Here is a 264292-nt window from a genome sequence, read left to right as displayed (position 1 = left end):
ACACTGTTCTCCATAGTGGCTGTACTAGTTTGCATTCCCACCAACAGTGTAAGAGGGTTCCCTTTTCTCCACACCCTCTCCAGCATTTTATTGCTTGTAGACTTTTGGATCACAGCCATTCTGACTGGTGTGAAATGGTACCTCATAGTGGTTTTGATTTGCATTTCTCTGATAATGAGTGATGTTGAGCATCTTTTCATGTGTTTGTTAGCAATCTGTATGTCTACTTTGGAGAAATGTCTATTTAGTTCTTTGGCCCATTTTTTGATTTGGGTCATTTATTTTTCTGGAATTGAGTTGCAGGAGTTGCTTGTATATTTTTGAGATTAGTTGTTTGTTAGTTGTTTCATTTGGTATTATTTTTTCCTATTCTGAAGGCTGTCTTTTCACCTTGCTTATAGTTTCTTTTGTTGTGCAGAAGCTTTAAATTTAATTAGGTCCCATTTGTTTATTTTTGCTTTTATTTCCAATATTCTGGGGGGTGGGTCATAGAGGATCCTGCTGTGATTTATGTCAGAGAGTGTTTTTCCTATGTTCTCCTCTAAGAGTTTCACAGTTTCAAGTCTTATGTTTAGATCTTTAATCCATTTTGAGTTTATTTTTGTGTATGGTGTTAGAAAGTGTTCTAGTTTCATTCTTTTACAAGTGGTTGACCAGTTTTCCCAGCACCACTTGTTAAAGAGGTTGTCTTTTCTCCATTGTATATTCTTGCCTCCTTTGTCAAAGATAAGGTGTCTATAGGTACGTGGGTTTATCTCTGGACTTTCTATTTTGTTCCATTGTTCTATATTTCTGTCTGTGCCAGTACTATATTGTCTTGATGACTGTGGCTTTGAAGTAGAGCCTGAAATCAGGCAGGTTGATTCCTCCACTTCCATTCTTCTTTCTCAAGATTGCTTTGGCTATTCAAGGTTTTTTGTTTTCCATACAAATTGTGAAATTATTTGTTCTAGCTCTGTGAAAAATACCGTTGGTAGCTTGATAGGGATTGCATTGAATCTATAGATTGCTTTGGGTAGTATACTCATTTTCACTATATTGATTCTTCCAATCATGAACATGGTATATTTCTCCATCTATTAGTGTCCTCTTTGATTTCTTTCACCAGTGTTTTACAGTTTTCTATATATAGGTCTTTAGTTTCTTTAGGTAGATATATTCCTAAGTATTTTATTCTTTTCATTGCAATGGTGAATGGAATTGTTTCCTTAATTTCTCTTTCTATTTTCTCATTATTAGTGTATAGGAATGCAAGGGATTTCTGTGTGTTGACTTTATATCCTGCAACTTTACTATATTCATTGATTAGCTCTAGTAATTTTCTGGTGTAGTCTTTAGGGTTTTCTATGTAGAGGATCATGTCATCTGCAAACAGTGAGTTTTACTTCCTGTTTTCCAACTTGGATTCCTTTTATTTCTTTTTCTGCTCTGATTGATGTGGCCAAAACTTCCAGAACTATGTTGAATAGCAGTGGTGAAAGTGGGCACCCTTGTCTTGTTCCTGACTTTAGGGGAAATGCTTTCAGTTTTTCACCATTGAGGATAATGTTTGCTGTGGGTTTGTCATATATAGCTTTTATTATGTTGAGGTATGTTCCTTCTATTCCTGCTTTCTGGAGAGTTTTTATCATAAATGGATGTTGAATTTTGTCAAAGGTTTTCTCTGCATCTATTGAGATAATCATATGGCTTTTATTTTTCAATTTGTTAATGTGGTGAATTACATTGATTGATTTGTGGATATTGAAGAATCCTTGCATCCCTGGGATAAAGCCCACTTGGTCATGGTATATGATCTTTTTAATGTGTTGTTGGATTCTGATTGCTAGAATTTTGTTAAGGATTTTTGCATCTATGTTCATCAGTGATATTGGCCTGTAGTTTTCTTTTTTTGTGGGATCTTTGTCAGGTTTTGGTATTAGGGTGATGGTGGCCTCATAGAATGAGTTTGGAAGTTTGCCTTCCTCTGCAATTTTCTGGAAGAGTTTGAGTAGGATAGGTGTTAGCTCTTCTCTAAATTTTTGGTAGAATTCAGCTGTGAAGCCATCTGGACATGGGCTTTTGTTTGCTGGACGATTTCTGATTACAGTTTCAATTTCCATGCTTGTGATGGGTCTGTTAAGATTTTCTATTTCTTCCTGGTTCAGTTTTGGAAAAGTTGTACTTTTCTAAGAATTTGTCCATTTCTTCCCAGTTGTCCATTTTATTGGCATATAATTGCTGATAGTAGTCTTTTATGATTCTTCGTATTTCTGTGTTGTCTGTTGTGATCTCTCCATTTTCATTTCTAATTTTATTGATTTGATTTTTCTCCCTTTGTTTCTTGATGGGTCTGGCTAATGGTTTGTCAATTTTATTTATCCTTTCAAAGAACCAACTTTTGGCTTTGTTGATTTTTGCTATGGTCACTTTTGTTTCTTTTGCATTTATTTCTGCCCCAATTTTTAAGGTTTCTTTCCTTCTACTAACCCTGGGGTTCTTCATTTCTTCCTTTTCTAGTTGCTTTAGGTGTAGAATTAGGTTATTTATTTGACTTTTTTCTTGTTTCTTGAGGTATGCCTGTATTGCTATGAACTTTCTCCTTAGCACTGCTTTTACAGTGTCCCAAAGGTTTGGGGTTGTTGTGTTTTCATTTTAATTCATTTCTATGCATATTTTGATTTCTTTTTTGATTTCTTCTGTGATTTGTTGGTTATTCAAAAGCGTGTTTTCCAGCCTCCATATGTTGGAATTTTTAATAGTTTTTCTCCTGTAATTGAGATCTAATCTTACTGCATTGTGGTCAGAAAAGATGCTTGGAATGATTTCATTTTTTTTTTTTAATTTACCAAGGCTAGATTTTTGGCCCAGGATAATATGATCTATCCTGGAGAAGGTTCCGTGTGTGCTTGAGAAAAAGGTGAAATTCATTGTTTTGGGGTGAAATGTCCTATAGATATCAATTAGGTCTAACTCGTCTATTGTATCATTTAAAGTTTGTGTTTCTTTGTTAATTTTCTGTTTAGTTGATCTATCCATAGGTGTGAGTGGGGTATTAAAGTCTCCCACTATTATTGTGTTATTGTTGATTTCCCCTTTCATATTTGTTAGCATTTGTCTTACATATTGTGGTGCTCCTATGTTGGGTGCATATATATTTATAATTGTTATATCTTCTTGGATTGATCCTTTGATCATTATGTAGTGTCCTTCTTTGTCTCTTTTCACAGCCTTTGTTTTAAAGTCTATTTTATCTGATATGAGTATTGCTACTCCTGCTTTCTTTTGGTCTCTATTTGCATGGAATATCTTTTTCCAGCCCTTCACTTTCAGTCTGTATGTGTCCCTTGTTTTGAGGTGGGTCTCTTGTAGACAACATATATAGGGGTCTTGTTTTTGTATCCATTCAGCCAGTCTTTGTCTTTTGGTTAGGGCATTCAACCCATTTACGTTTAAGGTAATTATTGTTAAGTATGATCCCGTTGCCATTTACTTTATTGTTTTGGGTTCGAATTTATACACCCTTTTTGTGTTTCCTGTCTAGAGAATATCCTTTAGTATTAGTTGGAGAGCTGGTTTGGTGGTGCTGAATTCTCTCAGCTTTTGCTTGTCTATAAAGCTTTTGATTTCTCCTTCATATTTGAATGAGATCCTTGCTGGGTACAGTAATCTGGGCTGTAGGTTATTTTCTTTCATCACTTTAAGTATAGCTTGCCATTCCCTCCTGGCCTGAAGAGTTTCTATTGAAAGATCAGCTGTTATCCTTATGGGAATCCCCTTGTGGGTTATTTGTTGTTTTCCCCTTGCTGCTTTTAATATTTGTTCTTTGGTTTGACCTTTGTTAATTTGATTAATATGTGTCTTGGAGTGTTTCACCTTGGGCTTATCCTGTTTGGGACTCTCTGGGTTTCCTGGACTTGGATGATTATTTCCTTCCCCACTTTAGGAAAGTTTTCAACTATTATCTCCTCAAGTATTTTCTCATGGTCTTTTTTCTTTTCTTTTCTTTTTTTTGTCTTCTTCTTCTGGGACTCCTATGATTCAAATGTTGGAGCATTTAATATTGTCCTGGAGGTCTCTGACACTGTCCTCATTTCTTTTAATTCGTTTTTCTTTTTTCCTCTCTGATTCATTTATTTCTATCATTCTATCTTCTACTTCACTAATCCTATCTTCTGCCTCCATTATTCTACTATTTGTTGCGTCCAGAGTGTTTTTATCTCATTTGTTGCATTATTCATTATATATTGACTCTTTTATTTATTTTAGGTCATTTTTAAACCTTTCTTGCATCTTATCAATCCTTGTCTCCAGGCTATTTATCTGTGATTCCATTTTTATTTCAAGATTTTGGATCATTTTCACTATCATTATTCAGAATTCTTTATCAGGTAGATTCCCTATCTCTTCCTCTTTTGTTTGGTTTGGTGGGCATTTATCCTGTTCCTTTACCTGCTGGGTATTCCTCTGTCTCTTCATCTTGCTTATATTGCTGCATTTGGGGTGGCCTTTCTATATCCTGGTAATTTGTGGAGTTCTCTTTATTGTGGAGTTTCCTCGCTTTGGGTGGGGTTGTATTGGTGGCTTGTCAAGGTTTCTTGGTTAGGGAAGCTTGTGTCGGTGTTCTGGTGGGTGGAGCTGGATTTTTTCCCTCTGGAGTGCAATGAAGTGTCTAGTAATGAGTTATGAGATGTCAATGGATTTGGAGTAACTTTGGGCAGCCTGTATATTGAAGCTCAGGGCTGTGTTCCTGTGTTGCTGGAGAATTTGCGTGGTATGTCTTGCTCTGGAACTTGTTGGCTCTTGGGTGGTGCTTGGTTTCAGTGTAGGTATGGAGGCGTTTGATGAGCTCCTATCAATTAATGTTCCCTGGAGTCAGGAGTTCTCTGATGTTCTCAGGATTTGGACTTAAGCCTCCTGCTTCTGGTTTTCAGTCTTATTTTTACAGTTGTCTCAAGACTTCTCCTTCTATACAGCACCATTGATAAAACATCTAGGTTAAAGATGAAAAGTTTCTCCACAGTGAGGGACACCCAAAGAGGTTCACAGCGTTACATGGAGAAGAGAAGAGGGAGGAGGGAGTTAGAGGTGACCCGAATGAGATGAGGTGGAATCAAAAGAGGAGAGAGCAAGCTAGCCAGTAATCACTTCCTTATGTGCACTCCACAACTGGACCTCTCAGAGATGTTCATGGAGTTATACAGAGAAGAGAAGAAAGAGGAAGGAGACAGAGGCGGCCAGGAGGATAAAAGAGGGGAATGAAAGGGAGAGAGACAGATCTAGCCAGCAATCAGTTCTCTAAGTGTTCTCCACCATCTGGAAAACACAGAGATTCACAGAGTTGGGTAGAGAAGAGAAGGGGGAGGGAGGAGACAGAGGCGACCTGGTGGAGAAAAAGGAGAGTCCAAAGGAGGAGAGAGCAGTCAAGCCAGTAATCTCGCTCCCAAGTAAAAATGGGTACTGAAGATTGGGTTCTTAAAGGTACAAAATTGATAACAAATACCAAAAAGCAAAGATTAAAAATTTAGAGTAGAGGTTGGATTTTCAAAAATACAATATTAAAGAAAAGGAGAAGAAAAAAAAAGTCACAAAAATTATTTTTAAAATATATGAAGTTTGCTTTAAAAAATAGGGTCTTTTTTTGAAAAGTAATAGTAGGTTATAAAAATGAAAATTAAAGGAGTAATAGAGGACTTAAAAATTTTAAAAAGTTAAAAAAAAAAAGAATGATTGTAAAAATATATCTAGGACTTTCTCTGGTATTGTTGTGGGCAGTGTGGGGTCAGTTCGTTTTCTGATAGTTCCTTGGTCCAGCTTATATTTCTCAAGATCTTAGGCCCCTTCCTATGTAGTCGGTACTAACTACAGGGTTTTAATCTATTGCACCTGTCACTTCCAAGCGGTTCCCTCTGTTTTAGCTTCTTCTGTTTTCTGGTCTCTTCAGTGTCTGATTTCTGCCCTGACACAAGGGAGCCCATGGTGGACACTTTTTTAAGGCTCATTGTTTAGTCGTGCTGTGGGGAGGGAGGGACGCTGCAAACAACATTGGCATGTGCTTGCAGTGTCTCGGCCACACTGGGCCTGCGCCCGGTCACTTCGCGTGTGCTCTCCCTGCCCACACAGCTCAGGCTCTAGGTTCTCCTCTGGGAACCCTCCAAGGCCAGCCCTGGGCTGCATGCACCTCCCAGGTCTAAGCTGCTCAGGTTCAGGCACTCCGGTAGTCCTCAGAGGTGCAGACTCTGTGGGGCCTGCGTTTTGTGCCCTTCCCAGGTCCAAGCAGCTCAGGTGATGAGGTGTTTGGTGAGCACTGTTGCTGCAACTTATCACCTCTCCCGTCCCTGCTGCTCGGTTTTCTGGGTGTACAATCGGCACACCTTCTCAGGCGGATGATGACTGTCCAGAACCCCAAGAAGTCTTAGTTAGCAAAGAAGCCTGCTTGCAGTTTGGTAGATAATGTCTCTCTGGGGCTGTGATTGCCCTCTTCCAGCTCTGGCTGCCTGTCACCGGAGGGGGATGGTCTTCAGCTGGCTGATTCTGTTCAGTCCTTTGTTCTGTGCGTGGTCCTGGCGGTGTCTTAGGTTAGAGCTTTTAGCGTGGTATCTATCCCACAGTCTGGTTTGCTAGCCCAAGTTGGTTCGCTCTGATTACCCTCGGGGCATGCAGGCCAGATCCTTACTCTTAACCATTGCAGCCCGCGCCTCCCTGCCCAGCCCCCACCTGCTAGTGGTGGATGCAGGCATCTGCACTGCTTCTTCGCTGGGGGAGTTACCGTTGGGCTCCTAATGTGTATGCTTTTGAACTGTGGTGTTGGAGAAGACTCTTGAGAGTCCCTTGGACTGCAAGGAGATCCAATCAGTCCATTCTAAAGGAGATCAGCCCTGGGTGTTCTTTGGAAGAAATGATGCTAAAGCTGAAACTCCAGTACTTTTGCCCCCTCATACGAAGAGTTGACTCATTGGAAAAGACTCTGATGCTGGGAGGGATTGGGGGCAGGAGGAGAACGGGACGACATTGGGTGAGATGGCTGTATGGCATCACCAACTCGATAGATGTGAGTTTGAGTGAACTCAAGGAGATGGTGATGGACAGGGAGGCCTGGCATGCTGCAACTCATGAGGTCACAAAGAGTCGGACGCAACTGAGCAACTGAACTAAACTGACCACATGATGTACCAGGAAAAAAACAAAACCTGATTAATGCCTGATTAAAGGCATTTAGTGGGAGAAGGCAATGGCACCCCACTCCAGTGCTCTTGCCTGGAAAATCCCATGGACGGAGGAGCCTGGTAGGCTGCAGTCCATGGGGTCGATAAGAGTCTGACACGACTGAGTGACTTTCACTTTTCACTTTCACTTTTCACTTTCATGCATTGGAGGAGGAAATGGCAACCCACTCCAGTGTTCTTGCCTGGAGAATCCCAGGGACGGCGGGGCCTGGTGGGCTGCCATCTATGGGGTCGCACAGAGTTGGACATGACTGAAGCGACTTAGCAGCAAAGGCATTTAGTGAGTTAGTGGTAAGGTGTAGGAGGAGGGGAGATATCCTTTAGTTCTGTGATTAGATTTCAGTCTTTTAGTGAGCGTGTGTCCTTGACTATGAACTTCATAATTGCTTCTCAGTTGCATCCCTCCTTGCTGCGTGCGTGTGCTCAGTCCCTTCAGTCCTGTCTGACTCTTTGCTACCCCTTGGACCGCAGCCTGCTAGGCTCCTCTGTCCATAGTATTCTCCCAGCAAGAATACTGAAGTGGGTTGCCATGGCCCCCACCAGGGGGCATGGATCAAACTAATTTCTCCTGTGTCTCCTGCATTGCAGGCAGATTTCTTTTACTCATGAGCCAAAAAGGGAAACCATATCCCTCCTTAATGGGACACAAAGGATACAGCAGACGGAAGTTGGATGTTTTCCTGCCCCCAGGTAAGTTAGACTCTGAGAAAATACCAATAGGTTAGGTTCTGGTAAAATATTGTCTCTTGAGGGCAGGCCTTGCTAAGAAGAACATATTTCAAAGTAATTGCTCTTCCCCTCCTCCTGCTAAAAACACAATGGCATTTCCCCCAATATTCCCTGTGAAAGCCTAGTAAAAACCATGGAGGTAAAACACAGAAGTGAGCTTTCTCATGATTGGGTCCCCTTGGAGTTTTTAACTTTCAGACTTGTCTACACTTGAGCCTGAAAGTGAAAGTGAAGTCACTCAGTCGTGTCCGACTCTTTGCGACCCCTTGGACTTGTAGCCCACCAGGCTCCTCAGTCCATGGGATTTTCCAGGCAAGAATACTGGAGTGGGTTGCCATTTCCTTCTCCAGGAGATCTTCTCGACCCAGGGATTGAACCCAGGTCTCCCACAGTGTAGGCAGACGCTTTACTGTCTGAGCCACCAGGGAAGTCTGGCCTACAGCAATTCAGTTATTACAGTTTAGATTTTCCTACCCTTGTACTGGCTTCCACAAAGATTTATGGCCTGGAAAGTTGTGAGTCTCTCTCTCCACTTAGGGCTTCCCTGATAAAGTGAAAGTGAAGTCGCTCAGTCGTGTCTGACTCTGTGGCCCCATGGACTGGAGCCTGGTGGGCTCTAGGTGCCAGTCTGTGGAATTTTCCAGGCAAGAGTGCCAGAGTGGGTTGCCATTTCCTTCTCCAGGGAATCTTCCTGACCCAGGGATCAAACCTGGGTCTCCAGCATTGCAGGCAGCCGCTTTTACCGACTGAGCCACCAGGCTTCCCTGATAGCTCAGTTAGTAAAAAATCTACCTGCAATGCAGGAGATCCTGTTTTGACTCCTGGGTCAGGAAGATCCCCTGGGGAAGGGATAGGCTACCCACTCCAGTATTCCTAGGCTTCCCTTGTGGTTCAACCGGTAAAGAATCCACCTGCAATGTGGGAGACCTGGGTTTGATCCCTGGGTTGGAAAGATGCCCTAGAGAAGGGAACTGCTACCCACTCCAGTATTCTGGCCTGGAGAATTCCATAGACTGTATAGTCCATGGGGTTGCAAAGAGTTGGACACAATGAGTGATTTTCACCTCAGTATCCACTTCTGTATTTCTCTAATTTGGGAAGGAGCAATTTGTCCTATTACCTCAATTCTCTGTTGGATCTAGGAAGAGTTGTTGACTTTCCGTTTTTTTTCCGTTTTTTACTTGATAGCAGGCCATAGTAATGACTTCCAAGCTCCTTACATGCTAGAATGGACACTGTAGGTTCTTTCCACAGCTGTCACTCAGTAAGAAGAGAGTGGATGCTCTTACCTGAAGTTGATGTCATCACTTGTAGAAGAAGAAAGCTCACACAGGACCCAGAAAAAGAAGAGGATTTAAGCTTCATCATGCCTGGAAAAAGAGACAAGTAGAAAGTCATAGACTGAGATATGAGGCAGGAAATGTCAGGATGCTCAAAATTAAATCAAGATCATCAATAGGTACAACTTGGGACTCTCCTTTCAGAGTATAACCCCTCTCAGTATTCAGTAAAATGTCTGAATTTTACCATGTCTCCCCACTTGGTTCTTATCAGGAGAGGCCTTCTTAATCCCTCTTTCCCATAAATTCACACTCTGCTTTTTTCCTCTTTCACTTTATGACCTAACTGACTAAATAAGCATTTCCTATGGCACGTGTAACAAATGGAGCAGAAAAAAATATCCTAAGTGAATAAATCAGGGGAGGGAATAAAAAATGGCAAACACAAAAGCCTGAATGCTTAAATATGCATGATGAAATAAGGAGAGTCTTTTTTGGATTTATGTCCTTGAACAATTAAGATGAGATCAAATTATGGTGGAACTAAAATAGCTTGTCAACAATTTTATATATTAATTATAAAAAAGAAAGAGTGCTGAATTATTAGCTAGGTATCTTGTATTTTATCTGGCAACCCTCTTGTAACTCATAGAAACATGTGAGTTGGATTACAAAGTCAGTAAGTAAAAAACAAAAAAACATGAGATAATAACAAGAAAAAAAGGGGTTCAAATATTTATATATCTTTAAGGGAAGTGTAAAACTGTATTCACATCATAGCTATGTGCTAAAAAAATGAGTTAAGAGCTGAAGGAAGAAGTTCCTCTGGTCATGGGAAACAAAATCTGTCTACTATTGAAACTAAACAAAATTAATCTACTTTCGAAAAAAAAAGAAAGTCCTATTTGGCCTTTATAAAGCCCATGTGAAAATATTTAAAGTAATTGTGCTTTAAATTTTATTATTGTACATATCTGATAGATATGACAAATGATTATCAGCAATGCTAGCCTTTAAACAATTCACATCAATGGATAAAAGTAGGCAATTGTTGGCATAACACCCAGAAAAACAGATTACAATTTCCAAAGGAATGTAATCTCTAAATGACTCATAGTTATTTTGGTATCTCCCTCCACTACCTCTCATTCCTATTTAGAATCATTAACTTAAATTTTGAATTTATGAAAGATAAATAGTCATTTTTAAAAGCAAGCTACAAAAGAAATAAAGGCACATGTTCAGACTTATAACAAATGTTCATATTTTTATTTGTAATACTCCATAGCTGAAAATGGCTCAAAATTTTACATACAGATAAATGGATAAGCAAGTTGTGATATGTCCATATGATGTAATTAACTCAGTAATAAAATTATTATAATTAATAAATAAATATATTTTAATAAAACAAATATATAATTAATTAATTAAATTATTATATTTCAATTATTCCTCATTAAATTTTTTAATCTACTTTTAAAAATACAGTTAAAACACTAGTAATATTCTTTTATGGGGTACTTATATTTAATAACAATACAACATATACTTAAGGAAAGGATTCTTGGTCACTGGGGATACCTACCGTAGTGTCTAAAGCATTGGCATCACTGTAAGCTTTTTGATGTCTTTAAAAAAAGAGGCTAGGGAAGGGGTTCCATTTCTGGGACCCAGTGCAGATAGGATCGGCCTTTAATTGTCAGCAATCGAAAAATGAAATGTGAAAGCAGATCTTCCTTTTTTTCTTATTTTTAGCTGCCCTGGATCTTCACTGTGGCTCATGGGTTTTCTTTGCCCCGTAGCATGTGGAATCTTAGTTCCCTGACCAGGGATGAACTGTATCCCCTGCAGTGGAAGGCAGATTCATAACCACTGGACCACCAGGGAAGTCTCCCAGATCTTCTCTTTTGAAACACCTCACTGTCTGTTACTTTTCTAAATCTACAAGTACCACTAGTCTCTGATAAAAAGATTGGCAAAATACTACACAATTAGAGCTAAAAGAACCCCTAACACCATGTTTAAGGAGGTGGAATATAGCCTTATCCTTATCTATCTTTCACAAACTAGTCACTTACTTGAGCTCCAGAATCCAGAAGAAATTTCTTTCCAGGTCCTTCATTAAGTTGTCTCAGTGTCCAAGGGTGAATCAGCCATGCTGCTGTACTGATAGTCGGTAAGAGATACTACGAAGTGGGTCCTGTGTACCACAGCGTCCACCTATTGCCTGCCAGCTGAACTTGTTTTTATTCTAAATTGAAATCAATATGCTTTAATAGAGACAACAGCAAGGTGCCTGTTGTCTGTATTATAAAATCTCAAAACCACTTGCAGCTGCGCCTTGCATGACCTGAGAGAACTCATGTTATCTTTGCAAGAGACATGTACTGACATAACATGCCTTAGCCTGAAATGACATCTGAGCTCATCAGTCTTTATGTGTATTCCCCTGGACTTTTCCTTTACATCATGAGAATTCTGGGGAAATCTTAAGGGGAATTCTTTCTCTTATTAACAGACATATGCCATGCAAGTTACCTATGTAAGCACAATTTAAAATTTCCTCTTATTCATCGAGCCCTACTGAATACTATCTATTCTTCCCTACAACTGTTTTGTTTTCCTGCTGAAAACCATATTACATTCAATTTAGAGAAGGGCACAGGACAAACACTGGGAAAATAATTTTCTAAGCTGTTTTTAGTAATGAAACAATGGAATTTTTAAAGTAAGAGGAGCCTAGAGAAAGCTTAGACAGTCTGTGCTAGAAATTGTCTGGTCCATAGGGGACTTTAATGACAGCGTTCTAAAAAGGACATGAACCGAGGTCACTAGTGCCACGAAGTACAGCTATACGAGCTTATGGAGGACAGAACTTACAAGCTGATACGTGCAGGACCATGGACTAACCTCTAATTCTCCCTCTTTCATAGCAAGCTGTTCCGAGGCCAGGCACTGCTGAACTGAAGGCAGCATGGAGAGTTCCTCCTGTGATCTTCTGCTGTAATGCTCTACTTCTAAGACATGAGAAGTAGGAAGCATTCATGTGACTTTAGTCTCGTATGCATGCTAAGTTGCTTCAGTCATGTCCGACTCTGTGTGACGTTATGGACTGTAATCTGCTAGGCTTCTCTGTCCATGGCATTCTCCAGGCAAGAATACTGAAGAGGGTTGCTGTGCCCTCCTCCAGGGAATCTTCCTGACCCAGGGGTCAAACCCAAGTCTGTAACAAGTCTGTGAATATGTCCTGCAAGGGCAGGTGGGTTTTATTTTTTTACCACTAGCGCCACCTGGGAAGTCCTGACTAGTCTTAGCCTGCTTTCTTGAGCTAACTCAGACCTTTTGAGCCATTTCTGCTGAGCTCCAAAAGGAGGGTTTGGAAATGAGGGCCATCTAGACTTTTTCCTCTATATCTCTGACACTTGGAGGTTCAGTAAATATTCCTTCCCACTGTGTACACAGACTGGACTAATCTGTTTTTGGACCAGAGGAAAGTTTCACAAGGATTCAAAATTTGCTATTCTTTCATCCACATAAACTTTAGGATTACCTAATAATTTTCAGTTTAAAAAACTGTTGGGATTTTGATTAAAGATAATTGACATATTGAGACTTCTGATCAATGATTATGGGTATTGCTCAATTTATTTGAGTCATCTTTATCTGATTACTAGCAAGTATAATTATCTTTTTGTTAGACATTAGGGGATTTCCCTTTGTGGAAAACACATAATAAAAGTTTCTCTTAGATGAGGATCCTGGGAAACTGTCTCTAAAATGTGGAATTGGATATAGGAAGTTTAATTGGAGTATATACTTGGGATCAACACCAAGAGTCAAGTGAGTGAAGTAGGATTTAGCAAGAACAGTTGTTGAACTGTGATGAAGCAACAATGAAGGTTGGTACCACAGGAAGCTGGGATGGTCCATTAGGGTTGCTCCACCATGAGGTGGGGTTGGGAGTTGTAGACCCGCGTACAACTATAAGGACAATCATTGGTACAGATTTTCCTTGTACCTGAAGAGGATGCATGACCTGTGACAAGGAAGCTTTGGTTTGCTTTGGTTGAGGACAACTCCCATGAAGGCACTTAGCAGAGAAATTGTAATCACTGGCATCTTGGGAATGGGTGACTCAGTCTTGAAGGGAGATCTGGAGGGCCTACCAGAGCATCTGCTATATACCACCCCATGCACTGCTTGATCCATGTGCATTCAATAGTAAATTAATCTAGAAGTCTCCATGCTGTCTTTTCCGAGTGAGCTTACAGCTGATCTTAGGGCCACAACTAACACCATCTCCCTCTTCTGCTACTTATTCTAGATTCCTCAACCTTTCAGCTATTCCTCTCACAGCATCTCTGTGAGCCTATGTAGCTCAACTAATGTGATGACTGAGCTTCTGATCCCTGAGATATGTAAGACCTTTATTACCACAACCTTCTCAAGTGATGAATGTTACATTTTACCATTTGCTATTAATATTTGACAAGTTGGGTGTCAAGCAGCAAGAAGGAACTTTTGGAAGTCATGGAAATGTTCTATACCTTGAATGTGGTCATGACTACAAGATAGAGATTTCTAAAAATGCCTCACACTATATTTTAAAAAGGTGCATTTTATCATATATAAATGGTATTTCAATAAAATTTTTTAATTGAGAAATGGAGTAACAAATGAAGCTCTAATGGATTATCTGGCTGCCAAACTATGTAAATTATATACTAAGAACCTTAAGTGTTTGTTGAAATGACTCAGAAGACTTAGTTTATTAAAAAGGTTTTATTACAAAGGACATAATCCAGTAACAACAGAAGGGCATGCACTGAAAAGAGTTTGGAATTCCCAGAAGTGGTCTTCTTGGTCTACCTGTAGGGTAGCCTCACGCAGAATATGCATTGCCTCCAGATCTCGGATCACCACTGTGTTTGGTGAAGCATTCCAGGGCTAGAAAGCCCCAAATCTACCTATGGGGGGGTCTCATATTGAACTGTTCACATAAATCTATTCCAGCTATGTGACTAGACTTAGGCTTTGAACCCTGACATTACCTATTCCCTCCCCCCACCAAAATCTGGTGCTAATCTTAAATAAGATTATCATTCCTAAGCAATGAAGACAGACTGATGCTTCTGGCTTTGTAACAACTTACAGACCCATGGTTTCAGAACACCATTTATCTTTAGTTGATAGATTTTACATTATTTACCAAGGGTCAATAGCTCTAGAGATAAGCATTCAGTCAATCCAGACCAGCTGAGATTAACTGATGCTGTAAACAAACATAGTCTTCCCTCCCGCCTTCGTATGCCTCTTCCTGATGATAAGCATAAATTGCCCCTGTCAAGATAGTGGCAACTTTCCTCACCTGCTATTTACTTGGCCTGAGAAACCCAAACATTGCGTGGAACTTCTGATTCCGGCTATGATGAAGTAACAAAGATAGGACCTAACATTAATAAACAATGATTAAACAAGAAAAATAAATAAAACACACGAAATAAATTTTAAGAAATGGATTTTTTTAAACTGTGGAAACAGACACAATAAAATCAATGAGGCAAGTTCTAAATCATCTAGGCTTCTGGGAGGCAAGATCTGATTACAGTTAGAGGAACAGAGAAAAGAAACAAAAGGCCTGGCTAAGTTGAGAAGATCTAATAGATTTCAGGAAGATAAGGTAGAAGGAAAAAGTAAGGCTGAATTCCAGGAAGAAGGGATCCATGAAGGAAAAGAGCTACCGAAATCTTCAGTTAAAGCACCTTGAACATTTCTGATTATTAAATAGTACATGTATAAAGTAAAACTCCACGAAACTGGGCAAAGGATGATTAATATTGCCTTAATACCATCACCAAAGGCACTACAAGAAAATTGCAGACCAAAATCCCCTGTGAAAACTGATTCAAAAATCCTCAACACAATACTAGTAAATAGAAGCCAGTAGCATATTAAAAGGGTTATACAACATGATCAAGTAGGATTTATTCTTAGATTAAAAGGATGGTTCAATACAAAAAAATTGATCAAAATAATATACCATATTAACAAAATGAAAGGAGAAAAACCACATGATCATCTCAATTGCTGCAGAAGAAATATACAACAAAATTCAAAATCCTCACATGATACAAAAAACAACTAGAAATAGAAGAAAACTGTCTCAGCATAAAATATATGAAAACCCACAGTGAACATCATTCAGTTCAGTTCAATTCAGTTGCTCAGTCGTGTCCGACTCTTTGCAACTCCATGAATCCCAGCATGCCAGGCCTCCCTGTCCATCACCAACTCCTGGAGTTCACTCAATCTCACCTCCATTGAGTCGGTGATGCCATCCAGCCATCTCATCCTCTGTCGTCCCCTTCTCCTCCTGCCCCCAATCCCTCCCAGCATCAGAGTCTTTTCCAATGAGTCAACTCTTCGCATGAGGTGGCCAAAGTACTGGAGTTTCATATTCAGTGGTAAAAGACGGAAAACCTTTCCTCTAATATCAGGAACAAGGTAAGGATGTCTATTTTTGGCACTTCTATGAAATGGTAGATCAGCAGTAAGATTATCTGCTTGCCAATTCGGGAGACATGTATTCAATCCCTGGGTTGGGAAGTTCCCTGGAGAAGGAAGTGGCAACCCCACTCCAGTATTCTTGCCTGGGAAGTCACATGGGCAGAGGAGCTTGGTGGGCTTCTGTATTGGCAGATGTATTCTTTACCAATGTGTCATCTGGGAAACCCATGTATATACCACTTACATCTTTTGTCTATTGATGGATACTTGGATTGTTTCCAAATCTTCAGCATAGTGCCTAGTTCACAATGTAGTATTGTGTTCTTCAAATTTTTTTGAAAGCATAGACCTCGTGTTAAATTGACCACAAACACACACACACAAAATCAAACATAAAACAAAGGGACACGGAAACTTTGGGAAGTATTGGATATGTCTGTTACCTTGATTGTGGTGATGGAATCACAGGTGTTTGGGTTTGAACTCATCAAATTGTACTCATTAAATATGTTCAGTTCTTTGTATGTCAATTATACTTCAATGAAGCTCTTTTAAAAAAGAAAAAGAGTTCATGATTAAAGTACAAGTGCTCTTTATCCTAAGCTATTGACAGAAATGTTGCCTCTCAATACTGACAAAGATTCTTTGCTTGATCTAACATTAGTCAGGGTCATGAGGCTTTCCTAGGCCCATCTGTGCACTTCCTTATAAAATTTCATTTTACCAGGAACCTTGCTAAATCAGTTTAACCAGAATCCCCACACCCCTCTCACTATCCAATAGCCTCAATGTCTGACCAGGTTCCTCATCCTCCACCATTACCTATATCATGCCTGATCACCTTGACCTGTCTTCATTCAGCAAAAATCCCTTGTCAGATTTCCCCTTACTCCTGATGTTTCCTCTTAGTGCTTTTGTTCACTGACTTCCACTCTGCTGCTTGGCAATAAATTCCCATTTGCCCCTGCTGAATTTGGAGTTGAGCCCGATCTTTCTCCCCCCACTGTAAAATTCCATTCCATCCTACTTGATGGTCCTGCATAAAGAATGTATGACCATCTTTCACAAATATCACTGAATATTTTTGGTACCATGGTGGCTCCCTTGGAGAGAGAGTTTGGGACTTCATCCTAGCAGTCTTCAATATTTTGTTCGCATATCCTCTAAAAGGATTTAAGTAACTCTGTAATCCCTTGAGAGCGTCCTAGGTAGTTCAGTGGTAAAGAATCGGCCTGCCGGTTCTTTGGCAAAGGCAGCAGATGATCTAACCAATTTAGATGTTGCTGTAAAAGTATTTTTAAGATATGATTAACATTTAAATCAGTAAGCTTAAAGAAAAGCAGACTACCCTCCACAGTGTGGGTAGGCCTTATTCAATCAGTTGAAGACCTTAAGAACTAAAACTAAGATTTCCCAAAGAAGAAAAAAGAAGAAAACATCTGGCTCATGGCTGTAATGTAGAAACCTTGCTTCTATTTCCAGTTTGCAGAACTATCCTGCAGATTTTGGACTCAAGACAGCAATGTCAACTCTTCCTCAGATCTCCAGCCTGCTGGTTTGCCTCACAGATTTTGAACTTACCAGTCCCCACAACAATCTCCTGACTCAGTTCCTCTAGTATATATATTTATAGACAGATATTCATACATATGTGTATTATATATATGATAGACTAATTAATATATATCAAAAATGGAAATTAATATAATTACCTCTCCCTGACCCAAATGACAGAATTCCTGAAAATCGCTGAGCCCAAAGCTAAAATCCTAAAAATAACCTTGCTAAATTAGCAGTTTCTCTCTCCATTAGTCATTTGGAGACCTGAGTTTGATATCTTTTATTATATTTTTACAGTTAAAAGTGCTGATAAAAGTTTCCAAGAAACAAGCAATATCCCTCCATTTCTAAAACTCTGGTAGAGAAGAGAAACTAAGCCAGAAGCTACTTCTTCAGAGAGATACAACTGATGAATCTTTGACAATACTAATCATGGGGAAAAAGTAAATATGAATAAACAATATTAAGAATGGAAATCACAATGTAATTGCAAAGTCAAGAAAAAATAAAGGTAATAAGACTGAAACAATGATTGTATACTAACATTGGAAAATAGATGAAATGAGAAAATTCACAGGAAACAATCAACAGATTATGGCAGAGACTACCATTTTTCCTACAGTATTTGTTATCTTGTCCTTCTATCTCATTAGAACTTTTTTTTTTTTAAGTGAGTACGTAGCCCAGTGAAATATAAACCACATTATTCAGCATCCTTTGTAGTCCTGGAGGCAGATGAGACAATTAAATATAAGGGTAATGATGGTCCTACTCTGAAGAAATATCCACAGAAAGAGGGTGTGTTCTCTTTACTTTGGTTCAGGTACTTTTATGTAACTGCATGGAAAAACAATACAATTGAAGAGATAACTGGTGACTGTGGAATGGACCTCCTGCCTTAGTGAGAGAGAGGAAAAAAGACATTGCCGTCTTGTTTAAGCCATGATTACTTGGAGTTTGCATTAACCTGCATCTAAATCTAATCTAGAAAAAAACAAAATTGATGAACTGGATTTCATCAAAATTAAAAACTTCTTATCAACAATACCATTAAGAAACTAACGGAAAAGACTTCAATCAGAAGAAAATATTTGCAATGTATACATCTGACAAAGGGTTTGCATCCAGAATATATAAATAACTTTTACAACTCAATAAAAAATTTTAAAACAACCCCATTGAAAAAGATTTAAACAAACACTTCAGAAAAGAAGATATATGAATGGCCAATAAGCACGCTAAAATGTGTGCAATATTACTAGGTGTTAGGGAATTGCAAAGTAAACTACACTGAGATTTCACCTCAGAGTCACTGAAATAGCTAAAATAAAAACACTGGCAACACAACACCCTGCCAAGGATGTGACAATTAGAACTTCTATATACTGCTGTTGTGTCCAAGACTGGCAGTTTCCAGTAAAGTATATATCTGCCCAATAACTCAAAAATTTCTACCCCAAGGCCTTAATCCAAGAGCAATGAAAACACATCTACAAATCTCTTTGTATAAGAATGTTCATAGTGGTTGTATGGTCAGGCCACTCAAGATGGCCATTCTCTTGCTCTCTGTATCTCTCCTCTGCTCCACCAGTGTTTGCTTTAGCTATGCCTTAGTTACATGACGGATCTTCTTTCTTCCCCAAGTCCCAGGTAATGATTGTTCCAGCTTTAGATCAGAACACTCCACTATGCTTCTCAAAAGGATGGTTAGGGACATGCCCCTTTGCTGTTTTCCCTGGTAAACAATGAGCCCACTAGATATCAATTGCCACTATACTGATAACCTCCCCTGCCATCAGACTTCCCTTGTGGCTCAGCTGGTAAAGAATCTGCTTGCCATGCAGGAGATCCAGTTTCAATCCCTGGGTTAGGAAGATCCCCTGGAGAAGGGAATGGCTACCCACTTCCGTACTGTTGCCTGGAGAATTCCATGGACAAAGGAGCCTGGTGGGCTACAGTCCATGGGGTCCCAAAGAGTCAGGCACAACTGAGCGACTAATATTGTCACTTTCCTCCTGCCACCAGGAGTGAAGTCTGTCTCCACGTCTTGCCTTGCCATCCACAGTACATGGTGGAGTGTGGCTCTAGGACCTTCCTTCAGACATGTAAGCTCCCCCATTCATTAAACCATTGATATCTCTGTTGCCAACTCTGGGCTCTTTCTTCAGTCTTGAAGCTGGGTAAGCACAGCCCTTGTAGTCCTGTCAAAAACCAGAAATAGTCCAAGTGCCCATCAGAAGGCAAATAGATACAATGTGGTGTATGGATAAAGGAAATATGCTATAGGGCACAATGAACAAGTGCATGCATTTTTCAAAATTCTTTGAACTGCACACACGATTTATTTGTTGCACTGTAGTGTTAAATTATCGGAGAAGGTGATGGCACCCCACTCCAGTACTCTTGCCTAGAAAATCCCATGGACGCAGGAGCCTGGTAGGCTGCAGTCATGGGGTCCCGAAGAGTCGGACACGACTGAGCGACTTCACTTTCACTTTTCACTTTCATGCATTGGAGAAGGAAATGGCAACCCATTCCAGTGTTCTTGCCTGGAGAATCCCAGGGACGGGGAAGCCTGGTGGGCTGCCGTCTATGGGGTCTCACAGAGTTGGACACGACTGAAGCAACTTAGCAGCAGCAGTGTTAAATTAACCTTGATTATAAACAGGAGAATGATTCTATTGATTATCCTCATTGTTAAGGGTGGGGAAAGATAAATTAATTGATAATCAGTTGACCCAGAATGGGAATTTTTCTAACTCCCCCTAATTTTTTCCTTCCCTGGGGACGTTTACCTGTCTCTACATGTTAGAATCTCCTTGACATTTAACAGAGCTCATTCCTGAGGTATGAGTGGGAAAGACAAAGGATAAAGAGGAAAATACTGAGCCGGGGAAATCTTAGAAAATTTTATTTTTGAATATTGGCCAAAAGCAATAGTAAAACATGGTAAGTTGTTCATACATGAAAAGATTCACTATAAAGAAAATCCCAAGGAATTGAAAACATGAAACAAAACAAAAAACTCCTGGAACTGATAAGCAGTGATAGCAAGATTGTAGGATACATGGTTAATATCCAGAAATCAATTGCTTTTGATTCTATCTTTGCCGTTCCTTGGGAATATGTAATTATCTAAAAATTAAGATTCTAAAGTGGGAAATTTTATCTACTCTCATAAACTACAAATATCTGTAATCTTGCCTACTTTTGATGACTTGAATGCTGATAATCCATCAAATGACATCAAAAATTGCTGCTCCACCCTTTGAGATTTATTGATGGGACATAAGCCAAGAAACCCACAAAAATATCTGAAAAATGAGGTAATTTATTTTAAAATCATCTTATACTGAAACACATGCACATCTGTAGCCCTATCTCTCAAAGAAAATTACTAGTAATGTAAGCAGCTTTTGGCAGGATGTAGTTTTTTGCAGGAACTTTACAGAAGGACCCTTTGTCTTGTCACTAACCTTAAACCAGGCACCTCTGGCTCTACTCATCTCCAGCCTAAGTGCAACTTTCAAATATTTTGATCACAGAATGCCTTGACTAATCTATTGGTTCTTTCCATACATCAAAGCAGAAAATGAAGAATAAATAATTAACAGATGACTAGATCTTTTCTCTAGCATCCCCTTCAGTAATTCTGGCAACAAATCGTGTGAACAAGACAGAATCTAAAGAAAAATCACAAGAAGTTGACAAGCCTGCACACAGTGGGGGATGGAGTCTACGTTGACCCCTATCTCAGTGATTAACTGAGACTGTTACTGAATTTGAGCTCGCTCTGCTAGCCACATGAGAGGCCAATAAATCTGAGGGACGAGATACTGAGACAAAGAATATGGCTATTTGGAAAGTCGGCTGGCCTAGGAGATGGGAGACAAAGTTTGTCAGAGTCCGGATGCCAGGTTCTTTTAGAGGGTCAGAGAGAGAGGCAATGAACAATTTACGTAAAAAGGCAGAATAGAGAGAGAGGGGGAGTGAGGAACTAAAGTCAAAAGAGTCCTCAGTCTTGCAAAACATCTCAGGGAAGGGCCAGCCTTTGGAAGGGGGTGTGTTAATCTCTTCTATTCACAGGTGGGCAGGGTCAGATTATCTTTCCGAACCAAGGCACTTTAGTTTACCATCAGGCAGAGGGGCAGGGTCTTCTGAGGCAAGTTATTATGTATGATTGTAATAACAAAAAACGAAAAGCAAATCAAAGAAACAGCTTCCAACATGGACTCAGAATTGGCTTCTTACTGACTCAATGGACATGAGTTTGAGAAAACTCCAGGAGATGGTGAAGGACTGGGAATCCTGGCGTGCTGCAGTTCATGGGGTTGCAAAGAGTTGGACATGGCTGAGGGCCTGAACAACAACAGGAGGACTGCTTTCCTTTTTCCCTTTAAAGAACTTTCATGACAAAGCAGAATCTTCAGAAGTAGTTTTTTGGGGGACATTGAGTCCATCATCTCCCCAATTTGCTGGCATTCTGACTAAAGGCAACTTTCCTTTCTACCATCAACTGCCTCTTGGGTACTGATTTTCCAGCAGCAAGCAGCCAGTCCTAAAATGGTATGAGTAACATTTTAGTAAGTGTTTCCCTGGTGGTTCAGGTGGCAAAGAATCTGCCTGCAATGCAGGAGACCTGGGTTCGATTCCTGGGTCAGGAAGATTCCCTGGGAAGGAAATGGCAACCCACTCCAATATTCTTGCCTGGAGAATTCCATGAACAGAGGAGCCTGGTGAGCTACAATCCATGGGGTCGAAAAGAGTTGGATATGATTAGATAACATTTTGGTATATTTTCATGAGTGCTTACAAAACTTCAGCATGCATGAGAATCACTTAGAGAACTTGTTAAAACACGCACCACTGGGTTCTACCCAGAGAGTAGGTGGAGTTTCTGATTCAGTAGATATAGTCAGGTGGAGTCCAAGAAGTTCCAGGTAGTGGCAATACTATCTATGGATATCCAGATCACACCTTTAGAATGACTGATAAACACCATAATTGTATTTTCCAAATTAAACTAATTGAGAAATAATACAAAGATTAAGGCAGATTGTGAAATAAAATGTCATTGCAACATTTTAGTCACTCAGTCATGTCAGACTCTTTGCAACCCCATGGACTGTAGCCTGCCAGGCTCCTCAGTCCATGGAATTCTCTGGCAAGAATACTGGAGTGGGTTGCCATTCCCTTCTTCAGGGGATCTTCCCAACCCAGGGATCAAACCCAGGTCTGCATTACAGGCAGATTCTTTACCATCTAACTACCAGAAAAGCAATAATAAATCATTGGTATAAGATACACTTAGCATATATGAGTGGGTGGGTGATTCATGACTCTAGGATTTAGGCATATGACATAGAGTCAGACAGCTGCTAAATTTACCTCCGCTGAGAACACATGTGGTCCACTGGAGACGGGAATGGCAAACCACTTCAGTATTCTTGCCTTGAGAACCCCATGAACAGTATGAAAAGGAAAAATGATGGGATACTGAAAGAGGAAATCCCCAGGTCAATAAGTGCCCAATATGCTACTGGAGATCAGTGGAGAAGTAACTCCAGAAAGAATGAAGGGATGGAGCCAAAGCAGAAACAATAACCAGTTGTGGATGTGACTGGTGATAGAAGCAAGAGCAATATTGCATAGGAACCTGGAATGTCAGGTCCATGAATCAAGGCAAACTGGAAGTGGTCAAACAGGAGATGGCAGGAGTGAATGTCGACATTCTAGGAATCAGTGAACTAAAATGGACTGGAATGGGTAAATTTAACTCAGATGACCACTATATCTACTACTGCTGGCAGGAATCCCTCAGAAGAAATGGAATGGCCATCATGGTCAACAAAAGAGTCTGAAATGCAGTACTTGGATGCAATCTCAAAAATGACAGAATGATCTCTGCTCGTTTCCAAGGCAAACTATTCAATATCACAGTAATCCAAGTCTATGCCCCAACCAGTAACACTGAAGAAGCTGAAGTTGAATGGTTCTATGAAGACCTACAAGACTTAGAACTAACACCCCAAAACGATATCCTTTTCATTATAGGGGACTAGAATGCAAAAGTAGGAAGTCAAGAAACACCTGGAGTAATAGGCAAATTTGGCTTTGGAGTACGGAATGAAGCAGGGCAAAGGCTAATAGAGTTTTGCCAAGAAAATGCACTGGTCATAGCAAACACCCTCTTCCAACAACTCAAGAGAAGACTCTACACATGGACATCACCAGATGGTCAACAACGAAATCAGATTGATTATATTCTTTGCAGCCAAACATGGAGAAGCTCTATACAGTCAGCAAAAACAAGACCAGGAGCTGACTGTGGCTCAGATCATGAACTCCTTATTGCCAAATTCAGACTTAAATTGAAGCAAGTAGGGAAAACCACTAGACCATTCAGGTATGACCTAAATCAAATCATTTATGATTATACAGTGGAAGTGAGAAATAGATTTAAGGGACTAGATCTGATAGACAGAGTGCCTGATGAACTATGGACGGAGGTTTGTGACACTGTACAGGAGACGGGGATCAAGACCATCCGCATGGAAAAGAAATGCAAGAAAGCAAAATGGCTGTCTGGGGAGGCCTTACAAATAGCTGTGAAAAGAAGAGAAGCGAAAAGCAAAGGAGAAAAGGAAAGATATAAGCATCTGAATGCAGAGTTCCAAAGAATAGCAAGGAGAGATAAAAAAGCCTTCCTCAGCAATCAATGTAAAGAATGAGAGGAAAACAACAGATAAACAGTGGATATTTATAAATAGGCCTGTGGTCATATCCCGATAAACATAATAGAATTTACCACTTTGTTCTGTTACAATTAGCATATTCTTTTAGGCAATGGAGAGTCCAAGTACAAGTCCTGAGGCTCTTTTTTCGGGTCTGGTTTTCCATTGGTATGCCATTTCTATAGACACCAGGCACAAAGTTCAGAGTCCATTGGGAGGGTGACCATGTGTGTACCCTAATGTTCACAGCCTGGCCTAAGATGGAGTCCAGCTCTGTCTGTTTCCTCCTTCAGAACCAGAGATCAAATTGCCAACATCTGCTGGATCATGGAAAAAGCAAGAGAGTACCAGAAAAACATCTATTTCTGCTTTATTGACTATGCCAAAGCCTTTGACTGTGTGGATCACAATAAACTGTGGAAAATTCTGAAAGAGATGGGAATACCAGACCACCTGACCTGGCTCTTGAGAAACCTATATGCAGGTCAGGAAGCAACAGTTAGAACTGGACATGGAACAACAGACTGGTTCCAAATAGGAAAAGGAGTTCGTTAAGGTTGTATATTGTCACTCTGCTTATTTAACTTATATGCAGAGTACATCATAAGAAAGGCTGGACTGGAAGAAGCACAAGCTGGAATCGAGATTGCCAGGAGAAATATCAATAACCTTAGATATGCAGATGACACCACCCTTATGTCAGAAAGTGAAGAGGAACTCAAAAGCCTCTTGATGAAGGTGAAAGAGGAGAGTGAAAAAGTTGGCTTAAAGCTCAACATTCAGAAAATGAAGATCATGGCATCTGGTCCCATCACTTCATGAGAAATAGATGGGGAAACAGTGGAAACAGTGTCAAACTTTATTTTTGGGGGGCTCCAAAATCACTGCAGATGGTGATTGCAACCAGGAAATTAAAAGACGCTTGCTCCTTGGAAGGAAAGTTATGACCAACCTAGATAGCATATTGAAAAGCAGAGACATTATTTTGCCAACAAAGGTCCGTCTAGTCAAGGCTATGGTTTTTCCAGTGCTCATGTATGGATGTGAGAGTTGGACTGTGAAGGAAGCTGAGCGCCGAAGAATTGATGCTTTTGAACTGTGATGTTGGAATAGACTCTTGGGAGTCCCTTGGACTGCAAGGAGATCCAACCAGTCCATCCTAAAGGAGATCAGTCCTGGGTGTTCATTGGAAGAACTGATGCTGAATCTGAAACTCCAATACTTTGGCCACCTCATGTAAAGAGTTGACTCATTGGAAAAGACCCTGATGCTGGGAGGGACTGGGGGCAGGAGGAAAAGGGGACGACAGGATGAGATGGCTGGATGGCATCACTGACTTGACGGACATGAGTTTGGGTAAACTCTGGGAGTTGGTGATGGACAGGAAGGCCTGGCATACTGCGATTCATGGGGTCGCAAAGAGTTGGACTCCAAGTTCCCGGCTCTTTTCTCTGGATCCAGTTCTAACTGAAACTTCCCTGTGGGAAGGGATCTGATTTCCACCTTCTTCTAAACCAAGACAGTTGTAGCACAGAACTAGAAAGTGCTAATTCCTAAAGTTTGTCCCAGATAGCACCTGTTTTTTGTCCCATATCCATTTATGAAATGATAACAAGCTGTCATAGACAGCTGCCATAAAGGGTAGAGATGGTCAGAAAAGGACCCCCCTGATGAGAATAGATGAGTTATTGGAAAAGACCTTAATGCTGAGAAAGATTGAGGGCAGGAGGAGAAGGAGATGACAGAGGATGAGATGGTTGGATGGCATCACCTACTTCAGTTCAGTTGTCACTCAGTCACATCTGACTCTTTGAAACCCCATGGACTGCAGCATGCCAGGCTTCCCTGTCCATCACCAACTCCTGAAGAGCGGCATGCTGCAGTTCATGGGGTCCCAAAGAGTTAGACATGACTTAACAGCTAAACAACAACAACAACAACATAGAGATTTTTAATTTTAGAGACTTATAGAAAGTCAGCATTTTGAGGGGTTTCAGAATATTTCAGGGAGATAGTTGGTGTCCCAAAAGTCTCAGAGAAATACAGAAAACTCTAGATATTTACATATTTTAGAAAGATATTGAGAGAGTTGATCAGAAAGTGTAAAAAAATCAGAGAAAGATTGAGATACTTCTCTGACACACTGACTCCTACGTGCCGGGAATGTCTCAGAGAACTTTTGACATCTTGCTGCAATTGAAAAATGCCATGACTCCCTCATCTATCTACAGATATTGTCTGTGGGAGTTTAGCTTTGATCATGGGTGTGAGAGGGAGTGAAGAAAGAATTCCCACCTATTGGTTTCTCACCTATTAGAACTAAAGAGCCTCTTGAGAGAATGAAAAAGCTGGCTTAAAACTCAACATTCAAAAAACTAAGATCATAGCATCTGGTCCCATCACTTTGTGCCAAATGGGAAAACAATTAAAACAGTGACAGATTTTATTTTCTTGGGCTCCAGAATCACCGCAGATAGTGACTACAGCCATGAAATTAAAAGATGCTGGCTCCTGGGAGGAAAAGCTATGACCAACCTAGACAGCATATTAAAAAGCAGAGACATTACTTTGCCAACAAAGGTCCGTCTAGTCAAAGCTATGGTTTTTCCAGTAGTCATGTATGGATGTGAGAGTTGGACCATGAAGAAAGCTGAGTGCCAAAGAACTGATGCTTTTGAACTGTGGTGTTGGAGAAGACTCTTAAGAGTCCCTTGGACTGCAAGGAGATCAAACCAGTCAATTGTAAAGGAAATCAACTCTGAATATTCATTGGAAGGACTGGTGCTGAAGCTGAAGCTCCAACATTTTGGCCACCAGATGCAAACAGCTGACTCATTGAAAAAGACCCTGATGCTGGGCAAGATTGAAGAAGGAGACGACAGAGGATGAGATGGTTGAATGGCATCACTGACTCAATGGATATGAGTTTGAGCAGGTTCTAGGAGATGGTGAAGGATGGGCAGGCCTTATGTGCTGCAGTCAATGGGGTGGCAAAGAGTCAGACAGGGCTGAGCTGAGCGACTGAACAACAGCATTGGTTTTTCTGCCCAGGATGGTGGAATGGAAGATGCTAAAATTTGTCCTATGTCTCCTCCCTGTGGTCATCTGTTGAACTTCACATTCTGAAAACTGTTTCAGGGGCCCAGGCCCAGACTCATCCCAGTCAGAATTACCCGCTTTAAAAGCCTAGATCTTATAATTCACACGTGACTATCTCCCTTCTCTAAATCCCTATCTCAGTTTAAATAGTTATAGTTGTGTGAATTCATCCTGCATTTGACACCACCAACAGCATTTCCCATGGATGCAGAACTGAGCAGTGTTTTCTATTCTCTCTTTAGTATTCACAAGCAAGCCAGGGATCCTGAACACTGAGCCTAAAAGAAGTGAATTCACTTGTCCACAGTTACACAGTTAGTAACCTGAAGTGCTGTCATTAAGACCTACCCCTGTCTTACTTCAAATCCCTCATCCTTATTCTCTGTCCCCACCTCCGAGCTCTTCAGTTGAATTTCCTTAAAGGAAAGCATCTAAGATCTGCTTTATTTCTGCCAATCACAGGCCAAGCACAGGGTTGGATACACAGTAGAAACTTGGTGAATAATGATAATTTAAAACTAATTGATGACTGACTGATTGATCACTTATTGATCAATGCCTGATTGGGGTCAGTGACTGCTTAGAAAGCCCTCCTAGGACAGATGGCTTTCCTGAAACCTAACAGGCTTGGTGAGACCACTGAGATATGTTACACCTCCATTTGCTGCATGATACAAAGGCAATTTTTTCCTGCATCACATTTGCCAGCATCAGCACGGGGGAGCCAGGAGCCCTACCGAAGCGGGTAAACTTCCAGAGAAAAGTTCCACAGGGAAAGGAGAGGAGGGGTAAATGCTGCAGACCAACCAGAGTGTCAGAGTCTAAGCTTCACACTACGGAGTCTAACAGAGCAAGCATCACACGCCTTCTTGTTGTTGTTCAGTCGCTGAGTTGTATCCGATTCCTTGCAACCCCATGGCCTACAGCATGACAGGCTTCCCCGTCATTTAACTGTCTCCTGATGTTTGCTCAGATTCACGTCCATTGAGTTGGTGATGCCTTACAAGGGGCAAATCTCTCCCTCGGTGAGACTCCTTCTTTCCAGTTGTTGGCACGTAACGCTGACAGCTCCTCACAGGCGATCAGGCTTCTAGCTGCAGAATAAACTCCAGGTGAGGGGCCTGGTCCAGTCTGGCAGGCGTGGGGCCTAGCTGGGGACTGGAGCAGTGGGAATGGGCTGGCGAGTCTCTCAGAGTCCAGTGCAGGAGGAAGTCCAGCTTAGATGTTGGGATACTGTGCTCAAGCCTTGCTCCACCACTCGCTTGCCTCCTGACCTTGGACAGTGACTGGAATTCTCTGAGCAAGGACTCTAACTTGCTTGTGGTCCTTTCACTGAGTCCTTGGGGAGCCCCCAGGCTGTTCAGGGTCTGAGCTCACAGCGGCCCATCAGAGCTGTTGTCACCCTAGCTGGGGACATAGAAAGGAAAAGCCCAGAGTGGGCAGTGCTCTGATGGGGAGTGCATGACCCCCCAACCTGGCCACTAGAAAGGCAGTAAAGAGCAGTCTGAGGAGAGGAGGGGAGGAAGGGAATGATCTGTCAGTCAGCGGACCTCCTGGAGGAGCAGGAAGGGCAAGAGCTATGCAGCCAGGGCCTTGACCACCCACCCTAGTCCCGTGTGCCCAAGCAGGAATCCTCTGCAGTCTCCTGACAGTGGGAGCTGTCCAGCTTTAGCGCTCCAGACCCTGGCCTATCCTGCTGGTGTCTCTCCTCCTTTCTCGATGCCCTGAGCCTAGACCACCTTGGACACACATACAGTTCTGCACAGACCCTCTGAAACTCTTCTCTCTCATTTTCACTAGGGGGTGAAAGAAGCTGCCTCCACCCCTTGCCAAAGGGAAGCAGGAACGGTCACCAGGTCACTCTAACAACTTTTTGCAAAGCAATTGCCATGGGATTCTAGCTCAGTTCAAACAAAATTTCAGCTGGCCCATGGAGTGTCCTCCAGCCAAAAATGTCATTATTTGAGCCACACCTCCTGCAGTAAAAGGCCAGTCATCTGGGCTCAGTCACGGGCCAAGAGCGCCAGGGCAAGTGAGACCTCAGGGTGAGTGTTCAGTGCCAAGGGAGTGGCTGTGGCTAGGGCAGCAGGTGCCCTGAGCTTAGCTGTTGCCATGGTCTCCATGGCATGACTCCCCGGGTGTCCTGACTCACTTTTAGAATTCCAGGGAGGATACTCGGCCCCTATTATATTGTCCTCATCCATTGGACCTCAGCCAAAACTGAGACAGAAACTATCCCATTTCAACATCTAATTGCATACGCATTATCTCACATAATAATCCTAACTTTTTAAGAGGTACATATTATTGCCTCACTTTGCAGATGCAAAATCTTGGCCTTGGTGGGTTAAATGATTCTTCTGTCATAGGTAAGCTAGTGAGCAGCAGAACTGGGACTCATACTCTGACTCCAATCTTGGCTCCGCTACTTCAGGAATGCGGGACTCCCCCTGGGAGCTCAGGGAACACAAGCATGCGCTGGTCACGCCTGTGCATGGGCTGTGGCGCCTGTGCATGGGCTGTGGCCCCACGCCAAGCCCTTCTTCCACGCTCCAGACAAAGCCCCAGTTGCCAAGTGTCGGCCCCACCTCTCCTCTTAAGAAACCTGTTTACCAGGCATGTGGGGACAACGGCAGCCACAGCAGCTGACTCTGAGCTGTAGGCTTCAGATCTGACCCTGGGGGCAGGGAGAGCCCCAAGTCCAGGACAAGATCTCTTTCTCAAGTTCATCATCAGGAAGTAAGGACAGGCACTGTCCCTCAGAACCCTGGGGCCAGTGGGCTGGAGTGAGATTTCATCACCACGGGGAGGAGCCAGGCTGCTCTACGTCCTAGACTTGAGTTGTCAGAAGCCAGGTCAGAGTCACATCAGACTTGGCAGCTTCTGCGCAGAGCTGAGGCCGAGATACTGAGCTCTGGAGGTTCCAGGCTGCGCTGTGCAGGTAGGGGTCTGACAGGGATCATTTAGTGATGAGTGTTTTTACTTTCTTCTTTTTCTTTCCTCTCCTTTCTTCATCCCTGGGTCTCTGTTATCATCTTTCTCAATCTTACCCCCATATACAGATGGCAATCCTTTCTTCTTGGAATTAAGTCTCCGGTCTGTCCACATGAGCCCCCATCCTACCTGGGACCTGGGAGCAGGTGTGATCTGGACCTGGGCACAGTCCAGTGACTTGGCCCTTTGGTGGCTGGAGCGGGAGGCCCCGTGAAGAGGTTAGTGCCTCCCCTGCTGCACAGATGGCGTAATTTTCTCCTCCATCACAGCCCCTCCTCCAGGATCAGGCCTGCTCTCCTCTCTCTGCCCAATACAGAGCACAGCCACTGCCCCAGGTACCACTGATATTGCGTTCTTGGGAATGGTGCCCCCTGGAGTTGTGTGATGGGACAACCCTGACAGAGGGCGTGGCCCAGAATGTGCTCAGTGAGTGACTGGGATCAGTTAAATGGAATTGCAATTGAATTTGAATTTAGAGGAGCATGTGAAAAAACAATAGCATCACCAGACCACGTGGGCTGAGGGCTAGGACACTGGCAGGAAGGGGGCAGAGGTGGCCAGGGGAAGAAGGGTGGCTGGGGGCGAGGGTGGCAGGAAGGGGGCTGACAGGTCTCTGGAATCAGGACCCAGACCCAGGGGGGCTCCTGTCCTCTCTCAGAGCCCCTACAGGAAGGGAAAAAATGAAGCAGTTTCCTACCCACCCTGAGAAGGGATAAACCTCATCTCTCTCCCTGTAGACATAGGACTAGGACAGAAAGGGTTGTGTGAGGCAGCCCAGCTTTTAGAGTCAGTCAGGCCTGAATTCAGAACCCAAACAAGCCACAGTTACAGGCCGTCACCAGTGAACCTCAGCCTCTCACCTGTAAAACAGTGATGAGAAAACCAGCTCATTCAGTTAATACAAAATTGTGATTGTACTGGGGTTGTGAGCCACACAAATCTGCCACATGCTGGTAGATATTAGTCCTTACCTCCTGTTGTTCTGGAAGAGGACGTTCTCAGCAGGAAGGTTGGCTGCTGAGAGTGGTTTTTCAGGAAGAACTTGCAAGCAGCCGGGGTGGTGCCAGCCAAAAGAATAACATCATGTGCCCTGGTTTCTTCCTGGGCCTGGGAGCACCCCAAAAAGACAGGAACGTCCAGGCAGCAGCATGAAAGGGGGTTTCCTTCCACATGGAAAACTCAGCTTCCACAGTGCGGACTGGTCTCTGGGCCCTGAGAGCCCCCTCTGCATCAGCATTTCATTCTCAAGCTCAGGATCTCACCTTTAGAGCTTCACTCCGTCAGTCAAAGGCGTCGCTGGTTAGTCAGTCCCTTTAGGATTTGAACAAACCCAGGGCTGCTTATTACCCAGAGCTCCATGTCAGGGATAAGTATTTGCAGGTGCTGGGAGCTGAGTGGAATGTCTGCCAAGGGCTGGGGACCCTAACATGGAGGATTTTGGACCTTGGCCTCACAGGTGGGGCAGGGACCCCAGGGGAGAGGAAGCCACAAAGGTCTGCATGTTTCCAGCTCAGTAAGAACAGCCAAAACCCTGCGCTCTCCATCCTTTCAACTAGGTGCCCTTCTCTGCCTGAACCTCTGTGCCAGCTTCCTCAGCCCCATCCACCCCCATGCTGGCCCCAGGGGGGTTCTCTAAACTGCCAGTCTCAACACCACGTCTCCTCTGGCATCCCCCAGTCTCCCTGCAGACCCTGAGCCAGGCACATTGCAAGCCCTCCCCTGAGAGCATCACTGCTATTCACTCTTCAGTGCCTGCTGGTCCCTCTGCCTGGAGGCCCTTCCGCTGCCCCTGCTCCCGGCCCACCTCCTTGCTCCAACACCATGTGTTAGACACAGTTTCCACTCTCGGTGCATTGATCTTGCCCATCACTGGGACACAAATGTGAATGAGATACACAGAGAGCTAAGAGAGACATGCTCTAAATTGACAAGTACCTTCAGGGAGATAAACAGGGCTGCAGGCTGGGACTGTGGACGTTCCCCAGACTGGGAGTCAGAGAGGACTTCCAAGAAATGATGATGAGGAAGGACACAGAACAGACTGAGACCTGGTTGGCACGGCCCTGTTGGGGGTGGCACCTGGGCAGTGCAGGAATGAGGAAGTACACGCTGAGTTCTGACCCCAGCTCCAGGGGCTCGGGAGAAGGAAGAGCGTCCATGTGAGCAGGTGACCAAGGATGAAGGTGCCGTGGGACAAACTGGTCACTGTGACAGAGGATGGTGGGTCAGCAGTGACGAGCTTGAGGATAGCAGTATGTTTGCTCACCATGGGCCCTGTGGATGCTGGAGGTGAGCAGAGGAGCAGAAGGTTGGGAAGGAGCTGGGCAAACCCAAGCACATGGGGATAGGGAGACAGGAGAAGTGAGCTGTCCCATTGGATTGAAATTTTGGGTAGTGACCTCAGAGAACAAGTTCATGAGGCTAGTAGGAATAGCTGGCCCAGAGTCCAAGCAGAACTTTGGGCTCCAGAATCTTCCATGAGGGCACATCCTGGAGGCTAAGGGAGACCCAGGCTGCAGGTGGCAGCAGTAAGGGGACTGATCTTCCATTTACTGTGAGCTACGCATGGGGCTTCCCTTGTGACTCAGGGGTAAAGAATCCACCTGCCAGTGCAGGAGACCCAGGTTTGATCCCTGGGCCAGGAAGATCCCCTGGAGAAGGAACTGGCAGCCTGTTCCAGTATTCTTGCCTGGAAAGTCCCACAGACAGATAAGCCTAGTGGGCTACAGTTCATGGGGTTGCAAAAGAGTGGGATATGCCTTAGCGACTAAACAACAGCACCACACGGGCTAAATAGGATGCAGGGAGTGAGAATCGGAAAGCAAGTGTCTCAAGCAACTCATGTGAGCAGCCTGTTCAGCGGAAATAGTTCCCCCTTCACCCCCAAAACACAGGCTGTTCTGTGAGTGTCCTGGTTACATTTAAACCATGACAACACCCCACTGTCACTAACTCTGACAGCACAGATATGATTCAGAAATGATAACACCCAGCACCGTATCCTATTCCACACTCCTTTCTTCAGTTGAAATTAAGGCTTCTCCCCACAGTTCCTGCCCTCAGTTGAGCTGGCTGCAGGCTGGCCTGCCTTGAGAAGACAGACCACTGCTGACTTGCTTTTTTCTCACTCCCCTCATCCTGCTGCTCCCCAGGACCTGCAGTGCCAAAGAGGAGAAATCAGGGCAGGAAGGTTTTGACTTAAAGGCTGTGGCTCAGCTCATGACCTAACAAGTTTTAGTCTGACTCTTCCTTGTGGGTGCTCCCATGGTCCACTGGGGTTTGCTCAGTTGGAAGAGCCTCCCCAGGGCTCCCTGCCCACATCCCTAATCCATTCTTCCATGGCTTCCAGGAATCTGGAGCTTCACTGCCCAACTCTTCCAGCTTAAGCCCCAGGCCCTTTCCAGGTGGTCCATTGGACAGGGTCTCAGAGGGTCCCCATGCTGTCTTTTTCATGCATGTGATCCATACCTAGTACACACACATACACAGGAGGAAAACATGCACTCTTTGCCCAGCCCCAGGGTACAGGTCAATCCCACACTGATAACTCCTGCCCACCCCATGTGGAAGCAGCTGGGCAGCCACAGCTTCTGCCTTCTACATGTGTCAGGCTGAGGCAGACTACAGTGACCCCAGCTGCAGGGACATGCACCAAGCTCTCCTAGTTTCCCTGCCAAAGCCCCTTTACTCAAAATCTTGGGGCAATGGGGAAGCAGCCCCCAACACCTTTCTCCCTTTCTTTTGGGAAAATATAGCAAAGATACACCCAGAGAAATATTCACAAAATACTTTATATTCTCCTTACAGAGCCTTTTTGTGATCCATAAGGCTTTAGTGTAGCCAATGAAGCAGAAGTAGATGTTTTTCTGGAATTTCCTTGCTTTTTCTATGATCCAACAGACCTTGGCAGCTTCATCTCTGGTTCCTCTGCCTTTGCTAAACCCAGCATGTACATCTGGAAGTTCTTGGTTCACATACTGTGAAGCCTATCTTGGAGGATTTTGAGCATGACCTTACTGGCATGTGAAATGAGTATAATTGTATGAAAGTCTGAATATTCTTTAGTATTGCCATTCTTTGAGATTGGAACGAAAACTGACCTTTTCCAGGCCTGTGGCCAGTGTTGAGTTTTACAAATCTGCTGACATATTGAGTGCAACACTTTAACAGCATCATCTTCCAGGATTTTAATTAACTTAGCTGGAATTCCATCGCTTCTGTTAGCTTTGTTGGTAGTAATGCTTCCTAAGCCCCACTTGACTTTGTACTCCAGACGTCTGGCTCTGTGAGTGACCGCAGCATCATGGTTATCCAGGTCATTAAAACCTTTTTTGTATAGTTCTTCTGTGTATGTTTGCCACCTCTTCTTAATCTCTTCTGAGTCTGTTAGGTCCTTACTGTTTCTGGCCTTTATCGTGACCATTCTTGCATGAAATGTTTCCTTGATATCTCCAGTTTTCTCAACGAGATCTCTATAGTTTTTCCTACTTATTATTTTCCTCTATTTCTTTGCATTGTTCTTTGAAGAAGGCCTTCTTATCTCTCCTTGCTGTTCTCAGTAATTCAGCATTAAGTTGGGTGTATCTTTCCCTTTCTCGCTTGCCTTCCACTTCTTTTCTCAGCTATTTGTAAAGTCTCCTCATGGGAATACCAGACCACCTTACCTGCCTCCTGAGGAACCTGTTTGCAGGCCAGGAAGCAACAGTTAGAACCAGATGTGGAGCAACTGACAGGTTCCAAATTGGGAAAGGAGTACGACAAGACTGTATATAGTCATCCTAGTTATTTATAACTTATGTGCAGAGTATATCATGTGAAATGCCAGGTTGGTGAATCACAAACTGGAATCAAGACTGTCAAGAGAAATAGCAACAACCTCTGATATCCAGATGACACCACTCTAATGGCAGAAAGTGAAGGGAAACTAAAGACTCTTTTGATGAGGATGAGAGAGAAGTGTGAAAAAGCTGGCTTAAAACTCAACATTCAAAAAATCAAGATTATGGCACCTAGTCCCATCATTTCATGGCAAGTAGGAGGGAGAAACACAGAAACAGTGACAGATTTTAATTTCTTGGGCTCCAAAATCACTGCAGATGGTGACTGCAGCCATGAAATTAAAAGACGCTTGCTCCTTGGAAGAAAAGCTGTGACAAACCTAGACAGCATATTAAAAAACAGAGACATCACTTTGCCAATAAAGGTCCATATAGTCAAAACCATGGCTTCTCTGGTAGTCATGTATGGATGAGAGGTGGACCATAAAGAAGGCTTAGTGCTTAAGAACTGATGCTTTTGAATTGCAGTATTAGAGAAGACTCTTGAGAGTCCCTTGGACTGTAAGGAGATCAAATTAGTCAATCCTAAAGGAAATCAGTCCTGAATATTCATTGGAAGGACTGATGCTGAAGCTCCAATCTTTTGGCCACCTGGTGTGAAGAGACAACTCATTAGAAAAGACCCTGAAGCTGAGAAAGATTGAAGGCAAAAGGAGAAAGGAGTGGCAGAGGATGAGATTGTTAGATAGCATCACTGACTCAATGGACATGAATCTGAGCTAATTCTAAGAGATAGTGAAGGACAGGTCATCAACAGGCGTTTGAATCCTCAGCTGCCATCCAATAGTGCCTTGGTTGGGGGTTGATTTGCCCTATTTTCTAGGTCTGTTTGCCCCAGTTTGGCCTGCACTTTGTGGCATCCTTTCTGCTTTGCCTGGTTTTAATGATGACTAGTGCACTGTCTGGCCATGAGTAGCAATTCTCCCAGCTATTCCTGTGCAGCCCTGCCTGCCTCGGGTAGCTTCTCTCCTGCTAAATTGTTTCCAACAGGCTGTGAGCGGGAACATAAATGCCAAAGCACAACTGCCAGGCCCGAGTTGGGGCCTTAGGGCTCAGTGATACGGCAAAGGCTTGAGGTTTGAGCAGAGGCTTTATGATAGATATTCTGGTGGTTTCATAGTCTTTGCCCCCCACACAGCCCCTTTTGCCCACCCTCCACACTCTCTAGGCTCTGAATCTCCAAGTTGCCTGATGACCTAACAGATAGTTCACAGGAGTGGCTGAAGTCAGCCCAAACCAATTTGTTTGGGGTTAGGGACTCCGGGAGATACTGAAGGGCAGGGAAGCCTGGCATGCTGTAGTCCATGGGGTTGCAAGAGTCGGACACAATCTGGCGACTGAACAACAAAAATGTCCAATGGGTTGCAGCTCAGCCTTGGCATCTGTGAAGGGTGGCTGGGGGGCCAGTGCATGAGCAGCAGAACCCAGAGGGCCAGGATGGGTCCCTTGGGTGGTGGGCATAGGAGAAAGTGCACACCCAGGTCATCTCCCCACTATACTCCTCTTCTCTTCTCTCGAGTGATCGGTCTGGATTCCTCACTGTGGTTGAGGAGCCTGAGCTCAGACATCTCCCTCTCTCCCTGATTAACATTCAACCATGTGGCTAGCCTCGTAGCCTCTACACAGCTCACCCCCAGACAACATGGGGCCCAGAGAACTCTGCTTCATTTTTAAATATGAGCAGGGAGTTCGCTGGACCCCTGAGCTGCCCCCAAGCTGAGTCTACTCCAGCCTCTCTCCCAGTGCAGTGGCCCTGTCCCTGAGCTCAGCATGGCCTATGCCTGATGTTCTGAGCCAGAGGCCCAAGGAGCTAGGAGGAGGGGTGTCCCAGGAGCTACGTTTCACTTCCCTCTCTCCAAAAGGGGTGGGAAGAGGGCCTGGCCCTCTACACCCAGGCCTAGAATCCTCATAGGGTGCTGGGTTGGGTGTGGATGGCAGTGAACAGGGCCCCCTGCTCCCCTGGCCTGGACCCCTGGCCCCTGAGTGTGCAGCTGAATGCAGAGCAGATGCTCCCAAGACTGAAACGTCCCAAATTCAGCAACATTCAGGAGCAGTACGGGCACATCTGTGTGCCTGGTGCCTGGGCCCCTTGGTGGCTCGTGTTTGTTTCTTGGTGTGGCCCCCACCCCGCCCAAAAGCGGGCAATCCATCAGGGTTTGCAGAGGCCCTCAGGAGTGCATCCCAAACTCAGTTGCAATGTGAGGCTTCACTGAGGAGGACACAGGCTTAGAGTCACTGAGAAACCTGCCCACGGTCAGCCTGCTGCTGGAGACGTGCAGTGGGAACTTAAAAGCAGGCTGTGCAGGTCTCAGGCCCGGCCTGAACCTCCGTCTCCTGACTCCATGTCTCAGGGCATCTGCATCTCTGCCTGGACCTGGGGGCCCTCTGTCCTTTCCAGGAGCACCCCTTTGTCACGGCACAGGGCAGGGGTGCAGATGCAGCAGGTGTGAATTGTAGCCGTGCTCTGTAGCTTGGAGGAAACCACGTCTCTGCCCAGGCCTGTTTCTCACATCCTGAAAAAAGGAAAATGACACCTGGGTATGTTGGAGGTAGGAGCACGTGACATGGTGGACCCTTTGCAAGGGTCACAGCGGACCCCCCTTCTCCCTGTGCATGGATCTGACATTAAGACACCCCAACTCCAGGCCCAGCTTCACCTTTACTTCCGGGGTCCCTTTCCCTTCCTGGGCCTCAGTTCCCTCTCCACATAAGCATGACCTTGAGCATCTTGATTCTGAAGTCTCCCTTCCACCCCCTGCCCAGTCCAGGTCGCCAGCACCCTGCTCTTTGCCTCCTGTTCTTCCTCCTACTCCTGCTCCTCTCAGGGGTGGGAGTGTGTGTGTCCAGGTGCGTGTGTGTGCGTGCGTGTGCACGTTTGTGTGTGTGTGTGTTTGCAGGGAAAGGGAGAGGCTTGGGGCTGGCAGTTAGGGGAAAGGGGCGGGAGTATCAGGACTTCATGTGCCAGTGGGGCTCAGGGATGGCTCAGCGGCCAATGGCACTCGGGCCTGTTTAATCATTACAGGAAAGGAATGAAGCCAGGAGCACCTCAAAGTCCAGTCTGGTTGTGACTGACTAGCAGATGAGCACGGAGCTGGCAGCAATGGGGCCTGGCGCTTTGGGAAGTGGGGTCAGCACTGCGACAGTTCCACGCTCAGCGCCGGGTCCCAGAGGCAGCCTGCATGCCTACGATATCGCCGTCCTGGTCGTCTACTTTGTCTTCGTCATCGGAGTAGGGGTCTGGGTGAGTAGCCTGGAGGCTGGAGGCTGGCAGGGGAGGCAGAGACAGGCTCTCATCTGCAGCCGATCGTAGAGCTGGGGGCAGGGGTGGGCAGAAGGCAGGCATGTCTGGGAAGCACAGGGACTACTGTAGAAGGACTTTAAAGGGGGATCACCCTCTCAAGCCCTCCATTTAGAGATGGGCAACTGAGGCGCAGAGAGGGCTGTGACTTGTCTGAGCTCACACAGTGAGCCCGAGGCAGGCCAGGCCTGAACCCCAATCTCTGGACTCCCTGTCTCTGTGCATCTGATGCCTTTGACCCCATGTACCCTTGGCCTCCTGAGTCCCATTCCTGCCATCTTCCTCATGCCAGATCCCCAACTCTGTGAGTGCTTGACTCCTGACCCTACCACACCCTCCACTGTGCAGCATCTTGGCATGGAGCTGAGCTTTCTAAAGGAGCTGAGGCAAGTGTGCTCATGGGAAGGGAGCCAGGTGGCTCCCAATGGGTTCTGGTCTCCAACGTGTACTGGAGCCTCAGTGTGATGTATGGGGGCCAGGGTTGGAGGCCATGGAGCCCCGAGTTTAGATGCCAACTCTAACAGTTAGGGCAGCGTGGTTCCGGGAATATACTACAGAGCCTTAGTTTTCTCACCCAGACAATGAAAATAAAAAGGACTACTTGCTTTAGGAACATGACACATTTAAGGATCTGGTACAGTGTCCAACACACAGCCTGCAGCAATAAATGACCCCTATTGTCTCCGCAGCAGTCGAGGGAAATGCCAGCAACTTTAGACTCCGCTGTGAGGCAGAGAGGGATCTGAGTCCCAGCTGGTCGGTCACTTACAAGGCTGTGGCAAGGCCAAGAACCCTCTCTGGGCCTCAGTCTCCTCATCTGTAAAGTGGGACAAGCAGTCCCTGCTTCCCAAGTTGTGTGAGGAAGAACGGGGCAAACAGGCTCGTGTGACGAAGAACGGGGCAAACAGGCTCGCTGGCCCCCAGAGCCCGCGGTCGTGAGAAGCACGAGCTCCTCTCCTCCATGACTTTGGACAAATTGCTTCCCATCTGGGGACCCCAGTTTCCTCATCTGTAGTGTAAATTCTTCGGGTTCATCTATCCTTCCCGAGGACCAGGACTGACACAGAAAGTCCAAGCAAAGACTTGACAAGCCTCAGACCCTGCACAGCAGTCCTGCCCTACTGAGTAATATATGCCTTTCTCTCAGGGGAAGAGATGCTTCTTCCAATTTCCCTTCATTCTTCCAGTCCTTCAGGCATTTCTGATGTATGTAGACCCAACCAGACATTTACTGTCTTCAGCATCTTAATTTGTTTAGTCTCTAAGTCATGTCCAACTGTTTGTGACTTCAGTATGCCAGGCTTCCCTGTCCTTAACTATCTCCCGGAGTTTGCTCGAACTCAGTCCGTTGAGCCAGTGATGCTATCTAATCATCTCATCCTCTGTCATCCCCTTCTCTTCCTGCCTTCAATCCTCCCCAGCATCAGGGTCTTTTCTAATGGGTCGCCTCTTCCCATCAGGTGGCCAAAGTATTGGAGTTTCAGCATCAGTCCTTCCAATGAATATTAGGGGTTGATTTCCTTTAGGATTGACTGGTTTGATCTCCTTATAATCCAAGGGACTCTCAAGAGTCTTCTCCAGCACCACAATTCGAAAGTATCAACTCTTTGGCACTTAGCCTTTGTAGTCCAACTCTCGCATCTTAATAATGGTTTTAAATTTATCCCCCCTACCCTCTACCCTGTCTCACTTTCTGCATTCTGAGAGAAAGTTCTTTCATTCCTCACTCCCTTTCAGTCCTCAGAGTAATTCTTCAAAAGGACAGCCACTGCCCCCCTCCCCGTGCAGGACAGGGTTTGCTCCAGGGTCCTGGGTGGGCCTCAGTGATGTGATCTGACTTGAGGCAGGGGCAGGAGGCCACCCCCCATTCCCACCCCTGGCAGAGCCCTGCCTCTGTCTGGGGACCAAGTGCTTTGTGTCTTCCCAGCCCCCAGGATGGGAGTCTGGCTGGGTGGAGGAAGCAGGGTGGTCTCCCCACCATGGTAGCCTGAGGATGAGATCCCAACTCACTTCCTGAAGGAATATTTGGATGGGGTGGAGGGCAGAATAGGGCACAAAAGGACATGCCAATAATCTGGGCACATGCACAGTGCCATGCATTCAGTAGGGCATTTCACACACCCCACCCCACCTCCAACCCCCTCCTCCATTAACTCCTTTGTTCTTCGCACCAGTCCTGGTAGGCAAGGTGATTGACCCCACCAAAGCCCCATAGCTTAAAGATAGTGAAACCTCCAGCCTTGGTTTCCACCCTATGTCCCCATAGTGCCAGAAACCAAAGGGCAGGTAATCTGGGGCAGAGGGCAGAGCCTGGGGAGACTCGGGATTTCCTCACTCCTGCTGTTTCCCTTCCAGTCATCCATTCGTGCGAGACGAGGGACCATCGGCGGCTACTTCCTGGCGGGGAGGTCCATGAGCTGGTGGCCAGTGAGTTCACCTTCCTCCTTCTCCTTCCCCCACCTCCCAGTCCCACCTCATCTTCTCCAATCTGGAACAAGGCTACAGCCTCTGAGGGGTTTCCTGGCTCTGGACTCCTTCTCTCAGGTCCAGAGACACCTAGCAACATGAGAGATATTGCAAACGCATAGCTGGGACCCGCGTCCACTGGGCACCTCCTAAGTGTGGGTCCCAGGCAGGGCGCTGGACCTATAGAGCCCACCCAGAGTGTTCCCGTTCTAGAGGGGCTCAGAGCTGAACCAGGAGGATAGACTCATAAAAAACTTGATGGTTGCTCAGCCGGAGGGGAGCATGGGGCCTGTGAGCGCATGGAGGAGGCCTCTATCCTCCGGACAGTGGAAGTGGGCTTAGGAAAGATTTTCTTGGGAAAGTGACACATAAATACTGCAGTTCAGGGAAGGAAATCTTAGAGGTAAAATTCCACCATCCTGAGGCCTTTGTGAAGCCCAGGCCCTCCCAGCAGGCCTCCCCACTTGCTCCCTTGGTCCTCCGGGCTAGCTTCCTCTTCCTGAAATAAGGAGGGAGGCGAGCCCTGCCTCAAAACTAACAGTGCAGAAGTCCGCCCCGGGGCCACTGAAGCTGGGCACATGCCCGGGCATGTCTGACGCATGGCACGTGTGTGCACGGACACACACCCCCACATACTCATACCCCTGTCTTGATTCTCACCAGCCTTCCTACCCAAAGAGCGGAGGAACCCAGGAGGCCCACAGGGCTCTCTGGAAGGTTTGGTGTCTGGGACAAGGAGAGGTGCAGGCAGGAGTATGACAGAATCCCCAGGGATGTGGGGGCTGTGGGCCTGGCAGCTCACAGGGACAGGGGCAGGGCCACTGGTACTGCCAGCAACCCCTCGCCAGAATAATGAGAACCCCCTGGAGGCTGTTCTGCTCAGCTTGTGCCCCTACCCCCAGCCCTAAACTGCAGCCCTGGAAGTGAGTCTGTGAGAAAGACAGAAGAGGACCGGCACGTCTCCTCTGGTCCATCAGGAGGGTGAGCAGGGGCTGGCCTGGATGTTCAGTCCTGCAGAGAACAGAGGTCTGGGGTGTGAGGAAAGTCAAGGCTTTGGAGCAGGACAGGGTTCCCCAAAGATGGAGGTGGAGCCAGGCTTGGGAATGTGTACCCCGGGAAAAAGGATGTGGGGCGCCCTCCTTGGGGGCCAGGGCTGGAGCTGAGCCACCTGCAGTGAGAGCAGCTACAGTCTGAGTTGGGGCAGAACCAGCCAGGGATCAGGACTCTCGACCCCTCTGCCCCACTGGAATGTGTATTTCTGGTGTCTGTGATGATTGTCCAACAACTTGCCTGCTTCCCTACTCAGCCAGTCCTGAGAAGTGCCTGGTTCCCCTCGTGTGTCCTGAGAGCAGTGTGGCTGGGAGTTAAGAGCGGAGGGAGCAGCAGCATCCTTGTCTCAGAGGGGCCACGCGGGTCCCCTGATGACCTTGTGGGTGTCTCCTTGAGTGACGAGTTAGGAGCCCTGGGCAGGGTGGAGGTGAAGGCACCTCGCTGTCCCGAGAGCAGCCTGGGGAGCTTCTTCCTCCAAAGTGGAAGGCCCAGTGCTCTGTGCTCTGGCCAGGGGTCCAGCCCAGCCGCAGCATCCCAGGACCACCAGACAGAGGGAGGGAGTATGCGCGGGCGGCAGAGTGGCTCAGAGTCCTCAGCTAGGTCAGACAGGTCATTATCTCTGTGCCTTTGCACGGCTGCCTCTTCTCCGAATGGTTCAGTACTTTCTGCTGCCCAGCACCACGATTTTATTAAGATGACACAGGGTCCAAAACTGGCTCTTCCCCTCCAGCCCGCAGCCCCTCCTCTTACCAATAATGATCCTGTCTAATAATAAAAGCTAACACTAATGACCGCTTACTAACTGCCTAGCACCCGTCAAGCAGTGGTTACTGGAGCAGATGGCTAGGGTTGAAATCCTCGTTCTGTCACTGATTAGTTCTGGAACTTGAGCTAGTTATTTACCTGTGCCTCAGTATCCTCGAGAACAATGGGGATGATAACAGAACCTTCCTCCTGGGGTTGTCATGAGGAGTCAGTGAGTTGCTAAATTTAGAATAGAACCTGGCACTTGGCAATGCTGCTTGTGTACGGACCGCTATGACTGTCATCATTATCTGTCTAACAGCATGGCCTCGGAGTAGCTGGCTGCCTCCAGGAGAAAAATTAACTCAGAGGCTGGCCCATCCTGTGCTTAACCCCCGTGGCTCCTCCCCTGGAGTCTGCAGGAAGGCGGTGGCAGAGGGCCTCCCCCATCTCTCTCATGGGGGACTCTCCTTCTCCCTTTAGCCTTCTTCTCTCCAGAGGCCCTTAGGCCCATGGCCCCAGAGCAGAGCTTCATGGTCCTTAATGGACCTTGCTTTCCATGTCTTTTCTTCTTTCCCACTTTGCCTCTCAAATCTCTGGGTGTCCTGGAGGTGGTGACTTCATTTCTCCAAACATTAACTCCTTCCTCTGTAAAGTGGAAAGATTAGTACCATCCCTCCAAATACTTTTGGAGATTTAAGTATATTAGTGCATATAAAATGCCCAGCACAGTGCTCAACATACAGTAAGTGCCTAATATGTGTCTATTCTGTTCAGCCTCCTCATTGCTCCCCAGTTTCCTCTCCTCCCTCTGATCTCACATTTATGAGTTCAGGTTCTGCTTTCTCTGCCTCCATTCCAGATCCTGAAGCTCATAGTCCTGACTCCAAATTGATTCAGATGAAAACTGACCCCTGACCCTCGACCCCACTTGTGCCTTGCAGATCGGAGCATCTCTGATGTCCAGCAACGTGGGCAGCGGCTTGTTCATCGGCCTGGCTGGGACGGGGGCTGCTGGAGGTCTTGCTGTGGGTGGCTTTGAGTGGAATGTAAGGAAGCTGGCTGGAAGATTCTCAGGGATAGAGGGGTCTTAGCCCACTCCACCCTACCCTGTCCCTGACCTTAGTGCTGAGAGAAACCTCAAAGGTGCTTGGGGAGGCTGCACGGTAAATGGAGAACCCATTTTATAGATAAGGAAACCAAGTCCTGATGGACCTCATCAGGTCACACAGGACTGAAATCAGGCCTCCGGTCCCTTACTTCCCCTCCCAGGGCTCTCCTCTGCATGGACCACTCCCCCTCCATCTGCATTAGGAACATGAATCCCTTTTCCTCCCCATTCTCCCAGGCAACCTGGCTGCTTCTGGCCCTTGGCTGGATCTTTGTCCCCGTGTACATTGCTGCCGGTGTGGTCACAATGCCGCAGTACCTGAAGAAGCGATTCGGGGGCCAGAGGATCCAGGTGTACATGTCTGTCCTTTCTCTCATCCTCTACATCTTCACCAAGATTTCAGTGAGTACCGTTCCCATGTGGCCATATCATGTTGCTCTGAAAATGCTTAGTAGAGGACACAGCACGTTGTTGCTATACGTATGTACGGATGGATAAATTGATAGCTGGATAGATGGATGGATGGATGGATAAATGAATAGATGGATGGATGGATGGCTAGATGGAAGAGCAAGGATAACAGAAATGGAGGATGAATTCACACCCCTTCATCACACGCTCCCCGTCCACCCCCACTAACAGCAGGGTAATTAGAGATGGACGATAAATGTTTGTTGAGTGAATAACAGTCCCTCTATCCAAAGAACTCACAATTTCAAGTTCATTCACTCGTTTATCTTCCCATTAAATTAGTCTTCATTCCGCACCAAGAATGTTACCATTAAAAAGGATGTATTCCTCCTCTATTGAGGCAAACTTGGAAGACAAACTCAGGTCAAACGATTTGCCAAGGTCCACACAGAGCACTAGCTCTGGGGCTGGAACTAATGTTTGGTTCCCGTGGCCCATTCTAGGCCTCCTGCGGCTCTGGCATGTTGAAGCCCCTGTCATGGGTCACAAAATACTCAGGGAAAGGGACCAGGAAGCACGCCCTGAGTTCAGGGCTGGAAAAACTATAGCCTCTTTTCCACCAATGCTTGTAAGCAACCCTAAATCAGCTCAGGCCAAGGCTGTGACCCCAAGTCCTCCAATAAAGCCCAGCATGTGGGTATCCAGGATCTGTGTCATCTGCGGCTCCTGCTCTGTCAGGTCACCTGGGGCCCACATCAGGTCCGAGTGGGCTGGTGCTCTTTCAGGGAGCAGTTGAAGGCCCTCTGGGTTCCCACCCTCTCCCCCAGGGGCCTCTTCTTCCTGACCCCCACTCCTGCCTCATTTCCTCAGCATGCTACTCCATCTTCTCACCGCCAGCACATGCCCCTGGGAGTGCAGCTGGATCACAGGGCCCTCAGGCTCAGAACTGTGTGCTCCTCTGCGTTGCAATCCCCCCGGCTCCTCAGTGTCCACAGGCCAAGCCCATTCTCCCGAGCATGTCACTTATGGCTCATCCTCACTGTACTCTGAGGGCCGACAGCACCTGGCATCACTGAGCAGGAAGGAGACATTGCCCAGTGGCCACACAGAGGGCCTCGGGTGATCCGGACTCCTGGGTCCCTGTCCCTGCAGACTGACATCTTCTCTGGAGCCCTGTTCATCCAGATGGCCTTGGGCTGGAACCTTTACCTCTCCACAGTGACCCTGCTGGTGGTGACGGCCGTCTACACCATCACAGGTACGGCCAAGTGGAGGTCACGTCGGGTGCAGGTACCAGGAACAGAGACATGGAGAGGTGGAATGGGAAGCTCTGGACAGCAGGGGCACAGAGGTCCAGGGAGGGAGAGTGAAAACTGACCAGGAGAGTGAGAAAGAGAAGCATGAGGGGGAAAGAGAGAGGCAGGCAAAGATGCAGTCAGAGGAAAAGATGGAAAGGCACAGTGCATCAGAGAAAAGGGGAGTCGGAAAGGGAAGAAACAGGAGGAAGCAGAGCCGGCCCGAGAGAGCCAGGGAAGGAGAGACAGTAGGAGACACAGAGAAAAATGGACAGCAGGGACCTGGGTGATGAATGGGGGACTGTCACCCAGGCCAGAGTCACCACAGGCTGCTCCAGACAACAGCCACAAGCCTGCCTTCTCCTGTCTCCTCCAGAGCCCCTCACACAGGCCTGAATGCCCAAGATGTGGGCTCAGGCAGACTTCCTGCTGGCTAAGGTGTGGGGAGTTTAAATGGGTGCTGGGGTGGGGAGGAAGGAAGGGAGGTCTCCTGGGGGAGCTAATAGCACAGCCAAGGACGGGACTTGGTATTTCACAAAAGCACAGCTGGAGGACAGAAAGAGCAGGACCTGAAGGCCCGACCATGACCAGCCTCACCTGCCGGGCGGACTGGAGGAACACGAGGGGCGGGGAAGGCAGAGGCCAGAGTCCACTGGCTGAGGGCTCTGCATGTTCTCTGGTCTCCCCAGTGTGGCTGAGCACAGGGCGGGTGCCCCGAGAGGAAGGCCCTGCTGGTGCTGACGAGCCCTCTCCTTGGGTCCCCAGGGGGCCTCACGGCCGTGATCTACACAGACACTCTGCAGACCGTGATCATGGTCGGGGGAGCCCTCGTCCTCATGTTTCTGGGTAAGGAAGAGGCCTGAGTACATCCCTGCCCCTCTAAACTCCTCTCTGATCTGGCTCTGGATGTCACCTCCATGGTCTGCAGAGCACAGAGCCATTCCCCACTTCAGGCAGGGCTCCCAAAGAACAGGATTCTCTCTACACCAAACAAGGGCTCTTGAGCCTGAGCCCCACTTTCCTCTCTCATCCCCAAGTCCCATATGAGTTCCAAGCTCAGGGATCCCACACAGGACTGGGATCTGGGGGTGGGGGTAGGTGACAAGCCCAGTGGGGCCCCAGGGCTGTTTCATTCACTGAGGTCTCTCCCTGCAGGCTTTCAGGAGGTGGGCTGGTACCCAGGCCTGGAGGAGCGGTACAGGCAGGCCCTCCCTAACGTCACAGTCCCCAACACCACCTGTCACCTCCCCCGGCCCGACGCCTTCCACATGTTCCGGGACCCTGTGTGCGGGGACCTCCCCTGGCCAGGCCTCATCTTCGGGCTCACGGTGCTGGCCACCTGGTGCTGGTGCACTGACCAGGTGATGCCCTTGCCAAGCTTGGCCAGCTCGTCACCAACTGGGAGGGCTCCTGTGGGCAAACCGCGTGCGCCAATGCACAGAGGGCTGGGACTGGCTTGGGGGGATGGGTGTGGGGCACAGTCAGCGGCCATGCCAGGGCTCACCAGGGCTGAGCGGAGCCCGAGCCAGCCCAGGCGGCACGCCTGCCCTGCTGCCTTTCCAGGTCATTGTGCAGAGGTCTCTCTCCGCCAAGAGTCTGTCCCATGCCAAGGGGGGCTCCATTCTGGGGGGCTACCTGAAGATCCTGCCCATGTTCTTCATCGTCATGCCTGGCATGATCAGCCGGGCCCTGTACCCAGGTAAGAGCCAGTCTCCCTCTGGGCAATACTGGGCCAGAGCAGGGACCACACACACTATTTCTATTAAGAACACATAGTAAATATGTTAGGTTTTGGGGGTCTGACATACAGTATGTATTTCAGTAGGAGAAACTTGTATCTGAATGTCATTTTAAAGTCTAGCTTTCTCTTTACAAGGGAAAGACAAACTGAGGCACTCATGGTGCCTTGTAATGATATTTACTATTTGTTAAAATAAAAGGCCTAAAATCTAAAGGAGTCTATCAGGCTTTGCAGGGTGGTTTGTGGTTGAGAAATTTACCAGATACCAATAAACCATAAGACCCAATATCAGCCTATTCTTGGACCTTCTAGATGCTGGTCCCTGCGAGTCACCAGTGAACATTTTTTCTATACGGTCAGAAAGCACATATTGAGCCAACCTGAGAAGGCATGGGATAATTTGGGTCTAACTATCATCACTTCTGCAGATGAGGTGGGCTGCGTGGATCCCGACGTCTGCCAAGCGATCTGTGGGGCCCGTGTGGGATGTTCTAACATTGCCTACCCCAAGCTGGTCATAGCTCTCATGCCCGTGGGTAAGTCCATCTCCCTCGCAGCATGCTTCACATCAGCTTTCCAGCAAAATCCAGAACTCACTATCCAGGATAGATTGATTGCATTAAGGATGCACATGGATGGGAAGAGAAAATGGGAACATTTACTTCCGCACCCCACTTCCTAACACACACACACACACACACACACACACACGTTTTCACAGCATCTGCGAGGTGCTGCTCTGTGCCCTGGCTCTGGAGAGGCAGGGATAAAAAGCAGGACTCTGTGCAGTCTCCAGGGTAGAGGCACAATGCAACGTGACCAGCATGAGACTTAGTGGGGATGAGGGACCCATATGAAGGCACCTGACCCACTTTGGGGAATGTGAAGGAAGGTTTTCCAGAGCAGAGGACATAGAGCTTAGTCCCAGGGGACATCTTAGGCAGACAAAGGGGGAGGGGCGTGGGAAATGTTATTATGGGGAGGAGGGCTGCATGTGCAAAGGCCCAGGGTTGCGAGAGAGCGTGAAGTTTGAACTGAAAATTGCCAGTGTGGACTCAGATGCAGCAGGAATGAAGATCACCTTTGTGGGGAGGACATGGTGGCCATGTGTAGCATGGCCTTTACTCTGAGGGCAGTGGAGGGTCACGGGGGTTTCAGGCCAGCATGCATGATTAGGGGCTTCCCTAGTAGCTCAGACAGTAAAGCATCTGCCTGCAATGCAGGAGACCTGGGTTCGGTCCCTGGGTCGGGAAGATCCCCTGGAGAAGGAAATAGCAACCCACTCCAGTATTCTTGCCTGGAGAATTCCATGGACAGAGAAGCCTGGTAGGTTATAGTCCATGGGGTCACAGAGAATCGGACACGACTAAGTGACTAACACACACATATGTATGATCAGATGTGTGCTTTAGAAGGATCACTCTACATGGAGGGTTCAGCTTAGGGGGAGGCAGGGAGATGATTACTAAGGGATTTCCAGTGGTCCAGGTTGTCATGGGGGCTTGGCTAGGGTCAGTGGCTTTAGGGATAGACAGAAAGGGTTTAGTTTACATTTGTGAGAAAGAATTGGCAAGACTCGATGACTGGTCGCATTTCAGAGACAAGAAAGACAGAGAGATCCAAAGAGGGCTCGCAGGTCTTGAGTTTATAGTAATATTGAGACTGGGGACACAGAAAAAAAGGCAGGTTTATGGAGGAAAGTCAAGTTATTCCCTCCCTCCAGTAGAAACAGTGGAGGTGAAATGAATGTAACAAATAGTGGAGGTGGGTGGAGGCCCAGCTATGATGGGGCAGACGCAGAGGGACCCGATGCGAGAGGTGGGAAGGAGGTAGAGGAAGAGGTCCGGGATAACTTGGAGGTGTCCGCTTAGAGACCAGAATTTATCATTAACCAACAGAAGAAGCAGGGGCCCCAGAGGAGATGCTGTCCTAGATCCGGGACACCTTGAGCCTTCTAGGGAGGCATGCGGGGGGTGGTTAAATATTCAGACTGAGGGGAAGGAGGACTAAGGTGGATTTGGCCAGAGAGTCATGTTTCTAGATGCTTCCTCATCAGAATCATACAGATCAGATATCAGCAGGCCCCACCCTCCCTTGTTACAGGTGTAAAACAGGCCCAGAAAGGATCAGGACTGGTCCAAAGATCACACAGCTAGGTACTTGCAGAATCAGGAAACAAACCCATGGCTTCTGACCGTGGGAAACAGTAAGGAGTTTTCTCAAAAAACTAAAAGTAGAACGACCGTCAGACCCCACAGTTCCACTCCTGGGCGTATATGCCAAAACCCCAAATACTAATTCTAAAAGATACATGCACTCCATTGTTCATAGTAGCACGAGTTATAATTGCCAGGATAAGGAAGTAAACTAAATGTCCATCAACAAATGAATGGATAAGATGGTATGCACACACACACAGACAAACAAATGGAATACTACTCAGCCGTAAGAAAGAACAAAGTTTTGCTATTTATAGCACCATGGATGACCTCGGAGGGCATTATACTAAGCGAAATAAGTCAGAGAGAGAAAGACAGATGTGGTATATTATCACTTGTATGTGGAATCTAAAAAAACAAACTAGTGAATATAACAAAAAAGAAGCAGATTCATAGATACAGATAAGGAACTAGTGGTTCCTGAGAATGGGGGACCCTGGGGTGGGGAACTGAAAGATGCAAATTACTGGGTATAAGATAGGCTCAAAGATGCAGTGTACAACACAGGGAATATGACCAATATTTTTTAGTAACTGTAAATGGGAACTAACCTTTAAAGTTTGCATTACAAATTAAAATAAATAAAATAAAAATTTTAAAAAGCTCAGAGCTTTCTGCTGCCCAGGCTGGGGCTTTAGCCTGGCACCATAGTGTCCATGATAAAGGTACAAAACACTGAAAAAAACTCAATAATTAATCATCACCCTTCTCCCAACCAGGGTCCACTAACCGTGTCTACAGGTTTAAAACCCAGATTGAGATGGCCAAGCTGAAGAGAACCTTAAAGGTCACCTGGTCCCACATCCTTTAATGTTCAGATGAGGAAACTGAGGCTCAGGGAGGAGAGATGACTTGGCCACGGCCGCAGAGGAAGGCAGAGGCACAGGGTGGCTGGGACCAGCCTCTAGTTCTATGAGTTTCCTGGGTTCCTGGAAGGGCACCTCATTCAATACCTCTGCCATCCCTTCTCCTCTGAGCTCCTGACTCTGCTGGACGCTGGTAGCCTCTATAGCTCCTGGCAGATCGGCTTTCACCGGCCAGCAGTCCACAGACACCTCGTCTCTCCCCAGGTCTGCGGGGCCTGATGATCGCGGTGATCATGGCCGCCCTCATGAGCTCACTCACCTCCATCTTCAACAGCAGCAGCACCCTGTTCGCCATTGACGTGTGGCAGCGCTTCCGCAAGAACGCAACAGAACAGGAGCTGATGGTGGTGGGCAGGTGCGCAGGCCCATCCTTCCTGGGTCCTCTCCCTGTAGGCAGAGGTCTTTCCCCCTGCCCCCTGCCCCGGGTTACCCCAAGGAGATGTGGCTGGGTCTAGACCCTGCCCCGGCAGCCAGAGCACCTGGGACCTAGGGCCACCTTTCTCTCTGACATGGGTAAGTTCTTCCCCAACTCTGGACCATTTACCTCCCTCCAGATAAGGAGAAAAAAAGTCTCTTCCCTGCCTGCCTGTTCAACTTTATCTTGGAACTGATCAAAAGGGTAAATGAGAGCAGCTGACAAAGCATTTAATCAGTCAAAGATGCACTGTATTGATGGGAAGGAGTTAGCAAGCAGCTCACCCCCAGTGTCTCCCAGACCAGCTCTGGCTGTCACCCCAGGATACCAGAAAGACTCAGTCTCAGCAGGCATCCTGCATCATACTTTTGTGCTGGGGATGCAGGGATGATTTATATGGTCCTGCCCCGAGGATGCACACAGTTTAAGAGAAAGGCAGAAACACAGGTAATGCAGTGAGGGGCATGGGTGGATGGAGATGTTCATAGAAAGTTTGTCTCCAAAGGATGCAGAGCTCAGCTGAAAATTTTGAACCTTATCTCATCGGTATTCATTTTATGGTTTTCAAGACATAACTTGGTGGCTATTTTTACTTTTTCTCCCTAGGTTGGGGATTTATAGTTTACATAAAGTTAAGAGGACCTTTCCGAAATCTTTGCTTCAAAATTTAAGGTTCTACAACTCAAGTTTCTGAATGTTCCTTCTCCCTTCTGGTAGATGGTACTTGAGTTTAGATAACTTACTCTTGTCCCTCTCCTTACCTTTGCCCTCACTGTTTCTTCCATCACGATGCCTCCTGCCCACGGCTGCCTAAGGGACCCCCTAATGCCCACTCATCTGTGCACCCCCAGCTCTACGCTCAGGGGCTGACCATTGAAGGACCTGAGTGCAGGACAGATTTTTACAAATGGGTGGAGCATGAGAGGGGAGTGAATGGCAGGAAGGCCATTAGGTAACTGCTGCTCTACTGGGGCCAGAAAGAGAGAATGGGAGGGAAAGGTGAGGAGAGGACAGAATCCTTTTCTCTCTGCCCACCTGCCAAGTTTTACAGCAATCAGTGGGGATTGGGCGCCATCTCCTGGCAATATTCACTATTGCACCCAACACACCCAAGAACAGTTTTTCAACAGAGGCCCTTTACTGAGGTGTATAAAGGAGAAAGGTATGGATTTCTTTCTGAAAGCAGGTGGTCCATATACCCCCTTCAAGGGATCTAATTTTTAAATTCTTGAGTTTTATTTGGGTTCTATAATTCTAATGTTCTGGGATTTTACGAAAATAAATTTCTGTAATCTTTGCATCTGTGATCCTGGCCTTCTATCCGTCTCTGATTCAGCGGCCACGCGTCCCTCTCTCCCTTCCTGATTCCCACTCACCCCCTGCTGTGCTGCCCTGAGCACTCCTCACAGCGCCCTGTGCTCTCCTGCAGAGTGTTTGTGGTGTTCCTGGTCGTCATCAGTATCCTCTGGATCCCCATCATCCAAAGCTCCAACAGCGGGCAGCTCTTCGACTACATCCAGTCTGTCACCAGCTACCTGGCCCCGCCCATCACTGCCCTCTTCCTGCTGGCCATCTTCTGCAAGAGGGTCACAGAGCCTGTGAGTACAGAGCACACCTGTCTCCCAGAACGTCAGAGGGTCAGGAGAGCCACTCGGTCCATAACCTGACTGCCCTCTCCAGGCTTCCAACTCCCCGTCCACGTCGACAGGTCGAGATTTATTCATTCCTTCAACAAATATCACTCCCATTTTGGAGGCTCTGGGGATGCAATGGTGTACAAAGTTCACGTCTGCCACCACTGAGCCAGAGGGAGGAGAGATAATTCAACATGTGATAACAGCAAAGTCGGATGGCTTCCCAGGTGGTGGGAGCAGTAAGGAATCCGCCTGCGGTGCAGGAGATGAAAGAGATGCAGATTCAGTCCCTGGGTCAGGAAGATTCTGTGAAGTAGGAAATGGCAACCTGCTCCAGTATTCTTGCCTGGACAATTCCATAAACAACAGAGCCTGGTGGGCTACAGTCCATGGGGCCACAAGGAGTCGGACATAACCGAGCAATAAAAAAAAATACACAAGTAGGATGGCTGCTAGGGGAGCAAAAAGCAGGAGCACCTAACCTATGGGACACCTGGGAGGGGGGTCACAAAGTGACATCTGAGCTGAGATCTGAAGGATTAATGGGAGAGGAAAGTGTTCCAGACAGAAGGGTCAGTGTGTGTAAAAGCCCATGGGGACAGGAAGATCTCTAATACTGCTGCTGCTGCTGCTAAGTCGCTTCAGTCGTGTCCGACTCTGTGCGACCCCATAGACAGCAGCCCACCAGGCTCCTCTGTCCATGGGATTCTCCAGGCAAGAATACTGGAGTGGGTTGCCATTTCCTCCTCCAATACATGAAAGTGAAAAGTCAAAGTGAACTCGCTCAGTTGTGTCCGACTCCTAGCGACCCCATGGACTGCAGCCCACCAGGCTCCTCTGTCCATGGGATTCTCCAGGCAAGAACATGAGTGAGTTGCCATTTCCTCCTCCAATGCATTAAAGTGAAAAGTCAAAAGTGAACTCGCTCAGTTGTGTCCGACTCCTAGCGACCCCATGGACTGCAGCCTACCAGGCTCCTCCGTCCATGGGATTTGCCAGGCAAGAGTACTGGAGTGGGGTGCCATTGCCTTCTCTAACACTGTAAGGTTCTAAATGTCAGCAAATTTATAGCAAAGAGGATGATGAAACAAAGTGTGAGCTTACAGGGGTGCATGTGTGCCATTCATGGAGCTGCACTGAAATCTAACAGGTCCTGGGAGGTACCGGGAGGGTGACCTTGGTCACTCCCTGGGATAGCCTGGAAAAGAGAGCCCCAAATCCATTGGCTGTACCTTGGGGGAGGTAAGAAACGTTGCAGACATGACTGCCCAGGACCATGTGAGAGCCCAGGGTCATCAGGAAGGAGACCACAGAGCCCCCCGCCCTCAGTGGGGTAGCTAAGCCAGGCCTCTGCTGGGTCTGCTGTTTGCAGAGCTCAAGGCCCCCTGCTGATAACCAGCATGCACACTGGGACTCTGTTGAGTTCTGGAGGTTTCTATTCATTCCAGAATTTTTGAAACTGGGCCAGCATCTCATATTGTGCAAATAAAAGCCTTCTAACCCTTATACCTGGGAAACAGGTGTAGGTTAGGGCCCAACAGTGCTACAGAGAAGATATGAAATTGAGCTTTTCTTTAAAGAAGGAAGTGCTCTGATTCTGATTTATTATGACAGGAATTTGGGGAGGAAGATCCTGGTTTTCCCCACTGATTACAAAGATTCCATTCTAGTTGAACATTAAACATCTATCCTTAGTACTTAGTAATTTGCTTATTGCTGCTCGTGAGTGAGGTCGAGTCACTGCTTTGGTCATTGTTCCACCGTGGAGCCTGGCCTGTCTGGTTCTGGAGCCCATGTCCTTTCCAGTGTATCACTCTGCCCGCTTTAGGATAAGACAGCACCTCAGCATTCATGGGAGAAGGCAATGGCACGCCACTCCAGTACTCTTGCCTGGCAAATCTCATGGACCGAGGAGCCTGGTAGGCTGCAGTCCATGGGGTCGCTAGGAGTCGGACACTACTGAGCGACTTTACTTTCACTTTTCACTTTCATGCATTGGAGAAGGAAATGGCAACCCATGCCAGTGTTCTTGCCTGGAGAATCCCAGGGATGGGGGAGCCTGGTGGGCTGCCGTCTGTGGCGTCGCACAGAGTCAGACATGACTGAAATGACTTAGCAGCAATAGCAGCATTCATGGGGAACTCACTCAGGCAGGCTTGCACACACTGTGACAACCTGTGGCTTTTAGCTTCTGAGGCTCTCCCACCTGGATCCCACCCCTGGTGTGCCCTCTCTCTGCAGGGAGCCTTCTGGGGCCTCCTGTTTGGCCTGGTGGTGGGGCTTCTTCGCATGATCCTGGAGTTCTGCTACCCAGCCCCAGCCTGCGGGGAGGAGGACCGCAGGCCGGCCGTGCTCAAGGACTTCCACTACCTCTATTTCGCACTCCTCCTCTGTGGGCTCACCGCCATTGTCATCGTCGCTGTCAGCCTCTGCACAGCTCCCATCCCTGAGGAAAAGGCAAGTGGAGTGCTTGGAGTGAGGCCCCCATGCTCCCCTTCCCCAGTGCCTAGAATTCCACCATTGACTTTCACTCTACTGGGTTGCGGTCACAGATGTCTTAGGGATGGTGAGCTCCTTGTGCTGTTAATTCCCAAGTGAAAAGTAATTCATTCAATTGGAAAATTATTCAGTGGGCACCTACTCTGGGCCAGGCCCTGTCCTGGGCTTACAAAGATGAACGGTCCCTGCCAGCCACTGTCCATGGGAAGTGGGGGACGGGGGGAGGAGGAAAGGAAGACCTCAACACCGCCAACAGTTACTCTACCAGGAGAAAGCACAGAGGACCAAGCTCAGAGGGAGCAGTCGAGAGTAGGAGAGGCAGGCGCCCCTGGGGGAGGGGAAGGGTGGTCTGACAAGGCCACTTTGAGTTGGACCTTGAAGAAACCAGTCTATGAAAAAATAAACAATCTAGCAAAGTAAGAGCTCAGCGTGAAACCCTCACAGCTCCCATGCTGATGGATTTACCAGTCCCCAGACATGGACAGGGAGGCCTGGCGTGCTGTGATTCATGGGGTCGCAAAGAGTTGGACACGACTGAGCGACTGGACTGAACTGAGACAGGGATGCTCTGTCTTTTGAAACTTTGTTTTCTTTAGAGCAAAAGGGCATTAGTTCGCTCAGGCTGCCATAACAAAGTACAACATACTGAGTGGCTTCAACGATAGAAATTATTTTCCTGCAGGTCTGCAGGCCAGAAGTCAAGGTGTCAGCAGGGTTATTTCCTCCAGGGCCTCTCTCCTTGGCTCATAGATGGCCATCTTCCCTCTGTCTTCATGTGGGCTTTTACCTATGTCTGCCTGCGTCCTAATCTCCTTTCTAAGGACACCAGTCACGTTGGATTGGAGTTCACTCATCAGACTTCATTTAACCTTAATCACTTCTTTAAAGAGGAGCTTCCCAGGTGGTGTTAGTGGTAAACAATCCACCTGCCAGTGCAAGAGACCTGAGAGATGTGGGTTCAACCCCTGGGTCGGAAAACTCCCCCGAAGGAGGGCATGGCAACCCACTCTAGTAATCTTGCCTGGAGAATCCCATGGACAGAGGAGCCTGGTGGGCTACCATCCATGGGGTCACAAAGAGTCAGACACAATTGAAAGGACTTAGCACACACCGCTTTAAAGAACCTCTCTCCAAATACAGTTACACTGTGAAGTAGGGGGTGATTAAGACTTCAGCATGTGAATTTGGCGGGAACAGTATTCTGCCTGTAACAGAGCCCATGCCAAAAGTTGGTCCCTGACACACTGGGTGGAAATAATAACACTCCTTACCTTTAGAGTTGGCAAAACAATCTAGACCTTTGGTGTAATGAAATCCTACAAACAAGCAGCATCTTCACAGATGAGCCGAGAGGTTGACTTCCCCAGGGGACTCACTCCAGAAATGATCTCCGCCCACTCCTTGATCCTGCAGCTTCCCCACTGTCTGCTGTCTCATTCCGCACCAAAATCCTTCCCAATGAAAAATCTCCTCCCTGGCTCCTGGTCTCCTCCAGATACAGTTGTCTCCCTCTCTGAGCCTCAGCAGAAAACTGTGAAGAATGGTCTCCATCCCCAGCCTCCGCTTCCCTCTCATCTACTTCCCATCCCACTGCCGTCTGGCTGGCGTCCCACTGCCCTCTGGCATCGCTCATGCCAAGATGCCCAACAACCTTGTAACTAAAAATCAATGGCCACTTCCCCATCCTCACCTTAAGTGGATTCTGAGAAGAACCAGATATCACTGCCAACATGCTGCATCCTGGAGACCTCTTTTCTGCTCATTGTATTTTTTTCCAGCCAGCTGACTGCCCCTCTGCCATCGTCATGGGGTTTTCTTCCTGCTCCTTAAATATTGTTGTTCCTTGTGTGAGCTGTCATTTCCTCTCTCCCCCGCCTGCTTACTCAGTTGTCATAGCCTGCAGAGCTCACTCCTTAACCTTGACACTGCCCCCTCCTGTGACGTCTGGCTGCTCCTTTTTTCTTGTTTCACTTGCACAGCCGGCTCTAGGCTGAATCCCATCAGTTCACTCCAGGAGATCTTTCTAAAGCTAGAACTCAACCTCTTTGCTCTGCCTCTGTCTTCCGTGACTCTCCACTGCCGGCCAGTTTCATTTACCGTCAGCTCCTCCACCTGACCACAGAAGTTGCTACGTGGGGCATGAAGAAAAGTTACATGGATCAAAATAGCCTGGAGTTAAAACTTCCCTTAGGGTCCTCCCCACCATTCTATGCAAAACAAAGAACTCTCTCACTTGAAGGAAAAAAAAAAAAGGACATTAAGGTTGATTACGCCCAGCTCCCAGCTGATTCAGCCTCTGGCCGATCTCCAGAATTTCTTGCCCCAGCCGTTTAAGAGATAACTACTCCGAACAACCTTGGAAAAGAACAGGCCCCCTTAAGACAGTAGATTTCCACATATATGCCTATATATACTTACTCTTTTCTTGGGTTAGCGCAGCAGCTCACTAATCTGACTACTGCCCCTTCTCACCTCATTAAGGTGATCTGTTCCTGTAAAGTGCCGGTCTATTTCCGAACCTCGCCTTCTCTAACTCCCTTACCCTACAGGGCACCTGTCTGCCTGTCCCCAGTCTTGCCTCTTCCTGTCTGTGAGCTCTGGGAGGTCAGGGGCCCAGCCTGATCTGCTGAGATTTTGGCCCCCCGAAGGAGGCCTGCGTGGAGCAGGTGCAAGGAGTTCAGGTTTTCAAAGGGCGGGTGAGTCAGGTCTCAGAGCCCGACCTCCTCCAGCCGCGAGCTCTGTCTTGTTCTCCACGAGGCTCTGCCGGCCTCCCAGGAACAGGGTCCTCTCTTCTTACAGTCCGACTGCCCTCCAAAGGCACCTGAGCTGAGACTGTTTGCTTTCCCTCCAGCTGGCTCGTCTGACTTGGTGGACGCGGCATCACCCCCTCTCTGAGCTGGAGAAGGAGCCCCCTGAGAGTACAGCGGGGACAGCGGAGGTGGCCTCTGGGGAGGGCCCCACAGGGGCCAGAGGAGCAGAAGACCCCGGCCAGGGCCAGGAGCAGCCTGGAGGTAGGCTGAGGGCATATGGGGTGGAGGGGAGCGATGGAGACAGACACCAAGTCATGGGTCCTCAAAGACCCCATTTGGGAGTTCACTGGGATGGGGTCTCTAAGGGAATCCTCAAAATATCACCCTTCCTCTTCCCAGATGACTACTGATATTAAACGAGTAAGGCAGATGGGAGCCAAAATATTGCCCTCATTACTGCGAAAGTGCAGGTGTAGGATCTGGTTTATACCACAGGGCAGTGTGCTTCCTAATGCTGAGCCACTGGGTCCTCGGTCGCTCTGAACTGGGAGGAGCTCCATTACCCTCACCCCCAACACCCCCGCCCCTGGAGATGAATCCGCTATACAACAGTTTGGGGTTTCAGCATGAGGCCCTAGCTCAGCACTCCGCCTGCGGCTTGCACCAGGGCTAAGCTGACCTGCCTCTGCCCCTTCTGTGCGCCTCGCTCCTTTCCTGGGTTTCTCACCATCTCTCCCCCGGCCCTGCTCTCTCATCATCTCCTTTCTCCCACCTGTGCTCTGCTGCTCCCCTGCCTCCCTCCCCTCTGATTCCTGTCCCTCAGCCCCACGCAGGTACTGGGGACAGTGGCTCTGGCGGTGGCTCTGCGGACTCTCGGGAGCCCCGGAGCAAGCGCTGAGCCCTGTCGAGAAGGCTGCCCTGGAACAGAAACTGACCAGCATCGCGGAGGAGCCACTCTGGAGGAGCGTCTGCAACATTAACGCTGTGCTGCTGCTGGCCGTCAATGTCTTCCTTTGGGGCTATTTTGCATGACTCCGCAGGCCTGGCTTCGGCCCAGGCAGGTTCAGCACTTCCATTTGGCCCAGGCAGGTTCAGCACTGCCAGGCTTGGCCGGCTGCAGACAGGCTTTCCTCCAGCCTCGCTGTCCACACGGAACCCTCAGATTGAGACTGCAGGGGGCCCTGACAAGTACCCCGGCCAGGCTGCACACTGAGGAGAGGAGCCAGGAGGCCCAGAGAGGGCGCTTGGTCTGCTCAGGACACACAGCAGGCCTTGCACTGGGTCTCGGGCTCCAGCTCTCTCCACCTCAGAACCTTTCACTCCTACCTCAGAAACAGTTTTCCCTCCTCTGGTGAGTCTGTTCAGGAGCTTTTACTCTACATGTGTCATGAGTGGCAAGAAAGTTGCAAAAATCCTCCCCTGTCTTTGCTCGCCCTTATTCTTTCCTTGTCCACCATCTCCCCCCTTTACCCTCTGTCTCCCAATCCCCGCTCATCCATTTCCAGCCGGAACCTCCCCAGGGCTTTATACTCTCATTGGCAGCTCTGCAGTGGTGGCTGTCAGACTGGAAGGAGGGACAGACCAGGTGGAGGGTAAGCAAGGTGGCAGCTGGCATTGGGGCAGGGAGCTCTTCTTGGTACACTCAGATCTCCCAGCTTCCTACTCTCACATCCAAACATGCACCAAGTCTCCAGCCCTTGAGGGACTTGGAGGCCAGCTGGAGAGAAAGGGCTTGTTGGAGACAAGAGAGATGAAGACCGGCTGCTTGGTGCTATGAGTAAGCCTGGCAGAGGGGCAGCGAAGACTACCTAGGAGCCCCTGCAGCTGTGCCTCTGCCCTCTCCCTCTGCCTGCCAGGCATCCAGCTACCCTGGAAAAAACCACGACCTTGCCGGGATGTCCCTCCTCCAGGAAGCTGCCTGATGCCCACAAGTGGATCAAAGTCCCATTCCTGCTCCCACACCCGCTGGACCTGCTTCTGTGACAGTGCTGATCACAGGACTGTGAGATTTGGCTCCCAGACCAGACAGCACTCCAAGGGGCAGGGTCCAAGTGACTTTGTACCCAGAAAGTAACAGGCGTTGCATTAGTAACAGTAAACGTTGGATGGTAATTCTACAAAGTCCTGCCTGGGTGGGGAGCTGGGGGTGGCGAAGAATCTATTTCAGTTGGAGTTTACACTGAGTCTCAGATGTCTAGAATGAAACCACGGCCCTGTCCCATTGCCAGAGACACCCATGAGAATGTCCCTTCCTTCTTTTGTCTTTGTCCAGGCTGTCCCTACTCTCATGGGATACATTTTAATGCTGACTTTGATCATCACTTTATGTTAATCACTCATCATAATTGAATACAAATAAAATTATTGTTTTGAGGGCTTCAATACATCTGTGTGTATGAATACCTCTTGTAGCTGCTGCCTCTACATTTCTGTGCCCCTCAACCTTTTCCCATTCTGTGTCACCTCCCATGTCTATGCTATCCTTACTGATCATCAGGACCCTTTCTGGGCACTCAGCTGTTTCTCCCAATTTCCCTCAAACCGTCTACATAAGGCATTTATGTGCAACTGATTATACTGAAGGTTTGGGGAGGGGAAGAGCTGTAAGCTACAGAAGCACAATTTAAAATTAAATATTGAACATCTCCATTTCTCAGAGCTCTTCAGCCTGCTCTGAGGACTTCCCATGGGTCTCGCCAAGTCCAGCCTCCTGCTACTCGCTGTGGCCCCCAGCTCCCTCTCCCAGCAGCTTCTCTCACGTATCCCTCTCCTCTTTTCTCTTTCGAGGACCTCTTCCTCAGTTCCCCCTGCCTTTGTTATACTGAGTCTCATCTGAACTCCAGATCTATAGAGAAATAGATTCATGAGCACACTGTTAACCATGGTCAGACAGCAGGAAGGGTGGTTCATTCTACTTCTCTACCCTCTGTGCCTGGTTAATTCCTACTCATTGCTCACATCTCAACATGAAAGTCATGTCCTTCCAAAGGGAAGTTATGTCATCCCAGGCACCATCTCAACTTGGCCACCTGCATCCCAGAGCAGGTGAGTCCCCAGTATCCAGCATGTAGTCTCATGGTTCCAACTTTACCTTTAAAGAAAGTGTCAGAGTAACATATTTGCATAATTACTACATTTACACTTATCTCATCCCCTAGATTGTAAAGTCCCCATCACCTAGGAAGTTCCCTGGTCCATGTTAGGTGTTAAAAAAAATGTAAGTAAAACAATGAATGGATGAGTGAAAGAGCATCCTTCCCAGAGGAAATCAAATATTCAAAATAGAGGTGGGGAAACTCATGACATAATTAGGAAAGGGAAAGTAGTTTAAAATGTCTGGACTGGAGGGAAAACTGGGCAGGACCACCGCTACTCCACATGGCTTCTCTGTGCTGCAAGCAAGCCAAAGGCCCCCTTCCTTCTTGTATCTGAGACTCTTCACCAGGGCTCACAGGTGTGGCCAGAGCCAAGCTGCATCATCTCTGCCCCCACATGGCCCTTGGCCTGGTGCATTTGTGCAGGATGCCCACACATCTAGGAGTAGCAGCCCCACAATGTTGGGGAATGGCTGGGGAGGTAAGGGGGGTTAGTCCCGGGAGGAGGAGTCCTGCTGAACTTGGGACTTCATCATACCTGGATTATTGCACCAGTCAGAATGCTGTTATCTCGTCTCAGTCTCTCCTTCTCTGATTCACCCTGTGCATGATGGTGAGAGTGACCTTTGTAAAATGCAAATCTTGAGTCATTTACCTGCTTAAGATTCTTTGCAGACAGTGTTTCCTAGCCTGGCATGAGGCCTTACCAAAACTGCCAGAAATAGTCCCAGAGTTCAGTGCTTGGGCCCCTTTCTCTACCCCAGCCAAAGAGAGTAGGGACTTGGAAGCCTGACCTTCTGAACCAAATCCCAGCTATGCCACTTGCCAACTGTAAGATACTGGGATAGCCGCTAATCTCTGTCTTCATTTCCAGTCTACAAAATGCAGATAGTAATTGCAGATACTTCATTGAGTTTTTCGGAGAAGGCAATGGCACCCCACTCCAGTACTCTTGCCTGGAAAATCCCATAGGCGGAGGAGCTTGGTAGGCTGCAGTCCATGGGGTCAAGAGTTGGACACGACTGAGTGACTTCACTTTCACTTTTCATTTTCATGCATTGGAGAAGGAAATGGCAACCCACTCCAGTGTTCTTGCCTGGAGGATCCCAGGGACGGGGGAGCCTGGTGAGCTGCCGTCTATGGGGTTGCACAGAATTGGACACGACTGAAGCGACTTAGCAGCAGCTTTGAGTTTTTGAAAGTTTTAAATGAGTTAATTCACATAAATTACTTAAAACAGGGCCTGGAGCAAAAATTCGGAGAAGGCAATGGCAACCCACTCCAGTGCTCTTGCCTGGAAACTCCCATGGATGGAGGAGCCTGGTAGACTGCAGTCCATGGGGTTGTGAAGAGTCAGACACGACTGAGCAACTTCACTTTCACTTTTCACTGTCATGCACTGGAGAAGGAAATGGCAACCCACTCCAGAGTTCTTGCCTGGAGAATCCCAGGGACGGAGGAGCCTGGTGGGCAGCCGTCTGTGGGGTCACGCAGAGTCGGACACGACTGAAGTGACTTAGCAGCAGTAGGAGCAAAATTAGTCAATAAACAGTAGCTATTATTACTACCATTAGTAGCAAGTGCGACAAAGGCAGGACATGCTGTTAGAGCAAAGCAAGAGAGCAATTAATTCTGCCTGAGGAATCAGCAAAGGACATAATAGACAGTTCTTATTGGAACTGGACTTTGTAGGATGAATAGGAGTTTTCTAGCAGTTCATACAAGATAGAGGGATAGTATGTGCAAAGTTGGTAACATGCAAAAGTGCATGGTGGGTTCTGTAAAATAAGGATAATGCTTATTCATTTGCAAATACCAACTCTGTACATTTAATTTCCCCTTATAAGTCATGTTTTGTTTCAGCTTCTTACCTCTAAGGCAGTTAAAGTTTATTGGCCAGGGCAGGGAGGAATGAGCATTTGGCCGCTGCAGCAGGGGATGTCACTGCCCCACCCATATCTCCTACGCATGATTGCTGGGTGACTCCCACTGAAAGACTAAAACTCTGCTGAGGACTTCCTCCAGCTGCAGAAAAATACTTGGCCCCCTCCATAGAACAGGCTGGAAGTGCTGGGGAATTAATCACCCTTCAGCCAATGAGAAACAAGAGCTGGTGGGTCACTGTGGAACCATGGGTTCCTTGACCCCCCTCCAGTGGGACAGCTCGGAGGCGTGCTCTAAACCATCTCCTGAGGCTCTCAGGGGGGTTGTGCCCCAGTTGCCCACAGAGTTAAGGTGCTCATTACATCCTGAAGAGCTGCCTTCCCTTCCCTGTCTTATTTCACCACGCCCTGCTCTGTTTCCCGAATCACCTCCTAAATAAACTGCTTGCACTTGGTTTCCCGTTCCATTTCTGAGGAGGTCAAACTAAGAGAGTCTTAGGGACTTAAAGGTCCTCACATCCTGGCTTAATTTTATACACAGTGGAGTATTACTCAGCCATTAAAAAGAATACATTTGAATCAGTTCTAATGAGGTGGATGAAACTGGAGCCTATTATACAGAGTGAAGTAAGCCAGAAAGAAAAACACCAATACAGTACACTAACACGTATATATGGAATTTAGAAAGATGGTAATGATAACCCTGTATGCAAGACAGCAAAAGAGACACAGATGTATAGAAGAGTCTTTTGGACTCTGTGGGAGAGGGAGAGGGTGGGATGATTTGGGAGAATGGCATTGATTTGAGAAATGGCATGTATAATATCATATAAGAAATGAATTGCCAGTCCAGGTTCGATGCAGGATACAGGATGCTTGGGGCTGGTGCACTGGGATGACCCAGAGGGATGGTACGGGGAGGGAGGTGGGAGGGGGGTTCAGGATGGGGAGCACATGTACACCCATGGCAGATTCATGTTGATGTATGGCAAAACCAATGCAATATTGTAAAGTAATTAGCATCCAATTAAATAAATTTAAATTAAAAAAAATTTTGCTACTTGCTTTGGGATGCTCCATACCTCAGCTTTTTCATCTTTAATAAGGGAGGTGCAAGGGTTTGAATTCATTGAGATGAAATCTTGGGAGCCTTCTAATGCTGACACTGTATGCTTCTAATTTGATTTCACAGTGGTCTCCTCGGGGCGGGGAGGGCGGGGGGAGCGGAGGGGTGAGCGGTAGTGGAGAGCATCCAGGGAAAGCAAGTCACGTACCTTCACTTGAATAGAAACAGCACAGAGAGAAAAACCGACAAGTAGTTTTCAGAGAACTGAAATGTGATTGCCATGAGCAATAATAACATTAAGAAGCAGCTTTTGATGGTGAAAGGAAGATGTTTAAAAACAAGTAGGTGAGGAAGCTATTCTTTGAGTGATTTGCAACATAGTTTAGATCCCAAAAGCACTCAATATGTGAAACTCTCAACCATGTCCCTGGGTGGGAACTGCCAGAAGCCCAGGCAAAACAGTGTCAGTTTTCCATTAACCTAGAGCGAGCGTCTCTCTAGACTTCCAGCCCTAAGTAAGATGATTGTAATTTCTCCTTTTCTCCAGGGTGATAAGTTGGGAGAACTTTAAAGTCTATCAGATAAATATAAATCCTAGAGGTTTAAATTGAGGTAATTACAGTTTACTTTCATATTTCAAGATCAAATCTCAACTTTTGCCAGGACTCACAAAGTAGAAATATCAGACTTTCTACTGCAATCTTATATAAACATTACAACTTTCATTTAAAGAGGAAAGGAAAAGCACCATTATATCTTCCCCTGAATAGAATGCAAAAGCCTGGGTCCATCTCTCAATATCGTTCATATGTAAAGTTTAGAATAATATATGTCCAGAATGGGAAGGAACCTTAGGGGTCAGCTAGCTTAGCCCTCCCACCCTCTTCAGTCAAGGTCAGTGTATCTCAGACAGCCTCCCTGACAGGCAAGTTTAGCCAGCCTCTGCTTCAGTCAGTCAGTTCTCTCGCTCAGTTGTGTCTGACTCTTTGCAACCCCATGGACTGCAGCACGCCAGACTTCCCTGTCAATCATCAACTCCCCGAGCATGCTCAAACTCATGTCCATTGAGCTGGTGATGCCATTAGCATCTGCTTGCACACCCCCAATAAAGAGAAACTAACTACCTGCCACCCCCTGAAAACAGAGCAACCATCGTCCGATGACACCGATGATAAGCAAGTCCCTTCTTTTGCTGCCTAAACTTTGCATCCCTGAATTTCCACCATTTACATCATACATGTCACATAATTTGTGAAAGCGTCACATAAATCATTTACGTTAAAATTACCCCACCATCCCCGCTATTTGTGATCTATTCACAAAACAGGGAATATCCTGTAGAACATCACATTTATCTGGGATGGGCAGCACACAGGACTAACACACGCATGCTCAGTTGCTTCAGTCGTCTCTTTTTGACCCCACAGACTGTAGGCCACCAGGCCTCTCTGTCCATGGGATTAATCCCAGCAAGAATACTGGAGTGGTTTAACATTTTCTCCTCCAGGGGATCTTCCCGACCCAGGGATCAAACCTGCATCTCCTGTATTGGCTGGTGGATTCTTTACCACTTGAACCACCTGGGAAGCCCCACTTAGAGACTAATAAAATAGGTCATTTTCCAAAAAAGAAAAAACCCTCACAACTATTGATATGAAAGTGCTTTTAGGCAAGAGCACTTTCATATCAATCGTCTCATTTGGTTCTCAATCCCACTATGGGATGTTGAATTGTTTACAGATGAAGAAGCAGCTGGGAGAGGTGCAGTGATGTGGCTGAGGCCTGACACTCAGTAGCTGTGCTGGCCTTTGAACCCAGAATTCTGACCCCACCTTCAGGCCTCTCCCCCTTGCACTACTCACGTATGCAGCATTCTTTGGGAATGCAACTCTAGGTTCTGGGCACATGGAATAAATGGGCAAAATATCTTCAGCCTCAACAGAGGCAATCTATTCATAACAATAAGGCAGGCAAGTAAGTAAGTTACTGCAGTCCCTTGCAATAGGACAGAGATTAGAGGTAGGAACAAAATACTTCAGGAAAAGAGAAAAGAGTAACGAATTCTTAGTAGAGAGGGTAGGAAGGGATTTACAGACTTGGATTTTGAAGGGTGAATAGAAATTTCCATGTGGAAAATGGAATGAATCCTATTTCCAAGCAGAAGAAACAGCACAAAGCTAGAAAGTTATGCTTAAAGTAAACTGAGGTACTCAGTGAAGCTGAAGCATCCAGTGTATAGGAGAATAAAGCAGATCAGCTAGGAGAAGTAGACAGGTGTCATCCTAAGGACATGAATGTCACTATGAATTGGGTGCAATGATGTAGCCAAAAATGGATAGGGTCAGGGAGGGAAAGTGGGATTCCCAGGTGGCTTAGCAGTAAAGAATCCACCTGCTGATGCAGGAGATGAAGGTTCGATCCCTGGGTTGGGAAGATTCCCTGGAGGAGGAAATGGAAATCCACTCCAGTATTTTTGCCTGGGAAAATCCCAAGGACAGTGGCATCTAGCAGGCTACAGTCCATGCGGTCACAAGGAGTCAGACAAGACTGAGTGACTGAGCTCGCATGCAGGGAGGGTGAATGAATAAAGGCAATGAATATACCCAAGGAGCATCTTTTGTTTTTAGAAAGATTGTTATCAACACAGAAAGAGAACACAGAAAGGGAATAAAGGATCAGAAGCTGTTGAGGGAGGGAAATTTATGAGGTGAGTGCAGTATCATTGAAAATAATAAGGACGAATGGACAAAAACAGTACGCTGTATTCCCACCCTGGAACGCTATTAAGCCTTATGGCATAAAGGTATGGAATTTTGATATATGCTGTAATGTGGATGGACCCTGAAAACATTATGCTTAGTGACATAAGCCAGACACAGAAGAAAGACAAAGGTATGATTCCACTTATACCAAGTATGTAAAATAGGCAAATTCAGAGACACAATGTAAAATACAGGCTACAGGGTTGGGGAGAGGCAGGAACGAGGAGCAACTGTTAATGGGCACAGAGTTTATGTTGGGGAAGATGAAATAGTCTGGGCATAGATAGTGCGATGGTTACACAGGATGTGAATGGACAGAATGCCACTTACAGAATTGTACACTTACACATGGTTAAACTCAGGTTAAGAATTTTACAATTACAAGAATAAGGGCTGGTGGTTGTATAGAAATATCCTAAAGCAAATATAATAAAACGATGGGTTTAGACTTGAGCCCACTGATGCTGAGGTATCTGTGGGATGACCCACTAGGACTGCCAAAGAACTTTTTTGTATCTGTGGGTCTGGAGCTTGGTGGAGGGATCAGGGCTTAAAATATCCTTCAAATTCTTGCCTGGGAAAAATGGAACCTGCCTCATAGAACTACTATTAGAACTGTGCTTCTGTGTTGGGGGTAGTGGTACTGCCCAGTGGTGTAAAATAATTGAGGACAGTGAATTACTTGAGTCTTTTATTTTGCGGGTACAACGGAGAAAGGGAGTGGGTGAGGCCTCTCTCTGTCCAGTCAGGCTTCTGGGAACTGGTTGGTTCGCATATGTTATAACAGACCATGGAGGTGGAGGGGGAGACAAGGACAGGGCTTATTGCCCAGCTGCTGGCGGTTCTGGGGGGAGGCAGCCCCAACCAGCAGGGATGACCTCTGCTACAGAGCTACCCTGCCTGGGGTCCCACCCTTCTGAGGGCAGCCTGTGAAGTGAAAGTGAAGTCGCTCAGTCGTGTCCGACTCTTTGCGACCCCATTGACTGTAGCCTACCAGGCTCCTTTGTCTGTGGGATTTTCCAGGCAATAGTTCTGGAGTGGAGGGGATCTTCCCAACCCAGGGATCGAATTTGGGTCTCCTGCATTGTAGACAGACGCTTTACCATCTGAGCCACCGCTCACCCAGTGACTAGTAAGTATAAAGTCCCAGACATTTCAGCCATGTCAGCCTAACATGAAATGACTCTGATGGGTCATTTTGTTCCAGAGCCCCCACCCAGTGGGGTTGGCCAAAGCTGCTATCACATCTACATCACAACTTAACCATCCCTCCCATCCACTGGAATGGTCCAAGGTGCTCCCTCACAAACATCCTGCATGCTAACCTGCAGTCTCTGAGTGTGAACCTCACCTGTGACAGGAGACTAAGTAGCTACCAGCTTTTTTGACTTTACCTAGAAAAGACTCTGATGCAGGAGGAGAAGGCGACGACAGAGGATGAGATGGCTGGATGGCATCACTGACTCGATGGACGTGAGTCTGAGTGAACTCCGGGAGTTGGTGATGGACAGGGAGGCCTGGCATGCTGCGATTCATGGGGTTGCAAAGAGTCGGACACGACTGAGCAACTGAACTGAACTGAACTGAGAGTAGTCATCCCAAACTGTGCTGACTGGATCCCTTAAGGCAGTCCCAAACTCTGGATTCTCCATGTGGACTGGTGAGTAGCTAATGGCTATTTTCTGTTTTATGAGATAAAGTGTTAACAGGCTTCAATTAATCCACTTGGACAACTAACAAAAAGACTATGTGTTCAGCAAATGATTCCATCCTGGTTACCCCAAAGCCCTCCTATAACAAAAGTCATTAAACCTTAATGTGTTTTATTTTCTTTCCTGCAGCCCTGAAGTGTTTGCTGACATTTGAAGCCTGGTAATAATCATCGTCCCCCAGCCATGTTTCTGAATCTTCAGGCAAATTCTTGGCTGTCCCATTTTCTGAGTCAGATGTTCTAATCAACTAATTCATTCTAAACAGCCTTGCTTCTGGATATAAAGAAGGAAGAAAAAATAAACCTCTTTAAACTTTAGGGTCACAAAACTGCACTAGAAAAAGTCCCCAGTGGAATCACTGGATGGTCACAGATTACAGATTGATAAAAATCAATATAGTTGAGATGTTTATTCATTTGGCATGAATCAAATGAACCAAGATTGAAGACAAAAAAAAAAAAAATTGCTCATTCAAAACCTCTTAGAGGGATTTGTTTTGGTTTTGCTTTGGTCTTCAGCTGCTTTTTCACAGTACATTTTAAAGCCCAGTAAACTAAGAAAAGCACATTTTGCATTGTATTTAAAGTAATCTCAGGAACATATAGACTGATTAACTAGGATATAGGTATATAAACCTTTATAAATAAGAGATTTCAAATGGACTCATTCTTTAAAATTGCATCTGCCTGATTAACAGTAGCAAATGTTTATTGAGCACTGAAAATGTGCATATATAACTGTTATACATGCATTGTCTTGCTTCATCTTCCAACCCACCTGAGACAGGTAGAGCCTGCAGGCATAAGGTGAATGACACCACTTGCAGTTGTGCAACGTGGCAGCCCGAGGATAGGTTCATTTTCTCTTTCTCTGATGAGGGAGGGAGGCGTGGAGGCACACAATGATTCAGCACCTTGCCACCAACTCACACAATTGATGCATGACACAGATAGGACTCCAACTGGCTGATTTAACTAACCCAGGGCTGTTACATTACCCTGCACCTTGCCCTCTGCTGCAAGACACAAGAGCTCACTGTGGCAAGGAACAGTGTCATCTCTGTGATAACTTCCTCTGTGTTCTAGCTGTCCCCTTTGCCTTCACTCTCCTTTTGCACATCTCTTCCTCCCCAAATCCCATGCATCCATTAAGGTCCACGGAAAATGTCTATAAAAATCTCCCTGGACCCCTTCTTCCTGTGGTAGAATTAACCACATCCTCTCTTTGTCCCCAGAGTACTCTGTACCTGAATATTTTCTAGTTTCCCAAGACAGAATAGTAACAGCATTCAAAAACATTTAATGAATGCACTTCTAGTACTTATAGCAGTTATCTTATTCCTTGAGACACAGAAGGAGCATTTTCTCTTGCCCTTCTGCCCACCCGCCATCCCTCATCTCTTATTTTTTTTTACTCTTCTTTTGGACTCTACAGTTACCGGACTTGTTTATATTCACTATAGTATCTTCTGTAATGAAGGGTTACCACCTGTTTTTCCCCTTCTCCTTAGGACTCTAAATTTCTCAAGAGCAATGATGAAGTTTCATTCACTTCTGTATCCTCTTTCCTTGGCACCTGACACTTTCCCCAACTGACTTCTCAACGAATTTCAAAGAAATCTCTCTCTGGCCAGCTAAATTTGTCTACTGGATGTGGAATTCCATGTCTTAGTTCAAGGAGAGAAAAGCTCTTATCAACTGTATCAACGTATAGAATATAATTCAAAATGCAATTTCAATTTCTTGAAATTAAGGTCAATGTTACTGAAGGAATAAAACATTTATTAGCCCATTTCAAAATAGCTGCACAGAATATACAAAGTCCTGCATTTTTAGTGCTTTCATTTGTATTGGAATTGAAGAAAGGTTTCCATTTCAGAAAGAAAACACCATGAGTGTAAATAAAATGTACCATCATGTCTGTATTGGGTCAATGATAATTCTTGCATCATAGGCTGTATGATACGATAGTTTAAAACATACTTTCGAATCTATCTGAGGGTGGAAGGTGTATGATATAGTAAATCACCATACAAAGGAACCTCAATGTAGCCTAAATGCACTTATGCTTCTCTCATATTAAAACTTATGTGAAAATTTATTAGAACATTAGGCCAAAGTAATTTCATCCTTAGATGTCCAACTGGATTTGGAGAGACTATTAACATTTACACTAACACCTACGCTACGAACACAGCAAGGTCATCCACTTAGATGGAGCAAGAAGATAAAAGAACTCTTCATGATAGTCAGCGTTGGTGACACAAGATTAGTACCTCAAAGCTCCCCAACAGGACATTTTCATTCTTGTTTTATACAATCACATCAAACTAGTGACCTCGTCCCCAAGCCCACTCTACATCATAAACATAAGAGGAGGAGGAAAGGAAATTCTGCAATAATGAGATGAATGGTGAATGAGGGAAGGACTAATACCAAGGCAGCATAAATGCTAAAGACTAAACAAAAGTTATATTAGGGTGGAGGCAGTGCTCGCTGGCACAAGTGGGTCTCTTCCACCTTCACAGCCCTGCATTTATGTTGGCTGATATAACTGCTGAAGTTGACTGGGAAGCCAAAATCATCAAGAATGCATTGAAATATATCCGGGATCCATTTTTTTTTCCCCTAAAAAAAAGGAGGTTAGGAAATATGTGAAAAATTTAGATGTTCCTGTCAATTAGAAGAATATTATAAAGTACAACAGAACTACTTGAAAAATTCAGATATTCAGAACCCATTCATTAGGGTTCAAGGAATAGAGGTTTCCACTTTGAGGACTTAACACAGTGGAGAATGTAAAGCCTGTCCAGACTAGTAGTTTTCTTTAAAGGCAAAGCAAACTTTTAAATGCTATCAGGTCCAATCCCTTTCTCAATTCAGACTCAACTTGATATGTCACTGCTTTTTAAATTAGTTCATCTCTGACTACACCTAACCTGAAGTGCAACACCAGTCATCTCAAAACCACCTACATGGTGTGGACAATCCTGCAAACAGACTTTCAGATGGGAGCAGGATGGTGTGTGGCTGAAAAGTAACCTGATTTTTATGCTTCCTTTCCCCTTCCCTCCCTCTTCACATTTAGTTTAAAATCAATACTAAAGAACTGCAGTTTATATAATGGGTGCTATTGCCAAGTAGCACCAAGAGTATCTTTTTTCTTTTTTTATTGGAGTATAATTGCTTCACAACGTTGTGTTAGTTTCTTCTGTACAACAAAGTGCATCAGTTATATGTATACCCATATACATGTATCCCCTCCCTCTTGGGCCTCCCTCCAACCCCCACCCCCATCCTACACATGGAGGTCATTATAGAGCACCGAGCTGAGCTCCCTATGCTATGCAGCAGCTTCCCACTAGCGATCTACTTTACACATGGCAGTGTATATATGTCAATCCTAATCTCCCAATTTGCCCCACTCCCCACTCCCCATATGCCCATTCTCTATGTCTGCATGTCTATTCCTGCCCTGCAAATAGGTTCACATATACCATTTTTCTAGATTCCACACATATATGTTAATTTACAATATTGATTTTTCCCTTTCTGACATTTCAGTCTGTATGACAGACTCTAGGTCCATCTACAAAAATGACCTGCAGCAAACGTAATTTTCAATGTCAAAAAGCACCAATAGTATCTTAATTATAATTACTCACATCTGGACAGACTTCAGATCTCACTGGACACATTTTCAATCTTACAAACATTAGGTACTCAAGGCTATATCCTTTATCATCATGTATAACCTAACACCTCAAAGAATCATTCAGGGTTTCCAGTTTGCTGGTTTACCTTCTGACAAGTTTTCTGAGAGAGATGGGAATGAAATTAACTTGCATTACATGCAAGATGCTGCCCACACAAATGCCAGAAAGGGAAGCAAAATGAACAGCCAGACCATATGGCGTGAGCCTGACAGCATAAAGAAACTAGTTCTGCATGAGCAACAAGGAACATCTTGAAATGTACAAGACATATGTGTTTTAGAAAGAAGGCTGGAGTGTTTCATAATAAAAACAGGACAAAGTGAACCACGAGTGCTGAAAAAAGTTTTAATTAAAAATGGTTTTTTAGCCTTCAATGTGAATATACAATATGCTTCACAGATGGATTTTTATATTTAAATCTTATCCAAACCAAAAAGTAAGTGAGAAAAATAAAGCTTCTGGAAATGACACAAGAGGCTAAAATGTATGTAAACAATAGAGGATTCTGGTACAAACAAACAAGAAAGGAAGAGCAATCCTTCTGTCACCCATTTGCTGCTTGCACACTGCGTAAGTAGATCATATAACCCACCTTTGGTGCAGACACGTTTCTCCCTGGTTTAAATACATAACAGAAACACAGACTTGGGAAACGACCTAAGTGTGCAGCCACAGAGCAATGATTAAATCAACTCAGAGTATATCAGTGCATTATTAAATAGTCATTAAAATACATTTATGCACCACTTTAGAAAAATGAAGAAATGCGTATGTGTTACCATTAAAATAGAAAGGTACAAAATTTGTTTGTAAAAACAAATGACTGTAGAAATACATAGAATATTGCCAGTAAAATGTACAAAATATTACAAGTTATCTCATTTTTACTTTCACATGAGTACTTTATAAGTCTTCCAATTTTTATGTATCTTTTTAAAATCAGAAAATAACATTTGAAAAATCCAATTAAAAATATTTCTAGAAATATTTTCCTAGAAAAAGTGATATAAAAACAATGACTCTAAGTTTATTAGAAAATGTTCTTATATTAATCTTTGATGTCTGACTTGTGGACCTTGTCTATATGGTTCTGCTCTGGGTCCAAGACAGGAAGGAATTATCCCTAAAGTTCACCGGCTATGGGCAAACAATGAATGAAACACAGACATTTAGCAGATGAAGACATGAAAATTATGCTCTGTGTGTACACAGGGCCAATGGCTATACTTTTCTACCTTTTCCTTGGAAAAAAAGTCTAAACCAAACAAAAAGCTATCTAAAGCTCTTCCCAATGCATTTAAACAGCTTGACGTTAAGCTGGAAAATCTCTGGCAATGATTTTAGTGTTTGAAAGTATCTTAATGCCAGGAATTACTCTTCTGTACAAAATATTTATTTTTTTAAGTTCAGCTGGGGTTTGAGCTTTATGTGAGATCTTTAAGATGCATCAAAAGTAAATTCAGGAATAGCATTTTCTTATGAGGTTCTCTGAAGGTTTCATTTCAAAGCCATATTTATTTATTGTCAATGCTCCTTCCCTATGTGAAACTCTAGCTCCAGGCAACCAATCAACTTGCGATCCACGAACACACTTCACAAACACTTACTTCCACATCTTTATGCATTGTTCAATTTTTTTCCACTTAAAAGTACTTTTCTCTTTTCCCACCTATTCTAACCAACCCATGCTGCAGACTGGATTCCTCTGTATTCATAGAGCCTTTTCAGACAAGTGACTAGTTCTCTCCATTTTTTGAACCTTTACTACTCACTGACTCTTCAGCAATTATAGATTCTAATCTCTTACTAGATATTTGATACTTACTACAAGAATAAATTAAAAAGCAAAGATATTACTTTGCTGACAAAAGTCCATATAGTCAAAGCTATCGTTTTTCCAGTAGTCATGTATGGATGTGAGAGTTGAACCATACAGAAGGCTGAGCATTGAAGAACTAATGCCTTTAATTTATGGTGCTGGAGGAGACTCTTCAGGGTCCCTTAGACTGCAAGGAGATTAAGCCAGTCAATTGTAAAGGAAATCAACCCTGAATATTCATTGGAAGAACTGATGCTGAAGCTGAAGTTCCAGTCTTTTGGGCTACCTGATGTGAAGAGTCAACTCATTGGAGAAGACCCTGATGCTAGGAAAGACTGAAGGCAAAAGGAGAAGAGGGCGGCAGAGGATGAGATGGTTAGATAGCATCACCAACTCAATGGACATGAATCTGAGCAAACTCAGGAAGATAGTGAAGGACAAGGAAGCCTCGTGTGCTTCAGTCCATGGGATCAGACATGACTTAGCGACTGAATGACAACAAGAAGTATGTCATCTGCTAAATTAGAGTGAAAATTCAATGAGAACAATTTAATAAGTATTTTTTATATTATCCAAAGTGTTTTGACATGCAAATGTTCAATAAATATGCAGAAGGATGAACAAATGGCTGGAGAAACAGACTACACAACTCTTGCCTTAGATCATAATATGACTTTGGGATGTCAAGTATATTCGCAAATGATACTATGAGAATGAAATGGTATTACATGAGTCCCTAAAACTTTCGGGGGTCTGAGGATAGAATTCAAATTCTATAGTAAGGCATATGAAGAAGGACCTTAATATAATGTCAACATACCCCCATTTCACCATACACCCCTGTACTCTAACCACACTGAACTCCTGCAGTTCCCTGAAGATGCTGTGCCTCTTTCATGTCCACAAAACCTCTGATGCCCAGCCTCTCCTCTTCTGAGAAAATCATCCACTAAGACCAAGGTGAAAGACTGATTCCTTTGTGATGTCTTCCTTCACTCATTAAGGAAGTGGTTGCTTCCTCTTCCATACACCTTCCTTTTCCATACACCGACCCAAATATCACTCACATACATTTACAACATTTTACAACTCACTGTATGTATGTTTGAGAGGTCAGGATTCAGTTCAGTTCAGTCACCCAGTCATGTCCAACTCTTTGCAACCCCATGGACTACAGCATGCCAGGCCTCCCTGTCAATCATCAACTCATGGAGCTTACTCAAACTCACGTCCTTTGAGTAGCTGAGGCCATCCAACCGTCTCATCCTCTGTCGTCTCCTTCTCCTCCCACCTTCAATCTTTCCCAGCATCAGGATATTTTCACATGAGTCACTTCTTCACATCAGGTAGCCAAAGTATTGGAGTTTCCATTCAGCATCAGCCCTTCCAATGAACACCCAGGACTGATTTCCTTTAGGACGGACTGGTTGGATTTCCTTGCAGTCCAAGGGACTCTCAAGAGTCTTCTCCGACACCACAGTTCAAAAGCATCAATTCTTCAGTGCTCAGCTTTCTTTATAGTCCAAGTCTCATATCCATACATGACTACTGGAAAAACCATAGCCTTCGCTAGATGGACCTTTGTTGGCAAAGTAATGTCTCTGCTTTTTAATATGCTGTCTAGGTTGGTCATAACTTTCCTTTCAAGGAGTAAGCATCTTTTAATTTCATGGTTGCAGTCACCATTTGCAGTGACTTTGGAGCCCCCCAAAATAAAGTCTGTCACTGTTTCCACTGTTTCCCCATCTATTTCCCATGAAGTGATGGGACTGGATGCCATGATCTTAGTTTTCTGAACGCTGAGCTTTAAGCCAACTTTTTCACTCTCCTCTTTCACTTTCATCAAGAGGCTCTTTAGTTCTTCTTCACTTTCTGCCATAAGGGTGGTGTCATCTGCATATTTGAGGTTATTGATATTTCTCCCATCAATCTTGATTCCAGCTGTGCTTCATCCAGCCCAGTGTTTCTCATGATGTACTGTGCATAAAAGTTAAATAAGCATGGTAACAATATACAGCCTTGACATACTCCTTTCCCAATTTGGAACCATTCTGTTGTTCCATGTCCAGTTCTAACTGTTGCTTTCTGACCTGCATTCAGATTTCTCAAGAGGCAGGTCAGGTGGTCTGGTATTCCCATCTCTTTCAGAATGTTCCAGTTTGTTGTGATCCACACAGTCAAAAGCTTTGGAATAGTCTAGAAAGCAGAAACAGATTTTTTCTGGAACTCTCTTGCTTTTTCGGTGTCCAGCAGATGTTGGCAATTTGATCTCTGGTTCCTCTGCCTTTTCTAAAACCAGCTTGAACATCTGGAAGTTCATGGTTCACGTATTGCTGAAGCCTGGCTTGGAGAACTTTGAGCATTACTTTGCTAGTGTGTGAGATGAGTGCAATTGTGTGGTAGTTTGAGCATTCTTTGGCATTGCCTTTCTTTGGGATTGGAATGAAAACTGACCTTTTCCAGTCCTGTGGCCACTGCTGAGTTTTCCAAATTTGCTGGCATAGTGAGGGCAGCACTTTTACAGCATCATCTTTCAGGATTTGGAATAGCTCAACTGGAATTCCATCACCTCCACTAGCTTTGTCCATCAGATCAGATCAGATCAGATCAGCTGCTCAGTTGTGTCCAACCCTTTGCGACCCCATGAATTGCAGCACGCCAGGTCTCCCTGTCCATCACCAACTGCCGGAGCTCACTCAGACTCATGTCCATCGAGTCAGTGATGCCATCCAGCTATCTCATCCTCTGTCGTCCCCTTCTCCTCTTGCCCCCAATCCCTCCTAGCATCAGAGTCTTTTCCAATGAGTCAACTCTTCATGTGAGGCATCCAAAGTACTGGAGTTTCAGCTTTAGTATCATTCCTTCCAAAGAAATCCCAGGGCTGATCTCCTTCAGAATGGACTGGTTGGATCTCCTTGCAGTGCAGGGACTCTCAGGAGTCTTCTCCAACACCACAGTTCAAAAGCATCAATTCTTCGGCACTCAGCCTTCTTCACAGTCCAACTCACATCCATACACGACCACTGGAAAAACCATAGCCTTGACTAGACGGACCTTTGTTGGCAAAGTAATGTCTCTGCTTTTGAATATGCTATCTAGGTTGGTCATAACTTTCCTTCCAAGGAGTAAGGGTCTTTTAATTTCATGGCTGCAGTCACCATCTGCAGTGATTTTGGAAAAATAAAGTCTGACACTGTTTCCACTGTTTCCCCATCTATTTCCCATGAAGTGATGGGACCGGATGCCATGATCTTCATTTTCTGAATGTTGAGCTTTAAGTCAACTTTTTCACTCTCCACTTTCACTTTCATCAAGTGGCTTTTTAGTTCCTCTTCACTTTCTGCCATAAGGGTGGTGTCATAATGATGCTTTCTAAGGCCCACTTGACTTCACATTCCAGGATGTCTAGCTCTAGATGAGTGATCACACCATCGTGATTATCTGGGTTGTGAAGATGTGTTTTGTACAGCTCTTCTGTGTATTCTTGCCACCTCTTCTTAATATCTTCTGCCTTTGTTAGGTGCACACCATTTCTGTCCTTTATTGTGCCCATCTTTACATGAAATGTTCCCTTGGTATCTCTAACTTTCTTGAAGAGATCTCTAGACTTTCCCACTCTATTGTTTTCCTCTATTTCTTTGCACTGATTGCTGAGGAAGGCTTTCTTATCCTTGCTATTCTTTGGAACTCTGCATTCAAAGGGGTATATCTTTCCTTTTCTCCTTTGGTTCTCTTCTTTTCATGGCTATTTGTAAGGCCTCCTCAGACAGCCATTTTGCTTTTTTGCATTTCTTTTTCTTGGGGATGGTCTTGCTTCCTGTCTCCTGTACAATGTCATGAACCTCCATCCTTAGTTCATCAGGCACTCTATCAGATCTAGTCCCTTAAATCTGTTTCTCACTTCCACTGTATAATTGTTAGGTATTTAATTTAGATCATACCTGAATGGTCTAGTGGTTTCCCTACTTTCTTCAATTTAAGTATGAATTTGGCAATAAGGAGTTCATGATATGAAACCCGTGACCCCACAGGAGACCTGCCTATGGGTGTCTGGGATTCTCCAGTGAAGGCATGGGTCAGGTGGCTTGCTGCAGGGTTGGGGGCATGGAGTGTAGGGGTACATGCATGGGATCTTTTGAGGGAGGTCACCACTATCTTCATTACCTCCACCATAGTTTGGCCCCAGATAAGTAGCAGGGAGGGAACACAGCTCCACTCATCAAAAGAAAATTGGATTAAAGATTTACTGAGCATGGCCCCGCCCATCAGAACAAGACCCAGTATTCCCCTCAGTCAGTCTATCCCATCAGGAAGCTTTCATAAGCCTCTTATCCTTCTCCAACAGAGCACAGACAGACTGAAAACCACAATCACAGAAAACTAACCAATCTAATCACATGAACCAGAGCCTTGTCTAACTCGATTAAACTATGTATGCCGTGTAGGGCCACCCAAGACAGAGGGTCATGGTGGAGAGTTCTGACAAAATGTGGTCCACTGGAGAAGGAAATGGCAAACCACTTCATTATTCTTGCCTTGAGAACCCCATGAACAGTATGAAAAGGCAAAAAGATAGGATACTGAAAGATGAACTCCCCAGGTCTGTAGGTGCCCAATACGCTACTGGAGATCAGTGGAGAAATAACTCAAGAAAGAATGAAGAGATGGAGACAAAGGAAAAAGAACACCCAGTTGTGGATGTGACTGGTGATAGAAGCAAGGTCCGATGCTGTAAAGAGCAATATTGCATAGGAACCTGGAATGTTAGGTCCATGAATCAAGGCAAACTGGAAGTGATCAAACAGGAGATGACAAGAGCGAACGTCGACATTTTAGGAATCAGTGAACTAAAATGGACTGGAATGGGTGAATTTAACTCAGATGACCATTATATCTACCACTGTGGGCAAGAATCCCTTAGAAGAAATGGAGTAGCCATCATGGTCAACAAAAGAGTCCTTATGGTTCAGCAACACCTAGGCAAACATCACAATCACCTAGAGAGACTCTTAAAAACTCTTTAATAAGTTAAATTTATTGTATCAGGATCTCCAGAGATTGAGAGGAGGAAACTTTCTAACTGCTTCCTGAGTGACTCTCATCAGTCAGGATTTGGAAATACTGAACTGGAACAGAAAAGCTTTACCAGCTTTAGACCTGGATGCTACATAATCACACTTTCAACTAATGAGTGGAATGTTAGGTATGTCTCAGATACTCTTTGCATCCTACACTTAAGTTACTTTCAAATTATGACAATTTCCAATTATTTGGAGTAACTAGATCACTGAATTCTTTAAATGTCATGGAACTCTTTACTACTAACCATTTCTAGTACAACTCCTCATAAGTTATAAGCTGGCTAGCTTAACTTCCGTTGCTCTTCAATAGACTGGCGGTGTGTTCGTAAGTGGGATAATTAGCCAACACGTAGGGCCTGGGTAGAGAGAAGGAAAAACAAATGGCTGGAGATAGTCACAAACATATTGAAGAGTCTGAATGATGAAAACTAAGCCTTCTCCAAATATAGATGTGATCAATCAACGAGAACCAAGTATCACCTCTTAAAATCCAATATTAAAACCAATATTTAAGAGGAATATCAAGCAATAGCAGGAAAAGTTCAATAGGATATTTATGAGAAAATACTAATATTTGGTTTTAAGTCCTTACGGAGCCACTTATACACCCACTTATATCCCCACTGTGTGACCTGCAAGAGACACTTAACCCAAATTTGTAAAACTGTAGATTATAACCCTGTCCTACCTAATTTATGAACATGTTATGGAGAAATACAACAAAGATAACTTATGTTAAAGTGCTTGAAAATGGTAATAGGTATACAAAATACAAGTTATTACTTATCATAGAAGTCTAGTGGAAATAGTTTTTCTAAGGTTTTAAAAGTTTGGTGGATTAAATTCACTGAAGTAAAATGCTCTTTTTCTTCCATTTTCCCCACATAAACACTTGGAAATACTTACTAACACAAAAGCTGGCATGTTCTCTCTCATTTGGAGAAAACAATTACCCCCCTGGGTTTCCAGTGGAACTGAAATTAGTTTGACTGTTTTAGTTTAAGATTATCAACAAAAATATCTCCAAATTATGCAGTTTCTATGCCAAAACACATTCTTTATTCCATATAGCTGTAGGAATGTATAATAAGTGAACAACTGCTGGGCCACAAAGGAGAGTCAGGATAATGCAAAATATTTTTAACTTATTCCTGTTGAGTGGTAGATTCAAGTATATTATTTTATTTAGCAACAGAATATTACTATAAACAGGATAAAGAGGGGGCGGTACTAAATAATTGTTTCAGAAAACATACATGTAATAGGTAAGTCCAGTAGATAATCTGTCAGCTGTTTAACAATAACAACAATAACTGTAGTAATCATATATTTATGCAGTCCTTACCATGTGCAAGGCATTGCTTTAAGCACTTTCTATATGTTAACTACTTTAATATTCACAATGATCCCATGGGATTGGTAATAGTATCTTCATTGTATAGATGAGAAAACTAGGCACAAAGAAATCAGATAACCTGTCAAAGCTCACACAGTTATTAGGTGGCTGAAGTGGAACTGGAATCTAGAAGAGTGACTCCAGAGGCTGTGTATTTAATCACTAGGCTATTTTTCTGAGCAATGAATAATTCATATGCAGTAAGATGCAACAGCTAAAATATAATCATTCATCAGCAATTTCCAAAAACAAACACTTTAAAATTTATTTTATTTATCTTAAGTTATAAAGGAATTTTTTGAAATTGCTATTTTTAAAATTTAAGACTTCTAAAGAATTACATAGCAACCTGAGATGGGTCTACAGCTTTATGTGCATGTGTGTATGTAAGTAAGCGCACACACACACACTTCCGTGACTAGTGTCAAACAGCACAGTTTTCTGAAAAAGGTGACTACTCAATCACATTCATAACAAATTCTTAAGACTTACAGGGATGTTTATCTGACTGAGATGATCCAGGGTTACTTCTGTTGAATTATGGAGATTTAACTCTAACTTCCAAATGGGGGTTTCCCTCATAGCTGGTAAAGAATCTGGGTTCAGGAGTCAATCCCTGGGTTGGGAAGATCCCCTGGAGAAGGAAATGGCAACCCACTCCAGTATTCATGCCTGGAGAATCCCATGGGCAGAGGAGCCTGGCAGGCTACCGTCCACGGGGTCCCAAGAGTCAGACACGATAGCAACTAAACCACCACCACCAGATGGGTAGATAGAGCCACTGACTCAATGGACATGAATTTGAGCAGACTCTGGGACATAGTGGAGGACAGAGGAGCCTGGCAGGCTACCGTCCACGGGGTCCCAAAGAGTCAGACGTGACTTAGTGACTGAATAACAATTTTAACTTCTGCCTCTAACATCCCCCAGATCAAAAGAATAAGGTTAATTTGCAAAACATAACTGCGCTAAGTCCAAAATAAACAGAGGACAAAATAAACTTCCTAGTATCAAAACTGGTTAATAGGACAGGCCCTCAAACAACTGAGAGAAGCCACATATAAAGTTCAAGTGGACAATACTCTCAAGGACTAAGTCATGTGTTTAGTTTCACTTGTAAAATCTACGTAAAACCTCTAGCAAAGTGCACAACGTATACAAGGTTAATAGGATTCTAAATAATAAAAATAAATGATGTTAAGGTCTATGCCTGGGTGGATTTATACACAAAATAATGAAAGGGAAAGCAAAAGATGTCTACTTTAAGCATCTACTATTTTTTTAGGTATAATACTAATCACTTTGCAACATTTACCTAATATATTCTTCATAGTAACCATTTTAGGTAGGTATCATTCCCATTTTGTAAAAAATAAAATTAAGGTCTAATATCTTCAGATGGCACCACAGAATAGAATACAAGGCTAAGAAAGGCTCCGTGGCTTAGCTGGTTAAAGCGCCTGTCTAGTAAATAGGAGATCCTGGGTTCAAACCCCAGTGGGGCCTGCCGGTGTTCTATTTAGCCTCTGGAAGTTGGTGAAGGACAGGGAAGACTGGCGTGCTGAGATCCATGGGGTCACAGAGTCGGACACGACTAAGTGACTGAACTGAAATGAGTATTATACAACCTACATAAACGAAATAACTAGTAAACTTAAGAGCCATACTGAAAGAAATCTGATTTGGTCTTGTGTCCTGAAATAATTTTGAAATTTTTTTACATTTATTCCACTTTCTGTCCAATCAGATCCTCAAGATCTATCAGAATACTATCTCTATACTGACCTGGAAGCATAGCTACTACAGTTACCCTTTATTGAGCGCCATGTTTTGTATGAGGTAGTTCACATGCATTAACTGGTTAAATGAACTCTACGAAAACAGCTTCCACTTCACAAATGAGCAAATAAGTTCAGAAAAGTTAAGCAGCACAGAGGTTACAAGAAAACACAGAGAACAAAATCTGAAGTTCATTCAACTCTGCAACCAACAGTATTGTTATTATGCCAGATGGATTATTTTTAAAATTGTTAATTTCTTTTCCCAGATCACTTCCAAAAAATAATTAGGATAGTGCCTAACATGTGTCAAAGAATGTCCACATTATGTTCCTACTTAATCCTAATACTTTTATGAGGAATGGAGGGCAATGTTTATCAATATCTTATTTCACAGGCTAAAAAAAGAGGTTCAGAAAAGTTGTGAAGAAAGCACTTTTTCTATTATTCAGTGTTGTTGTCAACCTCCTAGAAATAGATGTTACTGGAAATGTATGTACATAAATCTTTCAACATTTTGTTTGCATATATCACTAATTTTACTGAAAAACAAACACACACAAAAAAACTCCAGTGAAGAATGTGTTTCACTGATGAAAATAAGTCTCTAAGAGGATACACCTATTCTCAAATCTATTACAGTGTTCAAAGGCATTAAAGGTTTCCTCTCATTTCTGAACTATATCATAAACTCCAAAGATTAAACTTTTAAAAACTTAAACTGCAACAGAAATGTAGTGATGCTTGTGACAGACTTAAAGTCTATTTTTTTCCTGATAATACTATAGGCACCTGTGCTCTCTTGTTTAATATTTGCATGGAATACTATTTTGCCACTCCTCCACTTTTAGCCTATGTGTGTCCTTTAATATAAAGAGAGTCTCTTGTAGATAGCATATAGTTGGGTCTTGCTTTATTATCCATTCAGCCACTCTGTGTCTTTCGGAGAGCTTAATCCATTTACACTTAAGGCAATCATTGATAGGCAAGGATTTGCTTTTGCCATTTTGCTGTTTTCTGTTTTCTATTTTGTCCCTCTATTCCTCTCTTGTGATCTTCCTTTGTGCCTTGTTGATTTTTTGTAGTAAGATTCTTTAATTCTTTTCTTTTTTAATTTTGTGTGTCTTCTTTACACGTTTGTGTGTGTGTGTGTGATTATCATGTGGTTGGTTAAAATGTCCACTTCCCAAAGTGATATACAGATTTCCTATTAAGCCCATCAAAATCCCAATGACATTTTTTACAGAAATAGAAAAAAAAATCATAAAATCGTATAGAACCACCAAAGACTCAGAATAACCAAAGTGACCTTAAAAAAGAGCAAAAAAGCTGGAGACATCATACTCCTGATTTCAAGCTAAACCATAAACCCACAGCAATTAAAACAGTATGGTACTGGGATAAAGACAGAAAAAGAGCAGTGGAACAGAATAGACAGCCCAGAAAAAAAGTAACACACACAGAGTCAACTGATCTTTGAAAGGAGTCAAGAATATACAAAGGGGGAAAACCAGTCTCTTCAACAAATGATTAGGAAAATTATATATCCACATGCAAAAAAAAAAAAAAAGAAAGAAGAAATCAAACCCTTAACTTACATTATACATAAAAATCAAGTCAAAGTGGATTAAAGATTTAAACATAAGACCTGAAATTGTAAAACTCCTAATAGAAAATATAGGGGGAAATCTTGACATTGGTCTTGGCAATGATTTCTTAGATATGACACTGAAAGCAAAAGCAATGAAAGTAAAAATAGACAAAGTGGAACCACGTCACATAGAACCACATAGAAAGGTTCTTCAGTGCAAAGGAAACAATCAACAACAAAAAGACAATCAATGGGATGAGAGAAAATACTTGCAAACCTTATCATCTATTATAGTACTTCTTTCATTGTAATAAGTAAATGTCAGTTTTTCCGCCTATGAACTTGGGTCAGGAACTAGGTTTTTGTTTATCTCTGGACATTAGACCTTCAATAACATTTGTTAAATGGATGAATACTCACAAATTCTGGTTGTCTAAGGATCTTCACATAATTAAACTCAAAGTATATCATTCAGAGATAAATAATACTCTCATAACCCCAACAACAAAAAATTGAGTTTCTTTCCTTTTTCATTTTTGTAAATAAATTTCTAGCTAGTTAGATAATCTGGGATTGGGAGGACAATATCTTTCTTAATTTCTAAAAGGGTGTTCCTCAAACTAACTTTCTCCCACCAGGGCCTCAATAATAAGTAAAAAGCACAATTGCTTGGGGTCCGCTACTCTCAAGGTGCTTATTATGGTCACATACAAATTAGGACAAGAGCAACATAGGTTTTTTGTTTATTTTGATCTGACTTCAAAAATCCATTTTCAATTCTTGAGTTCTCCCAAGTTTTATATATTTAAATGATTTCTGGACATTTTCCTCAATCTCGCCTCCACCCTCGTAAAAACTGATCAATATTGAGTATATCCCATCTTGGTTTCCTGTTCACAAAAGTCCTTCCCATCTTCCAGTGTCCAGCTAAAAGGCTGCCTCATTTAATGCGGCTCCAAGCCTGTGGTTCTCTTTGTGGTCCATTTTAGCATTCATCATATCCCATCAAAGTTTTTGCAATCTTGTACACAATCTCTAGTTAACAGCATTTGGAGTTTTCTGAACAATCATTTTCTCTCCCATTTTCATGCTTTTACAATAAGTTCTGTTGCATCAAGCTAGCATTACTCTATGCTCATTCTTGTATTATTTTATCACAGAAGTTACCAAACCACTATAAATGCTGGAATATATTGTTTTGTCTCTCTCAATAGATTCTTTGTGCTTATGGGAAGATACATTTAAAAATTTTATACTCTATATCTAACACAGTGCTCAATAAATATGTGATAAATGGGTGAATGAGTGGTTGAATGTGTAACTAGCCTAAGTTTCTAAGATAACATAAAAATAAACATAATAGTTGTAAAATGATTGAGTCACTTTGGAAAGCAATTCTTCAAAATGTTAAACAAAGAGTTTCCATATGACCCAACAATTCTACTCTTAGGTGTATATTCAAGGAAAATAAAAACATATATCCATCACAAACTTCACAAATGTTCATAGTACCAGCATTTTTCATAATATCCCCAAAGTGAAAGCAATGAAAACGCCCACCAACTGAATAGATAAACAAAATAAGATATATCCATATAATAGATTATTTTTTAGCAATAAAAAGAAATAAAGTACCGACACATGTTACAACAGGTATGAGTCCTGAAAACATTATGCTAGATGAAAGAAGCCAGACAAAAAAACTCACATATTATATAATCCCATGTATATGAAATGTCTAAATGTCCAGAGTAGGCATAGAAACAGAAAGCAGATCAGTACGAGTTGTGACAAGGGAAAAAAGGCATGGGGAGCAATTGCTATTGGATACAGGATTCTTTCTGGGGTGATGAAATATTTTATAATTAGCTAGTGGTTACAGTTGCACACCTCTGTGACTATACTGAAAACCACTCAACTGTATACTTTTAAAGGGTGAATTTTATAGCATATGAACTATCTCAAAAAAGCCATTATTAGGAATGAGCACAATAATGAGAATTCTCTCCTTTTGGTCCAGATTTTTAATCAAGGGCTTAATCTTTGAAATCAGAATACAACTCTGCTGCTGAAAACTTCCTGATCTACATTGATCAATTACACAATTATAAAAATGTTGGAACATTAAAAGATCATTCTAAATTAACCTCTTCCTCAATATAGGAAAGAAAACCGAGGTCTAAGAAGGATAGATGACTTAAACAAGGTTATATAACTAGTAGTGAAACCAGGGAAGACACACTCTCAGTCCAATGATTTAATTTTTTCCTTAGCTGAATTAACATTTTCCTTCCTGAAATTCCTAGGATTTTTTTAAGAGAAAAATTACATTAAAAAGAAGGAGACAGACCAATTTATCTTTCATATTGTCTAATAACTATTGCTAGATTGTAGGAAATATTAAAGAGGGGGTTAAGAGAATAAACTATGGCATCTTTCTGCTTCTTTCAATGAGAAAAGGCAGCTATTAGTACTTAGAGGTTTTACTCTTGAAAGATAATACAACATAAGAATTCATCATAATAGTTAGGGAAAACAACAAAGACTACTCTTTCCTCAAGGGAATGGAAATAGACACTTAGCAAAGATGTTAAGTATGTGGAAATTTATATTTGATCCTTCAGGGAGATGTCAAATTTAATTCAGAGGAAAATGTCTCTTAAATATTTTCTAAAGTTCCCCTTTGAGACCCATTTTTTGGTGGCCTTTGTATGATAATGGCAAATATAGGTGCAAAGTAATATATATATATATATTTTTTTGTACTTACTCAGGAAATTTTCTATGATAGCAAATATTTTCTTTAAAGTTCATATTTGCTCTTTTTACCAAGGAGCCTGGGCTTCCCTTGTGGCTCAGCTGGTAAAGAATCTGCCTGCAGTGCGGAAGACCTGGGCTCAATCCCTGGAGAAGGGAAAGGCTACCCACACTCCAGTATTCTGGCCTGGAGAATTCCAGGCATCATGCAGTCCATGGGGTCACAAAGAGTCGGACATGACTGAGTGACTTTCACTTCACTTCACTGATCTTCCCAGGTGGCGCTAGTGGTAAAGAACCTGCCTTCCAATGCAGTAGACAGGAGGCTCAGGTTCATTCCCTGGGTCAGGAAGATCCCCTGGAGGAGGCCATGGCAACCCACTCTAGTATTCTTGCCTGGAGAATCCTATGGACAGAGAAGCCTGGTGAGCTGCAGTCTGTAGGGTCTCAAAGAGTCAGACATGACTGAAGGCATGTAGCAAACCAAGAAGCCACTTTTAAATAGGGGAATTTTTCATTTGTTTCCATCAAGGAGGAAAAGATATTAAGTTTTATTGATGTATGATTTTTTAAAAAACCATCATTCAATGCTGACCTTCAAAAACTTATACAAAAAATCATCAGAAAACTTACAACCAGAGGGTAGCTGAGTGATTGTGGAGTCCAGTATTTTCCCGACTCTGTCAACATGTGTCTGCAGATGGCATTTCAGAGGAAGTCTCGGGAGTTGGGGGAGAGGAATGGGAGGGGAAAGATAACCATAACAGCAAACACTGTTACACACTCAATTTAGTTTAGGAAAGTCTGGGTTAATCAATAAATATTTAATGAGCACCAAGTATGTATCAGACTTTCTATTAGATGCTAGAGCGAAGCATGTTTATGCCAGGATTTCTTACAGCCTCAAACATGCTAATGTTTTTACTAAGGTGACCAATATGTAGTTTGCTTGAACAATTTACCACTGTTTTTTTCAGTATTACTAGCAACCCCTTTTTATTCCTGTCATCTTACCCATGACTCTCTAAGTTTGAGTGGTACACAGATTTTTCCTAAACTTACATGACCAATGAAAATACTTGTATCTACATTCCTAAAGCCATCTCTTAGAACAGCAGTCTACAAACACAGTTCAGGAAATGCTGACCTATTCCGTTCCCTCCACTGATAACTGAGGAAACCAGGACCAGAGATCTGTAGCCTAGGATACCTGGCTCCTGTCTCTGATGTGCTTCCAATACATTGCAGATTGCCACAGATAAAACAATCAACATGAAGCTGAAAAGTCTTATTATTAGATAACAGGTATTACGTACTTTCTCCAATTAGAAAAATAAATCGCCCAATTTACATACCAATTCCAACTTAAATAGAGTTCAACTCAAGTATTTTAATATCATAACTATAAAATTAACCAAAGATGGAATCAATGAGAAAACATTATCTTGTAGTCAACTCTTAAAGTTTGTAAGTCAAATTTATCATTTCCTATTCTCTGCATTTCTTCTACTCTCTCTAATAAATATAAGGTAACTGATTTCTTTGTATCTTCAAAGCCTAACTGTCCTCAGATGTGTTTGGAGCCAGGGTAGAGGGGAGAGGGGGAAGAAGCTAATTTTATCAACCAACAACTTTTGAGTACAAAGAGTTATGCTCTAATATTTCCTCCCCTTTATGGTTCCCAGGTTTTTTTTTTTTTTTTAAAGTAAGGTTGCTACTTTCACGGGCTATTTGATACCTATGAATACTCTAAAGAGATTAAATTACAACATAAATCCCTTATTCTTTATGAGTTTTTACAAGCTTTTTAACAAAGGCTATTTTCTGATTCTGGTTCCACCAAAAGTTTTGACTCTAGGAAAAAACAATGCAAAAAAAAATCTATCTTTAAAAATCAGTTATTCATATCTGGGGTCACATTTGGCCATTCCTATTTCTCGCTATCTGTTAGGCATTTTAGGTAACTTAGCTAGCTCTTTTAGAGAAGAGGGAGTAAAGGATTATAGAAACTTTAAAAAGAAAACTATATCTTAGGAGCTAAGACATTAATAGCCTTTTCTTAGGGAGCAAACAGTAGAAAATACTAGTTAAAATAGAGTTTAAACTCCTGGGAAATTCATCTCTGTATATGTTTTTTTGCCTATGACCAAGAAATGAAAGTTAATAATAAAAATAATCTTAGTCAGACAAGATAACCGTTCGAGCAAATGGAAAGAAAATTACAAGGTGATGAAGGCAGAAGAGCATTTTTAGAGAGAATATGTTCTTGGATTTGTAGCTGGTGACATGAGAGACATGTGACAGGACAGCCTTCTCGTAATCAGAATGGAGGTTTTGACTGTGTTCCAGAACTGTGGGAATATAGCACTCTCTACTGTGATTGGAAAAAGAAGGCTTGCCCATGATACTTTATCATTTGAAATAATAAACTTAAAGTCTAACTACTGTGCTCAATTAGAACCACCTGATTAAAAAAAATAAAAGAGTACAGGTATTGATCACATCAAACGTTTTCATTGAGAAGTTGACAAGGACACTCATACAGTTTATCGCGGCTGATCTCAGAAGCTTTCCTGTGTATGAGAAACAGAACTACAGGCCTTTTTGTATAAGTTCCTGTATATCTTGTCCATGCTGTTCTCAAAGATGGGTCGGTGGGATTTTCCTTTATAAGAGGCTGCCCTGTTGGACCAGTATTCACCATCATCCAAATGGAGAGTGCCACGTGGCCGTTGAAATGAGCTATAGAAAAGGATATAAAAGATTAAAACAATAGTGAAGCAAAATGAGAGGTGGGATATAAAAATTAAATATTTACTAAGAACTTTATAGGCTTGATAACACTTTTTTATTTGTTAGAAAGAAATACTGACTTTTTAAAAGGCTAAGTTTATTTTTTAAACAAATAATGAACCCACTTCAATAAATTAAGTACTTATTATAGATAAGACCTCTCAGGCATGTTAGATGTGCCATGTAAAACTGTTATGTTCTTGCTATTAAAGGTTACAAATATTTTATTCATCTATTTGGAATCTCAATCCACAGAAAACAATTTCTTCCCTGACTTATCAGTCTCATGATTTTATAGTACTTGTGAACTGTGAAACAAGAACTCTTGAAGCTGGATATCTATAAAAAGAATTTGCTGTTTCACCTGGAGTCAATCTGCCACATGAACACAATAAAAGTGGTCATGAAAAAAGGCACAAAGTGGCTTAGAGCCTGCAGCACCCTTAGAGCCTGACACAGTGTCGATGAGGATGTAAAATAATGAGAACACTTATACACTTTGCAAAACCGTTTGGCATGACTCAGTAAGGTTACATACACAACTCTAGCCAACCCCCTGGCTCCTAAGTATCCCAGCAAAATCCTCGCATGTGTGCACCAGAAGATATGTGCCAACATGTTCATAATCAAACGCTTCGTAATAGAACTAAAAACTGCAAGCAATCTAAATATCCGTTTATGTTGGAACAAAAAACTGAGCTGTGGTGAGCGCATACAGTGGTATAATATGCAGCAGGGAAAATTAAAGATCTACGGCTACATGCATCAACATAGATGAAACTGAAATTAATTCAGTGCAAAAAAGAAAACTTCAAACAATAAACAGTTAAAATTACATTTGTGTAGAATAGTTTAAAACAAGGAAAATTAAATAATTCATTGCTTAAGGGTAGATACATGTGTGGTATAACTATAAAGAAAAAAGAAAAATCACAATAGCAGTTATTTCTATGGAAAGAGGTGCGACTTGTTAGCGGCATAAGGTTATGTTCTGTTTCTTAAGTTGGATGATAAGTAAATGGGCACTCCTTTTATTGCTGTTGCTATTTAGGACACACAAGTCTTAAGTATATACCTCTGTTACGGCTGACATATATTATAATAGCATTAAAAAATTCACTTCTGTAAATCGTGTTAATAGGTGTCTCTATCTCCTGATGGCTTTGCTAAATTGGGAATCTACCTCATATATTCCAGCAATCTTACTAGATTTTATCAAACTTTCTTTACACCTGGTACCACCTCTTTCACACTGGAAAATTTTGAAAATGATAACATGATTAACCTTACTTTTACTTTGTCCATTCAGTTTCAGAGAGGTAATTAACACAATTTTAAATAATGTTAGTATAATCTTTAAAATATTTCAAAAGGCCTTAGCCAAGTCTGCAATGCTATTGCTTTCATATAGTTTCCACCTTTCATTAGCTTAGCTTCAGAAACAGTCTAGCCAAATGAATACAAGTTCTTTCATACAGTTTCTCACAATCCAAACTCCTGCCTAAAAACAGTCACTCAAAACAGTTTTTTGGACATTTTGAGTCAAATGGTAAAGAAATCACATACATAAACACATTGATAGAATATTTCTGCATATACTCTGTACCTCTGCAAACATTCTACAAGTCTAAGGCCCCACGTTTGCCTCTGTTCCCTCATACTACTTTCAGTTCAGTTCAGTTGCTCAGTTGTGTCCGACTCTTTGTGACCCCACGGACTGCAGCATGCCAGGCTTCCCTGTCCTTCACCACCTCCCGGAGCTTGCTCAAACTCATGTCCATCAAGATGGTGATGCCATCTAACCATCTCATCCTCTGTCGGTCCCTTCTCCTCCTGCCTTCAATCTTTCCCAGCACAGGGTCTTTTCCAGGGAGTCAGTTCTTCGCATCAGGGGGCCAAAGTATTGGAGTTTCAGCTTCAGCATCTGTCCTTCCAATGAATATTCAGGACAGATTTCCTTTAGGATTTCCTTTAGGATTGACTGATTTCCAAGGGACTCTCAAGAGTCTTCTTCAACACCACAGTTCAAAAGCATCAATCCTTCAGCACTCAGCCTTCTTAATGGTCCAACTCTCACATCCTTACATGACTACTGGAACAACTACAGCTTTGACTAGATGGATCTTTGTTGGCAAAGTAATGTCTCTGCTTTTTAATACGTTGTCTAGGTTGGTCATAGCTTTTCTTCCAAGGACCAAGTATCTTTTAATTTCATGGCAGTGGTCACCATCTGCAGTGATTTTGGAGTCCAAGAAAATAAAGTCTCTCACTGTTTCCATTGTTTCCCCATCTATTTGCCGTGAAGTGATGGGACAAGATGCCATGATCTTAGTTTTCTGAATGTTGAGTTTTCAGCCAGCTTTTCACTCTCCTCTTTCACTTTCATTAAGAGGCTCTTTAGTTTCTATTTGCTTTCTGCCATAAGGGTGGTGTCATCTGCATATCTGAGGTTACTGATATTTCTCCAGGCAGTCTTGATTCCAGCTTGTGCTTCATCCAGCATGGCATTTCACATGATGTACTCCACATAGAAGTTAAACAAGCAGAGTGACAATATACAGCCTTGATGTACTTTTTTCCCAATCTGGAACCACTGTTCCATGTCCAGTTCTAAATGCTGCTTCTTGACCTGCATACAGATTTCTCAGAAGGCAGGGAAGGTGGTCTGGTATTTCCACCTCTTTAAGAATTCTCCACATTGGAAAGCCCTCATAATACTTTAGGAGTCCCCATATGTTATCTTTTTTTCATTGGATTGTATTTGCTTTATTTGTTGCTGTGTTTTGTTTTACATCAAGTCATGCACTAATTAATATTCACAAAGCACAGATCTGTACTTTATGTCCCTGTTGTCCATAGTCATCAACTTTACTGCATAATAATGTCCTTTTCTGAACTCTGTATTTTGCCAGGCTAGTTCTACCACAATAAACCTACTCAACACAAATTTGAATTTCTATTAAGCCACTACCCAAATCTCAGAAAAGTAAGCAATAGTAGGGACATTAACTTTGAAAATCATTGTGTAGGTTTTTCTGATATTGTAAATCTAATTCCTAATCTCTATCATAAATTATTATATTTAATGCCATCAGGCATAGATTTGCTACTGCTTTGGTATTATTAGACAATACTTTTTTTCATATCACAAAGCTGCTTTAAAATATCAATGCTATCTCAATGGCTTGCAATGAATAAATAAAGTCCAATAACCTTTTCAGAAGCAACTGTGAACCTGGAGAGTTTCTGTAAAAAAAGAGCTGAAGTGGTCAAAACAGATATCCTAAAACACTTTAAAAATCTTGAAGATTTTGACAGGGAGATATTTCTTTTTAAAATTGTAAAACTTTAGACAGTATTGTGGTTCTCTGGAAAGAATTGGGAATTGGCTCGTCCTGTAAGTCTGAATTGCAAAGTAGAGATGTTTGCAAAACAGGTCCTAATATAGCCCATGGATAGGTGCAAACAAAGAACAGCAGAATCTTAAAAGCAACATTTACTTCTAGACATAGAAGCACTGGCTATCTAACTAATAGATTGTGAACATATTGAGTCAATTCTAATTTTCCATTACTGAGAACATTAATAAGCTTAAAATGGGTAAGCAACACTAAAACATCTTATTATAGTAATAGGCTTTTAAAGACCACACTTCTGTATTTTACTAAGAGTATCTCCAGCATTCATTCATTCAAAGCACTCAAAGTTCCTACTCTACAAAGCATAGCATCAGTGTTATGTAACATAAAATGGTTATCTTCAAAGCAGGATAAAATTGCTATTTTATTAAATGCAGCATAGATATATATTTTTTTAGCAATTTTCTCTTGCTACTTCAATAGGGAGCTCTCTATTTAATTATGACAATGCTATTAAAAAAAACACACACAAAAAAGAACAGAGACTAGGATAATATCTGCGAACTAAGCACTTTCAAAATTTAAATGTTGTTAAGATATAAATTATAAATTTTTAAAGCCTTGCATATATTTAGACAAGAGAAAGGTCTTACGCAGCTTAACATGTACTAGGATACCAAGGGCATGACTAGGTTTTATACTCAGAAAAGGAGGAACTCACTTGAAACCCTGACAGTGTTTTCTGTATCAGTATGAAATGAAGACCAAGTACATACCACTTTACACACGGTATTCAGATAACATATCTATAAAGTGATATACATGAAGAAAAGGTCAGAGGGTAAGATATATGGCACACAAATGATAAGAACAGGTGGCAAGAATACACAAAAGAACTATAAAAAAAGATCTTTATGACCCAGACAATCACTATGGTATGATCACTCACCTAGAGCCAGACATCCTGGAATATTAAGTCAAGTGGGCCTTAGGAAGCATCACTATGAACAAAGCTCGTGGAGGTGATGGAAATCCAGTTGAACTATTTCAAAATGGTGTTAAAATGTTGCACTCAGGTCAGCAAATTTGGAAAACTCAGCAGTAGCCACAGGAGTGGAAAAGGTCAGTTTTCATTCCAATCCCAAAGAAAGGCAATGCCAAAGAATGTTCCAACTATGGCACAACTGCACTCATCTCACACGCTAGCAAAGTAAAGCTCAAAATTCTCCAAGCCAGGCTTCAGCAGTATGTGAATCGAGAACTTCCAGATGTTCAAGCTAGATTTAGGAAAGGCAGAGGAACCAGAGATCAAATTGCTAATATCCGTTGGATCATCAAAAAAGGAAGAGAGTTCCAGAAAAAACATCTATTTCTGCTTTACTGACTAAGCCAAAGCCTTTGACTGTGTGGATCCACAACACACTGTGGAAAATTCTTCAAGAGATGGGAATACCAGACCATCTTACCTGCCTCCTGAAAAATCTGTATGCAGGTCAAGAAGCAACAGTTAGAACTGGACATGGAATAGCAGACTGGTTACAAATTGGGAAGGAAGTACGTCAAGGCTGTATATTTCCACCCTGCTTATTTAACTTATATGCAGAGTACATCATGTGAAACGCTGGGCTGAATGAAGCACAAGCTGGAATCAAGATTGCCTGGAGAAATATCAGTAACCTCAGATATGCAGATGACACCACCTTTATGGCAGAAAGCGAGCAGGAACTAAAGAGCCTTTTGATGAAAGTGAAAGAGGAGAGTGAAAAAGCTGGCTGAAAACTCAATATTCAGAAAACTAAGATCATGGCATCCGATCCCATCACTTCATGGCAAATAGATGGGGCAATGATGTAAACAGTGAGAGACTTTATTTTCCTGGACTCCAAAATCACTGCAGATGGTGATCACTGCCATGAAATTAAAAGATGCTTGCTCCTTGGAAGAAAAGCTATAACCAACCTAAATAGCATATTAAAAAGCAGACACATTACTTTACTGACAAAGATCCATGTAGTCAAAGCTTTGGTTTTTCCAATAGTCATGTATGGACGTGAGAGTTGGACCATAAAGAAAGCTGAGAGCCGAAGTTTTGATGCTTTTAAATTGTGGTATTGGAGAAGACTCTTGAGAGTCCCTTGGACTGCAAGGAAATCAAACCAGTCAATTCTAAAGGAAATTTGTCCTGAATATTCATTGGAAGGATTGATGTTGAAGCTGAAACCTGTTGTGAAGAATAGACTCATTGAAAAAGACCCTGATGCCGGGCAAGACTGAAGACAGGAGAAGGGGCTGACAGAGGATGAGATGGTTGAATGGCATCACCGACTCAATGGACATGAGTTTGAGCAAGCTCCAGAAATTGGTGATGGACAGGGAAGCCTGGCATGCTGCAGTCCAGGGGGTCACAAAGAGTCAGACACAAATGAGTGACTGAATAAATATACTGGATGGATGTATGATGGATGTATGGATAGATGTAAGTAAGGAATGTAGGAAGGAAAGATTCAAAATCCTGGAGATCAGGATAGATGATAGGGAGAGGCTTTAATATGAGGTAATAAAATTGTGAAAGCATTTTGCATCTTTAAAGATACAACAGAAAATAAAATGTCATAAAATATCATTAAAGCCATCAAGAGACTTCTGGTTCAAGATGCTGGAATAGAAAGACATACACTCATCTCCTCCTGCAAGGGCACCAAAATCACAACTAGCTATTGAACAACCATCCACAGGAGGACCCTGGAACCTACCGAAAAAGATACCCCATGTCCGAAGGCAAAGAAGAAGCTGCACTGAGATGGCAGGAGAGGCACAATCACAGTAAAATCAAATCCCACACCCGCTGGGTGGGGGACTCACAAACTGGAGACCAATAGTACCAAAGAAATTCTCCCACTGTTGTGAATGTTTGGAACCTGACATCAGGCTTCCTAGTCTGGGCACTCGACAAAGGGACTGGGAATCCTCAGGGAATCCGATCTTGAAGGCCAGAGGGATCTGATTATCATACTTCCACAGGGTTGGGGGAAACAGAGACTCCAGTCTTGGAGGGCACAAACAAAACCTTGAGTGCACCAAGACTCAGAGGAAAGGAGCAGTGATTCCACAGGAAACTGAACCCAAACTACCTGCTAGTGTTGGAGGGTCTCCTGTGGAGGTGTGGGTCAGCAGGGGCCCACCACAGGGATGGGGGGACTGGTGGCAGCTGTCTGGGAAAGCCCCGTCTTGGCGGTCACCCTTAACTCCCAAGGGATGGGTCACCTCAGGCCAAAAAGCTACCAGAGAGGGAGCAAACCCTTCCCATCAGCAGATAATCAGATCAAAGATTTACTGAGCAAGGCCCTGCCCACCAGAGCAAGACTCAGTTTTTCCCACCACAGTCCTTCTCATCAAGAAGCTTACACAAGCCTCTTAGCCTCTGCCATCAGAGAGCAGACAGAAGAAGCAAGAACCACAATCCCACAGGGAGTAAAACAAAACCATGTTAAGAAAGTTAATTAGTATGAAAAAGCAGAAAGTTACATCCCAGATGAAGCAACAAGATAGTGTCAGAATAGTGATAGTGGTTGATCCCGCTGTCAGAGGATGTCTGCAGAGGGGTAATTTTGGCCAAGATCTCAAGTTCCCTTTTGACTTCTACTGAGAGAAGCTTTAAGGCAAGCAAGTGGGTAATTACTTTGAGTGTGATTCCCTCATATTTGAGATGGAAAGTAGAATGGGAGTGACTTCTTGCCCTATTATATAACTTGGGGATAAAACAAATAATATCATAATCATTCATCCATGGACTAGTGTCTCCCTAATACACTCTCTAGTCTCTCCTGAACATATTTACAGCCTATGCATACACATAATATTCTAGACGACCAGGGATAGATAGAACTTTATCAAGGACAACTGTGGCTATCTTGTCCCTGGAATTTTATTGTCTGTCCATTAAGCAGTAAGTAAGATCTCAAGTACTCCCATACTGTTTGCTATTATCAGAATAATGATAGTGAATATGATTCAGGATCTTGGAAAAAGAATGGAGGTAAAGATTGAGATGATGCAAGAAATGTCTACCACAGACCTAAAAGAACTAAAGAACAAACAAACAAGAGATGAATAGTACACTAGAAGGAATCCATAGCAGAATAACTGAAGCATGGATAAATGACCTGGGGGACAGAATGGTGGAAACCACTGCCACGAACAGAATATAGAAAAAAGGATGAAAATAAAAGAAGCCAGCCTAAAAGACCTCTGGAACAACATTATCACATGAACATTCACATTATAGGGATCCCAGGAGGACAAGAGAGAAAAAGGACCTGAGAAAATATTTGAGGAGATAATAGCTGAAAACTTCCCTAACATGGAAAAGGAAATAATCAACCAAGTCTTGGAAGCACACAGAGTCCCAGGCAGGATAAACCCAAGGAGGAATACACTGAGACACATAACAATCAAACTGACAAAAATTAAAGACAGAGATAAAATATTAAAGCAACAAGGGAAAAACAACAAAAAAAACATATAAGGGAATTCCCATAAGGCTGATTTCTCAACAGAAACTTTACATGACAGAAGGGAACAGCATGACATATTTAAAGTGATGAAAGGGAAGAATGTACAACCAAGAATACTCTACTCAGCAAGACTCTCCTTCAGATTTGATGGAGAAATCAGAATTTTTACAGACAAGCAAAAGTTAAGAGAATTGCACCACCAAACCAGCTTTACAACAAATGCTAAAGGCAGAAAATAAGAGAAGGAAAAGCCCTACCTAAAGAAAATAAGCCCCAAACAATTAAGAAAACGGTAATAGGATTACCTTAAGGTAAGATTTAATTACCTTAAATGTAAATGGATTAAATGCACCCAAAAGACACAGATTGGCTGAGCAGATGAAAACCTGTGCATGTATGCACTTCCACTTACATTACTCTACTTGACCCCCCAAACTGTATGCAGTTATTTTATATTGTTAGGTTAATCATGTCCCCATTATGACTTGCAATTGTAATTATCTTTTATTTTTTGTCTGACTATTGATTGTGAAAACTGATAAACATCTTTTACTATTGTGATTATGTAACTATTACTCACTTAATACTACTGTATCATGATTGGTCAACAGAAATATTATAGAATTCTATATCACTAAAGCTACCATTTAATAGAAAAACCTGTAATCACTTTTTAAAATCCATATGCATATCAGAATTACCTTGGAATTTTTTGGAAAAAAAAAAAAGACAACAAGATTTCTTGGTAAATTATAGCAGTAGTTCTCAAACTTTAACACACATCAGAGTCATCTGAAGGGCTTATTACAACTCAGATTATTGAGTCTCACACCCAGAATAACTAACTGAATATGTCTGAGGTGGGGTCCAAGAATTTGGATTTCTAACAAATACCAGGGTATTTATGATACCACTCATCTAGGAACTACAGTAAATTATTGGCTTTTCTATAGAAATGTGAAACTTTAGGGAAAAAATTGGATGTTGTTTAACTTCTTTTACTATTCACATAAACTACATAGTAAACATTAATAGAAGTTTATTCAAATGAATTTACTGAAGACTGGTTACTTACAGGTCACTTACTTCCCTTTCTTGGATGTGTAGAAATGAGCCACTGACAAGAAATAAGATCTGATTGCTTTCATCATCATTAATTCCACTGTTGATTCCTCATCTAGAGATGTTATTAAATATCACAACCATACAGTGTTTACTTAAATAATGCCTTAAAGCTTCAACAAATGCAATTGATCATTATTAATAAAGGACTTAATTTTAATATCTGAACTTTTTAAAAAAACTGAGCTCCTAGTACACATCAGAGACCTTGATACACAGTCAAAAACAAAGGTAGGAAAAACATCGGTGCCTTATGCTTAACATGAGGAGGCAAGACAGACACAGAATGAAACAATCATTATGGGATAAATACTGCCAATTGCAAATATATACGTGAGAGGAAATGGTAGGATAAAGGAAAAAACGACAGTCTAAGATCCAACCAGTCCATCCTAAAGGAAATCAGTCCTGGGTGTTCATTGGAAGGACTGATGTTGAAGCTGAAAGTCCAATACTTTGGCCACTTGATGTGAAGAGCTGACTCATTTGAAAAGACCCTAATGTTGGGAAAGATTGGAGGCAGGAGGAGAAGGGGACGACAGAGGATGAGATGGTTAGATGGTATCACTGACTCAATGGACATGAGTTTGGGTAAACTCCGGGAGTTGGTGATGGACAGGGAGGCCTGGCATGCTGCAGTTCATGGAGTTGCAAAGAGTCAGAATATGACTGAGCAACTGAACTGAACTGAACTGAACTGCTGAGGTCATAAAAGGTATCTCAGAAGATGGAATAACTTGAGCTTAGTCCTAAAGAATGGATAGACATTCACTAGATAAACAAGATGGCATTGGTTATTCTCTGTATCATACTATAACAGAACCAAGGCACAAATTATCTGAAACATCATAATATACCAGGTCACACAAAATCCAAAGAATTCAAATTAGAATTAAGCAACATTTTTCTCACTTAAAACTGAAAGTTTATTCTTGTTCAAGGGACTTTAAGTCTATGTATTATTTTGATTTTTTTTTCCATTTACTAGTACCAAAGACAGCTTTTTGGCTATGTGTTACACCTTGGTAAATTCATCAAGTTAACTGGATAGTGAGCAATGGCAGGAGATTAAAATTACAGTCAATCTGTGTTATTCAAGAACATATAGTCAAAGTTTAAACTAGTCACTTTGAGATTACGTTATAAACAATTTCATAATTATAACATTTATTTTGAGCATATTCCTACTGTTAGTAACCTGCAAAATATGTACAAGTAAATAGAAAACAGTTTATATAAATAGCCAGTCCCTTAAAAGGACAACATAGCTAAAAATTCAGGGCAATAGTTATAAATGGCCATCTAATGTTCTAAACATGAAATTAAAATTATTTTTATACTCTTCTCTATTTCTGTGGCCAACTCCCATCATGAAGTATCACCCCTTGCCTGATATTTCAGTTCAGTTCAGTTCAGTCGCTCACTCGTGTCCGACTCTTTGCGACCCCATGAATCGCAGCACGCCAGGCCTCCCTGTCCATCACCAACTCCCGGAGTTTACCCAGACTCACGTCCATCGAGTCAGTGATGCCATCCAGCCATCTCATCCTCCATCGTCCCCTTCTCCTCCTGCCCCCAATCCCTCCAAGCATCAGAGTCTTTTCCAATGAGTCAACTCTTCGCATGAGGTGGCCAAAGTACTGGAGTTTCAGCTTTAGCATCATTCCTTCCAAAGAAATCCTAGGGCTGATCTCCTTCAGAATGGACTGGTTGGATCTCCTTGCAGTCCAAGGGACTCTCAAGAGTCTTCTTCAACACTACAGTTCAAAGGCATCAATTCTTCCTCGCTCAGCCTTCTTCACAGTCCAACTCTCACATCCATACATGACCACAGGAAAAACCATAGCCTTGACTAGACGGACCTTTGTTGGCAAAGTAATGTCTCTGCTTTTGAATATGCTATCTAGGTTGGCCATAACTTTCTTTCCAAGGAGTAAGCGTCTTTTAATTTCATGGCTGCAGTCACCATCTGCAGTGATTTTGGAGCCCACAAAAATAAAGTCTGACACTGTTTCCACTGTTTCCCCATCTATTTCCCATGAAGTGATGGGACCGGATGCCATGATCTTCATTTTCTGAATGTTGAGCTTTAAGCCAACTTTTTCACTCTCCATTTTCACTTTCACCAAGAGGCTTTTTAGTTCCTCTTCACTTTCTGCCATAAGGGTGGTGTCATCTGCATATCTGAGGTTATTGATATTTCTCCCTGCAATCTTGATTCCAGCTTGCGCTTCTTCCAGTCCAGCGTTTCTCATGATGTACTCTGCATATAAGTTAAATAAGCAGGGTGACAATATACAGCCTTGACGTACTCCTTGACTATTTGGAACCAGTCTGTTGTTCCATGTCCAGTTCTAACTGTTGCTGCCTGATATTTAGTTAGGACTAATTCTCAAACTGGACAGTGATGCTGCTGCTGCTGCTGCTGCTAAGTCGCTTCAGTCGTGTCCGACTCTGTGCGACCCCATAGACGGCAGCCCACCAGGCTCCCCCGTTCCTGGGATTCTCCAGGCAAGAACACTGGAGTGGGTTGCCATTTCCTTCTCCAATGCATGAAAGTGAAAAAATAAAGTGAAGTCGCTCAGTCGTGTCTGACTCCTAGCGAATTATACAACAAAGAAGGGAATTTTCATTGAAATCCTGAAAACTGAAGAAATTTGAAATATATACAGAAGGTATTAAAAAGAGAAAGAGCATCTCAGGACCCTGGTAATTGGTAACGGTACAATAGCAAATGTCTAAAATTTCCTGAAAGATAGGCAGTATGAAAGTTGAGAAGGACTATCTTTATAGTAGTAAATTCTTTCCCCAATCCAGCTCTCAAATCCCAAATTATTAGAAGTAAAAGGTCACTTAATAATTTCTTAATAAGAGATTTCTTTCAAGTGAATTTCATATTCAAAGGTGATAGAAGAGACAGGACAGTTAGCACGGGAAATGTAATAACAAGTACTCTGATAACCACAATGAATATCTAGATCATAAGATAAAGGATTGAGTCCTGGGCATAGATTTTTCTGGGAAAAAAATATGAAAAGAAAATAATTTCTCATTATGAATATTCTTTATTTGATTGTCATTATATTTCCCTTTAGTTCTTTAAACATAGCTGCTACATCCTCGGGGCCAGCTCAAACTGTTTTTAATAATTCATTTTCCATGTGTATGGGTCACACTTTACTGTTTCTTTGCATGTCCCATAATCTTTTGTCAAAAACAACAATTTAGATAAAAATTGCAGCAACTCTGGGTTCTGGATCCTTACCTAGAGTTGTTGTTATTTGTTTAGTGACTTGTCTAGACCTATGCCATGGAGTCTGTTTCCCTTGCACACTGTAGTTGCTGGTGTCTCTTGTTCTTTTCTTTTTTTTTTTTAAATTATTGTTTCCATTTTTAAGCCTGGCCTTCTAGAGGTTGCCCTGGATCAGCATAGCTTCAGTCAGTTCAGTTCAGTTCAGTCGCTCAGTTGCGTCCGACTCTTTGCGACCCCATGAATCACAGCACGCCAGGCCTTCCTGTCCATCACCAACTCCCGGAGTTCACTCAGACTCACGTCCATCAAGTCAGTGATGCCATCCAGCCATCTCATCCTCTGTCGTCCCCTTCTCCTGCCCTCAATCCCTCCCAACATCAGAGTCTTTTCCAATGAGTCAACTCTTTGCATGAGGTGGCCAAAGTACTGGAGTTTCAGCTTTAGCATCATTCCTTCCAAAGAATACCCAGGACTGATCTCCTTTACAATGGACTGACTGGATCTCCTTGCAGTCCAAGGGAATCTCAAGAGTCTTCTCCAATACCACAGTTCAAAAGCATCAATTCTTCGGCACTCAGCATAGCTAGCTGCAGCTACTGCTGCTAAGTCGCTTCAGTTGTGTCCGACTCTGTGTGACCCCATAGACGGCAGCCCACCAGGCTCCCCTATCCCTGGGATTCTCCAAGCAAGAACACTGGAGTGGGTTGCCATCTCCTTCTCCAATGCATGAAAGTGAAAAGTGAAAGTGAAGTCATGTCTGACTCTTAGCAACCCCATGGATTGCAGCCCACCAGGCTCCTCCGTCCATGGGATTTTCCAATGACTGGTCAGAGTCAATAACCCTATAAAGTTTCCATTTTTTTGCCAATGGATCTATGGGTGGCTTAGGGAATATATTTAACATTTATCTGGTTGACAAAACTGCCCTGGAGTTTGCTTTCTGCCTTCACAAGATCTGACATTCATCCATGGACCAGTGGCTCCTTAATACACTCTCTAGTCTCTCCTGAACATATTTACAGCCTATGCATACACATAATATTCTAGACAACCAGGGATAGATAGAACTTTATCAAGGACAGCTGTGGCTATCTTGTCCCTGGAATTTTATTGTCTGTCCATTAAACAGTAAGTAAGATCTCAAGTACTCCCTTACTGTTTGCCAGTAGGATCATTATTGTTTCCATTAATCCCTCTACACATGTCATTTCCTATACTATGCTCCATATAAAGTCAGTCCCCTCAGGAAGAGGAACTGCCTGACTTTTGGCATAAGTGCCCCAAAACTTTTGTGCCAAGGATCTGGGGGTCCAGGTGGGCCTTGGAGCTCCAAGGAAAATGGCATAGACTCCTAATGCTCTTATAGAACTTCAGTAGATTTTCTTGATAAATGTTTTTCAATTTGTAAGTTTTTAGTCAATTTCCAGAGTCCTTAAGTCTTTTTTTTTTTGATAATTCCATTCAGTTTTGTTGCTTTTGGAGGAGAGGATTTGCTGCGATCCTCACTCAGCCATTCCAGAGGTCCATGTGGACTTCCCCTTGACCCCGGTGTCAGAGGATGTCTGCAGAGGGGTAATGTTGGCCAAGATCTCAAGTTTTGACTTCTGCTGAGAGAAGCCTTAAGGCAAGCAAGTGGGTAATTACTTTGAGTGTGATTCCCTCATCTTTGAGATGGAAAGTAGAATGGGAGTGACTTCTTGGCCTATTATATAACTTGGGGATAAAACAAATAATATCATGATCAGTTCAGTACCTTCTGGAGTTAATAACAAAGGTACTCTTATAAAATGTCTTGAAGCATTAACCATTCTGTCCTATTGTTTCAATTATGTCCTAAGGGTCCAAGAGAAGAGGCAAGGAGTGTACTGTAACCTTAAAAATGTGTCAGTATAACTTTCCTGATGCTCTGCTTGACTCTCTCACTGGAGAGGTACTAAAACAGTCTCAGGTGACCTAAAGCTGAGCCATTAACATTGCCTGTGAACTGGAAAAAGAATCAATACTAAGGCTTATGGCAAACTTTAAACAGAAACAAGTGCTTTTCCAAATATGGTCCTTATATTACTTGCATTAGAATCATGTACAATATTTTTAAAAATGTTAATTTCTAGGTCTCACTCCTATATATAAGGAACCAGAATCTATGGAAGTAGAAAGTAGAAATCTGTATTTTTAGAAGCAATATCATGCATATAAAATTTTGAAAATCAGACTGTTTACCAACCCCTTATCAACCCTACTCACTTCTTATCCAAAGTAGAATTAATTATGTGGATATAGAACACAAAATTGGAATGCTAATCCATATGACAATAATTTAGGGAACAGAAGTCTAAGTAACAATAATATATGGTAAAAATTCTTCCCAAGGTATGTACTTTCTTGCACCTTCCTTTTCCTGTTTGAATTACTTCTTCTTCAAACTCACTTAAAATACAGGGAAAGTAGAGTATTCCTCTAAGATTGGGAAGCAGCAACTTTGGACAGGAGTTTACATTTATACTCTGTGTAATGAACACAAGGAAAAGTCCTCACATGTTCATGAAACGCTTACACGAGCCTACCACGGTAAAGATCAGAGATTTCAGTCCATATCCCTGGTTAGCAATAAAACATATTCCGTTATCTGGAACTTTTTTCCTTACACTTGTTCAGAAAACTCAGGAAGGCGGAAGACATAGTAATCAGTGGTATAGCATCAATCAGTCATACAGACTCAGAGAAATTTTAGTTATATAAACTCAAAATTTACACATTCAGTTTTTAACACCACACTTAATGGCAATTAACACAGTTTTCAAAAGTCTTCATGAGATATGTTAGTATAATTTTGCAAAAATTTTATTATTACTACAACATTTCTGAAATTTTAGGCTAGAAGAGCTGAATTTCTCCTATACTATTGAAAAATAATTTTTAAATTATAATAAATTAAAATAATTTAGCTTACTTATGGACAAAAATTATGAAACCTGTTGTTTGGATGAGAGTTAATATATCCTGAAATAAATTAGGACTATGTGGATTTGCAAGGCAGCCAAATACACTGTAAATTTTAAGTAGAAAGAAAGGCAACACCATTAACTGACCATATCTGTTTTCATTTATATTAAATTTTCAGTAATGCAAACATTAAAACATTTTACTAGGATTTTATATAGCTAAAATAAAATATAAATAAGTAAATAAATAAATATAAAAATTTGTCACAAATCCTGCAGATTAAAAACAAGGTTATTTGGACACTAACTATGAGAAGATCTCTGTACACTGCATTAGTCAAGCTCATACCTATACTCTGGGTCACTGTCATAGGCAGAGTCTCTATATAAAAGACCTCTTTTCAGTTCCAGTTCATCTTCTTTCTCTGGGTCTCGCTCATCCTGAAAAATTTAAAGATTTCCATTAATTTATTTTATAATTAAAATTACACCCATGTTTCTTTGGTAATTGTGATCCCCCTCTCCCAATACAAGAGACTGAATTAAATGCTGAATTTCTTAAGAAAAGAAACAAAAAGGTAAATGAGAATTTATTATTCTGTTAAATAAAACTAATATAGCTTTTTTTCTGTTATAGTATCACTTACACTGTTTATCAGAGACTAGTACACAGATGTTTCTTGCATCAGTGAATGATTAGGAATGGATACTGTCTCAAGATACATAATAAAATGTGCAGAAGTGATAGTTCACATACTTTTCCCTGGTGGCTCAGATAGTAAAGCATTTGCCTACAATGCGGGAGACCTAGGTTCGATCCCCAGGTTGGGAAGATCCTCTGGAGAAGGAAATAGCAACCCACTCCAGTACCCTTGCCTGGAAAATCCCATGGACGGAGGAGTGTGGTAGACTACAGTCCATGGGGTTGCAAAGAGTCGGACACGACTGAACGACTTTCATTTCACTTCAAAAAGATTATACCTACACTCTGAAAAATAAGTATTTGGGAAAACTATGCAGATGTAAGCATTTAGACATACCTATGACCCCCCAAAGAAGTGACTTAGCTTTATCACTCATATGCCAAAATGCAGTAACAAGCCATGAGAAGCGAAAACAAAAGCAAAGTAGTTGCAATCAAAACACATGGCTCCTCCCACTCCAGGCAGCCTCTTCTTTACTCCTGACAGATCCACTCAAAGGCAGAAGAAAAAGAATTCTAAAGAGACAGCTTTTTTTGTAAACTATGTCATTCACAGTAGTGCTCTTATATATATTAACTTTATATAATTCAGTATCAAATATCTTTGTCAACTATTGAATAATACTCTTATTCTACAGTCAAATAGGCACAGAAATAGAACTGATGGTAAAGGAACTAGTAAGCACAAATAGACTGTTATAAGGATTAGTATTAATATGTTATTCTTCATTTTATGTAAGAAATTTGTTAAATAAAGATTATGAAGAAAAATGATTTTAAAAATTTGGTGATGGCATGAAATTAATTAGGAAGAGAGCATTCAGTTAAAAAAAGTAGGGACTTCACTGATAGTTCAGTGATTAAGAATCCACTTTGCAGTGCAGGGCATGCAGGTTCAGTCCCTGGTCAGGGAACTAAGATCCCATACGCTGTGGAGCAACTAAGCCCACGTGCCACAACTACTGAACCAGCATGCTCCAGAGAGTCCGCATTCTGCAGCAACTGAAGCCCACATGCTCTGCAGCCTGTGTGCCACAACTAGAGAGCCTACGTGCCACAACTACTGAAGCCCTGGGCACTGGGAGTCCACACATCACACTAGAGAGTCTGTGGGAGGCAAGATCCAGCATGATGCAACAGAGATTGTGTGCTGCAACTAAGACCCAACACAGCCAGATGAATAAGTAAATAACGTAAGCAATAAATACTACAACAGGTTTGAAAATCACAGAAAATGTGAACATATATTTAGAATTATTATAACTTCCAGGTGAATTGAGCACATTACCATTATGAAGCAACTCCATTTATTTCTATTAATGCTTTTTCCCCTGACATTTTTTGGTTTACTTTTAATATAGCTATAATAGTGCTTGGATGATAAGTATTTGTACTTTTATTTTCAACTTTTCCTTGTTATCATATATATATCTTTTTCTTAAATACTATATAGATGGATGTTGCTTACTTTTGTCCAGTCTGATAAATCAATGAAGAAGAGTATATACTATATTATCACAGAAAATGTTATTGCCAGTAGTGAGTACAAAAAACATTACAAGAGAAAGTGCAAGGAATAAAAGAAAAAACGTTTACTCATTTCTAGATCATATAATAAATGACATCAGAAATAAACATAAATCAATATTCCTTATTTAATTTTGTCAGTACGGTTGAAAAAAATTTTTGACCAGAAGTAATAAAAACGTAGACTGAATTTTAAAAGTTTTTGTATGAAAAAATACAGAACTGCCTTTAAGATCTGAATCTTAAATATTCATTAAATAACCCCTGTTTTGAGCTGAGGAGACACGGGTTCAATCCCAGGGTCAGGAAGATCCCCTGGAGAAGGGAATGGCAACCCACTCCAGTATTCTTGCCTGGAGAATCCCATGGACAGAACAGCCTGGTGGGCTACAGACTATGGGGGTCTCAAAGAGTTGGACATGACTGAGTGACTGAGCATACACAGCACACTTACTATCCTAGACTCTGAGGACAGAAAGATGATTAAGACATGATTCCTGCATATACATGAAATAAGATTAGTTTATTCTGTGAATATATATGAGTAGAATGGATCGACAGGTAGAATTATTATGAGATACAATAAAGGACAAAATGAAGAAGACCTTTCTAATAAATAGAACATTCTAAAGCCAGAACAGTGTCTTAAGAGGGAGTAAGATCACAGTCACTAAAGCTATTTCTATAGAGCACTGATACCTATCCAGAACCAAGGAGTTCAGGGAGGGAAATTCTGCCCCAAGAAACAAAAAGACTATATAGCCTTTATGGCTATTCTTTTCAAATTTTAAGACTGTATTTTGGGACATTTATCATACATATGCAAACACATACGTATCTCTTACAAGCATCCTTATAGGCTTTTTTTTTAAAGATTAAATTGTGAAAAAGCAAAGAGGCAACAAACAACACACTTTATCCAAAGCTATTAACTATGAGTAAAGCAAGTATTTGAAGAGATATATCAGTCTCATTAATGTCAGAAAAATTCAGTTCTGGGGCATGGAGGAGGGATTCCCTTCTTATTTCTCATCAACATTCCCATTTGCCCACATGTAAACACAGATGAATGACACCAATATTTGCTGAGTTCCTTCAAGGTATCCAGGACTGAATTAGGTACTTCTCATATGAATATCTTATAAGCCTTCAATAACCTTATAAAAAAGGCACTGAAACTTGGAAAAATTAATAACTTACCCAAAGATTCAAGTTATTAAGTGGCAGAGCTGGAATTTAAACCCAGATAATTTACATTATCTTGTCTGCTACAATGCAAATAAGTTGGGCTATAAAATAAAAATCTCCATTCTAAGCCATTAGATTATTCCCCTTTATGAAAATTAAGGTCAAAGTCTTTCAGCTAATATCTATTCAGTTAGTTTTTTAAGAGGGTATTCTGTAATAATTTAACCTAGAAGAAACTTTTTTAGGAATTCCACGAAGAAAAATTTTTCTTTCAGCAAAAGTCATTAATAAAATGACACTTTATTAAAAGAAGCTGTGGGCTCTCCTTCCCTGAAACTGGCAGTAAGTTAAAGATTCTCTTAAGGTTCCCATCATTGATGATCACTGTCTTACACATGCAACTGACATCATACTTAGAACAACCCTGGAACAAAGAAATAAAAGGTATCTAACTCATGCTTGCAAACTGAAAAACTTAGGACAAAAGAAGTTCAACACTCTAAGATAAAGCCACAACTAAAAAGGTAGTCATCTCACTCATTAAATAGTATTTAATTAATTATACACCATCATTCTCAAATGAAATTCTCACGTATAGTTAAAATATCTACAAGATTTTTATTGCCATCAAATTCAAAACATTATTTATAATGAATTGTGTACAAGGACAAGAATTCAAATATAATTTAACTATTAGTTCTAATTTGCATTATCACCCTGGACAATTAATAGATTTAAATTTCTAAATCATAATATAGAGAAAATTTAGTTCAGTTCAGTTCAGTCGCTCAGTCGTGTCTGACTCTTTGCAACCCCATGAATCGCAGCACGCCAGGCCTCCCATGACTCAAACTCATGTCCATTGAGTCGGTGATGCCATCCAGCCATCTCATCCTCTGTTGTCCCCTTCTCCTCCTGCCCCCAATCCCTCCCAGCATCAGTCTTTTCCAATGAGTCAACTCTTCGCATGAGGTGGTCAAAGTATTGGAGTTTCAGCTTTAGCGTCATTCCTTCCAAAGAACACCCAGGGCTGATGTCCTTTAGAATGGACTGGTTGGATCTCCTTGCAGTCCAAGGGACTCTCAAGAGTATTCTCCAACACCACAGTTCAAAAGCATCAATTCTTTGGCGCTCAGCTTTCTTCATAGTCCAACTCTCGCATCCATACATGACCACAGGAAAAACCATAGCTTTGACTAAACGGACCTTTGTTGGCAAAGTAATGTCTCTGCTTTTGAATATGCTATCTAGGTTGGTCATAACTTTTCTTCCAAGGAGTAAGCATCTTTTAATTTCATGGCTGCAGTCACCATCTGCAGTGATTTTGGAGCCCCAAAAGATAAAATCTGACACTGTTTCCACTGTTTCCCCATCTATTTCCCATGAAGTGATGGGACCAGATGCCATCATCTTCGTTTTCTGAATGTTGAGTTTTAAGCCAACTTTTTCACTCTCCTCTTTCACTCTCATTAAGAGGCTTTTCAGTTCTTCACTTTCTGCCATAAGGGTGGTGTCATCTGCATATCTGAGATTATTGATATTTCTCCTGGCAATCTTGATTCCAGCTTGTGCTTCTTCCAGTCCAGTGTTTCTCATGATGTACTCTGCATATAAGTTAAATAAGCAGGGTGATAATATACAGCCTTGACATACTCCTTTCCCAATTTGGAACCAGTCTGTTGTTCTATGTCCAGTTCTAACTGTTGCTTCCTGACCTGCATACAGGTTTCTCAAGAGGCAGGTCAAGTGGTCTGGTATTCCCATCTCTCTCAGAATGTTCCACAGTTTATTGTGATCCACACAGTCAAAGGCTTTGGCATAGTCAATAAAGCAGAAATAGACGTTTTTCTGGAACTCTCTTGCTTTTTCGATGATCCAGCAGATGTTGGCAATTTGATCTCTGGTTCCTCTGCCTTTTCTAAAACCAGCTTGAACGTCAGGAAGTTCACAGTTCACGTATTGCTGAAGCCTGGCTTGGAGAATTTTGAGCATTACTTTACTCGTGTGTGAGATGAGTGCAGTTGTGCGGTAGTTTGAGCATTCTTTGCCATTGCCTTTCTTTGGGACTGGAATGAAAACTGACCTTTTCCAGTCCTGTGGCCACTGCTGAGTTTTCCAAATTTGCTGGCATATTGAGTGCAGCACTTTCACAGCATCATCTTTCAGGATTTGAAATAGCTCAACTAAAATTCCATCACCTCCACTAGCTTTGTTCTTAGTGGTGCTTTCTAAGGCCCACTTGACTTCACATTCCAGGATGTCTGGCTCTAGGTCAGTGATCACACCATCTTGATTATCTGGGTCGTGAAGATCTTTCTTACAGCTCTTCTGTGTATTCTTGCCACCTCCTCTTAATATCTTCTGCTTCTGTTAGGTCCATACCATTTCTGTCCTTTATTGAGCCCATCTTTGCATGAAATGTTCCCTTGGTATCTCTGATTTTCTTGAAGAAATCTCTAGTCTTTCCCATTCTGTTGTTTTCCTCTATTTCTTTGCATTGATAACTGAGGAATGCTTTCTTATCTCTTCTTGCTAGTCTTTAGAGTTGTTCAAAGTCACAAGGGTAAGAAGTTGCAGAGCTGGCCTTGAACCAGGTTTTTATAATTCTATAAACTGCTTTTTATTGTAAGTATAATAGAGGATAACAAATTCTAAAGGGAAGATCACTTAAAAGAACACTTAAATGCTAACTCTGACATCTTTCTGGAGGCAAAGTGTGGAAAAACATGGGTAATGGTTAACTTTACGTCAAACTGGATCAGCCATGGTGCCCAGATATTTGGTTAAACGTTATTATTGATATATCTGTGGTCCTTTTATGGCTGAGATTAACATTTATTTTTTTCTTTAATATATAATTTTATTTCTGGTTATAGAAACAAATGCTAAGAGGAGAAACAAAATATCCCAGGCCACATCAACAATAGATAAAAGAACAGTTAAAATAATGAAACACAAAAAGGTAGAAATTTTAAACATTGTTATAGCTTTAAAACATTAACATCTGGTACAATTAGAAATCACATTCAGGTCTCAAAATTTTTTTTAAAAAGTATGACTCCCTATTAAAAAAAAAACAACAAAAAAACAACTGTATCCCATTTGAAATGAAAACACAGGCCAGCCCAGCTGCAGTGGGTTTCCCCCTGCCCAAGTGCCGGGGTGTGTGAATCCCTCCTGGGTGCCCCAGAGCCCAGAGCCCACGTGTAAATGGTGAGACACTCCCACCCAGTGTGCCAGGGAGCCTAATTCCCAGGACTCTATAGGACTCTGCTTTTTAAAGCACTGATGATGAAACATAATGTGAAAAATAGTCACCGTAAAAAAAAAAAAAAAAAACATCAGCCCCCTATTAACATCCCTCCCCAACAAATGACCCTAACAGGAAAATTCTCAGTCAGATAAGAAAACACAATTCGTGTTGGGTTTATCCCTCGCCCATGTGCGCCCAGCTACCTGCGGTCAGAGTCTGACTGCAACCGATAATCAGGGACACACTTTCCTCTCTCCTCCCCATCCCTGTCCTGAAGCAGAAATCAAGCTGGGTCAGTAGCCCTCGACTAGGTACCCAGAAAGCCCATCTTGGAAGGAAGCTGGAAGAGGAGGAGAGAGGGGCCAAACTTAAAAGTGTTTAATTTTTAAATCCTATTTTTACTTATTAAAAACATTTTTTTGGACAAGTTAACCCAGAAATTTAGAGGCTATGGTCTTAAGAGGCTACAGACCTGGTTGAATATCCTTTAAGCCAGTTAACTTCATGCACAAAAATTCCCTTTTGGAGTCACAGGCCTTGTTGAAATTAACATTTACATCGTTGGATTTGGAATAAAGCAGACTGATCTCCATAAAATGGGTGGGCCTCATCTAGTCAGCTGAAGACCTTAATAGAACAAAGACTGGTCTCCCCTCAAGAAGGAATTCCACCAGCAGACCGCCTTTGGATTTGAACTATAAACTCTCTGCTGAGTATCCACCTGACGGACCATCAGACTAACCCTCTGCAATCACATGAGCCAATTCTTTAAAATTTCTTTCTCTCTCTGTTATACACACACACACACACACACACACCCCTCCTGTTTCTTCTGTTTCTCTGGAGAATCCTAATACGAATGAGAATAAGAAACTCCTGATGCATACTACTTGGAGCCTTTAGCACCTCGTTTTCAACAATGGACAGTACAATCAGACAGAAGATTAACAAGTAAACAGAAGACCTGAGCAACACTATAAACCAGGGAGACCTAACAGACATCTACTGAACACTCTATCAGACAACAGAAGAATATACATTCTTCTTAAATACAGGAAATTCTCCAAAAGAGACCATATTATGTTAGACCCTAAAATGAGGCTCAAAAAATTTAAAAGGACTAAAGTCATACAAAGATTTTTCTGGCCACAATAATCAGCTAATTAAATCCATTATTAAGAACTGTCAAAGATGGGCTTACTTAAAACATTTAAGAAATAAATAATCTTACAAAAAGACTTTCAGAGAATGGTTGGTAATATTTTTCGACTCATTTTTATGAGGCAAGTGAAACCCTGAGGAGGACACCACAAGATAGGAAACTTACATATCAAGCACTATCATTAATTTAGATGTAAAAATCCTAGGAAAAATATCAGCAAATTGAAACTGGTGACATGTTTTTTAAAAATTATGACAAGAATTCTGTTCCAAGTATCCAAGTATGGTTTAACATCTGAAAATCAAGTAGTTTACCACATTAAAGTAAGGAAAAAAGCATATAATTATCTCAATAGATACAATGTAGTAAAATTCATACGTTTATAATTTAAGTCTCTTTGAAGATAAGGAATATAGGAAACTTCTGTAACCTGACAAAGCATGCTCACAAAAAGTCTACATAAATCATCACACTCAATGTTCAGTAATGATAGAAAGCTTTCTTTGGACGGCAAATAAGCCAAGCCTTTTCTATCACCACTTCTATTGGATACTGGAAACCCTAGAAGTGTAATAAGGCAAAGATAAATAAATAAAAGAAATAAAGATTAAAAAGGAAGAAATAAAATGTCATTATTTTCAGATTTTATGATTACACATAAAAATATCCAAAATCTACCATCTATTAACATTAATATGTGAATGTAAGGTCATCACTGGATACAGATAACTATACAAAAATCTATTCTAAGAAATCATCATACCAAGAATTAATAGACAATAGAATTTTAAAAGATACAATTTATAATAAAATAAATATCAGACATTAAGGAATAAATCCATTGAAATACATGCAAGTCTTCTAAAATAAAAATGACAAAATTGGAAGAAATTAAAGATCTACATTTATTTTTAAAGTCTATCTTTATGAATTAGAAGATTCAATACTGGTAAGATATCAGTTCTCCTCTAATCAAAGCACAGATTTAATGTAATCCCAATCAAAATCCTAGCAGGGTTTTTAAAACTGACAAGTTAACACTGGAATGCAGATAAAAATACAAAGAACCAAGAATAATCATAGCAATCTGCAAGAAAGAATAAAGCTAATGGACTTACGCCATAGGATATCAAGGTATTATAAACTTACAGAAATTGAGAGAGTATGGTATTAATACAAAATTAGACAATTAAATCAATTAAATAGAAGAAAATTCAGAAACAGACTTATGTATCTAAACTCCCAATGGAACAAAACAGAATCCAGGACTATCTCCAAGAACTTACAGTGAGGAAAAGAAAGGCTGTTTAGAGAAAGATGCTGGATCATAATCATATGAGGATAAAATGAATCTTGATCCAAATCTCACATTATATATACAAATCAAATCCACACGCATTGTTGATTTAACGTGAAAGGCAACATGATTAAAGATTTTATAAATAGGAGAATATTTTTAGAACCATGGTTAGCCAAAGTTTTCTTACATGGGGTAAAGCAAGTGCTAACCAAAGCATTAACCAATGTACCAGTGCAACTGAGCTACATTAAATTAAGAACTTGTATTCCCAAAAGGACTCTCATTAAGAAAACAAATATGCAAGTTACAGATTGAAATATATTCATAATATAAAACATGCCCATCAGAAAATGTCCAGGAATGAAAATAAAAGACCTTAAGAGACACATGGCAAACAGAGAACACGTCTAATGTGTCTAATGTGTGCTCTTTGAGAAGCTCTATAAATGTCAAACAGTAAATACAAAGAAAACCACACATAAGTGTGTAATATTTAACTGCTAAAAATAAATTACAAAGAAAAAATATTTTAAGAATTGTCAGAGAAGGGAATTCCAGGAAGATGTTACTGGCACTGTGGTGGGTAGAATACTGGTTCCCAGTGATATCCAAGCCTTAATTCCCAGAACCAGGGATTATGATACTGCAGACTGTACAGATTTGAGGTGGCTGCGTAGTCGCAGGAGGGCCTAGAGGAGCTATCCCACATTGAAGATCAGGAAGGGCAGCGGTGAGGAGATACCCCTCGTCCAAGGTAAGGAGCAGTGGCTGCGCTTTGCTGGAGCAGCTGTGAAGAGATACCCCATGCTCAAGGTAAGAGAAACCCAAGTAAGACGGTTGGTGTTGCAAGAGGGCATCAGAGGGCAGACATACTGAAACCATACTCACAAAAAACTAGTTAATCTAATCACACTAGGACCACAGCCTTGTCTAACTCAATGAAACTAAGCCATGCCCGTGGGGCAACCCAAGACGGGCGGGTCATGGTGGAGAGATCTGACAGAATGTGGTCCACTGGAGAAGGGAATGGCAAACCACTTCAGTATTCTTGCCTTGAGAACCCCATGAACAGTATGAAAAGGCAAAATGATAGGATACTGAAAGAGAAACTCCCCAGGTCAGTAGGTGCCCAATATGCTACTGGAGATCAGTGGAGAAATAACTCCAGAAAGAATGAAGGGATGGAGTCAAAGCAAAAAGAATACCCAGCTGTGGATGTGACTGGTGATAGAAGCAAGGTCCTATGCTGTATGCAGCAATATTGCATAGGAACCTGGAATGTCAGGTCCATGAATCAAGGCAAACTGGAAGTGGTCAAACAAGAGATGGCAAGAGTGAACGTCGACATTCTAGGAATCAGTGAACTAAAATGGACTGGAATGGGTGAATTTAACTCAGATGACTATTATATCTGCTACTGCAGGCAGGAATTCCTGAGAAGAAATGGAGTAGCCATCATGGTCAACAAAAGAGTCCGAAATGCAGTACTTGGATGCAATCTCAAAAATGACAGAATGATCTCTGTTCGTTTCCAAGGCAAACCATTCAATATCACAGTAATCCAAGTCTATGCCCCAGCGAGTAACACTGAAGAAGCTGAACGGTTCTAAGAAGACCTACAAGACCTTTTAGAACTAACACCCAAAAAAGATGTCCTTTTCATTATAGGGGACTGGAATGCAAAAGTAGGAAGTCAAGAAACACATGGAGTAACAGGCAAATTTGGCCTTGGAATACGGAATGAAGCAGGGCAAAGACTGATAGAGTTTTGCCAAGAAAATGCACTGGTCATAACAAACACCCTCTTCCAACAACACAAGAGAAGACTCTACATATGGATATCACCAGATGGTCAACACCGAAATCAGACTGATTATCTTCTTTGCAGCCAAAGATGGAGAAGCTCTATACAGTCAGCAAAAACAAGACCAGGAGCTGACTGTGGCTCAGATCATGAACTCCTTACTGCCAAATTCAGACTTAAATTGAAGAAAGTAGGGAAAACCACTAGAGCATTCAGGTATGACCTAAATCAAATCCCTTATGATTATACAGTGGAAGTGAGAAATAGATTTAAGGGCCTAGATCTGATAGATAGAGTGCCTGATGAACTATGGACTGAGGTTCATGACATTGTACAGGAGAAAGGGATCAAGACCATCCCCATGGAAAAGAAATGCAAAAAAGCAAAATGGCTGTCTGGGGAGGCCTTACAAATAGCTGTGAAAAGAAGAGAAGCGAAAAGAAAAGGAGAAAAGGAAAGATATAAGCATCTGAATGCAGAGTTCCAAGGAATAGCAAGAAGAGATAAGAAATCCTTCTTCAGCAATCAATGCAAAGAAATAGAGGAAAACAACAGAATGGGAAAGACTAGAGATCTCTTCAAGAAAATTAGAGATACCAAGGGAACATTTCATGCAAAGATGTGCTCGATAAAGGACAGAAATGGTATGGACCTAACAGAAGCAGAAGATATTAAGAAGAGATAGCAAGAATACACAGAAGAATTGTACAAAAAAGATCTTCACGACCCAGATAATCACGATGGTGTGATCACTGACCTAGAGCCAGACATCCTGGAATGAGAAGTCAAGTGGGCCTTAGAAAGCATCACTACGAACAAAGCTAGTGGAGGTGATGGAATTCCAGTTGAGTTCTTTCAAATCCTGAAAGATGATGCTGTGAAAGTGCTGCACTCAATATGCCAGCAAATTTGGAAAACTCAGCAGTGGCCACAGGCCTGGAAAAGGTCAGTTTTCATTCCAATCCCAAAGAAAGGCAATGCCAAAGAATGCTCAAACTACCGCACAACTGCACCCATCTCACACGCTAGTAAAGTAATGCTCAAAATTCTCCAAGCCAGGCTTCAGCAATACGTGAACCGTGAACTTCCTGACGTTCAAACTGGTTTTAGAAAAGGCAGAGGAACCAGAGATCAAATTGCCAACATCTGTTGGATCATCGAAAAAGCGAGAGTTCCAGAAAAACGTCTATTTCTGCTTTATTGACTATGCCAAAGCCTTTGACAGTGTGGATCACATAAACTGTGGAAAATTCTGAAAGAGATGGGAATACCAGACCACCTGATCTGCCTCTTGAGAAACCTGTATGCAGGTCAGGAAGCAACAGTTAGAACTGGACATGGAACAACAGACTGGTTCCAAATAGGAAAAGGAGTACGTCAAGGCTGTATATTGTCACCCTGCTTATTTAACTTATATGCAGAGTACATCACGAGAAACGCTGGACTGGAAGAAACACAAGCTGGAATCAAGATTTCTGGGAGAAATATCAATAACCTCAGATATGCAGATGACACCACCCTTATGGCAGAAAGTGAAGAGGAACTCAAAAGCCTCCAGATGAAGGTGAAAGTGGAGAGTGAAAAAGTTGGCTTAAAGCTCAACATTCAGAAAACAAAGATCATGGCATCTGGTCCCATCACTTCATGGGAAATAGATGGGGAAACAGTGGAAACAGTGTCAGACTTTATTTTTTTGGGCTCCAAAATCACTGCAGATGGTGACTGCAGCCATGAAATTAAAAGACGCTTACTCCTTGGGAGGAAAGTTATGACCAACCTAGATAGCATATTCAAAAGCAGAGACATTACTTTGCCTACAAAGTTTCATCTAGTCAAGGCTATGGTTTTTCCTATGGTCATGTATGGATGTGAGAGTTGGACTGTGAAGAAGGCTGAGCGCCGAAGAATCGATGCTTTTGAACTGTGGTGTTGGAGAAGACTCTTGAGAGTCCCTTGGACTGCAAGGAGATCCAACCGGTCCATTCTGAAGGAGATCAGCCCTGGGAGTTCTCTGGAAGGAATGATGCTAAAGCTGAAACTCCAGCACTTTGGCCACCTCATGCGAAGAGTTGACTTTTTGGAAAAGACTCTGATGCTGGGAGGGATTGGGGGCAGGAGGAGAAGGGAACGACAGAGGATGAGATGGCTGGATGGCATCACTGACTCGATGGACGTGAGTCTGGGTGAACTCTGGGAGTTGGTGATGGACAGGGAGGCCTGGTGTGCTGTGATTCATGGGGTCACAAAGAGTTGGACACGACTGAGGGACTGAACTGAACTGAACTGTACAGATTTGATTAAGGTTAAGGATATTGATAAGAGGAGATTACCTTGCATTATTTGGGTGGGCCCAATCTAATCAATCATATGTGAGAGTTGGACCCTATAGAAGGCTGAGAGTCCCTTGGACTGCAAGGAGATCAAACCAGTCAATCCAAAAGGAAATCAACTCTGAATATTCACTGGAAGGAGTGATGCTGAAGCTGAAGCTCCAATATTTTGGCCACCTGAGGCGAGCAGCCGACCGTCTTTTCTCAATTGGAAGAGACTCTGGTACTGGGAAAGATTAAGGGCAGGAGAAGAAGAGGATGACAGAAGATGAGATGGTTGGATGGCATCACCGACTCAGTGGATATGAGTTTGAGCAAACTCTGGGAGACAGTGAAGGACAGGGAAAGCCTTGTGTGCTGCAGTCTGTGGGGGTCACAAAGAGTCGGACACTACTTAGCAACTGAACAACAACAACAATGTAATCAAATGATTTGTTAAAAGCAGAGAAACCTTTTATGGCTATGGTTAGACAGAGGGAAATGTGACTAAGAATAAGGGTCAGGGAGATGGAATTGTTGCTGGCTTTGCAAATGGAGGAAAGTGGCCACAAGCCAAGAAATGTGGGTGGCTGCCAGAAGCTGGAAATAGTAAGGAAATGGGTCCTCCCTGGAAACTCTAGAAAGAAAACAGATACCTTGATTTTGGCCCCATAAGACCCATTTTAAAACTCAGGTCTACAGAAGTGTAAGATAATTAATTTCAGTCACCAAATTTATGATAATTTGTTATGGCAGCAAGAAAAAACAAATATACAGAGGTATAAATCATCTCATAAGAACATATAGAAGTTGTTTTGAGGTTAGATGGAATAATTCATGGCAGACCAATGCTATTGCTAAAAACTAGAAAAGCCAGAAAAAAATAAAAATTTACAGTTTTTAAACATATTAGAAAGGTGCAGAAACAATGAAGACTAGAGATACTAAAATTTTAGAGGAGAGAATCTTTCAAAAGTGGTCTAATGATCTATAGCTCTATTTTTCCTCAAAGCATTTATACATTCTGAGCATGGACAATAGGTGAAGAATCAGGGCTTATATTATGACAAGGGTCATTGCTGTGACACAGAAAAACTAACAAAGCTTTTGATGGCTATAGGGAAATGGAGTGATGAAACTAGAGATGAAACTGACATACAGCCAGTTTCTCAATCATGACATCTACTGATTTATAAAGCTGTACGGGACTGCTAGGTAGATAACTCAAAAGTATCTGAAAAGTAGAGCAGATATTAGCGCAGTCTTATGGTGCTTAAGAAATAAAGATATACCAGGGCAAGAAGCCTTGAAAATACAAGAAGCAAAATTCATAGAAGTAATATTGACATTTGAGGAACTGGATTCTTAACCTGAAGACTGAACAATCTGGACTAGTGAGGGTAAAAAAACTTGGTCCTGGCTCAAGCAAAGGTTATTTCTGGGGGACAGAGCACCCAGCAGAATTGTTTCATGAAACACACTAGGCTAGAGAGGTAAAACTGAAGACTCGAAGAGCCTCAAACACAGAAAAGGTCCTTATTAAGGTATTTACTAAATTTTGAAGGTGTGCTAGGTATAAATCAGGTAACTTCAAAATAACAAAAGAGTTTCACTCAAAAGCTCAGTTGGGGGAAGAAAAACCACAGTGGGCCAATTTGAGAACAGTGAAATTGGAAAAAGTTTTCCTACTTCCATAGTGATGAGTACAAATGGTTTACAGTGCATTCTGAAGGGGCTGGAGCAGTCTGGGATCCATTAACTCTCAAAACTAACATCCCAAAGTCACCTGTCAAGATAAAACTTTACACTGAATAAAAACATCTGGGAAAAGAATCTAAATTGATCAGGGAAATAAAATTAAAATAAGAAAAATTCTATATAAAAGTTGGAAAGAGAAAATCAGAAAATCTAAATTGCCACATTTTCAAACAAATGACCAAAACAGAAAAAGAAGAGCTCTCAATCTACAAAGTTAGAAAAGTAAATCTAAATCATACGTCCTTCTAAAATTTAAGGAAAAAATAAATTTGCACACACACAAATCATCATAAGTGGGTTAAGCTTCATAAAAAGTTTTTTAAGAGGGGGGGGAAAAAGACCAAATAAGAGCCCTCGACAAATGCATGCCAGGAAAGATATGTTTGCAAAACAGATAAAAAATGTATTAAATTATCTATGCCCTCATGACAGACAGTTGACTTACCAAGAGTAAGTGGTCTTACAGGAGAACAACACAGAAACTTCTACATCTTTTATGATCTAGCCTTGGAAATCATACATTATAATTTCTGAAACAGTCTGTTGTTTACACAGATCAGCCCTATTCAGGCACAGTGGGAGGAAATTACACATTAATCACTTATACACGGAACTAACACTAATTGAAGGATAGAAGGGACAGAGTATAGTATACAATATGTTCTATGACAAGGTAGGTAAGTACAATTGTTCAAAAGTAGATGAGATAAAAATGTGGAAGGCATATGTTTTAAAAAAAATTAACTGTTTTTGGGTCATCTTTGGTGGTAGTTTGTTATTTTTGTCCTGAGAACATTTTGCTGAGAAAGCAAACGAGGACTTGTGTTATATTCTTTTTATATTGTATGTTTTATCTTTTATATATGTATATTTTTATATTCTCTGGTATCTTTGAGAAATGAGACTTGATGTGGGAAATAAGGAGACACATATAAGATATACTGCATTGGCCATAATGCTCATTTGTTACAGAAAAAAAATCCTGAACAAACTTTCTGGCCATCCCAATAAATTAAGGGGAGGAATCTGTGATCCTAATTTAGAATCTGAATATATGAAGTATCATTTGTTTAAAAATATGTCTTTTCTAGTTCTGCCTGATGAAAAGACCTAAAAAACAATGACCAATTCTGTAGCATGAACACCACTAGCACACAAGTTTTGTTCTGAAAATATAACTGCCCATCAAAACAAACTAGAATTTCTTAGAGAAATGGGTGCCATCAGATCTAGGTGAGGAAATGTGCAAAACGAGCCTGGAACTGTTACAGCCTACCAAGGTCACGTCCAGAAGACTTGGGAGCCAACACGAAGAGCTTCCTATTGCCCAAAGTTACGTTCATTAAATAAATACTGTAACTCCACTTATATGCATTAATCACATATAATGTATATGTGTCTGTGTGTGTGTGTGTGTATATATATATATAATCCAAAATACACAAAGCTCAAATTGTTAGAACAGGGAAATTAAAATTGGCAAATTACAAAGGGAGATTTTTAAAAACTGTTCTCTCAGTATCTGATAGAATTAACAGACAAGAAAAAATCAGTAAGGATAAAGAAAAACTGAACCATATTAACAAACCTGACCTAGTTGTCAAGCACACTACTCAACAAAAACAGATATGATGTGTTTTTTTTCTAAAATGCACTTGGAAGAAAAATGGACCACATATTGAGCATAAAAGAGATCTCAAAAGTTCCAGAAGACTGAAAACTCACGTGTACTCAAGCTACAGTAGAATAGAGCAAAAATTTCTTAAAAAAGAAAAAACAGACTCCTCCCACACCAAAAATGTTTGGGAATCTAGCAATATACTTTTAAATATCCCAAGGATAAAAGAAAAATTACAATGGAAATGGTAGCAAAAATATGACTGATTAGATGGGTATGAAATCTACAGTTTTAAATACATGTATACAATAGGAGAGAGAAGGCAATGGCACCCCACTCCAGTACTGTTGCCCAGAAAATCCCATGGACCGAGGAGCCTGATAGGCTGCATGCAGTCCATGGGGTCGCTAAGAGTCAGACATGACTGAGCGACTTCTTTCACTTTCCACTTTCATGCATTGGAGAAGGAAATGGCAACCCATTCCAGTGTTCCTGCCTGGAGAATCCCAGGGACAGAGAAGCCTGGTAGGCTGCAGTCCATGGGGTTGCATAGAGTCGGACACGACTGAAGCAACTTGGCAGCAGCAGCAGCATACAATAGGAAAAAGCCTAAACTTCATGATGTGAATAGTCACTGAAAGTTTCTAAGAGAAAGAACAGTAAATTAACTCCAAAGAAAGAAGAAGGAAGTGATATAGACCAAAAATTAATAATGTAGGAAACATATATACAACAGAGCCAATAAAACCAAAAGTTGATTTTTCAGAGGGAAAAAGTAACAAAAATCTTATTATTCCTTTGTGAGACTGACTTCTCAGTTGCTTATAATAATCTCCAATTTACTATCATCATAGAAAAGTGATTTTAAAAAAAGAATAGCAAACATTATTAAATACTTTCTATATGCCTGTGCCATTCTAAATATGTTATATATACCAATTCTACTAATACAAGAAACCTATCAAGAAACTGGAATAGAACAGTACTTGCTGAACAGACTGGTTCCAGACAGAGCCTCCATAAAATAGCACACAGTCCTAGTTGCAGGCATACAGTAGCAATTTATTAAATTTGTTAAACTTACTAATCAACTTCAAAATTTTAATATTTAAACCATACTATTCCCTGGCAAATCATATACCCTTCTTGATTTATTCTTTCATTATATTATTTTCACAAATCTCACTCTAAATTGTCATTCTTTCCACAAGCCAACTGACTACTTAATGCTATCAAATTCATTTCCTAAGAAAAACACTGATTATATACTGATCACACAAGAAGAGGTTGCCCGTTAGCAGTGGGTATATGTGCTTTGTTTGGACCACAAAATGTTTTGTTTTAATGTGAATTAAAGATAACAAATTTATATAAAAATGAATACTTTTAAAAATAATTGGAAGATCTGGCAACATTGTGCCTGAATTCCTATATGGCAACACTTTTATCTAGAGCTGAGTAGTGGTTTTTTCATCCAGAGAGGTTACAGACTTTCTCTATTGGTCACAGTACTCAACACCTACCCTAACTCTTGAATGCATCTGACTTCATGACTCCTGGATTTCAGGATAAAGTCTATGCATCCTATTCTGTTTTTCCCACAATTTGGCCCAACAAGAACCTTTCAGTTTCACTGGATTATACCTCACAGTTTCCAGAATGAGTTTTATGTAAAAACATGAATTTCTAGACAGTATAGGCTGATAGGATTATATCACATTCTTATTTGTGCCAAAAGGCACCAGAAACTGGGGTTTCAGACACTGTAACAGAAGGACTGAGGTCTTTTTGTTGAAATTTTAGATTTTCTTGAAAAAATATTTAAGTCAAAATGTCAAGAGTCTTCTCCTTACTCAACTGGGTTTTATTTCCAACGGGATCTTTCATGATCACTAACTTCCATTAACTTGTTTGAGACGGGTTCTCTTCATTTGTAAATGTCAAATTTCTGATACAGTATGTTTTACTCTCCTCTCTACTAATAAAATATTTAAGGATTTATGAAGGACCTTTTTACTGCCTCAGAAGAGGTTGATATTTAAATTCTTTGTGAAATAAAAACTTTTTACTTTTAAAAATTCTTTGTGATGTAATTTTTTAAAAAACCCAAAAAACCTAATGTTTGTATTCAAGACAGTACAGCTTTGTCTGGGAGTCTCTTTCAGGCAGGACCGACGTGGACTTTGGCCTGCTCTGTATTTAGGGAGTGTGTTTTAGTGTAGAGTTTGCAACGTGTGCCTCTGGTATGCTGCTGTTTGTTTCTGAACATGGATCTTGTGTTTCCATGTTTTCACATGTTTATGCTTAGGTATATTGTAGATATATGCATAAGACTGTATGTATTCTTAGAGCTTAGTGTTCAAGATCAAAGAGTATTAATATAAATTTAAATCTTGGCTCCAATCATCCTAAGTAGCTATGTGACCTTATATGGAAGTCATAACTTTTCAGAGGCTCAGTTTCTCATCTATGAAATAGTACTTCTTAATAGTACTCACTCTGTAAAATTATTATGAGGATAAAATGGAATAATAAATACATGCATGGTGCCTGGCCATGTAAATGTTTAATAAAGTTATTATTCCTATGTAACCAATTTCAGTTTTTCTCTGGAAAAACAATAACATTTCCTACTTATGGTTTTTATTCTTATCCTTCATCATATACTGTGCCACACTACTTTTTTAATCTTTCATATTTCTTTTTTGGTTTAAAAATAATAACTGAATTACATAAGTTCCTTATGGAAAACTTGATTTCACGAAAATATCCCCAGTGCTTTGCATAGTCCAAGCAACAGAGGATGCAGATACTTGATGAAAATGTTCAATATATACTGCAAGAAAGAACTGAGGCAAAAAAAAAAAGAATAATTTGAAGAGCTTGTGTTCAGACTGCTCTTAATGTAAAACAATTTAAGATACTGAGATTTAGTATATCATGTAAGTCAACGTGAGCAACCTTACTGCCTTCCACTCAAGAAAGGCAGGTCAGGGACAAAGACAAATTAAAGGAATTAAAAGAAGTGATGCTAAGGCCTTTCACTTTTTCGAGTAGGAAGGGGCTGTTTGTGTGTGTGTGTGTATGTGCATGTATATGTATACTTACATTGCTTTTGTTTAAAGGCATTAGAAAGCTGCTTAAACAACACTGTGAGTAGTGCCGAGATTCCTGAGGGCAGGGGTGAGCTAACAGCCTACAGCTGTTATTTTCCTAGGGGCATTTGTGAATTCTGAGAACAGAACAAGAAGTTGAGAAAAGCATGCTTTGTCACAGGTCCACTGCTGGAGGACAAACCAACCAGCAGTGTTTTGGCAGTCTTACTATGTTGGACAAAACTGAAAATCCGAGAGGCCAAAACTCAATGAGACACACTGGGTGCAAAACCGCGTCGACGGGTCCTCAATACACTTGCAGAATATCTGAGACTGTCAAAGCTCCGCAAAAGTCTCTGAAAAAGTTTCTGCTATCTTGCCTGAGAAGATGAGCTTTATAAATAGTACCTATGAGAACGAAGCATGTGAGCAGGAAGGGGTCTGTAATCACACCAACTCTCAGGTAGAAGTCAAAAGGACTGAAAATGAAGAACTCAACAGGTTTTTAAAAAAAATATTTAGAGAAAAATTGCAAAGATGAAGAGTTCTTGTACACAGGAATGTCACCCTTCATCCAAGTTCTCTTAATGTTAACATCTCATATAAGTAGAGTAAATTTTGCAAAACTAAGAAATTAACATTGTATACTATTACCTAAACTACAGACTTTATTTGGATTTCACCAATTTTTTCAATAATGTATTATTTCTGTTCCAGGATCCAAAATAGGATGCTGTGCTGCATTTAGTCATCGTTTCTCCTTTGTTTCCTCGAATCTGTGATAAGTTTCTGTGCTCTCTCTTTCTCATGATTTTGACATACTAGCCAGCTATTTCGGAGAAGGCGATGGCACCCCACTCCAGTACTCTTGCCTGGAAAATCCCATGGACGGAGGAGCCTGGTAGGCTGCAGTCCATGGGGTCGCTAGGAGTCGGACACGACTGAGCGACTTTACTTTCACTTTTCACTTTAATGCATTGGAGAAGGAAATGGCAACCCACTCCAGTGTTCTTGCCTGGAGAATCCCAGGGATGGGGAGCCTGGTGGGCTGCCGTCTCTGGGGTCGCACGGAGTCGGACACGACTAAAGCGACTTAGCAGCAGCAGCAGCAGTCAGCTATTTTGTACAATGGAGACGGCAATGGCAAACCACTCCAGTACTCTTGCCTGGAAAATCGTGTCCAACTTTTTGTGACCCCATGGACTGTAATCTGCCAGGCTCCTCTTTCCATGGGATTTTTCTCAGCAAGGATATTGGAGTGGGTTGCCATTTCCTCTTCCAACCCAGGGATCAAATCTCTGTCTCTCGCATTGGCAGATGATTCTTTACCACTGCGCCACCTAAATTATTATTTCTTTTTTCCATGTTCTATTCTTAGACATAAATCAAGCCCAGCCCAAGAGCAAGAGAAGAATTAAGCTCTATTCCTTGGAATGGGCAATATCAACAACTATTATTTAGGATTCTTCTGTAAGGAAGATTGGTCCATTCTCATCATTACTCATTCATCGTTTCACTTACATCAGTGTGGACTCATGGATATTTATTTCACTGTCTGGATTATAATTCAATACTAATGCTATTTATTTTGTTGCTCAAATTATTCAAGAAATGGCCAGTTGGGGGGCTCATTTAGGTTGCTCCTGTGTCCTTTAGATATGCCCCTATTCCTCTTACATTTTGAACAATTCATCACTTTCCATAACGTAAGATGTTCCAGGCTCTACCCTGAGAATTAACTATCGCTCCAAGAAAAAAGGCCTGTTGATTTTTATAGAAAATAAATATTCAGAAATAATAGGTATTAGATCTTGGAGCTGGGTATGCTTATTGCTATTGGGTTGTCACTCCCTCTAGGCCCTTTCAAAGGGTAAAGACAGGAAAATACACGAGTATACTAACACATGTATACTCATATCTATAACTCTGAATTAATCTGTCTGTATATATTTAAAAAAAACCATGAATTAAAATTGTCATCTCAGACTCTAATCCAGCTTCACAGAGTTCATTCTAGCTTTATCCATCTTGTTTCTTTGTAACTTCTTTTTCTGACAGTGAGAAACCTGGTTATTTTATCCACAATTTATTTACTTATTTGTCCAACTCTCATATAAATGTAAAGCATTTTCAGAGTTGTTAATCCATATCACTGTGTAAAGCACATTTATCTACTAGAGCAAGGGTTGGCAAACAGCTCCCAGGGCAATTCTGGCCCTTTGCCTGTTTTGGTATGACTGATAACTGAGAGTAATTTTTATATTCTTAAATGACTAGCTGGGGAAAGACAGAATATTTCATGAAAATTTCATGGAATTCACATTTTAGTGGACATGGATAAAGTTTTACTGGAACACAGTCATGACCATTTGTTTATGTGTTGTCTATGACTGCTTTTGTGCTCTGTTAGTAGAGTTGAGTAGTTATATGACAGAGATCCCACAGCATACACACAGAAAATAATTACTATCTGACTCTTTACAGAAAAAGTTTGGTAATTTCCAAATAAGAATAGAGTGATCATGTAGTTCTTCTTGGCTTTAGCTTTACAGTATCCAGCCAAAACACCATATTTCAAAGTTATTTAGATAAGCTAATTTAAAGACAAGTCTTGTAATTTTAATACTGCTAGTTCATTATAATCTACATTAAATCTTCAAGAGTCAACATCACACTTTAAATTTTTATATAATAAATTTAACACTTTCTACTGTATATTAGAAGAGTAAAATATTCTGTCTCCCCCCACCAAGTCATTTAAAAATATAAAAATTACTCCTAGCTATCAGCCATTTTCCTAGGAGTTTTGACAAATATATTAAGTCATATATCAGTTATACCAGTATATTAATCAGTCTCTGCACCCTAAAAATTCCCATGAGGCGAGTTTCTCTGCAGTTAACAACTTCTATGTCTCCTAACCTTTGCTATTTTAACAATGTCATATAAATAAAATCATACAATGTGTAGCTCTGGGGTTCTGGCTTTTTATATTTAGCAAACTAAATTTAAGATTCATCATGTAACATACATTAATAGCTTACTCTTTTTTATTGCTGAATTATATTCCATTGAGCTGTACCATAGTTTGTTCACTGTTCACAATTAAAGAACATGCTGTTTTTGGAAATGATGCATAAAGTTTCTATAAACATTCACGTACAGGTTTCTGTGTGAAGATAGGCTTTTAGTTCACTTGGGTAAATAGCTAAGAGAAGGACTGCTGGGTAATATGACAAATAGGAAAACGAGTCCGTCAAGGCTGTATATTGTCACCCTGTTTATTTAACTTATATGCAGAGTACATCACGAGAAACGCTGGACTGGAAGAAACACAAGCTGGAATCAAGACTGCTGGGAGAAATATCAATAACCTCAGATATGCAGATGACACCACCCTTATGGCAGAAAGTGAAGAGGAACTCAAAAGCCTCTTGATGAAAGTGAAAGTGGAGAGTGAAAAAGTTGGCTTAAAACTCAACATTCAGAAAACGAAGATCATGGCATCCGGTCCCATCACTTCATGGGAAATAGATGGGGAAACAGTGGAAACAGTGTCAGACTTTATTTTTGGGGGCTCCAAAATCACTGCAGATGGTGACTGCAGTCATGAAATTAAAAGACGCTTACTCCTTGGAAGGAAAGTTATGACCAACCTAGATAGCATATTCAAAAGCAGAGACATTACTTTGCCAACAAAGGTTCGTCTAGTCAAGGCTATGGTTTTTCCTGTGGTCATGTATGGATGTGAGAGTTGGACTGTGAAGAAGGCTGAGCGCCGAAGAATTGATGCTTTTGAACTGTAGTGTTGGAGAAGACTCTTGAGAGTTCCTTGGACTGCAAGGAGATCCAACCAGTCCATTCTGAAGGAGATCAGCCCTGGGATTTCTTTGGAAGGAATGATGCTAAAGCTGAAACTCCAGTACTTTGGCCATCTCATGCGAAGAGTTGACTCATTGGAAAAGACTCTGATGCTGGAAGGGATTGGGGGCAAGAGGAGAAGGGGACGACAGAGGATGAGATGGCTGGATGGCATCACTGACTCGATGGACGTGAGTCTGCATGAACTCCGGGAGTTGGTGATGGACAGGGAGGCCTGGCGTGCTGCGATTCATGGGGTCGCAAAGAGTCAGACACGACTGAGCGACTGATCTGATCTGATCTGATATTTAAACTTACACAAAACTACCTTCAAACTGTCCTCAAGAGTGGCTGTAAGTTTAAGCATTCCCACCAGCATTAAATGATAATTCCTGTTGGTCCATATCCTTGACAGTATTTTGGGGGTTTCTTTTTAGGGAGGCACTGGGGGGTAGTTTCATTTAACAAATTCTAACAGGTGTGTAATAGTATCTCAGATTGTGTTAATTTGCATTTCTATGACTACTGAGCATCTTTTCATATGCTAACTGGATAAAATGTCTGTTCAGATCATATGCCCAGTTTTAATTTTATTTATTTTTTTATTGTTGAGCCTGAAGAGTTGTTTTATATATTTCAGTTTTGGATACAAATCCTTAATTATATATGTGATTTACAAATATTTTTATTCAGACAAGGGTTAATCTTGCTATTATTTTAACAGTGTCTTCATAGAGCAAAAAATTTTAATTTTAATAACATTTATCAATAACTTGCCTTTTCCTTTATAGGGCTTCCCTGGTGGCTCATATGATCCCTGGATCAGGAAGATCATCTGCAGAAGGAAATGGCAACCCACTCTAATATTCTTGCCTGGAGAATCCCAAGGGCACAGAAGCCTGGCAGGCTGCAGTCTACAGGGTCACAAGAGTCAGACATGACTGAGTGACTAACACTTTCACTTTCCTTTTCCTTTATAGATCATGTGTTTGATGTCGTATCTAAAGTCGTTTTAAAATATAAATTAAATGGATTTTCTACTATGTTTATGCTGTGCTTAGTTGCTCAGTCATGTCCAGCTCTTTTGCAACCCCATGGACTGCAGCCTGCCAGGCTCCTCTTCCATGGGGATTCTCCAGGCAAGAATACTAGGGTGGGTTGTCATGCCCTCTTCTACGGGATCTTCCCAACCCAGACAGCGAACACAGGTCTCCTGCATTGCAGGCAGATTCCTTACTGTCTGAGGCACCAGGTAAGTCCCAGTATACTGGAGTGGGTAGCCAATCCTGTCTCCAGGGGATCTTCCTGACCCAGGATTCACACCTGGGTCTCCTGCATTGCAGGCATATTCTTTACCAGCTAAGCTACCAGAGAAGCCCCTACTATGTTTTAGGTCTATGATATATTTTTGATATATTTGTAATTATGTGTTAGCAGTTTGTTTTTGGTTGTCCACAACCATGTGTTAAAAAGAGAATAAATGCAAAGACTCCATTTAATTGGGTTTATACTTTTGTTAAAGATCAGTACTTGTGTGGGTCTATTTCCAGAGGATTTCTTCTATTCCTTGACATCTGTGTCTATAAGTTAATCAATACCACAGTCTTCATTGGTGGCACGGTGATAAAGAATCCACTTGCCAGTGCAGGAGCCACAAAGGACTCGGGTTCAGTCCTTGGGTTGGGAAGATCTCCTGGAGTAGGAAATGGCAACCGGCTCTAGGAGTCTTGCCTGGAAAATTCCAGGGACAGAAGACTCTTGCAGGCTACAGTCCAGGGGTCACAGAGTTGGACACAACTAAGTGCCTGAGCAAACACACACACACACACATACACACACAGTCTTCACTGCTGTGCTTTATAGTTAAATCTTAAAATTAGGGGGTGGATCCTCCAATTTTGTTCTTTCAGAACTTCTTTGGTATCTCAAGTACTCTTCCATTCACATTTTAGAATCAGCTTATCAATATCCACTTGAAAGCTCGATGGGGTTTTATGATTTCATGGAAAAATAGAGTTCAAACTGGGAAAAACTGTCATCTTAACATTAAGTCTTCCAACCAATGAATATGGTGTAACTCTCTGTTTTAGTTCTATCTTCTTTGATTTCTTTCAACAGTGTTTTGTAGTTCTCAGAATGCACATCCTGCATTCTGTATAATCCTGCTAGAATTATATGTAAGCACTTCAGTTTCTGGTGCTATTGTAAACTATATGAATTTTCTTTTTTAAAATTCTAATTGTTCATGGCTAGTATATAGGAAAAAATTACTTTCTTTTTATCCTGTGACATTGATAAACTTACTTCTTAGGAGTTTTTCTGTAGATCATTTGGAATTTTCTACATAAATAACCATATCCTTTGCAAATAGTTTTGTTTCTTGCCTTCTAACCTTGATGCCTTTTATCTATGTTCTTATCTATCTGTATTACCTAAGACTCCCAGTATGATGTTAAAGAAATGGTGAGAGAGGGCTTGCTTGCCTTGCTTCTGAGCTTAGGGGGAGAAAGCATTTAGTCTTTCACCATTAAGTATAATGTCAGCAGTTAGGTTTTTTAAAGATGCTTCTTAATTACGTTAAGGAAGTATGCTTCTACCTCAACTTTACTGACAGTGTTTAACATGAATAGAGTTAAACTTTGCTGTATACTTTTTCTGTCTATTGAAATGACACAGAACAAAATGTATTTACTCTGTTAACAGGATGAATTTACATTGTGTTTCTGGAATAAGTCCACTTGATTACAATACATTTTCATTTTTATATATTGCTGATTCTAATTTCCTAACATGTTGTTAAGGATTTTTATGTATATATTATATGGGATTTTGGTGTATTTTTCTTTTCTTGTAATGTCATTATCTATTTGACATTAGAAGAAATGTTGATATCATGAGATGACCCAGGATGTATTTTTTCTTCTATTTTCAGGAATGTGTAAAACCAGCATTATGTTTTCCTTAAAGGTTTGGTTGAATTCACTATAGAAAGCCTCTGGGCTTAGGGTTTTCTTATATGGGAGATTCCTAACTTTAAATTAAATTTCTTTAATGAGATAAAAAATTAAAAGCATCAAAACAAGCATAAGATACATATGATATACAGTCTAAAGACCCTATAGAAGTGTAATTTGAAATTCCAGAGGGACAGTATTGGAACAGAAGCAATGTTTAAAGAAAGAATGAATGAGTTTTCCAAAACTGATGAAAGATATCAACTTAAAAATTTAAGAAGCTCTGCAAACAGTGTAGAATTAATCCAAGAAAACTACACTTAGGCATATCAGAGTAAGATTACTAAACACAAAGTTGAAGAGCAAATCTTAAATGCAAGAGCGTGGGGAAACCCTACAGTACTTCAAAGGAATGACAGGTGACTATTCAAGTGACACAGAAGAAGCCAGAAGACAGTGAATGGCTTCCTTAAAGTGTCAAAGGAGGAAACTCCCTAGTGGTCCAGTGGTTAGACTCCATGCTTTCACTGCTGAGAGCAGAGGTTCAATCCCTGATTAGGGAACTAAGATCCTTGTGGTATGGCCAAAAAATAGGAAGATAAAGTGCCAAAAGCAAACAGCCACCAACCTGGATCTAATACAGAATTTTATATCCAGTAAAACCAGCCTACATAAAAGTAGAACCATGATGTTTTTAAAAAAACAAAATTGGAATTCAAAGCCAGGATAGTAACATTAAAGAAAGTACTATAGGGAGGAGGAAGATGACTCCAAAACTGAAATTGGAACATGGAACCTCAGGAAAGGATGAAGAATAACAGAAAAGGTAAATATGTGATTAAAATGAATAAACATTACTACACAAACAAAATGAATTTGTTGTATGTTTTATATATGTAGAATCAAAATGCAAGATAATAGATATCAAAAAAATGAGACAGGTTAAAAAAACAGTAAATGTTTTTAGGTCCCAACATTATTGGCGAGGTCAACAAAGAAATAATTTGTTATGTATGCAAGTTGCAATCTCTAGGGCAACCAATAACATAGTTAAAAAAAGTGGATAACAAGTTAATAAAAAGGAAAAGGATTATAAAAAAGTTATTAATTCAAATGAAAGCTGCATCAGTCTACATGAAAATTCTAGATTTTCAATCTGGAAAAAAATCTCATGTGCTATTCACAAGATACACACTTTAAATATAATGATTAAAAAAAGGATGGAAAATATATACCATGTATATATGGCCAAAATAAAGTTGCTATAACTGTACACCTAGCAGTGTAGGTGCTGCTACATAGTACTATGAAACAAGAAATAATACTAGAAATAAAAAAGACACTTTACAATAAAAGATTTGTATCACAGTCTGAAATCTGTATCCAACCAACATGGCTTCAAAATATATAAAACAAAGTTAACAGAACTACAAAGAAAAAGAGATATCCACAGTCATAGAACTTGAAACTTTCTTGAAATTTGCCACCTTCCTCCACTATGCAGAAAAAATAATTCCAACTAGATCATATGTTTAAATGTGAAAGAAAACAAAAAGTCTTTAGAAGAAAACATAGGATGGAGTCCTGAAGTAGACTAAGAGAAGAAATTTTCACATACTGAGGGATGGAGAAGTCATTCTGGCCTGTCCCTCATGTGGCTTGAACTTTACGCTAAGTACAGCCAGCAGTTCTTATGAACTTTATCGAACTCAAGGATACTAGCAGTTCTCAAGACAACATCTGCAGCAGCAATCAGCTGCAATCTTAAGATCACAAAGGTCTCCTCTTATGACTACACAGCCATTTCGACCATAACCAACCCTAACTTATTAACTCATCTATCTATAACTCTGTGGGTTTTGCTAATATAAGCCTCCTCCATTTTGCAGTCTGGCAGAACACAATTCAAGAGCTACTCCGTCACAGTTCAAATCTCTTGGGCTATAGTTCTCAGTCTGGCTCTAATAAAACCTTTCTATTCTTATTTTAGATTGTTTATTGATTATTTCCACTGATAAGACAAACATTCTAAAAATGCTAATACAAAAGATAAATTGGATTCATTGGACTTAAGAACTTCTTTTCATCAAAAGATATCATTAAAAGAAAGAAAAGGCAAGGTACAGAGTGGGAAAAGAAAATTATGAAACATATATCTGACATATCAAGAATCTATATGGAAATTTTAACAAATTAAAAGAGACAATGCAGTATAAAAATGGGCAAGTAACTTGAACAAATACTCACAAAAGAGAATACCCAAACAGTCAATAAACTAGTCACCAGGAAACAGCAAATTGAAACCATTATGTGATAAAACTACTTCTCACAGTCAAAATGCCAAAATTAAAATGCATGTATGCACACACACATATACATGCACACAACCTATCAAGCAGAAGTGAGCATACGAAACAAACTGAACTCATTCACACTGGTAGTGGGAGTGTAAATCATTAAAATCACTTGGAAAAGCTTAATGTTTATACAGTTTATGACTGAGCAATACAGTGGTGGCAACATACCCAAATAAAATGTATACAATGTTATCTGAGGATACATACTGTTCATAACAGTTCTAAAATAGCTCAAACCAGAAACAACCCAAAGGCCCATCGATAGATGAATGCATTAACCAATGGTAGTATTTTCACACAATGAAATACCATGCAGCAGCAAGAGTGAAGAACTAGGTAACAAGATGTCTGCATTGCAAAAATATCCGAACTGGAAAAACAAAATGAAATAAGAAAAAAAAAGGGAAAAGACACGGTAGGATGTCACTGCTATAAACATAAAAACATGCAATACTTTTACTTCTAATCTTCTAACACTTCTAATCTTGTTATTAGAAGTTAGGATAATGTTAACCTTGGGAGAGGCAGTCACTGGGACTATCTGTAATTATACTTTGAAAACAAGTTTAATTTAAAATTATGCATAATAGAAGCTTTCAACTATATAAAATGATGCCAATGTCACATAATCCAGTTACATTCCCAGGACCAAGCTTGGTGTCCAACATGACTCCTGATAAACAATTGTTTTTAAATAAATGACTGAAACAAGATACCAAACATAAAAAGAATAATATACTGTAATTATTTCCCACCTGTCATTTATTTATATGTTCATTTGCCTTATGTCAGATTTTCATACTGATGTTATTTAGTACTAAACTGATAAACCTGACCTCTTCTTGTCCTCTTTTAAGTATTTAATTAGCATAAAAATCAGCTGGGAAACTTCTCCAAAACACATGTCTCATCCCTCCTCTCATTCTACCATTCAATCAAATCTATTTGCAAGAAATGGAATTTATTCTGGGTCATAAAATAAGAGTTCCTGTATTTTGAAGGCCGTGAAAAATTATCGTGAAATCACTACTTACTGACTCTTTATGAGATAGGTATCACTAATATTTTTTTTATAGTTAACATGATCTGTGTCAAACATTTTGCATAATGACTCAGGTCAGGCAGGAAGTTAGATATGTTCCCTTTAGCTAAACCACTGACTTCCATTAAATGGAGGTTGTATCTTTTCTTTTCCTTCCCAGGGATTAAATATTGTGAGCGTTAAACATCTTGGGTGGTTTTCATGCCTAATTTAAAAAAAAGCCTTCAAGAGAAAAATTTAGAAACTAACATATAAATGTCTTTGATGAGCCTGATGTGATTTCAAGACATTCTTTACCCGGTCATGGATCTCATCACAGTTGGAAGGTGAACACCAATCAGAATGGAACCTGTAGGCATAAAAAACAAAGATGATTGCATTCCAGAGGGAGAGAAAAATAAATCACCAAATGCCAGACACATAGTTATTTTTTCTTATCCCTTGGTGATAACATATAAGGATTAGAATAACATATTTTCTTTCTTTGAGGATGAGAGACAGATATAAAATCAAATACTCAACCTCAACTATAGTATTAGGTCCTCACAATATGTTCAATTCATAGTCTAACAAAGTTGGACATGCTTTGGGGACAGCAAATCTATATACCTAACCATTTTAACAATGTCCATATATAATTCTTTAGAGCTTTATCTCTAAACAAAGATATAAATTTTTATATTAGAGCAATAATTCCACATATAGTACCTTTAAAATTATTTTCCATTCTTGGAATTAAACATGCCAAAGAAGAACTAAAGCAGCCCATCATTTTTCTTTCTCATGCATTTCCCAAACACAAAGCTGGCACTAGTATAATTAAGATATCTTGCTTTATCTAAGTGATAACGAAAATTTCTACATCCATCTGATTATAATGTATCTACATGACATATTCTTGATAATTCCTTTATAAAGGAAGTAAGTGAAAATCACTCAGTCGGGTCCGACTCTTTGCGACACCATGGACTATACAGACCATGGAATTCTCCAGGCCAGAATCCTGGAGTGGGTAGCTGTTCCCTTCTCCAGGGGATCTTCCCAACCCAGGGATCAAACCCAGGTCTCCCGCATTGCAGGCAGATTCTTTACCAGCTGAACCACAAGGGAAGCCCAAGAATACTGGAGTGGGTAGCCTATCCCTTCTCCAGTAGATCTTCCCGACCCAGGAATCTAACCAGGGTCTCCCGCATTGCAAACGGATTCATTATAAAGGAATGAGTTATTAAAATGCTAATAGTTTGCTTAAAACCTTCTAGCTTCTAGTTTGCCCTTACAAAGTTATAATTTTATGTGTTTACACAAAGTATAAACTATTAGGCAGGATAAATGATTTACATAATCTGTTTTAAAGAATGCAATCAATAATGGATGATCAACTATATCTAAATCTTAATCTCCTGCATTTGTAATAGGAAGTGTTGCCTGCACTGATGGAAATATATTGGCAGGCCTTATTACTGGCTACGTATGTAACACATCTTGAAAATCAGAGACTCAAATGTGCAGCTCCAGGAGGATCTCTTTGATGATCCTGTGAGAGGATCCACTAGTCTGTGCTGTGGTATAAGGAATGACTGCCTAACAGTCTTACTGCATTTAGAAAGCAAAACCTTTAGCATGAGAATATCAGCTCCTATTAAATTAGATTTGCTATTATTTCTTAGTCTGATTTTATTAATAACTCTATAAGCTAATATAATTATTATGCCTTAATATTAATATTTATACTTTGAAGAGAAAACTGGTTTTGAAACATAACACTTATAATCAGAAGTGAAACCCGTTTATGGTGTACTAACTCTACTGGAGTTATTCTTTTAAAAGGATTAAAGCAAAAAGGACCTTCATGATAAATAAATAAAGTCATTTGCTTAGAGTCGCTGATAAAGCTTTCAAAATGTGTTTATTCCTATACATGATAAGGAGTCAGCATTTTACAGCAATCTTAGAGGAAAACTTATTTAATTTTAATGAATATGTACCTAGAAAAAATAGAGCTCTATGTTCTGTCATACTCCCAATTTTGCCAAGGACATACAATCTATGTTTACATCAGTTTAAATTGTTTATTGATTCCAATGGATTGTATAAACACTCTAGTATATTTCTCAGTGACCTAAAAGCCAGATCATAGAAAGTCTTATATTTAAACATGTGGTACTAAGCATGCTAAAAAGAACAAAATGTTTTTTCTTTTGGTAATATGTCTTAAAGACATATTGTCTGATATATTTTACTTTCCTTTACAGACTAGATCTAGATTTTTTTAGAAAATACACTCGAAGTAGAGGTGTTCTTAGTGAAAATAAAAAAGTTTATTTATATTATAAAGTACTAAAATAAAATTTTATCAACTTATTTAGATGTGTTCAAACTAAACAACTATTATATTCTTTAATTTTAAAAGTACCTCAAATTTCTTCCAGTCATAGGTAAAATATGTAATGTTTAATATTTGAATCACTGGTATCCTTCTAGCAAAGAACTTATTTATGTATATCTACTATCCAACGCCAAAATAAATGCTGTCACCTACTCTAAACCATCCCCTGCACTGAAATATGAAAAAGGGACAGCTGACATTAGCTAGCCTCAATAAAGAAGTTTTGAAAACAGCCTCAATGAAGAATTTATCAACCTGACTTCAAAATACTGAGACAAAATTATATACAAGGAAAAAAAAACAACACAAGATTAAATTTGATATTTTACTATAGCAGTAGACTATTGCAGACTTCTTCAAAATATGCAAAAAGATAGAAAAATAAATCAAGGTTTATAATAAGATATTCAAGGAGTTATAGGTTTAAAAAATGCTTGAAAACCTACAGATATAGCAAAGAACTTAATCAAGAAAACCACAAGTGCTTAATTCTAAAAGTAGGGAAAAGCAGAGTAGCACCAACTGAATGTTTGAGCATCAGAGCAGTCGTGGAAGCAAAGAAAGTCCCCCGGTAACAGAGACACAAGTTATCAGACTTCAGTAGAAAAACCTCTCTTTAAGAGCTTCTCTTGAACTTTTAAAACCTACAGATACACAGACATATCTCTCTATATAGATGTACCTACCTACCTATCTGAACTTGATTTCCAGAGGCATGATTGACTTTAAGTAACGTTAGTCACAATTCCCTAATTTAGGATGAGTGTCTCTAGCATTCCTTCATATACCTATTTCAAATGGTTACAGGACTAACGATGAAACAAATTTATGTGTTCATAACAGGGGTGCTGTAGTACAGTTCCCAAACTGGCACACTCTTGTTTGAATCATCGGTTTTGAGATGAACTTTTGATAGATTCTCTACAGCTAATTTAAACTTTCTTATTTATGCCTGATGCCCCTAGCATACTGTAGAGATTTAGTGTGCCTCTTTAGCTTTTTGATACCATGTGTGATGATAGATTATACTTCTATGTGTTGACGGTATATCTCTTAGGTTTTCAAATTTCTACAAAATTTCTTAAATACCGAGGGTTGGGTTTGTTTGCTTTTTTTTTAATTTATGACAATTCTTGTTTTCTATGTTACTAAATGTGAGGGAGGCAAGGAATTTTCAATTTGGATTCAACAACAACAAAAACAGATGAAGAGGAATTATTTCTTTCACATTCAAATTATAACAAGTGTCTTAACTTTGTTTGCCAAAACGTTTTTAGAGGGAGAACTAGATCATTAACATGATTAAGATTCTCTTGGCAGTTGGGGATAGGTAATTTGATGAAAGCAGGTGCCATGAACCCATAATATACAGTATCATTATTATCAGTAAAAGAAAAAATATAACCTATGCTATTTTTATACATAAGTCATGACTATAATGTTAAATTCCTATGAATCTCTTAAAAACAATTATCATATACTCTATTTTTCACTTTGGGAACTACGATATTTAATTAGGGTTAAAGTGACTCTAATTAATAAACTCACTATAGTTAATAAACTCACTTTGAGAGAACTGAGCTGGGGAGGAGTATCTGACACTGTGCAATATGTTCTAAGCAAAAACAATTTAAAGTAACTCTCTTAAAATCAAATTACCCTTTTGCAAATAATCACGTGACATACATAATTACTGCCTGCTCTTTTCTAATGATTATTCAAAAATTAATACAGAAATAGAAACTAAGCATTACCTTTCCCTGAGAGAAGCTCGATTTAACACAGGGCTTGGAGAATGCTTCGGCATGGTAGAGGGTGCTGAATGAACAAGTAAGGTCCTGGCTGAATGCTGGGGCTTGCTGCATGACCTTGAACTCAAGTAGTCTTCGCACCTTTCCAAAGACTCATCGAAGTCTCTCCCATGAGGTGTTCTGATGACCTGTTTAAAAATTACATATGTAAAAAAAAAAAAAATTACATATGTATACACAGGATATATATATATATATATATAGTGACATTATACACATACACATACAACATTTGTAAAAATAAAAAAAATCAAATATAATGTCACAGCTATATTTGAAGATAAATTTCATTAGGGGGTTCCCTGGTGATCTAATGGTTAGGATTCCATGCTTTTACTACCATGGCCTGGGTTCATTCCCTAGTTGGGGAACTGAGATCTCACAAACTGCATGGCAAAATAGGTTTAAAAAAAAAGATAATGTATGTAAAAACACATGAAAATTCTCGACACAGAACAAGTCCTCAGTAAGTGGATTCAAACGTTAAAAGCTATTTTGGGCTTCCCCAGTGGCTCAGCAATAAAGAATCAGCCTGCTAATGCAGGAGACGTGGGTTCGATCCTTGCGTTGGGATGATACCCTGGAGAAGGAAATGGCAACCCACTCTAGTATTCTTGCCTGGAAAATCCCCTGGATAGAGGAGCCTGGCAGGCTATAGTCCAGGGGGCTGCAGAGTCAGATAAAACTGAGCTACTGAGCATAGCAATCGTCACTACCACTATATGACTAAACATTGAATAATCTGACTATTCAATCCACATGTCCAAAATCACTGCAGATGGTGACTGCAGCCATGAAATTAAAAGACACTTGCTCCTTGGAAGAAAAGCTATGATCAACCTAGACAGCATATTAAAAAGCAGAGACATTATTTGCCAACAAAGGCCCATCTAGTCAAAGCTATGGTTTTTCTAGTAGTCATGTGAGGATGAGAGTTGGACTATAAAGAAAGCTGAGCTCCAAAGAATTGATGCTTTTGAACTGCGGTGTTGGAGAAGACTCTTGAGAGTCCCTTGGACTGCAAGGAGATCAAGCCAGTCAGTCAATCCTAAAGGAAATCAGTCCTGAATATTCATTGGAAGGACTGATGCTGAAGCTGAGCTCCAATACTTTAGCCACCTGATGCTGGGAAAGATTGAAGGCAGGAGAAGTGGACCATAGAGGACGAGACAGTTGGATGCCATCACTGACTCGATGAACATGAATTTGAGCAAGCTCCGGGAGTTGGTGATGGACAGGGAGGCCTGGCATGCTGCAGTCCATGGGGTCACAAAGAGTCAGACACAACTGAGTGACTGAACTGAAAATCTATAGAACTTTATCAATTCCAAGGCCTTTTGAGTAGGAATGGAGTAAAGGGAGGGATGGATATATAAAGCAAAGGACAAATACACATGAACTGATAATAGTCTAGCTATGAGGCCAAACAGAACAGAATGCTAGTCCTCATACTCATCCATTGCTTCATAATAAATCAAGGTATATAAATGAATAAATTTCTACCCTTGTAGAACTTACATTCTAGTAAAATTTACATTCTAGTAAGGAGAAACAGATTTAAAAACACACAACCCCCTGTAAAATAAATAGGTAAAATACACAGTATATTGAAGGATGGTAAATACCATGGGAGGAAAATAAAGGAAATAAGAAGTGCTGCCGGGTGGGGTGGGAGGGATATGTAGGGAAGCAGCTGTAATTTTACATAGGGTGGTCAATGGGGACCTCACAGAGAGAACCGCCCTAGCAAAATTCTATGGAGTATAGGCCTGAAGACCCTATTAAATATCACAAGACGTAAATCATGGGGACATTCCAGAAAGAGAGAAACAAACAAACAACAAAAACCACACACAAAGATCCTGTGGGTGGGGTAGGGTATATGCCTGATAATTAGAAATACCAAGAAAGCCAATAGGGCTAGACTGAATAGTAGGAAATAAAGTAAAAAAGGCAAATTTTAAGGATTTAGACTTCTATTTTGAAAAGACAAGTTCTTTTATTTATTTTTTGGGGGGAAATAATATCTTCTTGGCTACTGTGTCAAGAACAATCTATAGTGTCCATGGGCAGAGTCAAGGAAATCAATTAAGAAATTATTAACAACAAAGCATGGAAAAGAATGCTGGCTTGCCTCTGAGTGATGGCAGTGGAGGCAAAAAGTGATCAGATTCAGATGCCATCTGGAAGATACAGTCCACAGGAACTGCTGATAGACTATCAATGAGAACATCAAAGTTTTTTGGTGAAAGCAGCTGGAAGAATTGAGTTTGTGTAAATTAGTTATGCCCTTCCAATGGGACAGATGGAAGAATAAGATATTAGGAGTCTGGTTTTTGATATGTTGAGCTTCACGTATCTATCAATCATCCAAACTATCAGAGTAGAGGTTCAGGGGAAGACTCAAGGTTAAACATACAAACTGGTCATTTTTAGAGTCTAAATGGTATTTAAAAATATGGCACTAAGTGATATAACCAAGGAAGTGAGCATAAATAGGAAACCTCTGAAAACTGAGCCCTGGGAATACTCCACTGTTTAGAATCTGGGAAGATGAGAAGCAGACTAAGGAATGGCCAGGAAAAAAGGGGAAGAAAATGGAGAATGTATTATGCTGGAAGTCAATTAAATAATGTATTTCAAGGAAGGGGAGTAACTAGTTCAGTCTAATGTTGCTGATAAGACAAGGTAGAAAAGACTTGGAATAGTATCAATAATTTTAATAAGAGTAGCTTTGATGGAGTGATGCGAGTGTTAATCTGGAGTTAAATAAATTCAATTCCTCTTTCTTGTTCCTTAACACATATTTAACTTCCCATCACCATATTACTGGAGAAGGGAATGGCTACACACTCCAGTATTCTTGCCTGGAGAATTCCCTGGACAGAGGAGCCTGGTGGGCTACAGTCCATGGGGTCGCAAAGAGTCAGACAGGACTGAAGCAACTTGGCATGCAAGCACCAAGTGCTGAGACTACAATAGTGAACACGACAAAGTCCCTGCCTTTATGAAATTTTGTCCTAGCAGTTATTATCAACTAAATATTTGACCTTTAAGAAGGTCACTATGACCTTTCATCTTTCTCAGACTCATTTCTCCAGGTTTAATAATGGCTACCTTATATCTAAAAATCTTCCATAATTTATTTTAAGTTTCCTGCAGAATAGGCAATGGCACCCCACTCCAGTACTCTTGCCTGGAAAATCCCATGGACGGAGGAGCCTGGAAGGCTGCAGTCCATGGGGTCGTGAAGAGTCAGACACGACTGAGAGACTTCACTTTCACTTTTCACCTTCATGCATTGGAGAAGGAAATGGCAACCCACTCCAGGGTTCTTGCCTGGAGAATCCCAGGGATGGGGGAGCCTGGTGGGCTGCTGTCTATGGGGTTGCACAGAGTCGGACACGACTGAAGTGACTTAGCAGCTTAGCAGCAGAATATCTAGATGTGTGAATTAGTTATAAAACAAATGTAAGCAATTTATTATTAAAACACCACTCCTCCTTCAATACTACCACAATTTTCACTGCTTTCCAGAATTACAGCAACATATGGTGAGCCAGCAGTCAACAGAGAGAATCAAACTTTGATTCCAGAACCAAATAGCATGTAATTCAAATGACTCAGTTATGGTCCCAAATAACTGACCAAGAATATGTGATCCAGACTGAATGAGAGGAAAAAACTGAAAAATGCTCTGAAGACTGATGGGAAAGGGAAAAAAAAGTGCTATAATGCTGTTTCTCGAATTATATCCAAATCTGAGCCACTTGGCTTATAGAGATTATTTATCTCCATTAATTTCAATGCCAGTTGAGTCATGTTGGCTGCAGACCATTTCACTTTTTGTTTACTAAAATTTCTCCACAAACTAGTCAGCAACGCTCTACATAAAGCCTCTTCTAGGTGACTACAACTGTTTCTCTTTATCAGACTAGTCACTAAGAATCTCTTGGACAACACATTAGCTAACACAGAGATCTAGAGAGGTACAGGGATTTGAACTCACAAACCAGATAAGAGAGGGTATTAACACAAAGAAAACTGGCAGATATGCTAGGGGGCAAATCTATATGACAATACCTGCAGAAGGACATTTATAAACTTCTAATGGTCTAAATGGTGGAGGGCTCATGGAGGAGGTAGGTTGGAATCAAGGCGATAAGCAGAGAAAAGGGGGAGATAGGGCATTCCAAGTGGAAGAAAAGGCACAAGGAATAAACAATGAAGATACAATCACATGGCTAGTTGTGTAGGAAAGTAATTGGAGAGAATATCACAGAGGCGGAGAGGGGCACACTGCAGAGAACCTTGAATACTGTGTATAACTCAACACTATCCAATATTTATTAAGCATCTTCTATGTATCAAGTACTGAACAAGGTAGGAGACAGTAATCACAGATAAATATAATAGGAGACTTCAAAGATATTACCGTCCAGAATGAGAGACATGAAAAAACAAATAATGATAACACAATGAGGAAGGAGATTAGAACTAAATAGATATACAATGAGTAACAGTGCAGTGGGGATACAGCTGGATATATTCCTTCCATGGAATTAGAATAAATATTTTGGAAAATTATATTTCAAAATGAGGGAATGGAAGGTATAATAAGGGGATGAGATAAGAATCCACTTCAAATTTTCAACCTAGACTTAGCTTAAGAAGCATTTTCATAGCTCTTGTGAGTTTTCCATAGGTTGCTCATTCACCTCCAGAAATCAAAGGGAATGTCCTTACTTTGGCTCATAATGGAAGAGGCATATTTCTCGGATGATTCCTCAAGAACCCTAGCTTAGAGTGTTCAAAGAATTGGGTTCAAATCCCTGCTTGTTATGTGACCCTGAGCAAGTCATTTACTCTAAGTTTTCATTTCCTTATCTATAAACTGGGGAAACAACCTTATGGGTTTGCTACAGAAAATAAATAAGACAAAATTAGTACAAACACAAAGCAGAGAGCTTGATTCATGAAAGACAACAGTATTTATTTCCTCTGTTTACATAAACCTTCATATTCCAGCATAAAGAGTTTCTTCCTTTTTACATTTATGGAAATAGTTCTTTAAAATCCTTTTTATAAGATCGCGGAAATGCAACAATTCCAATATTGCAGATGTTGAAATGCATCAAGATAAAATCTAATAGTTTTAAACCAATCTGAAATTGTTATAGGTTAAAAAAGAAAATTTCATTTCACCAAGTTCATTGTAACTACATAAATGTAATTATGTAGATAACATACTTTTCAAATATGTGATATATAATGGTTGGGTTATGCCATACTGCAGAAATAAGGTTCCTGAAAAGCTGCTTATACAATAAGTTAAGTTAAATCATATTTGTGCCCATAAAATTTATAATTTACAGGAACTTCAAAGTTAAATTAATGGAAGAAAGAACCACTAAGTATAAACAGGAACCAGGAAACTCACTTATCCAAAAAATATTTGTTGAAGACTGGTACTACATGCCATACTTGACAATTTCTCTTTCATCATGGGAAATATATTAAAAAAAATAATTCTAATGGAATTTGGTGGGAAGTAGTTGAGGAGGATGATGACAGGAAAGAAATGTGGTAGAAGCACTACTTTCAGGATAGTAAGGATAAGGCAGGTGGCTGCTGCAAGTGCCAAGTTGCTTCAGTTGGGTTCGACTCTTTGCAACCCTATGGACCATAACCCGCCAGGCTCGTCTGTCCATGAGATTCTCCAGGCAAGAATACTGGAGTGCGTTGCCGTGTAGTCCTCCAGGGGATCTTCCCAACCCAGGGACTGAACCCACATTTCTTACATGTCTCCTGTATTGGCAGGCAGGTTCTTTACTACTAGTGCCATAGTTCTGAGTAAAAAGGAAGAGAAGCAGATTTTTGCAACTGAGATGAATTTCTCAATTTTGCTGAAAACATTCCTTTTGAATCCTACTCAAGTGAATGATCAATTCCTACCTCACCCAATTTAAAAATCCATATGCTCAACTACCCTGTTTAGTTTAAGGAAAATGTACTTTCTTTATACTAGAGAAAATTTTAAAAGAAATTCCAAAATAATGCAATGAAATTGATATGTAATTCTTAGGTGTGCCAATATTTAGGGGGTAGGGGGAAATTCCTTCCTTCTTAGATTACTCCTTGCACTTACATAAATAATTTGTTTAACCCTCACAACAACCTTTGTGGTATTTTTACTATCTACACTTTATAAGAGAGGAAACTGAAGTAAAGTCAAATAGCTACTGTTTGGTGGTAGTAGTCCCAGGTCAGTGAACTATGAGAGATCCACAGAAAAAAAAAAAAAAACAGAACACTCCCACAGCCCAAGCCTCAAAGGATGCCTATAAGGAAAGTTCCACAGAAGATACACTAACAGTCGGACTTACTAACAGCCCAATAAAGAGTGAAGGAACAAACTGGTAAACTGCTTCCAAGAAAGAAAATATCCCCCAATTAATTTTATGATGTGATCATAAGATTGCTACCAAACCACTGAAGAAAAGTAGGAGAAATCTAATTATAGATCTCTCTTACTAGTGACCATGGGCTTCCCAGGTGGCACTAGTGGTAAATAACAGATGAGGGTTTGATTCCTCAGTAGGGAAGATCCCCTGGGGAAGGGCATGGCAGGCTATAGTCAATAAGTCGCAAAGAGTAGGACACGACTGAAGCGACTTGGCACACATGCATGCACACATGCATGACAATATGTGGAAAAGTATCTTAAACAAAATATTAACAAATTAAAGTTAGTGATGATCAAAAAGAATACAACATGATTAAGCTGGGTACCTTCAAAGAATACAAGAATGGATTATCAATAGAAAATCTATTAATTCACCATAGGAAAAACATTATCAACTCACTAGAAGCTGAAAAAAGTATTCAGTAACATCCAACATCCACTCATAATTCAAAAATGTAAATTCTTTGAAAATAAGGAATTTCAAAGGGAACTTCCTTAACTTGCTAAAGGATATCCAACAAAAATCTACTGCAAACAACATTCACAGGTGTGAAATCTTCGACATGATCCTATCTAAGACAGGATCAAGACAAGAAGGCACATAGTATTAGTTTTGTGCTGCAACCTATCAGGTTGCACTGCAAGAGCAAATTAAGTCTGAAAATTAGTGGCTTAACATAATAAAGGTTCATTTTTCCCTGTACTTTATGGTAATACAGGTTAGCAAGAGAATCACACTTCACAAAATTGCCCAAGGACCTGTGCTGATGAGACAGGCTGAACAACTTGCAGCTGTACCATCGAGAACAGGTGACCTCACTGTCACTATAACAACAGAGAGTTCTTATCAATTCTTCTATGCCGCTCCCTGGAAGGGATCCACATAATTTCCATTTATAGTCTACTGGCTGGAACTAGGCCCTATACACCTGCAAGAGGGCTTGAAAATATAGGAGAGGAAATGAATAGCCAGTAGGCAATAAATATCTCTGCCACATGCACAATCACCACTTTTATTTCAGTACATTGAAAATTCTAGTAAGTCAAGACAAGGTAATCTGTAAGGCAGAATTAAAATTCATTGTTTGTAGATGATATGGCTTCCTCTACTAAACAATTCAAGAATATCTAAGACAAGAATGTTATACAAAAATCTATTTCAAAACCATAGATTAGCAAAACACATACAAAAGTATTTTTACATAAAAAATTGTTTACAATGGGAACCAAAACTATAAGATTTCTGAGACTAAATCTAACAATGTGTAACACATTAATGGAAAAGTGTATATAACTGTAGTAAGACATGTGAGACCTGAGATGACCTGCATTCACAAGGCTAACAGAACTAAAATCTTAGGCTCACCTACCTCAATAAGACTTTACCATGAGTTTTAATGCTATAAACCAGTAAATAGCTTCATTATTTGCTTTAGTATCTTCCCATAAATCATTTGCCTGAACAACAGTCTGCTCAATCATCATTCAGCTCCCTTCCCATAATGATAGATTCTTAATCTGAGCAAACAGTCCCCTTCTCAGCCCAAGAGATAACTCAGGAAGACAAATTTCTTCCCTATTAAATACTTGCTTACTTATCAAGACTTGCTTTAAGACTCTAATCTTCATGTCCAACGTTGTTGTTGTTTAGTCACTAAGTTGCATCCAACTCTTTGCAACCCCATGAACTGTAGCCTGCTAGGCTCTTCTGTCCATGGGACTTCCCAGGCAAGAATACTGGAGTGACTTGCCATTTCCTTCTGCAGGGGATCTTCTCAAACCAGAGATCGAACCTACATCTCCTGTTTGGCAGGTGGATTCGTTACCACTGCACCACCAGGGAACCCTAATCTTTTATATCGCAAACATTGCCAATGAGATTCCCTGCTTTAAAGTTCAGTTCAGTTCAGTTGCTCAATCATGTCTGACTCTGTGACCCCATGGACTGCAGCATGTCAGGCCTCACTATCCATTACAAACTCCCAGAGTCCACCCAAACTCATGTCCATTGAGTTGTTGATGCCATCCAACCATCTCATCCTCTGTCATCCCCTTCTCCTCCTGTCCTCAATCTTTCCCAGCATCAGGGTCTTTTCAAATGAGTCAGCTCTTCACATCAGGTGGCCAAAGGACTGGAGTTTCAGCTTCAACATCAGTCCTTCCAGTGAACACCAGGACTGATCTCCTTTAGATTGGACTGGTTGGATCTCCTTGCAGTCCAAGGGACTCACAGGAGTCTTCTCCAACACCACAGTTCAAAAGCATCAATTCTTAGGCATTCAGCTTTCTTTATAGTCCAACTCTCACATCCATACATGACCACTGGAAAAACCACAGCCTTGATGGACCTTTGCTGGCAAAGTAATGTTTCTGCTTTTTAATATGCTGTCTAGGTTGGTCATAACTTTTCTTTCAAGGAGTAAGCCTCTTTTTATTTCATGGCTGCAGTCACCATCTGCAGTGATTTTGGAGCCGCCCAAAAAATAAAATCAGCCACTGTTTCTCCATCTATTTGCCATGAAGTGATGGGACCGGATGCCATGATCTTAATTTCTGAATGTTGAGCTTTAAGCCAACTTTTTCACTCTCCTCTTTCACTTTCATCAAGACGCTCTTTAGTTCTTCACTTTCTGCCATAAAGGTAGTATCATCTCCATATCTGAGGTTATTGATATTTCTCTCAGCAATCTTGATTCCAGTTTGTGCTTCATCCAGCCCAGCATTTCTCATGATGTACTCTGCATATAAATTAAATAAGCAGGGTGACAATATACAGCCTTGACGTACTCCTTTCCCAATTTGGAACCAGTCTGTTATTCCATGTCCAGTTCTAACTGTTGCTTCCTGACCTGCATACAGATTTCTCAAGAGGCAGGTCAGGTGGTCTGGTATTCCCATCTCTTTCAGTATTTTCCACAGTATATTGCGAGCCACAGAGTCAAAGGCTTTTGAATAGTCAATAAAGCAGAAGTAGATGTTTTTCTGGAACTCTCTTGCTTTTTCGATGACCCAGCAGATGTTGGCAATTTGATATCTGGTTCCTCTGCCTTTTCTAAAACCAGCTTGAACATCTGGAAGTTCACGGTTCACGTATTGCTGAAGCCTGGCTTGGAGAAATTTGAGCATTACTTTACTAGCATGTGAGATGAGTGCAATTGTGCCGTAGTTTGAGCATTCTTTGGCATTGCCTTTCTTTGGGACTGGAATGAAAATTGACCTTTTCCAGTCCTGTGGCCACTGCTGAGTTTTCCAAATTTGCTGGCATTTTGAGTGAAGTACTTTCACAGCATCATCTTTGAGGATTTGAAACAGCTCAACTGGAATTACTCAACAAAGCAATTTGAGCTCAACAAAGCTCAACACTAGCTTTGTTCGTAGTGATGCTTTCTAAGGCCCACTTGACTTCACATTCCAGGATGTCTGGCTCTAGGTCAGTGATCACACCATCGTGATTATCTTGGTCATGAAGATCTTTTTTGTACAGTTCTTCTGTGTATTCTTGCCACCTCTTCTTAATATCTTCTGCTTCTGTTAGGTCCATACCATTTCTGTCCTTGTATCAAGCCCATCTTTGCATGAAATGTTCCCTTGGTATCTCTAATTTTCTTGAAGAGATCTCTAGTCTTTTCCTTTCTATTATTGTCCTCTATTTTTTTGCACTGATCGCTGGGGAAGGCTTTCTTATCTCTCCTTGCTATTCTTTGGAACTCTGCATTTAAATGGGTATACCTTTCCTTTTCTCCTTTGCTTTTCACTTCTCTTCTTTACACAGCTATTTGTAAGGCCTCCTCAGACAGCCATTTTGCTTTTTTGCATTTCTTTTTCTTGGGGATGGTCTTGATCCCTGTCTCCTGTACAATGTCACGAACCTCAGTCCATAGTTCATCGGGTGCTCTATCAGATCTAGTCCCTTAATTCTGTTTCTCACTTCCACTGTACAGTCATAAGGGATTTGATTTAGGTCATACCTGAATGGTCTAATGGTTTTCCCCACTTTCTTCAATTTAAGTCTGAATTTGGCAATAAGGAGTTCATGATCTCAGCCACAGTCAGCTAAAGCCCTTCTTGCTTTAAAGCCCTTCCTTAAAACTGTGGAGCCAAGACTCCCAAACACTTAACCTTTAAATATTTACCTATAAATATCCACCCTTAACTTTTCAGAGATATTACTCTTAACCTTTCAGAGATACTACTAAGTCTGCAAAGGTGATGCTCTCCCTTCCTGCATAATCAAAGCTCTGCTTTGCTTGATATCAACAGATTCTTCAGTTATTGTGGTGATGTTTTGGTGAGCTGGCAATTGACAACCCTGAAATCCAACTTAGATCCTGAAGATCCAAATAGACCCTCCTTGTTGCCACATCTAAGACACTCAACTCAGAAATATTTTTTTCCTCTGGGACTCTTGGGCCTCCCTCCTTGGTGGGGGGTCTCTCTTAACTATCAATACAATGGTGTGGGAACTGAATCTTCTTGTTAGGTCTGGACTCTGCTCTCCTTTTGGTAAAGCTCCCAAATGCTGAGTTACTTTGTCTTGTAGGAATGGAGAACCCTTGTCATTATCTGGTCAAATCTGAAAACTTGTATCTCAGGTGGAAACATGTCTTGTTATATATGTTACTAATATGTCTCTCTGTCACTTTCTGCTCTGAGTCTGTAAGAGGAAGTCCACAGCAAAATGACCAGGAATGAACTACTAAAGCTATCCTGTAGCCAAATCTAAGAACTGACAGGTTCAGATGTCCTCAATCTACCAGAATCCTTAGTAAAAACTTTGCCCTTGGCCACCTGTCAGAAAATCATGAAAACTTTCCTCAGTTTCTTCTTTTTATTTTCCTCCATGGGAGAAAAAGCTTCTGGAAGAAACCACTACCAAACCTTCCATCTTCTTAGAATTACAGATCTGTCAGGTCTCCAATTTAAGATACCAATCACTAGGTTGGCGCCCAAGACATAAGCTGTATCAGCAACATAATGACCAATGCTGTCAGATTCTTATGCCTGTATTTCAGTTTAGACCAATGCCCCCTCCAAGTCAGATTCAATCTTTTGATCATCTTACGTATATTTACACGATGATTTTAAATTGCACACTTACTGTTCCAAAAAGCATAATTTCACTAAGTATATTTTAGAATTACAGTGGCTACCTTGGAGGGTGTTTTATATGAACAAAACTGTTTATGTAAAAGATGCCTTAGAATGAAAAAGAGCAAAATCCTACATATCCAATAGTCTGCACTTCTCAACTGGCACAATAAAAATTCCAAAAAAAAAAATTTCAGCATTTACAAATTGCTTCCTTAAAAGATCTGTTGGCCAAGGCCAATTTTTAAGAATGTGAAAATGTAAAATTATGTCTTGTTAGGATACCCTCACACCCCACGAAAGAAATGGCCTTCAGCCCACTATTTATCTCCTGCCCTATCCTCTCCCTTGCCTGAGAACCCTATCCTCTTTCTGTGAGCTTTCATTCCCATCTCAAGTGCCAGAAACAAACGCTCAGTGACTTCTTAAAATTAATCCCCTTCAGAATACATCAAGTGCCATATGGTTTACTTTTAAGCTCTGATCTTTTTCTGAGCTGAATAGTCAAGACATTCTCCAAAGTCTAACAAACAAGATAAAACAAGAAATTGCAGCAGAATTTAGAATTTTATATACTTTAATTTGGCTTTTCCACATTTCCTATCTCAATAAAAGGTATCAAGAAAACACTGAGTTGTCAAAATCAGAAATACAAAAGTTATTTATAATACTGCACGGCTAAGAGCCTTTCAATACTCTCTGATTTCAAACTTTTCTTGACTATTTTTGCTTAGTTCATAGAATTAAAAAAAAAAAAAGGGCCTGGAGATATTTTTATTGAGATTTTGTTAATTTTTGAATTACCCTACATAGAAGTATATCTTTATGACACTGATGTTTTCTCTAGGAGAACATAGTACATCTTTTCCATCTGTCAAGTCTACTTTTCTGTCAACATTAACCCTAAATATCTGTCTAATATCTCCACTGCAATTGACCTCCATTACTATCATCTTAATCCAAGCCATCATGTCTCACATTGACTATTCAATAGTCTACTAACTTGTCTACTGTCTCCATTCTTTTCCCAGTCCACGCTACTATCAAGACTAATATTTTCAAAGTACAAAGCCAACTGTATCATCTCGTTGTTTAAAATAACTTCATTTGCTTCCCATTGTACCTAGGATAATAATCAAAATTCTTAACATGGCAAAAAGATTTATCCCTATCTACTACTCCAGCCTAAGCTTACACCGTGTGCCTGCTCATGTCTGTCACTCCTAGCAACACTGGTCTTTTAGTTGCCTACCCACTGAGCCTTTGTAAATGCTACTTCCCCCTTTTGCTTTGGGCATGTGCTTCCCTCCTTTTCACACAGTAAATTCCTATCCACCTTCAGAGCTCCAGAGCAGTCACTGAGCCTCAAAATCCTTTTCCGTTCTCCTTCACCAGATCAAATCCTCCTAATATATAACTAGTCGAAGCCAGCATGCATATCCCTCGTGATATTTGTCACAGTTCCAATATATATTGATTTTTGTGATTTTATTATCTCTCTCATTATCATAAAATATCCATGAAGGCAGAGACAGTTACTAGTTTTGCTAATTTTTTGCTAATTTCTATTAATAATATAATAGAGTTTTAGTCATATCATCTTTCTTAATAGTAAAAGAGAAGCTGGGAGTAGAGAGGAACAAGGCATTCTAGATATGACAGAACAAAGGACTAGCTTTCCATCACGATTCATCTTTGCTTCCTTCAGAGCAGAATTACTGCTGAGAAGCAATCCCTGCATGTAGGTGTGGCCATCTGGTTAGTTCTTGACAGAGTGTAGGTAAAAATGTCATGTGTCAATTCAAGGCCAAGGCTTTTAAGAAACAGATATGCCTCTTCAGGTTCTTCTTCGTTTTCCACTATGTGAAGAGGACAGCAATGCTCTAGAATAAGGTGAAGACACAAAATGGGGTCACTTCGTGGACCTCTCTTCTCTTGCCTCTGCAGAATATATTTCTCAACAGAGCAAGGCAAAGTCTTGCTTTTCTAAAAATTTCTTGCAAACACTCCTAGTTTCATAACTCTTTTCCTTATAGATACCGTATAGCATTCCACTACCAACTATTATACACCTATACGAAAACAATCCTTTATTTCTCCATGGGAAAAACAGCCCCGTTCAATGATGAATATGTATTTCTATGGAAATCTATCTCTTCAATACAAAAAATAATCCTGTGAGCTGACTTACTACCCACACAGACAGCCTTAGAAGGGTAGTATGAATGATTAACTTCTACTCTAACTCTAAAAGTGAAGAATACAGAGTTGAGGGTGGGCAGATAGTTAAGGGATAGAAGTGAAGCTCTTTAAAATATTTCATTTAGAAGAGGGAATTCTGAATATATACACCTACCTTTAAATAGACCAGTCAACACAGAACTGGATTATAGTTACCTTAGGATAAAGATTAGTGTCTGATAAACTTTTTCACCTTTCTATACTTTTATATATTTACTTTACTTGTTTTCTCTTTATAATCCACTCACACAACACACATATTTTAGGAATCCACACTATGTATTAGACAATATGCTAAGTACTGCTGCTGCTGCTAAGTCGCTTCAGTCGTGTCCGACTCCGTGCGACCCCATAGACGGCAGCCCACCAGGCTCCCCGTCCCTGGGATTCTCCAGGCAAGAACACTGGAATGGGTTGCCATTTCCTTCTCCAATGCATGAAAGTGAAAAGTGAAAGTGAAGTCTCTCAGTCATGTCTGACTCTTAGCGATCCCATGGACTGCAGCCCACCAGGCTCCTCCATCCATGGGATTTTTCAGGCAAGAGTACTGGAGTGGGGTGCCATGGCCTGCTAAGTACTAGTGATTATCAATAAGTAAGACCAATAGGATCCTTGCCATTTTGGAACGGACAGATTAGTTTTTTTTTTTTTTTAAAGGCAGACTATAAACAAAGATGTAAATAAAGAAGGAAATAAATACATAAAAATTGTGAAACATGACTTGAAGAAAATGTACAAAGACAGGCTTATCCCTTGGTGTTACAAGTAAGGTGGCTTCTCCAGGTCCCATACAAGACAATGAACATTATGCTTTTTGATGTATGTGTGTGTGTGCATGTGTGTGTGTTTACAGGCATGCTCACAAGCACATATATTACACAGATCGGTATACATGTATGTGTTTAAGTAAATTCCACATAATAGAGTGGGTCTGCACCAGGTGAACTATGCCAGGCCCACACTCCTCTAGGGACAGCCTTAAACAAGGGCACAGCCCTATACAAACACTATATGAGGGATGGTTCTATTTAAGTGCTATGATCTCAGATGCCAATGCTTGCATAGACAGCAAAAGAATGCATAAGAATCACCTGGAAACTTGTAATAAAAATTTCCAGTCTCTATTCTCAGCAATTTTCATTTAGTAGGCCTGGAATGGATTGTCATAAAGTTCCACCTATATGATTCTGACACTTTGGTAGATTTGGATCCTCAGTCACAACTCTGCCTTGGCTCTTCCGTATTTCTTTCACCAAAATCAAAGCATGGCAAAGAACTATGCTATTCAGTGCCCTAAAGCACAGAATAAATCGTCTTCAAGTAAATAAACAAAAGTATTATAAAGAAAGGTGTGATTTTTGTTTTGCTTTCCTAAATATAATGCCTCCTCTTATTAAGAAGTTTTCACTTAGAGGCAGAAAAGATAAATCCTGGGGAAATACTTCTCAAAATGCAGAACATGAACTACGAGTGATATAGCAGGTTTTTAATATGCTGTCCAAAATAAATTTAGATAATACACAAGATTATTTTACATGGTGCATGGACATCCACTAAAAGACAGTGAATCACAAAGGAAAAAATGTACTTTCTTTTCAGTTCTCTTTCAATCAGAAATCTTCAGTTAGCTATTGGTAATGTCTGCTACACCTGTATGTCATTGCTTATCTCATTTTAAGAAATAGAGAACATGTCTCAGAGTCTTGTTATCTAGCTAGAATTTAATACCATTGTTTTGTTTTCCCTGTATTTTTAAGGCTATCATCCATTTAAAGCATATGATACTGATTTTCATTTATATTAATTTTCATTTATACTTATAAATGAAAAGAAGATGAACTTTCAGTTTTTGAATTTTTAAATTAATTTCTATTACAGTTGATTTACAATATTGTGTTAGTTTCCACTGTACAGCAAAATGAATCAGTTATAATATATATATATATCTCCACTCTTTTTTAGATTCTGTGGATTTTTTAAAGATAGCGTAAATTATATGCAGATATTGCAAAAATTATGAGGATGCTGCTGTATGAATGAATGAATGAATAAAATTTAGCATTACTACTGTGAGATATCATTAAAAGTAACAGCCAATTTTGCTGTCTCTAACTCCCTCTCACACAAACACACACACACACAAACACAAATAACTAGTCCAAATGAACAATCGAAAGTCGCAAAATAGTTATAGGAGACACGCAATGAAAAGTCTATTCCAGACAAAATAATGACATTCCATAAGATGACAATTATTGTTTGTAAATTTCTTGACTAAATGAATATGATAATATCTGACCATACATTTCAGAAATTTACGTATGCTCTAACCTGAAAGCCAGGATAACTATCACATGTAGTTTTTATTACATACCTTATAATCCTTGGGTCGATAGCAGCCAAGATGAGAATGATCTAAAAAAGGACATATAAAAGAAACTATAAATATTTCCACCAAAAATAAATTTGGTTTAATCTTTGCTTTTTCCTACAATCACTGTTTCTATGATTATAATTCACACAGCAGTTTTCAGAAATACGTTCAAAATCCTTCAACAATGTTACAAAGATGATAAGCATAAGTTCAAATCTATAAGTTCTTTAGCAAATAAATGATTTCACAAATATTATTTTCATTACAGTAGGAGGTATCTGATATAGACCATGTTAATTTTTCTTTGATAAACCAATCTGTGTGCATGACACTTTTTAGTTGACAAACCAGTTTATGATAATACATATTTTGAACATGCAGACTTGATAGATATTGCCAAACTACAAGTATTACTAATCTTGGAGTCTATGCCTGAATCAAGTGAGTGTAATGGAAACAGGACCAGCTTTAGCAAGTGGGAGCACACTGTCCTGTAGTGTATACATCTTGCTGACAAATAGATGTGCATTACAGTTTAGGCACCGGCACTTCTAATATGGCGACGGGCATATTCTCTGACTTTTCCAGTACTTCAGCTGTCCCATGTACCTCTTTCATTAGATTACATTAGATATTACATGTGAGGCAGTAAAATAAACGCTAACTATTATTACTAACAGCTTTCCTGGTGGCTGCAATGTGGGAGACCTGGGTTCAATCCCTGGGTCGGGAAGATCCCCTAGAGAAGGAAATGGCAACCCACTCCAGTACTCTTGCCTGGAAAATCTCATGGATGGAAGAACCTGGTAGGCTACAGTCCATGGGGTCGCAAAGAGTTGGACACGACTGAGCGACTTCACTTTCTTTCTATTATTACTAACACAACATCAACACATTACTATTGAATTCTAACTCAAACAAGGCCAGGTTCAATCTACCACAGATGCTAATTTGGTCAAGTTACACAATTAATTTCATGCCTCATTTTAAAAGTATAAAGACAATGCTTACCTTACCTCAAAACAGAGTTATAGTTATGATTAAGTTATACAATTCATAAAAGTAACTATTCTCAGTATTTACAACAGTGGGTTATAAAATTATTTCAAATCTCTCCCTAAAACAAACCACTACATTATAAATGTACATTTGGTGTTCTATTTATTACTTAAAGGAGTCAACTTTGTAGAATTACAATCTCTATTATATTGATAGATGAGAAAATCAGAACCATAATTTGAAACTCTACTTTACTAATACATTTCAATAAAAAAACACTCTTAACAGTCTATATTTTACCTTCCCTAACCACTTTGTACAGAAAAACAGGCTATACAGATACAGACCCAGGATAATCTGTGCCGTGCTGTGCTTAGTTACTCAGTTCTGTCTGACTCTTTGTGACCCCATGGACTGTAGTCCGCCAGGCTCATCTGTCCATGGAATTCTCCAGGCAAAAACCATTTATAAACTTACTCTAATTCAGACAAACTTCTACAATTTTCTTTCATTTTTATAAATTAAACTAATACTTTGATCTGAGGTTTCCTAATGTTCATATTTAATCACCCTTACTAACAATTAGGCACTAACTATATCCTAAATGTAGGAGATAAAGGAGATAAAAATCATGGCCCATGGTTGTACAGTGCTTATAATTTACTTAAGTTATTACCAAGTCAAATAACAGCAGCATAAAAGGACAAGCTACATCAGAATGGTACTGGCAATTAATGCTATCAAAAAGTCATATCAGAGCCCAGTGTCTCAAAGTTGAAGACAATCAGGCAAAACTTCCTATAGGAGGAAAAAGTTGAGCTGGGCCTTAATGTATGGGTCACACTAAAGAAAAGTATAAGGAAAATGAAAGAACTAATTTAGATTGTGTGTGAGTATATGTGTGCTCTTGAACAATTTACATTTCCTTAAATCTCAGATTTCTTCATCTGTAAAGTGAGGGTAACTAATAGTACCTAAAATTTTTGAGGTTACTGTGAGTAATGAATCAATGAAATACAAGTACTTAGAATAGTGGCTAGCAGAAAACACAATATATATTAGCTATTATTTGATTCTCCTATAATCTCATGAAATCAGTGTTACAAAATGAATATTTGTGTCCTCCCAAAATGTGTATGTGGAAGCCCTACTCCTCAAAGTAACAGCATTTGGAAATGAGAGGTATTTGCTAAATCCTAAGCAAATTAAAAAAGGACAACTTTAAAATGCTCAAATGACCAGATGAAGCTTCCAAATATTCTTAACGTACGAGAGATACTAAGTTTCTTCAAAAGGATTGCATAGATTAGAATTATATTTCATGGAAATTCTAGCCAGAGAAAACTTGGAGATTTTATCTAAAAAAAAAAAATACATCTAAAGGATAGTAGGGAAAGGAGTAAGAGAGTGGTGGAAAAAAAGGAACTTGGGGTTGTAAGATCTGGGTTCAAGTTCTATAGCGCTCCAACAGGTCACATAGCCTCTCTAAGCTTTGGTCACTCTCTTCCTGATCAAACATAGTTAAATCCACCTTCACATGACTCGAATGAAGACTAAATCAATCAACACTGGTGAAAATGGTATCCAATAGGAACTTAAAAATTATTCTGCAAGATAATTTGATAAGAAAATTTTCAAGAAGAATTTCCAAGATAGTCATAAGTGAAAATTTACTATGCCTAAGACAGTCTATCGTAAGACATTTCCACAAGTATTTAAATAGCTGATGAGAATCCAAAGTACAGTTGCTCAACTACGAGACAGAAAGAAAAGCAGTCCACAGAATAGGGGCATTAAAATTAGAGAAAAGAGAAGGGAAGCTCTTTATGGTAAAAGGCAAATAATAAATGTATAAAGAAAAATGGAATTTTTAAAATATTTGGTAAAAATCACCATAATAAACTGTTTCCAGCAAGAACCATCAACATATGGTAAAGAGGTCAAAGTCAAGGAGTATTAACTGAGTCTTGATCTCCCCAAAATTACAAAGGGAAGGAAGAAATAGCAGCTTTTTCCTGCAGAAACCTAGCAGATACCACCGTAATCAAGTGAGCAAATTAACATCATCAGTAACAAAGCAACATCACATACATCTTGACGTGCTGCACTGAGAGTAATATATCACTTCTGTTGTATTTTGGGAGAAAAAGAATAAATCTAATAAAGAGGAAAATAGTAAAACAAACCCAAATTGAGGGATTTTCTATTTAAAAAGTGGCCTTTACCCTTAAAAATGATCACAAACACAAAGAAAGGCCAAAGAACTGATCCATATTAAAGAAAACAAAAGAGATGTGGCAACTGAAGGATATGCATGATGTGGCATTCCTTTTGCTATAAAAGTATTAGAACAAGTGGCAAAATCTGAGTTAGGTTTATAGATTAGTCAACATTATTATATTGTTAGTTTCTTGTTTTGATAATTACATCACCTTAAGATAAAAACTGTGTTAGTTTTCTCGGGCTGTCTTCTACCATAAATTAGGTGAATTAAACAATAAACATTTATTTCTCATACTTCTAGAAACTGGAAGTCTGAGATGTGGGTGCCAACACAGCCAGGTTTTGGTGAAAGCTCTCATCTGGCTTGAGGATGGCTGCCTTTTGGTTGTGTCCTTACATGATAGAGAGAAAGGAACAAAACTCATCTAAACCTAATTGCCTCCCAAAGGTAATGACCCATCTCCAAATAACACCACTGGGGGTTAGAACTTCAACATGTGAATTTTGAGGGACACAATTCAGTCCATAGCAACGTCGGGAAAAATTTTTACGCAGACACACATACAGATGGAGGCAAGGAGGAGAAAGAAAGAGAAAGATTGAGGGAGAAGGAAAAGCAAATATTAGTATTTGTAGATTCTGAGTAAAAGGCATAGGGGAATTCTTTGTACTATTTCAACTTTCTATAAGTCTAAAATTATATCAAAATAAAAAGTTAAAAGAAAAAGCACCTCATTATTGACCTAATTGTACCTCTATATAGGCAGCTGATTGCTTTGATATGAAGTTACTAGAAACTATAATAGTTCTGCTGGGAAATATATAATAATTGTTAGGGGAAATCAGATATTTAAGTGCATTCCAAAAACATCTTCCCAAGAAAAGTCTATATTGAAGTCATTTTCAATTTTTCTGGTCTTTAAAGCATATTTACTCAATGTCTATAAATTTAGTCCAAGAGGGGAAACAGTATAACATCTGTTCCTAATTTCATATAATCTATTATTCAGAGTACAAAAGGCTTATCAATTACCCTATTTATCTCCCAATTAATGCTAAAAAAGGAAAATAGGTGAGTGCAAACTCTTCATGTTCTTAGATAAGAATGTTTTATATCCTAATTTTAAAAGAGAGAGATTATATACTAGAGTTTAGAATCAGAAAGAGACAAAGCTCACAATATATTGATTATATTTTTTTACTCTCACTTTTCTATGCCTTTTTCTTAGTGTGCAATAAATTAACTTAAAAGCTTCTGGTGAATTGACTAGCCAGCGTCTACAGATATTAATACTTAGACGTCCCTAATTAGGCTTCCCAGGTAGCTCAGAGGTAAACAATCCTTCTGCCAATGCAGAAGACGTGGAGATGCTGGTTCAATCCCTGGGTCGGGAAGATCCCTTGGGGAAGGAAATGACAACCCACTCCATTTTTGTGACTGCCTGAAGAATCTCATGGACAGTGCAGCCTGGTGAGTTACAGTCCATAGGGTCACAGAATCAGACACAACTGAGCGCGCATGCGCGCGCGCACACACACACACACACACACACACACACACACACACCCCCAACTATAAAATACTATTTAATCTTCTTTATTAAAATCATCTTCATATTGAACTTAGAAATAACTTATCTAACTATTAGGATCAGGCCTAAAAATGAAAAAAAAAATTGTTATAAACTAAATCTAAAGAATGTTATCTTTCCCGAAATATAAATTTTATTGTGACAGTTGATATTAAGTGTCCTGTGTGCTAGGGCATCTTGCATAGTAATATTTATCATGTTATCTTCATTCTTCAATAAACTGATAATCAGAGTAGTTAAGATAATTTGTTCAAGAATGCTCCATTTATAAATAAGTGGCTGAGCAAGCATTCAAATATACGTGTAAATGTATGTCTAAAAGTATCAGCTTGAACTCTTTCTACAACTGTATTTCCCAAAGCCTGTTCCACAAGCAGTAATGCATGTTAAAGCAGGAAAAAGGTTTCATGGCCAAATAAATTTAAAAATTGTTGAGCAAAACAAAATCAAAGTTTTTTGTTGTTGTTTTGTTTTACTAAAAGGTATCACAGTCTTTAATATGCTAATATGTGTTTTGAATCACAAAGAAGATGGTTTATAGCAGCATTTAAATTCTATTATTTTTAGAGAGTATCTACCTGGGTGTCCCATAGGTTTTAAAAAGTGTCATTGTAACATACTTTCCAATATAGCCACGATTCTGTTTTTTTTTTTTTTAATTGATAGGAAAGATAACTAAAACAATAGAGATAACTTGTATATTACCATTGTGCAGCCTGGACCATCCATCTCTTTCACAGTCTCTGCCAGGAGATCCAAATAGAGCATCGGCCCTAGGACTTGGGGGATCAACCTAGAATAAGGAAAATTTCAGTGTAACCAAAAAGCTTAATTTTTTTTCAGTCTAATGGTAACAGAAAATCAAGTAAGGTGCATAGATCACATATCATCAGGTTTACATGATACTGCCTACATAGTTCAGGCACGTTCCAAAATCAGAGCTTAGCCAAGTATTTTGCTGTTTGTTTTTAAGTAAAATTTAAATCCAAGAAATTTAAAATTATATTCTGAATCCACTCTAAAATCAACAGATTTACAGTTGAAATGTCCATTGTTCTATTGCCTAATTTGCTTCCCACTACAGAGTTAAAAGGCAATGGCACCCCACTCAGTACTCCAGTAAAATCCCATGGAGGAGCCTGGTAAAAGTCCATGGGGTCACTAAGAGTGGACGGAGGAGCCTGGTTCACTTTTACTTTACTTTCATGCATTGTCCCCACTCCAGTGTTCTTGCCTGGAGAATCCCAGGGACGGCGGAGCCTGGTGGGCTGCCGTCTATGGGGTCGTACAGAGTTGGACATGACTGAAGCGACTTGGCACAGAGTTAAAAAGAGAAATCTTACTTTGCTACATTTCAAAAACAAGTTTAGCCTTTTATAACTTATCTCCTTAGCATACAGATTTTGAATTTAGTGTCTTTACCTGGCTGTGTTTAGGAGCCAGCATTCTGAGTATAGGAATAACATATTAACAGTCATCCATGTTTTCTAACAAAAAGAGTCAGACTGATTTAAATCTGTGCAAAAAAGACAGCTCTATCTACCAAAATTAAAAGTTTTTTACATAAAAGGGCAATATCAAGAGAGTGAAAAGGCACCCATGTAGTAGGGCAAAATATTTGCAAATTATTATCTGAAAAGGCATTAATATTCAGAATATATCAACAAACTTCAAAAACTCAATAAAAAAAAAATTGAGCAAAGGACTTCAAAAAGACACTTCTCCAAAAAAATATATATATATACAAATGACCAATAAGCACATGAAAAACCATTCAGCATCACTAGTCATTAGTAAAATGCAAGTCAAAAGTCTATTTTACCCCCATCATGAGATACCATTCTACACCCTCAGGATAGCTACAATAAAAATAAAACAGAAAATAACAGACATTAGTGAGAATGTGGATAAATTGGAAACATCATACATTGCTGGTGAAAACACAACAAACTCTGGAAAAGAGTTCGGCAATTCTTCAACAAGCTAAACACAGAATTACCACGTGTTAGTCCCTCAGTTAGGTCTGACTCTGTGAACCCACAGACTGTAGCCCACCAGGCTCCTCTGTCCATGGATTTCCCAGGCAAGAATACTGGAGTGGGCTGCCATTCCCTTCTCCAGGCAATCTTCCTGACCCAGGCATTGAACTTAGGTCTCCCGCATTGTGGGCAGATTCTTTACTGTCTGAACCACCAGGGAAGCCCATATGGCCCCGCAATTCCACTCCTAGGTATTAAAGCAGTTGGGAATTAAAACAGATATTCAAACAAAACTTGTACAGGAATGTTCACAGAAGTACTATTCACATAACTAAAAGGTGAAAACTCAAATGTCCATCAACAGATTAATGGATACACAAAATGTACACTGAATTATTCAGCCATAAAAAGAATCAAGTGCTGATACGTGCTGCAACACAAATGAAACTTGAAAGCACTGTACTAAATGTACTAAATGAAAAACAACAAAAAGGCAAAAATTGTATGTTTCTATTTATATGAAATGGCAGAATCAAAATATTATATTATGACTATTTTACCATAATAGAAAAAAATACTAACTTCCACATAAATAAAAAAAGCAAAGAATGTAGCTTAACTCATAGAATGGTTGTGCTGGTTTGTTTGGGAGCATACTAGTTCCTTGAAACTTCTTTATTCTTTAAGATTACTTTTTATACAGTACCTATAAAACTAGAATGTCTTTCCTAGGAGTATTATATTTTGTATATTCATATATCAAATTAAAATTTTGCTTGGTTACCAATTTTGTTAAGTGCTTTGAAAATCATGAATGGTTACAGAGGTGGGAGGCATATGTTTATAAACACAGTTGGAAAAATCTAGTCCTTTACAGTCACTGTAAGTAATTTTGTAGCTATAAACTTAGAAGCATGTATTTCTTCCTGTTCATTGCAAGTTGAAAGGGAAACTATTTAATAAAAATCTCAAAATTTATACCAAGAATTAAAAAAATTATTCTATTTTAAGTAGTGACATGAAAATAATACTAAACATTTTAAGAGTAGTTATTTCCCTAAGCAATTTTTATGTGGCTAATGTTCAAAATATTCCTAGCTATCTTTGTACATAGGTATTTTAATTAAAGTGCTAATATTCCTTCAGGTTAGAATTTAGTCCTTTCTTTTCAATTTAATTTGCAATTGTGGGCAAACAAAATTAAAGGCATTCTGGAACTGCCATCAAACAAGCAAGTAATCATATCTGGATATTGTTCAAACAACCAAAAACAGTGACCAGAACCTATAAACAAGTTCTATAATTAAGACAAGTGCAATTACAATGATCTCAATAAAATGTAACCATTTAAAAGTTACCGTTAACTATTAAAATTTTTTTTACAATAAAAATCTATTACTTTAGGCTAAAATAATAAAAGATACATAGTCAAAATAAGAAAATGGAATGAAATATTGGTATATCTAAATATTTTTAAAATGGTATCACAAATGTTAAAAAAGCTATTAGATCATCAAAGGAACATGTTTACTTGTTTGCATTTACATTCACATTTTAAAATTTGGGAAAATGCACTGGAAACATTAAAGTAAGAAAGTGTTTTATAGATACCTCAAAAAGTTGTTTTGCTTCTATAGGCACTTGAATCTTCAAGTTTATTATTATATAAAGCAATTTTTTAAATTAATTTGCAATTTTTTGTTACTGAAATGCTTTTAAGGTAAAATACTTTAAAAAAATTAAAGAAATTATGAAGATTCTGAGAAAGATTTTTATTAAGTATTATTCAGTTCAGTTCAGTTCAGTCATTCAGTCATGTCCGACTCTTTGCGACCCCATGAATCGCAGCATGCCAGGCTTCCCTGTCCATCACCAACTCCCGGAGTTCACCCAAACTCATGTGCATCGAGTCGGTGATGCCATCCAGCCATCTCATCCTCTGTCGTCCCCTTCTCCTCCTGCCCCCAATCCCTCCGAGCATCAGGGTCTTTTCCAATGAGTCAACTCTTCATATGAGGTGGCCAAACTATTGGAGTTTCAGCCTCAGCATTAGTCCTTCCAATGAACACCTAGGACTAGTCTCCTTTAGGATGGACTATAGACCCTTAAAAATTAGCCAAAATCTTTTTGACTATCATATGGATACAAGCTTTAAACACAAAACACATCATAACAGGCTTCCATACAGAAAGATTAGAAACTCTATTACCCTTAAAGTTAAGTCTTCTCTTTGAAAGGCCTTTCTGTTCCCATCAAATGATGATTTGCTTCAAACTCCATTATATAAGGTTTACCCAAGGGACATAATTACAAGGGAAACTTTTCCATTACAATTTTTTAAAGGGTTAGGGGGTGGGTGTCTTCCTTTTCACAAAGAAAACTAGTTCCTGTTTTAAAATCCTACTCTGCCATTTTAATACTAATGTCAATTATATATCAGTTCAATTTGTAAAGTTATTACACTGTCCACTTATAAGAAGAAAGGAAACAGCTACTTAGAGGACTTATGGGATTCATAATGGAGCTTGATCTCTGTCAGGTTTAAAGGCTGCAAAAGAATGTTTTTATTAAGTTAATTTTCCATTTTAGATTGCTAGGCTAACATACAGTTCATGAAGAAAAATTATTCATATAAGCTAGAAGTTGAAAGAAGTTTGAGTAATATTTTAGTGCAATTACAAATTAGATCAATTTCAAATGGAAATGTTTCAAAGAACACATACATGTCTAATCACAAATGGAGGTTTATCTGTTTCTTTTTTGAATTCATAAGGGCCGAGATTTAAATGGGCCAGCCGCCGCCTGGTGTCTTCCGATAGCTCACACATGCGTCTTTTTGTGTAAGGAGATGGAGAGTGTGATTTTGAAGAAATTGTAGGCTGTTCGTAGTTTTTTGCATTTATGCAATACTTATTCCTCTCAGGTGACTTGGATTTTTTCTTTTGTGACCTTGATGTTCTGTTTTGTAGTCTGCCGTGTGGTTTTTCAACTGGAGCCGTATGGTAAACAAATTTATCCTAAACATAAAAAATAAAAATTAGTTTGGCCAGGAGAATATATTTTATACATATTATGACCCTTGGGTAAACCATATATATAACCAAGGTTATAAGGTACATATAATCTATCAAAACCAACTAGATCAGTCTCTCTTATATGTGCAGATTCTGGGGGAAGTCAAATCCATATCCTCCCAAATAACTCTGTCTAGTAACAAGTAAAATATACTGTACCATACTTCTTCTTAAGTATAATAAGTACTTTATAAAAGTTAAAGCCCAATATTTAATCATTTGAAAAATCTAAGAAAAAATTAAAAAGTTATTTTTCAATATACTAAAGATTAATGTAAATGTTGGTTTATCATTTATAACTATGTATTCAAATAATTGGCTATATAATTTAAGAGGGTAAGTATAATAATCTTACAAATACACATCTAATTAGTTGATTATAAAATCCTAATGGAGAAAACTATATATGTTTTATTCATACTATTATAATTACATATACTTGCACAATATGAAAATCTGAAGTAAAGCTTTTTACATATTTTCATTGAACATATTATTTCAATTATACAAGGTGATTAGAATTTTAATATCTCTTCTAAACTTTAAAATTCAATGGCAGATAACCATAACGTCTTAATTCTGTACTTTCATAAAAGTAAAAATGTCCAAAAGACATGTTACAAATTTTAATAACTAGTACTCTATCTTCTAATAATATTGGCTAATAGTCCAAAATTTTAAAAACAAACATGATATTTCTAAAATTTTTGAGTTATTAGGATATTTTATTCAAATAAAAATTATTCTGCCTTACAAAAGCTGGGTCACAAATAAACAATGTTAAGACCACTTCAAGCATTATCTAGATTTATAAGCTTTCCAATATTAGAGAAAACAGACGGTTAAGAATCTGTGAATGTCCTCCTAACTTTATAACTTTAAAAAACCACCTAACCTACCTCTGCCCTTTTCTACCTTCTCCCTACCTGCTATGGGTATCTATTTCAGAGTAAATAAAATACAAACATAAAACAGAAAAGTCATGCATTTTTAAAAGCAGATAAACAGAAAAGAAAATAGGAAAACAAGAAAACATTTCCTGATTAGGAAAAAAGTAAGTCCACAAGTTTCATACAGACCAGCAGCATCAGATTATTTCATCATCTTTCTTTCTTCTCTAGCTCTTGTTAATGCTCCTGGACCTTCTCCCACCTTGTTCAATGACTTCAACAAGTAATTCAGAATTTTCATCCCATTTCATGCATCTTTATGACATCACACTGACTCAAAGCAGCAGCAATGTTAGCACATGAACCTTTGAGGTTTAATAAAATGTTCAAGCAATGAATCTTTCCAAGACCTTGGACTTAGACTTTCTACTGCTGAGCTTTAACTATTTCTTTCTACTTTATCTTAGATTTCATCATTATTCAGATTCACTGCACCCTAAACTCTGAAAATCTCTTGTTGACCAAACCTTCTTTTCCTCAACCTACTCCTTTTATTTTCACTGAATCTGTTACTTGCCCTCCTGTCCTCTTCAGCCCCTAGACCTCTTTCCCCTAGATCTTCATACATTTTTAGTGTCTCTTACTTTCAGATGCAGATGAATCCATCATTACCTATTTCAGCAATGCTGTAAAGTTCCTTCTTACCCACTTCTATTTATACCAAACCAACACTAACTCGAACTTTCTTCTTCATTACACTTTTTAAATGCTGAATATCATACAGAAAGTGAGCTATATCTGTGCTGCATCTACCACAGATTAATGCTTTCTAACCTAATCAACCCTTAATGTATCCTATTAATGTCCAACAAAACTTAAAATGCTAAGTCACTTCAGTCGTGTCCGACTCTGTGCAACCCAGTAGACAGCAGCCCACCAGGCTCCCCCGTCCCTGGGATTCTCCAGGCAAGAACACTGGAGTGGGTTGCCATTTCCTTCTCCAACACATGAAAGTGAAAAGTCAAAGTGAAGTCACTCAGTCATATCCGACTCTTAGCGACCCATGGACTGCAGCCTACCAGGCTCCTCTGTCCATGGGATTTTCCAGGCAAGAGTACTGGAGTGGGTTGCCATTAGTGGCTGTTTTATACTGTTTCATACAAAATGGCTCCCTCCATCAGCTACCAGGCAACAGCAATTGTAACAAAAGGAGACTTGAAAAGTGCTTGTCTTCTTTTACTCCAGAAAAACTTTTCTGCCTTATGTGAAGGAGCTGAAATTTGCCTGCTAGATGAGGACAGTCTATGGCCATCACCCCAGTTGACATCAAGCCAAATACCAGGAATGTAAAGTCCCTCTCAGACCAAGAAGTCATCTAGCTGCCAAACATTTAGGTGAAGCCATCCTAGACCACTCAGCCCTAACCTAGCCAGCCCAAACCAAAAGAACGACACAGCCAAGCCACACAACAGTGAGAAACATCTTAAGTTACTTAGTTACACAGGAAACCTGATACAGATTATCAGACATACTAATAAAGTCACTTTATTAATATGTAATACGTAACTACTTACTACTAATGAGAAACTCTAATCTGTGGTAGGTAAAAGAAAGTAAGTAGAAATGATTTATTCCAGAAAATCCCAATAATATACCTTATTATTATCAGTCCATTCAATTGGTGACATCAATTGTGATTTAAAAAACTTGAAAAAAAATGTTCCCAAAGGAATAAAGATCATTATAAATATTTATAAACCTAAATTATCATATGAAGTTTATTTTACTCACTCTTAAAAATTAAAATGGTTTGTCTTATTTAAAACTGTATTTAAAGCTGAAAATGCTGTTTTATAGTCATTAAAAATTTAATTGTAACTAATACTTACTTGGGAAAAAAGTGGATTTAGCATGTTCTCAAACAGTATCACATAAAATTAAAATTCTGCCTGTTACCATCCACAATTTTAATGTAAAAATGTATACTCTGTTGCACCTATCAGACAATATATTCTAATATCTCATCTATGTCTTCTACATCTCAATTATCTTAATTAAAACCATAATCTCAGTAACAGTCACAAAATTTATTAATTATATATTACATGCCAGGCACATATATTCTCAAATCTTTAAATCAGTCTTATGAGGAACTTGAAACCAAATCTGTCTTATTTTCAAGAATATTGTCTTAAACACTAACATCAGTAACTAGTTTCTCACATTTCTGTTCCACAAAGAACAAATGACAAACACTGAAACAGCAAGTCAGCCGAAAGCTTAGAGAGGAAAACGCTAGTCCAGTGAAACTACCAGTGGGATGACAGCTCTCATTAATTAGTAAGGAGTCTCCCACCAAGCTGTACACTTAGAGCGTGTGCACTCTTCTGTGTGTACGCCACACTTCTGACCAAAAAAGAGAACTTTCCACCCATCAGCAGAAGTGAACACCCCAGCGTGGAAAGGAAACTTGTTCTGATCAGGGAAAGAATTTACGACAATTTATAAATGTGCACAGAGCATATCTCCAAACAAGTCAGTAAGCCAGCTCTACATCTGGCAAGCAAGTCATCAGACCTCTAACAGCAGTATTTCATCTTGCATTTAAAAGAAAAATAATTAGGCTAAACTCTGACATAGCAAATGTCTTGCTAAACAAAGTAAAAAAGATCCCCTTGATAATCTTAAAACTATATTTTACCTTTTTTAGCTTGTTGTCACCCTGAGAAAATTTACTGTTAAACTGTGGATGTAGGAAATTAACATTCTACTTTTCCCACCATAGGTCCAGTCCTGCCCTGTTTGGGGCCACTAGGCTTTATATAGTCCTGGCTCATCGTCACAGGCTGCCCATTGTTACCTGGTCATAATGCAGCCACATATGTATGAGTAATGCCTGGACATTGTTAGATCATCTGCGGACAGGGTAGCAAGATGAGCCTGGTGACTCAGCAGAAAGTTGGACCAAAATGGAGTATTAGATCCAGATATCTGAGTTTGCTAAAGACAGTTTTTATAAACATAGAAGGTACTTAAACTGAAATAGCCAAGCTTCTCTTGATCTGATAGCATTAGAACAGCCACCAAACTCGAGCAACAGTCCCTTAAGGAATCAGAAACACTCAAGAAGCTATACCTACTAAACACCTATAACCCAGTCTGAGTACCTGTGGTCCCATTTGATAAAAAGGGAACTTTTTAGCAAATCCTTTGAACTTTAAGTTCTTTAAGATTTATAGAAGCCTCCAATCTGGTTCTCTGTGGGACTTCTTGATCCCAACATCTTTCTGGCAGTTTAATTTCTTTCCATTTAAAACAAACAAAAAAAAAACCATGAAGTAAGTAAGTCAATGTACCATCTACCAACTGTAACAAGCTTTTCACATTAACACTTATTAACATGTAAACAAAATGCTAAATACCTATGATAACTGCCTTAAAGATTCAAATATAATCCCTTACGATTATACAGTGGAAGTGAGAAACAGATTTAAGAGACTAGATCTGATAGAGTGCCTGATGAACTAAGGATGGAGGTTCATGACATTGTACAGGAGACAGGGAGCAAGACCATCCCCAAGAAAGAGAAATGCAAAAAAGCAAAAGCAAATGGCTATCTGAAGAGGCCTTACACATAGCTGTGAAAAGAAGAGAAGCGAAAAGCAAAGGAGAAAAGGAAAGATATACCCATTTGAACGCAGAGTTCCAAAGAATAGCAAGGAGAGATAAGAAAGCCTTCCTCAGTTATCAATGCAAAGAAAGAGAGGAAAACAATAGAATGGGAAAGACTAGAGATCTCTTCAAGAAAATTAGAGATACCAAGGGAATATTTCATGCAAAGATGGGTTCAATAAAGGACAGAAATGGTATGGACCTAACGGAAACAGAAGATATTAAGAAGAGGTGGCAAGAATACACAGAAGAACTATACAAAAAAGATCTTCACGAGCCAGATAATCACGGTGGTGTGATCACTCACCTAGAGCCAGACATCCTGAATGTGAAGTCAAGTGGGCCTTTAGTGATGGAATTCCAGTTGAGCTGTTTCAAATCCTAAAAGATGATGCTGTGAAAGTATTGCACTCAATGTCAGCAAATTTGGAAAACTCAGCAGTGGCCATGGGACTGGAAAAGGTCAGTGTTCATTCCAATCCCAAAGAAAGGCAATGCCAAAGAATGCTCAAACTACTGCTCAATTGCACTCATCTCACATGCTAGCAAAGTAATCCTCAAAATTCTCCAAGCCAGGCTTCAGCAATACGTGAACCGTGAACTTCCAGATGTTCAAACTGGTTTTAGAAAAGGCAGAGGAACCAGAGATCAAATTGCCAACATCCACTGGATCATGGAAAAAGCAAGAAAATTCCAGAAAAATATCTATTTCTGCTTTATTGACTATGCCAAAGCCTTTGACTGTGTGGATCACAATAAACTGTGGAAAATTCTGAAAGAGATGGGAATACCAGACCACCTGACCTGCCTCTTGAGAAATCTGTGTGCAGGTCAGGAAGCAATAGTGAGAACTGGACATGGAACAATGGACTGGTTCCAAATAGGAAAAGGAGTACGTCAAGGCTGTATATTGTCACCCTGCTTATTTAGCTTATATGCAGAGTACATCACGAGAAATGCTGGGACGGATAAAGCACAGGCTGGAATCAAGATTGCCGGGAGAAATATCAGTAACCTCAGATATGCAGATGACACCATCCTTATGGCAAAAAGCGAAGAAGAACTAAAGAGCCTCTTGATGAATGTGAAAAAGGAGAGTGAAAATGTTGGCTTAAAGCTCAACATTCAGAAAACTAAGATCATGGCATCTGGTCCCATCACTTCATGCCAAACAGATGAGGAAACAGTGGAAACAGTGACAGACTTTATTTTTGGGGGCTCCAAAATCACTACGATGGTGATGGCAGCCATGAAATTCAAAGACGCTTACTCCTTGGAAAGAAAATTATGACCAACCTAGACACCATATTAAGAACCAGAGATATTACCCTACCAACAAAGGTCTGTCTCATCAACTATGATTTTTCCAGTAATCATGTATGGATGTGAGAGTCAGACTATAAAGAAAGCTGAACACTGAAAAATTGATGCTTTTGAGCTGTGGTGTTGGAGAAGATTCTTGAGAGTCCCTTCGACTGCAAGAAGATCTAACCAGTCTATCCTAAAGGAGATCAGTCCTGAGTGTTCATTGGAAGGACTGATGTTGAAGTTGAAACTCCAATACTTTGGCCACCTAAGATGAAGAACTGACTCATTTGAAAAGACCCTGATGCTGGGGAAGATTGAAGGCAGGAGAAGGGGACGACAGAGGATGAGATGGTTGGATGGCCTCATCGACTCAATGGAGATGAGTTTGAGTAGACTCCAGGAGTTGGTGAAGGACAGGGAGGCCTGGCGTGCTGTGGTCCATGGGGTTGTGAAGAGTCGGACACGACTGAGTGACTGAACTGAACTAACTGAACTGAAAGATCCAAAAAATGTGAAATGAACTGCAGCCAAAATAAAAAAAAAATAGCACTTGCCACATGACCAATAAATATGAACTAATACATTAAATCATTAAATACTTTAATTAAATTATTTTAACCTGAGTGCGGCACTTCCTTGAACTTATCAGACATTCAGTAATCACTGAGGTTGTAGAAAATTCCAGCTTTGGAGCAATTCCCTGAAGAGAAAAGACAGGGTATTATTAGACATTTTAACTTTTAAAACGATAATTATTATTGATGAAAATAAAACCTACAGTAACAAACATTTATCAAGGTTCAGCTGCTTTATTTGTTAGTTTGAACTTCTTATTAAGGATAAAGACAACAAACTAATGTTAAATGTTATCAAGAAACAGTTTCACTGCTGATGATTCACTTACAAGTGATTATATCGCTTTTATGGAGAAATTAAGAAATTTTTCATTTTCAAGTATTTCCCTATAAAAAATTTTAAAGATTGTTAATAATAATATTAAAGTTCTAAATATGTGAAAATACTTAATGGATTCCAACTCTTTTAACTCTTACAAATTGAGACATACATAACTACATAATCAAGAAATACTTTCATAGTCTCTAGATGCTAAAAAATATTCACAGCTCCTGGGTATATAGTTCTTGAATATAGAAGACAGATAAGTCTCTACCAATTCTTCCAACAGTGTTTCCCATAATGAAGCTTAAATCCAGATCTATGAATGAATGAATCTGGTTTCTATTTCTTGCAACATTTCAATCATCAGCTTAAACACTGTTTTGAGATAAGTAGAGAAAAATGGTAAAATTCAAAGGAACAGTCACAGAGTACCTGAGAAAATATCTGGAAGCACACAAATGACAGCCACGCAAATTATAGTTCATCAAAACATCAAAGATACAGAGTTGTCTGTGCCCAGGGCTGCTTCATTCTAATATAATGGAAGTCAAACATCTTACCCTGTCTTTGACTTACTAACTTTAAAGTTTCAAACATTATACACTACAAAAAAGTTAAATATGAGCTACCTATGAATTAAGTGGATGACTTTTTCAGCAAACATACTTTTATTGATGATATCCACTATGCTTATTTATTAGTTATCTATTGTTGCAAAGCATGTTACTTGGCAGTTTAAAACATCATTACACGTTTATTATGTCACATAGTTTCTAAGGGTCAGCAATCTGGAAAAGGCTGAACTAGGTGATTCTGGCTTGAAATCTCTCCTGGGATTTGAGCAAGACATTGTTTGGGCTGTAGTTATCTGAAGGCTTGTCTGAGCCAAGAGGATTTGCATCCTAAGATTCACACAGCTGCTAACTAGAGGACTCACTTCTTTTCCATCTTTTAAAAAAGAGGACATGGCTCCTTATCATACACACCTCTCCACAGGACTTCTTGAACGTTCTCATGATATGGTAACTAGTTTTCCCAAAGAAAAGCAAGGAAGAAGACACAATTCTTTTTATGCTTTAGTCTTATAAGTCTAACACTGTCACTTCTGTCACTTTCTATTCATTAGGGCTCCTAAGTACAATCCACATTCTAGAACAAAAGAAGCAGACTACATTTTTAGCAGAAGGGCATGAAAATTGGGGGGGGGGCATGTTTTTAGAAAATCACAATTCACTCTTTGTTCATAAATTACTTAGATTTCTCTCATGTGTAAAATAAATGCATGCCCTACAGAAGGAAATAGAAAGAAAGGGAAAGGAAAAAGTTTCACCCTTTTAAAACATCAGCTTGAAATCCAGGATGTTGACATCTAAATCAAACCATTATTTAGCCATCTCCAGTATGGTTCTTTAAGTACAGTTCCAAGAATATAGTTCCTTAAAATTAAATATATATGAACTAATAAAGAAACAAGTTATGTGCCCCACATATAATCAAGGTATGTATGTGGCAGACAGGATAATCACTATAGAATACAAGAGGCAAACAGGAATCACTTTGTTATTATTCTTATTCAGTGGCTAAGACATGTCTGACTCCTTACGACCCCATGGACTGCAGCACATCAGGCTTCCCTGTCCTTTACCATCTCCTGGAGTTTGCTCAAACTCATGTCCATTGAGTGAGTGATGCCATCCAACCATCTCATCCTTTGTCACACCCTTTTCCTACTTCCTTCAATTTTTCCCAGCATCAGGGTCTTTTCCAATGAGTAGGCTCTTTGCATTAGGTGGCCAAATGATTGGAGCTTCAGCTTCAGCATCAGTCCTTCCAAAGAATATTCAGGGTTGACTTCCTTTAGGACTGACTGGTTTGATCTCTTTGCAGTCCAAGGGACTCTCAAGAGTCTTCAGCACCACAGTTCGAAAGCATTAATTCTTTGACACTCAGCCTTCTTTATGGTCCAACTCTCACATCTATACATGACTACTGGAAAAACCATACCTTTGACTATACAAGACCTATAGGCAAAGTAATGTCTCTGCTTTTTAATATGCTGTCTAGGTTTGCCATAGCTTTCTTTCCAAGGAGCAAGTGTTTTTTAATTTCATGGATACAGTTACCAACCCAGTGATTTTGGAGCCCAAGAAAAGAAAATCTGTTACTGTTTCCACTTTTCCCCCTTCAATTTGCCATGAAGGGACTGGTCCAGATGCCATGATCTTTGTTTTTTGAATGCTGAATTTCAAGGCAGCTTTTTCACTCTCCTCTTTCACCCTCATCAAGCGGTTCTTTAGTTCCTCCTCACTTTCTGCCATTTGAGTGGTTATCATCTGCGTATCTGAAACTGCTGATATTTCTCCTGACAATCTGGATTTTGGTTAGTGATTCATCCAGACTGGCATTTCACATGATGTACTCTGTATATAAGTTAAATAAGGAGGGTGAAAATACACTGCCTTATCATACTCCTTTCCTAATTTTGAACCAGTCCGTTGTTCCATGTCTGATTCTAACTGTTGCTTCTTGACTCACATACAAGTTTCTCAGGAGATAGGTAAGGTAGTCTGGTACTCACATCTCTTGAAGAATTTTCCAGTTTGTTATGATCCACACTGGCAAAGGCTTTAGTGTAGTCAAAGAAGCAGAAGTAGTTGTTTTTATGGAACTCCCTTGCTTTCTCCATGATCCAACAAATGTTGTCAATTTGATCTCTGGTTCCTCTGCCTCTTCTAGAACCAACTTGTACATCTGGAAGTTCTCAGTTAATGTACTGCTGAAGCCTTGCTTGAAGGATTTTGAGCATAACCTTGTTAGCAAGTGAAGTGAGCCCAACTGTATAGCAGTTTGAACATTCTTTAGCATTTCCCTTCTTTGGGATTGAAATGAAAACTGACCTTTTCCAGTCCTGTGGCCACTGCTGAGGTGGCCATATGGAGTGTAGCTGACATACTGAGTGCTGACATATTGCGTGTAGCACTTTAACAGCATCACATTATCTTTTAGGATTTGAGATAGCTCAGCTGGAATTCCATCGCCTCTACTAGCTTTGTTTATAGTAATTCTTCCTAAGGCCCACTTGACCTTGCACTCCATGATGTCTGGCTCTAGGTGAGTGACCAAAACATCTTGGTCATTAAGATTTTTTGTGTAGTTCTTCTATGTATTCTTGCCACTTCTTTTAATCTCTTCTGCTTCTGATAGATTGTTATCGTTTCTGTCCTTTATCATGCCCATCCTTGCATGGAATTTTCCCTTGGTATCTCCAGTTTTCTTGAAGAGATCTTTAGTCTTTCCCATTCTATTGTTTCCCTCTATTTCTTTGCTTTGTTTGTTTAAGAAGGCCTTCTTTTCTCTTCCTGCTAGTCTCTGGGACTTTGCATTCAGTTGAAAATACCTTTCCCTTTGCTCCTGGCCTTTTGCTTCTCGTCTCCCCTCAGTTATTTATAAAGCCTCCTCAGACAACCACTTTGCCTTCTTGCATTCCTTTTTCTTTGGGATGGTTTTGGTTATTGCCTCCTGTACAGTGTTACAAACCCCCACCCGTAGTTCTTCAGACACTCTGTCTATCAGATCTAGTTCCTGGAATGTATTCATCATCTTCACTGTATAATCATAAGCGCTTTGATTTGGGTCATACCTTAATGGCCTAGTGGTTTCCCCTACTTTCTTCACATTACCAGTAGGGGGAAGGAAGGGGGAATCTAGAGACAGGGGACAGAGAAGTACAAACTACGAGGTGTGAGCCAGCTTCAAGTATGTATTGCACAACACAGGAAATACCCAATATTTTATAATAACTGTAAGTGGAAAGTAACCTTTAAAAATGTGATAAAATTTCACATCCTTTTATAATATATATGCTCTAGAAAGTGGGCGCAGAGGAAACATACTTCAACATAATAAAGGCCATATATGAGAAAGCCACAGCTAACACCATTTTCAATGGTGAAAAGCTGAAAGGCAACAAAGACACCCACTCTCACCACTTTTCTTCAATGTAGTTTTGGAAGTTCTAGCCACAGCAATCAGAGAAGAAAAACAAATAAAATGAATCCATGTTGGAAGGAAGAAATAAAACTATTTGCAAATAACATGATACTACACAGAAAATCCTAAAGACACCACCAGAAAACCACTAGTGCTCATCAATGAATTCAGTACAGCTGCAAGATACTAAATTAACATATAAAAATCAGTTGCATTTCTATACACTAACAATGAGCTATTAGAAAGAGAAATTAAGGGACCAATCTCATTTATCATGACATCAAAAGGAATAAAACACTTAGGAATAAAACCTACCTAAGGTGGCAAAAGATCTGTACTCCAAAAATTATAAGACACAAATTGGAGACAACACAAACAAATGCAAATGCATGCCATGTTCTTGGATTGGAAGAATCAATATTGTTAAAATGACCATACTACCAAGGCAATCTACAGATTCAATGCAATCCCTATCAAATCACCAACAGCATTTTTCACAGAACTAGAATGAATAATTTTAAAATTTGTATTGAAACACAAAAGACCCCAAATAGCAAAAACAATATTGATAAAGAAGAATGAAGTTGGAGGAATCATGCTAACTTGAGACTACACTACAAAGCTACAGTCATCAATATAGTATGAAACTGGCATAAAAACAGACACACAGACCAATGGAACAGGTTGGAAAGCCCAGAAATAAACCCAGACACTCATGGGGAAAAGATAGTCTCTTGAATAAGTGGTGCTGGGAAAACCTGGAAAACTGGATGGCTACATGTAAAGGAATGTAATTAGAACACTCTAACACCATATACAAAAATAAACTCAAAATGTATTAAAAACCTAAATATAAGACCAGATACCATAAAACTCCTAGAAGAAAACATGGGCAGAACACTCTGACATAAATTGCAGCAATACTTTTTTTTGAATCAATCTTCTCTAATAATGGAAATAAAGGCAAAAATAAACAAATGGGACCCAATTAAACTCAAAAGCTTTTGCACAGCAACAGAAATCATAAACAAAATGAAAAGACAATGTACAGAATGGGAGAAAGTATCTGTAATGGGATCAACAAGGGCTCATACAGTTCAATACAAAAAAAAAAAAGCAGAAGACCTAAAAAGACCTTAATGGCCATCTGTATGTTCATTTTTAGATTTATTTACAACAAGCACATGAAAAGATGCTCAACATCACTAATTATTAGAGGAACACAAATCAAAACTACAGTGAGGCAATACTTCACACCAGTCAGAATGGCTGTTATAAAAAATTCTACAAATAATAAATGCTGGAGAGGGTGTGGAGAAAAAATAATCCTCCTACACTGTTGGTAGCAATATAAATTGCAACCACTCTGGAGAATAGTATAGAGGTTCCTTAAAAACCAAAATTGGAGGTACCATATGATCCAGCATTCCTACTCCTGGGCACGTATCTGGAAAAGATGAAAAATTCTAATTCAAAAACGTACATGCACACCGATGTTCATGGCAGCACTATTTACAACAGAAAAAACATGGAAGCAACCTAAATGTCCATCGACAGATTAATCGATAAAGAAGATGCAGCATATATACAATGGAATACTACTCAGCCACTAAAAAGAATGAAATACTAGCATTTGCAGCAAAATGGATGCACCTAGCGATTTTCATACTAAGTGCCATAAGTCAGAGAAAGACAAGCATTATAGATTACTTATATGTAGAATCTAATACATGATGCAAGTGAACTTGTTTAAAAAACAGAAATAGACTCAGAGATACAGAGAACAAACTTGGTCACCAAAGTGGAAATGGGAAGACTGAAAAATTAGGAGTATGGGATTAATCAGATACATATTACTATGTATATGATTTAACAACAAGGGAACTATATTCAATATCTAGTAATAACCTATAATGGCAAAGAATTTGAAACAGATGTGTATATATACATATATATACACACATACATATGCATGGGCTTCCCAGGTGGTTCAGTGGTACAGAATCTGCCTGTAATCCAAAAGACCTGAGTTCCATCCTTAGGTTGGGAAGATCCCCTGGAGGAGGGCATAGCAACGCACTCCAGTATTTTTGGCTGGAAAATCCCACGGATGGAGGAGCCTGGCAGGCTATAGTTCATAGGTTTGCAAAGAGTCAGACACTACTGAAGCAACTTAGCACGCATGGATGCACATAGACACATATATACATATACAGAGAAATGGATAACTAAATCACTTTGCTGTATACCTGAAACTAATAGAACACTGTAAATCATCTTTACTTCAATTTTTTAATTATATAAAAATTTTAATTAAAAAATTTAAAAATAAAATACAAAAAATAAAGTAGAATAAAACCTGCTTCATTAAATTATTTTCTGAGGCAACAGCTTAGATATTTGGAGATTTTAATAAAGGATTTTATAGTTATAACCTTGGTTTTACCATCAGACCATAATTTCCTGAAAGTGCCCTAGAATAATTTTTGCTCATAAGTCATTCCTTAATTTCAGCATTACTTGCCATGGGGGAAGGCTGAGAATCCTTAAAAACAGTAAGTTCTACCTCCTTTTTGTATTATTAACAGCATTTCCTTTTGCATTTCTCTCTCCTCTCACATTTTTCTATAAGCAGCAGTAAGAAACCAGAGAGCCCCCCTAACACTCTGTCAGAAAGTCTCCTTAAAAAGACCACCCATTTCATAAGTTATTTTTAATATCCTACATGGCTGCTAAACTTTATACCATTATACAACAAGGGTTCCTTCTTCCACTAATTTCCAATAACATTTACCTCATTTTCCTGCAAACATTCATTTGATAGTTTCTTCAAGGCTCTTCAAGCTCTTATCTACACTCCAAGAAAGCTGTTCCAGCTTCTGCTCTCTTCAGAGAGGTGCCTGAATGTCCTCAAACATGGCAATTGGTTTCCCCAGGAGTGAGTGATATAAGAGTGAGAGCAAAGAGGAAGCCACAGTGCATTTAATGACCTGGTCTCAAAAGTCTAACACTGTCACTTCACCACATTGTATCTGTGAGAATCACTAAGTAGAGTCCATACTTAAGAGCAGCAGAGTTGGCTCTGCATTTGGAAGACAGGAGTGTCAAACCATTTGAGCACATATTTTATAACTACCACAGCCTGGACTGCAACTTATCACTTTACCCCTCCCCATATATTGCTGGTCATACAGTAAATACTTGGTGTTTTAGCCATTAATTAGATCTTTCAAGACCCATATGTATCAGTTGAGATTTCAGGGAAACAAAATTACTAGCATATACACAGAGATGGATATTTATTTTAAGGAACTGGTACATGCAATTGTGAGAATGACAAGTCCAAAATCCATACGGAAAGCTAGCAGACTGGAAACTCAGGCAAAGTTGATACTGTAGTTTTGAGTGTGAAATCTCTAAGCAAACCAGAAGGCTGGAAACTCGGGATTTCTATATTACAGTCTTGAGGCAGAATTTCTTATTCTTTGGGAAACTTCAGTCTTTGCTCTTCATGTCTTCAGTTAATTGGATGAGGTCTACCTACATTATCAAGGGTAATCTCCTATACTTAAAAGTCAAGTGACTATAAATATTAGTCACATCTACAAAATACTTTTACAGTAACATCGAGACTAATGTTTGACTAAACAATTGGGCACTACAACCTAACCAAAAGAAATATAATCATCACACATCTGAAATGTCAGTTTCCTCTATGAAGTCTACAGTAAGATGTGATTCATTTATTCAATTCAATCAAGAGGCATATAAGTACTTTATGCAAAGAACAATGCTAAGAATTAAGATCAAAGACAAAGTCACAGATTTTGTTTTTATGGGGTTCATGGTGTAGAGACGATATTAACATCACCACTACCATCCATAACAAACAGCACCTTGCTATGATCTCCCTGGCCATTACCATATCACTAATATTTATTGATCATTCTCTATGTGCCACGTTACTATAGTAACCATTTACAAGCATTCATTAATCCACAAAAAACATGCTATCTCCAAGGTATAGCAGTCTCGTTTACTCAGGCAGTCTGTGACAGTGCCAAGATTTAAGCCCAAATGTGACTTGAATTCTTGCTATAGTGATGGGTTCAGAAAGATGCCCTAAAACCCAGATAGATTGTCTATGCTAAGAATTATGAGGAGGAGTGCATTGTGTCCTGCCAGGACAATGAACTACTGATTATAGAGTGTGTTGTTTACTCACATTTAAATACAATAACTGATGTGATTGAATTTATATCTGCTATTCTGCTGTTCAATTTATATATGTGCCATATCTTTTTTTCTATTCTTTCTAGTGGTCATCCAACAAACCTGTAAGGGTTCTACTCTACTGATTATCTGTGTGTGGGCTGGGGAAAGGCACTCCAAGATATAGCAGGTCTCTAGTTCCCTCAGCTTTCCCTGTTTGTTGGACTCCCACTGTCTCCCCCAAATATGCATAGTTTCAGCCAGCAAGGAATGAGTGGAAAGCTCGCTTCTGCCTTTTGACTGCACCCTCATTTCCAGTCAACTTTCTGGCAGGTGTGCAGCTCGCTAATTGGAACTGCAATCAGCCTAGCAAAGCTGTAGGTTTCCTCATATGCTTCCAACTGAATAGTCTGCATTAAGCTGGTAAAGCCACGATATGTACCCCCATGATTGTGACACCAATTCCAATGTGTGGGTTTTCTAGCACCATCAAGATGTCACTATCACAAGTCTCTGTAACACCATTTGGGTGTTCTGCAATTTAACCCAGTTCTGACTATCTGGAGATGGCATCAGATCCCATAGGTTAAGGGCTCAGTTCCACAAGACTGCTCCCATCTGACTTCAGTTGCTAATCACAAGTCTTAGGTTGTCACCCATAAGCTACAAGTAAGAGGCTTTCACAACCCCCTCTGCGGGTTCCATCAATTTGCTACAGCAGCTCATAGAACTCAAGAAATATTTTACTTCCTGTTTCCCAGTTTATATAAAAGGATATAATGACATGCAGATGGAAGAGATGTACAGAGCAAAATACACAGAAGTCTCTGTGCCCTCACCCTCTGTGCCACTTTCCCAGTACCTCCAAGTGTTCACAATGTGGAAGCTCTCCAAACCGCATTGTTTTGGGTATTATAATCACTTCATTACACAGGCTTGGTTGATAAAATCACTGGCCGTTGGTGATTGAACTCAATCTCTAGCCCCTGTCTTCTTCAGAGATGTGGCTGAAAGTTCCAATGTGGTTGGTTTCCCTGGCATCTAGTTCCCATCCTTAGGTTCCCAACTAGCTCTCCAAAAATCTCATCAACCTAACTCTTAAACACAGGAAATTCCAAGGGCTTTATGAGTTCTGTGCTAGGAATGGGGTAAGAAGACCAAATACATGTTCCTTACTACAAATTACAGTATCACTGCCCCAAAGTCATTCTGACCTCTCTGCTTGCGAACTGCTGACTTTTGCACCCTGCCACATGCTTGGTGAAGCTACACTCCTCACTGGCCATGCAGGGTATGAGAGCAGCCTATGCTGGATGACCACATACTTCTGCCATTTTTACCAAAACTCTTAGTAGTTATTCAAGCAAAGATACTTCTTAATTTGTCCTAATTGCTGATCACTTTCCAGTGCCCTGAAACTGTTGTTTGTGACAATTTTGTCCAGTTTTATACTTGTGTGGTGAGAGTAACTGATAAACTCTTTGCCCACCATCACCAGAAGTCTCAGTTTTTATATTGTTAAAAACAAGACAAGAGGCCCAAAATGGAGTTGCTTACACTAAGCCCCATGTCATCAAACAGATTAAAATTAATTACAGTTTCTGTTCTTCCAGAAATAGAATTTTAAAGCAATTCATCCGGAATAGCCTAATTAGCTAAAGGAAGCAAATCTTGTAACAACCAGCACACTTTTTAGCCTAGTATGATTTCCTTGTTCTATACCCTTCTGAATATAAAAGTATTTCACTTTGTGCAGCTCCTTGGAGCTTCTATCTGCTAGATTAGATGCTGCCTAAATCAAATCAATTGTTGCTCAAATAAACTAAAAATTTTTAATATGCCCCAATTTATCTTTTAATATATATATAGATTTTTTTGCCTTAGTAATCCAACCTTTTCTGATATATGAAAAGGTAACTCAAATTCAATAAAGTAAATACCTGTTATTGGTCCATATTATGTTTATATTGTGAAATTTAGTACAAAACAGCATTTTAAATTACTTTAAAAAAAGCTAATTTTAAAATTGGATTTTTTTTCCTTTCAAGTTTCTAGAAAGGTCCTGCAACATGCTTTAAAGTCTTTTTTGGCTAAAGAACATGGAAAATATATCAAAGGAGGTATATTTTAATACATTTGCTAGTGAACTGTTAAAATTTCAACAAGCTGAAATTTGCTATTTCCTGCTGCTGCTGCTGCTAAGTCACTTCAGTCGTGTCCGACTCTGTGTGACCCCATAGACGGCAGCCCACCAGGTTCCCTCGTCCCTGGGATTCTCCAGGCAAGAACACCGGAGTAGGTTGCCATTTCCTTCTCCAAAGCATGAAAGTGAAAAGTGAAAGTGAAGTCGCTCAGTCGTGTCCGACTCTTAGCGACCCCATGGACTGCAGCCTACCAGGCTCCTCCATCCATGGGATTTTCCAGGCAAGTACTGGAAGTGGGTGCCATTGCCTTCTCCTATAGAGCGCCAAAGAATTGATGCTTTTGAACTGTGGTGCTGGAGAAGACTCTTGAGAGTCCCTTGGACTGCAAGGAGATCCAACCAGTCCATCCTAAAGGAGATCAGTCCTGGGTGTTCATTGGAAGGACTGATGCTAAAGCTGAAACTCCAATACTTTGGCCACCTCATGCGAAGAGTTGACTCATTGGAAAAGACTCTGATGCTGGGAGGGATTGGGGGCAGGAGGAGAAGAGGACAACAGAGGATGAGATGGCTGGATGGCATCACCGACTAGATGGACGTGAGTTTGAGTGAACTCCGGGAGTTGGTGATGGACAGGGAGGCCTGGTGTGTTGGAATTCATGGGGTCGCAAAGAGTTGGACACGACTGAGCAACTGAACTGAACTGAACTGAGGATAGAATATATCAAAACCTAGACCTACAGGAAATATTACTTAATTTACCATACTGACTCATATATCATGCTAATTTCCTTACTTTTATAAAGTTAGCAAAAAAAAATTATCCCAAAAACTTCACCTAGACAACTTTTACTTTTTTTTTCTTTGAAACAGCAGGGGCTGCACTCAGTCTCTCTTAACAGAAAGTATTTTCAGGAATAAAAATATGATTAAATCATCCAGTGAATACTGAAAAGGTTGTTAGGAAAAGATGAGAGTTGGCTATCACCTAATGCAGTTTTCACTTTTAGGTGTATGAATATCTATTTCCATTACATGAACATATAATAATTATTCTATATAAACTCCTGCAACTCAACAGACATGAATTTGAACAAACTCTGGGAGCCGGTGAAAGACAGGGAAGCTTGGTCCATGGGGTTGCAAACAGTTGGACACAGCTGAGCAAATAAACAACAAAAACCTCCTACTAATGGACATTTAAATTATTTCCATTTTTCATTATCATGAATAATGCTACAAATGAACATTCCTAAGAAGGTTCTTAGTATGTCAGACAGAATATATCTCAAAGACATATACCTAGAAGACCAGTGCTATGAGAATCTTTGCCTTTACTAGATAATTCTGAATTATGGTTGTTCCACTTCACACAGCATACAAACTTACACATATCCACTTTTCCACACTTTTGGTATTTGTCAGATTTATTAAATTTTACCAATCTTATAGCTATAAAAACGAAATCATCTGTTTAAATTTGAACTTTAAATGCTAATGGGATTATGTACCTTTTCAAATGTTTATTGGTCATTTTTTTTGAGAGAAAAATGAGAGAATAAAAATAAAGAGAGACAAGGAGACAGATAGGGCCAGTGGGGAGGGGAGATAAGGAGAAGAGGAGAGAAATCTGAAGAATATAAGGTAAAATAATACTTGTTAATTTTGAAAAGTAGATGCATGCATTCTGGTAAATTATTTTTATTTAGGTTTCAATACGTTTACAATAACATCATAAATTCATAGGGCTCCCCCAGTGGCTCAGAGGTAAAGAATCCGTCTACAATGCAGGAGTCTCAGGAGAAGCAGGTTCAATCCCTGGGACGGGAAGATACCCTGGAGGAGCACATGGAAGCCCACTCTGGTGGTCTTGTCTGGAGAATCCCATGGACAGAGGAGCCTGGTAGGCTATAGTTCATAGCATCGCAAAGAGTAGGACATGACTGAAGTGACTTAGCATAGATTCATAACACAATTGTGCTTTAAACAGAATTAAACTTTAAATTAGTTCTTCACATTTCAGGTACTAAGGGCTATGTGGTAGTTTTGGCAATGATCCTGCATGATAATTTGATTCAGAAAATAGTAAGCACTTACTCGAAGGCCAGAAATCCTCCTCATGGTAACCTGGCGGTTTGAATCATGGTGTCCAGAAATTTGATTTGGACCCGGGAACATGAAATCTCGTGTATTCTCATCATATGTAGACAATGTTTCACCCACTACAAGAAAGATATCCTATGATTCAAATTATAACAAAATATGCTATTTAGAAACAGTATCATCAAGTACAAATATATAATGCCTGATGCCTTAAAGAAATACCTGCTTCAGGGTCATGCTTTTAATTTTTTTCTATAAAAGGAAAAAAATTAAAATAAAGTTATGTTAAATGAATTAACACATTTCCTTATAAGAGATGTCATACATACTACTGATTCTCTCTCCCCTTTTGTAGAAAGGGGATATTCATGTAAATTTTTTATGTACCTATGAATTCCTAGGGGAAAAAAAAAAAACATTTTAAACATATAAAACTGACATAATATTTACACATCAAAAACTTAATTACCATCTCCACAATTTATTTTTCTATCTTCCATTCCTTTCTACCTGCCATTGTAAGACATTAGACTACATGTTGAAAAATATATATACATTTTTTAGAATTTGTGGTTACCAGAATTAGGTATATATGTGACACTCAAAAATGTTAGATTACTAGCTTTCAACAAAATATAGCCTCCTGTGACTCACATAAAATAAGGACTTAAGATAGATTCTTCTATAATCATAGAAATCAATAATATAAATATAACTATCCTTCAGGTTTTAACTGTACCTACCACAGGGATCTATACTGCTTAGGTACAGTTTTAATTCCCCGACATTTCTAATAACAGCCAATACCCCAAAACAAAGATAATGAACTACTTTATCAGTAAAAGCATACTGTTTTAGAAAAATCACAAGAACTTTTAAGATGTTAATTTTTATGAATGTCACAAAATATGCTAGGATGATATCAGGTTTTTTTCACTTTCAATCATGATTATTTATTCAATTTTAGAACAACGTGTTCACATATAATTTATGTCAGTCTTTCCGTATATATTATTTTGGCCTACTGACATTTCACAGAGTGGACCAATGCTAGAAACTCAACATTGCTCTTAAGGTGGCAAGAAGTGGAAAAGATGACATTTTTAAAAAGCATTTCATTAAAATGGGTTCACATGTCAATTACCTTATCAAAATACAATACAGTACCTGGTGGAACTAGCTGAATCAACTCAAACAATGCTGTATCATCTGAAAGTTTAAAGAAAAATTTCCTTAAATAAACAAATTTATAATAAACAATAACTACTTTAACCACAGAAGTACATAAAAGCCAAAGTAATTTTCAGTAGACTACACATATGTTTATATCTTAGTATGAAAGTGAAAGTGAAGTCGCTCAGTCGTGTCCGACTCTTTGTGACCCCTTAGACTGTAGCCCACCAGGCTCCTCCATTCACGGGATTCTCCAGGCAAGAATACTGGAGTGGGTTGTCATTTCCTTCTCCAATATCTTAGTATACTGTGTGTATTTTTGGTTGCTCTTTATCATATAGATTTATTAATCTGTAGTAGAAATTGATCTTTTCTAGGTTTTTTCCTGATTTTAAGGCCTTAATTTTTTAGAGTACTTTTATTTAGGTTTACAACAAAATTGAGACAGAGGCACACAGATTGCCTCTATATACCCTTTGCCCCTAAACATGCATAGCCTCCCCCACTATCATTCACAGGAACGGCACATTTTTTAAACAAGCATGAACCTACACCGATACGTCATAAATGCCCAAAGGCTGTAGTGAAACTTAGGTTCACTCTTAGTGATGTACACTCTGTGGGTTTCAGTTCAGTTCAGTTCAGTCGCTCAGTCGTGTCCGACTCTTTGCGACCCCATGAATTGCAGCACGCCAGGCCTCCCTGTCCATCACCATCTCCCGGAGTTCACTCAAACTCACGTCCATCAAGTTGGTGATGCCATCCAGCCATCTCATCCTGTCGTCCCCTTCTCCTCTTGCCCCCAATCTCTCCCAGCATCAGAGTCTTTTCCAATGACTCAACTCTTTGCATGAGGTGGCCAAAGTACTGGAGTTTCAGCTTTAGCATCATTCCTTCCAAACAACACCCAGGACTGATCTCCTTCAGAATGGACTGGTTGGATCTCCTTGCAATCCAAGGGACTCTCAAGAGTCTTCTCCAACACCACAGTTCAAAAGCATCAATTCTTCAGCGCTCAGCCTTCTTCACAGTCCAACTTGCATCCATACATGACTACTGGAAAAACCATAGCCTTGACTAGATGGACCTTTTTTGGCAAAGTAATGTCTCTGTTTTTGAATATGCTATCTAGGTTGGTCATAACCTTCCTTCTAAGAAGTAAGCATCTTTTAATTTCATGGCTGCAGTCACCACCTGCAGTGATTTTGGAGCCCCAAAAAATAAAGTCTGACAGTGTTTCCACTGTTTCCCCATCTATTTCCCATGAAGTGATGGGACCAGATGCCATGATCTTCGTTTTCTGAATGTTGAGCTTTAAGCCAACTTTTTCACTCTCCTCTTTCACTTTCATCAAGAGGCTTTTTAGTTCCTCTTCACTTTCTGCCATAAGGATGGTGTCATCTGCATATGACAAATGTAATAATGACATTGTGTGTTAGTTGTTCAGTCATGTCCGACTCTTTGCGACCCCACGGACTGTAGCCCATGAGGCTTCTTTGTCCACGGAATTCTCTAGGCAAGAGTATTGGAGTGGAATGCCATTCCCTTCTCCAGAGGAACTTCCCAACCCAGTGATCAAACCCTGGTCTCCTGCATTGCAGGCAGATTCTTTACCGTTTGAGCTACAGGGAAGTCCTAATAATGACATTATCCATCATTATAATACCATACAGAGTATTTTTCACTGCCCTGTTCCTCTGCTCTCTGGTTATTTACCTCTCTCCCCTCCACAATCCACCACCACCACAATCACTGATCTTTTCGTTGTCTCTACAAAGTTTTATCTTTTCCAGAATGACATGTACTTGAAAACACACAGTATGTAGCCTTTCAGATTGGCTTCTTTCACTTAGGAATACGCATTTAAGGTTCCCTATGTGTTGTTAGAAGGAAATGACAATTGACTCCAGTACTATTGCCTGGAAAATCCCATGGACAGAGGAGCCTGGTAGGCTACAGTCCATGGGGTCACAAAGAGTCGGACACGACTGAGTGACTTCACTTCACTTTCACTTTCTGTGTTGTTAAGAATTGATGCTTTTGAACTGTGGTGTTGGAGAAGACCCTTGAGAGTCCCTTGGACTGCAAGGAGATCCAACCAGTCCATTCTGAAGGAGATCAGCCCTGGGATTTCTTTGGAAGGAATGATGCTAAAGCTGAAACTCTAGTACTTTGGCCTCATGCGAAGAGTTGACTCATTGGAAAAGACTCTGATGCTGGGAGGAATTGGGGGCAAGAGGAGAAGGGGACGACAGAGGATGAGATGGCTGGATGGCATCACTGACTTCATGGACGTGGGTCTCAGTGAACTCCAGGAGTTGGTGATGGATAGGGAGGCCTGGTGTGCTGCGATTCATGGGGTCGCAAAGAGTCGGACACGACTGAGCGACTGATCTGATCTGATCTGATGGCTTGATAGCTCATTTCTTTTTATTGCTGAACCATTGTCTGGATATTCCACAGTTTATTCCTTCACCTATTGAAAGACATCAACTGCTTTCAAGTTTTGGCAATTATGAATAAAGCTGTATAAATATCCATGTGCAGACTTTTGTGTAGACATAAATTTTCATTTCTTTGCATAAAAACCAAGGAGCAGTATTGCCCAATCATATGGAAAGGATGCGCTAGCTTTTGGAAAAAATCCACCAAACTGTCTTCCAAAGTGTCTGCACCATTCTGCATTCTCACCAGCAATAAGTGAGAGTTCTTGTTGCTCTGTATCCTCACTAGCATTTCATGTTGTCACTGTTCCAGATTTTGGCAATTCTAAGGAATGTACAGCAATTTCATTGTTTTAATTTGCATTTCTCTAGTGATATACAATGTGAAGTATCTTTTCACGTGCTTGTTTGCCACCTGTATATCTTTGGTGAGGTATCAATTAAGGCTTTTGACCCATTTTTTAATTAGGTTGTTTGTTTTCTTATCATTGAATTTTAAGCATTATTGGCATATTTTAGATAATAGTCCTTTATCAGGTGTGTCTTTTGCAAATACCTTCATCCAGTCTGTGGCTGGTCTTCTAATTCTCTTTATTTTTCCCTTCACAGAGCAGAAGTTTTTAACTTATCAGTTTCAGCTTATCAATTATTTCTTCCATAGTTTCATTCAAAAACAACTATGGTGTCTTTCGTGTTGTCTCTAAAAACATATCACCATGCCCAAGATCATCTAGATTTCTCTCCTGTGCTAACATCTAGGAGTTTTATAGTTTTGCATTTTCCAGTTAGGTCTATGATCCATCGGTGGTGGTGGTTTAGTTGCTAAATTGTGTCAGACTCTTGTGACCCCATGGACTGTACCCCACCAGGTTCCTCTATCCATGGAATTTTCCAGGCAAGAATATTGGAGTGGGTTCCCATTTCATTCTCCAGGGGATCTTCCCAACTCAAGGATCAAACCTGTATCTACTGTATTGCAGGCAGTCTCCTGCATTGCAAATGGACTCTTAACCAATTGATTCATGAGGGAAGCTGATAGAAAATACATTTAAGAGTATATATTTCCCTCTAAGTACTACTACAGCTGCATCCCACAACTTTTGTTCTATAATATTTTTATAATTCAATACAAAACATTTTCTAGTTTCTTATATGCTTTCCTCTTTACCCAGGTGTTCCTGAGAAATAAATTTAATTTCCAAACACAAGGCAATATTCTAGTTGTCTTTCTGTTACTGCTTTCTAAGCTAAAATTTAACTGTACAGTGTGATCAGAAAACATGATTATGGTTTCAATGCTTTGAAATTTGAGACTGAATTTGTGGCTTAAAATATGATCAAATGAAATAATTTTGTAGTTGGAAGGTGTTGATTAAGCATTTTATATATGTCCATGTAAAAACATAGTAATCCTTTTGTCCTAATCTTCTATATCCTTATTGATTTTATGGTTGTTCTATAACTACTGAGAAAGGGGTGTTAAATCTCCCATTGCAGTTGGTAACAGTTGGTCTTTATATCTCATTTACTTTGAGGCTATACTATTAGATCTGTTCAAACTGGAAACTATTGTCTTCCTAGTTAAGTTTTATCAATATGACATGAGCCTCTTGAACATTTTTTCCCCAAGGATTATATCTAAGTCTTAAAAACTACTTGATTAGGTTTTTTAAATCCAGTCTGACAATGTTTATCTTTTAATTGGAAGTTAATCCACTTACATTTAATGAGAATTACTTCTGAATCTACATCTACCTCTATCTACTTTGTCCTGCTTTGAATTTATTAAAAAGAATAATTCCAAAGAATTATTCCAAAACCCCAAATGTTTGGAATTTTTATGCTCAAATTGTGTTTTTTAAGCAGTTACCCTTGAAAATATTACATGTATCCTTTTATCAAAGTTTAATGTTAACACCTTATAAAAATACCTTTTTCATTACACCTGATAGGTTGCTGTTAGTTTAACTCTGTGTATTTTTTAACTTTCATAATTACCTTTTTAAGCAGTCAATGCTCATTTATATTTATTCATACAAAATGACTTTCATTTTTCTACTTTCATTTTTGCATCTATGATCTTCATTTTCCTTCTGCCTGAAATATATTCTCTAGAATTTCCTTCGGTAAGCTGATTGGTGGCACACACTTTCAACTGTGTGTCTAAAGGTCTGTTGTACAATCACTCTTACAAAATATTTTTTGTTTAGTGTAGGATTTGTGGTCAGTTGTTTTCTTTCAGGCCATTACAGATATCCCACTCTCATACAGCTTCCACTATTGCTGCTGAAAAGTTATCAAACTAACTAACGTGACTTTGAGGGACTTCTGAGATGTTTCATATTTGGTTTTCTGTAGTCACCATAACTTTCTACATGTGTGTTTCTTTTAATATTGACATCAAATCAGAGGATAAGTAAGTCTAACAAATTCCAAAAAAATATATGATCCATTAGGAGTTTTAATTTTTGTGAACGGTATATGGTTTGTATCTAGATTCATTCTTTTTTGAATGTGTATGTCCAGTTGCTCTAGCACCATTTACTGAAGAATCTATAAATACGTTTGTTCTACAGTATTGTCTTTGCTCCTTTGTTAAATATCAGTTGACTATATTTACAGAGGCATATTTCTGTTCTTCTCATATATTTTTATAAATATAAATTAAGTTTACTTCTTAAACAGAGTGATGGGCACAGCTGGGTATATTATACAACTCCTTAGACTTTTAATATGTCTGAAATACTTTATAATAAATTTATAAAAATAAGAACAAAATATAAATTACATCCTTCCTCCCTTCTAAGAACCCATGAATGAGACAAATCTTTTTCTTCCTTTAAATTCTGTTACTTTCAACCAAGGGAAATCTCAGTCATTTAACTCAATAAACTATATGCCCAATTTATGAAGAAATAGTAACTATTCCTTGTAACTCATAAATTGGGGCTGTAATAAGGAAAAAAATAACTGATACAGCGCTTTTCCTCAATGATCTGACATTGTGTTGAAAAGACAAACATTAAATAAAATAAAGAAACAAACATTTATAAACTACAACTACAACAGAGGCATTCAGGTAGTGCTGTAAGAGTATTATAACAAGATAATCCAGTCAGGGAGTCAGCAAAGTCTGAAGAAGAGAAGATCTCTTTAGAACTTAACCCATAGCATGAATAACTGTAAACCAGGAGTTAGGAAAGTGAAAGAAAAGAAAGAAGTCGCTCAGTCGTGTCTGACTCTTTGCGACCCCATGGACTGCAGCCTACCAGGCTCCTCCGTCCATGGGATTCTCCAGGCAAGAACCCTGGAGTGGGTTGCCCTTTCCTTCTCCAATGCATGAACGTGAAAAGTGAAAGTGAAGTCGCTCAGTCGTGTCCGACCCTCAGCGACCCCATGGACTGCAGCCTTCCAGGCTCCTCTGTCCATGGGATTTTCCAGGCAAGAGTACTGGAGTGGGGTGCCATTGCCTTCTCCGAGAAGATAAGTATACAAATTACAAATCTGAAACTCAGTATAAGAAATAAATACAGATAAGTAAGCCTGGTATTTGAGGCTGCTTCTCTTTTTGTGTATCTGACGGTTCTGACAGAGGTAGCTAACAGGGTAAGAAGCAGAGTATAACTTTTTATAAGCTCATGAAGTAGAGTTACAAAAATTGGACTATCATGACCTTGGGAAGAGATGAGAAGGGAGGTCCACAGGTAAGAGACAATGGCTGTGAAATAAGAGTAAACTAAAAATAGATAACCCATGCTATATACTGAATGTCTGCATCCCCTCAAAATGCATATGTTGAAATTCTATCCACCCACCCCTACCCCGCCCAAGTGTGATATTTAGAGTTAGGGCCTTTATGAGGTTATTAGGGCTAAGGCTTCATTAATGGGATTAGTGCCCATTAGTGCCACTGGTGACCAAAAGACCCCAGAGAATGTCCTTACCCTTTCTGCCACATGAGGAAACAGAGAGAAGATGGTCATCTATGAACAGAAAGGGGACCCTCACCAAATCTGCTGACTCCTTGATCTGGGATTTTCCAGCTTCCAAAACTATGCAAAATTAACTTCTATTATTTATAAGCTACCCAGTCTATGATATTTTGCTGTACCAGCCCAAAAGGACTAAGACAGTCAACTAAGAATTTAGGCTTAAATCTGAATCATCCCAAATCTTGTCTGAATTAAGTTGGTCTAGAATTCCAAGTGCCCTTTAGAAATCTTCTAAAACAATCATAAACCTTGTCTGAAGGAAAATATCTTCACAAAAGGTTTTTAATAATTTCTAAAATTTTTATATACAAAATCTGACATTTAATGAAAATCAACCAGGGATATAGGGAAAAAATCACTGGGATCAAAACACAAGAGAAATAACAGGAAATAAAAACAAATCAACAGGAAATCCAGAAAAAATAGTTATCAGACTGCAACTTAAAATATGCTTACTATGCTCAAGAAAATAAAATACAAGATTGAAAATGTCAGCAGACAACTAGAAAGCATTACAAGAAACAAGTGGAAAATTTTTAAATAAAAAATAAAATAACCAAAAATTAACCATAACAAATGTATTTACTAACAGATTATAAATTACTCAAGAGAGAATTATGGAATTGGAAGACAAAAGCATCTTGAGAGAAGCACAGAAAACCAAAAAGATGGAGTAACATAAAAAAGAAAAAAAACAAAAAAACAAAAACAGAGTAAGAAGATATAACAATGTGTAATTGGATTTGTAAAAAAAGATAAAAGGAGAAAAATATTTGAAAAGTTAATGTCTGAGAATTTATCTTAAGAAAGACATCAAGATACAAATCCCAAGAGAACAAATTTTAAAACACACACACACAAAGAGTTGGGTACACTTGAAGTAAAGCTACAGGAAAACAGATATAAGAGAATGTATTAAAAGAAGCCAGCAGAAAAAGAAAAAAATACCTTCAAAGAAGTAACAATAAAATTAACAGATGATTTCTCATCAGAAAGTAAGGGAGCAAAAAGACAATGGAATAGTGTTAATATTTTCTAAGGGCTGGACGACACTAACACCAACATTCAGCACATGTGTAACTGAATCACTTTGCTGTACACCTGAAACTGATACACAGTGTTAATCAATTATACTCCAATATAAAATTTAAAAAATATATCCTTCAGAAAAGGTGAAATAAACATATTTTCAGAGAAATAAAAATCAAGATAATGTATCAACAAAAGACTATAAGAAAGGGATCGTGAAAGGATATTCCTTAGAAAGAAGCAATGAATCTTGAAGATTTTCAAAAAATGAAAGGAAATAAAGAACAACCAAAAGGCAAAATATAAAGTGAAATAAATGATGCCTATATAATAATAGCAATACTATTTTGTGTGGTTTAATTGCACACTAAATTAAAATGCATAACTAAAAATAATATATTATCTAGAAGGGTTACAAATGAAGTGAACCATGAACTTCCAGATGTTCAAGGTGGATTTCTAAAAGGCAGAGGAACCAGAGATCAAATTGCCAATATCTGTTGGATCACAGAAAAAGCAAATGAATTCCAAAAAAACATCTACTTCTGCTTCATTGTCTACACCAAAACCTTGGACTATGTGGATCACGACAAACTGTAAAATTCTTCAAGAAATGGAAATACCAGACCACCTTCACTGCCTCCTGAGAAATCTATATAGCAGGTCAAGAAGCAACAGTTAGAACTGGACATGGAACAACAGACTGGTTCCAATTTGAGAAAGGAATACATCAAGGCTGTGTATTGTCACCTTGCTTATTTAACTTATATGCAGAATACATCATGCAAAATGCTAGACTGGATGAAATATAAGCTGGAATCAAGATGCAGGGAGCCATCTGCATGTTTTCTTTGGAGAACTGTCTGTTTACGTCTTTTTCCTACTTTTTGATTGGGTTGTTTGATTTTCTGGTATTGAGTTGTATGAGATACTTGTATATTTTGGAAATTAATCCTTTGTCAGCTGCTGAAAAGATGCTCATTATTAGAGAAATTCAAATTAAAATTACAATGAGATATCACCTCACAGTGGTCAGAATGGCCAGCATCAAAAAGTCTACAAACAATAAATGCTGGAGAGGGAATGGAGAAAAGGGAACACTCTTGTGCTGTTGGTGGGAATGTAAATTGATACGGCCACTATGGAAGACAGTATGGAGATTCCTAAAACTCTAGGAATAAACCCACCATATGATCCAGCAATCCCACTCCTAGGCATATACCCTGAGGAAACCAAAATTGAAAAATACACATGTACTCCAATGTTCACTGCAGCACTATTTACTATAGAACATATTTACAGTATGTTTACAATAGAATATATTTACAATAGCTAGTAAGTAGCTTAGGTGTCCACCGAAAGATGAATGGATAAAGAAGTTGTGGTACATATACACAATGGAATATGACTTAGCCATAAAAAGGAATGCATCTGAGTCAATTCTAGTGAGGTGGATGAACCTAAAGCCTATTATACAGAGTGAAGTGAGTCAGAAAGAGAAAGATAAATATTGTATACCAACACACATATATGGAATCTAGAAAGATGGTACTGATGAATTTATTTTCAAGGCAGCAATGGAGAAACAGACACAGAGAACAGACTTATGGACACAGGGAGAGGGGAGGAGAAGCTGAGATGTATGGAGAGAGCAACATGGAAACTTACATTACCATATGTGAAATAGATAGCCAATGGGAATTTGCTGTATGTCTCAGGGAATTCATATAGGGGCTCTTATCAACCTTGTGGGATGGGATGGAGGGGAGGTGCGAGGAAGGTTCAAGAGAGGGGACATATGTACGCCTATGGCTGATCCATGTTGATGTTTCACAAAAAACAACAAAATTCTGTAAAGCAATGATCCTTCAATTAAAAAATAAATAATTATTTTAAAATGTGCATAAAAAAGTTTGCAGAGAAAAATATCAATAACCTCAGATATGCAGATGACACCACCTTTATGGCAGAAAGCAAAGAGGAACTAAAAAGCCTCTTGATGAAAGTGAAAGAGGAGACTGAAAAAGCTGGCTTAAAATTCAACATTCAAAAAATGAAGATCATGGCATCCTGTCCCATCACTTCATGGCAAATAAATGGGGAAACAATGGAAACAGTGACAGACTTTATTTTCTTGGGCTCCAAAATCTCTGCTAATGGTGACTGCAGCCAGAAATTAAAAGACACTTGCTCCTTGGAAGAAAAGCTATGGCCAACCTAGACAGCATATTAAAAAGTAGAGACATTACTTTGCCAACAAAGGTCCGTCTAGTTAAAGCTACGGTTTTTCCAGTGGTCATGTATGGATGTGAGAGTTGAACCATAAAGAAGTTGAGCACAGAAGAACTGATGCTTTTGAACCGTGGTGTTGCAGAAAACTCTCCAGAGTCCCTTGGACTGCAAGGAGATCAAACCAGTCCATCCTAAATGAAATAAGTCCTGAATATTCATTGGATGGACTGATGCTAAAGCTGAAGCTCCAATACTTTGACCGACTGATGTGCTCTGACTTATTGAAAAGACCCTGATGCTGGGAAAGGTTGAAGATAGGAGGAGAAGGGGATGACAGAGGATGAGATCATTGGATGGCATCACTGACTTGATGGACATGAGTTTGAAAAGCTCTGGGAGTTGGTGATGGACAGGGAAGCCTGGTGTACTGAAGTCCATGGGGCTGCAAAGAGTCGGACATGAATGAGCGGCTGAACAACAACAATCTTATCGTATATACTTAGTAACTTTATCTTCTCTTTTTAAGTTTTTATGCTTCTAATTTCTTTTTTGTGTCTAACTGCATTGGCTAGTACTTCTACAACAATTTTAAAGGATCATCTATTTTCTCTATTTTTTTTTTTTTTTTTTTGGCCATGCTGCATGGCTTGTAGGATCTTAGTTCCCTGACTAGGATTGACCTCAGGCCACCACAGTGAACACACTAAGTCCTTACAACTGGAGCATCAGGGAATACCCAGAGATTATTTACTTTCTAAGATCTCTTCCCTCTCTGAGAGTCTAGATTTTACCTGGAATAGAAAAGGGTCTAGGAAATTAACCTACATGGGGTCTGAGCTGAAGTTCTAGTTCTTTTTCTTCTTCATTGCACATACTGAGCACTTTGCTGGCAATACCAAAGGCCACAGATACTAATTTCATCACCATCCTACTATGTTTTGTGCCTAAACTGGCCTGATGGGCTCGTGTTGGTCCATAAGAATAGAGGAGGAAGGCAGGCAGAGTTCCTAACTCTGGTTCTAATGTTCACATAATCTATAACCATGAACAGCAGCAGCCATTCACTGTACCTCGATTTCTGCATCTTTAAGTGGCTGTTGGATAAGAGAAAACAGACATGGCTTTCTTAAGTTTTCCATGATTTTGTCTCATATTCTGTTAAAATAAATCCCTTCACCTTCTGCAAACAGCTTCTTGCTTGGGCCTTGATGTCAGTACTTGTTACTGTATAGGTATCCTTGTGTACTGTATAGATATACTTGTTACTGTATAGGTATACTTGTTACTGTAATCTGGTTAGAAAGTATGTCTGTCTGCCTATGACCACATTGAGGACACGGAGCAAGTCTGACCCCATTCCATCATCTCTTTCTTGTTTTACTACAATAGCTTCTGACCTGGTTTCCTTGCTGCTTCAGAGCAATCCTTTAAAATGTAAACAAATAGTGGTGCTTCTTTAAGTGAAACTGCTCTATCTCTCCCTATCGCCCACAGGACAGACTCCAAACCCCTTCATATATTATAAAAGGCCTTGTGTGATCTGGCCCTTGTCTCCTGCCTACTATCAGCTCTCACAACTTCTGGTCTGATACTCTATACTTCAGTCCATGGAGCTGCCTGAGTACTTCAAATCTCTAGGCTTGTGACTTTCATCTCCATATTTACACATAATGAATATCTCCTCTGCCTGAAATACAAGTTCTCTTTATCTGGGTAACCCTGAGACAACCTTAAGACTTAAAGCAAACTAAGGAGATGCTCACAGTTCCATATCCTTTTCCTGGACCCTGGACAACATCTCTCAGTCTCCCTTGGTATTTGGTTGGGATCAAAAGGGATGTGGGCAGTGGTAATAAGTGCCGCTTCCAGGCCTGGTCATCAAACACATACACAATTGCCCAATTCTTGCTCTTGGGCATGGAAGCTGCATGTAAAATCAATGGTATCATAATAAGGAAAAAGGCTAGTTCGCCAAGTCAACACTGGGAGGAAAATTGCCAGACAAGTCACTTGACCTGCATCAGACTGTAATGAACCTTTACTGTATTAAGCCATTGAGATTTGGGGACTGCTTATTATAGCATCTAAAATTGTTCACCTGACTCGTACAAAAAGACAAATTCAAACAGCCATTTTTATCCCTCAGGGATGAGTGAACAGCCTCCTGTGTGCTCTCACAAGTCTCTCTCCTGGCACTGACATGGCATAATCATGCTTTGTTTATTTCCATCTCCCATTAAAATGTGAACTCTTTCAGGGAAGGGACCATACATTTTGGTTTTTTAAATTCATAGGACCAGAGCAAGCCCTGGTATATAGTAGGTTATCACTGGAAGTTTAGTGGGAGAATGAATAGAAAATGAGTCAATTAACTGATGGAAGAATGAGTGAATTAAATGAATGAACAGTTACATCTGAGCTTTTTCACAGCAGTCAAATGAGGTACTTTTTTTGTGGCTATGTTAGAGCAGAGGGTGTGCTGCTAATGCAGGACCCTTAATCATGTGAGGATGTGAGAGCTGGACTAAAAAGAAAGCTGAGCACCGAAGAACTGATGCTTTTGAACTGTGGCATTGGAGAAGACTCTTGCAAGTCCCTTGGACTGCAAATGACCAAAACAGTCAATCCTAGAGGAAATCAGTCCTCAATGTTCATTGGAGGGACTAATGCTAAAGCTGAAGCCACTTGATGTGAAGAACTGACTCACTGGAAAAGACCCCGATGCTGGGGAAGATTGAAAACAGGAGGAGAAGGGGACAACAGAGGATGAGATGGTTGGATGGTATCACCAACTTGGTGGACATGAGTTCGAGCAAGCTCCAGGAGTTGGTGATGGACAGGGAAGCCTGGCATGCTACGGTCCATGGGGTCGCAAAGAATTGGACAGGATTGAGCGACTGACCTGAACTGAAAAAGTCAAGAAGGCAAGTTGTAGCACTGACTCATGAATGGACATTAATAAGGGTCTCCTATATGTTAGCTTTGATGTAATACATGACATAATGCAATCAGTAAGCTAAAGTAAGATATAGAAAGAATGCTTCAAATGTTGTTACCAACACAAAGGGAACACACCTTTTTAAGTAAACAAGTCATGTTTATATTTGATTCCTAGCCCAGATACTCAGGGAAATCACCATTAAATTCCAAGAAGCAGTACTATTATAGGCCACATGCTCTGATTGAAATGCAAACTAACAAATTTTTAATACTTAGACTAATCATGAATAAATATCTGAAACAGACTGAAAAAAACAACAGCGCCAGTATGAAGGTTCAGTGAAATGACTGGCTCCCGACAAATATTTTTTCACTTTCTTGCATATTAACTACAAAAAAAAAGGAAGAAAGGAAAATCATGCGAAGAATCTTATTCTCAAAAGTCACAAAATATGCAACAGATAGAAATAAATATGAAAATAAACACGAAATACATGGCAACTATACACACACACACACTCACACACATACCTCAAAACCTTGGTAACAGGGTGAAAGAAAACATAAGTTTAATAAATCAATATATATCACTTATCTACATGGGAAGAATGAATAATATAAAGATGCTAATTCTTTCAAAATAATTAAAATTCAGAGAGGTTTATCTTAGATCTTAAAAATGAGTTTAAGTTCATCTAGAAAAATAAACAAGTAGGAATATAAATGTGTGCTTTTTAAATGAAAGAATATGGATTATAGAAAGATGTCGTAATTAGCTATGCAATGTTAGCCCACATATAGATACTTAGGATAGGTAAATAGATACAATGAGGTGGGGACAAATGGGAGAGCACACAGAGACACAGGATGAGGGTAGAAAGGGTATTGATGAGGAATGGATTTCTGCTTCAGATAATGGCAACTTACATAAAGCACACCAATCATCTTACTAAGAAGACTAAGAAAATCTGGTCAAGTTATTTTTTAATATCTGCTTGAAGGCACAGAGAAGCTAATATGGCAGTGAAGAATTACAGGGCCAAGTTCTAGGAAAACAAAGAGTCAGGGAGATGAGCCAAACATTGGAACTGCTTTCTCCCCAAGGGCATCTGCTAATTCCAGAAATGGCAAACTAAGGATTAATAAACTTAGCTGAGATTTTGATGGTCCCATAGACCTAGAAGAAAAATATCACTACAGGAGACCTCCCCAGTGGTCCAGTGGTTAAGAATTTTCCAGCCAAAGCAGGGGACATGGGTTTGATCCCTGGTCTGGGAAGATTCAACACGCTGCAGGGCAACTTAGCTCACGTACCACAGAGCATGTGCTCTAGAGCCTGTGAGTCACAACTACAGAGCCCAAATGCCACAACTACTGAAGCCTGTGTACCTAGAACCTGTCTCTGCAACAAGACAAGCCATCACAACGAGAAGCACACACACCACAACTAGAGAGTAGCCCCCACTTGCAAAAACTAGAGAAAGTTCACTCTCAGCAACAAAGGCCCAGGGCAGACAAAAATTAATTTTAAAAAATCACTATAGGGCCTACACCAAGAAGGAGAGGTCTTCATAAATTCTCCACAGTTTAGATAAGAGTGTCTAAAAGACAACATCACAGGAGCAAGGATAAATTGCAAATATCCTCCCCTAGTCCTTGCACTCAGAAAGAAACCCAGCTTCTAATCACCTTAATCTCTGACATCAGACTGACATAATAGAGGTTTGCTGGTACCACTGACACGCTACAGAAGGGAAATAAAAGGCAAACATAAAGCCTATCTGGAGAACAATAGTATGATGTTATGTCCCCAATTATTTCTATAATTTTTCACATACAAAGTTCAATACTCAAAAGGAATTGTACAATTATTTTTAGGAAAGTGTTCAGCAGTATCAAATAAAGCTAAATATACATCTATTCTATGACCCAGAAATTCCTCTCCAAGAGAACTGAATATAAATGTTTATCAAAAGATATTTGTAAGAATATTCATAATAAGCCTAAAAACAATCGTCATTTACAAGAAATGAATAAATTACTTTTATATAATGGAACAATAAAAAGCAATAAAAAAAAGAATGGACTAATGAAATACAACATCATAGGTGATTCACAGACATTAGGCTGAATGAAAAAATTCAAACAAATATATATTTATGATTTAAGTTATAGGAAGTCCAAAAATGGACAAAAGTAATAAATACTAACAAAAGTTACAACAGTGATTATCGTGAGGGGGCTACTGACTGGCAGAGGTACAAAACCTTTTCAGATGTTGGAAATATCCTCTGTCTTGATGAATGGTGGTTATGGAGTACTCAAATGTGAATATTCATTCAAGGGTACATTTAGGGCTAAAATTAGCATACTTTAGGCACTAAAAATACCTAAGACAGTCTTCATAAGGGATAAACCTGGAGGGCTTAAACTACCAGATATCAAAACTGAAGTTCTAGTAATTAAGAAACCATAAGGTTTATGCAAGGATTCATGAAACAAAACAGAAAATATATAAATTAAAAAAATCCACAAGTAGGTAGGCATTTAGCTTGTGATAACATTTGGAGCAAGGGGAATAAAAGTCTCTTCACCAAATGGTATTGCCCAATTAGATATACATAAAATAAAAATAAAATATTATCCTTACTTCAACCATATATAAAAGTAAAATCAAAGGAAGACAGCAAATCTGAATGTATATGATAGAAATAAGTCTTCTAGAAAATTATATAGAGTATCTTCATAACTTTAGTGTGGGAAAATTAACAAGATGGTTCCAGTCTGGCTCTTTTAACCTGTGCTCTCATGCTCTTTCACTCCATGTTCTGAAAACATGACTTTGCACAATTGTGTAATGGCTGAGATCACTTATAGCACTGTGTATGACTGTCACGAGTTACTCACTTGGTCATGGGCTACTTTGTGCAGTACGCCTGTATGAGCTTCACCATGAAAGCCCTGGCTGCTGCTGCACTGGGGCTACACTGGAGTGACATCATGGTTACCTTACATGAAGTTATGTTATGGCAACCTTATGGCTACATTATGGTTATGTTACGGCTGCAGCTTCAGCTGCCATGTCAGCCAGGAGAGAGACTGAGTTGTGGCTGCTGTGCCAGCCAGAAGAGAATAACCGTGTCTGCAGTTTCCCTGGCTCTTAGAGTCTTCTTCCAGCCTCTTAGCTTGCGCCTTGCCTACCCTAGGTGCAGTGAATGGGGGAACAGCAAGAAAACTGGCGTCACAAACAGAAACAGCGACATACTGGGATAGGGAAAAACACAACCCCAAAAGGACTAAGCATAAGGGGCTTCCCTGGTGGCTCAGCTGGTAAAGAATCTGCCTGCAATGAAGAAGACAACAAGAATCACTTAATGGATTGAAAATGCAAGCCACAGAGTGAGAGATTATTGTACTTACAACACACATAAATGACATAAATCTTGCTAACTAGAAAATATTGAGAAACCCTACAAATTAGTAAGAAAGTAATAAACAGCCAAAAAGAGAAATGAGCAAAAGACAAGCATTTCACACTCACACAAAGATGTCCAGAAAAGATGATGTCATTTATCTTCACAGAAATGCAAAATGAAACCACTGTCCACGTACCATAATGACTAAAATGAAAAAGTCTGGCAATTCCAGGAGTTGGCAAGGATGTGGAGAACAGAACTTTCACCAATGGCAGAGTGTATATCAACAGAGAAACACTGGAAAACTGCTTGGCACTGTCTACTCATATTCACCTTAAGACTCAGCAATTACACACACACACACATTTTATATATATATATATATATATATATATATATATATATATATATGTATGTCTATATATACACACACTCATATATATGTGTATATATATATATATATAAGTGTGTATGGGTTTCCCAGGTGGCACTAGTGGTAAAGAACCCACCTGCCAATGCAGGAGATGTAAGAAACACAGAATCAATCCTTGGGTTGGTAAGATCCCCTAGAGAAGGTCACATCAACACACACACACATACCAAATAGATATGCATGCTCATGAACATCAAGGCATGTAATCAAGAATATTCATAGTAACTTCATTCATAGCAGCAAAAAGGGAAATAAGCAAAATGCCCATTAATAATAGAATAAACAACTTGGAGTATAGTCACATAAGGAGATACTACATAGCAACAAAGACAAATGAAAGTTATCAAAACAAAAATCAATTTCTCAGCAAAAATGCTAAGCAAAATAGGCCTAGAACAAAACAATTTGCAAACAATGATTCCATTTATTTAATTTTCAACAATAGGCAAAACTAAACTACAATATCAGACTTTAAAATGGAAATTTCTTTCTGGAGCATAGAGGAAATAGAGATTGAACACAAAAGTAAAAGTGTTACTGGCTCAGCTGTGTCTGACTCTTTACAACTCCATGTACTATAGGCCACAAGGCTACCCTGTCCATGGAATTCTCCAAGCAAAAACACTGGAGTGGGTAGCCATTCTTTTCTCCAGGGGATCTTTCCAACACAGGGATAGAACCCAGGTCTCCTGCAATGCAGGCAGATTTTTTACCATCTGAGCCACCAGGGAAGCCTTTAGGTCAATAAATAGATATAGCCAAATTTCAGATGTTCAAGCTTCATTTTAAAAAGACAGCAGAACCAGAGATAAAATTGCCATCTGCTGGATCATTGTAAAAGCAAGAGAGTTCCAGAAATATACTACATCTGCTTTATTGACTATGCCAAAACCTCTGACTGTGTGGATCACAATAAACTGTGGAAAATCATGAAAGACATGGGAATACCAAACCACCTTACCTGCCTCCTGAGAAATCTGTAGTCAGGTCAAGAAGCAACAGTTAGAACCAGACATGGAACAACAGACTGGTTCCAAATTAGGAAAGGAGCATGCCAAGCTGTATATTGTCACCCTCCTTTTTAATTTCTATGAAGAGTATATCATGTGAAATGCAGGCTGGATAAAGCACAAGCTGGAATCAAGATTGCTGGGAGAAATATCAATAACCAGATATGAAGATGACACCACCATTATGGCAGAAAGTGAAGAAGAACTAAAGGGCCTCTTGATGAAAGTGAAAGAGGACAGTGAAAAAGTTGGCTTAAAAGTCAACATTCAGAAAACTAAAATCATGGCATCTGCTCCCATCATTTCATGGCAAATAGATGGGGAAACAATGGAAACAGTGACAGACTTTATTTTTGAGGGGGCTCCAAAATTACTGCAGATGGTGACTGCAGCCATGAAATAAAAGACACTTGCTCCTTGGAAGAAAAGTTATGACCAACCTAGACAGCATGTTAAAAAGCAGAGACTACTTTGCCAACAAAGGTCCATCTAGTCAAAGCTATGGTTTTTCCAGTAGTCATGGATGGACGTGAGAGTTGGACTATAAAGAAAGCTGAGTGCCAAAGAATTGATGCTTTTGAACTGTGGTGCTAGAGAAGATTCTTGAGAGTCCCTGGAAAGCAAGGAGATCAAACTAGTGAATCCTAAGGTAAATCAATGCTGAAGATTCACTGAGAGGACTGATGCTGAAGCTGAAACTCTAATATTTGGCCACATGATGCAAAGAACTGACTCATTTGAAAAGACCCTGATGCTGGGAAAGATTGAAGGTGGGAGGAGAAAGGGACGACAGAGGATGAGATGGTTGGATGGCATCACTGTCAACGGACATGAGTTTGAGTAAACTCCAGGAGTTGGTGATGAACAGGGAAGCCTGGTGTGCTGCAGTCTAAGGGGTGGCAAAGAGTCAGACATGACTGAAAGACTGAACTGAACTGAAATTTCAGAAAGCTTTCCTTATCAGTTCAGTCAATCAGCTGTGTCCAACCCATTGCGACCCTATGGACTGCAGCATGCCAGGCCTCCCTGTCCATCACCAACGCACAGAGTTTACTCAATCTCATGACCGTTGAGTGGGTGATGTCATCCAACCATCTCATCCTTTGTCGTCCCCTTTTCCACTCGCCTTCAATCTTTGGGTCTTTCCTAATGAGTCAGTTCTTCACATCAGGTGGCCAAAGTATTGGAGTTTCAGCTTCAGCATCAGTCCTTCCAATGAATATTCAGGACTCATCTCCTTTAGGATGAACTGGTTGGATCTCCTTGCAGTCCAAGGGACTCTCAAGAGTCTTCTCCAATACCACAGTTCAAAAGCATCAATTCTTCACTGCTCAGCTTCTTTATAGTCCAACTCTCACATCCATACATGACTACTGGAAAAACCATAGCCTTGACTAGATGGACCTTTGTTGACAAAATAATGTCTCTGCTTTTTAATAGGCTGTCTAGGTTGGTCATAACTTTTCTCAAAGGAGTAAGCATCTTTTTATTTCATGGATGCAGTCACCATCTGCAGTGATTTTGGAGCCCAAGAAATTAAAATCTGCCACAGTTTCTACTATTTCTCCCTCTATTTGCCATGTAGTGATGGGACTGGATGCCATGATTTTTGTTTTCTGAATGTTGACCTTTAAGCCAACTTTTCACTCTCCTCTTGCACTTTCATCAAGAGGCCCTTTAGTTCTTCTTCACTTCCTGCCATAAAGGTCGTGTCATCTGCATATTTGAGGTTATTGATATTTCTCCCAGCAATCTTGATTCCAGCTTGTGCTGTATCAATCCCGGCGTTTCTCAAGATGTAGTCTGCATATAAGTTAAATAAGCATGGTGACAACATACAGCTTTGATGTACTCCTTTTCCTATTTGGAACCAGTCTGTTGTTCCATATCCATTTCTAACTGTTGTTTCCTGACCTACATACATTTTCTCAAGAGGCAGATCAGGTGGTCTGGTATTCCCATCTCTTTCTGAATTTTCCACAGTTTATTGTGATCCACATAGTCAAAGGCTTTGGCGTAGTCAATAAAGCAGAAATAGTTGTTTTTCTGGGCTCTCTTGCTTTTTTGGTGATCCAGTGGTGGTTGGCAATTTGATCTCTGGTTCCTCTGCCTTTTCTAAAACCAGCTTGAACATCTGGAAGTTCATGGTTCACGTACTGGCTTGGAGAATTTTGAGTATTACTTTGCTATCATGTGAGATGAGTGCAATTGTGCAGTAGTTTGAGCATTCTTTGGCATTGCCTTTCTTTGGGATTGGAATGAACACTGACCTTTTCCAGTCCCATGGCCACTGCGAGTTTTCCAAATGTGCTGGCATATTGAGTCCAGCACTTTCACAGCATCATCTTTCAGGATTTGAAATAGCTCAACTGGAATTCCATCATCTCCACTCGCTTTGTTCATAGTGATGCTTTCTAAAGCCCACTTGACTTCACATTCCAGGATGTCTGGCCCTAGGTGAGTGACCACACCATCATGGTTATCTGGGTCATGAAGATCTTTTTTGTACAGTTCTTCTGTGTATCCTTGCCACCTCTTCTTAATATCTTCTGCTTCTGTTAGGTCCACACCATTTCTGTCCTTTATTGCCCATCTTTGCATGAAATGTTCCCTTGGTATCTCTAATTTTCTTGAATAGATCTCTAGACTTTCCCATTCTATTGTTTCGTCTATTTCTTTGCACTGATCACTGAGGAAGGCTTTCTTATCTATCCTTGCTATTCTTTGGAACTCTGCATTCAAATGGGTATATCTTTCCTTTTCTGTTTTGCTTTTCGCTTCCCTTCTTTTCATGGCTATTTGTAAGGCCTCCTCAGACAGCCATTTTGCTTTTTTGCATTTCTTTTTCTTGGGGATGGTCTTGATCCCTGTCTACTGTACAATGTCAGGAACCTCCATCCATTGTTCATCAGGCACTCTTTATCAGATCTAGTCCCTTTAATCTATTTCTCACTTTCACTGAATAATCATTAGGGATTTGATTTAGATCATACCTGAGTAGTCTAGTGATTTTCCCTACTTCAATTTAAGTCTAAATTTGACAATAAGGAGTTCATGATCTGAGCCACAGTCAGCTCCCAGTCTTATTTTTGCTGACTGTATAGAGCTTCTCCATCTTTGGCTGCAAAAAATATAATCAATATGATTTCAGTGTTGAACATCTGTTGGTGTCCATGTGTAGTCTTCTCTTGTATTGTTGGAAGAGGGTGTTTGCTATGACCAGTGCCTTCTCTTGGCAGAACTCTATTAGTGTTTGCCCTGCTTCATTCTGTACTCCAAGACCAGGTGTTTCTTGATATCCTACTTTTGCATTCCAGTCCCCTATAATGAAAAGGACATCTTTTTTGGGTGTTAATTCTAGAAGGACTTATAGGTCTTCATAGAACCATTCAGCTTCTTCAGCATTACTGGTTGGGGCATAGACTTCGATTACTGTGATATTGAATAGAGGTTAGAGAGTATAAGGTAGGTTTTCTGAAATTTGGCAATGTTCTAATTCTTGACCTAGGTTGCAGTTACACAGGTGGTCATACTGTAATATTTCAGTCAGCTACTGTTAGAGATAGCAGGTTAAATGTATGCATATAGTTCCTTTCTGAACTCTCACTAAATGAATAAAGGAATTAAACACACACATACACACCAACTCACAATGACAAAACTAAAGAGAAAAAAATTTGAACAAAAGTGGTAACTGAGTTAACAGCCTAAAGAAAGAACCTTAAGCCAATAGAGAGAAAAGCTTAGAAGCAAGCTTTTTTATACTAAAGAACTCCTAAAAAACATAGCAATTGGTGGTACAATGTACCTTTGGCAATGACAAAATCAGTGGAGCTAAAACCAGAGAAATAACTGAAAATTTCAGAAACAGTCTACCCCATATCCTTCTTCTAACTTACTGCTAGGAAACTGCCCTTACCCATTCTCAGACACATGAGAGGGAGTTATTCTCTAAAGAGTTAGAACAGGAGGGTAAGGGGAGACGAATTGAAAGTTTTTTAGAGAAAGGAGAAGCAGAGGGAAAAAGAGGGTTAGGAGGAAGAGAAAAAGAAGTAACAGTAATAGTCACTGTTGTCCTCACTGTCATGGAAACAGCAAGTACAAATGAAAACAGGTAGATTAAGAATCTCAGCTATGTAATGAGATTTTACTATAGGTCCTTACACCACAAGGTTCTAAAAACAGGTCATCAAGTATATAGCTTCCAGGAGAAATATGTAAATGATTTTTCTACTGAATACGATCTGCTGAAGAGAAAAGACATTAAAAGATGCTGACATAATTTCCAATAAAATAGCTCAAGAAATCACCCTACAATAAAGTTCACACTGAAATCTCCATCCTAGAGGAACCCCAATAGACTTAGTAATTAGTGGCACCTCTGGGAAAAACTTGAGGGCAGGAGGAGAAGGGAACGACAGAGGATAAGATGGTTGAATGGCACCACCAACTCAATGGACATGGGTTTGGGTGGACTCCAGGAGTTGGTGATGGACAAGGAGGCCTGGTGTGCTGTGGTTCATGGGGCCGCAAAGAGTTGGACACAACTGAGCAACTGAACTGGAACTGGAACTGGATGTTCCTATTGCCATTTTAATTGTTTGGGGTTGATTTTGTAGATCTTTTTTCTTCTCTTCTATTTCTTGACTATATAAGTCCCTTTAACATTTGTTGTAAAGCTGGTTTGGTGGTATGGAATTCTCTTAACTTTTGCTTGTCTGAAAAGCTTTTTATTTCTCCATCAATTTTGAATGAGATCTTTGCTGGCTACAGTAATCCTGGTTATAGATTTTTCCCTTTTGGTACTTCAAATATATCCTGCTATTCCTTTCTGGCCTGCAGAGTTTCGGCTGAAAGATCAGCTGTTAAGCATATGGGGTTTCCCTTGAATGTTACTTGTTGCTTCTCCCTTGCTGCTTTTAATATTCTTTCTTTGTGTTTAGTCTTTGTTAGTTTGATTAATATGTGTCTTGGCGTGTTTCTCCTTGGGTTTATCCTGTATAGCACTCTTTGTGCCTCTTGGATTCGACTATTTCCTTTTCCATGTTGGGGAAATCTTCAACTATAATCTCTTCAAAAATTTTCTCATACCCTTTCTTCTTCTCTTCTTCATCTGGGACCCCTATAATTCAAATATTGGTGCATTTGATATTGTCCCAGAGATCTCTGCAACTATCCTCGGTTCTTTTCATTCTTTTTACTTTATTGTGCTCTTGAGAAGTTATTTCCACCATTTTATCTTCCAGCTCACTGATTCATTCTTCTGCTTCAGATATTCTGCTATTGATTCCTTCTAGAGTATTTTTAATTTCAATAATTGTGTTGTCTAGGTATGCTTATTCTCTAATTCCTCTAGGTCTTTGTTAATTGATTCTTGCATTTTCTCCATTTTGTTTTCAAGGTTTTTGATCATCTTTACTATAATTATTTTGAATTCTTTTTTAGGTAGTTTGCCTATTTCCTCTTCATTTACTTGGACTTCTGTGTTTCTAGTTTGTTCCTTCCTTTGTGTAGTATTTCTCTATCTTTTCACTATTTTTTAAAATCTTATTGTGTTTGAGGTCTCTTTTTCCCAGGTTTCAAGGTTGTAGAAAGAAACAAATCATAAAGATCTGAGCAGAAATAAATGAAAAAGAAATGAAAGAAACAATAGTAAAGATTAATGAAATTAAAAGTGGGTTCTTTGAGAAGATAAACAAAATTGACAAATCTTTATAAAGATAAACAAAATTGACAAGCCAGACTCATCAAGAAAAAAAGAGGGAAGAATCAAATCAACAAAATTAGAAATGAAAAAGGAGAGGTAACAAAAAACAATGCAGAAATACAAATGATTATAAGAGACTATTATGAACAACTATATGGCAATAAAATGGATAACCTGGAAGAAATGGACAGATTCTTAGAAAAGTTCAATCTTCCAAAACTGAACCAGGAAGAGAGAGAAATTATGAACAACTCAATTATAAGCACTGAAATTGAAGCTGTGTTCAAAAATCTCCCAAAATATGAAAGTCCAGGACCAGATGGCTTCACAGGAGAACTCTATCAAACATTTAGAGAAGAGCTAATACTTATCCTTCTAAAACTCTTTCAAAAAATTACAGAGGAAGGAACACTTCCAAACTCATTCTACAAGGCCAATTAACCTGATACAAAAACCAGACAAAGACAACAAAAAAAAAAAAACTATAGTCCAATATCACTGATGAACACAGATGCAAAAATGCTCAACAAAATGTTAGCAAACAGAATTCAGCAACACATCAAAAGCTCAGATGCCATGATCGAGTTGGGTTTATTCCAGGAATGCAAGGATTCTTCAATATAAGCAAATCAATGTGGTACACCATATTAACAAACTGAAAGGTAAAAACCATATGATAATCTCAATAGATGCAGAAAAATCCTTTGACAAAATTCAGCACCCATTTATGAATAAACTCTTCAAAAAGTGGGCATAGAAGGAACCTACCTTCACATAGTAAAGGCCATATATGATAAGTCTACAGCAAACATTATTCTCAATGGTGAAAAACTGAAAGCATTCCCCCTAAGATGAGGAACAAGACAAGGGTGTCCACTTGCACCACTATTATTCAACATAGTTTTGGATGTCGTAGCTACAGCAATCAGAGAAGAAAAAGAAATAAAAGGAATCCAGATCAGAAAAGAAGTAGTAAAGCTCTCACTGTTTGCAGATGACATGATACTGTACATAGAAAACCCTAAAGATAGTATCAGAAAATTACTAGAGCTAATGAGTGAATTTAGCAAAGTTGCAGGATATAAAATCAATACACAGAAATCACCTGCATTTCTATATACTAACAATGAAAAATCAGAAAGAGAAATTAAGGAATCAATCCCATTCACCACTGCAACAAAAAGAATTAAATACCTAGGAATAAACTTACCTAAGGAGACAAAAGAACTGTACACATAAAATTATAAGACAATGATGAAAGAAATCAAAGATAACATAAACAGATGGAGAGATATTCCATGTTCCTGGTAGGAAGAATCAATATTGTAAAAATGACTATACTACCAAATGCAATCTACAGATTCAATGTGATCCCTGTCAAATTACCAATGGTATTTTTCACAGAACTAGAGCAAAAAATTTCACAATTCATATGGAAATACAAAAGACCCCAGATAACCAAAGCAGTCTTGAGAAAGAAGAATGGAGCTGGAGGAATCAATCTTCCTGACTTCAGATTGTATTTCAAAGCTACAGTCATCAAGGCAGTATGTTACTGACACAAAAACAGAAATACAGACCATTGGAACAAGATAGAAAGCCCAGAAATAAACCCATCCACCCATGGGTACCTCATTTCTGACAAAGGAGGCAAGAATATACAATGGGGCAAAGACAGCCTCTTCAATAAATGGTGCTGGGAAAACTGGACAGCTACATGTAAAAGAATGAAATTAGAACACTTCCTAACACCATACACAAAGATAAACTCAAAATGGATTAAAGACCTAAATGTAAGACCAAAAACTATGAAATTGTTAGACAAAAACATAGGCAGAACACTCCAACATAAAACAAAGCAAGATCCTCTATGACCTACCTCCTAGAGTAACGGAAATAAAAACAAAAGTAATCAAGTGAGACCTGATTAAACTTAAAAGCTTTTGCACTGCAAAGAAACTTTAAGCAAGGTGAAAAGACAACCCTCAGAATGGGAGAAAATAATAGCAACTAAAACAACTGACAAACGATTAATTTCCAAAATATACAAGCAGCTCATAGAACTCAATATCAGAAAAACAAATAATCCAATCAAAAAGTGGGGGAGAGACCTAAATAGACATTTCTCCAAAGAAGACACACAGATGGCTAACAAACACATGAAAAGATGCTCAACATCACTCATTATTAGAGAAATACAAATAAAAACTACAATGAGATATCACCTCACACTGGTCAGAATGGCCATCATCAAAAAGTCTACAAACAATAAATGCTGGAGAGGGTGTGGAGAAAAGGGAATGCTCTTGCACTGTTGGTGGGAAGACAAACTGATACAGCCACTATGGAAGACAGTATGGAGATTCCTTTAAAAACTAGGAATAAAACCACCATATAACCCAGCAATCCCACTCCTAGTATATACCCTGAGGAACCAAAATTGAAAAAGACTCATGTATCCCATTATTCATTGAAGCACTATTTACAATAGCTAGAGCATGGAAGTAACCTAGATGTCCATCAACAGATGAATGGATAAAGAAGTTGTGGTACAAATGCACAATGGAATATTACTCAGCCATAAAAAGGAACGTATTTGAGTCAGTTTTGATGAGGTGGATGAACCTAAAACCTATTATACAGAGTGAAGTGAGTCATAAAGAGAAAGATAAACATTGTATTCTTACACATATACACGGAATCCAGAAAAATGGTACTGAAGAATTTATTTACAGGGCAGCAGTAGAGAAACAGACATAGAGAATAGACTTATAGACATGGGGAGAAGGGAGGGGAGGGTGAGATGTATGGAAAGAGTAACATGGAAACTTCCATTAACATACATAAAATAGATAGCCAATGGGAATTTGTTGTATGGCTCAGGAAACTTAAACCAGGGCTGTGCATCAATCTAGAGGGGTGGGATGGGGAGGGAGATGGGAGGGAGGTTCAAAAGGGAGAGGATATATGTATAACTATGGATGAAAGTGAAAGAGGAGAGTGAAAAAGTTGGCTTAAAGCTCAACATTCAGAAAACTAAGATCATGGCATCTGGTCCCATCACTTCATGGCAAATAGATGGAGAAACAGTGGAAACAGTGTCACTTTATTTTGGGGAGCTCCAAAATCACTGCATTTGGTGATTACAGCCATGAAATTAAAAGATGCTTACTCCTTGGAAGGAAAGTCATGGTCAACCTAGATAGCATATTAAAAGCAGAGATATTACTTTGCCAACAAAGGTCCATCTAGTCAAGGCTATGGTTTTTCCAGTGGTCATGGATGGATCTGAGAGTTGGACTGTAAAGAAGGCTGAGCACTGAAGAATTGATGCTTTTGAACTGTGGTGCTGGAGAGGACTCTTGCGAGTCCCTTGGACTGCAAGGAGGTCCAACCAGTCCATCCTAAAGGAGACCAGTCCTAGGTGTTCATTGGAAGGACTGATGCTGAGGCTGAAACGCCACCTCATGCAAAGAGTTGACTCATTGGAAAAGACCCTGATGCTGGGAGGGATTGGGGGCAGGAGGAGAAGGGGACGACAGAGGATGAGATGGCTGGATGGCATCACCGACTCAATGGACATGAGTTTGAGTAAACTCTGGGAGTTGGGAGGGACAGGGAGGCCTGGTGTGCTGCGATTCATGGGCTCGCAAAAAGTCAGACACGACTGAGCGACTGAACTGAACTGAACTGATGGCTGATTCATGTTGAGGTTTGATGGAAAACAACAAAATTCTATAAAGCAATTATCCTTCTATAAAAAAAAATTTTTTAAAAGAAAGACTTTAAATTACTAAAGAAAAAGCTTTTACAGAACTAATGTTCCTGGAAACCAAATAGTAAGTTCCAATTACTGGAACATATAATTAGTCCCATTTTACTGTTGTTTTTTTATCTTATAACTAAGTAATGACAATTTCCCTTCTTTCTCTGTAAAAATTCAAATTTTTACATGTACTTTCAGTGTGAGTTACAAAGTAAATGTACTACAGTATTCCAGAAATCTTAGTCATGTGCAGCAAGTCAAAAGCTATAGTAAACTTCTTAAGAGACAGTGCCAGAATACCATTAATCCTTTGTACCAACAAGAGTAATCGCTATAACAATTTCCAATAAATGTCTATTTATCCGCTTTAACTACAAGGGCAATTGGTGGGAATGCATTTGCCATCATGGATTTAAAATATGAATCCTGAGTCCTACAAGCTCTCCTGATGACTGAGGCAGGGAGTCTCTCACTCACAGACACTGAAGGATTTATTCTCAGGCTTCAAATCTTCACGTGAAAGCATTTTAAATACTGCAGACACAAAACAAGCAGCAAATCTCAGAAGCGATAAAGCAGGGGCTATAATGAAACTGCTATTTTTCCCTATAGGCAAGAGAAAACAATAGGGACAGCTAGTAATCTACTGCAATAAAAATAAAGATCTTATCTTCTCTTTATCCAAACGTTGAAGGGTATGATACCAAGGTAGTTATTAATATATTACAAATTTTCAAATACAAAATATATTTCCTAATCAAAGGATTATAGTACAAACAGGTATCCTTCAATTGCACAGTTCCAGCACTCATGAAAAGAGTAATGAGAGGCAGTTATATGATATTTATGGTATTTTATTTAACTCCTTTGAACATTAAACATCTAGTATGTATCAGGTATTGTCATATGCACACAGCAGTCACAAAAAAGGAAAAGTCAATGCTCTTATGAAACTATCATTCTGATGAGAGAAAAAATAAAAAATAATGTATCAGTGCTAAGAAGAAAAACAGGAGGACTATCTCCATCCCTATTTACCCTGAGCAGTACCCTTTTCACAGCTGTTGTCTTAGTGGAAATACTAAAAACACTCTCTTATGCGCAAAGTATCCTGCTAGAAGATAGGATAACCTTAAAGACAACAGGATAGAGATGGAGATATTGACCAAAAGGCGATGCCATTATTAAATACTTGGATGAGAAAAGATCTCTCATTATGATGATAAATTTGAGGAAGGACTGGAGAGAAGAGAGGGAGCAAGCAATACCCACATCTGCAAGAAGAGCTTTGAAGGCCGTATATTTGTGGCAGTATGTAGCTCACCCTTGAACAATGTGAGGGCCAGGGGTGCCCATTTTCTCTGCAAAAATCCACATACAGCTTATAGTCAGCCCTCCATATTGGTTTCTCCGTGTAAGTGGTTCCTCCATATCTTTTCAGTTCAGTTCAGTTGAGTCGCTCAGTCCTATCCGACTCTTTGCGAGCCCATGAATCACAGCACACCAGGACTCCCTGTCCATCACCAACTCCCAGAGTTTACTCAAACTCATGTCCATCAAGTCAGTGATGCCATCCAGCCATCTCATCCTCTGTCATCCCCTTCTCCTCCTGCCCCCAATCCCTCCCAGCATCAGGGTCTTTTCCAATGAGTCATCTCTTTGCATGAGGTGGCCAAAGTATTGGAGTTTCAGCTTCAGCATCAGTCCTTCCAATGAACACCTAGGACTGATCTGCTTTAGAATGGACTGCTTGGATATCCTTGCAGTCCAAGGGACTCTCAAGAGTCTTCTCCAACACCACAGTTCAAAAGCATCAATTCTTCGGTGCTCAGCTTTCTTCACAGTCCAACTCTCAGATCCATACACGACCACTGGAAAAACCATAGCCTTGACTAGATGGACCTTTGTTGGCAAGTAATGTCTATGCTTTTTAATATGCTATCTAGGTTGACCATAACTTTCCTTCCAAGGAGTAAGCATCTTTTAATTTCATGGCTGCAATCACCATCTGCAGTGATATTGGAGCCCCGAAAAATAAAGTCTGTTTATTTGTTTCCCCATCTATTTGCCATGAAGTGATGGGACTGGATGCCATGATCTTAGTGTTCTGAAAGGTGAGCTTTAAGCCAACTTTTTCACTCTCCTCTTTTACTTTCATGAAGAGGCTCTTTAGTTCCTCTTCACTTTCTGCCATAAGGGTGGTGTCATCTGCATATCTGAGGTTATTGATATTTCTTCCAGAAATCTTGATTCCAGCTTGTGCTTCATCCAGCCCAGCGTTTCTCATGATGTACTCTGCATATAAGTTAAATAAGCAGGGTGACAATATATAGCCTTGATATACTCCTTTTCCTATTTGGAACCAGTCTGTTGTTCCATGTCCAGTTCTAACTGTTGCTTCCTGACCTGCATATAGGTTTCTCAAGAGCCAGGTCAGGTGGTCTGGTATTCCCATCTCTTTTAGAATTTTCCACAGTTTATCGTGATCCACACAGTCAAAGGCTTTGCATAGTCAATAAAGCAGAATAGATGTTTTTCTGGAACTCTCTTGCTTTTTCCATGATCCAGTGGATGTTGGCAATTTGATCTCTGGTTTCTCTGCCTTTTCTAAAACCAGCTTGAACTTCTGGAAGTTCATGCTTCACGTATTGCTGAAGCCTGGCTTGGAGAATTTTGAGCATTACTTTACTAGCATGTGACATGAGTGCAATTGTGTGGTAGTTTGAGCATTCTTTGGCATTGCCTTTCATTGGGATCGGAATGAAAACTGACCTTTTCCAGGCCTGTGGCCACTGCTGAGTTTTCCAAATTTGCTGGCATATTGAGTGCTGCACTTTCACAGCATCATCTTTCAGGATTTGAAAGAGCTCAACTGGAATTCCATCACCTCCACTAGCTTTGTTTGTAGTGATGCTTTCTAAGGCCCACTTGACTTCACATTCAGGATATCTGGCTCTAGGTGAGTGATCACACCATCATGATTATCTGGCTTGTGAAGATCTTTTTTGTACAGTTCTTCTGTGCATTCTTGCCACCTCTTCTTAGTATCTTCTGTTTCTGTTAGGTCCATACCATTTCTGTTCTTTATCGAGCTTTGCATGAAATGTTCCCTTGGTATCTCTAATTTTCTTGAAGAGATCTCTAGTCCTTCCCATTCTGTTGTTTTCCTCTATTTCTTTGCATTGATTGCTGAGGAAGGCCTTCTTATCTCTCCTTGCTATTCTTTGGAACTCTGCCTTCAGATGCTTATATCTTTCCTTTTCTCCTTTGCTTTTCCTTCTCTTCTTTTCACAGCTATTTGTAAGGCCTCCCCAGACAGCCATTTTGCTTTTTTGTATTTCTTTTTCTTGGGGATGGTCTTGATCCCTGTCTCCTGTACAATGTCACAAACCTCCATCCATAGTTCATCAGGCACTCTGTCTATCAGATCTAGTCCCTTAAATCTATTTCTCACTTGCACTGTATAATCATAAGGGATTTGATTTAGGTCATACCTGAATGGTCTAGTGGTTTTCCCTACTTTCTTCAATTTAAGTATGAATTTGGCAATAAGGAGTTCATGATCTGAGCCACAGTCCGTATCTGTAGTTCCTCCTAATCTGTGGTTCAGCATCCATGGAGTCAACCAATCAAAGACCATGCACTGTAGTATTTACTATAGAAAAAATCTGTGTATAAGTGGACCTGTGCAACTCAAATCTGTGTTGTCCAAGGTTCAAGTGCATTGTGTGTGTGAGAGACACAGTGTGTGCTATGTAAGAGAGAGAGAGAGTGTGTATCTACAGAAGAGAACCTACAAACCTTCAATGAGAAAGGATGAAAATTCAGTTTCAATAGAGAAGTCTACATGGTAGCAAACTTTTCATTCTCTTTCTTACCTAAAAATGGCTCCCAACAAATAGCTTTCATCATAACTATAATTTTATTCTGGTAAATTCCAGAATTAAAACCATTTCCCTAAGGAGACTGCCTTTTCTATGAATGCAAAATCACCCTATATGGCTTTTAATGTCACTGGCCCTCATATATTACTTTGTATTTATGTATTATAAATATATATTTCACCAGAGACTTAATGTGGTTCTGGGCCTCTAGAGGCTCCTTACAGGTTCAGATATGGTATGAATAGAATGTGGCAGTTCCCAAATAATAAAGAGTAATAACACACTACCAATAAAAATAAGCAAGGATATTTTAAGTGTTTCCTGTGTGCCAAGACTTTTCCAAGCACTCTGTCTGAGGTTACTCAAGGATCTGACCATTCATCAGAATGCCCAATTTAAGAGGGTCCTTGGATATCCTTGAGCATTTGCACAATCCACCAAAACAAAAAACAAAAACAGATCCTTACCTCTCACCGTACACAGAAAAATTAACTCATAATGGACCACAGGCATATATGTAAAGGAAAAAAAATTATAAACTTTGTAGAAGAAACGGGAAAATTTTTGTGACCTTGGTAAAGCAAACATTTCACCAAACATATGATCCCATTAAAGGAAAAAAAAAGTTGTTAACGTGGACTTCCTTTGTTCTTCAGAAAGTGAAAAGTGTTAGTCGCTCAGTTGTGTTCAACTCTTTGCAACCCCATGGACTGCAGCCCACCAGGCTCCTCTGTCCATGGGCTTTTCCAGGCAGGAATACTGGAGTGAGTTGCTATTCTCTTCTCCAGAGGATATTCCTAATCCAAGGATCAAACCCAGGTCTCCTGCATTTCAGGCAGATTCTTTACCCTGAGCCATAAGAAGACACCATTAAAAGAATGAAAAAATTAAAATAGGATGAAGTATTTACCAATCTTATATCTGATAAAAGACTTATATTTAGAATATGTTTAAAAAGAAAAAAAAAAACTTGATAAGAAGACAAACTACCCAGTTCAAAATGGATAAAATATTTGAATAAGCATTTTATAAGAAAAGGTATATGAAGGATGCTCAAGAGTATTAAAATGCAAATTAAAAATACGGGAAATCACTACACATCCATCAGAATGACTATATTCCAAAAAGACTAACATTATCAAATCTTGGGGATGATATGGAACATGTTCATACTTTGCTGGTGGGAATGTAAAATGGTACAGTAACTTTAGAAAGGGCTTCTCGGGTGGGGCTAGTGGTAAAGAACACATCTGCCAATGCAGGAGACACAAGAGACACAGGTTTGGTCCATGGGTTGGGAAGATATTCTGGAGGAGGGTATGGCAAGCCACTCCAGTATTCTTTCCTGGAGAACCCCATGGACAGAGGAGCCTGGCGGGCTACAGTCCTTAGGGTTGCAAAGAGTCGGACATGACTGAAGTGACTTAGCATGCACACACTCAACTTTAGAATGCAGGCTGAGAGTTTAAGTTAAACATATACTTAGCATACAACCCAGCATGCATCCATATACTCATAGCAAATTGCTCATAATAGTCAAAAACTGAAAGAATCCAAACATCCGTCAAATAGTGAATGGAAAGGGGAAAAAAAGTTCTATGAATAGAGTATCATTCATCAACAAAAAGGAATGAACTACTAAATGTAGAACAACACGGATAAACCTCAAAAACATTATTCCAAGTAAAAGAAGTCAGACACAAAAGACAACATATTATATAAATCCATTTAAATAAAATTTCTAGGAAAGAAAAATATACAAAGATAGAAAATAGATCAGTGTTGTTGGGACTGAAGTACACATAGAAACTGAGTACAAATAGGCATTAGGAAATATGAGGTGATAGAATATTCTAAACTGGATTGTGGTGATAGCTCACAACTATATACATTTTCTAGAAATCACTTAACTACATTTACAATGGGTAAATTTTGTGATATGTAAGTTATACCTCACTATAGCTGTTAAGGAAGGAAAGGAGAAATGACCCCACTTTTCATATAAGAACAGTATTTCAAGCTCACTACCTTGTTGATATGGAGAAGGAATGGCAACCCACTCCAATAATCTTGCCAGGAATCCCATGGACAGAAGAACTGGTGGGCTACAGTCCATTGGGTCACAAGAGTCGGACACAACTTAGCGACTAAACCACCAACCACATTGCTGATGAGGGAAATATTTTAATAGAAGAATTCCAGCTAACAAATACAGAAAAAAGACAATATTAGAAAAACCACATTTGGTAACTGCTAATGAAAACATGGGTATCAAGGAATACTAAAGCTATCAGATGAAAGACTGTAGAGGAAATTTATTATGGAATAACATCAGGCTGATACTGCCTGAAGCAAAAAAGATCAATCTTAATATCACCAAACTTAAGACAATCAGATATTATATGCCACCTGATATGATGTAATAAGTACAGAACACCAATTATGAAGGATTCTTCTAGGGGGAAAAAAAAGAAGCCTGAATTGAACCAAACCTTTAGGTCTAATCAGTTTACATAACACTCTTGCCCAAAGAAAATAAAATAGGCACGAATTAAACAAAACCTTTAGCTCTAATTATCCATTTACATAATACAAGTGATGAATAAGCTAAACAACACTTTAAGGAAGCAATCAACCAAATCCAAACTATAGGATATGCTAAAGAACTTGATTTTTCTAAAAAACTCAAGCATTAGCGGGGGCGGAGGGAAAGTGAGAGATACTATTACAGAAAAAAATAAACCTAAGAGCTAAATAGCCATAAACAGAATATGAACCAATGGGATCCTGATTTTAACAAAACAACTGTATAAAGACATTTTGATGACAATTGGAGAAATTTGCACAATGACTAAATATTTGATGTTAACAGGGAACTATTACTAATTTTGTTAGGTATGATACCAGTATAGAGGTTTTATTTTAAAAAAAAAAAAAAACTATCAATTAGAGGTCATGCCAGAATATTTGCAATGAAATAATGTATGTATGAATTTTCTTTTAAATATTCCAACTTTTCTTTAAGTGTCAGGGTGAGAGAGTCAATTCCTAGGCAGACTGATAAGAAGTCCAGGGTCCCCAAGGAGGAGAAAGGGGTCTGGGCCTCTCAAAGTGGAGATGGGGTCTGGAATTCTCAAGGAGGAGGAAAGGACAAACTTTTTTGTCTACATTTCTTGCTGCTGCTGCTAAGTCACTTCAGTCATGTCCAACTCTGTGTGACAACATAGACCGCAGCCCACCAGGCTCCGTGGTCCCTGGGCTTCTCCAGGCAAGAACACTGGAGTGGATTGCCATTTCCTTCTCAAATGCATGAAAGTGAAAAGTCAAAATGAAGTCGCTCAGTTGTGTCCAACTCTTCCTGACTCCATGGACTGCAGCCTACCAGGCTCCTCCGTCCATGGAATTTTCCAGGCAAGAGTACTGGAGTGGGTTGCCATTGCCTTCTTCAGTTCACTTCAGTTGCTCAGTCATGTCCGACTCTTTGCGAACCCATGAATCGCAGCACGCCAGGCCTCCCTGTCCATCACCAACTCCCGGAGTTCACTCAAACTCACATCCATCGACTCAGTGATGCCATACAGCCATCTCATCCTCTGTTGTCCCCTTCTCCTCCTGCCCCAAATCCCTCCCAGCATCAGAGTCTTATCCAATGAGTCAACTTTTTGCATGAGGTGGCCAAACTACTGGAGTTTCAGCTTTAGCATCATTCCTTCCAAAGAAATCCCAGGGCTGATCTCCTTCAGAATGGACTGGTTGGATCTCCTTGCAGTCCAAGGGACTCTCAAGAGTTTTTGCCAACACCACAGTTCAAAAGCATGAGCCTTCTTCACAGTCTCAAGTCTCACATCCATACATGACCAGTGGAATAATCATAGCCTTGACTAGATGGACCTTTGTTGGCAAAGTAATGTCTCTGCTTTTGAATATGCTATCTAGGTTGGTCATAACTTTCCTTCCAAGGAGTAAGCATCTTTTAATTTCATGGCTGCAATCACCATCTGCAGTGATTTTGGAGCCCCGAAAAATAAAGTTTGTTTCCACTGTTTCCCCATCTATTTCCCATGAAGTGATGGGACCAGATGCCATGATCTTCATTTTCTGAATGTTGAGCTTTAAGCCAACTTTTTCACTCTTCTCTTTCACTTTCATCAAGAGGCTTTTTAGTTCCTCTTCACTTTCTGCCATAAGGGTGGTGTCATCTGCATATCTGAGGTTATTGATATTTCTTCCAGAAATCTTGATTCCAGCTTGTGCTTCCTCTAGTCCAGCGTTTCTCATGATGTACTCTGCATATAAGTTAAATAAGCAGGGTGACAATATACAGTCTTGACGTACTCCTTTTCCTATTTGGAGCCAGTCTGTTGTTCCATGTCCAGTTCTAACTGTTGCTTCCTGACCTGCATACAGATTTCTCAAGAGGCAGGTCAGGTGGTCTTGTATTCCCATCTCTTTCAGAATTTTCCACAGTATTGTAATCCACACAGTCAAAGGCTTTGGCATAGTCAATAAAGCAGAAATACATGTTTTTCTGGAATCTCTTGCTTTTTTCATGATCCAGCGGATGTTGGCAATTTGATCTCTGGTTCCTTTGCCTTTTCTAAAACCAGCTTGAACATCAGCAAGTTCACGGTTCACGTATTGCTGAAGCCTGGCTTGGAGAATTTTGAGCATTACTTTACTAGCATGTGAGATGAGTGCAATTGTGCAGTAGTTTGAGCATTCTTTGGCATTGCTTTTCTTTGGGATTGGAATGAAAACTGACCTTTTCCAGGCCTGTGGCCACTGCTGAGTTTTCCAAATTTGCTGGCATATTGAGTGCAGCACTTTCACAGCATCATCTTTCAGGATTTGAAAGAGCTCAACTGGAATTCCATCACCTCCACTAGCTTTGTCATAGTCATGCTTTCTAAGGCCCACTTGACTTCACATTCCAGGATGTCTGGCCCTAGGTGAGTGATCACATCATCCTGATTATCTGGGTCATGAAGATCTTTTTTGTACAGTTCTGTGCATTCTTGCCACCTCTTCTTAGTATCTTCTGCTTCTGTTAGGTCCATACCATTTCTGTCCTTTATCGAGCCCATCTTTGCATGAAATGTTCCCTTGATATCTCTACTTTTCTTGAAGAGATCTCTAGTCTTTCCCATTCTATTGTTTTCCTCTATTTCATTGCAGTGATTGCTGAGGAAGGCTTTCTTATCTCTCCTTGCTATTCTTTGGAACTCTGCCTTCAGATGCTTATATCTTTCTTTTTCTCCTTTGCTTTTCGCTTCTCTTCTTTTCACAGCTATTTGTAAGGCCTCCTCAGACAGCCATTTTGCTTTTTTGCATTTCTTTTTCTTGGGGATGGTCTTGATCCCTGTCTCTTGTCAATGTCATGAACCTCTGTCCATGGTTCATCAGGCACTCTGTCTATCAGATCTAGTCCCTTAAATCTATTTCTCACTTCCACTGTATAATCATAAGGGATTTGATTTAGGTCATATCTGAATGGTCTACTGGTTTTTCCCTACACAGCCTTGTCTAACACAATGAAACTAAGCTATGCCCTGTGGGGCCACCCAAGATGGGCGGGTCACGGTGGAGAGACCTGACAGAATGTGGTCCACTGCAGAAGGGAATGGCAAACCACTTCAGTATTATTGCCTTGAGAACCCCATGAACAGTATGAAAAGGCAAAATGATAGGATACTGAAAGAGGAACTCCCCAGGTCAGTAGGTGCCCAATATGCTACTGGAGATCAGTGGAGAAATAACTCCAGAAAGAATGAAGGGATGGAGCCAAAGCAAAAACAATACCCAGTTGTGGGTGCGACTGGTGATAGAAGCAAGGTCTGATGCTATAAAGAGCAATATTGCATAGGAACCTGGAATGTCAGGTCCACAAATCAAGGCAAATTGCAAGTGGTCAAACAAGAGACGGCAAGAGTGAATGTCAACATTCTAGGAATCAGCGAACTGAAATGGACTGGAATGGGTGAATTTAACTCAGATGACCATTATATCTACTACTGCGGACAGGAATCCCTCAGAAGAAATGGAGTAGCCATCATGGTCAACAAAAGAGTCCGTAATGCAGTACTTGGATGCAATCTCAAAAATGACAGAATGATCTCTGTTCGTTTCCAAGGCAAACCATTTAATATCACAGTAATCCAAGTCTATGCCCCAACCAGTAATGCTGAAGAAGCTGAAGTTGAACGGTTCTATGAAGACCTACAAGACCTTTTAGAACTAACACCCAAAAAAGATGTCCTTTTCTTTATAGGGACTGGAATGCAAAAGTAGGAAGTCAAGAAACACCTGGAATAACAGGCAAATTTGGCCTTGGAATACGGAATGAAGCAGGGCAAAGACTAATAGAGTTTTGCCAAGAAAATGCACTGGTCATAGCAAACACCCTCTTCCAACAACATAGGAGAAGACTCTACACGTGGACATCCCTAGATGGTCAACACTGAAATCAGACTGATTATGTTCTTTTCAGCCAAAGATGGAGAAGCTCTATACAGTCAACAAAAACAAGACCGGGAGCTGACTGTGGCTCAGATCATGAACTCTTTATTACCAAATTCAGACTTAAATTGAAGAAAGTAGGGAAAACCACTAGACCATTCAGGTATGACCTAAATCAAATCCCTTATGATTGCCTTCTTAGTCTTAGTCAATTACACAACTCAGTTTAAACTCTGTACTAGGGATTATACAACAACAATGTATCCTGCTTGAGGATAGTTTCTCCTTCCTGAAAATGTTCTGACTAGTCTTGATAGTTTAGAATGTATATTATGGGAGTAGGTCTGGTAGTATCTTTCTATTGTTAAATTCTAATCTTGTTATCATAAAATGTAAATTGTGGGAGTGGGTCTAGTAAAATTTTCACAAACTCCAGACATTCTTTTGATTCATTGTAATAACTAATTAAAAGGTATATAATTCCATTGCTAACACTAGCAAGGGGGGGGCACTCTCTGTCCCACTTCTGATAACTGTGCCAGAAGCTTTCTCTATCTCTTTTATACTTTAATAAAACTTTATTACACAAAAGCTCTGAGTGATCAAGCCTTGTCTCTGGCTCCGGATTGAATTCTTCTCCTCCGAAGGCCAAGAATCCCAGCGTCTTTCGTGGTTCAGCAACAACCTTTCAAGGGTTAACATACAGTACAATAGGCAAATGTCAAAAACTATTAAAGCTGATAGGTATTATGGGATTTCAGCACTCCATCCTTTCTACTTTTAGTATGGTTTTAATTTTCATATCAGTAAGGTTAGGACACAACAAAAAGTTGCAAAACTGAGAAGAAAATAAGAGAAAAAGGAGCCCAAAGCTCACCAGAGAGGTCAGGGATAAAGACTCTCGTGAAGTCATCAGAAGACAGGTTAAAAACAAAAGACAGGTAAAACATGAAGCCAAGTGCTTGGAGAATATCATATAAGGAGAGAGTAGAAACTAAGTAAAGAGAGACCACAGAAGTAAAGCCAGAAGAATGCCAATATTTAAAGACAGGACGGACAAACATGAATTTGAGAAAGATACCAAAAAGTAGAATATCAGTGACAAGAGAAGAGACTTAACAGCAAAATTGAATCAGGGAAATCAAGGCAAGAAAGATTCCAGATAATAATAATCATCAAGTACCCTTCTTAGAGTTCCTAAATTTCAAATCAAAGAGAAAAATAATTATGTTTAACAAAATTTCAGCATGATGAGAGAAATAATTATCTTCATATTTTCTGAGATGTACAGTTTATCAGATACTGAACAAGATGTTCAAAAAAATTATAAGCCATTTACCCACTAGCACCTGGTGGCTCAAATGGCAAAGAATCTGCCTGCAATGTAGGAGATCTGGGTTTGATCCCTGTGTAGGAAAGATCTCCTGGAGAAGGATTTCCAAGGGTAGAAATGAACCAGCCCTATTTCTATCCATATTCTAGCATGGTGCCAAGTTGCAATGTTTCTATATTGCCAGACTCCCAGTGGGGTGCAAACCCCATGGAAGGGACAGCTGACACTAATGAGGCTCAATATCGTTGGTGTTTTGAGCCACAGTTATACATTAGACCAATCTGGTAATTCCTAATCCCTTTCTGATTACAAAGATAAGTAATAGAGCTTTTCACTTCATATTCAAAACTTGAATAACTTCTCCCCAATATACTTTGCATTGATGTTCCCACAAATAACTGGATCTTTTTATAGTTGGTTCCTAGCACTTTGAGGAACTTACTGCTAACCACAACCTTGAAAATGTTGCTTTCAAATAATTGATTTATATACTATGTACAATAAAAACACAAAAGCAAATATATATTTTAAGCTACTATTACTTTAATCTTCTATTATTTACTCTCTTGACTTGATGTTAAAGCTGAAACTCTAATACTTTGGCCACCTGATGCAAAGAGCTGACTCATTTGAAAAGACCCTGATGCTGGGAAAGAATGAGGGCAGGAGGAGAAGGGGACGACAGAGGATGAGATGATTGGATGGCATCACTGACTCAACAGACATGGCTTTGGGTGAACTCCAGGAGTTGGTGATGGACAGGGAGCCTGGCATGCTGAGGTTCATGGGGTTGCAAAGAGTCGGACATGAATGAGCGACTGAACTGAACTGAACTGACTTGCAACACGATGAGGTTAAAGACAGATTTTTGTATGCAGGGCAGAATCCCACTTAACACGAATCATAATCCTTACATCATTAACAACCCATAACATCTTAGTCAATAAAAAGTTCAAATAACTCTTTTTGTTATTTACAGATCAAACCCAGAAAAAGGAAAGATTCCCCATCTCTGCAGCACATGTATTTTTTTTTATTATTGCTTCCAGGTATATTCCGAAATTCTAAAAAAAGTAGGAAAAAAAAAAAGGCCTCACCTTGAGATTTATCAAGTTCTTATTAGACCCTCTTTGACTTTTATCTAACTCAGGACTAAATATCATAATTCTAAAATCTCTCAGAATCAGGAATTAAGAGTTAAAAACTTACATTCAAGCTGTGCAACCACATCTCCAGGGTCCACTGCTTCAGGGAACACCTATGAGAGAAGGCAGAGAGAAGAAGGATGGAGAAGAGAAAGTAAAAGGAAGACATATATGAGACAGGCTTTGTGCTTTCCTTCTCTTTACCAGAATATTCCTTTCCCAACCAAAGAAACTTTTGACATTATTGAGAATTGTCACTTCTCTGTTTCCCATGATCACCATGCAAGATTTTACCAACAAAAAAAAATTACAGCTGGCTCTGCTTCCCTCTCCAATTTCATCTGCTAGCAGTCCTCTCTTTGTTACCATGGTCATATTTGCCTTCTTGCTGTTCCTCCTGCTCAGTAAGCTTATTCCCAAGAAGACACCTTTATATTTGCTGTTCCTCTGCTTAGAATGCTTCTACCCTAGACATTTAAATACTACCTCATAATTCAGACTCAATTTCAATGTTATTGCCTTCTCTGACCACCACCTTCAAAACAGACAATCCTCTTAATCCCTCTGTTCCCTTACCCTCCCTTTATTCTCTTCATGACAACTCAGTTCAGTTTAGTCGCTGTTGTGTTCAATTCTTTGCACCCCCATGGACTGCAGCATGCCAAGCCTCCCTGTTCCATCATCAACTCCCAGAGTTTACTCAAACTCATGTCCATTGAGTCAGTGATGCCATTCAACCATCTCATCCTCTGTCGTCCCCTTCTCCTCCCACCTTCAATCTTTCCCAGCATCAGGATCTTTTCAAATGAGTCAGTTCTTCGCATCAGGTGGCCAAAGTATTGGAGTTTCAGCTTCAACATCAATCCTTCCAATGAATATTCAGGACTGATTTCCTTTAGGATGGACTGGTTGGATCTCGCAGTCCAAGGGACTCTCAAGAGTCTTCTCCGACACCACAGTTCATGACACTCACCATCTAAAAGTGTATTACTCATGCATTTACTTGATTACTGTTTGTTTTTCCTATTATAATGAAAGCTCCAAGAGGGGAAAATGTTTGTCTTATTTATTCAGTACCTAGAATAGTACATAGAACAGAGCTGGTACTCAGTATTTATTCCTGGAGAAGAGAAAGGAAAATAAGAAAGGAAGTAAGGAGGAAGGGAAGAAAGGGAAGGAAAGAAGGAGGGAAGTCGGAAAGGAAACAAAGGTGAGGAATACAATTGGTAAGAATTAATCAAAAGCATCAGATTCAAGGGAAAAAAAAAAAAGAGATCTAAAGAAAGAAGCAGCACAAGACAGCCATAAGTAAAATATGACGTATTCTTCCCTATTAAAATCTCCCCTTTCTCTCTAAGATAAGTATTTATAATTCAAGGTGCTATTTTTTACATAAAGACCACTAAGACAATTTTAGAAGTAAACTGATACATCAAGAAAAAGAGGTAACTGATTCAGTGTATAATATAAGGAATACTTATTTTCAAGCTTCCAGATTTAAGTCATAAATCTTTTCAATTAAAGTGCATATTCAAATTTTGGAACCACTTTAATTTTTTAATTTGTTAACCTTTGATAGAATATTTGAACTCACCTTTTCAAACACCATTCTGGCATTGAAGACCAATGGAAAATTGGCTGGGACACATTGTGTCTTTTTGTATTGGCCAAACACACAGATGCTAAGATAGATGTCCTCCTTGTCTTTCAGCACCACTCCTGGGCAAGTTACCTGGAAGAAATTAGAGAGATGAATGTGACTGCTTCATGAATTCCCTAAACTATCATATTAAAATAACTTACCAAACATTACATAAAAACACTAGTCTGCTAAGCTAATAAAAATGTGGCACAGGTTAAAAAAAGAGAGAGATTCTAGTGTTTACAGAGTTAAATGAAATGCCTTTATAACTTCCATCCCTCTGAGAAATCTATGATTTTCCACTTGGTTACTTGTGCGACATTTGAAGCTCTACGTACTGGCTCTTGGGACAGACACTAATAGTTTTAAACAGTTAGCCTTAGGCTTCCACTTTATGTAGAATGCTGACATAAACTTATTCAGCATCATTTAATCACAAAGGATAAAGATTCAGCAGAAATAAAGCACTATACTAGAAGACAAGAAGATACCAAAACAAAGCACAAATCTGACCTGTAGTGCCGTAAGTCACAGCCCATATACACCTTCATCAAAAGAAATATGACAAACTTCCAAAGCAAATGAATTGTAAAGTTTCCAGCCTGTGAAATATTTTTTAAATATAAAACTGTACTTAACTATTCTCAGGATTGACACAATGATGTAGGGTTTCTAAAACACACACAGCAAGGTCTTTCCAGTTTCTGCCATATTTCATTGCCAGTGATCAACTATCCTTAGTAGAATATAGAAGACTGTCTAAGATTTGAATCCAATTTATCACATAACTATATTACTCAATATCTCCTAAAACTACAGAGTATATGTGTTATTATTTCCTGAACACATACATGGATTTCTTGCCACATTATCTGGATTACTACTCCATTCTATCTTCTCTTCACCTACGTCTATCTCCCAAGGCTTTCATTAACTGCCATCTCAATACACAAAACTTCTCTTGATTTTCCAATTATCACTACTGAATTCACTCTAATTCAAACATTTGTTGTGAATTTATTATATTCAAGTAAATAAGTCGTAGGTTCTCATAGCATTTTACAATTCTTTTAAGGCCCTAATTATTGTCTCCCTGCACGTCAATCAAATAGGTACACCTCACCTCTTTAACTGGAGAAGGCAATGGCGACCCACTCCAGTACTCTTGCCTGGAAAATCCCATGCACGGAGGAGCCTGGTGAGCTGCAGTCCATGGGGTCACTAAGACTTGGACACAACTGAGCGACTTCACTTTCACTTTTCACTTTCATGCATTGGAGAAGGAAATGGCAACCCACTCAAGTGTTCTTGCCTGGAGAATCCCAGGGCCGGGGGAGCCTGGTGGGCTGCCGTCTATGGGGTCGCACAGAGTCATATGTGACTGAAGCAACTTAGCAGCAGCAGCACCTCTTTAACTTGACTATAAACTCCTGAGAACAGAAACTCTAATTTCCTCATTAATGTATCCAAATACTCAGACTCTCAGTATTAAAAAGCAACTTAGAAATAATCTAGTAAAGCTTCAAATTTTTTATGTAGGGAAACAGTTCAGTCGCTCAGTCGTGTCTGACTCTTTGCGACCCCATGAATCACAGCATGCCAGGCCTCCCTGTCCATCACCAACTCCCGGAGTTCACCCAGACTCACGTCCATCGAGTCAGTGATGCCATCCAGCCATCTCATCCTCTGTCGTCCCCTTCTAGACCCCCAATAAAGACAAGGTAATTTACTACTTAAAGTCACACAATAAATGAGTCACTTCATGTCCCTTTGTTATATAGCAGCTAAAATTATTTTCTATGCCAGTTACTTTGAGTCTATCTACCTCTTATTCTATTTTGTACTTTTGTCCTAATAATTAACTACTGATTATTAAAATCAATCAAGGTCCTCAGAAATTTCACTCTGTCTGAAAGCTTCATTTTCTACTGCCTCATTTAAACGAAACCTGTTAGAGTCCTTCTACATATCTGCTATGCTTACAGATGTGACTGCTCCAAATTGAGATGATGGTTATTATAAAACACAAGATTTTGAAGATTTTTGAAGACTTGTTCTAAAATATTTTAAGGAATTTTTACCAAAAAAAGTATAAAATATCTCATTAACAACTTTTATATTAACTACATGTTGAAAGGATAATACTTTGATATACTGAATTAAGTAAAATTATTATAAAGTTAATTTATCATTTATAATTTATGACTTACTTAGTGCAACTAGTTTATACTGCACAGTATAGCTCTAATTATCCTCACTGGAAACTGCTGAGTGTTTTCCCAATTTGTTGTATATGTAAGAAGACATGACATTTTTTTCTTATCTACAATTCTACAAATTCTGCCCTTCTTTAAAGGAATACCATGGAACATTCCAAAAAGAAGGCATTAAAAGAAGGTTTAAAGACAATCCTATGGAACAAACAGAAAATAAATAGCAAACTGGTTGACTTAAAACAGTCATATGGATAATTATAGCTTTTGTTTTTGTTGTTTAGTTCCTAAGTCATTTCCACCCCTTTGCAACATCATGGACTGTAGCATACCAGGCTTCTCTGTCCTCCACTATCTCCTGGAATTTGCTCAAATTCATGTCTGTTGAGTTGATAATACTATCTAACCATCTCATCTTCTGCTGATCCCTTCTCCTCCTGCTCTCAATCTTTCCCAGCATCAGAGTCTTTTCCAATGAGTCAGCTCCTCGCAGCAGTTGGCCAAAGGACTGGAGCTTCAGCATCAGTCTTTCCAATGGATAGACAGGCTTGATTTCATTTAGGATTGACTGGTTTGATCTCCTTGCAGTCCAAGGGACTCTCAAGATTCTTCTCCAGCATCACAACTCAAAAGCATCAAGTCTTTGGTGCCCAGCCTTCTTTATGGTCCAGTTCCACATCTGTACATGACTACTGGAAAAACCATAGCTTTCACTATACTGACCTTTGTCAGCAAAGCAGTGTCTGTGCTTTTTAATATGCTATCTAGGTTTGTCGTAGCTTTTCTCCCAAGGAGCGAGCATATTTTAGTTTCATGGCTACAGTCGCCATCTGCAGTGATTTTGGAGCCCAAGAAAACAAAATCTGTCACTGCTTTTACTTTTTTTCCCTTCTATTTGCCATAAAGTGATGGGACTGGATGGTCTGATCTTAGTTTCTTGAATGCTGAGTTTTAAGCTAGCTTTTTCACTCTCCCGTTTCACTCTCAAGAAGTGTTTTAGTTCGTCATCACTTTCTGCCATTAGAGTGGTGTATCTGAGGTTGCTGATATTTCTCCCAGCAATCTTGATTCCAGTTTGTGATTTATCCAGTCCAGAATTCTGCATGATAAACTCTGCATAGAATTTAAATTAACAGCCTTGCTGTATATTATCACTCCTTTCCCAATTTTGAACCAGTCAATTGTTCCATGTCTGGTTCTAACTTGCTTTTTGACCCACATAGATGTTTTTCAGGAGACATCTCTTAAAGAACTTTCCAGTTTGTTATGATCCACACAGTTAAAGTGATCACAGTTAAAGCTGTGATCCACACAGCTTTAGCTCAATCAGTGAAGCACATGTTTTTTCTGGAACTCCGTTGCTTTCTCCATGATCCAATAAATGTTGGTGAATTATAATTTATATAGGACAACAAGTTTATCCTTGTTCTTAGGGGATTTACACTGAAATATTTAGTGGTAAAGTGTCTGAATGTAAGCAACTTCCTTTCAAATATCTAATCACTATATTTATATTTCTATATCTCTACTTATATCATAGAGAGAAAGAAATAAATCAGATGTGAAACAATCAGATTCTCTGTAAAAGCAGTGAGAATGTCAACAAAAACTGTCAAAATCAACTCTTTAGGGGTCTGGAAATTAACCAGAGGTTTGCAACAATCTAAGGAGCATTTATTCAAGAAAAACAGTTGACATACTTTATTTGCAATGTCCTCCACTCAGGTCTACTACACCCTTGAAAACCAAAATTCTTATGAAAATTAGCAGCCCCACTGGCATTGTAGGAATTTGAACTGCAGATTTAAAGCTACCCCAAGGCCCATGCCTAAAGAACTGTCATTATTTGACCTGTCGGACAGTACTCTGGAAACCCCCATTCACAGGGCTTCTCTTTATTTGACCTGAATCAGAACTTGGTTGCAACAAACATCCTTTACCTGCAAGGCATCTGTCAAGAACAATAAGCAGCTATTATTTAACATCATGGATGCTTGAAATTGGAGCAAAAAATAAGTGATCAAAACATTTAAAAGGCAAAGCTGGATAACTGTGTATTTGTGTGTGTGTGTGTCTTGTCTGTGTGTCTGTGTGTCTGTGTGTCTCTGTGTGTGTATGAGCTAGGCAGGGTGTCTTTGACAAGCTATGATATTCTTGGCAATTGAGAAGATCATGCACATGTGCGGGGATGTGTATGCATCCGGAAATTACCTAAGGAAACCCTAATCTCTCACCTCGGACTGATCTGAGGTTTTGAAATGTTGAAAGTGAAGACTAAGACAGAGTTGAAAACCGTGTGCATGGCATAGAAAGCATGTCCCAACATGCAACAGAGGTACTGAGCAAAGGCTGGGGGACTTACTGGTTCAAGGCATTTAAGGAAGTATAAATCCTGTCATTAAAGGGCCATAAAGCTAACTAAGCAGAGACTTCAATGACAACACTCAACAAAGAACACAGATTTTACAGAATACAGACTTCAGCTCAGAAAAGTAACTAAACAAACAGAAAACAACAACAATGGCAAAAATAAATAAACTCTGAGAAACAGAGGGAGTCTTATTAACACAGTTCCACATTATATTATTTAAAATGTCTAGTTCTCAACAAAATTTATGACATGTAAAGAAACAAGAGAATGACCTATACATGAAAGCAGTCAACAGAAAGTGTCCTTGAGGAAGGCCAGAAGTTGGGCTTACTAAATAAAAGCTTTAAATCATCTGTTATAAATATGCACAAATGACTAAAGAAAACCTTACCTCAAGATCTAAAGCAAAGTATGGCGGTGTGGCAATGATGTCTCATCAAATAAGGAATATCAATAGATAGCTAGAAATTACTTTAAAAGATAGAAATTTTAGAGTTGAAAATACATAATAAATGAAAAATTCACTAGAGAATCTCAAGAGCAGATATAGGCTGGCAGAAGAAAGAATAAATGAACCTGAAAAGTAGTCAATTGAGATTATCCAGCCTGAGGTACAGAAAGAGAAAAGAAAAGTGAATAGTCTCTGAGACCTGTGCGAAACCATAAGGCACAGTAACATAGATATAATGGGACCCCTACAATAGAGGACAAACCCATGGGGTCACTAAGAGTCGGGCACGACTGAGCGACTTCACTTTCACTTTTCACTTTCATGCATTGGAGAAGGAAATGGCAACCCACTCCAGTGTTCTTGCCTGGAGAATCCCAGGGACAGAGGAGCCTAGTGGGCTGCTGTCTATGGGGTCGCACAGAGTCGGACATGACTGAAGCGACTTAGCAGCAGCAGCAGTAGCCAGAAAGAACAGTTGCTGAAACAATGGATGAAAACTTCTGAAATTTAAAGAAAAACAGTCTATATATTCAATCCAACAAACTCCAATAACTCCAATCACACATCATAATCAGACTTTTCAAATACAAAGATGAAGAATCTTGAAAGAAGTAAAGGGAAAATGTTTCAGTAGGTACTAGAAAACCTCACTAGTAATAACAGCTGATTTCTCATGAGAAACATGAAGCAGAAGAAGGTAGAATGACGTATTCAAAGTACTAAAAGAAGACATTTGATAGTTCAATATCCAGGATATTCTCCTTTACAAAAGATGAAAAATTAAGGCTTTTCTTACACAAAAAGATAATTCTGTTTAGAAAAGAGAACTTCCCTACAAGAATTACTAAAGAAATGCTAAATATCATTTTGATATTTGGCAAAACAAATTAAAAAAAAAATAAAATAAAATTGAAAGGACAAAGAAAATCCTTCAAATTAAAATGAAAGGACACCAGCTAAAACGTACAGGAAAAACTAAACACCAGTAAGGGAACTACACAGGTAAACCTAAGACAATATATTGTATTTTTCTCTCATTTATCCATTCTTATTTAAAATAAAATTGAATAAAGCAACAATTACTAAATTATGTTGAAGAGTGTATATGTATAGAGGCGTTATCTGCATGATAATGAAATTATAAAGAAGAGGAGAGGGAGCAAACTAAATACAAGCAAAGGTTTTATGCATTATTCAAATTAAATTGGTATTAATCCATACTATATTGTTAAAAATTAAAATATTAACTGTGAACCCTAGAACAACCACTAAGAAAATAACTCAAAAAATACACTAAAAGAAACAAGGGAATTAAAATGGCACACTAGATAATAGTTAACACAAAAGAAGTCCCTAATGTAGAAAGAGAGAAACAAAAAAGGCATTAATGCAGAAAAGACAGAAAACAAATAGCAAAATGACAAAGGTAAAGCCTACCTTATCTTACATTAAAGGTAAACTGACTAAACACTCCAATCAAAAGGTAGAGTTAGCAAAATGGACTAAAAACTATAATCCAGGTTTCCCTGGTGGCTCAGTGGTAAAGAACCCACCTGCCAACGCAGGAGACATGGGCTTGCCCCTGGTCTGAGAAGATTCCACATGCCATGCAACAACTAAGTCATGCACCACAAGCACTGAGCCTGTGCTCTAGAGCCCAGGAGCCACAACCACCGCGCCCACATGCTGCAACTACTGACGTCTACACACGCTAGAGCCTGTGCTCTGCAATGAGGGAAGCCACTGCAATGAAACGCCATGTACCACAACTAGAGAGGCGCTCCTGCTCGCCACAACTAGAGAAAAGCTCGGACAGCAGTGAAGACCGAGCACAGCCAAAAAATAAATTTTTATAAAATACGTTAAAAACAATTACAATCCAACCATGTGTTGAAAACAAGAGACTCACTTTAAATTCAAAGACACAAATGGGTTGATAAGTAAAAGAGTGGAAAAAATAACCTATGCATTATAAATGACATAACAATTAAAAACATAGGCAATAATTAAACTTTAGGACACAACATATAAAGATATATGTACTTAACAACTCCAAAATACATGATGGAAAAACCAACAGGCATCTCTCTAAAGAAGATTAACAAATGGCCAAAAAGCACATGAAAACATATTCAACATCATTAGTCACTACTACTGCTACTGCTAAGTCACTTCAGTCGTGTCCGACTCTGTGCGACCCCAGAGACAGCAGCCCAACAGGCTCCCCCGTCCATGGGATTCTCCAGGCAAGAACACATTAGTCACTAAGGAAATATAAATCAAAATCACAATGAGATTTCTCTTCATACTCACTAGGATGGCTATAAATAGAAAGATGGATAAAACAAGTGTCAGGGAGGGTGTCAAAAAATTGGAACCCTTATACTGTGCTGATGGAAAAGTAAAATGGTGTAGTCACTATGGTAGAATTTTTATAGTTCCTCAAGAAAAGTAAACAGTTACCTCAAGAACCAGCAACTTGCTAGGTATACACCCAGGAGTAATGAAAGTATACATCCACACAATAATGTGTACAAGAGTATAACAGCAGTATTCATAAAAGCCAAAATGTGAATACAACCCAAATGTCCCGTGCATAAGCTAAATGTGGTATATCCATACAATAGAATATGATTTGGCCATAAAAAGGAATAAAGCACTTATAAGATACTGATATATACTATGACATGGGTGAATCTTAAAAACATTATGCTAAGTGAAAGATGTCAGACACAGAAGTCCACATATTATATAACTCCACTTATAAAAATGTTCATTATAGGCAAATCCATAGATCTAGAAATTAGCTTAGTGGTAGCCAGGGGTTGGGGGAGAGGGAGATGAAATTATGAAATTTCTTTATGGGGTAATGAAAATGTTCTGGAACTAGTAGCATATGAAAATTTACTAAACTGTATACTTTAAAATTGTGGATTTTATGATATGTGAATTATTTCTCAAATTTTTAAAAGATTCAGGATTAAACTAAAATTATAGAAAAAGATATACCATACATTCACTAATCATAAGAAAGCTAGGGTAGCCATTTTAATATGATATAAAGTAGACTTTAGAGAAAGATTACCAAGGTTAAAGTGGAACACTTCATATTAATTAAAATTTTGATTTATGAAAAGATATAGAAAATTAAATTGTATGTACCTAGAAGGCAATGGCACCCCACTCCAGTACTCTTGCCTGGAAAATCCCATGGACTTTCCCTGGTACTCTGCAGTCCATGGGATCGCTGAGGGTCGGACATGACTGAGCAACTTCACTTTCACTTTTCACTTTCATGCATTGGAGAAGGAAATGGCAGCCCACTCCAGTGTTCTTGCCTGGAGAATCCCAGGGACGGCGGAGCCTGGTGGGCTGCCATCTTTGGGGTCACACAGAGTTGGACACGACTGAAGTGACTTAACAGCAGCAGCAAATAATACAATAATAAATAATACAGTGGAAGCAGTGTCAGACTTTATTTTTGGGGGGCTCCAAAATCACTGCAGATGGTGATTGCAGCCATGAAATTAAAAGACGCTTACTCCTTGGAAGGAAAGTTATGACCAACCTAGACAGCATATTCAAAAGCAGAGACATTACTTTGTCAGCAAAGGTCCGTCTAGTTTTCTAGGCTATGGTTTTTCCAGTGGTCATGTATGGATGTGAGAGTTGGACTGTGAAGAAAGCTGAGCGCCGAAGAATTGATGCTTTTGAACTGTGGTGTTGGAGAAGACTCTTGAGAGTCCCTTGCACTGCAGGAGATCCAACCAGTCCATTCTAAAGGAGATCAGTCCTGGGTGTTCTTTGGAAGGAATGATGCTAAAGCTGAAACTCCATACTTTGGCCACCTCATTCATGCAAAGAGTTGACTCATTGGAAAAGGCTCTGATGCTGAGAGGGATTGGGGGCAGGAGGAGAAGGGGACGACAGAGGATCAGATGGCTAGATGGCATCACTGACTCGATGGATGTCAGTTTGAGTAAACTCCGGGAGATGGTGATGGACAGGGAGGCCTGGCGTGCTGCGATTCATGGGGTCGCAAAGAGTCAGACATGACCGAGTGACTGAACTGAACTGGAATGAAATAATACAATGTCAAAGTAATGAAGCAAAAAATTATATAACTGAATTTTGACACTTTCCAGTAAACGATATAAGAAGAAGAAAAAAATCATAAAGGGTATAGAAGACATAGACAACACCATTCAAGTAATTTGACCTAACTGACATTTACATGATACTCTATACAACCGAAGGATATACAGTTTTTTACAAGTACACATGAAAACATGCAATAAGATGATATGAGCCATAAAACAAGTCTCAATAACCATAAAAGGATATAGGTTCAATATGCAAAAAATCAATTTTATTTCAATATATTAGAAACAACATTTTAGAAAATTTAACACCATTTATAATATCACTAAAATCTAAGGCATGTACTACTTAGGTACAAATTTAACAAAACATGTGTAAGACATGTATTCTGAAAACTACAAACATTACTGAAAGAATATGAAAGAAAATTAAAGAAATTTACACAACCTGAAAATAATGTTAAGTATTTAGAATCTTTCATCTAATAAGGGGAGAAAATCCCATAAAAAACAAAAATTATGAAATCAAAATAGGTAAAAATGTAATTATTTGGCATATGTTTAAAAAGAGACACTAAATGAAAAATCCTAGAATATGTAGTCAATGAAGTTAAATATCTTAATAAAGATTTAAAATTTTAATTTAATAAGAAAATAATACTACAGAATTATCTCAAAACAAGAGGATATAAAAATAAATATTATACCAAAAAGTACTTAAGAAAGAAAATATAAAAGTTCCAATATATGTCTAATTGTACTGTCAGCAGAAAAGAGAGAACAGCATAAAAAGAATATTGATAGGTATAAAAGCTAAGAATTTCCCAGAACAGCAGAAACCCATAAAGTCTCAATCAAAGTACAAACCCAGTGCAAAACAGAAGAGAAATGAATATATAATTCTATACATCATAGTGTACTAGAATGCATCAAGGAGAAAGTGAAAACACATTATCATAGTGAAGATTTTAACATCAAGACTGAAGATTTTATTACCTCCATTACAGTCTGATACAGGTTATATGCAGACAAAAAATTTAATATAGACTTAAAGATATTTCAGAGAAAATAAAGGATCTGATAATGGCAGATAGAACCCTACATCAAACAAATAAATTAATATATCATTTTCAGGTAAATACGGAACACTTGCAATAACTGGATTATTTATAAATATACACATAATAATTGGAAAACAATACATTGGAAATTGCAACAAAAACAATCAGTATTACCCAAATTTCATTCAATACTCACAATGCAATTAAATTAAAATACATTAGGACTTTGCCATTGGTCCAGTGGTTAAGAATCTGCCTCCCAAGGCAGGGGACACAGGTTCAATTCCTGGTCTGGGAAGATCCCCCATGGTGCAGGGCAACTAAACCCATGAGCCACAACTACTGAGCCAGTGCTCTAGAGCCCGTATGCGGCAACTACTGAAGTCATCTGCAACAAGAGAAGCCGCCAAGATGAGAGAAGCCGCCAAGACGAGAGAAGCCTGTGCACCACAACCAGAGAGCAGCTCTCACTCACCACAACCAGAGAAAGCCTGCACACAACAGTGAAGACCAGCATAGCCAGAAACAAATGAATAAGGGAATGACTTAAAAAAAAAATACCACAACAAAAGACAGAATGTATGTGTATGTGCGTGAGCATGCATGGAGCCACGGGGGGGTGGGGAGAGGGAAGGGAAAGAAGAAAAAGAGACATATAAATCCTATATATCTTGTAATTTAAACAAACTCTTAAAATAGCTCATAAGCCAAAGTAAATAGTATAAAATAAATTTTATAAAAATTATAAAATATTCAATATTTTCCTGGAGGAGGAAATGGCAAACAATTCCAGTATTTTTGCCATAAAAAAATCGCATGGACAGAGGAGCCTGGTGGTGTGCTACAATCCATGGGGTGGCAAAGAGTTGAACACAACTGAGCAACTGAACAACGCAACATTAGACTTAGGCAAAACCATTCAGTATAATTCAGGCTCAGAATATTTTTAAAATTATGGGGAATTCCATGGTAGTCCAGTGGTTAGGATTCTACACCCTCACTTCCAAGGTCCCTGGTTCAATCCCTGGTAGGGAACTAAGATTCCACATCACATAACCCAAACAGTGTGGGAAAAAAAAATTAGGAATAGAAGGGAACTTTCTTAACTTAATAAATAAAATCCTACATCCAATATTATATTAGGTTGAAATATATGAAATTGTCATTGCTTTTTAAAGTCAAAAACTAGTCCACTGACAACATTTTTGTAAGATTCAATCTAATACTGGTGACTTCAGCATAACTTAAATAAAATGACAAGTATATGCACTGTTATTCCCACTACTTAACACTGTACTAGTCAAGACATAAGTAAGAAAAAGAAAAAAGATTGTACAGAAGTCAAAACTGACTTTATCTGTAAACATGATTTTCCACATAGAAAATCCAAATAACTTATATGAGATTTCAGCAATGTTGCTGAATTCAAAATATGCAAGGACATGTACAGAAATGTTCATAGGAGCCCAATTCATAATAGTACAAAATTGGAAAAAAATGAAAATGTCATAAACAATAGAATTGACATAGAGAAAAGGAATAGTCTTCCAAGTTCAGTTCAGTTCAGTAGTTCAGTCGCAGTCGTGTCCAACTGTTTGTGATCCAACGGACTGCAGCATGCCAGGCTTCCCTGACCATCATCAACTCCTGGAACTTGTTCAAACTCATGTCCATCGAGTCAGTGATGCCATCCAACATTCTCATCCTCTGTTGTCCCCTTCTCCTCCCACCTTCAATCTTTCCCACTATCAGGGTCTTTTCCAATGAGTCAGTTCTTCACATCAGGTGGCCAAAGTATTAGAGCTTCAGCTTCAGCATCAGTCCTTCCAATGAATATCCACGACTAATTTCCTTCAGAATGGACTGGTTTGATCTCCTTGCAGTCCAACACTCTCTCAAGAGTCTTCTCCAACATCAAGTTAAAAGCATCAATTCTTAGGCACTCAGCTTTCTTTACAGTCCAACTCACACTTATACATGACTACTGAAAAAAACATAGCTTTGACTAGACGGACCTTTGTCGCCAAAGTAACGTCTTTGCTTTTAATATGCTATCTAGGTTGGTCATAGCTTTTCTACCAAGGAGCAAGCATCCTTTAATTTCATGATGTAGTCACCATCTGCAGTGATTTTGGAGCCCAAGAAAATAAAGTATCTCACTGTTTCCATTGTTTCCCCATCTATTTGCAATGAAGTGATGGGAGAGGATGTCATGATCTTAGTTTTCTGAATGTTGAGTTTCAAGCCAACTTTTTCACTCTCCTCTTTCACTTTCATCAAGAGGCTCTTTAGTTCTTATTTGCCTTCTGCCATGAAGGTGGTGTCACCTGCATATCTGAAGTTACAGATATTTCTCCTTGTAATCTTGATTCCAGCTTCTACTTCAATCAGCCTGGCATTTTGCAAGATGTACTCTGCATATAAGTTTAAAAAGCAGGGTAACAATATACAGCCTTGATGTACTCCTTTCCCAATTTGGAACCAGTCCATTACTCTATGTCCAGTTCTAAGTGTTGCTTCTTGACCTGCATACAGATCACCCAGGTTAGGTGATCTGGTATTCCCCACTCTTGAAGAATTTTGCACAGTTTGTTGTGACAAGCACAGACAAAGGCTTTGGTGTAGTCAATAATGCAGAAGTAGATGTCTTTTCTGGAACTCTCTTGCTTTTTGTATGATGCAATGGATGTTGGCAATTTGATCTCTGGTGTCCTTGTCTTTTCTAAATCCAGCTTTACAGTTCATGTACTATTGAAGCCTCGCTTGGAGAATTTTGAGCATTACTTGCTATTGTGTGAGATGCGTGCAGTTGTACAATAGCTTGAGCATTCTTGGGCATTGCCCTTCTTTGGGATGGGAATGATAACTGACCTTTTCCAGTCCTGTGGCCACTGCAGACTTTTCCAAATTTGCTGGCATACTGAGTGCAGCACTTTCACAGCATCATTTTTTAGGATTTGAAATAACTGGAATTCCCTCACCTCCACTAGTTTTGCTGGTAGTGATGGTTCCTAAGGTCCACTTGACTTCGCATTGCAAGATGTCTGGCTCTAGGTGAGAGATCACACCACTGTGATTATTTGGGTCATTAAGATCTTTTTTGTATAGTTCTTCAGTGTATTCTTGAATCTCTTCTTAACATCTGCTTCTGATAGGTCTATACCAGTTCTGTCCTTTACAGTGTCCATCTTTGCATGAAATATTCCCTTGGTATCTCTTAGTTTTTTTGAGGAGATCTCTAATCTTTCCCATTCTATTGTTTTCCTCTATTTGTTTGCACTGATCACTGAGGAAGGCTTTCTTATATCTTCTTACTTCTGTTTGGAACACTGCATTCAGATGGGTGTATCTTTCCTTTTCTCCTTTGCCTTTAGCTTCTCTTCTTTTCTAAGCTATCTGTAAGGCCTCCTTAGACAACCATTTTGTCTTTTTGCATTTCTTTTTCTTGGGAATAGTCTTGATCACTGCCTCCTGTACAATGTCATGAACCTCTGTCCATATTTCGTCAGATACTCTAACAGATCGAATCCTATGAATTTATTTGTCACTTCCACTGTATAACATTGAGTTAGACAAGGCTGCTGGTCCATGTGATCAGATTGGTTAGTTTCCTGTGATTGTAGTTTTCATTCTGCCTGCTCTCTGATGGAGAAGGATAAGAGGCTTATAGAAGCTTCTCGATAGGAGAGACTGACTGAGGGGGAAACTGAGTCTTGTTCTGATGGGCAGGGCTATGCTCAATTCAGTTCAGTTCAGTCACTCAGTCGTGTCCGACTCTTTGTGATACCATGAATCGCAGCATGCCAGGCCTACCTGTCTATCACCAACTCCCGGAGTTCACTCAAACTCACGGCCATCGAGTCGGTGATGCCATCCAGCCATCTCATCCTCTGTCATCCCCTTCTCCTCCTGCCCCCAATCCCTCCCAGCATCAGTCTTTTCCAATGAGTCAACTCTTTGCATGAGGTGGCCAAAGTATTGGAGTTTCAGCTTTAGCATCATTCCTTCCAAAGAACACCCAGGACTCATCTCCTTTAGAATGGACTGGTTGGATCTCCTTGTAGTGCAAGGGACTCTTAAGAGTCTTCTCCAACACCACAGTTCAAAAGCATCAACTCTTCGGCGCTCAGCTTTCTTCACAGTCCAACTCTCACATCCATACATGACCACTGGAAAAACCATAGCCTTGACCAGACGGACCTTTGTTGGCAAGAAATGTCTCTGCTTTTTAATATGCTGTCTAGGTTGGTCATAACTTTCCTTCCAAGGAGTAAGCATCTTTTAATTTTATGGCTGCAATCACCATCTGCAGTGATTTTGGAGCCCAACAAATGAAGTCTAACATTGTTTCCACTGTTTCCCTGTCTATTTCCCAGGAAGTGATGGGACCAGATGCCATGATCTTAGTTTTCTAAATGTTGAGCTTTAAGCCAACTTTTTCACTCTCCTCTTTCACTTTCATCAAGAGGCTTTTCAGTTCCTCTTCACTTTCTGCCATGAGGTGGTGTCATCTGCATATCTGAGGTTATTGATATTTCTTCTGGCAATCTTGATTCCAGCTTGTGCTTCTTCCAGCCCAGCGTTTCTCATGATGTACTCTGCATATAAGTTAAATAAGCAGGGTGACAATATACAGCCTTGAAGTACTCCTTTTCCTATTTGGAACCAGTCTGTTGTTCCATGTCCAGTTCTAACTGTTGCTTCCTCACCTGCATATAGGTTTCTCAAGAGACAGGTCAGGTGGTCTGGTATTCCCATCTCTATAAATCTTTAATCCAGTTTTCTGTTGATGGGCAGGGCTGTGTTCCCTCCCTATTGTTTCACCTGAGGCCAAACTATGCAGGAGGTAATGAAGATAATGGCAACTGCCTTCAAAAGGTTCCATGCACACACTGCTGCATGCCCTCAACCCAGCAGCAAGCTACCACCAACCCACGCCTTGGCTGGAGTCTCCTGAACACTCATGGGCAAGTCTGGGTGAGTCTCTTCTGGGGTCACTGCTCCTTTCTCCTGGGTCCTGGTGGGCACAAGGTTTTATTTGTGCCCTCCAAAAGTCTATTTCTCCAGTCCTGCGTAAGTTCTGGTAGCTTCATGGTGGGGTTAATGGTGACCTCCTCCAAGAGGGCTTATGTTATACCCAGGTCTACTGCACCCAGAGCCCCTGCTAATGCGTACCTTTCCAGGAGACACTCAAACACAGTTCTGGCTCAGTCTCTGTGGGGTCTCTGGGTCCTGGTGTGCATAAGACTTGTTTGAACGCTCCGAGCGTCTCTGGTGGGCATGGGGTTTGATTTTAAACATGATTTCACCCCTTCTACCATCCTGCTGGATGGTTCTCCTTTGCCCTTGGATGTAAGGTAACTTTTTTTAGTGGGATCCAACTTTTCTTGGTGGGATCCAACATTCTCCTGTCAATGGCTGTTCAGCAGCGAGTTGTAATTTTGGAGTTTTCAGAGGAGAAGATAAGTGCACATCCTTCTATTCTGACATCTTGAGAACTATGAGCCATGCTGTGTAGGACCACCCAAGATGGACGGTTCATAGTGGAGAGTTTTGACAAAACGTGGTCCACTGGAGAAGCGAATGGCAGACCTCTTCAATATTCTTGCCTTGAGAACCCCATAAACAGTATGAAAAGGCCAAACGATAGGACACTGAAAGATGAACTCCCCAGGTCAGAAGGTGCCCAATATGCTCCTGGAGATCAGTGGAGAAATAACTCCAGAAACAATGAAGAGACAGAGACAGAGTAAAAACAAAACCCAGCTCTGGATATGACTAGTGATGGAAATAAAGTCCGATGCCAGAAAGCCCAATATTTCATACCAACCTGGAATGTTAGGTCCATGAATCAAGGCAAATTGGAAGAGGTCAAACAGGAGATGGCAAGACTGAACATCGACATTTTAGGAACCAGAGAACTAAAATGGACTAGAATGGGTGAATTTAACTCAGATGACCATTATATCTACTACTGTGGCCAAGAATCCCTTAGAAGAAATGGAGTAGCCATCATAGTCAACAAAAGAGTCCAAAATGCAGTACTTTGATGCAATTCAAAAATGACAGAATGATCTCTGTTCGTTTCCAAGCCAAACCATTTAATATCACAGTAATCCAAGTCTATGCCCCAACCAGTAATGCTGAAGAAGCTGAAGATGAATGGTTCTATGAAGACCTACAAGCCCTTCTAGAACTAACACCCGAAAAAGATGTCCTTTTCATTACAGGGGACTGGAATGCTAAAGTAGGAAGTCAAGAAACACCTGGAATAACAGGCAAATTTGGCCTTGGAGTACAGAATGAAGCAGGGCAAAGGCTAATAGAGTTCTGCCAAGACAACACACTGGTCATAGCAAACACCCTCTTCCAGAAACACAGGAGAAGACTCTACACATGGACATCACCAGATGGTCAACAGCAAAATCAGATTGATTATATTCTTTGCAGCCAAAGGTGGAAAAGCTCTATACAGTCAGCAGAAAAAAGACTGGAAGATGACTGTGGCTCAAATCATGAACTTCTTATAGCTAAATTCAGACTTAATTGAAGAAAGTAGGGGAAACCACTAGACCATTCAGGTATGACCTAAATCAAATCCCTTACGATTATACAATGGAAGTGACAAATAGATTCAAGGGATTAGATCTGATAGAGTGCCTGAAGAACTATGGACAGAAGTTCATTACCCTATATAGGAGGCAGTTATCAAGACCATCCCCAAGAAAAAGAAATGCAAAAAGGCAAAATGGTTGTCTGAGGAGGCCTTACAAACAGCTGTGAAAAGAAGAGAAGTGAAAGGCAAAGGAGAAAACAAAAGATACACCCATTTGAATACAGAGTTCCAAAGAATAGCAAGGAGAGATAAGAAAGCCTTCCTCAGTGATTACTGCAAAGAAATAGAGGAAAACAACAGAATGGGAAAGACTAGAGACCTCTTCAAGAAAATTAGAGATAACAAGGGAACATTTCATGCAAAGATGGGCACAATGAAGGACAGAAATGGTATGGATCTAACAGAAACAGAAGATATTAAGAAGAGGTGGCAAGAATACACAGAAGAACTATACAAAAAAGATCTTCATGACCCAGATAACCATAATGGTGTGATCACTCACCTAGAGCCAGACATCCTGGAATGTGAAGTGAAGTGGGCTTTAGGAAGCATCACTGCCAATAAAGCTAGTGGAGGTGAGGGAATTCCAGTTGAGTTATTTCAAATCCTGAAAGATGATGCTGTGAAAGTGCTGCACTCAATATGCCAGCAAATTTGGAAAACTCAGGAGTAGCTACAGGATTTGAAAAGGGCAGTTTTCATTCCAATCCCAAAGAAAGGCAATGCCAAAGAATGCTCAAACTACTGCACAACTGCACTCATCTCACATGATAAGAAGGTAATGCTAAAAATTCTCCAAGCCAGGCTTCAACAGTATGTGAACCGAGAACTTCCAGATGTTCAAGCTGGATTAGGAAAGGCAGAGGAACCAGAGATCAAATTGCCAACATCCGCTGGATCATCAGAAAAGCAAGAGAGCTCCAGAAAAACACCTACTTCTGCTTTATTGATTACGCCAAAGCCTTTGACTGTGTGGTTCACAACCAAGTGTGGAAAATTCTTCAGGAGAGGGGAATATCAGACCACCTGACCTGCCTCCTGAGAAATCTGTATGCAGGTGAAGAAGCAACAGTTAGAACTGGACATGGAACAACAGACTGGTTCCAAATTGAGAAAGGAGTACGTTATATATTGTTACGCTGCTTGTTTAACTTCTATGCAGAGTACATCATGGGAAATGTTGGGTTGGATGAAGCACAAGCTGGAATCAAGATTGCCAGGAGAAATATCAGTAACCTCAGATATGCAGATGACACCACCCTTATGGAAGAAAGCAAAGAAGAATTAAAGAGCCTCTTGATGAAAGTAAAAGAGGAGAGTGAAATAGTTGGCTTAAAGCTCAACATTCAGAAAACTGAGATCATGGCGTCTGGTCCCATCACCTCCTGGCAAATAGATGGGGAAACAATGGAAACAGTGACAGACTTTATTTTCTTGGGCTCCAAAATCACTGCAGATGGCAACTGCAGCCATGAATTTAAAAGACACTTCCTCCTTGGAAGAAAAGCTATGACCAACCTAGACAGTATATTAAAAAACAGAGACATCACTTTGCCAACAAATGTCCATGTAGTCAAAGCTATGGTTTTTCCAGTAGTCAGGTATGGATGAGAGCTGGACTATAAAGAAAGCTGAGTGTCTAAGAATTGATGGTTTTGAACTGTGGTATTGGAGAAGACTCTTGAGAGTCCCTTGGACTGCAAGGAGATCCAACCAGTCTATCCTAAAGGAAATCAGTCCTGAATATTCATTGGAAGGATGGATGCTATAGTTGAAACTCCAATATTTCGGCCACCTGATGTGAAGAACTGACTAATTGAAAAAGACCCTGAGGCTGGGAAAGAATGAAGGTGGGAAGAGAAGGGGACTACAGAGGACGAGATGGTTGGATGGGATCACTGATTCGATGGACATGAGTTTGAATAAACTCTAGGAGTTGGTGATAGACAGGGAAGCTTGGTGTGCAGCAGTCCATGGGGTCACAAAGAGTCAGACCCGACTCAGTGACTGAACTGACTGTATAATCATAAGGGATTAAACAGCCAACAGGTACATGAAAAGATGTTCAACATCACAAGTCATCAGGGAAATGCAAATCAAAGCTACAATTAGATATCACTGCACACATGTCAGAAGAACTATCATGAAGAAGACATGATATAACAAGTGTTGGTGAGGATCTAAAGAAAAGGGAATCGTAAAGACACTGCTTGTGGGAATGCAATTGCGCATAGCCACTATGGAAAACACTATGGAGGTTCCTCAAATAACCCGAAATAGAATGACCATATATGATCCAACAATCCTAATTTTGGATGTATACACAAAGGAACTGAAATCAAGATCTCATATCTGCACTCTCATGTTTACAACAGCATTACTCACAACACCCAAGATAAGAAGGCAACCTAAGTGTCTGTCAATGGATAACTAGATGAATGGCAAAGAACAGGGGATATACATGTAGCAATACCATTCAGCCAACAGAAAAAATGAAATCCTGTCATTTGTGACAAACTGGATGGACCTTGAAGGCATTATGCTAAATCAAACAGAAAAAAAACAAACACTGTAAGATATCACTTATATGTAAAATCTAAAAAGATGAACTCAGAGAAACAGATAGTAGAGTGGTGTTTACCAAGGGTTGAGGAGGTGGGGGAAATGGGGAGATAATGGTCAAAGGGTGTAAACTTCTAGTTATAAGATTAACAAGTATCTAATGTAAACAGCATGGTCACTATAATTAATAATACTGTACTGTATACTTGAATGTTGCTAAGAAAGTAAATCTTAACTGTTCTCAACTCAAAAAAGAATGTCAACTATGTGACAGGATGGCGATAGTAGCTAATATTTTGGTAGCAATCATTTTGCAATTTATAAACATAAATCAACATACTGTACACTTTAAACACATATAATGCTATGTGTCAATTATATATCAATAGAGTTGGGGAAGAGACAATAGAAAGGATAAAGAATTATTGCTTCACATGACAACATGGATGAATTCTCACAAAGAAGTCACAGAAAAAAGTCGAAGGAGACAGGGAGTGAAAGGAGGGACAGAGAGAGACAGAGAAACTGACATTACAAGTTCAAAATACATTGAGATAGAAGTTAACATAGTGGTTACCTCTGGGAAGAGAAGAGTGGAGGTGGAGTAGCCAAAAGGAATGGAGCACAAGGAAGCAACCTGGAGTGCTGATACTATTCTAACTATCCATCTGGGTGGTAATTATACACTTTGCATATGTACACTTTCTAAATATATGCTATAGTTCCATAAAAAGTTAAGGACTCAGTGGCATTCTTTATCAGCAACAACAACAAAAAGAACAAAGAAAATGAAAACAAAAGGCATTACTAAAAAGAGCAAAAACAAAGTGAAAAAATTATCTTCAACTGGAAGATCTCTGAAATTTACATTACATATAATCAACAAGTTATATTGGTGATTTCTCATAGAAGCCCTACGAAATTAACACAATTCCCTAAGATTCAATAGTTTCATTTCTAAATCTATACCCTAGAGCACTGGATGTCTCTAAGATCCAAAATCCTGCTTTTACAACTAACATTTTGTAGTTTATCTATACCTATAACTGAAAAAATAAACCAATGCCAAAACTGAAAAAAATACAGAAATACTTTATAATTACATATGTCTGTGTGTAAATCCTGAGACAGGACTAGGCTTCAAGATACACTCTTTGCACCTATTCACAGAATCAACATGAACTGGTCAGTTTCAAATGCCGAATGGTAGCTGTCAGTTCAGTTCAGTCGCTCAGTCGTGTCCAACTCTTTGCGACCCCGTGAACCACAGCACGCCAGGCCTCCCTGTCCATCACCAACTCCCGGAGTCCACCTAAACCCATGTCCATCAAGTCAGTGATGCCATCCAGCCATCTCATCCTCTGTCGTCCCCATCTCCTCCTGCCCTCAATCTTTCCCAGCATCAGGGTCTTTTCAAATGAGTCAGCTCTTCGCATCAGGTGGCCAAAGTATTGGAGTTTCAGCTTCAACATCAGTCCTTCCAGTGAACACCCAGGACTGATCTCCTTTAGGATGGACTGGTTGGATCTCCTTGCAGTCCAAGGGACTCTCAAGAGTCTTCTCCAACACCACAGTTCAAAAGCATCAATCCTTCAGCGCTCAGCTTTCTTCACAGTCCAACTCTCACATCCATACATGACCATTGGAAAAACCATGGCCTTGACTAGACGGACCTTTGTTGGCAAAACAATGTCTCTGCTTTTTAATATGCTGTCTAGGTTGGTCATAACTTTCCTTCCAAGGAATAAGCGTCTTTTAATTTCATGGCTGCAATCACCATTTGCAGTGATTTTGGAGCCCTGAAAAAATAAAGTCAGCCACTGTTTCCCCATCTATTTCCCAGGAAGTGATGGGACTGGATACCATGATCTTAGTTTTCTGAATGTTGAGCTTTAAGCCAACTTTTTCACTCTCCTCTTTCACTTTTATCAAGAGGCTCTTTAGTTCTTCTTCACTTTCTGCCATAAGAGTGGTGTCATCTGCATGTCTGAGGTTATCGATATTTCTCCTGGCAATCTTGATTCCAGCTTGTGCTTCCTCCAGCCCAGCATTTCTCATGATGTACTCTGCATATAAGTTAAATAAGCAGGGTGACAATATACAGCCTTGATGTACTCCTTTTCCTATTTGGAACCAGTCTGTTGTTCCATGTCAACTCAATTTAAGCAGAGCTGCCAGTGATGCTATGATTTTCTGAAAAAGTAAACTCTTAACAGAGTTCCAAACAAAACAAAGTACACTCTTTCCTCACTTTAGATGATAATTGCATCACTGGAAAAGTCACTGTACTTAAAACTTTTCCACATACAGACACACATACACACACACAAAAGGTCTGTCTTTATACATAAAACAGAGTTAGATTCTTAATCTCTAATCATAAACAGGCTTTCATATATATGTATAGATATATATTCAAGGGAATATTCAAGTCATGCAGAATAACAGACAATCAACACCAACAGAAACACCCCCAACACACACACACACTGCAACCACTATGACAAACACAGGTAGCCAACAAATTCTTAGAATGATCCCTAGGGCATAGTACCAGCCCTTGAGAACAACAGATTCATGGACACCAAGATATGTACGAATATTCTCACTGCAATGCTATCTGTAATATTCAAAAAGAGGAACACTGGTAGTTAAAAGTCCATCAATAGGGGAATAAGAATTAAATCTCTAATGCAAACATACAGCATTGTGCAACAATCAGGGCTTCCTAGGTAGTTCAGTGGTAAAGAATCTGCCTGCCAATGTAGGAGATACGGGTTCTATCCCTGGGTTGGGAAGATCCCCTGGAGAAGGAAATGGCAATCCACTCTAGTATTCTTGCCTGGGAAATCCCATGGAGAGAGGAGCCTAACGGACTATAGTCCATGGAATCACAAGAACGTCAGGCGTGACTTAGCAACTAAACAACAACATCAACAACAACAAAATCTAACAATTAAGGAAATGAACTAGATTTGCAAGAATCAACACTTGGCGACAAATTTTAGAAACAGTGAAGTGGGAAAACAGATTTGCAGAAGGCACCTACATTATTTCCTGCAGTCTATGGGGTCGCAAAGAGTTGGACACAACTTGGTGACTGAACAAGAACCTACAGTATTAAACCATTTGTGTAAGATTTTAAAACAGAGCAATAGTATACAGATTATGTATGCGTACACAAATATGTAGCAACTGTAAAAAACCTGAATGAAAAGAACACAGTCCAACTTCAGGATATTTATTACATTACCTTTAGGAAGGGAGGGAGGAAAACTGGACTCAGAAAGAGGTGCAAAAGGGCCTTAAACTAGATCTGTAACATTTTCTTAAAAACAAAAATCTTCAGAAAATGTAAAATGAGCATTTGTTAAATCAGGGTGGTGAAGGATGACAGTATTTAGATTTTCTTTTTCTGTAAGTCTGAAGCACTTTATAGGCAAAGTTTTAAAAAGTCTGTATTCCAGGGAAATACCAACTGCAGCATAACTGAGTAAGGAAACCAGATGACCATCACAGACGATCAGATGAATAGTAACAGAAAAGGACCTAGATCTGTTTGTTTCAATGCTGTCAGTAATGTGACTGAGGTGACTGAGGTAACAAGGTGAGGTCAATATAGAGAAGAAAAAATGGGAATTATATAATATTGACTAACTCCAAACTGACACTATTCAGGTAAAGCAAATTGGCTGGTTTTACTGCCCAGGCATTGGGCTTTACTCTTATACCTCCAATTTCTTCTGTCTATATTCCTAAAAAAAAAAATCTCATGGAAACTGCACTACTGAATAAGAAGAAGGTAGAGAGAAGCAGTGGTAAATATACTTTTTTATATCACATTTGTTTCAAATATCAAAAGTGTAAGTGATAGGAAATATAATTTTTGGCTGCTCTTTAAAATTGAGTTACTTGGCATATTATATCATTCTCCCAAGATTCCTTGAGAAAAGTCACACTTTCTTTCCCAGCAATATATTTTCTCTCAAATCTTGGTTCTGTTGAGCAACTCAAAATATTGTGTTATACACCAAAACCTTTCCTGTTTACTCATTTTTGCTCTCATGTGATCACAGTATCAAAGATGAGCTTGCCACAAATACAAGACTGCAACAAAACATAAACATGGAAAGGGGAGAAGAAAATGAAGTGCCACATTTTCAATAAGCCAGTAGAAATTAAACACCTAATTTGCAGTTTAGAAGAGCAAATTAAATGTCACCACAATGGGAAAAAAAAATCAGACAATAACATGGGATATTCTGTATCCGAGTCTGGTCTCCTTAACATAATGTGCATAAAAAGACCTTTTCAGGAATGAATGTGCCTAGTAGCTTTATCCAAGACAGTCACAACCTGGTAACAATCCAAATAATCAACAATAAAGAGAAGGCATAAACATGCTGTGGTGTACAACAAAATCTGGTGTGAACCATATGATAGAAATCTATTGTGAACCATATATATATATATATATATATATATGATATATATAACCATATAACCATATGATAGCTACTACACAATATAAAGGAATGACTACTGATAAGCACAGCAACATGGATGAGTCTCAAAAATACAATGAGCAAGAGAAGCCCACAGAAAATATTATACACTATATAGCTCATTTCGGAGAAGGCAATGGCACCCCACTCCAGTACTCTTGCCTGGAAAATCCCATGGACAGAGGAGCCTGGTAGGCTGCAGTCCATGGGGTCGGTAGGAGTCTGACATGACTGAGCGACTTCACTTTATTTTTTCACTTTCATGCATTGGGGAAGGAAATGGAAACCCACTCCAGTGTTCTTGCCTGGAGAATCCCAGGGTTGGGGGAGCTTGGTGGGCTTCTGTCTATGAGGTCGCAGAGTCAGATACGACTGAAGCGACTTAGCAGCAGCAGCAGCATATAGCTCATTTAATATGAAGCTCAAATACTGGCAAACTAATCTGTGGTGAGTGACAGAAATCAGAGTAAGTGTTCCCTTTGTGCAGGGTTTAAAAGGAGGAACAAGGGAATTTACTGGGGTGCTGCAAGAGTTCTAAACCTTGATTTGAATAATGGTTATATAAAAGTGTATGAATTTATCTAAATCCACAAAAGAAAAGACATTGTGGAAAAGAAAAAGTAGAACTGCTTTATATCAAAATGAACTAAAATGATCTAACAACCAAATGCAACATGTAAACTTTGATTGGATCCTGGTTTGGAAAAGCCAACTATACAAGTCATTTCTGTGACGATGAGGAAAACCTGAAAGTGGACTAGATACTAAGAAAGCATCGATAATTATCATAGCTGTGATAATAGTCTTGAGGTTATGTAGAGCAATGTTCTTATTTTTAGAAGACATATACTAAAGTATTTAGGACTCTCATAGCAACAATTCTGTCATATTTTAGCAAAAAAATTATTATAAATATACAAATTTACAGATATATCAAACTAACGAACACAGGTCATGGGATATAGCTACTCATTGTACTATTCTCTCAACAACTCTGTATGTTTGGGAAAATGTCAGTAAAAAATTGAGGGGGAAAAGAAGATGTCAACTTTTTTAGATCTTGAGTGATCTTCAGGATACATTATAGAAAGTATAAAACCAAAGTGCAGAGTAGCTTATGTAATATGCTATCTATCATGAAGGAAAGAAAGGAAAGTAAAAAATATATATGGGAAGGGGCAGTGTACTGTGTGTGTGTATCCAATGAGATTATATTACAAGAGGAAATACTAGAAGAATCAATAAAAATGGTTTCTTAGAGCAGATGAAAATAGATGGAAGATATGTTTGAATAGGGCTGGAAGTGAGACTTCTTGGAATGTATCATTTTATACAGTTTTGACTTTTAACCCATAAATGTAAAGAATTGAATTAAATTGAAAAAAAAAATGAAATTGAAAAGACGTTAAAAATATCTTTGCTCATATAATTCCTCTATTCAATCAAAGCTGAATCAAGCTTGTTTAACCTATATGATTATTAACAGTTTTTATATATATATTTTTTTGCTCCTTCTGAGCATCAGAGTAATTTAATGGGGCTTTTGCTGGTCAGAAATCTTAGCCTGTTGCTGCAGATCTGCCCCTAAAAATAGTCATGCTATTTTCTCATCTGTAAAATAATAATAATAATAATAATCCAATGAAAGTTAAGATTTCTTAGAACTGTAAAATTCTTGATTCAAATGTTTGTTGAAAAAAACCAGGAATGTTTCCACATGCATAATTTCTTAAGCCACGATGAACAACAAAGTTCCACTGTATAGTCATTCACTTTCCCTCTGATAATACTGGAGAGAAAGGCTGGTGAAATAACTTTTCTCTCTTCAACCCCTTCAAGCAGTAGTCAGTTACCACAAAGCACTGATACTTCCTCTAAGCAAGAATGGATTGGCCAAGGAAGGGATGCAACAGCCAGCCCATCAGGCAGCTGCTCTCCGCAGGCTGCTAAACTCCATTGGTCAGCACAGGAGGAAGCAGCCAGAAACAAAGTCTAGAGAGGCTGAACTCCAGAGTTTTACTAACTGCCAAGCAGTTCAGGAAGCTTTGTGTATTCTTTTGCCAAATGAATCCTCCTTTACAAAAAGGCAGCTGTGGGATTAGAAAAGCATCTGAAACCAAAACTACAGAGTTTCTGACATTGCAAGGAATAAAATCTCTGCAGCCTTAAACATAAAACAAGGGAGCCAGAAACTCTGTTCTTCACCCCTGCCTCACACTCTGCCCTACCCGGCCTTCCTTTCTTTAAGACCCAGCAAAAGATGTAAGACAGTCTTGTGATTTCCCTGGAGGTTTCAGGGGCTGTGCCTCACTGGCCTCACTGTAATGTGAGGAAGAATAGACAGGAAAGCAGGGGATGCTTTCGGAGAGGTTGGGGGGCGGGGGGCCTGGATGACAGGGTGTGCAGGAAGGAAGGGGAGTTACTGGCTATGTAAAGTATTAAAACACACCACACATCCATGCACCCATACACACACACACACAGTTTTGCTGGGAGATGAAAGAGCTGAGAAATAAAAGGACTTAAAGAAGTAGAAAAAGAAAAAAAAAAGGACTGAAGGAGGAGGAATTGTGTTTCCAAACTGCTTACAGGTCTAAAACAGAGGTATGGAAAGACTTTTGGGTGGATTTCCTCTAGAAGAGAGAAGCTGGGCTTTCGTCTTAAGAGGAGAAAGGAGGGTTCTGTAAAGAATGAGGGGAAGGAGATCAAAACCCCTAGGAAGGTCCTCTGAGATTGTTCAGAGGGACGGTGTTTGCTCAGAGCTTGGAGAGGTCCTGGGCCCTTCTCTTGAGGAAGGACACGGGAGTTCTCTGCCTCAACTGGACTTCCACAGCAACGTCGGGGACAGGACCCTCTTTGGCATCTCTTCCGTAGGGTTGCGGGTCGTCTCCAGCAAGTTGAGAGAATGAGTAGTTTCCTCTTAACGTTGGTGCCTTTCTTGGAGTGAAGGGAGGATCGGGGATCCCTCTCAACATTGGGAGAGTTTGGGGACTGCAGGAACTTGAAACGGTTTCTGAGGGGTGGCCCTGGGGTGGCGGGGCGGGGGGCGGGGGGGGGGGGCGGAGATGGCAAGCTGCCGCGCGCAATGATGACACACTTCGGTTGTGGAGTGCAGCGATTCTACTTTGGAGATTTGAGAGGAAAGGCCCCTTCACTAATCAGAAGCTTGCTAAACAGTTCGAAGGAATCCACCAGCACTGATTTGAGAAGAAATCCACCCCCAGTCCCCGCCCCTAAGACTGGGGAGAACTCAGGTCAGTAATAATCTCTCACGAAAAGAACAGGAGCAGAGAAGAGGAATTTTTAAAAGAAACCCCTACCCACCTACCCCAATCCATGGAAAGTTAAGCACGCGGAGAGCAGGACTTTCAAAAGTGGTTTAGAAAGGATGTGAAGAAACTCTAACTGGAAGCTGAGAGGAAGTTAGGGGAGCTGAGGGGTGGGGATCAGAACTCTGTGTGGCTGGAGTGGGAGGGCATTCATGATTTTTGAGGCTAAGGAAGACCCAAGTGACACGGGGTCAGGGCTCCACAGGGATGACTCAGAGGGTGGAGGAAGTTTCTAGGTGAACCTGGGTTCTCGGAAGTAAACACAGGCGGCGTCCCGAGTAAATTCCCGAGGCTCACGACACCCGGGCGGCGGCGATGGGGCCGCGACCAGTACTCACAGAGCGGATCTCCAGCGCCAGGGCGCATTGCAGCGCCTTCACCTTCGGCATCCGGGCGGGGTTGGGGCGGCGGGGACAGACCCCGGCCGCGGACCCGAGGGAGGCGAGGAGACGCAGGGCGGGGCTAGGACGGGGAGGAGACGAGGTGGCGGCGGCGGTGACGGCTGTGGCCCCCAGGCCGGGGCCCGCGGTCCAGCCTGGGTCCCGCCCGAGCAGCAGCGGTGCGCGGGGCGCGGACTCGTTGTCATAGCAGCTGGGAGGGGCGGGGCCGGAAGAGAAGCCCGGCGGGAACGCGCGGGAGCCGCCTCTAGAGTACGATGGCCTGGGGGAGGGGCTTGGCGAACGCCAGGAGGGGCAGGGCCGCGCGAGGAGGCGGGGCCGCCGAAGAGTCAGGGTGGGCGGGGCAGTTCGTCTGTGACGTCAAACTACGAGCCCAAATCCAGAGGAGGAAGAGAATAGCTGTATTAATAGCACAGTATGCAGGGCAGGGAGGAGGACTCAAGAGCCCTGAGTTCCAGCGTGGCAGTGGCAACTTGTGGTAGTGGCGTCTCCAACTATAAAGAATTATAATGGTTTTTCGTTTTCTTATTTGAATTTCACGATATAGTTTTCAAAGCCAGCATGAGAAAACAGGGTTGGAGAAGATCCTTGTTCAATTCAAAGTTATAACCAAGATTGCACCTTAAGAACTCTCCTGTAAAACTCTGGTTCCTCCCTGAGAAGAGGGTTGTCAGTCAAATCACCTATCTCTTCCTAATCTCCTATTCTGTGACTTTTTTGTTACGGCATCCACCTTCCCTTCAAGGATTCGTGTCTAATAACTATATGCATCCCAGAGTATATTGTTTTAAATTGTTTAAAATTGAACTGTCAGTGAAGTGCCAACAGTGTTTATTGTTTTAAATTGAACTGTCAATGAAGTGCCTACAAATCTAGTTGTGAAGCACCTGAGCCATAGACTGTCAAAGATTAAACGAATCTAAGATTTTGCTCAAATCAATCATTTTAAAACCATGTTTAGGGTGAAATTTAATCTCTGGTTCCTCTCTTTTCTAAGTCCAGCTTGAACAACTGAAAGTTCATGGTTCACATATTGTTGAAGCCTGGCTTGGAGAATTTTGAGAATTACTTCACTAGCATGTGAGATGCGTGCAATTTTGCAGTAGTTTGAACATTCTTTGGCATTGCCTTTTTTGGGGATTGAAATGAAAACTGACCTTTTCAAGTCCTGTGGCCACTGCTGAGTTTTCCAGATTTGCTGGCATATTGAATGCAGCACTTTCATAGCATCATCTTTTAGGGTTTGAAATAGCTCAACGGGAATTACATCACCTTCACTAGCTTTGTTTGAAGTGATGATTCCTAAGGCCCACTTGACTTCACATTCCAGGATGTCTGGCTCTAGGTGAGTGATCACACCATCATGGTTATCTGGGTCATGAAGATCTTTTTTATATACTTCTTCTGTGTATTCTTGGCACCTCTTCTTCTACTTCTGTTAGGTCCATACCATTTCTGCCTTTTATTGTGCTCGTCTTTGCATGAAATGGTCCCTTGGTATTTCTAATTTTCTTGAAGAGATCTCTGGCATCTAGCAGATGCCAACATCCACTGGATCATTGAAAAAGCAAGAGAGTTCCAGAAAAATATCTATTTTTGCTTTATTGACTACACCAAAACTTTTGACTGTGTAGATCACAACAAACTGTGGAAAATTCTGAAAGAGATGGGAATACCAGACCACCTTCCCTGCCTCCTGAGAAATCTGTATGCAGGTCAAGAAGCAACAGGTAGAAATGGACATGGAACAATAGACTGGTTCCAAATTGAGAAAGGAGTACATCAAGGCTATATATTATTACTCTGCTTGTTTAACTTCTCTGTGGAGTATATCATGGGAAATGTTGGGCTGGATGAAGCACAAGCTGGAATCAAGATTGCCGGGAGAAGTATCAATAACCTCAGATATGCAGATGATACCACCTTATGGCAGAAAGTGAAGAACTAAAGAGCCTTTTGATGAAAGTGAAAGAGGAGAGTAAAAATGTTGGCTTGAAACTCAACATTCAGAAAACTAAGATCATGGCATCTAGGCCCATCACTTCATGGGAAATAGATGGGGAAACAGTATAAAGAGTGGCTGACTTTATTTTGGGGGTCTCCAAAATCACTGCAAATGGTGACTGCAGCCATAAAATGAAAAACGCTTGCTCCTTGGAAGAAAAGCTATGACCAATCTAGCTGCTGCTGCGTCGCTTCAGTCGTGTCTGACTCTGTGCGACCCCATAGACGGCAGCCCACCAGGCTCCCCTGTCCCTGGGATTCTCTAGGCAAGAACACTGGAGTGGGTTGCCATTTCCTTCTCCAATGCATGAAAGTGAAAAGTGAAAGTGAAGTTGCTCAGTCGTGTCCGACCCTTCACGACCCCATGGACTGCAGCCTATCAGGCTCCTCTGTCCATGGGATTTTCCAGGCAAGAGTACTGGAGTGGGTTGCCATTGCCTTCTCCATGACCAATCTAGACAGCATATTAAAAAGCAGAAACAATACTTTACCAACAAAGGTCCATCTAGTCAATGCTATCGTTTTTCCAGTAGTCATGTATGGATGTGAGAGTTGGATTATAAAGAAAGCTGAGGGCCAAAGAATTGATTCTTTTGAACTGTGGTATTGGAGAAGACTCTTGAGAGTCCCTTGGACTGCAAGGAGATCCAACCAGTCTATCCTAAAGGAAATCAGTCCTGAATATTCATTGGAAGGACTGATGCTGAAGCTGAAACGCCAATACTTTGGCCACTTGACGTGAAGAACTGACTCATCTGAAAAGACCCTGACGCTGGGAAAGACTGAAGGCAGGAGGAGAAGGGGACGACAGAGGATAAGACGGTTGGATGGCATCACCAACTCAATGGACAAGAGTTTGAGTAAGCTCTGGGAGTTGGTGATGGACAGGGAGGCCTGGCGTGCTGAAGTCCATGGGGTTGCAAAGAATTGGACATGACTGAGCAACTGAACTGAACTAAACTTAGTGTGAAATACATTATACATACAGAAGTATATAAACCAATTTCATCTTAAACAATAATAACAATACAGCAATACCTGTGCAACTAACATACAGCTTAATAGAACATTACCAGCGTCTTAGAAATGTCCCAAACATTTCATTGCCTTCCTTGCCCTGAAAGTAACCACTACCCTGACTTTGTCACAATAATTCCCTTGGTTTTCTAAATACTTTTGAGTTCATGATTGCATTTCTAATCAAAAAATTATTTAACTTTTTTCTGTTATTGATGTGATATAGACGTAATTAATACTATATGTATTCTGTGACTTGCTTCTATCACTCTTACGCAGTAGGATTCTCCCAATGTTGATGCTGTGTAACAGGAAGCTTTTTCCATGATTGGACGGTGAAATATGTCTGACATAACACAAGAATATACATTGATTTCGTTATACTTAAAGAGCCCCTTGATGAAGGTGAAAGAGGAGAGTGAAAAAACTGACTCAAAATTCAACATTCAAAAAACTAAGATCATGGTATCCAGTCCCATCACTTCATGATAAATAGATGGGGGAAAAGAGGAAACAGTGACAGATTTTATTTTCTTGGACTCCAAAATCACTGTGGATGGTGACTGCAGCCATAAAATTAAAAGACACTTGTTCCTTAGAGGAAAAGCTATGACAAACCTAGACAGTATGTTGCAAAGCAGGGACATCACTTTGCTGACAAAGGTCATACAGTCAAAGCTATGGTTTTTCCTGTAGTCATGTATGGATGTGAGAGTTGGACCATAAAGAAGGCTGAGCACCAAAGAATTGATGCTTTCGAAATGTGGTGCTGGAGAAGACTCTTGAGAGTCCCTTGGACAGCAGGGAGATCAAGCCTAAAGGAAATCAACACTGAATATTCATTGGAAGGACTAATGATGAAGCTGTAGCTCCAATACTTTGGCCACCTGATGTGAAGAGCTGACTCATTAGAAAAGACCCTGATGCTGGGAAAGATTGAGGGCAGGAGGATAAAGGGATAACAGAGGATGAGATGATTGGATGGCATCATCGATTCAATGAAAGTGAGTTTGAGCAAATTCTGAGAGATAGTGAAGGGCAGGGAAGCCCGACATGCTACAGTCCATGGGTTCAAAAAGAGTCAGATGTGACTTAGAGACTGAACAGCAGCATTGATGGTTACCTGTACTGTTTCCGTTTTTAGCTGTTAACAACAATGTTGTTGTAGACATTCTAGTCCATGTCTACTAGTGCATATATGCTACAGGAGTGGATTGACTGGGTTTTAAGTTTTGCACATGTGGGACTTTAATAAGTAATGACACACCATTTTCCAAAGTTGTTGTATCAATTAATATTCCTACTGGGAGTGTATATGAGTTTTTATTTTCCACAGATCTCATGATATTTGGATAGAAATCCAGGATCCCGGTTTTATTTTGTTTCCTGAATAAGCTAGATTTCCCAACAATATCTACTAAACATTTTATATTTTATCTCATTGATTTGTGGCACTGCCTGTATCATACATTAACTACCCAAAGTTCTGTCTTAAAGATTTCTATTCTGTTCTTGTGTTCTATTTGTCTTTCTTGAAATAGTAAAACACTGCATTATTACTAGGCTTCTTAATACCCCATTTAGCAAGTTTCTTTCTCCATCTTTCTCGATTTATTTAACTCTGTGATCTTTTATTCTTTTTTTATTTTAGAGTAAGCTTATCAAGTTTCTCATGCAGTTCAACTGGAATTTTTATTGTGATACATTAAATTTATAGACTAATTTGGGGAACTGACATCTTTGTAATATTGCATCATCCTATCCAAGAACATAAAATGTTTCTCTCTCAGTTCATCTTCTATATTCTTTGCTAGAGTTTTCAAATTTTCTGCATAAAGGTCTACTTAATCCTGGGTGTTTAATTATAGTTTTTTTTCTTTTTACTATTGAAAACAGTTTCTTACTTTTCATTATATTTGCTAATTATTGCAACTGTAGAGACATTTTTATTTTTATAAGTTTAATCTGCCAAATCTGTTAAACTTGTACTATTTGGAATAGTTTCTCTGTTCCATTGTTATTGATTTTTTTTTATTGCAGAGATGATAAGCACTGTATTGCATTTTGATTGCCACCATAACAAATCACTACAAACTTGGAGGTTGAAAACAATACATGTTTATTATCTTACTGTTCTGTAGGTCAGAAGTCTGATGCAGGTCTTCCTGTGCTAAAATCAAAGGATTTTATTGGGTTCCTTTCTAGGAGAACCTGTTTCCTTTTCAGCTTCCAGATGCCACCAACATTCCTTGGCTCATGATCTCCTTCCTCCATCTTCAAAGCCAACAGTGAAGAGTCAAGTCGTTCTCAACTTGTTTCACTCTGACCTACTCTTCTGTCTCCCTCCTTCCTCCTTGAAGGACTCTTACGATTACAGTGAGGCCACTCAGATAATCACCTTTCTCAAGGTCACGTGATTAACAATTCTAATTCCATGTGTCAACTTAATTCTCCCTTTGCCACTTAAGATAACATGTTCATAGATCCAGGGATTAGGATATGGACATCTTTGGGGGCTTATTATTCTGTCTCCCACAAGCACCAAGTGAAAGTGAAAGTTGCTCAGTCGTGTCCGACTCTCTGCGACCCCATGAACTATACAGTCCATGGAATTCTCTAGGCCAGAATACTGGACTGGGTAGTCTTTCCTTTCTCCAGGGGATCTTCCCAACCCAGGGATCAAACCCAGGTCTCCCTCATTGCAGGTGGATTCTTTACCAGCTGAACCATAAGGGAAGCCCAAAAGGAATTATAATTGTATTGCATCAAATTGCTTCCCAAGTGGTGCTAGTGGTAAAGAATCCTCCTGCAAATGCAGGAGACACAGGAGACATGGGTTCAATCCCTGTGTCGGGAAGATCCCCTGGAGAAGGAAATGGCAACCCACTCCAGTGTTCTTGCCTGGAAAATTCCATGGGCAGAGGAGCCTGGCAGGCTAGAGTCCATGCAGTCTCAAAGAGCTGGACACAACTGAGCATCTGACCACACACACATTGCATCAAAATACATCAAATGTGTTAAAAATCCTTGAGTTGGTAAAAATACTTGAAGGGGAAGAAAGGCATGAGTCAGCTTTGAGTAATTTAAGAACCAACTCATTCTCTAATTTGATAAATAAAAAGAAAGAAGCAAGCATTCATACTGAATTTCTTGTTGGAATTATACCCCAGGGTGACCAAAGAATTGATGAGTGGTCTTTATAGAAGACTCCAAGTGATAAATGAACAGAGAGAATGAAGAATTAGAATATTCATGGCTACTAAAACCATTAGTGAAAAGCTGAAAAGGATTTTTATCATGGGTTGGGTCAGTGTGACAACATTCAAACACATTGATCAATCTTAATATCACAAAAAGAGAGAAAATCAGACATTATATCCCTTTTGGTACAATAAAATATGAACTTTCATGACAAAAGAATCAAACTTGAATCTCACCAAAGCATCCAAATATATCACCAATGTACAGGAAATATAATGTTTAAAGTAACTAACTTGTTAAATAAAACCATAGGGATTTAAGCAGCAAAATGAAGACCATATGATTTTTTTCAACAAATTGCAAAGGAAAAAATCAAAAAAGAGACCCTGTGGACCCTGTGTATTAAAAGAGTGAAAAAGACAGTCTAATATGAAGTGCTTATGAAGCAAGAGTAGAAATTTGAATGCTGACTTACTTAAGATAATCTTAAATAATTTTTAAAATCTTTTTTTTTTTTTAGGAATGGAATGGTGCTGGGATCTAGTTATTTAAAAAAAGAGCCTATATATTTTATAATATCATATACACTAAAGCATTTATGGATGAAATATGATGTCTGGGATTTGCTCCAAAAACTTCCAGTGGAGGTGGGAGCTGTTAGTGTTGAACAGTGGTTGAGGTATGGATAAAACAAACTATCCTTCTAATTGTTGATGGTAGGTATGTTGGAGTTCATTATAGTGTTTTTTTTCTATTTTTTGTATGAACTTAATTCTTATTCAGTTCAGTTCAGTCGCTCAGTCGTGTCCAACTCTTTGTGACCCCACGAATTGCTGCACACCAGGCCTCCCTGTCTGTCACCAACTCCCGAAGTTCACTCAAACTCATGTCCATCGAGTCGGTGATTCATGCAAAAGTAGTAAGTGTTGAAAAGTGCCAAGTGCTCTTTCTATACTGATTGTTGAGATAATCATGTGAGCTTTCAACTTTAGCCTATGTGCAAAGTGAATTACATTGAGTTACTGGTTCCTGATATTATACCTTTCTTGTTGTCTTATACTTCGTTATTTTGTAAATATGCTTTTTATATGATTAAAGGTAATATTTTATTTAGGTTTTCTCATCTGTGTTCATATGAATATTGGACCTATAATTTCCCTTTGTCATTGTTTCTTGATTTTAGAATATGGATCATAAAAGCATATAATAGACTGCATGTTTACTCTTGTCCACAGATCTCTGATGTTCTCTTCATTTTTCTTCAATCTTTTGTTTCAGATTTTCAAATTGTATAATTTTTTGATCTGTATTCAAAGGAACTAACACCTTCTGCCATCCCTAATCTTATGTTAAGCCATTCAGTAAAATTTTCATTTCATTTACTATACTGTTTAGCTTTTACTACTGTTTCATCTAGTATACTAATTAAATTTCCATTAAATCTTTCTTTTAAGTTTCCACATGACTGCTGAGATTCCCGTTTTGCTCATACATTGGGATCATATTTTCCTTTACCCTCTGAGCATATTTTCCTTTAATTCTTCGAACATATTTACAGTAATTGTTTTAAAGTCTTACATCTGACATCAGACATCTATACCATATCAAGTTCTGTTCCTATTAGCTGCATGTTTCATAATCACATTTTCCCATTTCTTTGTATGTCTAGTGGTTTTTTAAATTGAATATTGGATATTTTGAATAACACATTGTGAAATCATGGATTCTGGGTTATCTATTATCTTTTCTCTGAAGAGTGTCGTTTTAGCAGTCAGTTTAATTAAACTGATGCAGACTTAATGATATACTTTGTTACTTCAGATATGTGAAAATCCTAAGATGTTTTTATAGCCCTTCTAACTTGGTAAAACTCAACTTCTAAATTCTGTCTCTCCTATGAGTTTGTCAGTCTTGGTTATAGACTTTAAGGCAAATCTGCTGCTGTGCTTAGGCATTCAGTTATGTCTGACTCTTCGCTACCCCATGGACTATAGCCTGCCAGGCTCCTGTATTCATGGAATTTTTCAGGCAAGAACACTGGAGTGGGTTGCCATTTCCTCCTCCAGGGAGGCAGATTCTTTACCACTAGTGCCAGCTTCTTCCCTCTAGTGTGGGCCTTACTATACGACACGGTCCTTTCTTCTAAAGTACAGCCATCCTGGTGTATCAGCTGGATTCCAGGAATATTAAGAGTGTTAAATAGATCGCTCCACAATGGAAAGTTCAGAATTCCAGTGTCCCCCAGCACTGCTTGATCTCAAGTATCTCTCTTCTGTTCCCAACCCTGGAACAGCTGCTAAGTGGCAAGCCTGAGGTGGTCTCACTTGCACATGTAAAGCTCATCCCTCATCATTGAAATTTTGAGGGAATTGCTCATAGTTTCTAGGCTCTCTCCACACAGCTCCTGTCTTACTAAAGTCTGCTAGAACAGTACATCACAGTTTGAGTGGCTTGTAAACCACAGAAATTTATTTCTTACTATTGTTGAGGCAAGAATTCAAGACCAGGGTGCCAGCACAGTTGGGCTCTGGTGGAAGCCTCTTCCAGGCTCTTCCAGAATCCTTGTATCCTCACATGGTAAAATGGGTGAGAGAACTCTCTGTGGTCTCTTTTATTAGTGTATTAATCATATTAATGGGGCTTTCCTGGTGTCTCAGTGGTGAAGAATCTGCCTACTAAGGCAGGAGACACAGGTTTGATCCCTGGATGGGGAAAATCCCCTGGAGAAGGAAATGGCAACTCACTCCAGATTTCTTGCCTGGAAAATTCCACGGGCGGAGGAGTTTGGCAGCCTACAACCCATGGGGTCACAAAGAGTTGGACATGATTAGTGACTAAACAACAATCACATTAATGAAGGCTCCATTCTCATGACCTACTTACCTTTCAGAGGCCCTAACATCAGTGCAAAGAAATAGAGGAAAATAACAGAATGGGAACAACTAGAGATCTCTTCAAGAAAAGTAGAGATATCAAGGGAACATTTCATGCAAAGATGGGCTCAATAAAGGACAGAAATGGTATGGACCTAACAGAAGCAGAAGATATTAAGAAGAGGTGGCAAGAATACACGGAAGAACTGTACAAAAAAGATCTTCACGACCAAGATAATCATGATGATGTGATCACTCAACTAGAGCCAGATCCTGGAATGTGAAGTCAAGTGGTCTCTTAGAAAGCATCACTATGAACAGAACTAGTGGAGGTGATGGAATTCCAGTTGAGCTATTTCAAATCCTGGAAGATGATGCTGTGAAAGTGCTGCACTCAATATGCCAGCAAATTTGGAAAACTCAGCAGTGGCCACAGGACTGGAAAAGGTCAGTGTTCATTCCAATCCCAAAGAAAGGCAATGCCAAAGAATGCTCAAACTACCACACAATTGCACTCATCTCACACACTAGTAAAGTAATGCTCAAAATTCTCCAAGCCAGGATTCAGCAATACATGAACCGTGAACTTCCAGATGTTCAAGTTGGTTTTAGAAAAGGCAGAGGAACCAGAGATCGAATTGCCAACATCTGCTGGATCATGGAAAAAGCAAGAGAATTCCAGAAAAACATCTATATCTGCTTTATTGACTATGCCAAAGCCTTTGACTGTGTGGATCACAATAAACTGTGGAAAATTCTGAAAGAGATGGGAATACCAGACCACCTGACCTGCCTCTTGAGAAACCTGTATGCAGGTCAAGAAGCAACAGTTAGAACAGGGCATGGAACAACAGACTGGTTCCAAATAGGAAAAGGAGTATATCAAGGCTGTATATTGTCACCCTGCTTATTTAACTTCTATGCAGAGTACATCATGAGAAACGCTGGGCTGGAAGAAGCACAAGCTGGAATCAAGATTGCCAGGAGAAATATCAATAACCTCAGATATGCAGATGACACCACCCTTATGGCAGAAAGTGAAGAGGAACTAAAGAGCCTCTTGATGAAAGTGAAAGAGGAGAGTGAAAAAGTTGGCTTAAAGCTCAACATTCAGAAAACGAAGATCATGGCATCTGGTCCCATCATCTCATGGGAAATAGATGGGGAAACAGTGGAAACAGTGTCAGACTTTATTTTTTGGGCTCCAAAATCACTGCAGATGGTGATTGCAGCCATGAAATTAGAAGACGCTTACTTCTTGTAAGGAAAGTTATAACCAACCTAGACAGCATATTAAAAAGCAGAGACATTACTTTACCAACAAAGGTCTAATCAAGGCTATGGTTTTTCCAGTGGTCATGTATGGATGTGAGAGTTGGACTGTGAAGGAAGCTAAGCACCAAAGAATTGATGCTTTTGAACTGTGGTGTTGGAGAAGACTCTTGAGAGTCCCTTGGACTGCAAGGAGATCCAACCAGTCCATCGTAAAGGAGATCAGTCCTGGGTGTTCATTGGAAGGAC

General features: G+C 40.1%; 2 protein-coding genes and 1 non-coding gene across 7 annotated transcripts; 2 read left to right on the top strand and 1 right to left on the bottom strand.

Moving 5' to 3' along the window:
- The first annotated feature begins 29767 nt into the window (after nt 1–29767).
- Nucleotides 29768–67514, top strand: SLC5A9 (solute carrier family 5 member 9). 4 transcript variants are annotated; one of them, XM_070368094.1, is made up of 16 exons: nt 29768–30058; nt 30180–30329; nt 37972–38190; nt 40603–40674; nt 43452–43556; nt 43856–44020; nt 45182–45287; nt 46090–46170; nt 46480–46685; nt 46888–47023; nt 47494–47601; nt 50355–50505; nt 51995–52163; nt 54441–54656; nt 57550–57709; nt 59305–59832. In XM_070368094.1, the coding sequence occupies exons 3-16, from the start codon at nt 38029–38031 to the stop codon at nt 59520–59522; spliced, it is 2055 nt and encodes a 684-aa protein (XP_070224195.1). In that variant the 5' UTR covers nt 29768–30058; nt 30180–30329; nt 37972–38028; the 3' UTR covers nt 59523–59832. The 4 variants fall into 4 exon arrangements, with proteins under 4 accessions (XP_070224195.1, XP_070224196.1, XP_070224194.1 ...); XM_070368095.1 differs by lacking the exons at nt 30180–30329; nt 59305–59832 and adding an exon at nt 67298–67514; XM_070368093.1 differs by lacking the exon at nt 30180–30329.
- A 4498-nt stretch (nt 67515–72012) lies between these two features.
- On the bottom strand, nt 72013–253927 carry SPATA6 (spermatogenesis associated 6). 2 transcript variants are annotated; one of them, XM_070368091.1, is made up of 13 exons: nt 253617–253927; nt 226023–226160; nt 224493–224541; nt 184636–184677; nt 183463–183587; nt 170740–170820; nt 163900–164193; nt 159903–159990; nt 154384–154424; nt 138158–138342; nt 134267–134366; nt 104436–104527; nt 72013–88845 (listed from the first exon to the last, which is right to left on the bottom strand). In XM_070368091.1, the coding sequence occupies exons 1-13, from the start codon at nt 253665–253667 to the stop codon at nt 88665–88667; spliced, it is 1467 nt and encodes a 488-aa protein (XP_070224192.1). In that variant the 5' UTR covers nt 253668–253927; the 3' UTR covers nt 72013–88664. The 2 variants fall into 2 exon arrangements, with proteins under 2 accessions (XP_070224192.1, XP_070224193.1); XM_070368092.1 differs by having other exon boundaries at nt 134315–134366.
- On the top strand, nt 81410–81483 carry TRNAT-AGU (transfer RNA threonine (anticodon AGU)). The gene has a single exon. It is a non-coding gene; the product is annotated as a tRNA-Thr (tRNA).
- Nucleotides 253928–264292: the final 10365 nt, after the last annotated feature.

Source organism: Bos mutus, chromosome 3 (assembly GCF_027580195.1).
Source record: "Bos mutus isolate GX-2022 chromosome 3, NWIPB_WYAK_1.1, whole genome shotgun sequence".
Classification (NCBI taxonomy): domain Eukaryota; kingdom Metazoa; phylum Chordata; class Mammalia; order Artiodactyla; family Bovidae; genus Bos; species Bos mutus.
The sequence above is the reverse complement of the archived record's forward strand: the minus strand, read 5'-3'. Positions and strand labels throughout refer to the sequence as shown.

Bases quoted from the DNA above. Each gene is read 5' to 3' on its own strand.
- SLC5A9 (XM_070368093.1), top strand. From the start codon at position 38,029: ATGAGCACGGAGCTGGCAGCAATGGGGCCTGGCGCTTTGGGAAGTGGG. The intron at 40,675-43,451 runs GTGAGTTCACCT...TGTGCCTTGCAG, and splicing joins GGTCCATGAGCTGGTGGCCA to ATCGGAGCATCTCTGATGTC. The intron at 54,657-57,549 runs GCAAGTGGAGTG...CTTTCCCTCCAG, and splicing joins CTCCCATCCCTGAGGAAAAG to CTGGCTCGTCTGACTTGGTG.
- SPATA6 (XM_070368091.1), bottom strand. From the start codon at position 253,667: ATGCCGAAGGTGAAGGCGCTGCAATGCGCCCTGGCGCTGGAGATCCGC. The intron at 224,542-226,022 runs GTGAGTTCAAAT...CTTCTCTCATAG, and splicing joins CCAGAATGGTGTTTGAAAAG to GTGTTCCCTGAAGCAGTGGA. The intron at 164,194-170,739 runs GTTAAAATAATT...TTTTATGTTTAG, and splicing joins CAAGGAAGTGCCGCACTCAG to GATAAATTTGTTTACCATAC.